The following is a 211,524-nucleotide window of genomic DNA, read 5'->3' on the forward strand; positions in this document are numbered from 1 at the left end:
ACGTTAGTACATCATGGTGTGCCAGTTATATTCGCCTTCTTGCGTAAAAAGTCTCTATCAAAAACATGTAAATGCTAAAATATGTTCTTCATCATGCCAGTACATATTCTGTGGTATGTATAGTAGCACAACGAATATTACTACTGTTACAAATACTGTGTCACTTACTTTGGTTATGTATGAAGAAGCGATCAATGATCAGCTCTCCGTAAGAAAAATAAACTCCGCAGCTCTTATTTTCTACTACTGTAGTTGTAGAATCATGCAAAATTTTATACAAAAAGAACAAATCAATTCGTTTATGTAAGGTTTATTATTGACGGTAGATAATTTTTAAATAACAGGATTTTGTACTCTTGACATAGCATACATTTCACACAAAAAAAGAATCCAGTTCTAGTTATGTAACATACTTATTCCGACTCTTGAATAGTTTACGATTTATACTATGCTATAAGAACATACATTGCATTGGAGACCGCTGTTTTGCTTTTATCAACTACATAACATCTTCTCGAAATTGCAATGTCTTCTATGCTGATAATACTAAGATTTTGCAAACAATCTAATGTACAGCGTGTTGATTTTTTTAGCTGGACCTCTCATAAATTTTGCTAGTTCCCTTTTTCTCGAAAAACTCATTCCTTTTTCTTCTTGACTTGATTTCGCGCTGTAAGATTTAAAAACCTTTCTCTTTTGCTGCGGGATTACACTGTATGAAGAAGATGTTTAGAGTGCAAAATCTTTTTACTACAGGTTTCCAAGACATTATTCTCCGTGCATTTCTCTAGTCTTTTACTGTCTTGATAATTTGAAAGACTTCTAAGGAGCATGAATCGTCCAGTATAATTATCTCGTTAAAGAATCTTGTATGATTCTCTATAAATTTATGTCTGAAGCCACATTAAGGATGCCTCAATTACCTAGTCCAGTAACCGTGGTTTCACTGAAGTAGCAATTGAGGCTAAGCAGAGGAAATGACTTTCATGAATTGTCTTGAAGTATCCGGATCTCGACATAGCAGGAATGGCGCGTCGCCTCTCTGCCTTTTGATCTTTCGGCTTATTGTAGTTATAGAAGAATTAAATAAGAATTCTGGAATGTACCTTTCGAATTAAAGATCAATTCCCTTGTCTGTACGTTGAACTAGTAACTAACTGGGCCATTAGTGTCGCCAATTTATTCACACCCTCAATAAAATGTTACAGACTAAAGTTTTAATCTTTTACATGCTCTGACCTTATTACCAGACTTCTTCTGACACTTTAATCTTAAAGATTTCTATTAGTCCTGTGTCACTGACTGATGGAATGTCAGTGAAATGTAGGAATTTGCGAGAGCTCAATAAATAGAAAAAATACATCTATGTTACGGTGCTTTCAAATATGAGATAACAAATTTATGAATTAACTACACCGTTCATAACATACTCTCTTTTTTGCATTTATGTTTTATACTTGTTTTTGTGTATAAAGATACGGATATGAGATATGAACAAATATGACGAGAATTTAAATTGCAGAATGGTTATGGAATTCCTTAATTAGAATATTTTTAAATAAGTGTTCTCTCAATTGCATTAGTAATGAAGCTAAATTATTCCACTACTCGTTATTTAGATAGCTGCTAATTAAATCTGGACAAGATTGAATTCCCATCTTCAAGTTGTTGCTCATATGCTGTCGACTGATTGTCATATAAAGCCATGTTGCTATCTGCATACCAACGACAACTACCCTCCTCCATACTCTGTAATATTATACACCTATGGATTAACTGTGTTATCTTATTTTTGGTAATTTGGACTAAATACTTTCCGGTAATCCGATTACTTAACTTTCAATTGTCTGCAGTACACGGCTACGTATTTAAAAATATGAAAGCATCATAGGAGCTACTAAATTCGCCCATACACCTTCCAGTCCGATAAATTTGTTAATTGCCCAACCCTTACTAAAGGAAAGGGTGTTTTTAAATTAATCTACAAACATTGGAGAACAAATTTTGTTTTGTTTAGTTACATTAAAAATGAGAAATCTGTTGATAGTTTAAGGTTTATTAAACAGTATTTCAGCTAGCTTCTACTTAAAACTTAGTTTTCAAGAATAATGAAATAATGTTGGGGTTACGACGCGCTCCTCACTGGCCTTTCAAGAATTCCAAGTAACTACTGAAACACACTCATATTTCCCCAAAAGGTTGCACTAACACAGGCCATCCTAAAAGACCACTGGTCTTTAAGACTTGGATGTACTGTTCGGGCGTGGTTCTGATGTTATCACTTACAGTAAATCTAATAAAATGTTATTTGGGTTATCTTTGACACATATTTCATACTATGTAAACAGCTGAGTAACAGCTATAGTATGAAGTCTGTATGTTTTTGAAATGTTCTAATATCACGGTAGCTGCAATGTGTCACCTGAAATAACTTAAAAACCATAACGATAAGTTTAACTTTCAAAATAATAATGATATTTAAAATACAGGTTCAGGATCAAGGTGTGGACCCCAACCTGCGAGATGGGGATGGTGCCACTCCACTGCACTTTGCCGCCAGTCGGGGACATGTGGAGGTGGTACGCTGGTTGTTACGTCACGGCGCCAAGTTGGTCCTGGACAAGTACGGCAAGAGTCCTATCAATGACGCAGCTGAAAACCATCAGATGGAGGTAGGAGTCATTACTATTATTTCAAGTTTCTAAAGTTACTCGTCCTCGTGGAAAAAAATATCTTGAAACAAGTTTTAAAAATTATCTACATACATAGGCTACTTCACACATTTACTGTGGTTCCTTCGGTTGGAATACTCCTATTAAATCAAACAGATTTTGTTGATAAGGTCTTTTTCTTATTATTGTCGGTGAAAGAATTTGGACAGTTGTTTAATTCTTCAACATTGTAAAGTAAAGGAATATTTTAAGGGCGTTTGGTACATGCATTTTTAAGTACAAGTAGGTAACCGAAGACTTTCGCCCAACTAGAAAAATTTTAGTTTTCTCAAAACTTGGGACTTTTTTTCACATGTCTTTTGGCATTGACCATTCACCAAAGCTTCATGAACTTTCATCTGCGATTCTTGCTATCCAATTTAGTATTCAGATAGATATCCAAATAACAGGTTTTTTTTTAAAGCGATCGATATCTTGTTGATTCATAACGTCGGCGTCGAAGAAGCTCCAAACTAATTATTTGCATTTTTTCGACATCAGAGACACCTAAACTACAAAATCAAATGTTATATGAATAGGTATTCTCATTGTCTCGTCAAGTGTACAATAGAGTGCACTACGATATTTTAGACACGATGTCCAAAGCACGGTGGAGCAACCGAACCTTCTACACATAACGTAGCTATGATGGCTAGGGTTGATTCAATGCGAATGATAAGTTGTTCCAAATTCACCTGTGCAGCATCCGAAATCTGTCGTAGTCACATATGTAACTCCTGGAATCTGGAGTCAACGACCGCATGAAGAGATTTAAAATGTCGGTGAAGTAGAAGCTCTAAATGGATTCTTTGCAAAGTTTTGACATCGGACATATATAGAATGGGTGTGTAGCAATTCAAGTGCAATCTAGATGATCTAAAGTGCTCGAATGAGTTCGTTTATAGCTTCTTCATTTTGGATCTCTTCAGACGGACGTTGACTCCATCCAGGAGTCAAGTCAGTGACAGCGTCGGGTTTCAGAGCTACTAAGCGGTATGTAAATTTGAGCCAAACTCACCATTCGCATTGAATCAATCCTTCCCACCATAGACCTACGTTATGTGTAGTTGTGGAAGAGTGTAGTGTGTCACCTGTCTACCTACAGTACAGTCCAGTCTCCAGGTAAGACGTACTCCAGTCTTATAGAATCAACTCTTCCCACCAGAGCTACGTTATGTGTAGTTGTGGAAGAGTAGTGTGTCACTTGTCTACCTACAGTAGAGTCCAGTATCCAGGTAAGACGTACTCCAGTCTTATAGAATCAACTCTTCCCACCAGAGCTACGTTATGTGTAGTTGTGGAAGAGTAGTGTGTCACCTGTCTACCTACAGTAGAGTCCAGTATCCAGGTAAGACGTACTCCAGTCACTTTGGACGCAGTTCCAGCCCAATAACCGCACTTTCACTGCACTCGCTCGCTCAGTTGATTGATTCGGCTAATATCATATCGGTGAAAGCCGTGATGAGTTGAGTATCGAAGGCAAGTGACAAGCGGATCATCGGTGGTTCTACACGTCACAGCACGTCCCGCTCTGCCACGTGCCTCTCTCCCGTCTGCCTGCACTGGTATATACAAGTATATTCATGAGCTTTATAGTAATGTAGGCCTATTAGAACATTTTATATAGCCTTGACACTTTAACAAGATCTTCTTTGAAGTTTGAAATATTCAGACATATTCTTGATTTAACAACCTTTTTGTTGTGAAATAGTGTGTTTAAAGCAGTCTTGAAAAAAATATGTTCTAAGTATATACTTACGAGATTTATCATAGGATAATTAATTACGAAGAAGTTTTATACGGGGTATCCATAATTTATTGTATAAAACTTCACCATTTCATTTCTTTCCTGACAAATCTACTATAACTAAAAACATGAAAAATTCTCTAAGAGTAAAATGTTTGTAGACTGTTCGTCGACCAGTGTATATATATATATATATATATATATATATACTCGTATATATGTTAATACACCAGTGGTCGTATTTTATATACATGGTGATACTATCGGAATTATCCCACAAAACGTACCAGTACAAACCACCCTGATATAGGCCATACGTGTTATTTAGATTAACCCTTATAGTGGACACAGGGCGATACTGATACAGATATAGTAACCGGATAAAATATTAAAACCAAACTCTCTTAAAGTGCCGATAAACCATTCTGTATGAATATGTTTCGTCATACAACGCACATACCAATTTTGGTTTAAATATATCCACTTGCAATGCTTTTAAAATTGCTTTGGAGAAATATTTTGGTCCGATTAATCCTCAACGAAAGAACTCAACCTTGCCGTTTACGTATAAGCCAATTTCTGATAATATTTACGGCCTCGTAATCATGATGATACATAGATGCGTAGATAGAGAACTGTTTACTCACATTGCAATGAGATAATAAAGTGACACTCAAGTTTAAAGTCATAGTGTAAATGAAATATTGCAGATAAAATGTAGTATACTGTTGAGTAATAAACCTGTTTTTAATGGACGATTTAAGATTACAGGAAGTGTGGTAACACTCGAACGTGTGATTGGTTCAAAACCACTCAAAGGCATTAAATGGGGATCGAGTTTATAAAAAAAAACCTGGCTTGGAATGCCAAACAAGTCAGTGACTGGGGCGTCTTATGCATCAATCAGAAAATACATAAATTTATAATGAGCCTTTAACATATCTAGGTACCTTCAAGAATACTCCTTGAGTTCTTAAGGTCAGCAGAGGCTTCTGATTTTGAGTTCAACCATTAGCTTGGCTTAGCTTGGGCATGACAGAATGTTTTTATCTTAACGCCTTAAATTGGAATTGCCAAATTTTATTAGCTGTGAAATATACTAAAAATTTAGGTTTCACCTTTAAAAATCCATATTATGGATTCCTGTAGACTCCCATCCGCCTTCAGTCACTGAGGGATATTCAACAAGACCTAGAAAAGTCAGCAAACTTAGATTGTTATTTCTCCATTTTTGTCCTTTTTCCATTTAATTCTCCACTAGACTAGTGACCATTCGATTAGCAAGGATTTGGAGAGATGCCCAAATGATGACATTTTGTGTAACTCATATTCCCTGATTTATTTCTAATTTGAGCTGTTGGAACTTTTACAATATTCACATTTACTAACTAGTCTTAACAAGGACTATGTGGTTACAAACATAAAGCATCCAGCCAATTAACGAACTGGATCCACACCACAACAAGGACGCTCGGCAGTTCTGGCGCGGCGGACGATGACATTAGCGGGTCCCTCTTGAACATAACGGCGCGGGACGTGTGGCTACACTTCCCGCACAACTGGTTCCATTGCGACCCACTTACCTCCAGTTCGAACCGATTATTGGATATCAGGAATGCCAACCTAATATCGTATCGTGTCGTTAATAAGGGGTGTACGCTTCGAACCTGTTCCTCGCCGCGATATACGTTCTCCTTAGCATTCATCTGCACACCACCTTACTCCATTTGTTGTGTAAAACACTAATTCAATCTATGCCTGTTACCGTCCACATACACTTCCGGCAACACCCTCTGAACAGTGTAAATGTCTGAGTTTCTGAAGACATTCTATAATAGCAAATATTGTTTTTATTACGTTATTATTAAGGACCCGGGAGATCCTTCTTAAAACCACTTCGTCGTTGTCCGTCTGTGCGATAAGACTTGATAGAAAGGTATCAGATAAATTATTTATCAAGATTTATCAAATAGAATTACAGATAAATTATTGCATCTGCAAGAAGGTTTATGGATTTTACATTGCAAGAAGTGATAACCTGATATAGCTGAGTATCGAGAACCCGACACAACGTTATTACTTCAAGGCATTTCTCTTCGGAGTTACTTGTAACCACGTTGCATCTTAAGCTTTGGTCGCAAAATCAATAACCTAGCAGGAAGAGTAGTTAGTAACCTAAGTACCATATTTCAAGTCTATAGAACCTTCTTTGTTTGAAGTTTATTTTTCACGATGGAAGAAGGATTGTGAAGGAAACAGGATTTTTCCGGACATTTGCCATCGTTCAGTGAAACAAAAAATCAATAACACTACGTTTCGAGATCTGCATCTGATCTCTTCTTCAGGTAAATAACTAACCTAATACATAATTACAAACTAGGCTAAAATAAACAAATCATACCAGAGCGTTGTGACACGTCTAAGTCAAGAATCACAACCACCATGTTGTGTGTCAACTTCGCTAACTCTATAAAACATGTACTTAATACAAAACTAAACACAACACTAATTATTAAAACTGAACTACATAGTGTTGTTTAGAGCGTGTCACAACGCTCAGGTTTGATTTGTTTATTTTAGCCTTGTTTGTAATTATGTGTTAGGTTAGTTATTTACCTGAAGAAGAGATCAAATTGCAGATATCGAAGTGTTTGTTTTGTTCGCTGAACGATGGCAAATGTCCGGAAAACCCTGTTTCCTTCTCTATAAAATCTGTCTATTAAGAGTTATCGCACACACACGAACAGACGACACGACTTTAAGAAGAACCTGCAGGGTCCTTAATAACAATATTAGTTTGAACCCGTTTATAAGTATGTCGCAAAATATTAATAAATTTGACGCCTGCAAGTTTTTACTACAAGTGCAATACGTGTACAAAGATTGCGTCGAAACGTTTGCGGGCGATGTTGCGCGCTGCAGCGGTATTGAAGCAACATCTGAGCAGCACTACTGCTTTGCTCAAGTCAGACAAATATCCGCCCTAATGTTCTGCATCCGCTATCATCGGCTCGCTTGCGCGACGACAGAAAGCGTGGCAAAACAAACAAACCGCCGGCCCGCCAAACCTTCAGCAGTCGAGCGGTCATCCGCCACAAACTGACCTGACGTTTTCTAATATAAATAGGTTGAAAATCACCGAGTATACAAAGATTCACTCCGTAAGCGCGGCTTACGACGGTGAGGGAGAGAGATTTCGGACACATAGAACACAAAGTTAAGTGTTTTAAAGTGCTCAGAACACAAATCGTTCCAAAATTAATGCCGTTGCTCTAGTTACGATTTCGTTCCGGAACATGAAACAACAAGCTTTGGACCTCAAATACTGCCAGATCATTCCGAAACGAATAGTTCTGCTCTAGAATTTGTATAAGCTTCATTTACGATTACTCTTAACATAAAACATAATTATAAATCCGCTAACGAACAATCACACTATATATAAAATTCACTTCGAACTATAATAAAAAACAAAATATTGGTAAACTCTTTATGAATTTCGTACGTCTTAGGGTACCTTACTTTAAAAAAAAAAAAAAAAAAAAAACAAACAAAACAAACAAATATGCGATAATTATTATATTAAACTAACAAGAAAAAATAACACTAATTAAAAAATAAACAGTGAAGAAATATGAAGAATCTTGGAACATTGGAAAAAGTTTAATTTACTATCACTGGTAAATAAATAACAATTTTCCTATATTTATTGTATAATTGCAAGGCCCGTCATCAGGAAATCACTTCACAAAAGGCCTTACAATAATAAAATAAATATTGGAAAATTTGTATTTATTTACCAGTGATAGTAAATTAAGTGAACAAATATTTAACAGTTGATGTTCATCAGAAATTCCAAAGAGTAGAAATACAAACTTTTCATAAATTATCGAAGACTCAAACCGAAATAAATGCTGATTGTAATATACGAGTAAGTGACGAGCATTTTTGCTCCTTCTCAAATTAAATCTATTGATATTTCCGTCAACATATAATGCTGCATTATTAATTAACATTACATTACATAATTAATGTCATAGCAATTTTCAATTTTGTCTTGATTGGGTTCTCTGAAATGTACAGCAAGAGGCTCGTTATCTCCATGAACAATACTATAACGGTGATCTATCATTGTGTTGCTTGAATTACAATCGTAGTCCCTTTAATTGAATAAGTTTTATTAGTTACATTGCTGCTAAAATTTTGACTACATGACATGATTTTGCATGTACCGCAACGTGTTTCTATGCACGGTTTACGAACAGTATTAAAGACAATGGCGGCCACCTGCAGCAACCAGTACGAGATAGAGGGCGAACTGATTTTCATGCAAAGATAATTTCCCCTTTTCTATGTCCTTTTGGTGTTCAAAATCAAAGGCGGACATTAAAGGCGGGCTAGTATAAACATAGCCTGTGAATGAGTTACTCTGATGTCCAGGGTTGTCAGTGCTGGATGCTGAGGATATGCCATGCTGTGTAAGACTTGAACTGAGTGCTTTAATAACCAGGTAGAAATACGGCCCAGCACATAACAGGCTTGTTTCATTTATCAAATTTATCTTAACAAATAACCAGTTATTTACCAGTGAAACCTCAGAATGATATACAATACTCGCGTGTACGCTAAGTATTGTATTCCAAGTTATTTTCCACTTTATCGAAGTTTTACAAATGCCAGAGGGAAACAGAGCGAACCAGAATAATGTGAAGGGGAAGCTGGGATTATCTAGTTTGTGTGGTCTGGAGATTATTAAATGCTGCCAAATATATGATATTTTGATGGAGGATATATCATCGGTCACGTTATAAAAGATTATTTTCCCGCAGTGACCACACTATAGGTGTTGTTGACTATAGACATCCTTTCTGCTCGATACACTAGTTAATTGGAGTCACCATAGAGCTCACTTTCATGTCACCTGTTGAGGACGAAAGTGATAGTGTGAGCCGAGCTGGCAGTGTACCCAGTCTGCGCGGCGCGGCATCAGATACACTGTTATGGTTATGTCATCCTGTGTCCCTGACCGCGATTCCTCAATAATTCATTGTCACTGTATCGGTCATTCACCAGCATCGTTTTTTACGATGAATTTACATTTTTTTAAACTATTAACCTTTTACTTACCTTATATTACCGTATTATATAATTTATTTTAAAAATGTCACATAAAAATATTAGTAATTACCTTATAGTAATAACCACTCACTTTTCGACAAGGATGTAGCCAGCGAGAGAGCCAAGGGGTCCGTACCCCCCAAATTTTAATTGTTTCAATTCATTGTTTAGTAAATTATTATTATTATTTAAATAATTCAGTATTACTGACTTGTACTGATGAAAGATCGTTCTCAATAAAGAAACGGGCCAAGAACTTGTTAAGGGACAAAATACTCTCTTTCAACTACAGAAAAAATATCAAGGGGTCTAGACCCCCCTCCCCAAATGTTTTTCTGGCTACGTTCTTGCTTTTCGATTTCTAAAGTATATTACTGTATACTGCAATTTAGTTTTAAAACATTATACCGTTATTATTTTTTGTAATCGCTGTTAACTTTGAATTGAAGGACGAGTCTGACACCCGATTACTTTATAGACTGTATCTTATTAGCAGAATTGAATCAACGTTGTGTTGTAAGTATTAAAAAAATAACTATAATAAACCGATATGACGGAGTATCAAAGAATCTGACCGAACATAATGGAAGAGTTATTGCATATTCAGACAGACTGCACATTCACCTTTTGAAATCAAAATCGATAGAATCTTCCTTAGACCACAAGGAACGTATGTACCAATTTTCTTGTCTCCAGGACCTTTCTATCAAAAGTTATCGTATAGACGGACACACAGACGGACGGTTTGCCCCTGACCTTTTGACACCAAAAACAATAGGGTTCTTCCTTGGATCAAGAGAACCTCAGTACTGAATTTCAAAGTCTCCAGATGCTTTCTATAGAATGTTATCGCACAGACGGATGGACAACTACACGAGTTTTGAAGGACCCAAAAGGAATAGCGTGCGTATAGCGAGTTAGTATCTGAGAGATGACAATAGTGCACGCTTAGATAACATTATATATGCAACTTTAACAACATTGAAATTTCAAGTCGGCTGCTAACGTAGATTAAACCCGAAATTACAACAGTGCAATAAGTGATCACATGCTCAGTTATTGATTCATGCCGTTTTTGCTATCACCTACATTTCTATTACTATTGTCACTTGAATCTGATTCTGAATTATTTATATTAAATCACCACAATTCTAGTCTCAATTGCTGTGTTCAGTAAAATTTCGGTAAATCGATTTATACTTGTCGTTTATGTTTATAAAAAGTTGTTTCCCATTTTTACTGGGTATATTGTCTAATGCCTATCATAGCTGATGGTAGTGATACGCTTTAAGAGCCGGCTATACTATTTCAGCCCCAAAAGAACAATGTTAAACCTCAAACACTTTTATGATCACATTTTTAACGTAGAGTTTCTAGGTGTCTTATTTCAAAAATATAATTAATACCCATCCGATATAGTTACGCTTTTTGATATTTTTTGGGTTTTAAGAAAAAATTCAACCATTAGTACTTATAGTTAAATATTTAAAAAGTATACACTTTGCAAGAAATACAACACGTGTATGGATGCATATTAATCAATGCCACGATTCTGTGATAAAAATAAGGACGTAATGTATATTATGTTGTAACATTAATCTTAGGGGTAAACTCAAGGGTGTTGCACTACAACTGGTTTTAAAGTGCTAAAATTGGTTTTCGAATGTATTAACATGTTTTAATAAAGAAATGTATGTTCAAAGTTCACCACACATGTATCTTTTTTATGTTTCAAATACGTACAGTTTTTAATTTCCTTAAGTAAATTTCATTTCAAAAGTGCACTACTCTGAAATTAGAATGCGTACACATAGTGTACAACATTCTCCTACTAATCTTCAACCATATCTCGTACCTTGAGCCTGATTATATTGTCCAAAATGGTTATAATCATTACAAATATTTAACATTTCTTCTTATATTTCTTAACTTCAGGGACGAGTTGTTGATAAAAAAAAAAACTGTGACTCTACACGATCCAAGGACTAGCACATTACAATGTAGCCTTACTTAAAGCAATAGTCTAAGCAGAGTTCTACAATTTCCTTAAGATCGTATAAGCCTTGATCTTGTTAACTCTGTCAATAATAATCTGTTTTGTACAGTGCCTGAATCTACTTGTGCAGCGAGGCACCACACCCGACTATCATGATGACCTGCGTCAGGGCAAGCTACATGGCTGTACCTGCCGGGCTGGGGACAACACTGTGGTGAGTACTGGTCTCTTGCAATGATCCTTGTTTACAGGATAAGGCAAGTGGCTATATGAGTTATTAATTAGGCCATTGAGCTACATATGTAGTCTATGTATAAGGTGGTTTGATAAGCAACTTGGATACAAATAAAAAAATGCAATTGTTGTTTTGATATCTGTTTTGTCTTTCAACATAGTCCCTCTAAGTTCAACGCTCTAAGTCCATTGTGTTTCCTGCTTTATGCTTATTTCTCTGTCAGGAAGCCACCTCGAAGCTTCCAAAATGTCACTGAATATTCTAAAAAACTGTTTAGCCAGTAGCGTAGCCAGAAATTTCGTTCGGGGGGGGGGGGTCCGAAACCGGGGGATCCGGGGGACGTTTTGTGTGTTATTTGCCAATGAATTCACTGGTAAAAGGAAATTACCAAAAAACATGGAGCTTTAGTAACTACGCCTTATAGAAAGTGGAAATATGTAATAGGCAAATTAAACTCTCACAGCAACTCTAGTACCACAAATTTTCTTGTATTCCTACAGAAACTTTACGAAGTTCGATTCTGGCCGAGTAGAAGGCACCAAAGTGATGTTGGATTCACTGGATAAGAAAGAAAAAGAACACAACAGAGCTTCACTCAAGCGTATAATTGACTCAACTATATTCTGTGGAGAAAATGAAATACCCCTTCGGGGACATTGGGCCACTGACGGCCGAAAACCCTTTAGAAAAGAAGGGCGATTTTCGAGCGTTTGCTCGGGTACAGATCAAACTAACGGTCGGAAAATGCACCGGAAAAACTCTACTGATTAGAAGTTCGGCCACTTTGGATTTCACTGATTAGGGTATTTATGAATGAGTTATAATGACGATTTTTTTGTATCATTACACTGTAGACAAGTATATAAATATCGGAAAAATCACTTTCGGTCGGAAATAAAATACACCTGAAAAACTCTAATGATTAGAACTTCAACTACTTCGGACTTCGGTTATTGAGGTAAACGTGGTATTTTTTATTGAGTTAGGACGACGATTTTTTGTTATCATTAAACTGTACTCGACTATCCTATATAATTATCGAGAAAAAAACACTTCCGGTCGGTAAATACCGAAGAAAAGCTCTCTACTGATTCGTTTTGACGATTTTGGATTTCACTGGTTGAGTGGTTGAGGTAAAAGTAGTACTTATAATTATGTTAATTATTTAGAGATTAATTCAACGCTGACTAATAAATGTATAATTATCGAGAAAAAAAAACAAAAATAATCACTTCCGATCGGAATATACTAAGGAAAATTAAATAATACCTCAGTCAGTGAAATCCAAAGTAGTCGGAACTTCTTATCTGTAGAGTTTTCCGGTGTATTATCTGACCGGAAGCGTTTTCCAATTTTTCTTTGATAATTATATAGATATTAATCGGCGTTCAATTGATACCTAAAAATCAATGTTCTAACATAATTCTAAGTACCACTTTTATCTCAACGACTCAACCAGTGAAATCCAAAATCGTCAAAATCTGAATCAGTAGAGCTTTTCCTCGGTATATTCCGACCGGAGGTAATAATAATATAATTATAATAATACTTTTATTGTGTCAACAATAATAAAGATTGCATACAATCGTCAAATTAAATTATTTAGAAATATGTATATCTATTTTAAATTGCCCCCATTCATACCCGTTCATACACAGTCCACACTCATTCCTAAGACTGATACATACTTACAGCCATACGTTTTTAAATCTTCGAAATTTTACCACCAGAAATAGAGGATGAATCGAAATTACTTTAAATTTCATCCAGCGGCTCATCATAAACTCTTCCACTGAATAAAACACCCTCGACACCAAAAAGTGTCTCAATCGGGCTTTAAATTTTTTGTTGGTTCATTCAAATTTTTTATTTCATCAGGGAGCTTGTTGATCAGGCTTAACACCAACCTCGGATGGCAAACGTTTGAATGCGGCTGTTCTGTGCGGATGTAACCCGAAGGTTGTCGCTGCCTCTTATCCCGTATTGATAGACGTCCCTGCCCCGGACGAACTCGCACTTAAATCGGCAGTACAGGGCGACATCGAGGATGTAGAGACAGGGCAAAGTTAGCAATCCAAGCTCCCTAAAGGCATCTCTGCATGAATTTCGGGATTTCAATTTTTAAAATGATGAGGACAGCTTTCTTTTGACTTCTAAATATTCGCTCAAATTTGTATTTAGAACAGCTGCCCATAGCCTCAACTCGTACATTAGATGGGGGTGTACAAGGCCGAAGTAGGCCATTTTTAGTACATCCCGGGAGCAAAATTTGAAAGGTTCCGTAGAGCATAAATGCCTGAAGAAACCTTGAGCAGGTACTTTCAATGTGATTGTCTCAAGTCAGACTTCGATTAAGGTACATTCCGAGGAACTTGGTGGAATCAGTTTCCTCTATGAGGACATCGTCCGCCATCACAGCAGCGCGATCCTCAATCAATTACAGTTTAATGACACCTAAAATCAAACGTCGTAAACTTAATTCTAAGCAGTCACTTTACGTCCCCACGACGAATTTGAACGAAGTGGTCGCTAATTTAAACTGTTCGTCGTGTTACGGTTCAGGTGACTTTGCGACGTCACCTGACCGCGCCCTATAGAAATACCGTGATTACACTACACTATCCGAAAGGCCGAGCCCAAAAGTATCGTTTGATACTTTATGATTTAAACGAAAGGACAATTATATGTTTAACAACGGTCACTTCAATCAGTGAAATCAAATCAATTTAATGTTTGTAGACAAGAGTAATGATAACTGTCCTTTTTTCTCCTGCTCCATGCTTTATTTTTTAATATGTCTTAAAATTTTCGGGGGGGGGTCCGGACCCCCTGGACCCCCCTTCGCTACGCCACTGTGTTTAGCTCCTGTAATTTTTTATGCTAAACACAATTAAATATATCTTTTTAAACTCTGAATTTGAGTGTTAGCTATTTCATTTCCCAACAATTTCTTGTAGCCTGAACCCAAACAGTTATCTTAATCCTACCGGGAAGTTTGGTAGGATGGTAGCAATGCTAGATAAGTTGAAGTTAAACACACGGGTCTAATCCCTTCCAGAAAATGTTTATTGTTCTGCATGTATATCGTAGATGAAGAATCTCATAGGCACGCTCTATAATGGCACTGACTTCTTAATAAACTGTACAGCAAATATTCACAGGGACTACCAGCTCCCTAAGTTGTCTCTCTTGCAATTCCAACACCCTTCCACTTTGTATCTTAGAACCATAAAAACTATTCAAGCTCCACTGACAGATGGAAGGAGTGTACTTCCCTCGAGTTTACCCCCTCTGAAGGGTATCACTACTCTGACATTTTTGGAAAAATGAAAACTTTGGAGGTATACATCAGATATCACGTGAAATATATGATCCTGGATCACAATGCTAATTTTACTGTAACCTATTCTGTAGCTGTGAGCTAATAACTGTCTTTTCTACTGTCATTTGCACTCCTGGTTGTAGCCATGGTGTCTGTGATAGCAAGGTTGAGACAAAAGTCCATGACAGCATGACTGGAGCATAAGGGAAAGTGATAGCCAGATAGACCATTCTCTACATTCTGGCTATCCTAGTTATCTCCTCAACCTCGATTTTTGACTCTTAGACCACAGATCTGATCATACTCGTACATCTAGTTTCTTTGTTATTTGTATTGTACCAGTTAAACCAGTAGGGTAGAGCTCTAAATATTAAGACTAGCAATTTCTTTGAGGCATCGTGAAAGATTGTCATAAAATTCAAAGCACTATTTAGTCTTTTATGCTTTTCTAAAATAGTTTCTAATTTCAAATCCAAGAGGAGTAGTAGGACCCTAACCGTTTGAGTCTGGTGAACAAGACGACTGGGTTCATTCTTCTAAACAGATGCAGGATGGATAGTGTCATACGGGAATTTGTCAAAATTAAGCAAAGTAAATCATTGTTTTTTGAGCAATATCAATATTGAAGACTGTTGCAAACATTATCTTGGAAGTTTATGTCAGTCTATTATGCTAGTTATAATGCTAACTTTATTTATTTTATACAACTCGAAGAGATGTACTGGTCTGCAAGTGATGTGGCAGTAATGCTACTAAAAGTAGGTCTAATGCTTTCAAAACATCATTTGTGTATTACCTATCTGATGTCTGATCCATTACTATGACGTTTACAGTGTTCATATGCCGATTGCGTGAATTATGGGAGGGACAAGGAACCGTTCTACCTGCACCCTCCAACACAAGGATCTGTCAAGGACTCTCCTCCAGTAAAGGATGGGCTCTACATTAATCCCATGACAGTGACTCAGACACAGTCACAGACACACAGCTTCTACCTTCACAATCCCCACGAGGTTCCCTACCACCGTGTCAAGGACCTATTCAGCCCTGAGAAGTCAGGATTTGCTACCTACAGCAAGCCACCACCTCCTCCTCCACCGCCTCCACTCACAGGTATGCCACTTTATTCTAAAGCCAGACAACAACAGAAGAATCTTGCAAAAGTATGAAAGGTTCTTTATTTTTCACTGTATATCTTATTTATGAGTTTATACGTTTACTATGCAGTTTTATATATTTACTACTAAGGCAGTTCTTAGAGACTGGGAAATATGTCAGAAAACCAGTTCAGGGCAAACCTAGAACAACTGACAGAACAGTTGATCGTTTTCTAGTGGTAAACACTCTTTGCAGAAGAACAGCTACCAATTCTGAGCTATAAGGTTTAATCAGGAAAGTATGTAATGTGAATATTTCTAGCCATACCATCTGTAGACGTCTAAAAGAAGTGGGAGAGGAATGGAAGTCCTGCTACAGGTTCTCTGCTCACCGCATGTAGTCTTGCTTTAAGAACTAGATTTGCCTGGAATCGTGTCAACTGGGCTGTGAATGACTTGAAGAATATTCTCTTCCCAGACAAGACTAGAGTAAGTCTATCTTCACCAAATGGACAAAAAGTGTATGAGGAAGAAGGCATGGTGAAAGATTTGCACAAATCTGCTTCTCCCCCAGGACTCCTTTTGGTAGGGGCTCTTCTGGGGTGGTATACAGTATAACACTCGCACAAGATCTTGATAATTCCTACACCAGCTTAACACAAAGACCAGACTGCATTAAGATACATAGAAGGTATACCAGAAGAACATATAGTACGTTTTGGTCTGGTTGTTGGGACAGATTTCAAATTCATGAAAGAGGAGAAATCCTGTGACCACATAGTGCAGCAACTGTGGGAGGTTTATCTTAGGGAATTTGAGAAAATCTCAATCAATTGCCCACCCAAGAGTCCCAACCTCAACCCTAATGGGAGGTCTGTAATCTGGGATAGTGTAAAAAAATACATCAGAGCAAGAAACAATCCTCCAGCAATCCTTGGAGTGGTAGACAACTCCTCTAGAAACTATCCAACATCTTATCAATGTTATGAGGAGAAGATTCTAAGAAGTAATCCTGCAATAGGCACCAGATACTAGAAAACTTATAAGATAAGATACTTAAGATAATATAGGCATTTTTTAAATCAAAGGTTATTTCCACTTTTTTCACTTGTCATTATTTTCTCCAATGAAATATACTTATTTGTAAAGCTAGTTACTATTCTAATACAATTAAAGATAAAAAATACTACAAAATTGCTTTAGCTCATTTTTAACTTTAAAATTGGTCAAGGAAACACAAACATGATTGTACCAAAACTTTTTTGATAAACAAAAGTCCCAAATGTATAATTATTAAGAAATCTTTAGTATTCCTTATATATATTCATATTCTATTTTTATCAGTTAAGTTAGCTGGTAGTAAAAGAACATATGAAGACCCCGAAGGTAAAAATCACAAGGAAAAAGATATAGGTAGAGAGATAAAAAACCACCAGTTAATAAAAAAGAATGGCTGTACAGCTTTCCACCTGGATATATCACAAAATACCGAGGAGACTCAATGCAACCCTTCTAAATTGTGAAGATTTACTAATACCTACATATACACTGTGTGTTCACTTTTCCAAATAGTTTAAATGTCGATTCCACACAGACATTAATATCTCCCCCAGTAGGGTTCACTTCTGGCTGGTTAATACTTGCCAGTAGAACCTACACTGGGAACAGCAAATATCAATGTGTCACTTAAATCTAGGAGTCCCAATTTATGTCCAGGAGCGGCACATCATCAACTGCAAATGTTGTGATATTGGGGTGAATAGGGTTGGTCGATACCTCTAGTTAACTGTGGAGGATGACTGTTGGAGTAGATGGGGCTTGAGAGAGTATTGTCTCCCCCCCTCCATCTCTTCTGCTTGCTTTGACTGAAAGAACAGAGCTGACCAGCCCCTTCTTCCAATGTGACTTGATTGAGATAAGTGCCCTATCCAATAATAAAGCAGTTTTACCGGAAGGTGAAGCTAGAAAATTAGATGATACCTCATGGAATCTTAACAGGAGGCAGCCTGTACTCCCAGATTTACCCATCCTAAATATCGAGAAGTAGCGCAAAAAATTTTTAGAACTAAGTGCAATGAGGGGTATCCTCTAAATGACAAAAAAACAACACTGATATTTCACTAATAACATTCCAAATCGATGATTTCTTAGGTATACACATGAAGGACTTTCTCACTTACTTAACACATTCTTTAGTTTCTCTTGGTTCCCTGCATTATTCTCTTTACAAAGATATCTAGTGTTTTCAAACTGTTGACACCAACTAGGATTATTATTATCGCTTAAAAAATTATGATGAAACTCAATGCAGAATAGATGTTGAATTCAATATAGTTCAAAATGTATTCTGAATCTAAAAAAATCCATAGAAATTCACTGTGTGCAAACTGTAAAAACCACAATTAAGGTTTCTGTTCACTAGTTGCTATTTTTTTTACTAGTACTTTCTACCAGAAGTTAAGGAAGGAATGAGTTTACATCCACACATGTGTACCCAACTAAACTGTTTAAATTGCTCTTTCATTTTGTGTAGAATTTAGTTTTTCATAATCTTTATTTTTATGATTATTAAATTAACTATTTTTTGTTAATCCATTAGTATAAATACTACAAAGCTTAAAGATTCCAATATTCATTGTGAAACACCCAATATTACACATCCAAATACAATAATGATTGGAGGATTGTTATTTTACACAGAGAATTAAGCCTAGGATCCCACTGAGAGATTCCTTGTTTAACCTAGAACAAATTATTTGAGCAACATCCCATCACGTTACAAAAGGTTCTGTATGACTTAATACAGATGCCATTTAGGCTCATTTAACTACAATAAACTAGAAAGATTGTGTATTAATAACACATTTATTCACTAAAGGAGTTTTTACCTCTAGTTTTAAACTTTCTGTATTCAAAAGAATTCATTCCAGTCAAGATAAATTTCAAGGCTGCAAATTATAAAATGTTATAAAACGGAAACAAAAGTTTATTAACTGTCGGAAAATATTGTAATGAAAGACTGCCAAATGAGATAAGAAAATAACAATGTAAAGTAATGAATAACAAGTGGGATTGACAAGGTGTTATCAATAAGTGATAAGGAGGTCTTGTGAGGTGATGTGAGTGAGTTAGCCACACCGCAGCATCATCAGCTGTTGTTATTGTAGTGTCGTGAGCTTGGCTGTGAGTGATGGGTTGGTTGTGTTGTAGACGGTCAGCCCCCGCCCCCACCTCCATCCTAGTCTCCACACCACCCTCTCCCATACCGTCACCCCTACCAGGCACCCGATCACCATCCTCTGCCCACACTTTGGTATCTGACAGTCCAGAACTCCATATAACTGCAAATTGTAATACTCCAGATGTCATCACAGGTAAACTTCTTGCTGTTACACAACCAAACTTTTGAATAAAGTTCATCTAGAAATTATGTTTTATTAAATCTTTAATAAAAAACATAATGTCTATTTGACCCTTTTTCTAGCTTGAATCATTTTCTTGTACAATATTCATTCCCTGCAGTTCTTTGAGGTTAAGTAAATTAACCTATTTAAGACTAACACCATAATTCTTTCCATGATAAATTAATATACTTTAAATTTATATTCTCATTTAAGGTGCATAAGAGTGTAAACAGCCAAACTTCATAACATATTCAAAAGGTTTTAAACCACTTACTTATTTACATAGATGTACACATGTGTAGACTAGCCATCCTACAATGGGTTATATTGTTAGTATCATTCTCTATCAGGTCCAAATCTATCCCCTACCTCTTCAGGGTACCTGCACCACTGAGTGTGCCGCAAGGAAAATCTTCTACTCTATGATTTTAGTATGGATCACAAAAATGAGCTTATGTATTCAATAAAAATGAACTTGAATTTAGGAATACAGTACTCAATTCATAATACTTCTCTAATTAAATAAGCCACCACAAATAATGGTTTATTTTAAAATTTGTATTAAGAGACTACTCTAACTAAAAACGTTCAAAACATTTCAATCCACTTGTATTTTTTATAACTCCAGTTTCATAATTAAAATTTGAATGAAGTTAAAATAAAAATTAGCTTGAGTGATAACTTTATAAATTTACTTAACACAAATAAAGTTTTGCTGTTAAATTTTAAAATATAAGACCAGTGGATTAACAGTTTTTCATTTCTTGTGTATTGTAAAGTAAATTGGCAAATAGAAAGATTAAACATATGTCAACATAGGTTATAAATTGTAGGGCAATAATCTTCAGCAAAGTAGGCCAAACTAGTAATTGCTGTAATAGGTACTATCTAAATAGGGCTAGTTGAGAGAACAACAGTGATAAAAAAGTATCATTTAAAAATTAACTTATTTCATAACTTTTTTATCTCCACTAGTACTGTATATTTTTAAAGCATACACTATTGATTGATTTCACATTAGCATGAAATGATATCACAATCTAGACTTTGTAGAACCATCAAGCAATGATGAAATGCAGTATATAATACGTAAAAGCAACAAATGCTGTATCACATTTTTGGATTACCTATTATTTTAAACTCAGACATAGTTTAAAATGTAATATTTTAACTCAGTTAAATTTTCTAATGATAAATTGTATGCAGTTATAACTTATAGAAATTTAAACCGTGGTTACAAATGGTGCAGATTTATCGAAATTGATAAAGCCATTTTAAAAGTTACTACTTGATAAGAACAGTTATTTTTTAGGTAAAAACTATCTTGTTATAGATTTGTTCAATATTTGAAGCATTAAATTGTGAAAAGAGTATTTGGAGGTATTACAAAATTAACTCCTAGCCACACATGAAGTTTCATTATACACAAGTTTATACTTGTTGTAGAGTAACCTGAACTTATGGGGCTGAAAATGTTATGTACTCATAGACAAATAAATCTCATAAGAAAATTATAATCTTTTTTCAAGCATACATTTTTTCAAACTGTCTAAATAGTTTTGAGTAAACTCCTAAAAAAAATAAAAGTATCATATTTGGGTAGTCAGAAAATTCCTCTGCAATCAAATTTGAAGAAGATGGAATTTTCTTCTGATGACAGCAGATGAACTCGTCAAGCAAGTGCTCAAGTCAAGACAGAACAGTTGAACTACAAAATCGCATAATCAAGGCCTTGATGGTGTGCCAAGGCAACCATAATTTATGCTAATCATACTGGCCATGCAAAATGCATTCAATTTCCCAGACGAGGTAATCAAGATAATCTTTTATATAAGGAGAAGGATTGGTACTGTTGAAAATAAATTATTGACGTTTTCATTTTAAATTATACAGAGAAAAGAAATGTTTGATTATGTCTAAATCAAAGTATTGATGAAGTCATTAAGGTAAAAAGCATTATGAAGTAATGTTTTACCCCATGAATTGAATCTGATCTCTAACCGATAAGACAAGATGATGAGAACTCTTTGATCAAGCTGATAATCAGTATACTGGTAGCCAGCAAGATACAGCTGCTGGTATGTCGCAAATTCCATGGTCTTGTGCAATAAAATGGCAGATGTGCTGTACTATAAACACTACAGATGGCAGCAATGCAATGAAAGAATGCATTTCAGATCTAGATGTAACTTGAACTAGTTATCCTCATTATTAAAGAGGCTGTTCCTATCTCTAATTGCTCGATTTTACATAGAGAGTTTAACTAGTATGGAAACAGCGCTCAACTGTGGTAAAGTCTAAATATGCATCTTGGAATACTTAGAACAGCAGAAAGAGGTGTGAGCTGAGATAGTGGTTGAAAAAGTAAACATCAATCATGGATGTATGTCTCAGTGATCATACTTATGAAGAATATTGTGGGCAAAGATTGAGACAGAGTAGTAATGGATTTGATCTTCAGAAGGTCTAGTCAATCATAAACACTTGTGTGCTGTCTTAATGATACTCCACTGGATATTGGGATCAATACATGATAATTACTCATAATCTTCAAAAATACATTGAAATATAAAAACATAGCACAGAGCATGCAGCTTATACATTATTATCAGAAGAAATTACATGTTGAATATGGTCTCAACACCTCAATATATTGTTTCATCAAACCATTCATGGTTATCTCCTTGGCCCCCTGGGAGGGTTGAAATGAAATGAAATTTGGCTTTATTAGAGGTGAAGTTAGGACTATGAAGTCCTCTCTTTCACTTAAACTCGATCAGTAGTAGAGTTGGCCTAATGAAAGTAAACACATTCCACTGGTGGTGCCAGAATGGTTTATTGATGCCTCCATCATAGAAAATAAAAGTGATAATGAAATGAAGCAGTGAGGCCAAGGCAGAAGTTGATGGTCTGTGTAGGTTCTTACTCCACATCTTCCCTAGCAGAGGTTGCTATTATAAAATGTGTATTTGAAAGTCTCTCTGAAATACAGATGAAAAATAAATAATGTAATTCAGGAAGAGATAATGTCTTTAGACTTAATATCAAAATCATTTTGAACTACTCACTGTAATATGATCACTTCTTGTATAGGATCAGTAATATCATAATTTATTGGTTTCCTGACCATGAGAAAATCACAGGGCATCTCTGAGCAAATTTAGGTTTAATATCAAACCTCACTGGTTTACAGCGGTCCTATAGAATTTCTTAGTAATGGCATTTAAGGCAATCAAAAGTTAGATGTACTCCAAATGGTGAATGTTCATAATACCCAGTTGGAAATCAATAACCTCCCAAGCTTTTGTAATTTGAACACGGTCAATGATTTCTTCAGGAAGATTTCTTATGAGTTGTCATTATGGTCAAGGTGGAAGGTTGATTTATGAGTGTTTGGCTGTTTCAGTGAAGGTAGAAGTACACAGCAGCTCCAGTGGGGCAGGTTCTGATGAGAACATGAGCTCGTCGGACCTGAGCGAGCGAGGCAGTGGCAGCGGGGCGGGGGGTGAGCATGACTATGAAGACATCTATATGGTGCGGGCAGAAGCAGGGGCAGGCAAGCCACGGAGTCGCAGCCGAGACTCTGGCAGCCACAGTCGTTCAGCCAGCCTAAGTTCCACCCACAGCAACATCATAGTGGAGGTTGAAACACAACCAGGTAATGACAATCACATAGAATAACACAAAATTTTACCTGAATTGGTGCTATTTTGATTTTTTATCATTTTGATTCAATAAAAATTAAACTAAACCCTAAACAAAATAGTTATATCAGAGAAAATTGTACTTAATCTAAAATCATATAGAATAACCTTTCAATGATTTTTGGAGACAACCTGTGTATTTTTCTCCATACTTAGTAGAACTCCGTAGTTTTTATACTGATCACATTTATGAATACTAGACTAAAACTATAAACTATAAATCCTACCACTAACCTTACCCATCCTAAAAGTCTTGTCATTCCGGAAACAAGTGCAAAAGTCCTCTTAGGACTAGTGCAGTGAGAGATTTTCTCAGCTTCTTCTAATTACTAAAACAATGGCATTTTTACAAGAATCATGAAGTTCTGTAACCAATTTCTGTCAGTTACTAGATTATTCCTATATTATTACTGTACTTAATTGAAGAATTATTATTTTTCAATCAGTAATCTAAATGATTAATCTACCTAGCAGTTAAAGTTTATTTCTTGTCTTGTAAGAATTGTTGCTTGTAGAATTCAAACCAAATATGTTCTATTAAACATTGTAATGTGTATACCACTTCTATTTGTTTCAGAATTGCCTGTACCTAACTCAACCAACGGTTCCCCAAAACTACAACCTGCAGAAATCAACAGTGACGCACAGTCTCAGAATAGCAAGACAAAATTAAACCACAGTCATTCCATGCCTTACCATGCAGCAAATAGCCGGTAAGTAAACAGGGATTTATAAAAAATATAATTACAGTAGTACTAGTTAAATGAAAATAAACTATTATATTAGCATCATGTTTTGTGATTAGTAAAATACATTTACTATATTTCTTTTGTTATTCATTTCAAAAGGTCTCTTTTTTAAACATAAAAGATCTTTTAATGAAACTAGTTGAATATTGTTGACTGCAGGTAGTTACAGAAACTACTACTGTTTTAAAGAAGAAAATCTTTAATGAAAAAATTTAAAATTAGAATAATATGTTGTTGATAGTTTCTTTTATCCCACTGTAATTATAAACAAATCAATCCATTTCAGTATTTAATTATATTATAAATAAATATTGAACAATAATTTAATTTGTGTTAATTATTCATATTTTTACAGTTGTAAATTATTGTGTAACAAAACATAATAAATTTTATTTTGTTTGTTGGGATGAAAATATACATCCATTTTGTAAAAAAGGAGGTAGTTAAAAATCTATGGCACAATGTTACATAAAAGCTTAAAAGATTATTACGTACAATACCTTTTAATTTATCACTTGCTATTCACACCAAAAAAATTTTGTTATTGATGTTTCAGAGCACTGAAGAGAGTAGTGTCGGAACCAGGAGGAGCTCTGCCCCCTCCACCTCCTCCTCCACCACCAGAGGATCTGTCCCTGACTTCCTCCCCAGACCTGAGCATTACACCGACGAGGACTGAAACTTTGAACAAGACTCACAGGTCAGAGAGTCAGTCATCTCAGTCTTCAGCCGACAACTCCAGTATGGAGGAGCAGACAACACTCAGAGCGTCGTCAGTTTCCCCTCCTAAACCAGACGAACCCCCGATACTTGACTCACATGACGGAACAAACAAAGGTTAGTTTAATCTTTATTATATCAGTGTCAATCAAGTAGTACATCACAAAATAAATATTGTACATCTGGAGTTGACTTGAGGATTGAGGTCAAATCCTCAAAGTGTGGACATAAAGAAATCCTATAATGAGTTCTAGTTTGCTTTCCAGAAGTCCTGATTTGCCTTCCATGAACAATCCAGAATTTTTGTTTTAAGTCCTATGGTGACATATGTTTTACACAAATTATTCCTCCATCTCAGACTACATTAAAATTTGATGGCTTTGTCAATGTATATAAAATATAAATAAATAAAAATCAACGTCAATGAGAAATTAAAAAAAGTAATGTTTTCTGTCTCGATAATCTAATTTATTTTTGTATTGTGATTATTTAATATGTCTTACAGAAAATGTAAGGATCTTTTAAACTTATAGTTTATAATATTGACCTATTAACGTTTTCCTATCTTTAGTTATCTCAATTTTTATTAATTAGATGGTTTTATGAATACCATTCAAAATATTAGTGTGAGACCTACACTATTCAGCACAATTTAAAAACTTGAAATAAATGTACATTGTTGAACTTTGTTTTCTAGAAGTGTATTTTAAAATTGTTCTCCAATGAATTTTAGTCCTCTGACTACACAGAACTTTAATTAATAAGATTGGCCTGATTCTCCATCGGTATAAAGCATATTTAATTAAGGGACATATATCGAGGATTGCACTCAAGAAAATCCTAAGTAGAAGTGTATAGATTTTATGGCGAAGGAGAAGGCAACTACCACACAGGAAAATTTCAGTTCAGGAATTACCCTCTTACTGTGATTATTCCTGAGCACAATGTTGAGTACGATAAAGAATCTCTAACTTACCACTTATTATAAAGCACTCATCGAGGCAAGACCTGGATGCATTAGTCAATGTGCAAATATCAAACAGAAGCTTCTGATATCTTCTATCCTATGTCATTGGATAATTTTAGAAGTCCTACCATGAAACAGCAACCCTCCAGAAGTACCGCACAAGTCATCTCAGCCAATGTTACCTGAGTGAGTGCTATTTCCAGGGATCCTCGCTCTGCTATCAGTTTTTTGTGCCAGTAGTAGAAGGTGACTTGGCAAACAAGTTTCTTGTATTACCTGGATAGGTATTTCTTAAGTATTTAGTTTGGTGGAAGGGAACATGGAAGACCTGATGTGCCAGCCATGGATGCACTATTCACTTGTACGAGTAAATCCCACAACTAAGATGTTAAGTCAGTGGAAATAAGCAAAAGAGATAGAGGAAAGATAAAAACACAGCTGCAAGAAATTACTAGGCACTTAATGGTGTAACTAAAGATAGTGAATTTCCTCTTGTAATTATGATGGTGTACTATTACAGTTCTCCCTCAGACTCCCACCCCTCATCCTGTCTTAGCATGTTTACCTATTCCTCAGAGACCTGAGGTTTGTTCCTTATGTGGTATCTTGTGACTTATCAGGTAGGTGCAGGCTGCAGAAGCAGGCTGTCTACTGACATATTCTTCATCCATCATGAATCTAATCCATTATCAGAACCCTACAATCAACACTTGATCTTATATCTCCAACATCCCAACTCAATCACACTATTTTACTTTTATATTCAATTTATTATGTTAATGCGGTTGAGGGAAAGAAAGGACTTTCCAGTTTTAACTTTGCACCAAAAAAAGGCATTTGTCATTTCTTTTCTTTTAATAAAATTGGTTGGTGAACATCTTGAATTATGGATTTGGAATAAGATCCTTCATCAGGACAATGTGTGGTTCACAATGCTTTGTTATTTAAGACCTTTTTAAGCAAACAACATTACTGTCTTGAACCATCTATTCTGCTAGTTCAAGAATTTCATCCCTGCAATGTTTTTTATACTCCAAAGTCAAAACATCTCTGAAATAAATGAAAAACTATCTAAGCAGTGATAGAAAGTGCAATAAGTATTGTGAAAATTCTGACTGAAAATTACTTTCAATACTACATAACACTAAGAAAATTTTAAATGAATGTAGTAGTTAATAATCATTTAACATTTTTCATCAATTGTCCAGGTTTTTCTAGCCACTCATTTTTCTATTATGGTCTCAAAAAACCTCCATGAAAATATTGATGAAATGTTGATAAAAAAATGTATTCGATAAAACGTCCATATTTCCATATTTCAGTCGAATAACAATTAAATCACTTGGCTTTGTGAGACCATTTAAAAAAATTTGGTATAATTTATAAATTCTTAAACAAATGTTATCACATTACTTACAATCAAGAATGATTGGCTAATTATAAAGTTGGTTAGAGTTGTTAAATCCTAGTACATTTCATCAGGTTTGATCAAAAATTTTTTTAAGTTTTATTTGTTATTCAGTAATTATAGGTTATGGAAATAAATTGACCCTGCATGTTACCACATAGTTAATGAGGAAAAAAAGATCAACATTTTATATGTAGACAGCAACTTGTTTTTAGTTAATGCCTTCACAAGAGGTATTTTTGTTTGTTGAAAAGTTAATCCTCGCACTTACTTGCTCTAGTATATCAGCAATAAATGTAAGTGCGTGAAGGATGGTTTGTTCTTATCTGGGCCAGGTTGTTACAACAGTGGAATAAAGATATTTGTCATTCCACTTTCCACCATATGTTGTGGTAAAATAGTCAGTTCTGTAACCTCCAGCTCTATGTATCCTACTTTGTCCTTGCTTGTGATGCTTTTCCTATTGAATAATAATTTAATGTTATATGTATTCCAGTAATTCCAGAACACTTTTCACTTTTTATTTCCTCCTAAGTCCATAAATTTAATACAGAGCAATGAATTTCTAAAAATATCATGCTAAACCAACGAATGTGGGCATGATATTTTATCAATTTTTATACCAATTTTCATCTTACTTGGGCATTATTGGGTCAGTTATCATTTCCAAAAGGAGTGTTACATAGCACAGATATGTAATATATAGATAAAATTTTGAACGGGGTTGGTTTTAGGCTCTACAGGTTGTATTCAGTGAAGTTAAGTAGATATTTTCCTCAGGTGATACCACGAGGATAATGGCAATAGGTCAATTTGGTATACAAAAAATACCTTCAACTATTAAATACTGTACTGTATTTAAGTTTTGACTGTAAAAAAAAGTTTTTTAACTGTCTAATTGTATTTGTTTGCTGTTTACGTTTTGGAAGGCAAAATACATTAATTATGTAGGAAGTTCTTAAAATGCAAAGCAGCCTTATGTCACTGTCAATTATAAGATCAAATATTCCTAGTTTTAATTATTCTAGTTTAGTTTTCTGCTTATTAAAGTAAATAAAACAATTTTATTCAATGTAAACAAAGTTAAAAATAATGCTGCTAAATCATATTAATGGTTATAATATTCATAAAGTTATTGTGTTACGGTCAATGTATGATTAGATATTAGATTTATGGAATTATGAAATAATACAAAGCTGTTAAACACGTCTATATTTCAGAAAACTATCATATTTGTAAAAACACTACCGTTGCCAGAAAATACAACCCCATCTTTTTACAACAGGATGACCTCATTTAGGACGTTATGTAGTGATTTTACTGGTGAAACTTACTGACTAACATTGTAAGAAGTGAAAATGTACAAATTGTGGATAAAAACACATTTTCACACTCAAGAACTTAAACTTCCACATTGGTCTTTGCACAAATTAATTCAAAACATTTACATGTTGGGAAAAAGTAATAATTTTCTCAAGTTATACAATTTCTCAACTAGTAACACAAAATAAGGAATTCCATTAATACTGTGATATAAGGGAAATACGCCATTGATGAAGAGAGGATAAATAAAAAACACTGCTTTGGCAAAATAATCCTAGTGGCATCATTAGATTACAGGAGTCATGGGCTGACTGAGAGTAGTGGCTGGAGAGTAATGTGGGAATGTTACCTAGGGAAATATATGATATAGACCGACCTGGCATGAAAGAATCACCAATCAGATTTATTCAAAACATTGTAAGGTACATCATGCCGGTAGATCCAAGAGTAATAGCTGACAACATAAAGTATCAAGGAATATTACCCACAAATTTATGTTATTATACTTATAATAATGTTGTCAGTACCAGTACATTAGAAATACCAGTATAATATCTACATTATTAGCCTGCTCTGTTGATTCCTAAAAACCATGCTTGGTGCCTGTCCATAATGGTCCACTGTTGCTCATTTTCATTTATATATTTGCAACTAAACCACAATATCTAAAGTTTATTCTTTTTTACAGTTGTTTGAATAAATTAATTAATCTTAAAATGTATTAAAATGTTCTATACATTAAGATAGCACCCATCTTAATGTTATAAATTTTAATCATGTCAAATTATTTTAGGCACACATCAACGTTACAATGAACCCTGTGGTATACATCAAAATAAGATTTGTTGTTATGTCTACTTCAAAACTATCTGATGTAAAAGTTGATATTGTTTGTTTGTAACTAGCTGCTTTAAAAGTATTTTTTCTATCAATGGAAACATCTTCTTTTAACCAAGCACGTGAGGATTACGGACTATTTTTACCACAAAGCTTTGTAGATGTCTTCAATTAATTTATGCACAGACAAAGTTTAAACTGTTGAGTGAGGAAATATTTATCTATCTATTCACAGCTTATTGTAAGATTAAGATTTCCACTTCATACATCATACAATGATGTAATAAAAATAATAACTTTTTTGGTATTTTAGCTTGTTTATTTTGCACTGTAGATACTATTTACTAAATTATTAGTTATTTATTAGTACAGCTGTTTAGTTTTATACATTTTCCGGTTCTTCATAACCTTATTTAAGTAATAATAAGTAATAATTGAATAATACTATAACTCCTATTATCTCACATTGTAAAAATAATCTCAACATGATGATTGTGGTAGCTCAGACTGGACAAGTGCCATATAATACAGTGCTTATCATGCATTACAAATAATCTGATAGATTTTCCCAATGAAATATCTAGAATATTATTATCATTGCATTGTTACAGTACTTTTGCATAAATATTTTGAGTTATTTAAATTGTACCTTTGCAGCCAGTATTTCATACACATGAAAAGATGGACAATAGTTAGCATAATAAAGCACTGGTTCGGCATTTAGTTTGAATAACAATGAATCAATTTAGTAACGTTGAGAAAAAATTTTATTTATATTTTTGAAGCTTGGGACTTTTTTATAAAGCAACATGATTGGGGATTTTACTACATGAATTTTTACAGATAACAATAAACATTCCATTGGTTTGATTTAAATATAAATAATGTTATGACAGTATGTTAAATATAGAAATTAAAGTAAACAATTGTTTTGGTTGAACAAAAGAAACCTAGATAATTTGAAAGTGAGTCAAAACAAGAATTAATAATATTAACGTTGATTTCTGTAATATATCATTACTACTCCATGTTTACATCATACTACTGTACATCAGGGTATTAATAAAGTGTTAATAAACTAAAGTAAAGGTAAAGATGTGTTATTTTACAAGGTGAGGTTAGGGCTAAGAAGCCCTCTCTAACACAAACTATGCTCTCATTCAAGATTTCTTTCTAATTCCTTGTGGGCCATCCCCCTGACATGACAAAAAATGGTAGTTACTTCAAAAAGTAGATTTATAGGTGCAGTAATGATGTACAAAGTTTTATTTCTTTACCTGTAATTGTTCGGAAATTATCGAGCCCGTGCGGAAATTGATTAACACTCCGTATAAACTGTACATATTTGTGTTTTGTGATATGGACGCGAAATTTGGAAAAGGAATATCACGTCATAGAATCATTGGAGTGGGTGAGCAACGATAATACTAGACTACTGAGTCTCAAATAATAAATGTTATTACTATGTCCTAGGGAACGACGCCTTAGGCAGTCTGACGGTTTGCGCTTTCAGATGAGTAAGCGGCAGCGGCGGTAAATAAACTAAACCTGCCCAATTAAATTTGCGTTTAAAATTAAACGTTTTAAATAGTGGTTTACAAAACTAAACGCCAAAGATAATAATTTTTAAGAGATCCGTAACGAGACCAATGAATTTAAGATAGTAATTTATAAAATGATTTTCGTATTATTCCAAAATGTATTACTTACTTAAACACAATATACGTGCAACCACCGTGTATAATAATTTGGTCTTAATCGGACCACAAGTTTCAGAGTTATGAATGTTCAAAGTTGCAGTTTGGTTTACAAACGCCAAAAACTGTAAGTTTTTCGTTGTTATCGACATAAATACTGGAAGTTATTGCAGAATCGAGCAAGCTAAAGTTTAGTGTAACTGCCGTTATTGTAGCTCTACTTGTTTGATGTGGTTAATATCCAAGCTCGGTTATCTAAACTTTTTGATCCGAAAGGAAAAGAATTAGATTTAAATTTAAAAACATGAATTCAAAAGCCTGCTTTGTGACGAGTTAATTATAAAACACGAGGAAGGTTTATGTGCATGAAACTAATAATCTGTAAGAAAGCAGTATGAATGTGTATTCCAGTCGTATGTACTCTGGGATGAATTCTCTTCCAGAACTAAGACTTAAATCTATAGCAAAGAAGCATTTGACGTTCTTGAGATTTGATAAAGCTTTGTTGAAGTGTGATGTAAAAATCCCTTGATATGCACAAAATTCTCAAAATAACATGGTTTGGCCTATATCTCATAACACAATGGCTGCGCCTCAAAAATAATTGAAAAGAATAAATACATGGGAATGCCACAGTACAATGTAGAAAAATAAATAATAGCCTTGCAATTCTTATTTTATACTCAGAGTACACCGTTGTTGTTATGAATAAGTTCCATTTAACACCTTCACAGCGATACGAGTCATGTAAGGTACCAACTTTGTTACAGCCGGAAGTAAGTAGTAAGGTGCGTCCTCAAAAGTCAATGTGTTAAACAAACTAAAGATAAAGTATAGAAATCTCACTGAATCAGTTGATCACAGCTCTACCCGACGGACAGGTCTAGTACTGCCATTTACTGAACCTAGAGCAAAACTATTGACGTCTGGCGACTGGCCCTAGCTACTAATCTTAGCGAGACGTCTAAGTTGAAATTGTTTTTGGTTTAAAGATTCACACGCCACCATGTATGACAGTCAAACAATTCTACACAATTAATTGGTTCTATTTACATAAAATATGGCTCGGAGTGCTTATTTCTGCAGTTGAAAATGTAGTTAGTCCTAAAATACCATTTCCCCAAATATAAAGAGCATACAAGAGTTGTGGATAAGAAAACCACAATGCAGTGTTTGTTTACTGTGATATTCGAAGTGCAAATAAACAAATACTAAGCTTAGCAGTTAGTCATTTTATTCATTTGCCCTAAAACTAACTGAATCCGTACTATCTACCGTAGATTTTTCCTGTAAAATCTGAGTATTGTAAAATGAGTCATATCTGAATTTGAAGTTTAAAAGATACGTTTTTTGTGTTAACAACCTAACCATTAAAAAACCATTGAAGTAAGGAATTTGATTCAATGAATGTATACTTGAAATGATGTTATACTTATTTGAGGTAGCCAAAGAGAGACGTATCATCCACGAAAAGGCATAGATCTGCTTTTTAGTGAATTTTGAATGTCATTGGTGAAACCAAGATAAAGATTGGGTTAAAAATTATTTTACTCTGGATTCGTTAACATATGTTTTAAAAACAGTATTCTGTTTAGAATGCAATTTCCTCCCTACTAAAGAAAAACAAATGAAAGTGCTTTATCCAAGGGACCCTCGACGATATAACCAGTTAATCAACAACTATGTCAGCTAATCAAAGTTCCTGGTGCTATGATTACTATTTCTCTATTTATTATTTTCTATATAGCTTATGGAAAATATTGTTTTGTTTCGTAACCTTTTAAGTTACAGATAAGTTAAAGAATCTATATTATTATTATATTAGATATTTTGTAACATTGTCTTATATGTATGGTCTAAGGACGAGGTTTCTTGTTAGTTTATGTAGTTCTAATACGTTTTTTCTCAAACGCAATAACATATCATCAAGAATAATTTTAGAGGGCGGGATATGTTTTAAGCAAGTTTCTCCTGCGTATAGAAAATACCACGTCGAAATAATATAAATAAATTGAAATAAATATGCTACATTTATCAACATGTTTTTTTAAAACGTTTTAAGTTTTCCAATAATAGTACCTTAGCTCGATATTAAATGCATAAATTTAATTGGAATACGCCTCGAAGATTGTTCGCGGCACACAAACAGCAATAGGCTTATACAGAGATCATAGTTACAATCTTGAAAGTGTCAATCCTCGGGGAGAGCCGAGAGAGTGTAGAGATTCGTACGTGCGCAGCGGTACAGGATCGGGGGCCTCCATTATCAGCGCGCGTGCCGGCATTTCATAATCAATCTTTCCGTTACCGATAGAGACTTTCCATAAGTGATTTTTTAACACGGACATAGCTATTCTCCTGACCCCGTGACTTGCTAGTCTGTCAGGTGCGAGTACATCTTTTAAATCTTAGTTCGGTGGCGGCCTACGAACTCATTCAATTAGTACGGTAGTTGTTTTACAAGGGAAATTTCGGTAGTAAACTCCGTTCTCCATACGGCCTTACATCTGGGTTACCGTGGAGATGGTCGGATCCAGTCTGATAAACTCGCTGAAAGTAAAATGTCCGTGATTGCCCGTGCCCGGCGGCTGCTAGCCCAGATGCACACCGACTATAACGAGCTCCATTAATTGGTCACTTTCTTGTCCCCACCAGAGAGCGGCAGTGGTGGTGAGGCACCTCACGCCGGTGCCGGTCCTAACCTCGTCAACAAGCAGATGGTCCTGCCGTTCATCCCGCCCAAGTTCCCCAGCAGCGGTGAGGACTCAGACTCCCTCATCAAGCCGTCAGAGTACCTACGCGCCCTCGGCAGCAAAGCGCCGACCCTCGCACCCTTAGCCCTGGCGCCCAACGCACCCCGCCCGGAGCCGCTGCCTGCCGTACATTCGGTAAGTACATGGACAATATTGATTCTTCAAATATTAAACTGATTCTGAAGAAATACATTTGTTATTGATGAGTGTTTGAGAACTGATTCACGCTTGTTCTAAATCAGTATTACGGACTGTGGCAAATATGGGAATCATATTGGGTGTAGAGTTGGTTAGCTTTTATCAATAAATGTATCATAATAAAAGGTAATTCAAATAGTTTAAAGCTCTGTTGACGTGCAATGAGATTTTTAATGTTAGTTTGAAATATCGTGTTAGGTAAACCTTCAACGAATGACCTTATACAGGCAATATGATTTTTGAAATATTCTTATCTACTTATGATTTCATTGAACAATGTGCAGCACGATATGTTGCTAGACCTGCCTATATTGTTTTAAAGCATTACACGATTGCCTCTAAGTTAGTAAGTTATTGCTGTATAGCTAAAATAATAAATATACATTTACCACTTGACTTAGATAAGTTGTAAATTTAAATTTCCTTCTAAAGTTCTCAAGTTTGAAAAATAAAGTATAAATTATGATATAACTTAAAATGCTCACGACTGAAAATGATATTGACATATTATTAGTCACATTATGGGTCAGAGCTTCAAGCCATTGTGCAGGTAGCAACTACCAGACTATAATATTTCAATATCCTTGGTGTAATTGTCCGAATGAAAAATTTAGGAGGGGATTTAAGTTTGTTCTCCCAAGTAAGGAAAAAATCAAGTAGAATTCAATGCTGAGCTCATTTGTTTTACTAGTTTACCAACAATTCAAGTTTTCAAGGAAGTCTTCCTTGTGTACTACTCGTAGGACATAGCATTCCCACATACTAGTAATATTATACTCCAGGAGTTGAAGGCCAATTGTGTAAGTACATGACATAGATTTTCATAAAATCAATAGAGGAATTTTCTCTAAGAAAGAAATCAATTGTTAGCTTCACTAACTTTAGTATGGCTCTTAATGGGAGGGTATCAAAAGGATTAAAAAATACCAAACCATGATTATTTCAATTACATCGTGTTTTTTAAGCTTGACAAACTTAAAACCAACTATCAGATACATAAAAAGTAGTTATATCACCATCATCCAACGGGATAAAAAGACTGAAAGTAGCTATTTCAACCAAATAGTCTGTCTTCATGTGGTTCGCTGTGATTTATAATGTTCAAAGAAGTGAAATATTACTTTACCATTTCCTTCACAAACAGGGCTATTTAATTTATATCGAGATACTTGGTCTTTTGTGTAGACATTCTTTAAATTGGATTACATCAATTTCAGTCATGGATTAATAAGTACCTCATTAGTCTTTATGCAGAACACTGATAAATACAAAAATTCAATTGTTCCACGTGTTTAATATAACATAAACATAATATTACTGAACATTTACAAGGAAATCAAGTGCCTTAACAGAGATTGGATTCTTATAAAATTAATAATTTTGTTAAAATAACTAAACCAGTAGAGATTTTTACCAGGAACATTACCTTAAACAAATTCAAGCTTCAATTCAACAGAATACTGTAATGATATGGTGTTCTAAATTAGATGATTAAAAGATAAGGAGAAAGTGAAAAGTAGGTTCCATGCTAGAGGTATGTCCTTCAGACTTGCCGCTCTACAAATTCAATTCTGGTGATCACAAGGTGAGACTAATTATTGCTAATTATAACTCAACAAGTTCCTTCTTATTTTCAATACTATTCAGCAAGCAGTGAACTTACATTCAGGGTTATTCATTATACTAATTTAAGATGACTTTGAAGACGTTGTTTTATTTTGTTCCTTTTTCTAAAGTGGACAAGTCAAAATGTTCAATTAGCAATTTCGATCTTTCAACCTCTCAAATAAAAATATATTTCCATACAATGTTAAAATAACCACATTCTCAAATTATTAAAACCATAGCTTTTAAGCTCACTTTACTAATAGATTTTCTCCATTTTTATAAACAAAATATAAACTACAAAAATTAAGATCACTCACTATTTATTTCTTTGGACAAGATAAAATCACTTTATAAAGTGACTATGGATTCTATTTTTAAATTTTCTTTCATCTCATCTAATAATCTACAAAGAGGTTGTTTTTATTTAATTTTTTATGTCTTTCTTTCAATAAGAGCAGAATAATAAAAGTACTACAAAAATCTAATAGTGTGTTGGTCCAAAAAGTCGTTTAAGGTTCTACCGATTTTGATTAAAAATTACCATATTTTTGACATTACATTGATAAAACTTACATAAATAAGACCTAAATTACAATAATTTTCTTTAAAATTTAATTTTATGTAAAAATGAAATCAAAACCAATTAAGCTAATCAACTACAGTCTTTCAGAACTTTTCCAAAGATTTATTCAGAACTTTCAGATAGAATAAAATTAATGGTGAAATACAATGTCTACTATGAAAAGGGAGAAAATTTGGGTCACATTTTCTTACTGCTTATTTTGTAGTTGTTATTTAAACATTGCTTTTTAGTTTTTTTCGATATATGTATTGTTTATTTATACACAAAATGTTGTTACTTCATCGTTTAAATATACAAAATGTATCTAATGAGCATATGGGTGCATAGTAATTATATCTTTAAAATGAGAAATAGAAATATCCCATAGCGCTACAATCAAAAATAAGGGTGTAAAAGTATTTGACATTGACATGAAGTTTAACATAAACATTGTTCGTATGGGGTAAAAATGAAGGTCTTTTCACTACAGCTGACTCTAATAAGTGATTGAATAATTATTTTAAAAACCATTTTAGCTTTAATTTATCTTAATTCCTCCACCTTTTTATTCATAAGACAAACCCCTAGAATCTCGAAAAGGCCCTTGATAACTTGTATAACATACTTCACGACATCCCTACCTGGAAAAATCCAATTATCATAACTGGAGACATAAATGTGGACTGCCTGGCTGACGGAGATGACAATAAACTTCTGAATGAAGTTCTCATGAGTCATGGTATCATCAGGATCCCTCTACCACCAACAAGGATCACTGCTTATTCAGAAACATCAATAGACATAATTGCAGCAAACCTGATGCTATCAGAAGTTGAAACTGCAGTGCTTCACACAAGCCTATCAGACCACACCGGTCAGATATGCAAAATAAACCTGGAACTTGATAAGGCTGTAATGCCAAGAACATCTCGAAGGTTTTTCAATGCACGTGACCTGGAAAACCTCAAAAATACACAAGATGCAGACCAGGTATAAACAGAATTCAACAAGATTATGAGAGAAGCATTGGACATAGCATGTCCCACCGTACAGTCAAGATCTAAGAAAAAAAAAAGTCAACACAAATCAAGAACAGGAACGTGAACTTATGAGGCTGAAAGGAGCATATACTGCAGCTCTTAATAAATCAATCTTGATGAGCACTGAGGAAAATAAAAAACAAACCAATGAAAGAAAAAAAGAATATGATCTCTGACTGAAATATTTTAAAAAGGAAGCTGCAATACACTACATTGCAAATGCAGAGAACCAGACCAGAGCAGTCTGGCAAGTAATAAATAATAACCGCTTCAGCAACAAATCTCAAAAAAATTATATAACATCCATTAACACAGAAGACTTAACAATAACAGACCCTCAACAAATAGCTGAATACATGAATCACTTCTTTGCTAATACTGCAGAACAAGCTCTGTCAAACTCCCAGCAGGCACTTTTAAATAAACTGCCAACAATCCATGAGAGTGAATTCAGGTCTTTTGAAGAGGGTTTTAGACCAACAAGTAGAATAGAAGTACACAAAACAATAACATACTTGAAATCAAAACTGTCTTCTGGAACAGATGAGCTCCCATCAACAGTCCTCAAACATTGCAAAAATGAAGTGCTAACTCCTATAGCTGATGTAATAAACAAATCTTTCCAACAAGGCGTCTTCCCCTTTCTCCTAAAAAACTTGTTAATTTATCCAAAGTACAAGAAAGGACCCACTTCCCTGGCCAGCAACTACAGACTTATATTTCTCATCTGCACCCTATCAAAAATTTTTGAAAAAATAGTACTCATAAGATTACTCACTCATCTAGAAAACAACAATCTTTTAACCAGCCGGCAACATGGCTTTAGAAAAGGCAAGTCCACCACCACAGCCATAACTGATCTAGTCGAGACTATCATTGATGCAGCTGAAGAGGGGGCCACAACAACAGGAATCTTACTTGACTTTAGTAAAGCTTTTGATAGCCTGAGCCACAAACACCTTCTAGATAAACTACACACACTAGGAATAAGAGATGCAGCGCATCAGTGGCTCCAGAGCTATCTCAGCGGAAGGACACAAATGACTGAAATAACTCAAGTGGTCAACAAGACATCTCATAAATTTAGATCCACACAAACACAGATAACGAGAGGAGTTCCGCAGGGGTCTGTGCTTGGCCCTGTACTATTTATTTTATATACAAATGACATCATTTCGACGCTACAGGACCACTGTGAAGTATTCCTCTATGCTGATGACACTGCCCTCATGGTTTCACACAAGAATGTTAAAGAGCTGGAAATTAATGCCTACATTGCTGCAAGTATAGTAAAACAGTACAGTCAGGAAAATGATCTTGTACTGAATGAAGAAAAAACGCAACAGCTTTTTTTGGCCCACAAAGAAGGAGTGCTCTCGAACTACCCAATGTCTCAATATCTAAAGAGGCCAAATACCTTGGGATAACCCTAGACAGTGATCTCAATTGGAAAGCTCATGTAGACCAATTGTGCAAAAAACTTAGCACTGCCCTATACATCATTAAGCGACTCAAACACATCAGCGACACAGAAACCTCAAGAACAGCTTACTTTGCGCTATTTGAATCATTAATGCGCTATGGACTGACTATATGGGGGTTTTCATCTCAAAGAAATCTACAAAGGGTACTGCTCCTGCAAAAAAAGGCCATCAGAATAATAGCTGAATTGGGCTATCGAGATTCCTGCAGAGGGGTGTTTAAGAGACTGAAGCTGCAGACAGCGGCCAACCTGTATATCAGCGAAGTAATAATATATGCAGTTCAAAAAGGACTTGACCAATTCTTGGAGACCCATTCCTATAATACCAGGAACAGAGTTAACTATAGACTCCCTGCACACCACCTGACTGCCTATGAAAAAAGCCTTCCTACATCGGGGCAAGGCTATTCAACATCCTTCCATCAAAGCTGAAATCACAAAGAAGCAACAAGAATTTTAAAGGAGCTCTTCTTGACTGGCTAATGGAGAGGGAGTTCTACTCTGTTGAAGAATGCCTGCAGATGGGGAGACCTTCTCATTGAATGACCATGTAACTCAAGCTAAAAACTCTTGACGCCATGACTGTACTCTATGTCCATGTCATTAAAGATAACTTTGTCTTTGTCATAATTTTAACAAATTGTACATCATAACGATCACATGAGTACAAACCATTATTACTCTTTTGTTACTACCTTGAAGTGACTTTATATAGGATTTGTTCTTTATGAGTATAAAAACATTTTTTTTTCTTTATAAATTAAAACATCTGTACTAGAATATGAAGAGAACAGTAAGTAATTCTGTTGACGATATTGTGTAAATTCTATATAGATTATAGTTTAAATTGTGAAAAATTTCAAAATTTGGAAGTTACTCCCCTAACTCTATTTTTAATATAGAAATAATTGTAAATAATCTAATTCAAACCATTCAGTTGAAATAAGCCACAAATGTTAAATTAATATTTAGTGCTGTATTTGAGGATTTTATTTGTGGAGCTTGCACAAATCTGCAATGACTGGAAATGTATACTGTAACTAAGATGTTTAAAGATTAGAGAATCACATTCATTAGATCAAAAGATTGTTGGAAATAATAGAATACAATTTAAAATTATCACATTGCAAATAATTTAATTAAAATGTTATATTTAAATAGTGAAGTTTAAGAATGTATTGTAGCTAACTAGATCATAGTTTGTAAGGGCCTTGAACATGTGCTAGAGAAATAACATCAATTTAGAACTGTTAAACTGGATAAACATTTAATTAAAATTGTAATAATACATATTTATTTCAATTTCAGTATATGGTTTAAGATATTGAAACTTTATAATATTAAGAACTTCATTTTAATTCTTTATCAGAAAGTTTGGAGTTCCAGTTGAATTAAATGTTGTTTAAGACTTTCAATTTTAATATTTGTTAATGAGTATGCACACAGTAACTTAGAATTTATTTATGAATGGTTTTAGTATACTTTGTAAAATAAATTGTATGAAATATTAGCTCAACAATTTTGTTTTTATAAAATACTGTATATACTGTTGAAATAATGTTTCCAAACATCCTAAGGAAAACTGTATATATATATAAATCTTAATATTAATAACAACTAAATTTAGAGTGAAATATATATCCATTGATGAAATGAGAAAACTAGAGTGTGAATTTATATTCCCTCATTTATTTATAATACATGGATTTATATGTTGATGTAACTGGCATATGATGGCAGTTCCAGGGAGAAGACAAGACGGGCAGCACAGTGAGTGTGGGGCCTCCGCCGCCCCCCATGCCGGAGCCTGTGACTCCCCCACCCCCCACCCGCAAGGCAGACCAGCCCCTGGGCACTATCAGCATCCAGGACCTCAACAGTGTCCAGCTAAGGCGCACCAACAAACCACTCTCTAAGACCATGTCCGCTCCCCTTTCCTCTCTTACAGGTATATAATTTACTTTTACCATTAGCAGTGTGACAGGTGTCACATATTACAAACCTTTAGCTAAACTCTCATATTTGGTCAAAACTCTAGTACTACACTAACTATATACATAAAACTGGTAAATCAGCTATGATTCATGACTGATTTCATAATGCGTTATTATATGACAACAGAATAATAACTAACAGTAAGGAAGATATGCTAGTATTTGGTCAATAAAATTAGCAAGGATACAAGATTAACTCTTGCAGTAATTCTAACAGTGCTTGCCCATGCTGATTACATAGTCCTATCTAGGCATTTCAGTAATGGAAAATTTTCAGTGTTGAAGTTGAAGTAAAATGTAGCCAATATTTACATTTATTTATAATTTAAGTATGTTTTTGGAATGTTACCTTTTAACATCCTTGTACTTCGCAATTACTTTTACAGGACCAGTTGAGGCACCATTCCAAGTTGCAAAGCAAGACTTAATAGAAGAACTAAAAAAATCAAAAGATATTACAGGAATCAAAAAGATGAAAGTTGAAAAAGTGAAGATGGAAGAACAACATGAAAAAGAAATGGTGACAGAAATCACAAAGCAGCTATCTGTTGACAGTTTTGTTGAAAAGGCAAGTACCATACTTGAAAACATGTACTTTATTTTATCAAGCATATAAATATTCATATTTTGCTATTTAGAGTTTAAGTCAGCTGCCGGTTTGAATTTAATTCAAGGGACTATAAATAAAACTTTAAAAATAACTCTGTTACAATAAGTTGTTTAATATAATAAATGATCTTCAGAATAATTTATTCTTACACTTGCAACAATCTTATGATAATCAGCTTAAAATTATAAATTTTTGGATGGTCAAAATTCTTATTTCTACATAGGAATCAAAACAAAGACCTAAAATGAAGACTTTGATTAATAGCTGAGACAATCCGAGCAACAAAGTACAGAGATCATATATACATTTCACATACTAGTAGCATAATTCATTACATTTTGAGGGTGAATAACATTCATAAAGTAAAATATGAAGTAATATACATTAGGCTAAAAAGTAGGCAAACTCAACTTTTGAAATTTATTCTTCAACTAGGATTTCTTATCGTTTTAGAGAAATTACCATCCAAATATTTTATTTTAATACCAATATTGACTCAGCAATAAAGTCTGATTTACAGAGGGTTTCTAAATTACTGAAGCAATCTTTTACTGTGAAGATTGACTAACCTGTTACTTTTGTGCTTTGTGTCATATTTGAAGACTAAAACATACACAAAATAAAATTTAGCATGCTTTGCACTACACACTTTTGCTATATACCCTTAAGAATTGGATAAAAGTGTATCCAAATAGCATTTAAAATTTTAAAAATAACGACAAATTCTTGTACCTAGTAAAGTTATTTTAGCGTACCTTTTCCAATCACAAAGTTATTAGAAAACATTATAAATTGTGTAAAAATAACCTAGATTTAAGTTTATCTCTGTATGATTTTGTGTTGAGATCATATTGAAACTTGACAACACAATCAGCAAGAGAGCACAAAGGGTGAAATCTCTCTTTATTAGTCAGTTTTAAGACAAGTAAAATACATCAATAGTTGTAACAATTTTGACGATTGGTAATTCTCAAGTGTAGTCTACCTCCAGATTATGTTTGTAGTGCCTATGGTTCTTTTACTTTCTTACCACACCTCAAGATTTTCCACAAGACCTATCTGTACTATAGGCACGCAAATACAATATTCGAGAATGTTCAAGTATTTGTATGTTGAGAATATATTGCGAATCACTATTTAAAATGAACTGCTTGAAAGATCTCGAAATATTTTATACTGATTTGATGTAAGCTTTTTTCCATATGTCAGGATATATTTTCTTTATGGAACAATGGTTCTCAACTTTCCAGGCTTTGTGCCTTCCTTAATACACTGACATTTGGTCATGCTTCAACTCTACACTCATTTACCATTGTCATTTTTTACAGAACTTTTAATATTACCTAAAATATTATTTTGAACATGCAGTCTTTTCTTTACACTAGTGTTTTTTTAATAAATTTAGTGCTTAATGACGCTATTATATCAGTTACTCTGTAACTTAGTGAGAAGGTTGGCACTGTTTGTGTCTTTATTTGATTAGTCATTGAGTAATTGCTGTGGTAGATGTATCTTCAAGCACCTTTCTTGTTTATAATTTGTAAACCTCAAGTAGAGTGTAGTTTTAAATGACGAGGTAGCATGACATCATTACTTAAAACAACAGTTTTTTTCAATGAAAATGATTCCATATTTAATATAATCATCACTATACAGTCTTTCTGTGGCAGAGTTTTTTCTATGCACTAAACTGAGTAACTTACTTAGAATTGAATTATTTTATTTATATTTTCCTAAACTGAAAGATTTTATATCTTGAATATAGTTAAACTGGTTGTCTTCAAGGTAAATGTCAATTTCATGCAGCAGATGTACTTCCTGGAAGTCTTCCATCATCGTGTGCATCTCTTTGTGGAGAGTTGTTTCAACATGTGTCCAATACCAAATTCAGAATTGAAATCCAGCAGTTGTTTTATATTGAGACCATATTATACAAATTTATGTTTTTGTAGTGTTTACTTATTGTGGAAGGATTGACCTATGTAAGAATCTAACACCACCTACAGTCTTTAACTTGGGATCCTGAAATTATAAATAGCAAAACAGGTAGTTCCTGACATTTCAGCCACCCATCCACTAGAAAACAAGGAGATTGTCACCCTGATGATATGCTGCAATGATCTTGAACATCAGCCTACTACACATACTCAATATGTTCAAGTAATTAATTGGCAATTATCGATGTTATGGCCAAATAAAGAATAAGAACATTAAAACATTTAAGCAGACTGTGGAATCTCTCACTTGGATTTTAAATGGGTTTTGATTCATACACATCTTGTATGGAGAGAGTTTCAACACCAAAATTCCGATATTTGTTCATTACAAGTGTGTATTGATAACGTTGCTTGTAAGTTTGTGTTGTTGTGTTGTAAAACCTTGTATTTATAACAGCTGTTCTCGTGAATAATTTAAAAATGTACTCTAATATTACGGTTTCCTGTGTCAGATCCCAGATAAGGATGCAACAGGCAATCCGATACCTCCATGGAAGCGCCAGATGCTTGCCAAGAAGGCAGCGGAAAAGGCCAGGAAGGAGATGGAGGAGATGTTGGCGCGACAGGCCGAGGAGAAGAGACTACAGGCTATTCCTGCTTGGAAACGACAACTCATGCAGGCCAAGAAACCAGATGACAAGTAATAATTGCCACTCTCTCTTAGCCTTATGTTAGCCTAAAGTTCAGTTGAAAGCAAATTTTCATCTACTTCAAAACTCTTAAATTAATAAACATAACACAAATTCTAAATTTGCTATCAATTATTTATTTTAAAATGTGTTTTAATTATTCAATCAATGTCATGGGGACTTAAGCATACTCTTAGTCATCATATTAATATTACGTTCCAATGTATTTTAAGAAATGTATGCTGCATCTTCGGCATTAATAATAAAATAAATAATTGAGTGAAATAATATATTGTGTTTAAGAGCTCAGGTCATTATTGTTTCAAAAAAACATTTTAATGAGAATAAGTAGTTTTTATTTTTAAATGTACCTATTTAAGGGGTACTAATATAAGATTAAGAGTTATTATGTTCAATATTAGTCATTGAGAAAAAAAAAAAATAATAATGTTAAGAACACTAAGAATACTCGTAATTTCAATATTTTTCAAATTTGAAAATTTAATCATTAATGTTTACATCTTTAATATGAACGATAACTACTAGTAAATTTAACCATTGCATATTTATTTTATTTCAAATGAATTCTCGTAACATCAATAATAATACTGTTGCCTTATTAATTATGCACATTTCAGGCCAACCACGAACTACATCACTACTACCAGTGTGGAAGAGAAAAGAGTTGTTCCTGCCGTCCAGATAGTGGAGAATAGCCAAGCCAGAGAGAACAAAGAGAACAACCAGCCAGTGGCCGTGCACAAGGAAGTGGTGACACCGACCACAGAGGATGAGACGGGCCAGATCATCCCTTGGCGAGCTCAGCTGAGGAAGACCAACAGTACCCTCAACCTGCTGGAGTGACATCACGTCATGTACTGACCACTGCTCAACCCTCCACACCGACACCCTTCTTCTGCAGTTATTTATGTAATCAAACACGATAGTCAAACGTATCTAAGGACTTTTATAGTCAGCTGTTGTAAATAGCTTCCGGTGCAATTTACAGCTATCGAGTTTGTTCAGATTCTATCTACGTACTCGAAGAGCGCTACTTTATCTGGATGCTCTGATGGTTGTCGAATTGATGTATATTATGTAAATAGCTGAATAGAGGCTCTTAATGGGTGCCCATTTTCAGTATAGTTGACTTCATAAATGACCTCATATCTTTGCAAATCTGATAGCTTTTGTATGTTTTGTTTTCGTTTAACAATGTAGTAACAGTAAGCTGCCACAATGTCAAGGGAGCTGAAAGGAGTCTGAATTAGAAACTAGATGATACATTTTTAAATTGTGGAAATTTGTTATTCATTTAAGCCAAGGTTTGTTAAAGCCATTACAGTATGGTATATTGATAAGAATTTAGTTAAAAGTTTTTTTTACTTAAGTAAGTTAAGAATCATTCCAGTAATCCAACATTGCTTTCATACATAATGTTGGTTCCATTGAAATGTTTGTTTTGAAATGGGCATCACACTATATTCATTATTTATTTATCGATTAAACAATGCACTTTCATCATATTTGCTGCTTTGTAACCATGCAACTATTTTTTAATAACTTGGGTTTCTAAACAATTATTAAATTATTTCAACTATTTCAGATTTTTGCAGCCTGAATTTGAAGCAAAACTTATTTTCATGAAATTAAAAAACAGCTAGTAGAAGAAAATGAATCATTAAGGAAGCAACATTTCCCTAAGTTTGCTTAAAAGCTTGAATTCAAAATTTAACAGTACGTTTTTAAACAACAAAGTGCAGCATAGTATTTTATGCTGAATAATTTTTAAAGAGCTTTATAAGTTTGCTGACTTTTCCATCATTTTTTGTTTTAAAACTGTGATTTATATAGAATGTGTACAACTTCTGTGAGATAAACTTAGGAGTTATTCAAGTACAATACACTTTTAAATGCAACACCTGAATGGTGGCTTTGCCACATATAATTGGACACGAATTGTTATTTACCCTAAGGAAATATATTACTTTAGATGCAGAGCAATACTGAAACTAGACTAATTAAACTGATTTTGATTAATAATATACAGGGTGACAATTAAGTCTGGAACCCCCTTTTTTAATTTTTGAACCACAATAGAAAGAAATACCAAAGTTCAAACGTGCTTACTGGTGATAGTAACGCACACATCTGCCCAATTACCGACCAGATATTCCTTTTGGGGGACGGTCCACAAGGAGTCAGACAAAATTCTTAAATAGCAGCATAGGTCAAGTTTGGTATCAAATTAAAGGTCTTACTTAGCAGAGTACAATGCCGCAAACCGGACTTCAAAAGGTGGATTCATTCAGTAGTTATAGCTATTTGAATTTTATAACAATTTAACAATGTAAATTATTAAGTATTACAAGTAAACACCAATTTTTTAAGTACCTGTGATCAAAGTAAGTGTTCAAAATGTTCCCCTCCCATCATCTAACAATGTAGTAATCAAAGCCAGGAATCAATAATTATTACCAATAACACAATTACTGTTAGAATGTGAAAGTGGCAGATTAAGTCATACACAGCATCCACAGAAACTTAACGTTTGGGCAGGTATTATAGGAAATAAAATTATGGGCCCATTATTTATCAATGGTAATTTAAATGGTGACTCGTATCTAGCAATGCTCCAAAATGAGATAATTCCTGCACTACAAGCTGCTCTTGGTCGACAATTTCAAAGAATTTATTTCCAACAAGATGGCGCGCCACCACACTTTGCTCTCCTTGTTAGAGAATACTTGGATACAATATTCCATCACAGATGGATTGGAAGACGTGGTGCAGTAGAGTGGCCTGCTCGTTCCCCTGCTTTATCTCCGCTGGATTTTTTTCTTTGGGGATACCTCAAAGATAAAGTTTATCGTACTAAGCCTCGAGATTTGGCGCACCTAAGAAATCTCATAGTCCAAGAAGCTCAAGATATTCCTCGTGACTACCTTCAAAATGCAGTGGATGGTTTTAAAACCGCCTAGGACATTGCCAGACGATGGGAGGGGAACATTTTGAACACTTACTTTGATCACAGGTACTTAAAAATTGGTGTTTACTTGTAATACTTAATAATTTACATTGTTAAATTGTTATAAAATTCAAATAGCTATAACTACTGAATGAATCCACCTTTTGAAGTCCAGTTTGCGGCATTGTACTCTGCTAAGTGAGACCTTTAATTTGATACCAAACATGACCTATGCTGCTATTTAAGAATTTTGTCTGACTCCTTGTGGACCGTCCCCCAAAGGGAATATCTGGTCGGTAATTGGGCAGATGTGTGCGTTACTATCACCAGTAAGCAAGTTTGAACTTTGGTATTTCTTTCTATTGTGGTTCAAAAATTAAAAAGGTGGTTCCAGACTTAATTGTCACCCTGTATATGGCCAGTGGTGAAAATCTTCCAAAAAAACTTATTTGATTTTAAATTTGAGTAAGGAAAATTGTTTATGTTACAACCATAAAATTTGATTTGATATTAATATATTATGTTTAACAGATTATTTACAAACAAATAGTTGAATTAGCAAACAATAAAATCACTAATGATAGAGGCCCATAGACATTTTGTAAATTTATGTACATGCCGTAAGTTTAATAAAGAAATTGACATAAAGACGTGTAAAAGCACGAAGCAGATAATGCACTTCTGCACCAATGAATATAACAGTGTCAACATTAACTACTCGTATTAGCTGTTCTAAATCAATTCTGTTTAGTCCCTTAAAGCTGTCATATACTGTTACAGAAATGTCACAACTGCCACAGTTAAAAGAAAAAAATTAATCATGAAATGTGTTTACAGAAATAAAACATCCCTCTCCTAACCTTTAACATGGTTTTCAATTTTTTTTACGTGGCTGACAACTTGAAGTTATTTCAATATTGTATTTTTGAGCCATATGAAGAAATGTGAGCCACTTGTTATAATTATTCAACAAGATTACAAGATTTTACTTAATTTTCAAAACATTCCCAAGTAACATAAGTGATTAGTAATTACAGTATTATACACTGTATTAAAAAAAGGAACCTGCAGTGAAAAGTGACCATATGGCAGCCTAATTGTTAAATGTATTACCTGTGAATGGATACCAGAGTTGTTATGGTTACTTTATTATAGTATATTGGTAGTATACAGTAATAAAGCAAGTAATGTGTTTAGTAAATATTTCTCATGAGCCATAAATTTAAAAAATGATGCTGATTGAACCTTGCTTGCCCACTTCAAAAATTTTGTAATATTTGGACCCCAACTCTTTAAAGATCAATTGACAACTTTTAATTTATGATATAAGATAACTGTTCTTGCTGAAAGTACCAATCGATTTTATTGTTCTTCAACAGACCACTTATACTGGCACGGTTAAAAACCCATAAAATTACTTAGTATTATTTTTTAATGTCCAATATGATTAATAATTATAAATTTTTTAAGAAGACTAAACACACACAGTAATAATTTTAGTGCCTCTGATAATACAGAAACAACCCCTTAATGTACAGCATAATACTGGAGAATTATTTTTCAATTCCTTTCAACAATGGTTTATGGTTTTGTTGCATTTCTTAAAAATTAAGTGTATAAGAATAAGAACTATGTTGCAACATTTTAAAACCATTTTCTAGGTCCAAATGGTAAACTTTATAGTTAAAAAATAACACATTCTAGATAGTAAAAAAATCTACATCGTTACAAAGATTTAGGATTACAAAACTAGGGCACTCTTCATATCTTCTGGGACTGTGTAATATAGGTGTACTTATTATTGACCAAGAATATGTTTGTTATGTAAATGTATGTTTTGTACCTTAATTGTGCTGCGACTCATCAAAATATGTGCAATAAATATTCAGTATTCCTTATAATTGAACTGTATTTTATTTAGTTAATATTCCTTCCTTAAAACCACAAAAAAGATATTTAAATGGTATTACACAAACTGCAGGATTTTGTTTGCTGACCTATATTGCAGTATATTAGCCCAAGAAGTTGAGTGCAATTGGACAGCTTCTTTCAGAATTATGAAATATAAAGTTATAAATTTTATCTGGTGAACCCAGACAAAACAATTCAAAACAAATAGACTACAATGATGTTACATAAACAACAAGATGTGTTAATAAGGGGTTTCCCATGCAGACATTGTACCTGAACAATTTTAATATTAGAAAGGAAGTATCTTCAGAGAAATTTGTGACATTTTCAGTTTGTAATATAACAATTTTGAGAATCAAGTTCCAATGTGGTTGATTGGGTTAATTTTTTCATGTGAAATACCTTTATATAGGTAGGCTTTTACTAATATCGCTCATGTGGCTTGGTAGCACAACTCAGTGTATTGGTAACACAACAGTGCAAAAACTGATTGACAGGTTAGTCAACTGTTTCTTACGCATTGACTTATTAAGTATATTTTTTAATGATATTTTTTGTTTTGTTGACAGAAGACTCATACAGAAATCATCTAAGAATCAAAACTTTATGAATTAAGTGAAATGAAAATATTTATGCGGCTTACACATCTTCACTTTAAATCTTCATTTCTTCTGGTGTTTCAGGATAAAACTCAAAACTTGAGGCTCGTAGTTACGGCACAAGATACCTGATTGTGAGGAAATTTTTTTAGGTAATACAGATTTTCTTACAACAGAAGAGACAGATCTAGCTTGTTCTGCCTGTCCCCATTGACCCCAAATGTAGCATAAAATTATTGTATGATAAATACAGTAAATTTACACAACTTACTCAACGTTGAGTATTTTAATTGGTAAAGAAAACTTACTGTTCTGGCAGGCATTTGATATTTTGCCATTAATAACCTTAAAATATATCTTACTTCCCTTATTTTGTTGTGCAGTTCTCAATCTTTACAGTACAGTAGAGTTTCTTGCAACGGATCCACCACTATTAGTTATTTTGAAAACTCTGCTTATTTCATTAAAATGTCCAATTTTGTAAAGATACAAAATACAACTACTGACGATATTTAACTGTGAGGACACAAACTGCCCTTAAACGGTTATTTGGATGCATATCAATCATACACTTATAATGAAATATTTCACAAAACTGTTCAAACAGACATGAATTGCTTGAATTACATGACAGGTTTAAAAACACCTTCATCATGGCTCCATACTGAGATATTCTAACCATCTAGAAGCCAAAGTCAATTATATACTGTACAAGCACACAACTTGGATTTCTTGAAAATCATAAATACAACATTTCCTTAAAGAATTTGATGTAAATGATGCAGGTTTGAAATGGAAGGTATCAAAAGGGTTTTAAAATATATTCCTAGCTTAATATATTTGAAACCTACGGTAAGACACATAAAATAATAGTTATATCACAAACAGACAAGTAGATAACAGAAAAGTGCATTGAACATGATGAGTTAATCTCAAAACTAAAACTATTATGGTATTACTGGTATTTTCAGCCAAGTTCCTTAAAAATTAATTTAACAAACCGCAAACAAAGAGTGTTTTTAAATGGGGAATGGTCCAATGAATTAGTGATTGAGAAATGGAGTAACCCCAAGGGGTCAGTATTAGGTCCCCTTCTATTCTTAATTCATATAAATGACCTCCCTAGTGCTATAAAGGCAAAATCTTTATTATACGCGATGATACAACTTTCTTAAATGTTCACACAAACTTTAACACACTACAAGACCTTGTAAATCAAACATTTACCGAAGCCTCATTGTGGTTCTGGTCAAATGGTTTTTTTTATTGAATGAATCCAAAAACCCAAAATATTTTATTCAGCTTAAGGCAAATCCCTCCATCCGACATAACCAATGATTTCTTTTTCTTGTGTTAAATTTCTAGGACTATTTGTTGACAATAACTTAACATGGACCTCTCATATTGAATATATTTCCCAAAAGATTGTCAAGAGTAATTTTTCTTCTTAAACGAATAATGAATTGTTGTGCCTGAAAGCTATGTAAAAATCTGCCTACTATGCCTATTTTCCAATCTATAATTAGATACGGTCTTGTAAAATGGGGCAATAGCACTAGAATTAATGACATTCTCATCCTGCAAAAGAAGGTGATTAGAATAATGACTAAAGCAAATCCATTGGACCATTGCAAACCACTTTTTATTGAACTAGAGCTGCAAACTGTTATTAATTTGTATATTTTTGTCTCGGTTTTCATACATCCTGAAAAATATTCCAGCTCTCACTTTTGCAGCAACATACATAGCTACAATACCAGAAATAAAAACAACATCGCAATAGAACACTGTAGGTTAAGCAAAACACAGCAGAGTCACATTTTAACTTCTCAAAAGATTTATAACAAATTAAGAAATGTAGTTGATAAGTAATCCCAACAAACATTTTTCAAAGCTAAATTGTATACTTGGTTACTGAGAATCCCTTTTATGATCTGACTGAGTTTTTTTAGTATTCATGAAGTAAATTTCTAGTTTTCCATCTTTCTTCCTGTTTATTCTTATTTCTTTCTTCTTATTTACTATACTTTGTTTCATGTTTTGTAAAAAAACAATGTTTTGTATAACATTGTAATGTTTTTAAATGTATAAATATTTTAATGTTTTAATTGTATAATATTTTAATGTTTTTAACTTCCTAGATAGGTGCTAATATTATAGGTTATAGTTTTTTTTATTTTACAATTTACAAGTCCATTTTAAATAGCTTGTAATAGGGATTGATCAGGATGTTGTTTAGTACCTAAGTTTATTTCTGTTGTATCATTTATGAAATTGTATTATTTATTATGTAGGTATGAAGATAGGTGGAAGAGAAGAAATTCTTGGCAACTTTTGTTAAATATGTTTAAATGTTAGATTAATAATATTGCCTCCAGACTATACCACTTAGGTGTATATTTGACTTTGCTGATGCATTTTTGTAAGATGGCAATAAACATATATTTATTTATTTATAAAAGAGACTGAAAATAGCAACCTTAAGGCTCTGTATTTGGTTAGCTGATCCTGAAATAAACATTTGATTTTCATGTCTAGTGGTTTGTTTTGAATTGGTCTAACTAAGGAAAATATGACCAGAAAAAAAAATCACTTCATATTTTAACTCTTTTGGTATACCCTCCCATTTCAACCTCAACAAAAACTAGCAAGGCCAACTATCAATTTCCTCTTGAAGAAAATTTCTCTATACATTAAAAAAAAGCAGTTTGTGTGCTTATACGATGTAAACTAGTTCATGGTTCCTAGACTATGATGGCCAGTAACATCACAAGCAGACTAGAGACACTGTACGGCATCTACCGCAGTCAATGTGTCAACCGTTTTTATAGGACAAAACTGACTATCATTTTAATACAGCTGACTTTACTGTTACGGAATATCATACTGTATTATACTGGCTCATACCAAGGCCAGAGTCCTAATATTATGACATCACAAGACCCGTCCGACCGCTGCACTTCATTCAATGGAAATAAGAGAGCGCTTGACTTCATAATTATTAATATTTTATAGTTTTTCTCTTGCAATTGAAGATAATTAAATGCCACACTTGGTAGAGAACATTTTGACTTTTTAAGAGTAGTTTAAAAAAAATTAAAATAGGTTATATTTTCTTTTAACATTAGTTTTAAAGTTGCATGAATACTTTGTAAAGCTTTATACAACAAAGGAGTTTGTAGCAGATAACTAATAGTACGGGAGCTAGCAACGTTTCTAAAACAAGAATTCCAGGTCAGCTGATTTTTTGATATGCTGTCTTTCTTGCTCTTTCGGTTAGAGTCCGGGCTATCTGGCTGGTGGTAGTGGTTGCGTTTATTAATGCGCATCTTGCCTGCACAGGTAAAAATCCTGGAGTTTAAAAGAATTTTATTATGCGTAATTTTAATTTTTTTCCCTTTAGATAGATCTACCAGACATTATTTTTTTATTGCCAGACATTTTTACTGTTGTTAATTATGTTGCCATACGCGAAATTTTATTTTTTTTTTTATAAAAAATTCCAAAGTATTTTAGAATGTCTGTTATTTTTATATTATGTTATTTAAACCTAAAATAATCTAAAATTAATTTGCCAGACGTTAATTCGATTGTTAAATATTAAATATATATAAAAATGTAATGAAAAGTATTGCGGTATGATGCTTGTGGTTGGAGAGAGACAGTTTGAAGTGCAAGAGAGACAGAAAGCGACGGCAACGCTTAGGCTAGTGTATAACATAATATTTTTAAGAATGAGACAGAAAATTAATCGCAAAAAAATACATTACTTACGTTTGTTCTTGTAAATACAACTTGGGATGAAAAAACATTTGACATCAAAATTAAAATAAGTATAAATTGAAAAGAATGGAATTAAAAACATAGCATAGAAGGTTTAAAAAACTACATCTTTTATTCAAAAGCGATTATAACGATTTCATTCTGTAATAGTGTCACAAAAAAAAGGGTGGCATCTTCATAATCATCATCATTCATCTTCCCTGTCACTGTCAGAATTATTTAGATCATCGTCTTGGGAATTGTCATTGTCTTCCAATTACTCTATCATCTGTAAAGAAGAAGAAATTAAATTTTTTTTTAATTCTTTTTGTTTTTTTTACAAAAATTCAGTTTTTATTGATAAATTTCTATTTTATACTTACTTTGAATAATAACATCTGAAACTGTGGAAAGGTAATTGCTCTCCGAGAAACCAGATAAAATCATAATTTATCATTGTTGATGGTCCAACCGGAATCAACTGGAGATAAAGATGTTGGATGTTTTAAGTGAGCATTTCTCCATAGCTTAGTCACATAGCGAACTCTTAATAAATGTTGAAGCAATTCTGCTTTACAGGGTGGCAAAACTGGATGAGTCGAAGTTACGATATTTTTTTTCAAATTTCTCATCGGATTTTTTTGACTGAAAAGTGCTTGAGAATAGATGAAATCGAACATCATTAACATTCGAAGAATTTTTAACTCCATACATTTGACAAATAAAACTTCTCAAGGGTTACAAAGGTAGTTTTAAGTATTTCTTCGTCACCCGTAATAATATTTTGAAAAGCTAATTGATATTCGTTCGATTTCTCTAATATTTTAAAGGGTCTAACTTTGCCTTTTCTAAAAAATGCTGGTGTGTAATCGCACCGGGGTGATTTGCGTGGAAGCATGGCAAAGCTTTACATAAAGATACTCCAAGTATTTGGTATATTTCATTGACGTTTATGTATCGTTGATGATTTCCTACGCCCATATCCATCCAGATTTTTAAAGACGAGTTTAAGTGATCCATATTTCCCAGAAAGTATAATTAAAATATCAGAGTCAGAACAGCGTATAACAAACTTCAGCGTCAAAATCGATTTGACAAATATGAAAAATGATCCTAGAATCAGCTTCTTCGTGTTCTTCACATGATAATGATTTTTCAGTTGTTTTAATCACTTTGTTATTTGAAACCTTGTAAGAATAACATTTATTGTAACTTACATAAATATTTTTATTAGCAATAAAAGGTACCATGTCTTCACTATCCAGTGATCTATAAAAAAAGTTTACTAGAGTTCTTTAAAATTGTATATTTTTAATGTTCTGCTGCAAAATTGTGTGGTCGAGCTTGATTTGGACCAATTGATTACTGGACTGGTTGCTTCTTCTCGACGTGAACGTTCGTAATCTTTGATAGACGGCCGAGAAATACTGGTCAAAGACAATGTCAATACGAATAGATTTCATTTGGGAGATAGTACTCATAAACTTTTTTGATATACCATTCATTACGTTTGTGGTACATCTTTCATGAGATGCCAACAAAAAGAAACCATCAACAAGACAAACATCAAAAGATGACGGTTGTTGATGTATTAGTGTTGCCCAATTTTTTTTCGATGAAGCTTTGCTAATTGTGATTTATCAGTTTTACAGATTGAACCATCTGGGTGACACATTGATGTTGGCCATTAGCGGGTGAGTGGGAATGTCAAAAACCTTCTCAATGTGAACCTTGTGAGCCAGAGAGAAATCCCAGCATTCTACCAAATAGATCTCTTTGCATTCGCAACTCAACGACTTTATTTCCTAAAGTCAACTTCTTTTTCTTCGGCACCTCAGCAAAATTAAAAACTTTATTTTTTGTTATTGGTTTATCAAATCTATTCCCATCTTCAATGCATTCACTGATAAATTGTTTTCTTAGAGTCTCACCATTCTCTTCAATATTTAGTAAAAAATCAGTAGTAACGTCAGGAGAAGCAGGCTTTGAAGTAGCCAATGTTGTATAGATTTTCTTTGTCTAATTTTGGATCAAATGGATTGCAATTTTTATCGAGAATTTTCAATAAAATCAGCAATTTGTTTTCCATAGATTTTAATTCTGTTCGGTTGTTAATTCTGCCGTAACATCTTGTAAGTATCTTAAGCCACAAACATCCAAGACATGTGATATTAACGCTGCTCTTATGCTGTGACATTTGGTCCAGCGTTGACGTGCAGCTAAAGAATTAGTAAAGTGAGCTAATTCCGCTCAGTCGTTTAGCTGCATCGGCATTTGATCGTTTGCTCCAGTGTAAGATCTATTAGTATTCGTGGAAAATGGCTTATCAGTTCTTTTGACTCCAAAACATCCTTTATTAAAATCATCTTGTAGTCCAGGGTGGGTTTTATCAACATTATTTAAATAATCTGAATATTTTACACAATAACGAGCGTAGTTAGGTTGATTTACAATAAAAAACAAGTTCGTCATTTTTTGGGAATTACGTGCGGTAAACATTTGAAAAGTCACCATACGTATACTTCTCGAAAGATTTATGTAATAACTAATCAACTGAATGTAGATCATGTAGAACTGTGCTGTTTTTCATGGGTACCTTGCCTGGTCCTTTGCTACGTATTTCTTGTATGAATTGAGCAGTTGCGGATAACATTTCATTAGGTAATAAATCAGTGTCCGTTGGTGATGAGAAGGAAAATTTTTTTCTCCTGATATTCTAAAAGATCTTCATAAATTTGTTTTTACAAAATCATATTCAGCATTCTTACTTTTCAAAAATTGATCAAAATGTAACATCTGTAAGCTTAATGCCATCAACGGATGTAGACGTTTGCAACGATTTAAAGTGTTTTACCCTCAATTATTCCATTTTACAGAACCCTGAAGCAATGATTTTACTCTCATCATCATGTGGGATAATCCACACTCATCGATGAAAGAGTACCGACAGCTTTAAAAAAAAGCCATCATTAAATGAAACGATCCAAGATGTATAAACAGATTACTAAACTTGAGACCTTCTGTTGCTTGAATTTTATAAGCTATTTTTAGCAATTGCTAAATCGTATGTGACCTGTACATAAGTTTGACCACATTCTTTACCAACTGTTTGTGCTTGTTCCATTGTAAACGCGACCACTGATACATTTGTTGGTGATTAAATTAATAGAAGTAAGATATGATACTTTCTGTTTTTGGAGTATTGTCTTCTATCATTCTGCCATTAAATCCTGTCCAAGAATGGTGTATTTGGCACATGAAAAACATATGATAGCAAATGTAACAGATCAATGGTTTGTAAAGATGAAACATTTTCAGGTGATGGTGAATGATCGATCAATTTCGACCGGGTGTTAAGCGACCTGCCATCTTTAATCGCTTACCATAAGGAATTATGTCGGGGAGTGGAGTCTGTCAACGATCGTTTTCTTTTTTGTGATGGTTCTGTTGGTAATAAATAAATCTTCTGAATTATCATTAGCTTGATTTAGTTGAGCATGTGAATTATTATCAACGTTTTGGTATATGATTCCCACAGTATCATGCAAAGTTTCTTTTCCATTCAAGGTATCAACGTATCTATCAAAATTATCAAAAGCTACACCAGTACATAGTGAGGGATTTAAAATGATGTCTGGAGGACAAACTTGTGTTCGATGTACTGATGAGATAGTTGCTTCTGTTTCCAATTCTTCTAGAGTAGTATAGTTACAGCAATGTCCAAATCTATTTAAAATATTTATTATTTTCTTACTACTTGTGAGACTTTTTATAGTCATGCCAAGAGTAATATGTTTGGATGGTTTAACGGTACCAATTACTAACACAAAAAAATTGCATCAGCAGCCATTGAAGAACTCAATCTACTACAATTTAAACCATCTCTGCGTCTAATATCTTTACCTCCAATAAATGCTTTGAAGAATCGATCTAATTTATCAGGAATCACGCATTCACAGTAATCAAGTCATTTGTTTTAATTTTTGATGGTAATTTTGATTTTCAATTTTCAAAATTGTATTTCGTAATATTAACGCGACTTTATCAATAAGGTCGTTTTCTTCAAGTTTTTGATAGATCATCTTCTAATAAACTTACAATCCTTATGAATAATAATTTTTTTCTTTTGCTTCGATATAATTTTGATATTTTTTCTTGAAATATTTTTGTATTTTTTCTTCCAGATAATGATTAGTTATTAAACTTATATCTGTCTGAGGCTGAAATTTCTCCTCATAATTCAACTCATTATTGTACATATCACAAGAGATGATAGCGATACACAAATTTTTTTGTCATTAAAACCTCTTCGTTTATTGCTGATACAATATGATTGAAAATTCTTTACTTATGATATATTACGATTTTTATGCCAAGAAGTATATGGAATGTCTGAAACTACTTTATTATACTCATTTAAATAATTTAGTTCACACGATGATGATGATAAAAAATTTTGTCTATTTTTGTACACATCATTTTAATCGTTTTTTTTTTTAACAACACCATCATTATTCTTTATCTCCATCCACTCAGTAATTTTTTGATAAAGTTTTTGCATCATTTGATGAATGAAGATTTTGTTGTTTTCCTTTATTTTGTTTACGATCTTTCTCACAATATAAAAACAAACATTTTTGAATTGTCGACCTGCTCAACACATTCAATATTTGCGTCAGGATAAATCATCACAAACGTTATTTTCGTTGATACTCAAATTGCTAAGAGAGCTGGAAGCAATATCTCCAAGCATTCTCTGACTATCTAAACTTACATGCATCCTCTGAAGTACCTCATCGTTAAAACTTGGTTAGGAATCGTCTCCTGACATACAATGATTATTTGGTTTATCACGAGCATTCTCCGGTTACTTTTCCGTTTTTAAAACTCATTCACGAGCATCTTCCGGTTTATTTGTTGATTAAACTTTATCCTCTCAACTCAAGTCAAAATCATGTTTGGATGTCTTGTACAATGATGAAATACTTTAAATTTTCACGTGCATCTTGCACTTATTATTTTTCACTGTTTGTGTTAGTCGTAATAGTATCACTGATATTTGCTGGAGTGTTAAACTTGAAGCAGCAATTACTTGGAATAGATTTCACTGTTTGTGTAGTCTACAGTATCACTGATATTTGTTGGTAGTGTTTTGCCATTAAGCTGGAATAGATTTACTGGTACTATCTAGTTTCAGTCGATGAATCTGCCATCCATCATAACATTGTCTGTGGTATCCATCTGTCTCATTTATTTCAGTAGGCAGTTCAATGTCACTGTACTTTAATTTATATTTTCAAACGTATATTCAAAAACCTTCCTGGCACTTCTTCAATTTATCCAATCACGAAAAGAATTATTTTACCTTTATGTCCTTTACAGAAAACCACATTTCATTGTACCACTGGCCATTGTAGCGAAGTTAATAAAAATAAACATCATAAATAAAAACAAACAACAACACAAAACCCATGTGACTTTTAGACTGACGCCATGTATTGTTGTCCATATGCCGAAGCGCTGCCGTCGCTTTCTGTCTCTCTTGCACTTCAAACTGTCTCTCTTCCAACCACAAGCATCATACCGCAATACTTTTCATTACATTTTTTATATATATTTAATATTTAACAATCGAATTAACGTCTGGCAAATTAATTTTAGATTATTTTAGGTTTAAATAACATAATATAAAAAATAACAGACATTTCTAAAATACTTTGAATTTTTTATAAAAAAAAAATAAAATTTCGCGTATGGCACATAATTAACAACAGTAAAAATGTCTGGCAATAAAAAAATAATGTCTGCGGTAGATCTATCTAAAGGGAAAAAAAATTAAAATTACGCATAATAAAATTCTTTTAAAACTCCAGGATTTTTACCTGTGCAGCAAGATGCGCATTAATAAACGCAACCACTACCACCAGCCAGGTAGCCCGGACTCTAACCGAAAGAGCAAGAAAGACAGTATATCAAAAAATCAGCTGACCTGAAATTATCTCTAGAAAACGTTTGCTAGCTCCTATACTATAATAACAGTTGATTCACAGGCTTCTCAACCGAATCAGCTGTTACAACCATGTGAGTGAGGAGTATATGGCCAGCTATATATAACATAGCGACTGGTGGTGGGAGACTGCACTCCAGCCTGTATTTTAGTCTGGCCTTGTTCGTACCATATCAAGTAACAGGGTCAATAAACAAATGCACGCTTCAACAGTATTTTACTTTATTACTCTTTGGATGTTTTGGATTACGAATTAGAAAAGTTACAGGTATCACCTACTGTTTGTAAATTACATACAAATATAGTACAAATAAATAATGTGTAACAATGTACATAACAAGTATATATTAGTATTGTATGCTATGCTATGTCTAGAGTGGCAGGCAGGCAGTGGAGTGGGTTGTACAAGGACACTTGAGCCGACCTGCGTCAGTATCACAATATGTTGCCAAACTTATAGTATATCTTACATGGTTATATCATACAATTACGTCTGGGAAGCACCATTCATCGAATGTGATTAATTAGTAATCTGATTAGTTATTTAAGAAAATTAATTCACTGACTAGCTGAATATATAGGCTATAAAAACTTAGTAAAAATCCCTAACAAAGTACCAAAATTAAAGTCCCTAAAATGTCTCAAAAAATATATTTTTTTAAACTAACCCACATGATATTTTTATTATAAAAGGTTGTGTCTTATGTAACACTTTGTAAGTAATTACAATTTTCCTAAAATACCTTCCTTTTATTTTAAAAATCATTACACTTAATAAGGCAGGAGACCAAGAGTTCATTGCAAAATTTAGAGATTTTATAGTATGATTTACTTTAGTAATATATTACTTGTAATAAAACTAAGATTTTTATTTATGATAAAGTTATAACTAATATTTAAAAAAACATATACTACTGTTAATTTTCTAATTTTTCAGATAAAAATTGAAATGATTAAAAAATTAAAGCTATTTTATAAAACAAGTATATTTTATTAAAAAGAACATTTTTAATCACTAAGTGTCGTATAACAGATTTTGCTGAAGTTGAATACAACATTTCTATAGCTTATTTCATTCTTAACATATCCTGTGGACAATCATACAGAAAACAAATATCTTTTAAGTTTAAAACAATTAATTATCGAGATAGCACTCTGAGTTATAGGCTTTGCTAGTGTTCAGCCAAATTTTAAGGAGTAACATGCACAATCGTCAAACTAGATGTTGCTTTTACAGAAATGAAACTTCATACAAAATTACAAAGTCTATAGGTCAGTTTGTTCTCGAGATATCGTACGGACACACAAGAATAACATTTCTCCACCCCCTTAGTGACAGCTTTGCTAACGCTCAGCCAATGATGGATGTGCCCTTTAAATAATGAAGACTATTTAAATTGAAAAAGGATGTGTTAAACATAAAATATATAGAAATAAGGCTGATCGGAAATCTGCAAAATCGTCCAGAAACAGGCACAATTATCAGAAAACTGGGCGGCCACCATACAACAAATCCTTCATGATTAAAGATAAATTAACTGTGAGAGGGGAGGTTGAAAAAAAGATTATGGTTTTCCCTTAAAAATATATAAAATGTGACTAAACATGTTCTTTTTATGGATACTTGTAAATTACTTCATATTTTTAATCATTGTCATGTTTCAAATTTACTGAGCAACTGAAAATGTATGTCTTTAAAAAATGCAATTTCGTTAACACTGGCTCTCAAAATACTGGACTGTATTGCCAGGACATCTTTAGTAAGCTCTGGGAGCGTAAGTGTTAATTTCCATATTCAACAAAATTTGTCTCAGAACGATCATTACAACTGCTAGGTACGCAGACAGGTACTAAATTACCACGCACACTATAATAAAACTTTGGTTTAAAAGTGAACATATCAATATGAAACAATATTTTTTTAAACAACCTTTAGGCCCTATAGAATGTTAAATATCTTTTTAAAGTTTAAATTAAAAGTATCAACAGATGATTCCTGTAAAACCAGCAATCCTACAAATCAAACATTACTCGCATTATTCATTGCTTCTTAATCACATTCAACACCACTAGTTTGCAATGCACTTTGAATCCAATGTGAGAATGTTGCAAATATTATCAAAGGCACTTTTTAACATTTCCAGCATGCATGGCACTTAACCAATGTTGTAAATATAACATCTGTGCCTGCCATTAGTTACTCTGTTAAAAGCTTCCAAACTTTTGTTAAAACAGTTACAAAGAACTTGATTTATCAGGATCCACTAATCTATAACTACATAAGTTGAGTAGAGAACACTTAGCTAGCCGTCGCAGCACAAAACACACAGACACTTTCCTCACAAAGAGGGGTTTGAATTCACTCTATTGGCCATGACAACTGAAAATAGAATGACAAAACAACAATAAAGTAATGTTATCTTATTTCTATCTGGTAACTGGTCAAATAATACTTTGTGATTCTACAGACATTATAAAAGTAAATAGAAACAGAAAGAAGTTTCGAATAAAATAAATACTACAATTATTACTTAGCTTAACTACATTTCTATAGTTAGCAAAGTTCATTTTGTAGAATATGTTTAAATTAACATGAATAAGGAGCCAGTTTTATGAGACATTACTTTATAACACTTATATGGTTTTATAACTTTGAAAACCCCTTAATTTCTTTTAATTACACTCAGTTAAATTCACCTAATTATAAAACATTTTTAAAATCTGACTAAGAAATCTCAGTTAGTAATCAAATAGAAACATTTATGTCAGGAGTCACACACGATCAAGTCTACTGGGTAAATAAAAATAACAAATACCAATACAATAAAAAATCTGTTTTTCAATTTATTCCGTCTTCCACATTGGAATAAACAAAAATAACCAGTAAAAACTCACATAAAAACACGGTGGAATGGAGTTGGAAATATGATATATTACACAGATTAGAATAACCAAGTCACGTTAATAATGGCTGTCTCTAGACACAATAAGGAATGGAGAATATTTTTGGAAGATATTGGGAGGAAAAGATATTCCTTTTCCATTCGAAAAGTATACACAAGATAATTAAAACCCAATTGATTAGACCGTAACGCAACTCCTGGCGGGTTAATGGAAGACAAATAATTTTTTATCATTAATTGAGGGAACACATTAACATACTTAAAATATAGGCTCTACAGCTTGATTTGGAGTTAATTCTGAGTTTGCTCAAGCTGTATTTGTATAATCTACACATTAACATACTGTTATAATATGTTATTGAATTAAATAGGAAAAATAACTGTATTATTACACTATCTTCCTTATGTTTAGTTGAATGAAATAAAAAAGAATGTATGTGAATAGTGAAAATATAAAAGTAAATGTACTAATAATTATTTGTCTCCTCTCAGGTACCAAGATCATTTTGCACCACTAATACAAATTAATTTCATATAAGTATGTATGAACTTAACATCTCAACATGTCATACATGAATAAGTTGCATTAGATACAAACTTATTTATATCAATTTCCACTGTTATATTTTGATCTAATGTATAATAAATGTAACTCTCACTACATTTCTAGTATAATGTGTACACATAATCTATAAATGTAATTTATTCTTACAGTAAAAATCCTGTCACAGAATAATATCCATTTAAAAATATAAATTTCTTTTCATACTGCTTATTTGAAAACAACAAATAATAAAATAGGTTTATAATCAAACAATTACATATTTATATAAGATCTTAAAAGATATTACAAAACTAATATTAATAGTTTTCTATGAATTTAACAAATACAGATTCTACACAAACATGATGCAAGTTGAATGAATATTCAACCACCTTAGTTTGTAAATCATTACTTTTGAGGAGGTTATTAATGTGTTTATTTTTTTTCTGAAATGTAGTGAGAAATTGAATTATTGAGCTACTAAAACTGGATTCTGTACTTGTTAGGAGTGGGTAAAGAGCGTACTCCGGGCTCAGAGGGAGGTTTGGGAGGAGGAGGCTGACTGAGTGAGCCACGCCGAGCCCTTAGAGTTGTGGTGTGAATGAGACGCAATTTTGACTCCTTACTCTGAGGAGAGGGAGGAGGAGATTCAAAACAGCTGTAATCTGAGAGTTTCCTTGGGGGCGGTATTAGACTTGCAGATGGAGAATCATTGGATTTATCAGAAGATAATTTTCTTCCCCCAAATTCCAAAATGGACTTATTTTCAGTCTGTTTATTGGCCACATCGTACCTTCCATATTCTGAGAACTTCCTTACTGGAGAGCTCCTAGTGTTCAAACTCAAATTATCAGCTGGAGTAGTAGATCCTAAATCGGTTGGAGTTTTTCTTCCAGAATCAGAACTCAATCTTCCGTATTCGCCGAGCTTTCTTGGAGGCAAAGGTATACTTCTAATAGGAGATTCTCTTGGTTTGTCTGTGACATCTTCATTGGAATTGTTCGTAGAGGTTTTTCTGTCGCTATCACTGAGGCGGCCGTATTCTCCGAGTTTACGAGATGGCAAGGGAATAACAGGACGCGAAGGCGAGGTCCTGGTCTTGTCAGCAGCGTCAGTGCTGGAGTTGGCGGAGGCTTTGCGGCTACTGGAGCCCTCACCATCGCTGAGCCTGCCGTATTCACCCAGCCTGCGATCCTTGTTGGTGCTTGGAGATTTGTGATGCCGCTTAGGTCTCGGCAGAGAACTAGGTGGTAGGCTGCCACATCTGGCCTCTGTCTGACGCTGTTGCTGGGAACACAGACCTTGCTTCTCGAGTAGCATCATGTCATTTCCTGCCTGTCCAGAACTGACCAGCCCCTGTAAAAAGCCTCCAGCTTCGAACCCTCCTACACTCGCCAATAGTGGCTGGGGTATTTTTCCTTTTCGCGACGAAGTGCCTGGATGAGAGAATCCTGGAAAACAGCAAAGACCTCTCTGAAATCAAGGACAAACAAAACCCCAAGGAGTTGGTCACTGAAGGATGGATAGAAAGGATTAGTCACCCGGGTTAGACACACTTTTACATGCAGAGATGAGTTTCTACACAACAAAACAAAATACAGAAACAGACATGATTCCCTTCATTTCCACAGAGATTATTCAGGCCATCTTTTTAAAGTTCTTACTTTTAATATCCAGTTTTTTCAAACTTAATGCTACAATTTCCTTAGGAAATGTCTAATTCATTGATCCTCAGATTAGATGTAATAGTTCATAATTTCCTACCAATTATTATATTAAAAAAAAATAATATTAAATTTCAATAAAACATTGTTACACAGGGCAAGATTCAGTCTACTCCACTCTAATAAACAGATGGAAATAATTTGTTGTAATTACATATTTTACCAATTCCAGTTTACTTGGCAGGAGAGCATTAACTGTCAACATTATCATCAGAAAAATATATATTTTTCTAAATTAAATATATGGAGTTACAAAAAGCATTTAAGCAAACAATTGGATTAATTTGCAATTCGCTATTGCACAACATTTAGTACTATAGAAAAAATCTACCTTTACATTTTTTAATTCCCAATGAATATTGCTAGCAAAATTAAAATTTTGAGATTTTTTTCTTTCTCACTGTAGGGAGTCAACCAACAGTATTTTATTTATTAAAATCATATCAAATTTTAAAAAGCTTAAACATTTTTCTCAAGGTAATTTTACATACAATATTACCAATTACCATATTTTAAATATATTATTAAAAAAAATAACTAATTTTGGGAAATTGTTAAACACAATAAATTAATGAAATTATGTAGCATTCCGCATGGTAAGCAACATTTTTATGAATTTTCATACAGTTTTAATTGTTATAGAAAACAAAGTATAACCAAAAAGTTTCAAACCACATTGGTTTAGACTTACAATATATCACCAGCTGATTATAAATTGCTGTTAAAACAGCTAAATGTTGATATGAGATAATAATATGATAATGATGAGTATGATAAGATAATGATGTGATATAAGATTTAATGTTAGCAACCAACTGTTGTTTTGCATTACAACTAATCAAAATCAAAAATAATACATTTTACTAGAATAATACTATGATATCCAGATAACTACCAGCAAAACTTAAACATAAAAATCTCTTTAAATTTTGCTAAAAAAAGATAATTTTAGTGACTTGGAACGAAAAAAAAAAGACTTTCAGTTGAAAAGGATTGTGGCAACCCTGTAGAATGGATTGTTCGCAAGGACATTGTTTTCTTGATTTTTACTATATGTTTGCTTAGTGGCTGTGTTCTGCTACGGCCATCATTTTTATGTCCAATGTTTCTTGTGCAAAATGTGTTCACAACCTCAATATGAGACGTATCCAGAGAGTAAGTACCATTAAATCATAATGATACCATAGCTCTACTGTCGACATTATTATAATTTATTAGTTTTAAGTGTTGTAGTGTGGCCATTTAAAATGTTTAAATCTCACTGAAAGATTTGGTGAGTTATTCAATTACTCAATGTGAAAGGAATATCAAGACAGCCGAAGTTCATTGTCCAATTATGGAGATTTACAATAAAAGTGAGTGATAAAATGGTCCATTATGAATTAGAAAGTTCAATAAAGAGCGGACAAATATCTAGACCAAACACAATCTGATAGAAGATTCTGTGATTCTGTGGGTTTCAAAAAATAGTCACAGACAATCTAAAAATCAAAGGCTAATTGACCAGTTCCATTGGGAGCAGTTCACCTTTGATTGTATTAATTATTCAGGAGATAAACCATCTAACAATTCACTTATCTATCTACGAGTATCCACTGCTGGAACGTTCATTGCTGTATAAATGATCATATTTCGCAGTCAGCGGGTTGATAATTTGTTTTGAACATCTTAAATTCACATAGTAAACAGAACTCTATAATGATTCCACTGCTGGGAGTCGGCCTGCATGTGCATTGCGTTGTTTGCTCACCACTCGAATAGTTATCATGAAACGGACCTTACTGTACACACACACACACATACACACACACACACACACACACATATATATATATGTCAAATATATTGTAAAACTCTAAATTTAAAAATAAATAACAAATATATTTTTTGTCTTTCTTTCTTTAACATTTTTATTTATTATGTAGGCAGTACTGTTACGTACTAGTACTTTTTTAATGCAAGTTTATGGACTAAAAAAACAAAACAAAATTCAAGTAAATATCGTGATATTTTTAAGTTAAAAAATTTTGAAGCAAAACCCCGCAAAAAGGTCTTACTGAGCTGAACAGTTTTGGTTATGACCTACGCTAATGCTGAACAGTTTTAGAAAAAGATTATAAAAGTTGGCAAACAGGCAAAAAGTTTAAAAACTTAAAATGTTTGCCTTCATCAAACCTGATACGATAAAACAATATTAATGTTTCTCTTGATTTGAGGCTTTAAGTACAATAACTATGCAAAATTTGAGTTGCTTATCTTTACAGGTTTCTGAAATAAAAATAAAACGTAACAAAAGTAGAAGTCAAGTGGATTCAAAAAAACCCTTACAGAAAACCACAAAAAACATAGGTTTGCTATAGCTACATCACTGAATTTTTTTGAAGAGTACGACAAACATGGTAATAAACTTCACAACTGTATCGTAACTGATGTAAAATATGGGCAAAGCATGTCAGTTGTGAGACGCAAAGGTAGTCTGTGAAATGGGAACACACGCATTCTGCCACAAAGCCGAGAAAATGTTTGCCAACTCCGTCAGAGAAGAAAGATCACAGCAACAGTTTTCTAAGACAGTAAGGGTGTGATTTTGATTGATTTCCTTCAACAAGGCTTAACAATCAATGCAGGATTATGGACACAAAACCAGTGTCAGGGAGAAAAGAACTTTACAGCAATCCAACAGCTCTAGGATGATTTTGAAAGGGAGATGTTTGATCATTCTTAGTACAGTCCAGATCTAACAGTGGCTATCACCTCTTTCCAGCAATAAAGACCCGGCTCACGATGTAGCACTTTGATAGTAACACCTAACTTTATCCCAGCATTAACCATTGGTTAATACCTCAAATTCCTTTAAAGTTTTAGTAAAGACTGAATCACTAAAAGTACTTGCTCCAACAGAACTTGAGCCTGGATCTGTGACTTGCAAGTATGCTAAACACAACACCACAGAGCACTTACTTTTTACAATTACATTATTTTGTATTTGGCCGTTGCTGTCATGTATGTGTTTAAATAAACAAATTAATATCTGATCGAAAGACCAAACACCTGTCAAATGACTTATCATAATAGCCATTCAACTTCAATAAGCAAAATTTTGTTTCATAATATTTATACAACAAATAATATACATTGTGTCACTGTATTCATAATATTTAGATTCTCTATATCTTGCTATTATATTCAAGCTATGTTTTTTTTAACTCTGTTTGGCAGTATGTAGTGGGTGTGGCACAGTTAGGATGATGTATCTAAATGGATACACGCTAAGTAAAGGGTTAAAAATTTAATCCCAGATCCTGAGATTTGTGCACCAACGATATCCAATTGGGGATAACATAAATTGGAATAAAAGCTTTCCTCACAGAAACTTTTATTAATAAATTAAAGTATTTCCCTTTGAAAATTAGTTTTCAAACTAAACATTATTATTTTTAAAATAAATAGAAATATTCTACCAATAGCACAGACCAAAGATTAGATATTAAGCCGTGTTAAATGAGCTAACAAAAAACAAATCAAAATATTAAAATATAAACAAAATAACAAACAACTAATCTGTTCACAAAATATCCAACACTCAACACTGTTTACCTGAATGGTAGGATCTGAAGGAGTTATCAGCCAGTCTACTGCTATAAAAACTTGACCAACTAATAAGCATTAAATATCGAACAAACGAAAGGGAAATTAATATTTAACAAAATCACTTAATCCAATCTCAAAATTATATTGATAACTAACTGGTTTTATATGTTTCTAATTGGCAATTAAAAACATTATAATTTTCTTAAAATTAAAATTTAACCTTTTAAATCTACCAACTGTCACTATGTTATGCACAATTTATTTATCAGCAGCCATGGTACTCAGAAAAATTTACAAAATACACCTTTAGACAAATAATTCAAAGTCATATACTTTCAAAAGTCCATGAAGAACCAACTAAACATTGATGTGGCCTTAATACTGAGTGTTTAATTACACACTGAATATGAACCCCGAGTATTGGTTTGAGGTAGCACACACAACGCAGTTTACAAAGCTCGAGGATATGTTGGGCTTCCGTATTTAATTCGAAACAATTTGGCATTCTACATAATGCGTAGTTTCTGTGATTTAGAACTTTCCTTAGGTTATATAGTTTTGACTTATAAGACCAATTTGAAGTCATCTATGCAGCTGTAACAAAATGTTTTAGCTATGACAAAGCTGTAATGTAACTTTCAGGCTGTCAAGAGTTAAAAATGTATTAAGGCAAATACAAGAATCAATTCTATACTCACGATCCTTGTTGTGGAATATGAAGATGAATAATGTACCAAAAGTCGCAGGAATATTAATTTATTTTGAATATTCACTCAGACAATTTTGTAGGTTAAGTTAAGTTGCATACTTGTTTTGATAATCTATATATATTTAATCTGAGGTTTTTAATCACTTTAAATGCATATTAATGGTTTAGAAGATTTGGACAACAACAAAGTTTTAAGTTATGGGAAATAACTGAAATCAAAGTCAAAATATGTTGATATTGGTCCATTTTTACAATGTAGCACAAGCTAAATATTATTTTTTTAATTACAATAATTTGGTAATTTGCATAATGCATTTGCATTTTAGCAATCGTTAATTTGCATAATGTTGATCATCTGTTGTCCTCGAATACATGCAAATACACTCGTGGTGATGTGTAAAAATAATTATAGAAAATATAAACTGGTATCAAAGTATGCATTAGTAACAAAAAAGTGTTGTTAGTTTGATTATGTACCTACTTTTTACACAGAAAGTACGACAATATGATGTTTTAGTGATCGATAATTGCCTACTGCCTGTCAGCTAGAGTCTGTCTGCAAATATATGTGACACTCACACTGATGTGAAATCATAAATACATAAAATACGAACTATGAGAAAAATATTATTTATAAAACCAAATTAATTATTTAATCTATCTATGGCGGATTTAAGATTCAACTTGGGCACATTGTTAGTTATAATATTGTGACTTCAAATATTTTTAAGCACTTCTGTTGATTTATTTCACTATTTTGTAAATAAGATACCTTGAAATTATTAGTATCGGAATCAAGTTAAAAAAGTTGAGGTATCGAGAATCCTCAACAATATGAGGTATTGAGTATCAAATTTGACTCCATAACATAATTTATTAAATGCTTTATATATAGCCTACACACACCATTTTTTTTCATGTTCATCATCTCACATAGTGTGAACTTTGGTCAGGTTGTACCAATATAGTACGATTTTTATAGAGTAAGTTTTACATTAGTAAATTTCACATTAGTAAAGACGAGAGACTGGATTCTCTTAGATTTTTGTAAACCCATAAAAATGACACTACAAATGATTAAATGGCTAGTCAGTCTGGTTTTCACAAATGAGTATTGTGTATTAATATTTAAGTTATAGAGAGTTACTTTTGCATTTTTCTCAAACGTATTATCAGAAACAAATTTCTATTACAAGTTAAAATTGTAAGCAAGAAGTGTAAAGTTAAAGCATTCATGATAAATTTTAAACCACTATAATTTGATCCCAAAATGTATTGTAAAAGGTAAATAATATCATACAAACTTTAGGAATGACACAATGGTGTCAGTAGTGTTTAATGATAGCTTTCATTGATAATATTACTAGAAAGAAGATGCTGCAAACACATTAAGTTGTCGGGAATCAACTAATCAATAATACAAAAAAAGATAATACTCATATTGTAAAATTCCAAAGTCCACAAAAAATGTAAAAATATAAATTTATAGAATTCATCTAAATATTTTTAAATTCCATGATAACCATTTTATACTAATCTGAAAATAAAAGGCAATCCTAATAGAACTTGAACAGATTCAGGAAAATGGCTATATTTTAAGAAATAAAAGTTTAACCTTTTATTTGTATGTAACATATTGTAAAATAAGTTTCCAGAACACCATCATTTACTAAAAATATATGTGTGAACAAAACGATTAAACCGCCTATTACCATGATAAAAAGACATTGAGTCAAACCTAACTGAATACTTAAAACGTGTAGCGATGCATGAACACACAAACTTTATGTCAAATGTTATTATTTCAAAAACCGCAATATTTCATTATTGTGGTTATCTGCAGTGTTTTACAAATATTTTATCAAAATATGTTAATATAAACAATTTATTGTGCTACTTCCAATAGGATGGATTCCAAATTGGTATCCAAAGGGTTCAATTCTTCAAACTTTTATTTGAAGTATTTGTAGAATATAAAAATAAGACATCCTTATTAAACAATTCTGCCTGTGATTTAGTTCTGCCTTGAACCTAATCTGCTTCTTTGTAAACTTTAAAACCAAGACATTATTTGGACAGTGTTTCAACTTGAAATTATACGAGAAGAATGGCTAAGAATTACATATCTTTCCTCTCATTATTATTTTACTTACCTCCTTGGGAAGGCTTATGAATCATCTGTTCTATTCTGTAACATGTACTGTAAAGTTACCTTGCTGAGCAGTTGAGAATCTAACTCCTTCAATTGGTCATCAAGAGATTTGTGTGGTGAGTATTTGTGATAGGAACTGTCAACACTCCCCGAGTACGAGAACCCACTGCTCGCAGTCGAGAACACACTGGTGGTCGAAACCTGACCTGTAATTTGGACGGTAATATGTAATGAACAATCCCCATAGAGGCTTAAATATAGAAAGAATCAAAGAAAATTTAATTTATTCAAAGTCTTGAATAACCTGAAACATAGAAAAAGTGATTTGTAAATATAAATTACTGGATGAACAAAATAAGTTTTACACAACTCAAATAGTAATTTTTTTATTTTTTTGTTTACTTCAATCTTACAACCTTAACTAATTTTTAAGCATGTAAAATTTAGTGACCAATGTTAACTCATATAGCATTTATAATTTACTCATTCAAATACAAACCTGTACAAGAAAATTAAGACAATTTCTATTAAATTTACCTCAACGATAACATTACAATAACACAATTCCCATTTCACAAGTATTAAAGAACTTGTGATAGCATAACTGAATCCAGTTAATAATATTGTGAAAAAATGTAGTTGTTTTGGCTGATACATTTTTAAGAACTTTTCCCATAGATATGTCAATAATTTTAAAGAATTCTGAAATTCGATGTTGGAAATTTAGGCTGAAAATTGAATAGTTAATTTGAAGTTGGAGGTAAAATTTAATTTTAAAAATATTTATGGATTTTCCATAGTTTTGAAGGTAGACTAACTTTGGCTACAACAATTGGAACAGCAACAACAATGCGTTAATATTGTTAATAGCGTTATCCTACTGACACTCTTTTTCACGAATATTCACTCCTTTCCTTGCGACAGTTGTACATAAAGCATCTTTTAGTTCATATTTATAAATGTTACAACATAATTTTTCCAGAAACATCACATTCTTATAATACCAGGCATGCAGTTAATGTTGGTATACCTGTTACAAGGTTAGTTAAATCATTTTCAATAACAAATTCCTTTTATATTTCCCATGTATTGTTCAGAAACATTTGCAAAAACTTCAGTCACTTCAAATTATTCGAATCAACTTCAATTTCAATTTTTAAGAAAAACGTTAATTTCTTCCTTCTACAGATTGGCCTTGAGGGAGCCTAGGCCCTAATCTTATCAGAATATGGGAGGGCTTGACCTTGATCCTTTCTCTCACCCCTTTCCCCCTCCTATACCACCTGTCATTCATCTACATTTCAAAGTGATAACTACTTCAAGTAAATTAAATATAAATTTTTTTGTTGGATTGTTTAATTTAAATTATTATTGTTATTGTTGCTCTTTTGTTTGCCTCTGAACCATACCCGGCAAAACAAACTAACATTAATTTCTGTAAAGGATAGCGTCTCTAGCCTACGCACAGGCTGCTTGCCCATGTAGGCTAATTTCCAACAAATATATATTTAGAAATTACAATGTTTAAAATTTCATTGTTAACTAATATTTATTTGCAAACCCATTTGTAATCTCTGTGCCTATATGAAGATTGTGGAAATAAACTTATATTTCATTTCAATGCAATGAATAACAATCTACTTCAGGACTGAGTTCAATTGAGGAGTTTTTACAATCTAAAAGTATAAATAATACAACTACCACACTCTGCTTTATAATATTTTAATGTTTAAAAATTATAAATTGATTATAACATTGTATTTACTTCATATATTAACACTGCTACCTTCTAGCTAAATCTGACAAATAATGGCCGTTCTTTTGGGAACCAGCCGGATAACTAAGAAGTGTGCCACTTTATTTATTGTAAGCTACAAAATTAATTACATTTATTATTTTAATTTTGAATTTAAACACCATTGCACCAATGGAGTCTCAAAAAAAGTTCATGAAATTTTTTAGTCACCCCTCTACTATACCTGAAATAAGTTCAATCTCAATGAACATAAGAGTAAAATTTTCTTTAAACCTAGCCAACAACTGAGAACATTAATAATCATAGTTTAAATTATTGTTCTTAAATTTGAACACTGGACAAAACATAGTTATCTCATTTTAATTACACAACTTAATTTGTTTACTTAACATAACTTTGGTTTAAACACTGATTTCTTTATGAGATTTTACCAAGTGATTGGAAAAACTTGGTCTTTTTGACATACCTAGATCCTGGGAATTGAGTACATTGTTGAGATTGGAAGTGTTGAGACTGGGATGTGGAGTATGATGACTAAGTGAGATACTGGGATATGAACTAGACACTTCCTTGTCATACGTGTGCTTCTTCTGCAGAACTCTAATCATTGCATCCTTCTCCGCCAGCTTGGATTCCAGTTCTTTCATCCTATAAGTTAAATAATACTGTAAGTTTCAAAGGCATAGCTGCACAAAGAACACATGCAGTTCAACAAATATCAATTATAATTATGTTTAATCACAGATTTAACAACTGAGAATTATGACCTTAAGATTTTGAAATATTCTAATACATAATCTAACATCTATTGCTCTTTACATCCAAAATAAATTGGGTCCACAACAGTTTATTAACATTAATACATTACACTGTGACAGCTAATAAACCACTGTTCATTATTTTTCACAGTAATGCTAGGTTAATAATTGTTATGCAAAATGTTTTTCCACTAAATCACCACATTCAACAGATTTTGCTTCTATTTCATTACATGTTGTTCCAAAAACACACAGCGTATGTTAAATTTTTAGAAATTTAAATAGTGAACACAAATTATTTCAAGCATAGTTAATTTTAAAAACTTTATACCTGAACAATGTTAGTGTGTGGAAATTTAATTTTTCTAATCTAGCCAAAAACATGTGTTTTTGGGTTTTTATAATATAATATATGATCAATATAATGAACAAATGTGAATAACAAAACTGAGTGGAGTTTTTATACTTTAAAACTATACTATACCATTTTTAAACAATTAAACTCAACTAGAAAGTCTCAATATTTTGGAAACACATACACTCTAATCATTTCAAATGTTAAATAAAATTTGGATTTTAATTGCACGTTAATTTAAAATTTTCAAGACCTTAAAACAGTCATTGCGTTTAAACTTTCATTATTCTACAAGTAAACAATAGCTACCAATAAACATTTATAGCCATTATTCCCCATACTTATATTTAAACAGGACACATTACGCCGAAAGAAAAAATTAATTTTTATTCTTCACTATTTTCTTAAGCAATGTGTTAATATTAAATTTTTACTACAAAATTTGTAAAATAAAATGTAACACTTTTAAAAACTGAAAATAGTAACTTATTTACTCCTTCATTCAAGCAAATTCGCAATCCCATTAATAATCATACTAAAATTGTATGGATATATTTTAATAGGCAACAAATATTTATACAAAACAAAAAAGTAGAAGCATAGTTGATGATTATGAATACATTTTTCCCACACATATTTTAATTTTAATTAAATTTACTATTACAAATCATCAGTACATAACATTTAAATGGGATTATGAATTGGATTGAATGTAGGAGAAATTAATTTAATCTTTTTTGGGCCAGGACTGATTGCCACGATTAGTCTTATGCAATTCTTGCTTGCGTGTGAACTGGGCCTTACATGACATAGTTGTGTGGACGACGCGTTTTGATTAATTTAATTGCAAGTTGTAGAGATTTTCATGGTTTGTAAATCAAATTCACGACTTATTAAAGGTTTTTTCATGGTGAACGAAATTCACAGCTTAATCACGATTTCTCAGTTAGGTGGGGACCCTGTATTAGGATTCGAAATTCTAGAGTCGTCAGTAGATTTTATAAGATTTGGAATCGGATTTGAGATTCGAAAATTCTGGATTTACCAATCACTAAATTATGGTTTTTATAACTTAAAATTATTTGTATCTACGTATAAAAATACAATAATATAAGGTCTCTAATATTTACACATATTATTCAAATTTATTTCCATATTTTGATGTTTGGCTCAACCAAATGCACTAGTATTGCAATCAACTGATAATATACACTATACTAGCTACAGTGGCGCTGCTTTTCTAAGATTGGATTTTTTTAATGTGTGAAACAGTGGGTCACACATAGTGATTGGCCATGCTCAACTGGAAAATTACGGAGAGACCCTGAGTGTGGTGCACCGAGCTGAGGAACCGAATGTGATCATTATCATCTGACCTGTTCTGACAGAGCCACACACAATAGCCCACCAAGCTGAGAGGACAATTAATTACAAGTTGAAAAGTGAGTGCAAATGGTTATTTATAGAATATGACATCATTCTGTTATACAACACAATTATTTAAATACCTATTATATTTAAGTCATTACATTCCCTAGTATTTTAATATGTTTTTGATTACAGATAACTCAGGAAATGTATGACTAAAAACTGGATTTAGATCAAATTTACGGAGTCTGAAAACCTTTCTCTCCCACAGCCATTTTAAGGATCTGAACATACTTTTTTATCCCTCACTCATACTTGAATGTATTTACCTATTTATCATAAATTCAAATAAGTTCAACATGTTTGCCTAAGAATTATTTATCACTACTCTTGCAAAATTGGCATTATATTTAATTAATTGTAAAAGAACTTACTTGGCCTCAAGATCTGTAACTTTTTTCTGTGCAGCATGAACCTCATCCATTTGTCGCAACTTGTCAGATCTCGCTTCTGCTATTAGTTTCTCTGATTCTTGACTAGTTTTTTCTAGGGCAGCGATTTTTGCATCCCTGTAAAATACAAAACAAATATGTATTGGTGCAAGTTACTTTGTGTTGTTTCAGTATGGATATAATATGTGTTTTATGTACACTGTGCATTAATTACAGATGGAATCAGTTTCTATGTTCAATTCTTTGATTCTAAATGGTAGCAATGATTAAGAATCTGTCATAAACCAACACTGATGTCAGATATGCATGATAATTTGAGAAAGAGAATAAGAAATTCAATCTATTAAGATCAATAATTATATTTAACATGAATAAACAGAAGCTTAATCTTAAGAGTAATAATTTACTTAGTCTGGACCTTAAGCTAATTATATATAACTAATACTACATATATACATTGAAACATTTTTAACCCTTTTGAGTGCCGGAGCATCGCTATTTGCGATCCTGCATTATATGCAAGAAATGCCAGAATTGCTATTTGCGACTTCTGCAGTAAACGCTTATATTTTTAAATTGGCTCAATGACTATACATAAGCATTCCAAAGGGATTCAACGTAACTTTTTATGAAGGTTTTGTTCCATTCTGGTTAGATTTGGATTTTTACAGCGGTTGTAAAGAGAGTGCGTCAGTCGAGTTCAGAACAAGCCGTAAAAAGTCTTGTTTTCGCTGGTGTTTATTTCACAAATGATTGTAAATATTGAAAGTTTGTAAGTGTAAATAGACAATAGACAATACACTTTATTGACATGTTCGTTGAGAACAGTACATGCGTCATTGGTACAGATTTCATGGTTGTATAAAAATTACATAGCTTAATCTAAATTACAAGTTTAAAAATTCACTTTCTGAGTAAAAGGGTCTCTCTTGTAGCCAGGCAGTTAGTGCTTTTGTTTTTTTTAAAACGTTTGGGTGGTTCATTCTTTTAGGAGATTCTGGAAGTTTATTGAAGTAGGCTGCTCCCTTATATGATGGTTTCCTGGCTGTGAGGCTCAGGTGGTGTACAGGCAGTGTGAAGTCAAGGACATGGGCGTGTGTGATACTGGTGAAGGTCTCTGTTTCTAGTTTTTCTTGAGTGTACCGCATGCAGAATTACTTCTAGGATGTACAAGTGTACTGTGAGGATCTTCAATTTTCTAAATACTTCCCGGCAGCTTTCTTGGTATTGGAGTCCTTCTAGAGCTCTTATTGCTAGTTTTTTGCTGCCTGAGGATCTTCTCCATGTTGCAGTTAGCTGTTCCTCCCCATAGTGCTATACCGTATCTGACATGTGTCTCAAATAGTGAAAAGTAGGCGGTTTTAGCTGCGTCTTTACTGCTAATCTGTTTAATTCTGCGTATTACAAATATGCTGGTGCTTAATTTTTTGCAAAGCTGTTTCAGTGTGTGCTTTCCAGGTTTATATGTTCATCAATTAATATACCAAGGTGATTTGTTTGGTTTTTGTTTCTAGGTCAGTGATTGGAAGATGTGTATTTTTTTGCCTGGTGGAGAAGTTTATTTGAACAGTTTTTATTGCCATTTAGCACAAAGTTGTTCGAGATGCAGTATTGTTTTGTTGTGATTAGGGCGCTGCTTAGACTTCTGGCAAGGTGTTGCGTGGTTTTGTTAGATATTGTTATGACAGTGTCATCTGCGTACATGGTTGTGTGACAGATGCGCTCTAGGTAGTCGGGTAGGTCGTTTTGTAAGCAGTAGGAACAGGACCGGGCCCAGCACTGATCCTTGTGGCACTCCCATCTGCATGTCGGCAGTTTTTGACTGAACTTTTTTCTAATAAATTGTTTTATAGTGTATTGGATTTCCACCAGTTGTTTCCTGTTGTTTAGGTAGTTCCAGAACCAGTCTGCAGTTTTATCTTTTACACCCATGCTTTTTAGTTTTTGAAGAAGGCGTTTATGTTTTAAGCAGTCAAATGCTTTTGTAAAGTCTAAGAATAAACTAGTAGCAGTGTGGCCCACTTCCAGTTTGTCTATGACATGCTCTATAAGTTGAATTAGGGCTGTGGTTGTGGATCGTCCTTTCATGAAACCATGCTGATGTTTAGTTAGTAGGTTATTGTGCTCAAGATATTTGTAAAAGTAAAAGTCTTTCCAGTACTATCTTTTCAATGATTTTGGAGAAGGTGGATATGAGTGATATTGGTCGGTAGCTAGTCATGTCGGTGGTTGTTTCCTTTTTTGTATTTCTTTTGCTGTTTTTAGTTTTTTTCAGGGTAAATCCCTTGTTGTAATGGATATGTTTATGATGTGTGTTAGGGGATCAGAAATTTCTTCTTTACAGATTTTTGCTAGTTTTTGATGAGATGTTATCTAGGCCAGATGAGGTTTTTGTTTTCATGGAGTCTATTATTTTCTCCACTTCTTCTTTTGTTGTTGGTTCGAACTGAAAAGTGTTGTTAGTGAGTGGCGGGGGATTTTGGCTTGTATTTGTAGCATTTAAGTGGCTGTTCTTGGAGAGTTCTTTGTGCTATTGAGGAGAGAAAAATTTGTTAAAGCAGTCTGCTACTTCTGCAGGGTTGTGAAGTATTTTTCCATTGATTTGAAGGTATATTTGGTTGTTTCGATTTGTGTCTGGCTGTCTTCTCTTTGTTTATTATTTGCCATAGGGCTCAGGGCTTATTTTTCGGAGTTACTTATATGTGCTGCTACCGACTGACTCTTTTTTGACCTTTTTGAGCTTTAAGTCGTAGTCCTTTTTTCCTGGCTATTGTCTCTGTTTTGTCTTCTATTTCGGCCTGTGCACTGCTCTTTTTCTAGGGCTCGGATGTACTGTTCCTGAGTCTTGTGCATTCAATGTCCCAGGTCTGGGTTTTGTTATGTTTATTTTTGAAGGTCTTCAGTGGGCAGGTGTTGTCAAGGGTTGCTTGGATGATATTGTGGAATATGTTGTAAGCTGTGTCCAGTGTTGTTGGAGTGGTACACAGCATCCCATTTTTTGTCTGGCTAGAGTTTGATTTGAAGTTTTCTATTGACTTTTTGTTGAAATTTTCTCTTCTTTGTTTTAATTTTGGTGGGACAGTGTTTTACTATGGTTAGTGTGGTTAATTGTGCTGTGTGGTCAGAGAGGCCGCTTTGGATTACTAATGTTTTTACTAATTCTGGGTTTATGTTAGTGCACACCCAGTCTATTGATTTTGAAGTTTCATGGGTGATTCTTGTGGGTGGGAGCTGCATCCTTACCAAATCAAATGCAGCGAGAAGTTCTTTTAATTTAGTGTTATCACTGTTCTCCTGTAGATTGTCGGCATTAATATCACCCATGACTATGATTTTTTTGTTATGTGCTAAGTGCTTTGTCCAGTACATTTAATAATATATCGATGGCATTGTCTATCTTTATGCTTGGCGGTCTGTAGACCCCAAGGACATTTATTGTTTCCTTTCTAAGTTTTGATTTCGAAAAGGGCTGACTCACAGATAAGTTCAGTTTCATCTGAGCTGGTTTCTAGTAGTTTTACAAATTTTTGTAGGTCTTGTTTAACATAGCCTGCTACTCCTCCCTTAATGTGGTTCTTTCTCGTAAAGCCTCCAACGAGAGAGTAGCCTTCTAATGTTTGGTTCTTTCTAGTTTTTCTTGATTAAGTCCATGCTCTGTTAATATAATAAAGTCTGGTTTATTGTGGCTTAAAAAATGATTTAGCCTTTCAATTTTGTTTGACAGCCAGTTAATATTCTGGTGAAGGAGATTGAATTGATTAAGATTTGTGTTTTGTTCTGTTGGTGTTAGCTATTGTTATGTGTGTTTCTTTTCCCTTCAGGCCCGCTTCTAAAAAAAGGGCTTTTATTTGGTAGTGTGGTGTATTTAGGGTTTTCAGGGGATGGTAATTGTCTGTTTGTTTCAGGGTTTTAAAATACTGTTCAGAGTGGTGGAGGATGTAGCGATTTTTGTTTTACATTTTCCAGTTTTAATTTTTTAGATTTTGCATTATAGTAGAAGTCAGCTATGGTTTTCACCAGAGTTGAGTTTTTGTGGCTGTGATAGGAGGGGCTATTGTCACTTTGAAATTATTTTTGTAAGTTTCATTTTCGTGTGTGGAATTTTCGGTTCGGAGCTTTTTAATGGTGTAGTCTGTTGTATGTGACTCTGTATTTAAGCCTTGGTTCGATCTGTATTTTGTTATTTGCAGTGATGTGCTGTAAACGTTTCTCGTTTTCTGTGTCTTTGATTTTTCTTCTTCCTGTCCTTGCTTTGTTTTGTTTAGGTGTTCTGGAAGTCATTGGAGTTGGAAGTGTGGCTGTTCTCAGGTCTTCAGTTTTGTCAAATGTCACATCTTCAGTTTTGTTAAATGTCATATCTTGTTTTTTGTGTTGTAACACTCAGGTTCTCCAGCTTATTAAGTCGTAATTTCAGTTCGGCTAATTGTGTTAGTACATACATGTTTGTATTCATGGCCGTGTTTCAATTATTGCTTGTCTGTGTTTCTGAGTTTTTCAGTATTTTTTTCAGGTATTGTGTATTTGTCCATTGTTGTTTCCCTTTTCAAAGTGAGATTTGCGTTGCATTTCTTGAGCCCTTTTTTTCTAATTTGGTAACTGTTACTTCTTTTTCTTTGTCATGCTCTTCAAAGTTCTTCTTCAGCTGTTCTTGCATTATCTTTTTCCTTCACTAGCTGCTTTTCCAGTTCGTAAACCAGATTTTCCAAGAAGTTTTTTTCTGTTCTGTAAATGGGTTTGTAGTGTAAGTATCCTCATATTATTTTGTTTGTGTATAGTGTTCTATTGTTGTGTGTATTGTTCTAGTCTGTGTGTAAGTACAACAATGACTTGACAGTGAGTTACGGTGATCGTAAGCAGCTAGTACTTTACTAAATACATTTGTATATTTTTTATGTTTTTTGTGTTTGTTCAGTGATATTTATAAGCAATCAGTCGTAAAAACATTGCTGACAATGAAGACCTAGTATTTCAGGCATTAGATTTAAGCATTAGCTGTGTAGACAGTACACAGAGTATTAGGTTAGGTTAGAACATTTCTAGTTTTGTAGCGGTTCATATTTTCATATTTATTTTCTAAACTTTATTTATAAGTATAAAAAAGTTTTTATATGTCTTTTTGTAAAGAATTAAATGGAGTATAAGATAGAATAACTGAAAGTGAAAAAATAAAATATTTCAATAACACTAAGTTGTGTCAAAATAAAACACAAAATGTTTTTGCTCATAAAGTTTGTGTTAATATTTTTTATTATTAGTAAAAAAAATATTAAACAAGTAATCAATGTATTATATTTGTAAAGAAAATATATTTATCTACAAAAAACAAAAAAACAAAACAAAACCCAGGACATTATACCAATAAATAATTTTTTATGAATTTTTAACCAGACCCTTGCTAAATCTGGCATTTTCACTAGGCATTTTATACATACCATATAGCAAAACGCCATGGCACTTACAGTAAAGGGTTTAAATGAGGTTTTTGGAATTTTCAGTCATAATCAACAAATATTTTGCCAGTTTTGAGCAAAATATTAAAAAAAAAACAGGAATGCTTCAAATTTTGAATAAGCACAACCAGCTGTCTGAAGACCAGTTTGGCTTCAGGAAGGGTAAGTAGACACAATAGACACAGTTGTAGTCTAGTCAATATGGTTGTAGAGGAGCTAGAAGATCGGGATCCCACATTAAGTGTGTTCCTCGACTTAGCAAAAGCATTCAACTGCGTTGACCATGTTACACTGCTTGACAAACTTGAATCTAAATGGCATCTGAGGTGTACCTCCCCAGTGGATCAGATCATATCTTAAGCCACAGAACTCAAATTGTCCAAATCTCAAACAAATCATTTGAACTAATTCACCTGAGTTATGGTGTCCATAAGGGATCAAACTTCGGTCCAATTCTTTTCCTGATCTGTCAATTACTTAAGGTCATCATTTCTGCATGGAAGACTTAAATGCATTATGCTGATGACACGACTCACTGCTTCACTAGCTAATCACAATTGATTAAGAAACAGCAGTGTTTTGTTTGAGATCAGCAAATGCGTCCAATATTTCAACAGCCTCAATCTCAAAACCAATAAATCGATATCCATTTTTCTAAATTTCGTTTTGCGATCATTAGACAGGCGTGACGAGCCAGACATGGCAGACACCGTACTGGAAGAAAACTACTGTTCAAAATTCCTGGGAATACACCTCGATCGAGGGATGACTTCGAATGATTGCAACGGCCACCTTTGCTCCAAATTTATGTTTTTAGGTCCCTAATCAGTTTCTAATGACAGCATACTATGACTTGATTTAGCCCCATCTCACTTACGGGCTGTTGTTGTAGGGAGCTTAGGCAATTAATGAGAGAGTTCAAGCTGCAGAAAAAGCGGTCCACATTATCACTCAGTTGAAATTCAGAGAGTTGTGCAAGGAAGCTTTCAAAAATTGCACCTGTTGACACTGCCCATTCTCTACATCGTGGAAACAACTTTGTTTTGTATGTCTAAATGTGCCGTGATGAATGACCGAGACATAAATAAGTAACTAATGAACTGAGGACATAGAATGGTAGCTTATGAATACCTACCCTCACAGGCAGTTGTTCATTTCATCAATAAATTGTCAGATTAAATCAAAATTCCCCAACACCCAAGGCGTTAAAAACCAGTTTAAAACGCTTGTTAGGATCACAAACATTTTATAATGTTGGCGAGTTTTTGGCATGATTGGGAGACCACCAATTAAAACAACTGGCTGACTCCATCACAGGAAGTGGGGATAGTTGGGGAATGAATGAATGTGTGTAAGTTATGCAAATTGTATGTTTGAATAAGATTTCTTACGGTGTGCATGACCAAATTTTAGTGAGTTAAAAGCTGACTTGCCATGCATTGTAAAATGTTCCGAAGTAAATATCTGTAGTAGTAATTTAATTTGATTTTTCAGCAATACAAGTGTGATTGCAATAGGGTAATGAAGTTTACTGAAATGTTTAACTACAGAGAAAAATACTGACTTTGGAATGCTTGCAGCATCAATAGCAGCTTGTCTAAGTTCACTCTCCTCCAGATATCTCTGCTCCCACTTGGCCACCTCTCCTTCCAATCTCATAATCTTCTCGTCCTTCTCTCTCAGCCGCCTCTTCAACTCCGGTACACTCTCACCAGATTCACCTAACACAGAATAGGGAGTTAACAAAGCTCTTTTTGTTACTAAAACTGTCTTTGTACATAGTATTATGAGAAGATAATATGATGATATGAGATAAAGTAATTTAACTTTTACCTCTATAACAACCAAATAGATAAATTTTAGATCCAAACCAAATCCAAAGAATAATGTTGCAGTTTAATTATAAAGTTTTTCATACTTTTTAATACAGCTCTGATAGAACAAATAAATATAACTAATTTCTTAAGCTTGCAAATTGATCAGTTTATTTGTTGGGATGAACATGTAAAACATGTTATAAAGAAGATAAATTCAGGGATTTATGCACTCCAGCAAATGCTATTTCTCTGTAATTAGGTAATGCTTATGTCTGTATACCATGTCCATCACATTCCATTCAATCACATATATATATTTTGTACAAACATAGATTAAGTAAAGAAACAGAACAGGAATTAGAATAATGTTAAATGCAATACATGATTTAACATTACATAACAAAAAAATTGTAAAAAAAAGACTACCTTAACAATTTGAACATTCTAACTGTATATGGTCTGTTTATCCTAGATGATATTTTACTTGCTAACCAAAATTTTCTTATGTAGATCTTCACATAAACAGTTCTAGTACTAGAAAAAAATATTTTTTATTTGAACACCACCATTGACAGATTTACAAACAAAAGGCCAAGTTATACTAGTAAACACTTACCTGACAGTATTCAGAAGGAAAATAACACATATACATTTAATGTGAGTCAGGTAAATTAATTTTTATTCTTCCTGTCACAAGTATAACAATTTTTAAGTTGCACTTTTATAGGAAGTTTTGGAATGTGGTGACTTCCCTTGGCTGATTCACTTGTCATAGTATAATCATACACTTAGGTGTTAAGAGTTGCAATGAACATACTGGTACTCACCTTAGTCAAGCTGTTGTGTTATGAATGAAATAAAGCCAATATTTAAAGACCTGGCACATCCTGACTTAGATAGACCACACTTCTGCCTAAAATAAATCTAAAAAGGTGTGTAAAAATGTATAACCACAATAAATTAGCACTAATTTCTATACCTCATAAAATCTGATGATTAAAATTTTATATAAAAAAGCATGGTGAAAATATTTCAGAATACCAAGTAGGATGGCTTTACATTCCCTTTATGAAATGGAATGGCATATTAGGACATCTTAAGAATTTAATCAGCATTAGTTTTAGGTAGCCCAGCTTAACCCTCCAACTGTCGGTCGTTTCTGTAGTGTCACCGGTGATATTTTCACCGACCGACATTTACTGGCTTTATAGGTTTTATAAATCCAAATGCCGTTTAAAGACACATAAATAATATATCATTGCAAAGCTAATGAAATAGGCAATCGTTTTGTATACCTTTGAATTCCTTATTGTCTGTTTCCAGACAGTATCGATACAACCAATTGACGTGATGATTTCTCGCGGTTGAAATACGTCGAGTGTTTGCGAGATTGTGAACGAGCGGTGTTGTTGTTTCTCGTGGCGATATTTGGTATGTTTTATTGCGCTAGTATTGTTGTTTTACTGTGTTAGAGTAACAATGGGTGAGCCTTGTCAGTCAAGTGACATTAGGGAAATTGTTGCGGATCAAAATCTTAGTGAATTGACTGAAACGGAAAACGAAGATAACGACGCTGGATTACTTCGTGAGACTTTTCATGGTTCTTTTGAGTCTTTGGCTTCAAATAATGATGACATTGATTTTAATTTGGTTGATTTGAAGGAATTAACTGATTTTTCATCAGGTTCAGATGATGATTACATTCCAGATTTGTCCGAACTTGAACCAAGTGAAAGGGGTAAAGTTTTACCCGGACGAAGTTTTTCTTATTTTGTCGTTGCTGGGTAACCGCTTGCATAATAAGAGCATAGTAATTCCTTTTTTTAGTATATCATTATAAAGTTATATATTTTTGTATTCACAATGAAATTACAGATTTTATAGCAATCTCATTTTTTTAGAAAGATATCAATTAAATTATGTTATATACACTGAAAGTAAAAAAATTAAATGAAAAAAAAAACAAAAAACGTTTTGACCTTTTTTTAAAAATAAAAAAAACCATTTTTTTATTTTAAAATGTATTTAAAATTGTTCTACAGATCTTTCCAAACAAAATGATATATTTAACAACATATTTACCATAATTATTGAATTTTTATAAATGCCCCTGCAAAACCACCAAATATAGGTGACACTGTGGAAAATATGACAGTTGGAGGGTTAAAATAAATGATTTAAAAACAAGCCCTATCTGAAGGTATCCAATCTTTATTACCTACCTTACCATTTGAATATTTAAAACAAAATCTTCTGATTTATATAAGTATAAATTTTAACCCTTTGCACGCCCAGTAATTACGTATATGTTTTGCCCTAGCGCCAAATTACTGAATATTTAATTTTTTGAAAACTGTAAAGCCATTTTTTTATTTGTTTAAGTAATTGATTTAAAGAATAAAAAACCATAAAATGCTTTTATGGGCATTTTTTAAAACGAAATATAGATATTTTTCTATTTTAAGGACCAGTAGGTATGAAATGAACGAAAACGTTATTTTGATAAAACTGTATAATTTTTACAAACGTATACCGGTACATGAAGTAGATATGATGTGTGATAAGTAAATAAATACACATTTTGGAAAACTGTTTTCTGTTTTTTTTTTACGAATAATCGTCCAAAGTATGTAACCCCAAGAACGAAATCGTCAAAGTCCGGATCGTCTGCGTTAGCCATAATTATGGCAATATATTTACAAGTTACGTCAAAATAATAAATAATAGTTATTACTATAGTAATAATTTTAATAGTTCACAAGCACTAAACGTAATATAAACTAATAAAACTGTAAAAACATAAACTGTCAGTGAGCAGGAACACTAGACATAGAACTTCACGAAATGGCGGCGAGTATAATCGCTTTGGGCGTTTCGAGAAGTACGGGAAACAAACATGAATAGAAAGAAACAGCTGTTACCGATCGATACTCCTCAAACGTTCAGTTGGCACGTTAGCTAATGCACTAGGCAGCAAAAGTGACTTTGTCTGCCATCTAGCGGCAAATTTGACAACTATTAAACTATCTAATGTTGTAAAATGTAGTTCGCGATATAACTCGCTATGGGCGCTGTACGGACTTTTATGCATGCGAAATAACTCGCTTATGGCATGCAAAGGGTTAAAATGTATGAACCTATAAATAAGCCTAGGTTTTTGAGCTTGTCTTGGATTTAAATGATTTGTTACAGAAGAACATGTAACAATACTCTACAAAGCTAACCCTTTGTGGATATTTAAAAATCGCCAAATACTTGTTTTAAGCATGAGACAAAAATAATTTTTTATAGAAATGCATTTTACGGACACATTTTGATGTAAAACTTGGTGTGTGTGATAATAAATTTGTAACAAATAACTGTTTTCACAGTTTTATGGAAAAAAAAACATGCTAATGTTGCCACAGTAGTGGCATAATGCACGAAACAAATTACCTTTAAAAAATAATCATTCAATTCGGGGTTTCAAGAGTTTTTATTTATATTACCATAAATTACCTCTGAAAATACAGTTTCACATAAAAAATAAATTGGTATGGTTTTCTCTGATTTTATGGATATATCGGCGAACTATCAGTGAAGAATGTAGTCATAAAACAGGTATATCCGCAAACCGTCTACTACAAACACATTCTTTAGTAGGTATATATATTCGCGTTCATCTACAAAGGGTTAAATCCGTAACAATTTCATCATATATAGTCCATTTATATTTTTAAAATTAAAATTTACATAGCACCAGAGAAGAGTATATCAACTATAGTAACCTGTATTTAAGGTGTCCTGACTGGAATGATTTCGTGCACGTTCGTTCCTCAGTTCATTCTCGAGTTGTAGACGCAACTTTCGCTCGGTCTGCTCCCTTCGATCACTGGCCAGTTGTAGCGCTTGCAGAGCTCTCTGCAGCTGTGCCACTCGCTCCACATGCACCTGTTTCTTGCGGCACTACGCAAAAATGTTCAATGGCATCAACTATCAATACCAGAGTATAATTATAAAACACAATATCCTGTAATATAATAAGTGAATTATTATTTTCCATGCAGTGGCAGCTTACTAAATATCGCAGACTGTACCAGCATCATAGGTAATATGCAAATATTTTATTATGCACAGTCAAAGAAACAGAGAAAAAGAACATGTAAATTAAACACTTTTATACATAAATATAAAGTTGAATATGAAATAAACTACGTCAACAACATTATAATAGCTGATAGGAAGACTGTAGTAGATTTAATCAAGGAAGCTCAAAAGAAATGAAGATACAGGGACGATTAAAAGGAAGAATAACAACAGCAGATCGTAAATTATAATGATTATACTTCCAGTCATTTTCATTACCGATAACTTAAAATACGTTCCTCAATCCATCTAAATGACTGGAACCAATGACTAAATTGAACGGAACTTCACACAATGCTGTAATTACTGCATTACTTACACATGTATGTAAAAGACTGAAAACATGCACTATCAATAAATATTTAAATTTTGGTGTTACATGTAAAGATTTTATAGATAACAATTAAAAATTCTAATTTATTACATTGAGTAATTACAATTTTACTCTTGAATACAAAACTTTTCAAAACATAATTTTTTGAAAGAACAAATGCATATGAACCTTATTTTCTACACAACAAGTAGGATGAACTACCCCATATTCAAGAGTGAGCATAACAAATATACCTCCTCCTCGAGTCGCACAACATTGGCCTGAGCATTGGTAAGGGCTGTGTCCAGTATGTCTATGTGGGTTCTCTGCTCTTGCAGTGTGGCCCGCTGTGCTGCCAGTTCTATCTCCTGACGCTCCTTCACAGCTGCCAACTCCTTGTCTGCAACACATGTCTCACCTGTTATACATTTAGGTGCACTTCTATAACTATACTTCACAAAAGCTACTTGGTAAGCTAGTAAAACTATTTTCAATTTCCGTCTGCAACAGCAGTATTAAATTGTTGAGCCCGTAAAAGACAGTATTCAATCTTCTTTAATTGCCAGTGGTATTAAATGTTCAAAATTTATTTTGAATGGGAACGGTCTGGATTATGAGGTGAATAGTTGAGAATTTATAATGCACTTATGAATCATGGTTCTTTTCCTCTTCGAGGTAGTCTATCTAATTAACTGTCCAGCTCTACTCGGGAGAATATATTTTTGAGTACCCTTGAAAACGAGATCCAGAGTTACTGTATTTAGTAGATCCTCACTTTCCACCAACTACGAGATGAACAGAACTCTGGTGAGGATTCAACAGCTGGGTAACACTGTGCCTAACCACTTGGACTTTTTAAATAATACTCTTGAAAAATTCAGAAAAGGACTAGTGGCTCACAGGCACAATAATTTCTTAAACAGTAAACAGATACAGGTTGTTGTTTGTTTTGCATTTTACATGTATGTAAGTACTAATATATTTATTTTTTATCTTTTCGTCAAATAGATACATCTATTGTTTAGCTTACTTCTGCAATTCAGAATATAAATTTGTATACGTGGTATGAGTGTGAGTGAGAGACAGAAGAGATAAAGAGGGAGAGGGAGAGAGAGAAGGAGGGGGAGAGTGTGTGCACACGCATATGTGTGTAGTTATGATTACAATATTTTCTATCTATTCTTTATTATTGTTTATTGTAATTTATTTATGTTGAGGTTTAGAGTTGTTGTTGAGTTTATTGTTTTTTTAAACGGTTACTTCTGGACATTTATTTTTACTTAGTACTCATTCGTAATTTATTTATTTATTTACATGCACTGTTACAGGTAAAAAAACCCTAATTACAACAGAGCAGTACTAAAAACTAAGCAAAAACTACCACTTGTAAGCAAGTAAAAAGTAATCATGCAATGTATTTATTAATAATCATTTATTCTTATTTGTGTATTGTAATTTGGAATTTGTTATCTTATTTTGGTATCAGTGCTTATAGCATTAGCTTTATATTTTATTTTATATTGCTATATCGCTCTTAGTTGAAATTCATACTGTATTTATCAATCTTAATACATGTGTCGAATGTGTGTATGCATTACTGTAACAAATTAGGATTGCATGAATATTCTTGTAAGAATAAAGACACGTTAAGTCTAAATTTAAAATAGTTTGTCCATTGATAATTAAATAAATACTATTACTAATCACACGACAGCTGGTATTTAGTTATTCAAATACATACAAAGTACTTGTCTGGTATATTGTGTGGCATGTTGGGTTCTGCTACTCGTTCACCAGTGAAAAATATTACCTATCTTTACAGTAAATATATTTTCTTTAACTTGCTTTTATGAGTATTTATGGTTGGTATTTCAGAATAAAGATATGCTTTAGTTTTATTCTCATACTTCTGTATATGCTAAATTTCGTCCAAATCTTACTGGTATGTTTTGCATGATTGAGTATCAAACATCCAACTTATTTATTGAAAATTAATAGCTAGCATTGAGTTTTAACTAACCTACACATCACAGTAAATACAGGTAAACTAAACATTTTGTCTGTTATTTTAATTGTTGTTGTTAATAAATAATTTATAAATAAATTTTAACAATGACATTTTTACTTTAGGAAAAGACATTTTTTACTTTAGGAAACAATATTTTTGTTAAAAACTTCTTTCACACCACCTTATGATGTTCCAAGAGCTGGATTCCCACCCAGATATGGATCTTTAATAGTTTTATTAGATGTGTATTATTTAATTTTCTGTACTTTGATATTAGTAAAAACAACAAATTTTAGGATTGTATATTTTTAAAGATACTTAGTCTGACAGGACTCACTCTGAGTAACCAGCTGAGCGATGAGGGCTTCCCGCTTGGTGAGTTCCTTGCGTGAGTGGTCGGGTGAGGAAGCGCGGGAGGTCAACAACTGTGTGGTCAGCATCTCTATCTGCTGTCGCTGGCTCTCATTAGTCTCCTGCACTCTGTGTAGCTCTCCCTGGAGTCGGGTCCGAGCTGCTCGCTCCAGCCGCTCACGACGCTCACATGATGCCACCAGCTCCTCATGTGCTCGATGCACCTTCCCCACTTCCTGCTCCAGCTGTCACCACAACATTACAACCCTATTTTAAAACTGTCACCTATTTCCTTCATCATAAATAAGGAGAAACTATTACACTTTCCTTCATTTTGTTACAAAAATATATAAAATTGTTAACTTATGACATTCAATCCAGTTGATGTTTAGCATTAGATGTGATTCGAGATACCATCTTTGCAGAATTCAAACACTAAATTGAAATGACATAAAACTTATAGCCACGCTGAACAGTTTGGGTACAAGCAATCTTTTAAGTAACAAAATATGAGTGACTGAGGATTTATCAAATACATGAATTACTGTTTGAAGTTATGGTTAAAACAAATCTCTATTAAATGCATTAATACAACCCCAATAAAATGAACTGTTAATGTTTTGTTCCTTAAAATACATTTATAACTATTTATACAAAAAAATGCCATGTAAGTATTTATACAAACCATTCATACAAAAATATTTCTACATAGTTTAGATCCATGGAAATAATAAGTTTAATTTTTATAAACAACTTAAAACTGGAAATGTAGTAAAACTTTTATTAAAGTAGAGGCAATGGTTTACTTCTTAACATTAAAATGACTATCCATAACCTTTGTAAGAAATTTAAAAAACTGAACAAGTGCATATAAGTTTTTATTTAGGAATTGGAGGAAAAACTATTTTCATCCTATCCTGACTTGGGTATCAACCCTTGAAAATAAGCATATTAAAATGGAAACCAAAAATTAAAAATATTACATGGTAAAATATTTAAGATCATAACCAAACTTACATTGTCACATTTTATCAAATAATTTATGTACTCTTATAGACTACTTGATTTGGAGTACTAATACTATGACCAAAAATCATTCAGAGGGTTTTATTAAAATATCAATTTAATGCACTAAATAAATATTAATATTTTGAATATCCTTACCTTCTGAGATTTCGCAACCTTTTGGTAACAAGACTCCAGTTCAAGCTTTAGGCTATTGTTTTCTTGAAGTAAAATTTCCACCATATTTTGAACATACTTATTTTCTTTCCTGGAACATTAAAATGTATTAAGTTACGAGTAAGATAAAAACTTAAACTGAGATGATAAATATACAAAATAATGGGTAAAGTTGATTAAAGAAACTCATATTTTATCTTGCAATAAAGAAACTAATAATAATTTCTGTACTAATGTGTTCAAATAAAGCTCAATTTACATTTCAAATTGAATATAAATTTACAGGGTGCATTATGAATATAATTCTCAGTTCGCTCGATGCAGTAAGAGTGGTAGGACGTGTCTGTTTTTCAATTGTGTCACGGCGCTACTAAGCGTTCGCTGGAACAGCGGTATGCGATCAATTTTTGTGTACAGCTTTGGAAGAATGCAATGAAACCTTACCAAATGCTTCAGGAGGCCTTTGAGGAGAAATGCATTTCAAGATCTCAATGCGGAAGTAGCACACAAAAACCTCTCCCAAACACAAAAAAGCGCATGAGCAAATCTCGCATCAAAACAATGCTAATTGTTATCTTTGACGTCAGAGAAATTGTCATTTTGAGTTTTTACGGCAAGGTTTTACCTGGAAATGCTTAAAAGGCCAAAAAGTCGCGTCGCGTGCATCAGGCTTGAAATCAGGAGGATCCGCTCTGTAGAATGTGTGATGAACAGGTGGAAACTGCTGAACACCTGCTCTTTGATTGTCCTACAAAAGCAGGGGAGCAATATGCCATCTTTGGTAGTTTTGACAAGGGTGGTGAATTTCTCCAAGACCCTTATAGGTCGTTTTCAACGGTTTGTGAAACTGCTGAAACCATAGACTGATAGGCCACCTTCTGACAAAATGGCGGCGGCCAGTAGAGGTGACCATACAAGCTCCAAGGACAAATTATAAATACTGCCTTCGAGTGTATAGGGTTAATGAAGTTTTTTTTATAATAAATATTTTATTTTCATACCTTTTCTATACCTTAAGAGTTTTTTTAACTACTAAACATTTATGAGTTTTAGAAGAAATTTTAAAATCACTCTTAATCCCTCATCCATAATTTTTGTAGAGTAGATCCATTATGAATGGCAAGACAGGTTTCAGGTAATAGAACAATTTGACTGAGGCAATTCAGTTGGTGGAGAAGAACTTATTTTACTGACTATAAAAGACAACTTTTTACTAACTACATGTCAGCTAAACTAAATGTAGACATTTATTCTCAAGGTTCAAAGATTTGAATATTTATGCACCTTGTATTGCCGAGAGTATGCCTGAACGTGGTGGTATCGATGCAGTCAGTGGAGCCACTCAGATGAGAGAGGTCAGGCTGGGACTTAGATATTGGCAAACGCTTGACCTTGAGGCTGGGAGCCAGAGAGTAGGGGGGCGGCTGGCACTTCAACAACACATCTACATCTTCCTGGTCTCTTTCCACAGGTCCCACCTTCACTTCTTTTGCCAAGTGTTTCAGGACCTGAAAAATACCATTAAAACCTGTTTGAAATCTTTTAATGTTGATTTCAACATGATACTCATTTTTATGTGACCCTTTAGTAAATGTCAATTAGCAACTTAAGACTCACTAAATACAATATTAGTAAGATATTACTTAATCCTATAAGCGCTATCAGTCGCAATGATGACACGTTACATATAAACACTGCCAAAACAATGAGTGAGTGAGTGCTGCTGGAGCAGAGTTGTAAGTGAACTATCTGCATATCCAAGTCAGGATGGCTAAGTGGTCTAAGAGGATCCGCTCTGTAGAATGTGAGATGAACAGGAGGAAACGGCTGAACATCTGCTCTTTGATTGTCCTGCAATAGCAAGGGAGCAGTTTGCCATCTTTGGTAGTTTGGATAAGTTTGGTGAATTTCCCCAGGAGGACTTGATAGGTTGTTTTCGGTGGTTTCTGGAACTGCTGAAACTGTAGACTGGTAGGCCTGATGGTGAGCTTCTGGGGTGTGCAAAAAATCCCTTGAGGCATAGAAAAAAAAGAAGATAGTGGTCCTTGTTGCATGATGTTGACCAATAAAACACTATGCCTATACCAAAACATCGGCACCAGGATTTTGCAATGGGACAGGGTCTTTATGACCTGACTCAAGAAGCCGTCACCTTCTTCGTGATAATGAGTTAAGAACTTCATCACACACTTAAATCTTGGATTTTTGAGGTCCTATGTTAGGAGTTTTGGGACCCAACGGGAGCACAGTTTCTGAAACTTTATATGTTCAGAAACAATATTGTAAAGCACTAATCTCAACATGTCATGATATTCGTTTGAAAGACCTATTATTGTGAAGCGTCTGTTCTCATGAATCCTCGCTTCAACTGAAGCAACCAAATCGTCTGTACCCAAAAAAGGGCAACCGGAGCTGTGACATTGTCACAGCCATCTTTGAATTGTCGTACCCACATACACACTTTGCTTTCACTTATAATAGTATCACCATATACTTCGCAAATCTGTCATGAATTTTTGTAGCAGGCAGGTTCCTTGCTGACAAAAACCGTATCACTGAGCAAACCTCACATGCGGCTGCCTAGTTGATAGTCTTAAACATTAAAAAAACACAGAACAGAACTGTACAAGTTAGCTACAGAGTACGGTTATTCTTAAAAAAAACCTTGGATTTTCAGTGTTTTAAAAATAAAGAATAAAATTTTTCAGTAAAAGGCATAATACATTATTGTTATTTAAAATATTCCATTTTTCACAAAAAGGCACAAAGTCTTTTCACTCTGGTTTTTGCAGATATTACAAATCAACTTAAAATTAAAAAGCAATAAAACCACGGTCATTTACATGCTACATGACTATTTCTGTAACACACATTGCCACACGCTCAGCGCAGGGTTATAAAGTAACTTAGACTGGAATACAAGTTATAATAAATTTTGATACAGTAAAAGTTTTTCAACAAAGAAATAAATGTAGTAGAAACAAAGATCTACTCACTTTTTCATAAAATATTAAACTATATCTGACAACAATTTACTACCTTTAAAAAAAAATCCTATATTTTATAAAAAAATCTGACCACCTACCTGTGACTGATTCAAGTAGTCATCAGGAATATCAGTAATTTCTCTAACACTTGTAGAGTAAGGATGCCTCAGCGACTCTTTGCTGGGAGATGAGGTCTTGTACTGCAGGTGCTGAGGATCGTTGGACAACCTGCACACAATAGTTGTATACACTAAACTGATATTACAACATTGTAAGCTTCATTCACCCATACTTGTAGTAAATGCAATTTAAAAGAAAAATTTGAATTAAAACTGTATATATCCATGTAATAATATATAAATTTGGTACAATTATAATACAAAACATTTCCTGCAAGATACGATTTCATTTAAGATTTTATAAGAAGCAGACTGAAATACTAAAATATTAACTTAATTATATTTATAAATTAAAACACTTTTTATAACGTATATATACTGACTCTTTACTACCGTAATATTTTAATGTTATATACTTCCTCAAATGTAGTATCTTCCTTCCTAAATAAATATTATTTGAAGTTTATATCAGTTTGTTGAATTGTTGACACAAGATACAGGTGCTTACATCACTTTTTTATCTACTGAAAAGGCAAAACACAATCATAACAATCAACACTGTAATGCTGATATGGAATAATCATATGCATTCAACACTTTTTCTCTTTCCATTGCTCTGAATTCAGCTGTTCAGTTGTATTTGATTGTATCTTCTCACTTAATTCAATGATAAAATTTTAATAAGAGTTATATTTTTATCAGAGCTTCTGTATGAATGTTACATTACTATATTTAACCCTGAGTTAATTTTTCACTGACCTATAACTAGGAAAGCTAAAAGTTAAGAGCAGTTGATGCGTTAATTTCTTGTGCAAGAATGATCAGTTTTATTTTGATCTGTGACAAGCAGCTATTCAACTAGAGGGAAAATAGTGAAATAAAATAACAGTAATAGTTCAGCTTTTGATGCTAGATGGTGTGGGCATGTTGATTGGCTTACATTGAAGCAAAAAATGCGTTCTTACAAGTGCATAAGTGCAGTGATTGCAATGCAAATTTTTCTATAGCTTCTTGATTTAAGGTGTTCTATATCATAAAAACAAACTAAACTGGCATTCACAAATGAGTGTGTGTAAATAATGAGTAAAAAAGTACTGTACCTCCAATTTAAATCAATTTTTAACATTTATTTTAAATTCAACATAAAGCTGTCAAAAAGGCAGATTTTTGCATATTTTTAGCTTCAAAATGATTATTTTAAATTTTTTATTTTTGAAATTGACTAACATGTAATCCAAAATATAAGCCACTTATGGAATAATAAAAAAGAACCTATTTCATCCTTTATTTAAATTTAGAAATTACATTTTTTGAAGTAGTATTACATGTAATACTACTTTAATGATGCTATTAATTTTGTTAGTATGTTACTGTTGATTCAATATTCCAAATATCTTAGCCATCAGGTTAACCGAGGTAATTTTCAAAAAGTTAAAAAGCTTTTATTGAGATTTGAAATTTTTTCTACCAATCTCAGTATTTTTTTAAAATTAAACACAGTACTGGAAAATGTGGTGTTTCCATCTAACGGAAGGTCAGAGTATGAGCCACCAAAAATATTGCCTGTTACCTTTTGTTTTGTTTAGGAGAAGGGAAAATCTCAACCAGATACCTAAAGAATGTGCTTAGTTCCACTAAGCATGTGAGGCAACAGGGACCACTAATCAGTAAACTACAGCTCCAGCAGGATGTTTTAGCTTTCAATTGTTTTTAATTTTTAATTATTCAGTTAAATCAGAACCCTTCTTCGACTCTTCTTTCTTCAAACACTTCAAATCCATGGCTCATTCCCAACTTTGCATCTCATCTTCCCAGGCTTCTTCATTTTCCAACATTCTCTTCACAATGTTTCCTAATGTCAGGTGATGCTTCCTTTCATGTAATATTTTTATATGCTAGCTGATATTGAGGTGTATGCTCTGTTCTACCATCATCCTCATTGCAACACCAAAGTTGTGCAGTTTGGTGTTTTCCTATCCTGTGAAGATAGCTGAGGAAACTACTATGACCACTTACAAACTGAGTGACATAGCAGTCCGTTTTACCATGTGTTCGTTTGGTTCAAGGCTTCCGGTTGCGGGGGTAATCCTTGTGGTCCACTCTCCTTCATCTGTAGACATCCATACTTTCTGCCATCTTCTCATGAGCTCTACCGTGGTGTCCTCTATTTTCTCATACCACCATGAACTTCCGATCCTACCTCCGTCTTCTGAGGAACAAGTTCCAGCATTTGTTCTCTCATCCAGGTAATTCTTTTGATTGCCTCATTAGCATTTAGTTCATCTTCAGTCTTACCAGTTATATATATAACAACTGCCAGGTCATCTGCATTGCCCATCATTAAGATTTCTTCTGGCTTTTTCATCCAACAATCCATCATATAGTACGTTCCAGAGCACCAGTTCCAAACAAAGACCCTTTTGGGTCACCACTGGACATCTGGGAATCCACTCCTGGCTTCTCAGCTCCTACCGATCTATTATTGAGCAAGTATGGACTGATGTTCTCTTTCTTTTCTGTGTATGTACAATATATTGCCATGATGCACTCCCAAACGCCTTGTTAACATCCAAGCATATCACCATTGTCTCCATAAACATTCACCTGAGTCTCCACCTCCTCTATTGGCTGTTAGTAGCTTAACGAAGATTATTGATATTCAACTGCGTTCGCATCAGTTTATCAGTCTACATGGGACTGCTTAACTGTGCATTTTAGTGCCACGTTTAAATCAGTGAAGTATTAAATCAAAGATGAGTGATAAACGTAAAAGAGTTTGGTTTCTTTGGAAACAAAGTACAATGCAGTTAAGAGGTTGGATAAAGAAGAAACTATTTTAAAAGTTATTGCTGATTTGGTGTTGAAAAAGTTACAGTTGGTAACTGGAAGAGAAAATGAACTAGAAAAGTGGCTTATGCAGTGTTAATAATGTAAAACGAAAAAAAAATGAAAAAGGAGAATATAAACAAATATCTAAAGCTTTGGCTTTTTCAAATTTGAAGTAAAGGTTCAGAGTCTTATGTACACACCTAAGTACATTATCTAAGAACATTATACTGATCTAAAATTAATATTTTGTTTTCAAATATTTATAATTTTAATATTACATGAATGTGCAAAAATTTTTTTTTAATTACAGTCCGAATGTACACATATGTTTATTTACTATTTGTTTTATGATTATTCTTGTTATTTATTATCATTTTTATTGTTATGGTCGTTATTTGTTACTTTTTTAAATTTTAGTAAGCTGTTACAGAATGATTTAATGGAACAATTTTATCAAAACTTTATCTACCAGTAATGGAAGTGCTGTCAATTGCGCAATTTTCTCTTTCTCGCACTGTTGTGAATAGATTCATCATTGTTCATTTCAAAGAAATTTAACAGTACAAAAAAGTGAATAGTAAACTTTTTATATGTTAACTTAACTGTAACCTAAAAACCGATTATTAGTTTCTACTAAAAGGATTAATGTTCATGGCATCTGATATACACAATTAATCTATCGCCAATGCTCGTATCCCCTTCTACTTAGCCCTCATCTCTCCATACTACTGAGAGATTATTTTTAAAGTTATTTATAAAGTAATTTTCTAATGTTTCTCCCACCTGTTATTCCACATTTTCTCCTCCCCCTGGCCATGGATGATGAGAGTGTTGTAGGAAGTGCAGTCCTGACTGCTGCGGTTCTCCTGGCCCTGAGGTTCCTGCCGAGTTGTATGCTGGATGACATATCTTTCCTCATGGCTAAGATTCTCGTTAGACGTTGAAATATCTGTCTCACTTCCGCTTAAACTACCAGGAAAGTTGCCTGAAATTAACAGTGAATAAGATCAAGAGTAAACAGCTGAGTCTATATGTACAAAAATTAGGTTACTTACTCAACTGTATTAATATATCCTAATAATATTATAAATGTGAAAGTGCCTTTGTTTGTTTTGTTTTCACGCATAAACTATTCAACCGATTACACTGGAATTTTATAAGGACATTCTGAAGGTCTCTGGGATGAATATATAGGCATATTCTTATTTCAAAAATCCCTCCGAGCAACTGCCCACTGGTCTCTAAAGCAGCTAAGAACTCCATCTTAGTCCCTAAAGTTGTGTAATATGAATTAAAAGAGCTTGTCAAATATAATAACTGTTCGGTGTAAACACTGTATTATGACAGCATGACCATATTTTAAAATAATTTAACCACTATTTTCAAGTTGTTTACAATTACATTTATAGTGTTTAAATTCAGTTTTGTAATTCCACGTTTGTAGAATACTTTTTACATTATTTTAATTTTGTGACCGTGTTTGGTTTTTTAGTTTATGATGACACCTAGTGCTGAAACATTTTAACAATTTTAGTACTGCTTTTACAATAATGTTGTAACATCGAGACGCGTAAGCACAATATTTTTTTTATTGCTGACTAAAAAAAATACGTAAAAACGTATTGAAATATCTTAAAATAATAAAGTGATATTATAATTTGAGTATACCTATGTTAATTTCCCGGAAATCCTTCATATTAACGGAAATATTAGCTATCCAAAACAAGTCTGTGTGTATCAGCCGCTATTATTTCCTATAATCTATGTTTTACAATATTATAATAATTAATATTAGTATAATAAATACGTCACTTACCTTGAGTGCGTTGAGTACTCGGAGAATAAGACAAATAGCCCCTTGGTTTTTGCAGGGAGCTCATTTTAATTATATATTGATCCAGTTATCTCTAAACCTAGAACATAAAAAATATATAATTTAATTTCTTCTCTACTAAAATCAAAACAAAGAATTGGTGGTGTCATTGTTTATTTTTCTTACATATTTACAATAACAGCTACAAATTTTTTATTTGAATAAAGTTTTTACTTCATAAATAATATGCTTCTGGACTTCAAGTTAAATAAGTGTTATTAGTTTTTTTCAATTACATTATGACATCGGTATAGATCACTTCACTGCTATTCAAATTTAGTTTCTCATAATTTTTTGTTTTTCGTTTTGAATTATCACTGAACCACAATTCACCTAACATGTTTTATCAGCACAAGGATTTTTAACCATAATAGTTTACATTATATATATATATATATATATATAGTTTACATATATATATATATACATATATATATATATATATATATATATATATATATATATAATGTATTTGTATGATAAAAAATAAATACATTTATTTAATCAATTTTAATTTTTCTCCTGAAACAGTGTTTTTGTTAAATGTGAATTAATAATACAAATTCATATGCGCCCATTGAAGCAAATTAGTACAGCTAGTTTTAAATATACTTTTATTACAAATTGCATTATTTAAGAGTGAACACACAAAATAGCCATTCTGTTTTTTAAGCAACAAAAAACACAAATTCTTAAGATTGATTTGAAACCTTTACCAGCTTCACAGCTGATAGGAGAAAAAAGTTACAAACGTTTTCCTAAGTCCTTGTTTAAGTTTCATAAATCTGTCATTGCAATTTTTATTTTACAATTTTTATAACTTGGGCAACTTAAATGTAAGAATTTTTATAAATTGTATGTTTCCATTGAACTGGGGAAACATTTTCAGATAAAAATCATTAATACCTGGATGATACCTTTTGTATATATTACTCATTTCCCACAAATAGATTTTTAAAATTGTATAACAAATTTTAATCCTAGAACAATAAAACTTCACAGGCCTTCTTAGGCATAAATAACTTATAAGCAAATGTGCAAAGTTTCATGCAAATCGGAGATAGTGGGTGACATTTAATGTAAATATTGGATGGTTTGATATGGAATGCCCATCAGTAAAACATTTGTAATAAAAGTATATAAAACTAGCTGTACTAATTTGCTTCAATAGGCGCATATGAATTTGTATTATGAATTTCTAATTTTATTTAAAGTTACTTATTTGTACTGGTATACAGCTAAATATAGGTTTCCTGCCATGTTAAAAATAAAACAAAAATAGATACAAACAATCTTTGAGACAGATTGTGTATTGTGTCCCAATTTAAGCTCAATTGGTGGAGAAGTTTTTTATTTTATGCATCAGCCACAAATACACAACATTATATGTATATATATATATATATATATATATATATATATATACGCACATGCGCACACACACAAGTGCACGTGCACACACACGCACACACATTTCTTGTGCGAGTTTGTATGTCACTGAACTCCTAAATGGCTGGACCAATTTTCATTAAATTTTTTGTGTTCAGGTGGATTTGAGAGTGGTTTAGATTTACAAATTTAAGCAGTTACAAATTAAATTAGAAGATAAAAGTTTTTAAAGCACCTGAACATTATAACTGCAATTATGAGACAGTTACATATATTAAACAGCCAAACACTACTTGAAAGCACTAAGTTATGATACCGGTATATATTATTTGTCTTTTGAATAAATTTCATGGCATCAAAATTTTACGCCACTTAACACTTTTACTGCTTATGTCATTTGACGTTGCACATGGAAAGCTATAGACTGTTGACATTGTCTTTTAACAGTGCCGACTTTTACTTAATAAAAATGCAATTAATCATATTTGGACTTCGGCATTGATATTCATTCACTATTTCTATGTTTTTATTTCTTACTCTATATATTATGATCTATGAAATAAAAAATGTCTTTATTGAATACAACGTAAAACATATTCAATTGGCGAGGTTAGGACTATTAAGTCCTCTCTTACACCTAACCATAAATTAATAAACTCTACTATTACTGTAAAACAAGAGCCACAATACAGTTTACATTACTATTTTACAATCGAAAATTATAATCTCTATTTATATAAAGTAATAAAATGAAACAAAGGTTTTCTATGAAACTAAAAATAGATACATAGAATAAAACTTACAAGGAAGTTAACAGACATTCATCCATCACCATTCATACAAAGCCATCGTCCCATACCCTATGCCACGATATTGTCAACCTGACGAGGTCCAAAACAGATGGTCCCTAAGCACCCCCCGAAACCGTTCCCGACTACGAATACCTCTAATCATTTCATTATTATGATCTATGAAATGTTGTTGGCAGTCATCCGGAATATCAGAAAAAAGTGGTTTGTTTACGAACTTGTCGCATCGGTCGTTTGTTATCGTTCTGCTTCTCCAATTATCGTTTGCCATAAACGATATAAGACATAATAGAAAATTAATCTAAATACAAACAGGCCCATAACAAGTTTTGAATAATTTGTTAAAAACTGTAAAAGTTGTGTTGTTTTTTAGAAAGCTAAATTGTCACTTTTAGTGTTGTTTCATTTTGTTTCACAAAATTTTAAACTAAACATCTAATTAATCTCACAAAATTGCTACCTATCAATTAAATATATTTTTTTGTAATATTGTTCATTCTGATTTTATATATTTATATAAAACACATATATACATACAGGGTGATTCGGGTAGTGTTACTGGCACTTTCTGAGCTTATTTTACTATAAAAAATAATGAAAAAAGTTCATATAAACATAGGTCCAGAAATGCTGTGTTACTGAGTAACGACCAACAAAAGATTTCACCCACAATTTAGTACCCCGAGTTTAAATGATGATTTGCTGGGAGTTTGGAAAGAAGGAGGGTAGGGTACGATAAGCGGACCCGGTTTTTTATATCGAAGAGGTAATCATCGGTACCTAATATTCGCATCTCAAATCCTAGACTATCAATCGATATAAAAGTATCTATAGTCCTCAATAACAATCATATGTTTTAAATTAAAATATGAAATATGAGTTAATATTTACAGTGATGAAACAAATTATTATAACCAAAATTAGGAAAACTGAAGACGACCATATTTGCTCCTCTCACAGTTACAGTTGTTTCTTTCCTACAAATATCACATAATGGATTTTTCGGTACGAGTCCAACATGTTGAAGCCACGTAAAACATGTCTTATCATCTTTCAAAGCAATGTCGTGTAGTTTTCTATAGTTGACTGCTATGTTTAATAATCAAATGTTACTTATGTAAAATTGAAATATTATACCTTATGTGTGTTATTTGAAAGTGTTTACAGCTGTTGATATAGATTATTTTAAGTTAATTGTTCAATATAATTAATCAGTATTGATTGATTATATCGATGGTTATGATTAAGTAATATCGTTTGCCAATTTCGATATAAAAAACCGGATCCGCTTATTGTACCCTACCCAAGAAGGATTTTGAGATGAATGCAGTTTTTTCTAATAGCTTTTTACATGACAAATTGAATAAAGTTTATTCCATAGATATATCTCTCTTATTGTTTACGATGTACTATATGTAAAACACAAAAAAGAGCATTCTAAAATGATTTTATATGTTTAATGTACAACTATTTGTAATAAAAATCTGTAATATTTGTAATATAAGTAATAAAAAATATACATTTTTACAGAGAAACTTGTATAAAATGTAATATTGAAGAAAATATGTGCAATAAGGCAATTACAATTAAATAATAGTTTTGAAAATTACATTTTACTAGCCAACCAACACTTTACCGTGCAAGCAATACAGGTTTTGTAGTGGAATTATCGTTCAGTTAATTCAGCAATTCAATAACAAACTCTACTGGTAAATTAAATTAAGCTTAATTTGACTTGACCTGGGAAATTTGATATGGAATGATCCTGATACCAAATATTTAAAATTTTGAAATAACCTACGGACTAGAATAAGTGTACGAATCTGATGTTTGAAGAGGCAATAAGCTGTATTTCTCTTATATGGACTGACCTTTAGGTAACAATGTCAACAATCCTACATACAATTTTTCCAACATTCACAATGACATTCTACTATTATGATTGCACATTTATACTAAAGTTGGTTCTAGGAATACAGACTGAGGATACATATTTATATATTATCATTCACAAAAACTAGTATTGCAATTGCTGGGGTTAAATATATTATGTAATTTTAAGCTTGTCATTTAAAGCAAGATAAAATCTATGATGAGAGTTCCATATAGGCTACATTACAGATATGCCTATAAGAGCTAGTAATGCAGACATGGGCCTTTTGTCAGATGTCATCTATTGGAACAGTTTTACATTATAAATATAACAAGCATCCCATCTGATTTAGGAACTTTCCATAGGTATTAGGCCTAATGATCGTTTTATTTCATGTTCCATAGTTACAGGTGTAGTGGGAATGATTTATTTTAAAGTGACAAGGTTGTTTTAAATTTGGAATTGTAGTTAACTTTAGATCTATAAATGAATTAAATTATTGGCTCATTAGCCACAAACTATTTTAAGATTCTAAATAGACCTAATTAAGTCTATTCCCCAACAATAATTCATTAAGTTGTCAAACATTACAAATAAAACATAATAAATTACATGAAATAAATTTAGTAAACATTTCACTTACTTCTATCAAGCATGTCTTCCATTCATTATCCTTTCTTTATGTTTGTCGTCTGAATTCGAAAATTCGCAGTTAATTTCGTCGTTCGTAGAAAATAGAAACAAATCAATATTATGAAGTAACTACACTTAATTACATCTCGAAAGAAATTCCAATCCTATTTCCGTCACATTCAATTGTCTTACCCATTCCTTTCCCTTTCCTTAAATTTTTCCTTCCATTACAGAATACATACACATTTCTAATATACAAAGAGGAATTGTATCGCATCTTTCTGTTCAATTAATACATGACAATGTTCCATCATTAAAATTCATTAATAACAAAATATCAATTTATATAATATTCATATTGTCAGTTATACTCACTATATCAAGTTATGCAGTTATAGTGGGGAAATAATATATATGTTTTACAAAAAGACTATTAATGCTATTTTAAATATGCCTTATATGTGTGTCTACATATTTTTTAATATAGATAATAGTTTTTGTGCACGAAAAAAGTATTTTATTTTACTTTCCAGCTAACAAAATGTTTAGAAGTATTTTTCTGTTATATTTATTTAAAATTACTAAAGACCAATAGTAGAAGTAGACTACCAAATCATACGAGAGCGGTGTTTCGGACTGGATGTCAGTCAAGTTGTTGTAGTGTTCACGCACTTTCACGAATGTCGACGTTTAAGGACTCATTATTATTGTAAGCATATATAATGGTAAGCAAACGCTTTGCTTGCCTTCAATCAACAACAAGGAGGTGGAAGTAGTGGAGACAGTAGAGTGGTTGAAAATACAATAGCTGCGCTACGAGGAGAATAAACCACAAACAATCTTCTACAAGTATTCTAATAATGAAGACGTTCCTTTTTACAGTGTAAATGTGAAGAAGAGGGCGACCAGGGAAGTGGAAACGCTGGATCTTTTGTATCCTAAAGGGAAGAAAATTGAGGAAAATAAGAAAAAAGATCTACTAAGTCTCCTAGAATTCATTCCGCCTTTCAGGCACGAGTTCTACAATCAAATTTTGAGCTGTCAGTCTATTCCTGAAACCATTCCTGTAGATGATGAGAGCAACAATGGATCAGAAGAAGACAATGCATAAAAGTAAATTAATGGAAATCGTTTAGTTTTTACTGGCGTTTTGTAACGGCCTAAAGCATTTTTCCATTCAAAAAATCTTGTTCCTCTCATAAATTGACTATGTAGCTCTAATAACTTGTAATATTTATAATTATTAAAGGTTTTTATGTTTTAATTAAAAATATTTTGGTGTTAATACAGAGTTTATTCATTTTTACCCTTGCGGCCTAACCCACAATATTAAAATTTGTTAATAAAATGGTTAATATTATAGTGGCCTAACCCACATTTTATTAATAAATTAATAAACATTCATAAATTTGGGTGCTACATTTAGAAAGCTCTTGAAAAACTGTGTACAAGGACAAATGTTTAGCAATAAATAATAATAAATAAAAAAAGTAAAAATAATTTAATTTTAGGACAAAGTTCAACTTGGTTTTACACAAATCTACCAATTTGGGGTTAGGCCACTATTATTCTGAGTGCCTCATATTTAGTAGCAAAACAAGTACACATATACATCCATCCAAGCCAGTTCTAAGTCCAGGAATAATTGCTTGAAAAAATGCAATTATTCCAAGTTTTTGCACTTAGCTACTAAGGATCTCGATTGTTATCCACTTTCACGACTAGCTTACAAAAAGAAAAGGGGAATTAGAGGATCAAAAGTCACTTGAGTAGATTTGAATTTTGAGAAACCACTGATATACAAGATTTTGTTATGAATAACACTCACTGCTACGAGTGGTGGTATGACTTCAGATCCTTTTGATGCTGCAAACGCTTTCAATGAATGTTATTCCATGTTGGTTATTCACACACGTCATACCAACGACTTTTGTGCACCTCCTCGAGAAATTCATCTTTCGTCAATCAGGTTACTGAGGAGGAGATACCCAAAACAATCGTTTCCTTGAAACTAAAACCTTCATGTCGCTCTGACGGAATATCCACTAAAATGTTGAGGCAGGTACCGAATGCCACTTCTTATCACTTGGCTTATCTTGCTTCAACTCAAGAGGGTATCTTACCAGAATCACTTAAACATGTGATTGTGACTCCATGGTGAAAAAAGGAAAATGAGATGTTTGCAAGAATGATTGACCTATTTTTTTACTGTTGACTTACTCCAAGACCTTAGAAAAGATTGCCTAAACATACCACTGACTTGTTTTAGATAAAAAGAATGTACTTCGACTTACCAATTCTGATTCAGCAAAGGAAAGTCGACAAATGAAGCTATTCGCAATGTTGTTCTATTCATTTGCAAGCTCTTGACATCCGAGAATCGGGCATGGGAGTATTTTTATCCTACCAATGTCGTTGATATGGTCGATCACAATTTTGTTGTTAAAAAACCTTGACTTTTTCAGATTAAGAAGAGTTTCTCACTCTGGATCTCTTCGTTTCTCAGGAGAAGGCCTTAGGCTCTTTTAATTTCCTTCAGGGATTATACAGATTGCAAAAAAACTGTTTTATCAAATTCAAAGAAGATAAAATACGTTGTTCCTCAAGGGTCAGCCCTGGGTCCTCTACCTTTTCTTCTATTTATTAACGACCTGCCATCTTGCATCTTTGGCATCAATGCCAAAGTCTCTCTATATGCAGATGGCACTTATATCTCCAAGAGGTTCACGGGCGCACCAAACTTTTTTTGCTTCTAGAGAAACCAGTAATTCAATGCACTAGTTTCAAAGAACCCGACTATTTCTGAATGAAGCAGAAACTCAAGTACTAAATTTCTGCTTTACCAATTGAACTAAACGATCGGAGCTGTCAAATTGGTTTAGAGGAGTTGCAGGATGAGTGCTAAGAGTGGAAAGTCCCCTTCCAGCCCCAACTGCTAGCAATCACCTTTGTGAGGTTTCACTATGTGATGTGTCAAAGTTTCTTAATCGGTATACTAATATATATTTTAAATTCCAGGATCACATTGATTTTGTCTGCAAGAAACTTAGAGATATTTGTAATTCGTACCTTATCCAAGTCTACGGACACTCGAGGCACTCTGACCTCGTACAATGGGTTGATATATCCATACCTGTCTTATGCTGCAGCCATTTGTAGGTTCGAATGTTTACTAGGCCAGTATTCAAATTTCAAAAGTGGACTTTAAGAACAACATACGCGAAACCACGCCAATCTTCTTTAGGCCAATATTCAAGGATTAAAATATTATTACCTTTCCGTTCGTTTACATTTAGAGTTGTTCAACCTCCATGTGAAAAGACTTTGATTTGTTTCGCGTAACTAACTTCCCAATTCATTACAATCTTAGGCAGTCCAACAACAACAAAATTCCTAAGCATCGCACAAATTTCTTTGATTGGAATCTTCTTATTAGCGGCATTAAGCTTTTAATGCATTCCCTCAACACCAAAAGTTGTGTAACAGCTTTTAAAGAGGCGTGAAAATTGTTATTTTGAACAATTATTCCTGTAGCGTCCTGGAGTACTTAGAATGTAGTACTATAACGACCACCTGTAAAATATAACATTTTTACACATGAATATTTTTAACAAATAAAATTTATGAGTTTGTAATACCTATTTGTGGAAACTAAATCTATTGACACTATTGTACAGTTGAATCCTTGATTATTAAATCTCAGAAGGTTTAGTTAAGAAACATAGACAATTTTAGAAGTAAAAGTAGCATTACGCCTGACAACGTGACATATACTCGTAGTAAATAGGCGTATGCAAGGATAGTAGGATTAAATTTTTACTGATAATAGTAATTTTTATCAAAAAGAATGTTCAGCTGTTTCGCTAGGAAAGGAGCGGGGAACATAACATTGTTCTCTTTGGTAAACTAATGTTTATAGTTTCTGTTCTCTAACCAAGAGATTGCGGTTTCATAACTCGAGTAGAGCCAAAATGAATAGACATGAAATTAATGCAACATACTTCAAAGCCGATTTAGGTGAAATCTAAGGCTTAAAAGGGAGAGAAGAAAGATACTGAGTGTAATTTCCAGCTCTCTTCTGCCTTTTGCATTTAACCTTTTTGCTCGTATGGGATGAGAGAGGGAATCATTCATTTCTTTAACATATTGCATGATTATAAATTATTAATTTGATGTGAAATACAATGAAATTATACTTAACACATCATGCATTACAATAAAACTACCGATTATACTGCTGGATCTTTTACAAGACAATAGGATTGGGCGGTAAGGATAGTTTGTTATTATTTTAAATTAATATTATTAATAAATAACAATTAAATCCAACCAATTACTAATTGTTATTTATAATATGAATCCCTCTCATCCCTATCGTAAGATTTCATACAACACTTTACTAAAGAAAATCTAATTTTAGCCTAGGATATGACTTCTGGTTAATATAAGCATTTTATACTATAAACACAATACTGTATCGTAATGTTTGTAAATAGCTGTTAGCACTTGGCAACACTGGGTAAAGAGAGTTAAGTTGCTCCTGCTTGCTTGCTCGTTCGCTCGCTCACAGATTTAGTGACATAGGCACAGATATAAGCGTAGAAGTGTTGCGTGTTGTGAAATCATAGTCTGCAAATTGTTATTTTATGTTTTACTGAAACGTCATATAATCACTTAATAAATTTTTTCTTTTGATTCAATCATGCTCACCCATTAACAATGTAAAAGTTATAGTGTGGTTTTCGTGTAACTTTCTTCATTTCTTTAGTGTAACCTTGTTTCCTCAACCCTCAAAATGGCGATGTCGGATTCTAAAGCACCACTTAGGTCAGTCAAACGAGTGCAGTTTGGCATCATATCTCCAGATGAAATCGTAAGTTTTGTTATATTAAGATAAATCTATTAATCTGTATTAACTAATAACGGGGTTTAACAAATGCTAACTGTTTATTTACTGTTAAAAACTACAGGCAGTCCTGTAAGCCCAAACCATACACATTCTAGTAATCAACAGATTAAAGGCCCTTCTATAAATTAAAATTCAATTTATTAGCATTAAAACAAAATTTGCATTAATTGTCATACCTAGAATGATTAGTACCATGCATACAGCTGAAGTGTAATAAAAATTCGTATACATTCAAGTCGGCCTAGCCTATATTGCACAATAAGTGTACTGCTGCTGTTTAACCCTTCAGTGTCAAAGTCAGTTTTTATGGACTTTAATATGATGTGCAAGAAGAGCCAGTGTCCGTTTAACCGGACGTCTATAAAATAATGTGCAAGAAGAGCCAGGGACGTCTCTAAAATAATGTGCAAGAAGAGCCAGTGTCTGTTTAACCGGACGTCTAAAATAAATTACCGAAAATTAAAATAACTACGGATCAATGTTGTTTTTTATTCACTATAAAATAATCTTTCTAAAATTCCCTTTATGTAAGTTAATGTTTTTTAATTAAATATTGACTGAACAAACACAAATGCTATGTAGGCTTACTGTGGTCCTTTGGTATTATCCGAAAGGGGTAGGGTCCAATAAGCGGACCCGGTTTTTTATATCGAAGAATATAATCATCGATACCTAATATTCGCATATCGAATCATAGACTATCAATCGATATAAAAGTAATAACAATCATATGTTTAAATTAAAATGTGAATTTAATTATAACAAATAATAAATGAACATAACCAAAATCAGGGAAACTAATAACTTTAACTAAATGAAACAGAACGAAAACGTTTTTACTAAAGTTGTGTCCACCATTACCTTCTTTTTTTGCATCTGAAGACGACCATGTTAGCTCCTCTGACAGTTACATTTGTTACCTTTCCACAAATATCACATAATGGATTCTTAGGTACTAACCCAACATCCTGAAGCCATAAAAAACATATTTTATCGTCTTTTAAAGCAATTTCGTGAAGCTTCCTAAGATTGACGGCCATTTTAATACACAATGTTACGTGAAATTAAAAATATTACCTTGTATTATTTGAAAGTGTTTACAGCTGTTCATATAGATTATTTAAGTTGTTAAAAATAATTCATCAGTATCGATTGATTATATCGATGGTTATGATTAAGTAATATCGTTTGCCAATTTCGATATAAAAAACCGGGTCCGCTTATTGGACCGTACCCTCCGAAAGTTATCGGGGACCAAATTAAACTTCATTATATGTTACTAATACTTTCCTTGTTTCATAATGAATCGAAAAATACTCAATGAGTAATACTTCTTCGCCAAATCGCCTCCAAATAGGCCTAGACAAGCAACCATTTAAGAAGGCCCAGATGTCTAGAGATCTATTTGGAGGTAATTTTAGTTTTTGTTTTCATTGATTATCATGCGATTGATTACTTTTTAATTTTATCATGAGTAAAAAATGCAAAAATATGCAGTTGCAGAAATGTTATATTTTACTTGTGGTCGTAATAGTATGGTTTAAGTAGGTACTCTTGGACGCTGTAGAGATAACTGTTCAAAATAACAATTTTCACACCTCTTTCAAAAGTTGTTACACAAATTACGTAGTACGCAAATTACCGATTGCTAAAACTTTTTCTGCTTTCCGTTTAAAAAATATAGATCATACATGCCTAACCAAATTTCAGACAAACTACTGTAGTTTAAAAAATAATATTTTAGCTATAACTAGTATTTTTTAATATTTATTTTGGCGCATCGTCAAGAGTTTGCTCATTCGTGGACAAGAAAGATAAGCAGTAGGCCTATGCAAATTACCGATTGGTAAAACATTTTTTGTAGTTCTTTATGTTTAAAAACTATTTACAAACATATAGTATAGTAAGAAAAAACTGTGATTTACAAATAATATTTCTATATTTATCAAGGCCATAGTGTCAGCCGGTTCTATGTACGGATGTTAGCTGCTCAGCGGACAAGAGCCGATCGCTAATTTTAATTTTATCTATATGTCTTACTTTGTGTTGTATATAAATTCTCTATAAATGTAAGTATATTCTTACATTTTTACAGATATGAAATATATTCTGGAAACTCTTTTTATAATGTACCATTTCTTTATAAAAGGAGAAGGTAGAGTTTATGACTTGTGATTTTAAATATATTCATTTCTCTGAATCTCTGCAAATTACTTTGAAGAAGCGTGGTATTTCTAGGCTTCTTTCCCCTCCTCCCATTAGGATAAATTAATTAGCCTAATTAGAGTTCAGATACCTATAAGTATTTGATGAAATGGTAATTCTAAGCAATATATGGGTCAACCTCGATTTTTCTCATATTACAATATAATGTTCCAATAGTCAATCAGAAAAGGAAATGATTAGAATTTCTTTCTCGAGAAAGCAGTTATAGGGAGCAGGCAACTCATATTATAATATAATTGTTCCAATAGTCAATTAGAAAAGGAAATGACTAGAATTTCTTGTTGGAAAGCAGTTATAGGAAGCAGGCAACCGCGAGAATTACCTATTAGTGATCAGGGGCACTGACGTGATCTGGGCTTCAAATTTGGAACTACTCGAGTTAATTTTTTTTCTAAAAGAGCAAGCAGCGCGAAGCGCTGCGCAGCGGGCAAGCATCGTGCGTGATCTTCGTATATACTGAATTGATTCAGGCCAAAGGAATGACACAGATTCCTTTACCAGATTTTTAGGGAGATTTTGTATTGGGCGGATTATATTGGTTTACTTTGCTTTCCATCATGTAATATGTGTTTAAAATTGTTTTACATACATTACCTACATTATATTGTAATATGTAATAACAATTTATCAGAAATTTGTAATAAAAAAAAAGGATCAAGCACGATGCCTGCCCGCTGCGCAGCGCTTCGCGCTGCTTGCTATTTTAGAAAAAAAAATTAACTCGAGTAGTTCCAAATATTGAAGCCCAGATCACGTCAGTGCCCCTGATCACTAATAGGTAACTCTAAGCAATACATGACCGTCTGGCGGTTGCCTGCTCCCTATAACTGCTTTCCGGCAAGAAATTCTAGTCATTTCCTTTTCTAATTGACTATTGGAACATTATATTGTAATATGAGAAAAATCGAGGTTGACCCATATATTGCTTAGAATTAACGATGAAATATCAGATGGAATGATCTTGTGTATTGGTGAAATCATTGTCACGTTCCGAAAATTCTTTCACCGCAAACCTCTGTCCTGCATTGCATTGTGTCACACTGTAGCGCTGTCTTGGTATTTATTTGTTTTTTCCGTATCGGATACATGTATTTTCCAAATATCACAGAAAGGAAAGTTATTAGGTTTGTTGTGAAAAGTCAACATAATGTTATTTTAACACATCGAAAGACAGATAAAACTAAGGAGTTTAAAATAGGTGATAGCTATAAATCGTTGCAGAATTTCTTGTATTTTGCTAGGTACGGTACAAAATTTGCATGAGCACAGTGTTTCTTTCAAATAGGCTTACAGTTGGTTATGATAAACCATCACCGTTGCACTCAGCGTAAGGGTTAAGTACAGTATTACAGTTGTTTATTTGGCTTGAAAATAGACTAGAGATTTGGAAATTTTCAACCGGGAATTTGAAAAGAGGTTTTGTTTGGCTACCCTGAGTATCTACTGTGTGAAGTTTTTTTATAACTATGCATTTATGCGAACAAAATAAAAACAAATAAATTCTACTTAAAATATTTTGTATACTAATATATAATTTCTTTAATGCTTGACCAAAAAAAATAGGCTCATAATTAGTTTAAAGCATATTTTTATGCAAGAATGTAAAAAATAAGTTTGGCCTGGTTCTTCTCCATACAGCACTGTACGTAGGCCATAACTTGGCACTTTTTGCAAAGTAACGTCTAGAAAATGTCTGTCCCTGAAAGGGCTTATGATCGACTACCATGACAGTCAAATCAGTGAACCAAGTCATCAGTTAGAAATATCTAAACTATTGAATTTAAAGGGAGGAGACTAATAAGTGGCCTACACGCATTATTTGATTGTAACAAATTACGATTTGTTATATTATATAATGATTGTGTGCAACAAGAATTATAAGCCCTAATACATTAAAATGTTTAATAAATTAAGATTAAAAAATGACAACCAATTTTGGTATAGACGTACATAGGCTTTTAGAAAAACTAGACAATATTTCTAGTACGCGCTGTTAGTAGTAACCAACTAATTTTGTTTAATGAGGGACAAAATTCAGCTGCAGTATATTAAATGGTTAACACAGCAATTGAAACAACTATTGGTTATCAACTTGTATCTCTGCAGGGATTAACCTTCGACCGCCTTCCAGTCAGATGTTGCGTCCCGCAAGATTAATGGTTGGGTCCCTTGTTGTTCTTGGTTCTCATAAATGAAATGACCTTCTTTCTTTTGTATCCACTCAGACTATTCTATTTGCAGATGACACAATGCAGGTAGCAACCCAGCAAGATTTAATTTCAGCTCAGAATTTTACAGAGATTAGTTAATAAGAAAGCTGCTGAGGGTTTTAGCACACAAATTGTATTGCATTAAACAGTAATAAAATTCAAGACCTTATTTTTAGTTTATCATTGGACCAACCTTGTGCTCAGGGTGTAAAATTATTAGGCTTTTTCCTATACACTAAATTAAATTGGTTTGAGCATAGGGTATTGAGAAATTATGTAAAAAACTATCTGGAACTTTTTGTTACGTAAACTTAGTTATAGGTTACCTCTGAATACTCTCATGATGGTGTACTATACTTTTTTTACTAGCCACGTTTCGTGTGGTTGTAAGCTTTTGAAGCACTCATGTCATGTTCATAAAAAACTATTGTTGCAGAAAACGCAGTAAAAATATTAACCAATACTACTTTTCATGAACACTGTAGATCCCTATTTGCTAGTCTTAAGATTATGGTGGTTGTTAACCTGTATATTTTTTCTACTTATGTGAAATTAGAGCAAACCAATTCATGTATCCAATAAGAGTAATAAATACTTAATGTAAGAAATATGTCATTGCTGGATGTATCTCACTTTAGATTAAGCAAAACACAAAATTGTTTTCCTATTACTGGTATAAAACTTTCTTGTAGGCTACCAGTTTCAATCAAAGAGATACCACAAGCAGCATTCAAAAACCTGTTAAGTCTTGGTTATTAGAAAATCCTATGTAGAGTATAAGTGAATTTTTTGAGATGATCTATTAAGAATGATGACTGCCTGATTTTATCTTGTTGAATTTAATATTTTTGTTGACTTCATGTTATTTGTTGATTTTAATTTAGCAAGACTAGTAACAGGACATTCTTATTAGATAGTATGTGAGACACATTTAGTCCCTTTACAGTATCTGTGTTTCCTGGTAACCAATAAGAGATAACATGGCAAAATATATTACTTTTGATATATTAATTAGCGGATACGTGTTGAACACATTCATATAAGTTGCATTCATTTTTTGTACCTTATTAGATGATAACCATTTCCAATTAATTATGGGTGGTTACAGTAGTTCACTTGTCTATACAATTAGGATTAAACAACAATTTTATAGCAAATTTTTGTTTTTAACTAGAAGTAAGTTAGTAACTTCATCACTAAATTAATTATTTTTCAGCGGAGGATGTCAGTTACTGAGGGAGGAATTCGCTTTCCTGAAACTATGGAAGGAGGGCGACCAAAATTGGGAGGTTTGATGGATCCAAGACAGGGTGTCATTGACAGAATGTCAAGATGCCAAACATGTGCAGGTAAATACAAATTCACAACATTACTATAGTTCTACAAATATATGTGACTGAAGGTCACTCATTTTAAATAAAGATATTAAAATGTGATTATTAACATAAACAATTTAAAACCCCTTTAAATGTTTTATTTAAAACTATAGGCCAAATATTTAAATTTGCTTTCCGATTATCACAATTTATAAAAATTGGTATGACACTCAATTTTAGTTTTGTAGCAGATGTTTGAAGCTAAAATATTAACGTTCTATACTACAGCTAGAATAGTGATAGTATTTAATTAATAATTACTCTGTTATCATAAACTTATATGTGATTTCCTTACTTAATGTAATATAAGTAAGACTTTACCTAATATAATATTTTCAAGTAAAATATGTACTCTGTAATTTTATAAAAGATAACTTTCTGGTTAGTTTTTAATATTAACTCATGGTCAAGCTTAAAAGATAACTATTAACCATTAACTGTATATGAGTAGAAATGTTTGTATTTATATTTCAGGACATACTCATCTTCAGTGATTGGGATTTACATAATATTTTAGTATTAATTATGTTTATAATTTTGTTTTGTTTAGGTAACATGTCCGAGTGTCCTGGACATTTTGGCCACATCGACCTTGCCAAACCTGTGTTCCATGTTGGTTTTATTACGAAAACCATTAAAATTCTCCGGTGTGTTTGTTTTTACTGTTCCAAGCTACTGGTCAGTCCGGTAAGTAAAACATGCTACTTTAAGATATTATTTTAATATCCTTTCAGTTTTCATATAAGTACTTGGACTTAACATAATTAAATATGGTATTTAATTTTATTTTTGTATTGAAGTAATAAGATACGTAATTAATATGGACAGAGCTTAGCATTTTTTTAAAGAAAGTTTACATTATTTACAAGATAAAGTAAAATCATCTTAAATATTACACACATTTGTGACGAAGAATGCTTTAACCTGGTACCAAAGAAGCTTATGCTATTTTGCTTAAGAATTATGAAGCTGATAAATAATAATTTAAGTATGTGATATTTCTTTATCACTTTGAATATGAACTTCTTCTCTGTTGGTGTAAATTGCTAAGAGTAATTGTTGAAAACTGTTTTCATAAACAGTTATCAGTAAACTCTACATTGACATAAAGTAAAGGTTCAGGTTAATAAAAGTAAATAATATTTTTGTCAACACTAAAATTGTCAGTTGACTATGCTATTACTTACGTGAAGTGCACAACAGTTATTACTTAAAATACTCTCAGGACATGGGTTGACATAAAACATATTTATTTCTTATTATATTATAGAATATTTGTATATTGAGAATTGCTTGTGTGTGTGCGTGTGTGTGTGTGTGTGTGTGTGTGTGTGTGTGTGTGTGTGTGTGTGTGTGTGTGTGTGTGTGTGCGGAGGTGTACAAAAATATTATGTTAATTATCAATTACAAAATTATAATAATTCAATTTTTTCAGAGTCATCCAAAAATAAAAGAAATTGTGATGAAAACAAAAGGACAGCCAAGGAAGAGGTTAACTTTTGTGTACGACCTCTGCAAGGGCAAGAATATATGTGAAGGAGGTGATGAAATGGACCTCAATAAGGAAAATGTTGATGACCCCAATAACCAGCAGGTACTTTTGTATGCTCCAATGTCAAATGAAATAAAATGATTTATTAACTCAATAGAACATTACTCTGTTATAAGGCTTGTCAAGTTATAAAAAACACTAAATAGTGAATAAGAACAATAACAGAAAAATAAATAAATAACTAAAACACTAGTAACATATAGCTAAAACTAGGTGAATTATATTTTCAAGTCTTATAATTATTTTCTGGCGAATTCGGACAAATCTCATCAAAAGTATAAATTTCAGGTTAAAACATGTATTCTTTAATAGTTTTTTTTTTTAAAACCCTTAATGTAGGAATCTCCTTCCTGTTAAAGGTACTTAATTAAATAAAGAATACTGTTGTAAGAGAAGATGTTTTAAAATGGGTTGTTCTATGTATAGGCACAGGTAGAGCATGACTGTTACGTGTTCTGTAGTTATGATGGGAGATACAAGGATTGGACTGTATTCTTTAATAAGTTTTAGTTACAACGTCCATTATGTAAACACATCTCACTATCAAATTTGTTTAATTAAAAAAATTGGCATCTGCAAGATGATAAATTTTTTAAATATCCTAGAATTTTGATTGCTCTCTTTTGTTTTGAAAACCTATTCAGTAAATGGTGAACTACGCAAGCAAACAATTCCATATCTCATCACAGATTCAAAATAAATAGTTTTTGCTGATTTTAATCCGTAAAATCTTGAATTTTACGAATTTCATAACATGTTAGATTTAGTTTTCTGTTTAACCCTTTGAGTGCCACAGCGTCGCTAATTTTGACGGTACGAAAAGTGCATAAAGTGCCAGCGTCGCCAATTTTGACGTTTCGTATTTCGATAATATTTTATATAGTAACAAGATTATTTTGGCCAAATAATCAGACGGCTGTATTCAATAGGTTCCAAACTATCAATAAATACGAGTTTTTATGTTGTTTCTCTACTATTGTATCTGTGAAACATATGTTGTTTGGGTACTTATCAAGAAGCCACTATTTTTGGACGAGTTTTCCTTATCGGGTCCAAAATAAATTACAGTATTAAAAACAAATGACTTTATTTAACCTATTTTGGAATTTACAAGTTATTACAACAATCAATCAAATCAAAAACTATAAGAACAACATTTCATTATTCGAAAATGTCAGGCCATTCGTGTGTCTATTTGGAGATAGGAAGTATGACTCATCGAGTATTTTTCGATTCATTATGGAAGAAGGAACGTATAATGAAGTTTACTTTGATCTCTGATAAGGAAAACTCGTCCAAAAAATATTGGGCTGTGATAAGTACCTGTACGATGATTCTGTCTTCCAGTCACGCGACGTAGCGGACGAGTACCGTGTTGCGTAACGGCCTTTCTTGTTGTTTATGTGCCGATAACCAAGCATTTGAGTAAAAACAAAATAAAATAGTAACTTATACAGTATTTTACTGTATTTCTTTACAAAAGTAATGTATGATTTGAGTTGTGTTCAAGCGAAAAAACGTGAATTTTCAGTTTAAATATTATTAGGGTTATTACTTAGTAAATGTAAACTTTTATGTAAATATGTTAGCAAGTATTTGTTTCTAAATTTACTAATCATATTTATTTGTGTTGTATTAATGTTTTATTAGATTTATTGGGAAAACTACATCATTACTAAGTAATTTCTAAACTCTGACAAATGAAGTACAGTTTATAAAATGTCGGTACCCGGGCAGCATTTTGTTAATACATATAATGCCATGTTTTTAAAATTCTAGAATAAGATATTACCCATGGGTTTTATTTAGAATCATATGGCCTTTATCATGGTGTAAATAAAAAAATCTTAAAAATAACGTATACACACAAATTAGGTCGAAACTTGACTTTTTATACAAAAGTAAAACACTTTTTTTATAAATACTGAAATTTTTATGTTTTTATAAATTAAATTTTATTTGTAACGATATGTATCATATTCTGCATTTAATAAGAAAAAAAACAACAACAAAATTATGGAAATCTGTTTGGTAGTTATTTTACAACAGCTTTTTCCCAAAAGCTTACAAATATGTGAAAAACAGCGTGGCACTTTATGCATATGCCTTCGGAAAATACCCGTGGCACTCAAAGGGTTAAGTGACAGATGTAATTTTCCCATATCAGATTATCATCCAAAGTACGAAGAAATTTACAACTTTACGTGGAAGTTAGTTTATTTTCGTAAAAAGTTATTTCAAGTTATTATTTAAAGTTTCTACTAAAGTGAAAATTAACTATGGATGTTTTGGGAATATTTAAGGAAAGTTAAATTCAAAACCAATTAAAAATCAATTCAATGTTTTCATTTAGTTTTTGAGAAAGGTCAAGTTTCTTATCAGGTTTAAAAAAAAAACTGGTGTCATCAGCTCAGAGAATTAATTTATCACATAAATTGAGCTGTTTGGATAAGTAATTTACAAAAATTAAAAATCCTAAAACAGATCCTTGAAGTACACCTGCTTCTAAATAGCGAGAAGGAGATAGATATTTATGCACAGAGCCAGCACTATTCGTTTTCAACTATCTCTACTTCCTGCTGGCTGGGATCCCTCAGGAGCTACTAACTTAATTGAGAGCAACTACTTTGATGCCACAGTACTCCAATTTACTTAACAAAATTTCATGGTCTCCACAATCAAAAGCCTTCTGGAGGTCACAGAATAGGACACAGATTGCCTCTCCCTAGTCAAAGGAGTTATTAAAATTAGTAACAGACAAAATAATTAGTCTGGTACCTAAAAATGTTAGTTACGTTTATATTTGATATGCATAGCATTTTTTACTCATAGTTATCCATTTTTTATGCTAAAAAATTGACATTTTCCTGATAACAATTTTTATGATGTCAAATTGAAATTTGACTTAATTACTAGAAAGCGAATAAATTTATAAACTTCTTACTAACTTATGCCAGAATTCCTGGATAAATGTCCTTTCCAAGCTGTAAAGGAAATTTCCAAATTGGAAATGTTGAATTAGGATATTTTTAAAAGTTTGAATATGCTATAAGAGCTGTCATTGATATAGAAAATGTTCCTAAGTGTTCTTTTCTATGTACAATTATTGAAAAATTAACTGGAGTAGCAAACATTTCAGTGATCCTGTGTTAGGTTTTCCATAACACAAGTCAGATAGGCACATAAACTTGTTGCTATCATTTATATCTATCTTGTTGCTAATTTTATATCTTATTCAAACTAAATATATTGTGCATGAACAGGGCATGATATAATTATGGCCCAGGAAAACATTTTATAGTTAGCATTTTTAATAAAGATAAACTGTATTTTGATGTGGTGTGAGTCTATAAATAAAAACTGTGTTGGTTGTTTTAGCCCCGTAAACAAGGCCATGGTGGTTGTGGACGATATCAACCCAACCTACGGCGCACAGGTTTAGACGTGACTGCGGAATGGAAACACGCTAATGAAGATTCACAGGAGAAGAAAATCGCTTTGAGTGCCGAGAGGGTTTGGGAGATTCTGAAGCACATCATAGATGAGGAGTGTTTTATCCTCGGAATGGACCCCAAGTTTGCACGTCCCGACTGGATGATTGTGACAGTATTGCCAGTACCTCCTCTCTCCGTCAGACCTGCCGTAGTCATGTACGGCTCAGCCAGGAATCAGGTAGGGTTTTGCTGTAGAAATGGTTTTAATTAAGATAATAAAAACGCTATTTTTACTATGTATTAATCAAAAGTTATAATTTTAGCTCAAGGGTTTAAAAAAGGTATTGTTTTTTTATATAAAGGTTCCAATCATACAATTAATCACTGTAAGAGATAAATATGATTAATGTTTGGACTGATATATGATGGGTTTTAGTAGTTAGTAATCAAAAAAAGTGTGGAAAATCTGGTATTGCCTTTTCAGAGAATACGGCTTCTCCCCATCTCACAGGCCACACTGTGCTAATTTGCAACAAAAAAAGGATATGTTTACTACATTTATCTAATAATTACAATATTTACATAACAGTTTCTCATATGTTTCCTAGGATGATTTGACTCACAAGCTGTCAGACATTATCAAATGTAACAACGAACTGACAAGGAATGAACAAGCTGGAGCTGCAACCCATGTCATTGCAGAAAACATCAAGATGTTACAGTTCCATGTAGCAACTCTGGTAGACAATGACATGCCTGGATTGCCAAGGTAAGTTTTGCAAACTAAAACAAATCCAGGTTGCTACAGCATTTTAATTTTTTCTTTAACACAAATGTTGCTATTTGAGTTTTTAGTGTCTTACATCTTTTAATTAATTAAATACACTAATGTGAGAAAAAAAATTTAAAATGTTGACAACCATTTTAATGAGATTTAAATGCACTCTTGTTCTATTAGTCTTTTAAAGATAGTTCATATTGTTCTTTGTACTATTTCTCTTTGGGTACTAGTGCAGATTATTGAATTTGTCTTGTTTTTTCACATTGATTTCTGACTATAAAATTCTGGATTGATTTTATAGTATCTTTTAAAGTATTTATAGCTAAAAGTACACTTTATCGTAGAGCTATTATTTTGGTATTCTGGTTCCTTCCCCAAGAATCAGTTCAACTAACGGTCATTTAAGAAACAAAGTTACTGTTATTAATAAATTAAATATTGACCCTTTAGTTAGAAAAATAAATTTTGTATAAACTTCAGACACGGCTATCTAGAACTAATTTTTCTCTCTTATTATTAAGTTTTGTTTAAAGGTCAATACACATTTCATTGCTTTTCATGTGTTTGATGTTACAAAATATTCTAGAAATTTGATTATTAAAATTGTTAATGTTAATTATTTGAAATTTTGGTGGAATTTGAATAGTTATGACGCGATATTACTTGCAGAGCTATGCAGAAATCTGGAAAACCACTGAAGGCGATAAAGGCACGACTGAAGGGTAAGGAAGGGAGGATAAGAGGTAATTTGATGGGTAAACGAGTGGACTTCTCAGCGAGGACTGTCATCACACCAGATCCTAACCTGAGAATAGATCAAGTCGGTGTGCCAAGGTCCATTGCACAGAACATGACTTTCCCGGAAATTGTGACACCTTTTAATATAGACAAGTAAGTGAATATTAGACTTTACTGACATATAGGATATGTAGGATACATTTTTACAAATAAGTTAATTGTTTTCTCATTTTTAGGAGTTAAGCTCTCTCCTCTACAACTGCCTAAATATTACACAATTATTTGAATAGTCTTTTTGATTTTAAAACATACTCAACTACTCCGAGAGGCCAAGTGTTGAGGATTTAGCGATTTCTGGTAACACTGTTTGTCTGGTAAAGTCCAAGGATTGATTCTTGGATATTATAAAAACTATATGAGGCACAACATTTACTTATAATTGATGATGGAAGTGAAAAAAGAAACAATTTGTTATTTTGCTGTTCGCAATTTTCTTGATGGAAAATTTTTGGTCTAAAGTTCATATATTATGAGCTTTTTGATAAAACTAGTAAAGTCAATGGCTTATAGGCTGTTGTTACATAAAAACGACAAAGCCCAGTTTTTCTGGAGAGATTGATAGAAAGAAATCTTACTTTTGTCAAATTTGACACAGAGAACTAAGTTAATTTAAATAAAATATTTGTGTCCACAAGTCACCAGAGAAAGAGAGATTACTGATTTTCAGTTTCAAAATATTCAGCATTGCTGAGACAAAGAGGTTCACTTTCATTGATGTATTTTACATGTTGTATTATGCTTACTTACATTACTATTTTATCATTAGCCAATTGAACAATTTGCAACTGATGGTGTGAAAGCTTTCTAACACTTTTCTCAGTTTTCCATTTATTTATGTTTTTCAGGATGTTGGAGTTGGTGCGCAGAGGAAACTCACAATATCCCGGGGCCAAATACATCGTGCGAGACAATGGAGAGAGAATAGATCTAAGGTTCCACCCAAAGCCTTCGGATCTCCATCTGCAGTGCGGGTACAAAGTAGAACGCCATGTGAGGGACGGCGACCTGGTCATCTTCAACCGTCAGCCAACACTTCACAAAATGTCCATGATGGGTCACCGAGTCAAGGTGCTACCATGGTCTACGTTCAGGATGAACCTCAGGTACAATCTTCTGCTTCAATTACAAGATATTGCACATTTAGAACATTTTACATTTAACCATTTTATATAAATATATTTATAAAACTAAATACAATTAACGTGATCTGTAGTAATGACCTTGTGACGTGTGTAGTTGCACATCCCCGTACAACGCTGACTTTGATGGGGATGAGATGAACCTGCATGTGCCCCAGAGCATGGAGACCAGGGCAGAGGTGGAAAACATACATGTGACACCGCGACAGATCATCACACCTCAGGCGAACAAGCCTGTCATGGGTATTGTACAGGACACTCTCACTGCGGTCAGAAAGATGACAAAACGTGACGTATTCTTGGAGAAGGTTAGTTTTTATGCAAAACAGGGTATTTACACAGTAAAATGTCAATATCATTATTGAATGAATGCCAGTTTAAAATTATCATTAACCCTCTGCAGTTACAATAATTCTAAGCTGTTTTTTCTACTTCATTGCTGAGCAAAATACATTATAAGATGCTCACACTGCTCTAACTATTATTCATACACAATTACGTAAAACCTTTTTGTTTTTTACGTTAAAGGTTGTCTCTCCTTAATAGTTTATTTACGAGATGATGGATGATTGCCACACAGCTGTCCATGTGTCAAGTGGCTATTGATGACATTACAAGTTCATTATTGTACAATTCATTGTCACTTGATTTACTTAAAGCTGTGTCATATAAATTACTGGGATATTTTACTAAATCAACTAGAAAAGACTATCACTTGTCAGTATCACTGTCAAATGATATTGACAATTATTGCAATTATAAATATATAGCTGTATACAGCTATATATTTATAATTGCAATTTAATCATAGAAATAAATTTAACCAATGAAAATGAAATACAAGGTGAAAAAATATTATTTCCCTTATAGCAAACTATGTATTGTACTTTCATTCATAAATGAAAACACTCTTGAACTTATTTGCTTATCTACAAAAATGTTTAATACAGGGCCTAAATGAAGTACACAAATTTATCCTAGTATATTACTGGAATAAAATGTTTTAAATTGTTACCATTACTTAAAAGAAAAACTCAAAAAGTATAGTTTGGTAGTCATGGCTCACTTTGAAGGCAAGAAAGCATTCCTTTTTTTGATTTTCTTATTCACCAATGAGTGTAAGTTTGCAGTGCCATTGTATAACAAAACTTAATGAGTAACTCACAGTAATTACTCTGTTTTCAAGTGGTACTTGTTCAAGTAAAATGGATGTATTTGTAAAAAAATAATCAACTGAAAGACCAAATTGAAGTTGCTTGTATTACCAATGAGGAAAGTGTCCGCAATAATGTAATGTTGCTACTTGAATTCCAATTTAATGATAAATCTCTTTTCAGGAACAAATGATGAATATTCTAATGCATCTTCCAATTTGGGATGGAAAGATGCCTCAGCCGTGCATTCTCAAGCCTAAACCCCTATGGACAGGTGAGTTGCTACTTTGTGTTAATAAGATTATTTCACTTGAACACTGAATTGGTTAAGTTCAAGTTATTGTTGATCTCCTTAAACACAATGTCCAGTCATCAGTACCTGATCTTTCTGCTGCTGTTGTCTAACATTGTTGTGGTTTTTGAAGATTTTTTACTTTTTTTTGTGCAGATGAACTGTAGTCTGTGTTACTTGTTTCCATTCATAATTTATAAGTAGTTACAGTAAATATATCTTGTTTTTTATTGACATATTTTCATAGTAGGTATATATTACGTTTGACTTCTATAAACAAATTGTTGTTCTAGGCAAACAAGTATTTTCTCTGATCATTCCCGGCAATGTCAACATGATTCGTACTCACGCCACTCATCCTGATGATGAAGACAATGGTCCCTACAAATGGATATCTCCTGGAGACACCAAGGTTTGTTCAGTTAAAAATAATATTGAATATCAAATTTCTTGTTCTTTGGTACTTTTTATCTTTACTAATTGGTGTGGTTATTATTAATGGTAAAAAATAGGTTTTTAATTTTAAAATACCTTGTACATTTGTTAGAGCTATTTCTCTAACTATATTTTAAATACGTTACATTCTTAGTTACTTTGGTATCACAATGAGACTCTTATTTGCATTTTTCACATACAAAAGACAAAGTTTAACCTAAAGAATCTGTGCTTGCTCATCTTTAGTATTAGGCTCGTATTAATGTATGTTAACTGAGGTTAAAGAGACAATCCGTTATCCTTACCTTTTTCTTTTGTGGATCATTGAGGTGTGTGTGCTCATGCTCAGATAACTCGATCCGCAGTGAGATTAGCAATATTTTTTTTAATATGCTTTTTTCTAAAGGGTTTGATGCAAAACACAAAATACACTGTCAGAGTTATTCATATTTTTCCAAATACTTGCATTATAAATGTTTGAACTGTGATAAAATAATAACAAAAGTTTTAGCTCTCAGACAGTTAAAAGATTCTGATTAAAACTTGACAGAACCCTGAAATTGAAGAATACAACTATTTTTATATAACAATTTGTAATTATGTTTTGTTGCGAGTTGTAGTGAGTGCTATTTGATTATCAATCATAAGAAACAAAACATAATTATGTGTCTGTAGTTAATATTTCACTGATTATACATAACGCATAAAATGAAGACAATTTTCAATTCATCGCTCTCAATATTTGTAGTAACAGTAATCAAACACTTCTGTAGTAAATTATTTTAATATTTATTTTTCATGTATTTATATTTCTTCAATTTAACATTTTGTTTATACTAGTATGTGTGTAGGTTATGGTAGAGCATGGAGAACTGGTCATGGGAATCCTATGTAAGAAGACCCTGGGAACATCAGCTGGTTCTCTGCTGCATATTTGTTTCCTCGAACTCGGTCACGAAGTGTGTGGCCGTTTCTACGGGAACATTCAGACTGTTGTCAACAATTGGCTGCTCTTGGAAGGTAACGATATCATTATCTATCAATCAACACTTTTTGGAAAATTTCATAATGATATTAACTTAACTGTCTCATGAGAAAAGTTCATGTAGAATACTTTAACTAAGATGTTGTGATTATGGTTTTAGGTCACTCAATCGGTATTGGAGACACCATTGCTGATCCTCAGACATATGCAGAGATCCAGAAAGCCATCAAGAAAGCCAAAGAGGATGTAATAGAGGTTATCCAAAAAGCTCACAACATGGACCTTGAGCCCACACCTGGTAACACACTTAGGCAGACTTTCGAGAACCAGGTAAACCACTTCTACCAACATGTTTTATTGATGGTATTTAAACAAATAATATATTTTGTCCTCTCTGTAACTGGCCCAAGTTACCTAATCAAACTAGGCTGTAAAATTGTCCCATAGATGTCCTATCTCAGTAACAGAAAATCCTGCTTTTCTCCATTCTTTAATAGTTTACCTTAACCCTTTGTGATCGGTCGTCGACTATAGGTCGACCGCGGCAGTTTCGCTGAACGCTCGCATGTCGACAATAGGTCGACCAGATAATGTCACTACTTGTTTGGCCATTTCTAACCTATTGCTGTTCGGTATTCGAGTTATTCGGTACTTTGGACTTCTATTTTGGTTACGTGAATGCTATGTCGATCTTTATTCACGATATAGGAGGCATTGGAAGTGAAAATAGAAGACCAATACAACTGACATCTGCACTTGCGTCGTGTTTACAAATATGAAATATGGCTGGTCCAAGTACAAGTTTTATTGACGATGACGAAATATTAGATGAATTAGATGATTGTGATAGTATTTTCAGTGAAATTAGTATCCAAAATGAACAACAGATTATTGAAGAAGACCGTGATAGTGATTGTGAGTTGAATCATAGTGAAAATTCTTCTGAAAACATTGTGGTAAATGACGGTAACCTAGACGACGAAAGTGATGTGTTTGGATTGGAAACTTTAGGTAATGATGGGGAAGAATTTGATCAATTCGTGGATAATGTGATAGAAGTAGGACAAGGAGATGCAAATAATTTTGGTAGGCCTAGGCTACAAACTAGTAGACTAAGAGGAAGAGCTAGACATGTTACCAAAAGTAGGCCTAGGGCTGGACCAAGGCAAAATTATAATATATATATATATAATGTATTATATATGTATATAATATAATATAATGAATAATATGTATCTGATTAGATCCTAGTGCCTTTTCACCTGTATTCATGTAATTTTGGTTTATTACATATTTATAAAAAAATAAAAATTGTGTTTTTATATTTTTATACTTCTTTTTTATATTTTTTAAATGTTACTTAAAGTTATAAAAAAATACTTTAAAATAATGTAAATATTCTTTTTAGGTTATTTACATTGATATATAAAGAGAAAAAATAAAAAAGTTGCAGAAAAAGGGATTTAAAAATTGTAAATACTGCTTGGAATGTTAAAACCTGAGTGTATATTTTTGATGGTAGAAATATTTATATAAATATCACACTATTAATTAAGTGTAACTAACATTTGAATTCTCTTAGAAGTCTCAAACCGGAATTTGGTTGGTTTGATGTAGTGGATTTTCCAACTAAAGTTTCATTATTGTAACAAGATAAAGTATTTTCTCGCAGTATTTCCTAGGAAAATTGAATATTTAAATATTTTCACTAGTAGAAAAATGTTATTGGCTGAACGACATTATTGGTACAATGTTATTGTCTACTGCATTTACAGTGCAATTTGATGTGTGGAATTTTTTTTAAGATTCATAGCCATTGTTTTATTAATACTTTTGACTGATGTACCCAGGTAAACAGAATCCTGAACGATGCTCGAGACAAAACAGGAGGATCTGCCAAGAAATCTCTGACTGAATACAACAATCTCAAAGCTATGGTGGTCTCAGGCTCTAAAGGCTCCAACATTAACATTTCTCAGGTAATTTTATTCATAATCACTCATTTGTTATTCTTCTAGCAAGATATGAGTGCAGTTTTAATCAATAACTTTTTTCATACTAAAGCAAACTTTTAGTACGTTCTTAAAATATCTAAGCATAACCAGTATACACAATTCTGAAATAACCCTTTCCACATTGATTGTAAAGAATATTATCCTTATACTAATTAAATTAATTTTTAATAGTAATTTCATTTATTAGTGTGATATCTATTGACATATTGTATAGTAGTGTAATTCAAATAATTCTTCTTCTTTAGGTTATTGCTTGTGTGGGGCAACAAAACGTTGAGGGTAAACGAATTCCCTTTGGTTTCCGAAAGCGTACACTACCTCATTTCATTAAGGATGATTACGGTCCCGAGTCTAGAGGCTTTGTAGAGAACTCGTACCTTGCCGGCCTGACACCTTCTGAGTTCTTCTTCCACGCTATGGGAGGTCGTGAGGGTCTCATTGATACCGCTGTCAAAACTGCAGAAACTGGTGAGTATTGTAATTATTTTGTTAAATAAAAATTACCAGTGTAGTTATCAGTCAATTTTAGTGATATAGTAGCATATATTTCAGTTTAAATGGAGTACTGTATGGAATATTTGAAGATCTGTTTCGAGATCAAAGCTAAAGCATATTATTTTCTGTTCACGTTTTGTATGAAATTATTTATTGTTTTTAAGCATGTGGGTGTTGGGTGAATTAAAATGAGTATTGTAGGTATCAATGATTTCCTTATTCCTTTCCTCTTTTATTATGTGTTATCTTGTTTCCAATTATCACACTGGAGATCTTAAAAAGTATAGTGAGGCACTTGTCTACTTTCCAGAGTGGGGTACTACATTGTTTTTTACTTGGACCATTTTTATTTAAAATGTTGCCATGAGGAGGTTAAGTTGGAAGTCGTTGCTCCTGACTGGCTAGAAATATATTTTAGATTTATGTATTTAGCATGATAAAGATGTTTTTAACTCTTCACTATATTAGATCTTTCTTTGAAAATGCGTATAATAATTTGGTTACAGGTTTAACTATTTCATTAAAGGTTTTGAAGTCTGTAAACCCCGAGAAATAGTTCAGTTTGATGATGATCAGTGACTTTACAGGTTATATCCAGCGGCGGCTGATCAAGGCTATGGAGTCGGTAATGGTGCACTACGATGGAACCGTCAGAAATTCAGTGGGCCAATTGATTCAGTTACGTTACGGAGAGGATGGTCTGTGCGGAGAAACTGTAGAGTTCCAGAAAATCGCATCTGTTGATCTCTCGAACGCAAAGTTTGAGAATATGTTCAAATTCGATGCATCTAATGAAAGGTAATGGTCATAAGTTATAAAATATGTGTGTAGAACATTTTATATTGTAGTTCCATTAGTTGAGGTGTTCCTTTTATTCTCATTAACAGTACAGAAAACCTTAAATGAAAAAATTATACTCTAAGAGATATTGATCAATTATACTGTTCAACAATATAGACTTTTTTAATGGGGTGTGATGATCAATAATGACTGAATTAAAACAATAAAGATAAAAATGGGAATAGATTTTAGTAAGTTCTTTAAGAATGTTACCATTTCATTTCATTTTATATAGATTTGATGTGTAATTGGTTTTACATCTTAACCATAATTTTAATTATTTTCCATATTGGTATAATTTTTATTACCATGAAATTTACCTTCTCATTGAATTTCGATACAACTTTTCTGTGTTTACCGTTTCTTAAAGGTTTGACTTAAGTACAACAAGAAATAGTACTCTGTTTAAGTTCAAAGTGCTCCTTTATAGTCCACCAACTATTTTGGAGGACTGCTGTTTTTTCCACTTACTACTTTGTAACATACAAGCTTAATAACCCTTAATGTATTGTCAGGTATTTGAGGAAGATTTTCACGGAAGACATCCTGCGAGATTTGCTGGGATCTGGAGAAGTGATCTCGGAACTGGAGAAGGAGTGGGAGCAGCTATCCCGGGATCGGGAAGCTTTGCGACAGATCTTCCCAAGTGGAGAATCTAAGGTGGTACTGCCTTGCAACCTCAAAAGGATGATATGGAATGTCCAGAAGATCTTCCACATAAACAAACGAGCACCCACTGACCTCAGTCCTTTACGAGTCATTCAGGGTGAGCTTGCTCTGTCAGTAATAATTAGGTAGTCTAATAAAACAAAAAATCTCACAATTCCAGTTTTAGGTGCACTTGGACTGGGTTAGATTTTATTGATAAAGTATTTAGTAGTATTGTGTAATCACTTAAAATTTATAATAATAAATAACAATTAAATTATCTGATTTTACTCTAATTTAAAAATAGCATGTGAAAGTTTAGTAAATTGTGACGGGTTGAATACGAAATGGATAGTTGAAAAATCAAACAACAATAAAAGACATAATAACCAGTGTGATTTATCATTTCTTGAAAAAGACGTATTCTTACCTAAGATCTTCAGAATTATAGATTTGAAACAGTGTTTGGAGTGAGGAAAAACTGGAAATAAAGTGATCTTTGTTATTTGACTGTATTTAACAATTAATTTCTAGCCAGGTGTTGTTTATTATTTTCTGTTCACGTTTTGTATTAAATTATTTATTGTTTTTAAGTATTACTTTCAAAACAATTTTATTTTTAACTAGAAATATTTTTTCGATTAATCTCTTCTTTCGGAAAAGTTAAAACAAATTTACATAGATATTAACTGCCAAATTTTTGTATTTTTAACAAACAAAATATTTGTTGTGTTATGTAAAACTATGCTAATGTTATCAATAAAAATGTCATAGCTGCAAAAAACTGAAAACACTGAGTTTTTTCATAAAAAAAAGGAAATAGGATAAATACAAAAATATTATTTAGTCTATAAAAACAAATTCTTTCATATTGTTTCAAAATTACAAAAATTTTATTTTACTGAAATTCGTACAAATAACAAATTGTTGGCTGAACATTGATAATTTTTGCTGTTTGTAATGGTAAGGCTTTTGTATGTTTACTGTTAATTATATTTGTTAATTGGCTGTTCGGTTACAGGAGTGAAGGACCTGCTCCAGAAGTGTGTGATTGTAGCGGGAGAGGATCAGCTAAGTAAGCAAGCCAATGAGAACGCCACACTGCTGTTCCAGTGCTTGGTGCGCTCCACACTTTGTACAAAACTCGTCTCCGAGAAGTTCCGTCTCTCCACAGAAGCTTTTGAGTGGTTGACGGGAGAAATCGAGAACAGATTCCAGCAAGCTCAGGTATACTTGGTTTTCATAGCATTTAGTTTTGCTGTAGGTTTGTTGTTGATTATGACTTACAAGGGTCGTGTTGCAGTGCCAGCCTGGAGAGATGGTGGGGGCTCTGGCAGCCCAGAGTCTGGGAGAACCTGCCACACAGATGACACTCAACACTTTCCATTTTGCTGGTGTGTCCTCAAAGAACGTAACCCTGGGTGTGCCTCGACTTAAGGTAAATAAAATTGATAATGATTTAAAAACAAGAGATATGCAAATACTTACAAATTACTGTTGAATTTGCCAAATTTCACATTTTATCACTAACTAATGTGAACTGTAAATTTATTGACAGCCATCATGTATGGTTTTTTTTAGATGAAGTGATGTATACTGATGCTGTGTGCATCAGTATACATATGCCAGTCCTTGAGGACATAAGAAATAGTGCCACATAAATTGGACAATAAATGTAAAATAGATGAACTCCTGTGATAATACTTTTATAGGTAAAATATGTCTTGGTCACGAAGTGGTTGGTTATAAATTGACTCCTGAATCAACGTGTAAGAAACCATGCAGGACAGTGCCTTCAACTTAACTTGTAAAAGTCCAGTGTAGACAAAAAGGCCAAATCAGTACCCTTGACAGAAAAGGAGACACCTTACGGTGCAGTGGCAGAGTGAGACTGCTCTGTCTCACTCAGTGGTGAGCCACAGGAAGGTGTTGATAATGAATGTAGCATTCACACTTTGTTATCTAGTTACGTTAGAAACCAATATGTCACTATCAAATGTTCTATCTGGTAACTGTACGTTGCCCTTTGTATGAGATATTCTTTTGAGACTTCTTATTTTTGCATTCTATATAAAATATGTTTTCAATATCTGGACTAACAATTCTGTTTATTCAGGAAATCATCAACATCAGTAAGAAACCCAAGGCTCCCTCCCTCACCGTGTTCCTGACAGGGGCTGCTGCTCGGGACGCTGAGAAAGCTAAGAATGTTCTCTGTCGACTGGAACACACAACATTGAGAAAGGTCAGTAAAGTTTGGTCACTTGGTTTCACTATTCCCTAACAGAGGGCTTTGTTACAAAGCTAGACAAGTTATCAAACATATTTCTTCTTATGACAAAGGCTGTTGACTCTGAGGCAATTTCAAATTCTTTTCATAATTTTAAAGTTTAATATTAGTTCTATTTGTTGATTTATAAAACTGCTTTATTTATTATAGAACTATTAATTTATCTTTGTGTCCTTACAATTTTATAAAATGGGTGATTTATTCCAGGTGACAGCAAATACAGCCATCTACTACGATCCAGACCCTCAGAACACTGTCATTCCGGAAGATCAGGAGTTTGTGAATGTTTACTATGAAATGCCCGACTTTGATCCTACTCGAATATCTCCTTGGCTGCTTCGTATTGAGCTGGACCGTAAGAGAATGACAGACAAAAAACTGACCATGGAACAGATATCTGAGAAAATTAATGCAGGATTTGGTGATGATCTGAACTGTATTTTCAATGATGATAATGCTGAAAAACTGGTCCTGCGTATTCGTATCATGAACAGTGACGATAACAAGATGGCGGATGAAGAGGAGACTGTCGACAAAATGGAAGATGACATGTTCTTGCGGTGTATTGAAGCCAACATGTTATCAGATATGACACTGCAGGTATACCGCTAATGATCTGAGTTATATACACTAACCTTTTTCAGTATGTAAACAAATGTTAAAATACTTCTGAATACACAATGAGAGAATTAATATTTGTACAGAAAAACATGATATTATTTTTAGTGATTAATTTTGTATTTTTTGAAATAATACTTAATAACTGATATTTTATTATCATCTTTCTAGGGTATTGAGGCGATCAGCAAGGTGTACATGCATCTGCCTCAGACAGACTCCAAAAAACGAATCATTGTGACAGAGACAGGAGAGTTTAAGGCCATTGCTGACTGGCTGCTGGAAACTGACGGCACAAGTCTCATGAAGGTGCTGAGTGAGCGAGATGTTGACCCAGTCCGCACGTTCTCCAACGACATCTGTGAAATATTTGCTGTAAGTTGATAGTCAAAATGTAGCATGTCAAACTTTGAAGAGTTTAATTTAGTTGCTTAACTTTTCTGTTTAGTAGGCATTAACTAACAAAGAGTCAGGTGATAATTGTGTATGGTTCACAGGTGCTGGGTATCGAGGCCGTCCGAAAGTCTGTAGAGAAGGAAATGAATACTGTGCTGCAGTTCTACGGTCTGTACGTAAACTACCGACACTTGGCCTTGCTTTGTGACGTGATGACAGCAAAGGGTCATCTCATGGCCATCACTCGACACGGTATCAACAGGCAAGACACTGGAGCACTCATGAGGTCAGTACATCCCGAGTACCAGGTTTTTGTAGTGTCTCACCAAATGATTTGTAAACATAATCAAACAGTATTCTTCAAGCTAAAATATTTCTAATGTACGAGGTGCTGTCACAGTGCTATCGTCGACAATCAATGCTTGCATGTTTGTTTATCAGCTGCACACTGATGCCATTACGGTTAATTAGTCTTGTGTAGTGTGGTCGTTTACAAAGATAGGAACAACTAATCTCGCAACTGTTACATTTGCTGTATGATCGGTTCTTGAATGTTAGGAAAATGAGGCCCAGTTAAAATTCATTATCAGACTTGCAGAGACAGTTCAGTAAATGATGGTCATAACGAAACACAAAGTGGTTGGCCTTCCGTTGAATTATGACGTTGTTAGGAGGGTTGATGAGAAATTAAAGAGAATAAACAGTTAAAAATGGCATTGCTTTCAAATAAATATTTACAATTTTTGAGAACTGTTTAGCGTGATATTGTAATGAGGGTTCTAAAAATGCTCACAAATGGGAATAAATCCGAGTGACTTGGTAATTTACTGACAGTGATGAAGGAGACTATCACATGTTCCTGCATATGATATATGGCCGTTGAAGTATTTTGTATGTTTGAGAAAATAAAAAATGATGTTTAAGGATTTGAGGAAGGTTACCCACTATGACTAGTGTATTTTTAAGACAAACTAATAGTTTTTCTTTATTTTAAGCTAATCGAAGAACAAAATATGACTTACCATATTTTTCTATTTTGTCTGTCAGTTAACTAAGCAAAAGTAATGTTTATCACTTGAGTTATTTAATATTATGTTAATAATAATTGTGAAAACTTCTTTTAAATGTGTACTATGAAATTCAGTCACTATATCTAAAACTTTACAGTATGTATTTTTATACTAACTTATAATAAAATTTAGGAAAAAAATTATTTATTAAAAAATCTTTTCTTTCAAGACACAATGTGGTATTCTGTCCCACTTACATCAGCAGTTCATTAATCCAGACATGCTGATGTAAGTAGCTCAGTATTGAGTAAGTTCTTACAATATAACCTGGTCAGTTGAATTGGTGGAAAACGGATCCTCAGCAGAGTGTCCTGGGGGCCAGTGAACAGAGGAGTTGTTAAGGCACTTACTTTTTACTTGACTGTCCACAGAAGATGGCTGTAGACAGATTAAGACAATTCTTCATAGTCAATTAATAAAAAAAAAACATAAAATTATCACTCTTAGTACACTTGTTTGTTCTTATTAATCTGTTACTAACATCAATATCTAAAAATTTTGCTAAGGCATATTTCAGTGGTTAATTCAGTGTATGGAATGGTCACTCAATAAAAATATTAAGAATTTCAAAGAAAAAATGGTTCACCAAATGTTTTTACTTTTGAAACACTTTGTAATCCATTAGTAATGTGGATTGTTCTTCAGATGTTCATTTGAGGAAACTGTGGATGTGTTGATGGATGCTGCATCTCACGCAGAGGTGGACCCTATGAGAGGAGTATCAGAGAACATCATCATGGGCCAACTACCCAGGATGGGCACAGGTATGTCAAAGCAAAAGTTTAGTTTATATAATTTCTTTATATTTATCTTTATTTGAGGAGATGGGTAACTACCATCCCCAAGTTCTTTTTATATAGTTTATAAGTATACTAGTAATCGATTTTGGGATTGACTAAATATTTTTAGAATTATAAAATAGCCTAAAAATAACAAATAACATTTGGTTGACTGATGAACTTTTGTTTGTACAGGATGTTTTGACCTGCTGCTAGATGCAGAGAAGTGCAAGGCAGGTATTGAGATCCCCATGAATATGGGTATGGGTATGATGGGAGGTGCCGGAATGTTCTTCGGCAGTGCTGCCACCCCAAGCATGAGCCCTCAGATGACACCATGGAACCAGGGAGCCACACCCTCTTACCCTGGCAGCAGCAGCTCCTGGTCTCCCAGTACGTATCAAGCAAACATCACAATAAAAATCCAAGTTTTTTCATTTTTTATGATTCTTTATATGCCTAACATTGTGAAACTCTTTATAGGCCATTAATACGTTATAAGGATCCCAGTTTAAACGTATATTGAGTAGTTACTTCTTAAAAAAACTTTGTATTCAAATGTATTAAAACAAATTATAATAAGATATTTCTCACTGTGAATAATAGTGTTTTTAAGGTAGTACTAAAAAGAAATTGAACATATCCAAAGTCTTTGAAAGTAATGCTACAATTCAATTCTTAATTTTCAATTATACTACAGAGAAACAGTGAGAAACAGATATATCAAACCAAGTTTTAAATGCACCTTTATGAGACACTGATTATACTCTATACTTCTTTTAGTGTTAGGCAATTGAGAATTTTTAAATTAAGATACATAACATGAATCTAATACATATATTTTAATTGTTGCAGTTGGTAGTGGAATGACACCAGGAGGCCCCAACTTCTCTCCCTCAGGCTCAAGTGACGCTAGTGGTCTGTCTCCTGGATATAGCCCTGGATGGAGCCCTCAACCTGGCAGTCCTGGGTCACCTGGTCCCAGCATGTCCCCATACTTGGTTTCTCCGTCCGGTGCCGCCTCCCCTTCGTACTCACCTAACATTTATGCACCTGCATCACCCAGTCTCACTCCTAATTCTCCTAACTACTCCCCCACCTCCCCATCGTATTCTCCCACGTCACCGAATTACTCCCCAACTTCTCCGTCCTACTCACCTACATCTCCTTCCTATTCACCCACATCACCTTCATACTCTCCGACTTCACCTTCTTACTCCCCAACATCCCCCTCTTACTCACCAACATCACCGTCATACTCTCCTACATCTCCTTCTTACTCTCCTACTTCTCCATCTTACTCTCCCACTTCTCCTTCTTACTCTCCAACTTCTCCCTCCTACAGCCCGACTTCACCATCATACTCTCCTACCAGCCCGTCATATTCACCAACCTCACCCTCTTACTCCCCAACATCACCCTCTTATTCTCCAAGTTCTCCAAACTACACTCCAGCTTCACCATCTTATTCTCCAACCTCCCCATCATACTCTCCCTCTTCCCCGCAGTACTCACCTGCCAGTCCTTCTTACTCTCCTTCTTCTCCCAAATATTCTCCTACGTCACCCTCGTATTCTCCCACCTCTCCCAGTTATGCTGCTTCTAGTCCTCAGTACACTCCTGCTTCCCCGCAGTACTCTCCAACATCACCCACTTACTCCCCTACATCCCCATCATATTCTCCCACTTCTCCCTCTTATTCACCCAGCTCCCCCAAGCACACTCCAGGAGGGTCTTCGACCTACTCCCCAACTACACCCAAGTACTCTCCCACCTCCCCTACTTACTCTCCTACTAGTGCTCAGTACTCCCCCACAAGCTCCAAGTATTCCCCGACCAGTCCCACCTACACACCCACTTCCCCAACCTACAGCCCTACTTCCCCCACTTACTCTCCTGCTGTTCCAGGATATTCTCCCACTTCTCCGATTTATTCTCCAACATCACCCCATTATGAGCCCCAGGATGACTGAGTTGGTGATGTGAAGTGAGCTTTGATCAATAGAAGAATTGAAAGTTATGTTATCCTGTTGTATAAAACTACTTCATTCTGTTACTGTTTTAAACTTTGTGCCGTACATATTCAGTGCACAGCCATGGATGTGTAATTAGTATTTTGGAAATGTTAATCTTATTTATTTACATATTTACTTAGTCATAAATTTACGTAAGTACTTTTGTTAGGTTGTTGTATATATTTTTATAAGGGTCATGTAGAGTTAGTCATTTATAAAAATAAAACCAGTGTCTATTTTATACTTCTTGTGTAAAATAATCTAGTGTTTTTACAAAAAAATGCATTTTTATTTTTAGATTACAAGTATTTTATTTACAAATTACAAATTATGTGTTACCATATGTACATATGTTCAAATTTTAATAATTGTGTCATTCATAGTTCATTTAATTTGCTTTGTGCACATATTTAAATTAAAAGTTCTTTTGAAAATTGGATGTAAATTGATGAAGTCATTTATTACAATTATAATTTTACTGTTAATAAAATAAGTTTTAATCATCTGAGAGATAAAATTTGATATTCTTGTTACTTGTTTTATTTCTACATACTTGTAAATAAAGCATGTTGTTGAAAAGGAAAGTGTTGTATTATGATTTCACCCTTAAGTTAGAAAAGAAATCTCTATACCTTTGGCCAAAGTGGTCCATTATAAGAAAATGCTCTTTTTGGTACTTTGGTGTTATATAGAGACCACTCTGTCCTTATCTACTACTTGTATTTGTGCAATATGTTGGTAAATATTTACGTACTATAAATAGAAAAAGTTAAATCTAATCTTTATCAGCGCTGTCACAATGTAAGCTTGAATTTAGGTCCTACCTTGAGGAATCATGTTGGATGATCTGGCATGTGATCTGAGATCAGCAAGTAATGATCGTAAATGTCCCTGTCCATTAGGGCGGTTTTCAGTAGTCCTGCACTTCTGTTGAAAAAAAAGAAACACATCCCTCAAGATAGTACCCAAATTCAAGCTCAGATCACGTGAGTGCTCGTAAAAGTTACCTTTAACTTTGGTACTGTTAGTAACGAATTTATGATAACCTAATCTAAATCTCCTCACAAGACGTATATCGCATAATAACAAGTAGTAGTTGGGGACAGAGTGGCCTCCGGATAATAACAAAGTACCATTTTTTATTTAAAAAAACTGATTAATGATGTTATTACAGGTCTAGTATTAATTGAGCTGTTTACACTGTGTATCGTATAATTTACACATTCTCAACATACCAGTATTTTAGCAGATACTATAGTATACTGAAGGTAATAAAAACACTATAGTATCATCTATAAACATGTTGACTGTAGTGTATGCAACAAGCAAATTACACTGACTGTTCTCAGGATGATATGCATCTTCTAATTCTGTAAAAATTTAACAATCTAAAGGGATCTTTTTAGAACCCAAACATCCATTTTATAGACACTTCAAAACCAATTTGTTTTTTTTATAACAATTTTTAAGATCTGTGTTTTTCATTTTTATGGAATATCCTAAGTTGTAATAAATGTGGAAAATGTTTATCTGTGCAATAAATTATACACAATACAAAAAATAACTTAAAAATGTTTGTGTTTGTGAGAGATATGAGGTATGTAGAAAGGTTAGTGAGCACTTATCAAATCACTTGATGTACAAGTACAGTCAAAAGTGAAAAACCAAATTTCATCATCATCCCACCAAAGAAATATAACATATTTTCACAAGTTCATTCATTTTTCAGAAATTGTATGTTTACTCAGTATTTCTAGTGAAAGTTAAACTAAATAGGCTTAAAGTTGAATATAAAAGGACTGTTTTAAAAGAGTATAAACATTTAAAAAGTAATATAAAAAACTACTTCAAGCAATAAATTGTGTAAATAGTTATTTATGTTCCATATCATTAGTAAAAAACTGAATGTACTAGTTCATAACTTTATTAGGTACAGTTATTCTTTAGGATTATTTTGATACAGTGCAAGTAAAAGTTCCATTAGTATATTTTGAAACAATTAATTTGTCAACGTCTATGTGATTTGACAGGATTTTACTCAGATATTTTTGACGTCCGTATGTATGGCAGATTAAAAGATAGAACAAAATATACTTTAAATTGCATTATGATTATGTGTTATTGGAAATGGTTTAATTTAATTAATTGAACGTAAACTACATTAAAATATTTATATCCGTTTTTTAATCATACATGTATTTCTTAAAGAAATTCCTTTCTGTTGTGCCTATATTTAGATGTCATATTTAAAAATGTTCTTAGTGTAGTGTGGTGTCACTAATTTGGTGGTCTAAGTATTATTATGAAGCAATTGAAGATTTTTTGTGTCTTTTGTAAGGAAAAAGTTAAATCGATCACTAAAAATCATGTACGAACACAATTTAAACTCATGAAAACTAACTGGAATGGATTTTGCAGGGTTCTTAAAAATCTTTTGAATTGAAATATCCTAATCATATTACCAATTATATTGTCATATTATTGTTAAGCAAGCTCATTGGCTGAGCGTTAGTGAAGTCTTATCACTAGAGGGGCTGAACAAATTTCTTGTCTGTCAGTCTATCTATTGACTGTCCACATGATATGCCGAGAACAAACCAACCTATATACTTGAAATCTTGTTTGAAGCTTCATTTTTATGTTACCAGGTTGAAGGATGATGCATGCCCTAATTTCCATGTTAACTAGGCTGAGCTAACATTTTTATATCGGTCTTGTTCACCACTATTATAAAGTCAGCTATAAATTTAGATTATAATTATAACGCTAAAAGTACAAGGATAGCCAACTGAATATTGAAATCACATCACTGTCAGCTGAATGGATCTTGAGGTCTTGGAAAGAATAGAGTGAGGTTCATCTATGGAATTGCTCATATTATCAAGAATCTTTATTGCTTTGTCATTGGTAATACTAAGCAACAATGAGTATTGAAATGCATCCTCCTCTTTTGATACATCAAAATATTTTATTCATTCTCTTAGCAGTTTTTTTTCACCTTTTCTGCTCCTCCTTTGGCCTGTGGATTATGAAAAAGTCTTCAAAATCCTAATCATTTAAAAAGTACTGAAAACTGTCAGATGTAGGTTAAATTGTCTCACCATTACTTTCTTTAAATGTAGAATGTTTAAAAAAATCAAATGTCTCACAGATTTTTATAACTCAAGAGTATAATTATACTATTTAATATAACGAATCTTGTATCATAACTCAAATGCATCTAAGACTTATTTTACTTACTTATTACTACAGGCTATGTATATATTTAAAATTAAATTATATTAGGCTATTGCCAATTATACAAATTTAATAAAAACGTAAATAAAAGTCATTTGATAGGTATTTGGTCTTCCGATCATATGTTAGTTTGCTTATTTAAACACATATGTGAAAGAAACAGCCAAATACAAAAGTAATTGAATCGTAAAAAGTAAGGGCTCTGTGGTATATAATGTTATATTATATTTTGTAATATTACTGACATGATTTTTTTGGTGGTCATTAAGCGAATAAAGAAACTGAGGGAGGAATGCTAAAATATGAACCACCTAGTTTAACTAAGAAACTGAGGTAATAAGGTTTAGTACCTTTACCCATAATCTGTCTAATTTATTAATATATATATTCTGGCAATAAAACAAGATTACTTTGTTTTTTTATCCAGTTTTTACAAAAAATAGTAAGACAATTGGAACCACAAAGAAATTGTAAGAGTTTTTGCAAGAAGTATTACAATTTTTTTAATTGAAACTTAAAGATTGTGTTGTTTTAAAAATTTTACACATTAAAAAAAAAAGGCGCTATTTCATTAAGTCATATATGAAAAATTACGTTTTGTCACCAAAACTAAGCAGGCGTTGTTTATTTTAATACACATCTAGTATTTTGTTTACTTTATATAATACCTTTTAATGCATTAAAGACTCTTATTATTACTAAATTTGTAGAGAAGGAAAAAATGAGTGAAACATAAAATAATAAAAGATTATGAAAAACATACAGCAGTTTTGAATAAAATATTGTATGTGATTTGGTGCTTTTTAATTTATAGTTGTTACGTTTTTAAACTACCATAAACTACAAGGAACATTGCCATGGAACTATCACAAGAAACATTTTTACTTTGAACGATTTAAGTGGCGGTGGGTGGTGCGGTGTAGCTTGAACGATGGTAGATGGTTTCTCTAATCTATTACCATAATTAAAGGGGTTATTACTCTTATATCATGGTAGTCGACAAAGGAACTGAAGCTGACTTCTTATTAGTTTTACAGAATCAGAATATTGCCATCTACCAATAATTCATTACAATCTCAAATCAACCTATATGGTTTTAAAACATATTGTCAACATGAAAATGTAATTTACAAAATAATGTTACTCAACAAAATCAAACAATTATATTTCCTCTTCTGTTTAGTCTTGAATAAAAAATCACAATTATTTTGAGTGTAAATTCAATTTATTAAATTTAGATCTAAATTTTCATAAGTATCATGTTCACATAAATTTTTATACACACAAATACATTAAAAACGTTTTCTGTTCAAAACTGCTTTTTTGTAATATTACTGACATTGATTTTTTTGGTGGTCATTAAGTGAATAAAGAAAACTGAGGGAGGAATGCTAAAATATGAACCACCTAGTTTAACTAAGAAACTGAGGTAATAAGGTTTAAGTATCTTTACCCATAATCTGTCTAATTTATTAATTCAAGCCTGTATTCATCAACTCATTTACAACATTCAGTTACTTGAAATGTTGGAAATATTAAATAATCATCAAACTTATCTACTGAACAAAGCTACTAACCCCTTAATGGTTTCTTGTGTGCTATTAATGTTTATATATATAAATTGCTCGCAAAGAAACCTGCACAGAAACAAATATCTGATCAGGAGGGGCCCTCCTTCAGTGGTGGGAGTGGGACAATCATCTTATCATCTCTGTTTTATCAGCTGTGTGGATCGTGTCTCACTCGCACCATTTTGTTTACACTTCAATTACTGACCTATTCTATAAGTATATCAGATTTTTGTAAGTAGGCCTATACAAGTTGTAAAATGTAGCCATAGAAGTAATCCAGGGAGTTTGCCTTTTGGTGTGAGGTTAGCCACTAAATGGCAGTGGCCAGGTCAGGGGATAGAGGGCGGCATCACAGCGGTGGAGGGTTATTTACCTCACCCTGCGTGAATTCAAATCGCCCAGTGTCTTTTTTTGTAAGCGGTTTACAAATTGCAATGTTTACAAAGTTATGAAACTGATGTAATATTTTTGATTCAATGGATCTATTATCTTATTCATCATTAATTTACTTAAGAAGTTATACTGCAATTGTAGATTCAACATTTCCCACAAGACTTCTGCACTTCCTTGTGTTCCTCTATAAACTCTTACTTAGCTCCATCATTGTTTGCTAGATTTCAGCCATTGTGTCAATATTTATTTTTTATGGTGGTATTGAAATATTTTTGTATACAATGGATGTATCAGCACTCAAATTAATGATTGGTATAAGTTTGTGATGCTGAATCAGGCTCAGAGAGTGATAGTGGTGATGACACAATAGATGAACATATGGCTGACCTCAGCGATGGTGTAGTTGTAAGTTAATGTTTACTTTAAAAAAATTATTAATTAGCATGAAAATTTATATTTGTTTAGTTTTTAGTAACATTAAAAATAATTACAGTAAAAAAAAAAAAAACAGAAATAAAAATGAGCAAACTGTAATAATTTTGGGAATCTTTTAATAAACCCATTATGTGGTTTATTATGTGGTAGAATTATGTGGTTAACAGTTTCAAAGCTTAAAAATGCTCCTCTACATCTGGATATATAGTGTAGGATTAAAAATCTGTTGGAGAGCTGTGAGGAGAAATTTCCTTGTGCAATATATTACTTCAGCATATTCAATTTTGATTTACTTACTCAAGGCAAATAAACAAATTCATTTCTATTGTATTAATTATGGCTTTCTTTCTTATGCTTCAAAGCAAGTGGCCTTTGAACTAAGCAAACATTAAGCATCCATATTTTGAAACCACTAGTCTGTGCATAGCAATAATTATCTGTTTATCACTTAGTTTATCAACTAGTAAATAAACAGATTACATAACTGGATAGGTGGTTCAGACAACATAGATAACTAAATGAAAGTGAAAGTGAGAATTATAAATCTGTACGTGCTTTGAAAATTAATGTATGCATATGTTAGAATTAAATTTTAAAAACTCCACTCCTCAGATTTGCATACTTACTCTAAGATTTTCCTATTCTTTATTAATAAATCAATCCAACAAAAATATTCTTTTTGCAAATCTAATTTTAAGACATTTCTAATAATCTTCATCCATTGAGTATGTACAAGTGTTGGCTGTTTAGAAATAAACTGTCTTCTCTTGCAGAAAACAATCCTGTGATAACTTGCAAACAGTGATAATTTTATCTCTTCCCCAGCCATTTATCTGCCATTTAGAATCTAAATTGTAAACTGGTGGTTGAATTCAAACCAGTTTGTGTTTTGGATTCAAGTGATTAAAAGTTACTTACTGCAAACTGTACCTCAATTGCTGAGTTTTAATTTGTTTAAACTACAATATAGTGGGAGTAATTTGAGGTGAGTTTAACAAATCTATAATAGAATTAATTATCTTTAACAAAACTTCTAATTAATAGTATTAACCCATAAATATAGCAAAACTAATTATGTATTTGTTGTTAAAAGCTGTATTAAAGGAGAAATATGTGAAAGTTGTAATATTGAATATCTTGAGATGAGTGGTAAAAACAAAATTACAGTGAGTTTTATACGGATCTAGTAGCAAGAGAGGGGGCTGCCTTGGTTTAGTTTATCATCTTTACTGTAACATCTCATTTTACACTAGGATACAACAAACATAAAATGTCTAGAAAGAAATGTACTTATACCCAGAGTTTAGTTTGGTAAGTTCAGTTTTTTTCAGTACAAAAATGATTACATTTTTTTTCTACATTTATGAGTGGGGGTAAGACCCCTATCCTGGATTCGTCACTGCATTGAGTGTTTTTGGGTTAACTGTACTCCATTTTTGGGACCATGCAAAATGCTAATTTGGCCTCCTCCAAATTGTATAAATATTAATTAAATAGAAGCCAAGCTTTTAATTTGATTTATACATTCTATAAATTTCATGCAAATTACATAAATGTATAACGTTTAGTGTGCATGTGTAAATATTAATTCTAAAGCAAAACATTTATTTTCGGATATTACTAATATTACCAGAACTAGAACTTTATACGTTCAGCCTACACTTTTTACTTATTTTACCACAGTATTACTGGATTGGCGAGCAGCCTGAGCCTTAAGTTTGCTGTAAAACGTTCCCGATTCTTTCTTTCTCGCATATTTCAATGAAAACTCTAAATAATTAAAATAGGTTAATTATGATAACAGTGAATATTAAACAAAGCATGTTAGAATAAAATGTTGATAAAAGTGCATTGTGTGATAAACAACCAATAAACACATACTCTACAGTACATGTTTCGTTCAGGGTAACAGTGATAGACAGGATAAGTCTATTGTTTTGGAGGGTGGGAGATAATTGGAGCGTCATATTAGTTCACCTTAGATATTTTTAACAAACAAAAGCTGTCAGACTTCACTTTATTTTGGATGGTAAACAATTAACTCCTAAAACTATAATTAACTTCTTATCAATTTTAGTACAATATATTTAATTTTTGTATTTATATTACATTTGATATAATGTAATAAAAATAAAAATATTATTGGAATACATGTACTAGTTGTTTAGTGAGATATCAGTTTTAAATTATTCCAATCCACTCAAAAGTATTCATTATATTTAATGTTTGCTTTATAAAATCCTCATAAAAATATAACACAATTAAAATTTTATTATGTAATGTACTTTAACGGACCTGAGTTATATATCTTAGACATAGATTTTTTAATAACATGTCAGAGTCAATTTTTCCTTCTCAAAATATTAAGAATTTAGTATAGGAATAAAACAAACTTAGGAAAGCCCAATCTTTATTTTAACAATTTAAAGTTCCCAGAAAAGCAGACTGACTTCCTCGGCTCCACGCCCTCAAAGTTAGTTGTTCATCTGGCATAAATAGGAGAATCTCGGACCGACTCTTCGGATTAAGTAGAAGTAGCTTTGTAGTAGATTAAGTGATAGTTTTTTAGCAAGTGTAATTTGGCCCACTGGTCACTGGAAACGCAATCAATCAATCAAAATATACTTCATTACATGTTCATCGAGTACAGGAATTGAGTCAATTTTACAATAAAATTATTTATTGTGTACACAGAATTATTGGTAATATACCAAAAAAGGTTTGAATGTTATTCAGTCTATGCACGATGAAGGAACTTGTTTATTGAATAGAAAGGCCATTCAACCAGTTAGGTGTGGCGTCTAGCCTCTAGTTTGTTCCCATTTCTTGTTCTTAGGTTTCTTGGCAGGTAATTGAAGAATTTAATACCTTTATATGTTGGTTTTTTCTCATATTTTGTTAGGTGATGTGCTAGAACACTGTAGAGTTGAGATACTAAGTGTATCACAACTTCTTGTATATGGAGACCGATGATAGATAAGATTCCAAGCGACTTAAAGGCCTCTCTGCAGGTGTCTAAACTCTGGAGTCCTCTGGAGACGTATAAGTAAGATTTTAGGATATTTGCTGACGAAGCTACAACTCAGACAGTAAGGCCATATCTTATGTGGGTTTGAAAAATGCTAAGTACACTGTTTTTGTTCATAGATCACTTTTTTGAGTGTGTAGAAATTAGAGTTCAGCCTTTTACAAATGTTGTTTAGGTGCATGATCCCGGTTAACATACCATTAAGCATTATGCCTAGGAATTTGGCTTTGTTTCTAGTGTAACACTTGGAGTCTGCGGTACTTCTTGATTGCAATGCTCAAAATCTTGTTTTAGTTGGTTGAAAACTAGATCATTGTTATGACAGTACTGGTAGGCTGAGATCGAGAGAGGTTGGCACAACTTCAGGATATGATAATTGAGACAAAAACAAGCAAAATGGTTTCTATGATCATATATTCTATCTCGCTTCGTTGTGCCCTAAAGTGTCTGGCTGTCTATATTTATTTTTATTTAAAAAATTCATATCTCAGAAACTGAGTATTAAAACTTTTGTAAAAGTAACAAACACCAAAGGTAATGCTTCCTAGCTATCATTTGCTTGTTTTGTACTGAATTGACTGTTTCAAAATTAGTACACCAGGTTAAGTTTTTAACAACGACAAAACCTGCATTATTGTTATTGTTTACTAGAAGAACAACGCACACCCTATCAACTGGTTGATGTTTAAATTCCAGAGAAGCTAAAACATAAGACCATGAAGATAAGGCAAATTGCCTTGCATCCTCATGGATAAACGTTGAAATTAGGCTAATGGACTTCATATTAGAGGATAATAAGAGTTTTAAAATCTGCAACAATTTTCAAAGTTTTATAAAGACTGTTTAGAAAATGATGATTGTTTGGATAAGATTGTTTAAAAACAAATTGGAGTAATTAAATTAAAATTGTGATTTTTGGCTACAGAACTAACACCACTTGAAATAAAGCCAAATATTAAACATGAAAATGTTTGTTTTTTACTATCTTTAATTTGGTTTAATGCAAAAAGGAAATAATAAAAAATGTTATAGCTGTTTTTTAGATTTTTTAATTTCTTATAATTTACATCAAGATAAATTTTAACATTTTTTTAAATGATCGGTGTCAAAAGACCTTTAAAATAAGGTACTATACACCCCTACTTTAGTTTTAAAAATTTCCCAAAACTACCTCTTTCAGATTTTATGGGGGGTTCAAAATAGTTGTATTGAATTCTTTGGTCACAAAATTGGGGAGAGGGGGTTCAGTTGAAACAGAGTTTCTATTGTCATTTGTCATACCGTTACAATCAGTAGAGCAGGTGGTGTTCTCCACTCTATATTTCTGTTAGGTATAATTAACTTCTTATCAATTTCAGTACAATATATTTAATTTTTGTATTTATATTACATTTGATATAATGTAATAAAAATAAAAATATTATTGGAATACATGTACTAGTTGTTTAGTGAGATATCAGTTTTAAATTATTCCAATCCACTCAAAAGTATTCATTATATTTAATGTTTGCTTTATAAAATCCTCATAAAAATATAACACAATTAAAATTTTATTATGTAATGTACTTTAACGGACCTGAGTTATATATCTTAGACATAGATTTTTTAATAACATGTCAGAGTCAATTTTTCCTTCTCAAAATATTAAGAATTTAGTATAGGAATAAAACAAACTTAGGAAAGCCCAATCTTTATTTTAACAATTTAAAGTTCCCAGAAAAGCAGACTGACTTCCTCGGCTCCACGCCCTCAAAGTTAGTTGTTCATCTGGCATAAATAGGAGAATCTCGGACCGACTCTTCGGATTAAGTAGAAGTAGCTTTGTAGTAGATTAAGTGATAGTTTTTTAGCAAGTGTAATTTGGCCCACTGGTCACTGGAAACGCAATCAATCAATCAAAATATACTTCATTACATGTTCATCGAGAACAGGAATTGAGTCAATTTTACAATAAAATTATTTATTGTGTACACAGAATTATTGGTAATATACCAAAAAAGGTTTGAATGTTATTCAGTCTATGCACGATGAAGGAACTTGTTTATTGAATAGAAAGTCCTCTAGTTTGTTCCCATTTCTTGTTCTTAGGTTTCTTGGCAGGTAATTGAAGAATTTAATACCTTTATATGTTGGTTTTTTCTCATATTTTGTTAGGTGATGTGCTAGAACACTGTAGAGTTGAGATACTAAGTGTATCACAACTTCTTGTATATGGAGACCGATGATAGATAAGATTCCAAGCGACTTAAAGGCCTCTCTGCAGGTGTCTAAACTCTGGAGTCCTCTGGAGACGTATAAGTAAGATTTTAGGATATTTGCTGACGAAGCTACAACTCAGACAGTAAGGCCATATCTTATGTGGGTTTGAAAAATGCTAAGTACACTGTTTTTGTTCATAGATCACTTTTTTGAGTGTGTAGAAATTAGAGTTCAGCCTTTTACAAATGTTGTTTAGGTGCATGATCCCGGTTAACATACCATTAAGCATTATGCCTAGGAATTTGGCTTTGTTTCTAGTGTAACACTTGGAGTCTGCGGTACTTCTTGATTGCAATGCTCAAAATCTTGTTTTAGTTGGTTGAAAACTAGATCATTGTTATGACAGTACTGGTAGGCTGAGATCGAGAGAGGTTGGCACAACTTCAGGATATGATAATAGAGACAAAAACAAGCAAAATGGTTTCTATGATCATATATTCTATCTCGCTTCGTTGTGCCCTAAAGTGTCTGGCTGTCTATATTAATTTTTATTTAAAAAAATCATATCTCAGAAACTGAGTATTAAAACTTTTGTAAAAGTAACAAACACCAAAGGTAATGCTTCCTAGCTATCATTTGCTTGTTTTGTACTCAATTGACTGTTTCAAAATTAGTACACCAGGTTAAGTTTTTAACAACGACAAAACCTGCATTATTGTTATTGTTTACTAGAAGAACAACGCACACCCTATCAACTGGTTGATGTTTAAATTCCAGAGAAGCTAAAACATAAGACCATGAAGATAAGGCAAATTGCCTTGCATCCTCATGGATAAACATTGAAATTAGGCTAATGGACTTCATATTAGAGGTTAATAAGAGTTTTAAAATCTGCAACAATTTTCAAAGTTTTATAAAGACTGTTTAGAAAGTGATGATTGTTTGGATAAGATTGTTTAAAAACAAATTGGAGTAATTAAATTAAAATTGTGATTTTTGGCTACAGAACTAACACCACTTGAAATAAAGCCAAATATTAAACATGAAAATGTTTGTTTTTTACTATCTTTAATTTGGTTTAATGCAAACCATATGGTTGTATTTTATCTTTCTTAGTTATAAAAACTTGTTATTTTTCAAAATCTAATAAATATTTAAATATTGAAATTTTTTGTGAATTGCAGTTTGTTATTTTTTGGAAGGTCCTCAACTATTTTGGGTAACATATTGAGTTTTATAAATTGTTAAAAAAGGAAATAATAAAAAATGTTATAGCTGTTTTTTTAGATTTTTTAATTTCTTATAATTTATATCAAGATAAATTTTAACATTTTTTTAAATGATCGGTGTCAAAAGACCTTTAAAATAAGGTACTATACACCCCTACTTTAGTTTTAAAAATTTCCCAAAATTACCTCTTTCAGATTTTATGGGGGTTCAAAATAGTTGTATTGAATTCTTTGGTCACAAAATTGGGGAGAGGGGGTTCAGTTGAAACAGAGTTTCTATTGTCATTTGTTATACCGTTACAATCAGTAGAGCAGGTGGTGTTCTTCACTCTATATTTTGTTTTATAATATTGTAGTAGCATATAACAGTTAGGCTACTATACGTGTATGATTTTATTGACCATATTAACTCGATCAATACAAATGCGTTATTAGACTTTTTACCTCACCAAGATTTTGGCAGATATTTGGCATTTTTACAGAAAAAAATATGAGTTTTCAATTATATCAATTAATTTTGAACTACCACAGCTCAAAATTACTAAAAATGACAGAAGATACTTTTAATTGGGCATTAACCAATTATAAAAAGCTATACAGAAAAGCCTGTTTTTCAGATGTTCTTCTAAGTAAATGTGACAGACACCTACGTGCCAGTGTGAACACCCTGAGACAATGGATTCTCCTCCTTCAGCCTTGGCAGCGGCAGCTACCGATGATCTCGACAATAGTATGTATTTCTTCAACCTAAGTATAATGCTGTCTTGAATGATTTCATTTCGATTATACATTTGAAAAATCTACTAAGATGTTTAAATTGTTTTCACCTGTTCATAAAGCTTGGGACATGTTTTATCTAAAACTCTGTTAGGTAAATGTGTTTCTTTATTTTATTTTTATTAAAACCTGTGACATTTTATTATCTATTAATTAAACACACAGCACTAAGTTTTTTTATAAAGTATATAGAAATAAGTTGTATTATTATTTAAATTTCTATAAAGGAAGAGTTGTATTAAGTTATCTTGACATATTAGAAATTTATATTTTCTCTTTTTGCTAAAAACTATATTTTTTTGGAGCTACAGTATCTAAAATCAGTAGATGGCCTTCTGGTATAAAGAAATATTTTTGTGGAAAGTGTCAAGGCCCAAAATCAAATAGTATTCCAGTTAAAGCACTCAAATGCATGGAGACAGCATTTTTTTTTACCAAAAACCTCCAGGAGAGGTTTATATATGCTAATATTCAGTTTACAGTTACATGAACCAATAATATTAGCTTTTAGCAACACGATTAAGAAAGTGTAATTAGCAAAATAAAACATGGTTTATTTGTACTGTGTTTTTAATTAAATTTTAAATTATTTTCTTTAAAGTTCATTAAACAGTCTGATGAGAGAAAATTAACATGCACTATACATAAACTACAATTGTCTTGGATGTAATTGAAAAAAAAACTTGTCAGTTACTTTGGAAGGTGCAAGATGGTTAATTTTCTTGTGGATATTCAACAGGGTAAGGCCATTGAATCTATCTTCCCATCGTTGATCTCAATTAAGTCTTGACGAGTCTCATAGTAAAAACGCTTCTTTCTCCCACACAGAGCGTTACCAGTAAAATACAAAGTAATTGTAACAATTTTATAATTTTAAAGTAAAATCAGGTAGCTGTGCTGCAAAACGTATCAATTGCAGTGGCTGGAGGTTCCTCCTTTTCATCCTTCCAATGTTCACGCCACGATTCATTCACTGATGTCTCCTTACTACTTCTTTGCAACTTTGATCACATCTGTTTCATCACACTTCCCAAAGGCTGGTATAAGACTAAATAGGTGTAGCAGATCTGTATGAACAGGAGAAAATTCAGTCACACTGCGTTCCTAATATTAGGTACTGAGCCAGCATGAGTTAGACGAAAACAAATCCAATAAAATAAAGAGCATTATAATCGTTATAGCCGTTCTTAAGTTAATGGTGTAACTAATCCGACTTTGTTTTATGTATTTAGAATTTGTTTAATTCTTTCTGTGGCTGTGTCTTCTGTAGTCTATCGAACAATATTTAGCAGATATAGAGTGTACATCTGGAACACTTGTTCAAGTGCTGCAGAGTGAGTAGGACAATCCCCTGTCAAAAGAAACCCATAGGTAGGTGGACCCACTATCCACCCCTTAAGAAGTAGGTAAGAAATGGTCCCAACAGATTTACGACATGGACCTACAGTTTGTTTACCCTCTTTAGGACACCTTCAACAATAATTATTTTCTAATATAACGTATTTCTTGGAGTACAACTATTTATATAATTATTTACTAAGAGCTACACTGAAATCAGCAGGTGTTATATTCATATCAAGTGTTACATTTATAAAATATTCATTCAAAACAATCAATAGGAGACTCATGAGATTGTAATTGTGCGTTTTTTCAGCTTTTATAATATTCCATGTGGCTAGTATTTTTATACAAACTCTGAGCATTTTAAAATTGATATTAGTTGGCATTATACTCTTGGAATTTTTTAAGTGCACATTTGTCTTTAGCCAGTGGTGATATCACCAACTGCCCAAGTGGTGTGGTTTTTGTAATCCCACCACTTGTATTACAACCAACACATTTGCTTTGTAATCAACACATTCATCTTTTTACAGTACGCTAGCCAACAGTTTTCATTATGTCTTATGTTGTTAAATTTACGTTGCTGACCCTCTTCTGTGTTCCAGGAAAACACATTTCAGATTTTTGATTGGACATCTCAGAAATTAATAGCAAATTTCGTTTAATGTTTTTATGTTAAAATTGCCAAACTTAAGTTCAATAAACTAATAAAAATAAACACACATAACAATGACACTGCCAATTTAAGTATTAACGCAACGCAACCCTTGATTATTATGAACTGAACTAAGCAAGTCAGTGAAGAAAGGAGTGGGAGGACTGTGTTCGCTCACTGTTGGTGCTGACCATCCACGATCATGAGTTGTTTGTGTTAAACTAGCAAAATATGTGTAGGCAATTGTTACTGATGACAGTAATATTAATACATTACCAAGAATAATTAACACATTAATAATAATCGATACCAAGAGTATCAAGACAGAAATTAAAATTATTCAGAAGGTTTTAGTCATTGAGTCTAAACTCGATGAGCTCGATAAGAGAGTAACAACTCTGTAAGAACGTGAGCCTTCGAGCAGTAGTTTGAGCATTAACGATATCATGGCTGAAATTAATGAGAGGAAAGAACATTATAATTTACAATGCTCCTGAGTTGCAAAGCAACCAGTCGCAAGAGTTGAAAACCCATGCATGATAAGGGATTAGTCTCTATTATACTTAACAACGCTGCTCCTGAAATTGATCCTGCTGGAGTTCGGTTTTCGGGCTGGGCACTAAGCACCTTAATAAAATCAGACCCATAAAATTGATCCTCTCATGTGAACAAGATACAAACCTTGTAGGTTACTTGGCAACTTCTCTTCTGGTAACCTGCGATCAGCAGACCCTCGCCTTCAGGATCACCAGTTGTTCTGTAGAAGATGAAATAAATCAGCATGTAACAAAGCACTCAGCCAGTGGCGCTTCAGAGTTAACTGATAAGGCTAATGAATCTAATCCTGTGTTATTTGACCATTTACAGGTATAATGTTATCGGTATGGTTTCATAAGACTTTTCAGTTTCGAGAATAATTTTTGTAATGCATGAAACAAGTTAGGTCACTTATCTTGGGAAGAGATAGGAAGTAGCATTTTGAGCAATTAGAGGAAATATGGACTTAAATGAGTTGAACCAAGCAATATTTGAAACAAACAAAGCACAATTGGAATGCCTCAGACAATATCATGATTGATGTTTTAACAAAAGGTAGGTCACTTCAAATGGAATCTGACTAGAGCAGCTTTGTCCTCTATTTCTTATATGGATTATAAAAGGCTGAATATTGATCAGATTCTGTTTAATTAAAACTCATGTACTATTGAAAACTTAGATAAGTGAGATTACCAAACCTAGAGGATTGCTTTATGTTCAATTCCAGTTAAAGAACAATTAAATTTTGGAAAAATGTATATTATTAGTCAAGATTTTGAATCAAATTTTGGAAGAGAATACCTTAGAGAAGTAATTTAGAATTGGAAATATTAGAACAATAAAAAAATCTCAAATGATCCTTCTGAAGTCAATGAAGAATTGTCCAGCATTTTTTTCAAAAAGAAAAAAAGGTTGTCTTCCTAACAAAGGAGGTCATTTATCTATCAAGACAAGGCGGGTGTGACCCAATATTTCTCAATCAAGACAGATCCCACTCAATAAAAATATTTGATGAAGAATTTAATAAATTTGAGCATTCTGGTTTTATAACTAAAGTAAATCATTCACAGTGGGGAACACCAATTTTGTACCAGTAATAAAGCCTGACGTGCCAGTAAGGATATTAGCAGATTAGAAAACTGCATTACACAAGGTAATAAAATATGATAAATATCCAATACTGAGAACAGAGAACATTTTTATAGTAATGAATGAAATATAGAGGATGTTTTATACACTACACATTAGTAATGATTACCTACATCCGCCTATGGGCAAGAGAAGTGCAATTATGCAGTCTATAAGTACAGATAAAGACCTTTACAGAGTTAATAGATTGATTGGTGTAAAAGAACTTCCATCAATGCCCTATGGTTTTCAGTGCCCTCATGGTTTATGGACTGAACTTTGCAAGGGACAATGAAATGCTTCTTGATAATGTAACCATTCAAGAGTCAAATTACAAAAAAAAAAAAAACATTATATAGGTTGAATCCAGTTTTTCAAAAATCTACAGTAAAATAATTTAGATCAAATTTTGAAAAATTTGGATTCTATTAAGAAAAATTCTTAATTTTGGTCATATAATTAATGAAGAAAATCTTCATAAGGGTTTTGCCAAAGTGAAAGCAATTGTAGTGGTGAAATTAACGTCATATCTCAATCAACTGCATTCTCTTTTAGTTCATGAATTACTACTAGTTTATACTAAACAGAATCCTGGCAGGAAATTGAATCCATTAAATAAATCTGTACATTTTAAGGATTTTAATCTAACATTGCAAAAGATGAAACTTTTACACCAATCTTTATTATAATCCAAAATTGCTATTATCCAGTGATGTTAGCTAAATTATTTGGGAGCTGTAATTTCACACAGGGTAGTGTAGCAAAGTCAATTTCTTCTGTATGCTGATTCTGATTGTATGTTCATCTTTGATTTTATTGATTTAAATTTATCAAATGTTAAAGTTTATAATTTTCATGATTAAAACACTGTCTTCTTCTCATTAAATGATGTTTATAAACACTCTGTCATAATAAACACTCTGTTACATTCATCCAAAAGTTAAGAGTTTTATTTATAGTTGCAGTTGGTAATGACATGACAACAGGAGACTCCAGCTCCAGCTCCAACTCCAGTGACAGTGGTCTCTCTCCTGTAGACAGTCCAGGGTGGTGTAGCCCCCATTCTGAGGGTCCTGAGTTTCCTGCCTCCAGCATGTCTCTATACTTGGCTACTCATTCTTGTCACACTTCTTCGATATCCTCACCTCCTAACAACATTTGTGCCCCTTTTCCTCCCAGTCTTATCCCTACATCACCGGATCAGGCCCCCACATCTTCCGATTATCCTCTGAAATCACCATATTATTCACCTACTTCCCCTTCGTATTCACCAGCATCACCCACTTGCCCTTTGAATTTGCCAGCATCATCCACTTCCCCTTCATATTCTCCAGCATCACCTACTTCACCTTCATATTCACCAGCATCACCTACTTACTCTCCTAAATCCTCTACTTATGTACCAACATCACCATCATATTGTCCCGTATCTCCTCCTTGCCATCCTACATCTCACAATTACTCTCCAACATCACCACCCTATTTATCCAATTCTCCTTCGTATTCACCGGCATCACCTACTTACTCTCCTAAATCCTCTACTTATGTACCAACATCACCATCATATTGTCCCGCATCTCCTCCTTGCCATCCTACATCTCATAATTACTCTCCGACATCATCTCCCTATTTATCCAATTCTCCTTCGTATTCACCAGCATCACCTACTTACTCTCCTAAATCCTCTACTTATGTACCAACATCACCATCATATTGTCCCGCATCTCCTCCTTGCCAGCCTACATCACGCAATTACTCTCAGACACCACCTTCCTATTTATCCAATTCTCCTTCATATTCACCAGCATCACCTACTTACTCTCCTACTTCCCCTACTTATGTGCTAACATCTCCATCATACTCTCTTGCAGCTCCTCCTTACCATCCTAAATCCCCAGCCTACTCTCACAATAGTAATAAATACTCTCCCATAAGCTGTAAGAACTCTAACTCCACTTATATACCAACATCCCTAACTAATAGGCGAATTTCCTCCACTTACTCTTCTTATTCTTCAACCTACAGGTCTACTTCCTCCTCTTATGCCCCCACTTCCTCTAACACTCCAACTTCTCCAAATTACAGGTCCACTTTACCCATTTACTCTTCAAACAATAGGTCTACTCCCACCACTTATTTTAAATATCCAGTCTACATGCACTATAAGTACAAACCACACTCTCCAACTTACAGTCCAACCTCCTCCATTTACACACCCACTTCCCCAGTCCACAGGAGCCTTTCTCCTATTTATATTCCCACTTCTTCCAATTACACTACAACTTCCCCCCCTTACGTTTATCCAGCCTATGCTCGCTGTTTTCACCACCCTTACCATCCTAATTCTCCAACCTTCAGTCTAACTTCTCCCACTTACACTTCTCCAACTTACAGTGCAACTTCTCCCACTTACGCATCTCCAATTTACAGTCCAACTTCTCCCTCTTACACCTCTCCAACTTACAGTCAAACTTCTCCCAATTACACCCCTAGTTCTCCTCCTTATTCTACCAACTCTCCAATCTACTTTCCACCAGCGCCTCAAGGAGAGCCCCAGTATGATTAATTCTTTTATAGAAATTAAAACTCCGTCAATGAAAGGTTTCAAAGGTTTGATTTTACTTTGTGAACTTTCCTGCAAAAAGTATTTACTTTTTAACAATATATGGCAGTTATTAACACAAATTTTTACAATAACCACATAGTTAATTAAAAATTTACTGTATTCACAATCAGATCTAATTAATGACATTGGTTTATTGTCATAAACAAATTGGTTTATTAATACAATCAAGACATATACTAATATATTTGGTTGAATTGTTACAAAAACAACTATTTTAATATGTATGATTAGATAAGCAATCAAAACATATGTTTTTACTGAATTAGAGATAAAAATATAAACTTTGTGCTTGAAGTAATGCAGAAGTATATTTAAGAGTATTACTGTTTGAAATGAAAATTACATTTAATATATAATGTTGGGACTACTTTGTAAATATAGACTGCTACATCTGGTGCTGTAGATGTATAATTTGATTTATGGTTGGCTAAACTGTTTGAAATATCAAAGTTGTGTTTTACAAACATTCTTCTTGGTTTATTTTCTAACCATTCTCATCAGACTTAAATGGAGGGAAGTAGACTGCTCTTTATGCTTGAGTATGTCTAAACCACAGTGTCTATTGTTCGCCAGTATTCTCAACTCTTGTTGCATTTGTGGATTGGGCGAGGGGGGGGGGTTTGAAATCTTGAAATTTAGCCAGCTACTCTCGCTGATCAGTTCAATAGGGATTAAGAGTCTAGTGAGTATATTGAACAAAAAAGAATATAAGAAGAAGTAAAGTACGAGTACAAAGAGAGTCTAATATAAATATAATTTTCTTGTACTATAATTTAAACTGATTTCATAAAATTTTAATGGGGATTGATATTTGATGAGGAGACATATATTTTTCAAGCTTAAAGTATTTTAAACTTTTATTGATAAATTTCAATAGTTTTCAGAGCAATACAATCTTATAATTATTTTCTTTAACTTTCCATATTGTTTGCAACAGTATTTTATAATGTTTCTCCTTGACTGAATTAAAGCAGCCTCAGATGATACATATAAATATCTTAAATAAACACAACAAAAATATATACAGACCTGTCAAATTGTATGTCAAACAATAACAATTTGGAGAATTGGTAAGTTGATTTCAAATTTGATACATAAAATTATCTGTATACTTTTAATTCAACTTTTTTGTTTCGAAAGGAATATATTTTAATTTAATTTTATTTGTGTATTAGTGTGGAGAAAGATTCTATTTATTTTAATTATTGTGAACTATGAATTGTTTTTAATTTTGTTTAATGGATTGTATTTTAAAATGCACAGCAAAAGGAAATATTTATTTTTAATTTTTAAAGAAGTCTCTGGTTATGTTCTTTGTAGCCAACCTAGTTTTAATACAAATATCGAGTAATCCAAGAAATATGAAAATTCTTTATAACAGCCATTATAATAATTAAATTTACAAAACAAACAGTCTACTCTAAATTATCCATACTGTAGTTGAGTGATTCCTCTGGTTAAAACTATTTCGAATTAATAACTTCTTTTTCTGTTCTAAAATTTAGCTCTCAATTTTCATTACATGATTTGTACAATAAATTTAGACCCATGTTTTGACAAAAACATGTTTGGTTTCCTAGAGTTAACAACAATCAAATTTAACTTGTTAGGTACATTATTTTTTTATAGTAAAACTTTCCATATCTTTAAAAATGATGGCCATATCTTTAACAAATTTAGTGGAGGTTGTCACGATTGGATTTCTCCCCTTTCTGCCGTTTGACCACTGATTTTCAATTGTTATATTGCGCACTATTACATGAATTTAATTCAACAAATTATTTCTGTTCATTTATCTATTTATTATAATTTCCAATGGTATTATTATTTATCGCGTATTATTATTAGAAAGTTCTTATTCCCAAAATATAATAATTATTATCACTTTTTCCATGGATTACACACTTTACTAACACTGACCATTGCATTAGTTCTATGTTGATTTTTTATAAAAATGTTGTAATTTTCATTTATTACTTAACATTATTAAGCAAATTTAATTGTATTTGTGTATTTAATTTTCTACACAGTAGTGTAGAAAATTTCCCTCAGGGGTAGTCGGCTTTCGACTACACGGGAGGCCTCCCCCTTTCTTCGGGGAGGCTGTGGCGACCCCGGGCTACCTGAGCCTAGCTGTGAGACTCTCCTCACAGTCCTTCTAGAGCTAAGGTCTTTCTTCTCTCTTTCGGATCTTAGCTCGACATCTTTTATCTTTTCTGGGCAAATCTCACCCACCTCTTCTTTTCTTCGACCCACGTGGGTGTCACTTCCTCCTTCTTTTCGACCGGCGCATACCGGAGAACCGGGGAGTGTCCCTGAATTGTCGCAGGGACTGATGTGTGCTTTGCACTGCCGATGGTGTTTTCTCTGGTATGACGCCAGGAGCCAGCCCCTTCGGGCCCTAGTCAGGAAGTGCGCCATGGATGCAGAGGTCGGACTCTGCATTGCTACGGTCGGCCCCCGGCACGTCTGGTTTCCGGTGCTGGAGTACGGAGGTCGGGCCCCAGGGAACTGGGGTAGAGGCTCAGTCCTCGAGGGTACACCCGTTCCCGATTTTTTTCCGGGCCGCCCTTGTCGCACGATGCGCTGGTAAACCTAAAAGTATGGAATTGCAAAAACCCATCGACAACGATACAGAAAGGTTGGAGAAAGAATTCTCCCCCCTCTCCCTTCGGTGTACTGCAGACCCGTTTTTGCTAAGAGTAGTCGTTTTATTAAGGTCCCCTCCTTCGCGACCTCATAGCGAGACTCCGCCTTCGGCATCTCTGCAGGCCATGGCTTCCTGTGCCTCACAAGAGACGGGTACACCGGTTGTCTCTGATGAGTTTCAGTCGGAGGAGACACCAGTCAGAAGTCAGGAAATATTTTTTTCCCTTGGCTTCCCCCGATGGGAAGAACATGGAGTTATGCGGCGGACACCATCTTCACGGAGGTAAAGAGGATGAAAGACGTCCTTCTCGACATGCGAGCAGCTACGTCGAGACAAAAGAGCCTAAAGCACGGCAGTCAGGAACGGCATGATCTCTCTGGAGTCGTCTCTAGATCTGATCGGTACATTTTTGGCAGGTCTGGAAGATATCGATGGGAGAGACTGCAGAGAGAAAGTTGCGAGAAAGAGACTCAGGCCCCATCACCATCTATGGTGGCAGCAGCCTCTACTACGGCTGGGAAAAGAGCGGCCGGAAGTCCCCCTGAACATCCAAGGGAGGAAAAGCGGCAGAGAGACGCCGGAGAGCCTGCTTCTGCCAACGAGACAGAAGAGAGCGAGTTTCGCCCCGGTAGTCTCAAAAAAGAAAAAAAGGAAAGCGAAGGCCGTAGATAAGAGCGGGAAGAGGCAAGACCTACCTCCACCACCTCCCCCACAAGTAAAGAAGCCGGAGAAACTCCCGCGTTCCAGGCCTGGGAGGCAGGTGGTGATTGTCAAGCCCTAAAGCTGGCAAGTCATACGCCGAGATTCTTGGTGCAATGAGGGCTGGAGTTACTCCCGAAGAGTCAGGCACCGTGGTACGCCACATAAGAAGACTGTCACGGGAGGAGTATTACTGGAAATCGCAAAATGCGACGACAGAAGGAAACTCCAGGAGGCGATACAGAAGGCGGTGGGCGACAGGGGCGATGTTCGCTCCATTGTTCCTAAGGCAAGGCTAGAGATCCTAGATCTGGATGCCTTGACCACCGAAGCCGACATCTCGGACCGCCCTAAGCAGGGAGTTTCCTGTCCTTGGTGGCGAAATTAGGGTTAACCTCTTCAAGCCTAACCGGCAAGAACAGAGGAAGGCCGTGGTTGAGCTGCTCGAGAGTGACTCCTTGACAGTACTCCAAAAGGGGAAGATCAAGGTCCGGGTGGGGTCGTCTGCCGGATTCGGGGCCGTGTGGAGGTGGACAGATGCTTCCGCTGTCTCGGCTACGGTCACACACTAGGAAGGAACTGTTCCGGACCGGATAGGAGCAGTAACTGCTGGAAATGCGGCAGCGCCGAACACAAGGCGGCGGTTTGCACATGGGGCTCCTTCTTGCGTCTTATGTACCGGAAACCCTGGATCAAAGACAGATCATGTTCCAGGATCAGGTGCCTGCGGGGTTTTCAAGAAAGCCCTGGACGACAGGAAAGCCCGTGCTAGGCCACGAAAATGATCCGATTTATCCAGGCCAATCTGCAGAGATGTCACGCTGCGGACGCAATCCTTGAACAGCTGGCCTGTGAGACCAAAGCCCAGATAGTGATCGTCAGTGAACCCGTCCGAACCAAAACCAGCTCATCTTGGTTTTACGATGGACTCGGCACTGCGGCTGTTTGGATCGCAGACAGTCGTGGGGTCCGCGTACTGAGTCATGGTTCCGGTGACGGTTATGTCTGGGTTAAGTTGAACAGCGTTACCATTTACAGTGTGTACCTCTCCCCCAATTACTCCGCGCGAGAGTACCTGGAAAGGTTGGAAGCGCTGGAAGACAGTCTCCGAAGCGTCCCTGGGCGTGTTATAGTGGCGGGTGACTTCAACGCCCGTGCGGTCGAATGGGGTATGCCCGTGACTAACGTGGAGGGGAAGACATATTTTGGAGATGGTCTCGAGACTCGATTTGGAAGTCGCGAATAGAGGGACAAGGCCGACCTTCCGAAGCACTCTCGGTGAGTCAATACCAGACATTACGATGGTATCGGCCGATTTGTTTCCTTTAGTAGCGGAATGGCGAGTTGATGGACGTCTACACTGCTAGTGACCACGAGTTCATCGCTTTCCATCTCATCGATAATCGGCTGCCGCGGCTAGCGAATACCCGATACACTCTTGGCTGGAATCTGGCTAAGCTGGACAGGGGAAAACTTGTCGAGCAGCTAGATCGTAGTATCGAGGCTGGTGTTCCGGGTTTCCCGAGTCCACTGAAACAGCTGAGGTTGAGGCTTATATCGACTCTTCCATGAAACTGATAGAACACGCTTGCAATTCGTCAATGCCTCGGAAACGACCTTACCGGGGCCGTCGTCAAGCCGTTCTGGTGGACGGACGAAATTGGCGAGCTCAGGAGAACTGCACTAATGTGCAGACGTAGAGCGCAGCGAGCTCGAAAACCGGCCTGAAGCTATAACTAGGTCGGCAGAGCACAAGGCTGCTAAGGAAAGCTCTGAGTGCAGCAATTCGTTTGAGCAAAGCACGATGCTGGCGTGAGCTCTGCCAGGAAGTGGACTCGGACCCTTGGGGGAAGAGGATACAAACTTGTGCGAAAAAAGCTAGGAGGAATAGGGAAAAGCACGGAAATGCCTGCTGGAATGATTTCGACGATCGTGGAAGCTCTCTTCCCAAGTCACCCTGTAAGGCGGGAGGAGAGAGTAGCGAGACCGGTACCAGACGTTCCCATTTTTACGGAGCAGGAGCTTGTAGCGGGCGGTGTCTACCATGCGCAACAAGAAGGCTCCTGGACCTGATGGCATTCCAGCTGAGGTTTTTGAAGATTGTGGCGGCGAGTTATCCGCTCTTGCGCTGCTGAACATGTTTAATGCATGTTTGGTAGCGGTGTGTGTTTTCCCGTCGCGCTGGAAGGTTGCTAGGTTGGCGCTGATCAGCAAAGGCAAAAGTGATCCGAACTCCCCGTCGGCATACAGGCCACTTTGTATGCTTGACACCGCGGGGAAGCCTCTATGAAAGGTTGCTGAAACCCAGGTTGCTGTCGTCCATCGAAGCCGCCGGAGATCTCTCTCCCCGGCAGCATGGCTTTCGAAAGCGACACTCAACTCTGAACGCCATTACAGAGGTGATCAGTGCCGTCCAGCAGGCCGAAACAGCTTGTCACCAGGCTCGGCCGATTGTGCTGTTGGTTACACTTGACGTAAAAAACGCGTTTAAACTCTGCTCGGTGGGAGGACATGCTAGAGGCGTTGCAGCGGGACTTCAGTGTGCCCGACTATCTCCTGGTCATTGTGCAGGACTACCTGAAGAACCGACGGCTATTGTATGAAACCAAAGACGGAAGGAGAACAAAAGAGGTCACTGCCGGTGCGGCTCAAGGGTCTATTCTCGGCCCAGACCTATGGAATGTTTCATACGATGGTTTGCTTCGCCTCGAGATGCCCCACGACGTCTACCTCGTGGGTTATGCTGATGACGTGGCTGCAGTCATCACGGCGAGGACGCCGGACTTGGCACAGTTACGCCTTAATCAGGTAATGATTCGGGTCAATGCCTGGATGACGAGCCATGGACTTGAGCTGGCGGTCTCCAAGACCGAAATCGTTATGCTCACTCGACGGAGAATCCCCACTCTGATCTCTATGAATGTGTGGGGGGTGTCGAGGTTCGGACAAGGACTGCGCGGCGAAGTACCTGGGTGTGTTACTCGACTGCCGTCTTCGGTATTGGGAGCACATTCAGGCGGTGTGTGTGACAAAAGCCTCTAAGGTGGTTATGTCTCTCGGCAGGCTGATGGCTAACGTAGGAAGCCCTAGGTCAAGTAAGAGACGCCTCCTCATGTCTACTGTAAACTCAACCCTTCTGTATGGCGCAGAGGTTTGGGGCGGTGTCATGAGGATAAGGCGATACAGTCAAAAGCTGTTATCGGTACAGAGAGAAGAGCGGCACTTAGGGTCGCCTGCGCCTATCGCAAACACGTTTCCGGTTCAGCCGTGGGCGGTCGTGGCTGGGGTGATTCCTATTGACCTGCTGGCCATCGAGAGACAGACCGTCTTCCGGGAGGCTGCCGAGCGGGGTAGAAAGGATGCCTTGGCTGCTGCCAGGGCGGAGACTCTGCAGGTTTGGCAGCGGAGGTGGACGGAAGGATTGGACGGGCCGCTGGACCTTCCGTCTCATTCGAGAGCTTCAATCCTGGATAGATCGTGGCCACGGGGAGATAGATTTCTACCTGTGTCAGTTCCTGACGGGGCAACGGTTACTTTTAGGAAGTACCTCTACAGGATGGGAAAAGTCAGGTCGCCTCGGTGTGCTTACTGCCCGGAGGAAGATGATGAGATGTTCATCACACCTTCTTCGCTTGCGGGCGCTTCACCGAGGCCAGGCAAACGCTCGCCACCACAGTTGGTGATGTTACGGCAGAGACCATTGTGGAGATGATGCTGCAGAAATGAGGACGCCTGGAATGCAGTCACCACTCACGTACATGCGATCCTTCATCAGAAGCGTGAAGACGGATGCCTGGCTGACCCCTAGCTTCCGAAACAAGTAGTTTTGTCCTGGTTGAGACATAAGACACACGGACCAGGCAAGATGTCATCCGAAAGGGTTTCCGGCCTGGGCTCTCCGTGGCCCGTAGGGGGTTTAGTGGGTAGTCCGCAAGGGAGTCCCACACTCCGTGCGCAAATGCATTCCCCCTACGTAAAAAAAAAAAAAAAAAAAAAAAAAAAAGTGTAGAAAATTAAATAACGTGATTGTAAATCTTATTTTCAAGGGTACATCAAAAACGAGTCCAATCAAGGAAAAATTGATAAAACAAATGTTGTTCCAAAGAGCGTTTAAATCTAAAGTTTTCAGAGACAGGCTTAAGAATTTTCCCTCTGATCTCTTTTAGAAATTCCACTATCTAACCTTAATTTCATCTCTAGGTGATCATTTAGCAAGAATATGGTAACATGATTGTTACAGATATTATAGATTATTATACGTATTTCTTAGGAAAATAAAACATATGTTTAATAAACTTTTAAAAATAGCATTAAGTTGCATCTAAGTTTAATTGCCCCCAGAGAATTCACTTCTGACTTTCTGGTTTATACCTTCCCGTTGAATCTTCCAGATTTAAATAAAACCGATGTGTTACTTAAATCTGGGCAACCTTATGGATGTCCAGGAGTGGCATATCACTAGCTGCAAATGTTGAGATTCTGGAGCACAAGGGTAATTCGATAGGTCTAGTCTACTGCGGGAGATGACTGTTGGAGTTGGTAGGGTTTGTACCTTAAGAGACAAAGGTTCTTGCCAGCCTAGACATAAGGGTGTACCACCACCTGTCTGTTTTGACTGGAGAGGCTGGTTCAGAGCTGGCTTTCCCTTCTTCCGAGATTAGTGCCCTAAAATTTTCCTCATGAATCTCGACAGGAGGCGGCCCCTACCCCCAACCTTATCCATCCAGAATATCCTGTCACTACGGAAGCAGCACAAAGGTCCTAATAGGACTAGGTGCAATTTTCTAAGTTTCTTGTCCTAAAAGAAGAAAATAAGGTTTAATTGCACTTTAAAGAAAAACATAAACATTATAGATTTTCATAACAACTGGTTGTAGTTTACTTGGAAATAAAATCTTCTATTGAGTCTTGTCAGAGTCTTTTTGTGGAAAAAAAAATTCATGGAGTTGTAACTGCAAACTTGGAATAGTATAATCTAAATAATTTAGATTTGGTTAAAAGAAGAGTGAATGCATTCCTTTTCATAGAAACACTTTAATTTATATAAAAAAATAGTACAAGATAATCTTTAAATTTTTATAGGATAACTCGTACATTTTTACAATACACTCTGAATAAAATTATAGCTATATGTATGTAATACTGTTAAGAATAAAAATAAACACTGAGGTCAGTATGACACATTGACTTTTGTACCGATAACTATCACGCTGGCAGTCTAAGTATAAAAAACAAAACTTATGTGACTTATTGAGGTGTTTTATCTTTTAGTACCATTTCTTTCTGTATTTTCATTGAACATACGACTAGGGTTTTGAACCACTGTAATCATTTCTCTCTTGGTTGACAAGACTTCTTGCTCCTCTCTTGAACCTTCCACTACTCCATTGTTCCAAGGCTGAAGTTCAGAGTCCGCAAAAAGGAGATAGACTACACCAGAAGATATCAGCATTCCTGAAGTTATCAAGAAGACTAGTTTCCAGCGCTCTAATGTTTGCTGAAACCAATCAATATAAATTTAACAACAACGTTAACAAACATACACAAAAACAAAGACCAAAAATTTTAATTTAACAAATTGTTCTTCTTCACAATATTTAAAACCAGCCAATCAATTAATTTTGTTATAATGAAAGATACAAAGAAAGTTATTACTGTTACATAAAAAAATTTTATATTTCGTATAAGTCAAATAATTTATAATAATAGCTAGCTGATTATGGTATAGGGTATCTATTCTGAAGAAGAATTTGAATCTCCCTTGTTTACTCACATTTTCAAAAGTCAGTTCTCCGACCAAGTAAGCTGACACAAACCCTGGAGTGTTTGTGAATAGACCCACAAAACCTTGCAACACACCTACACACAAACAAAATTACAATTATTTATTTTTATCTCTTTAAAATGTTTCTTACAGTACTGTAAAAGAATTGAAATTTTAATTTGTTAATTGAGGCACTAGTATCAAAACCCTCCAAATCCAATTAAAAAAAATTGTAGTTATGTATCATTTCTTATACTTTGAAACAAGCTGAATTTAAAAATAAACCAAATTATAAGTTATTTTGTTTCTAAACCCGCAAAATCGAATTGTACAATATTGTTGAAAATGAGGCTTAGCAACAAAACTGCCAAATCCAACCATGGTTGGTTTAAAATTCCGCTACATCTAATGAGAATGCTCAGGTAAGTCATATAACTTCCCATGGTGCTCTGCTATTTACTTCACTTTAGTATTCATTTGATTAGTGAAGTGGAGTACGGGAAAGGAATTACATGACATTTTAAAATTTAAAAATAGTTGATAGTAAAAAATGCTGTAGGAACTAATCTTACTTCATGTTTCAAGAAACTCACAAGGAAGAAAACCTCCAATAAACAAGAGTAAGAGTGTAAAAAAAGTGGAATCTCATAATGAAGTCCAATTTTACCACTTAATCTTAGGTTTTATATGTAAGTTGATATAAAATAATTCAATATAAATATAAATAAAAAAGAAAGTTCGTCATAAAATAAAAAATTGTGAGCTTGTTTTATGTTAGGCTACGACTTATATTTATGGTTTTATTTCCAACTATGTAGATAATGTTTAAAATCTCTTTCAACAATGCGATGTCCAAAAGTTGGGTTTAAAACCTGCAAAATCCTTAATTTGGTAACAAAAACCGCAGTAGTTTCTTAATAACTTAAAATTAATACTGTCAAGTTATTTTCATGTTTCGTCACTATATTGTTATGTTCAGGACGCTGGTCAGTAGACGATTAGAGCACCTTTTACCCAGCTATCTTTATTAAATTCAACTATATCTGAATTATCCAATAAGGTTGGTTTCCTCATCCTCCTTCCAGAAAAAGTTAATACACTCGTTACTGACGTTAACCACCTAAATAAACACCTGGAATTCCTAATTCAGCGTGTCTCCTCAAATGAAGATAGAATTAAAGCTCTTGAAGATTCCCTCCAAAGCAGTGCCGCAACCACGGTCACCAACTCCCCTGATGCTGTAATAGCTGAGATCAATGAGTGACAAAACAGGAGGAATAATATAATCATCTATACAGTTCCAGAGTATAATGATCCCAACAATACTGATAAAAACGAGCATGACAAATCCAAATTGCTTAGTATGTTGTCATCAGCAAATTTATCTCCTGATGATGTCTGAACTTTCTTTTACATTGGGAAACCTACTTCTACAGGACTCCGTCCAATAAAGATCATACTGAAATCCAGAAAATTGGCCTTACACCTGTCAAAAAATTGGAATGCTAGCTCTATACCTGAGATAGATAAATCATTAGCAAAAGTAGCAATGTCCAATGATAAAACACCTAATGAGCGAAGCTTCTTGAACAATCTACATGAAGAATTAAAGAATCACATTGAGAATGGCGAACCTGATATCACAAAAAAATACATCAATGGTGTTTCTCGTACTGTAGCAAAAAAAAAGAAGTCAAAACCAACGGAGATTCTGCCTTACTGTACTATTAAAATGTTAACAAGCTCAAATCCACTCACTAAAATACAAGCTTTTCTGTTCTCCTGTACATATGATCTTGTTGCACTTACCGAAACCAACTTTACAGCTGATGTATCTGATTTGGAAATTGGTCCTGTCTTTCACAAAATCTATCGTTGAGATGGGTCTTCTTTTACATCTCAGAATGTAATATTCATGATAGCATTCAGCAATGAAATGTCCTCTCGCCTAATTACAACACCTGCAAACTTTGAATGTTTGTTTGTCCAGCTCGATCTCAAATTCTATTTTTTATTTAGAGTTCTTTATTTTTCCAATCAGTTTCCTGAAAGTTTGTTAGCCTGTTGTTAAATTGATGCAAAATTGTTGATTTGTTAATTATTTGATATTTAATTAAAATTATACTGCATAATTCATTACCTACCTAGACTGTTTTTGCGTGGACTTTAAGATTCAGTGTGCATTGTTGGTTTAATATTATATATTTAATTTGTTTGTTGTTATAATTTTCTGTAAAATGTTAAACCATTGGAAACAAGTAATAATAAAATAAAATAAAACAAAATTACATTCTAAAACCATCCTTTTGTAGGAAATCTGTTACAATAATATATCACACGTAAAAAAAAGAAGTTTAGGAAGATAACATGAAATTCTTAACATATGATAACTATAAGTTATGACATTGAAAGCTAAATATTTAAAACATCTTAAATATATTTACAGTTGAAATAGAAATCTATTTTAAAATGTAATTACAACATTTAATTTTTGATACTTTTTAAAATTATTTACAATGTTAGCCTTATACGTTAGAACTAAAATAAGAAATATGAATCTCAAAAAATAGTATTATGGCGGGTCAAGTTATAAAAATTAAAATTAAAGTTATCAATAAAATTGATTCTAGTTAATGGTACTAAAAAGATGGTTTCCATTTTGTCATGTGCTCTAAGCCTCTACAACTAACAATCCAGCTTTGAAATTAGTTTGAAAAGAATATAATAGCGATGTAAATTTATAAATACAATTGTAATAAAATTGTACAAGTTTTTGACATAACGATATGTGCCTAAGTGTTAATAAAATGACAAGAACTAACTGGCAAAGTTAGGGCTGATATCGACGACATTGGAGAGAGGGCCAGATGTGACAGCACCGTGCACTCCGGTGGCTACAACCAGGAACAGTATGGCAGCTGTGGAGTTACAGTCGGAGTAGGCTAGTCCAATCACCAACAGCCCCTGAAGTACGTTACCTGCACATATCGACCATTTTATACTAATGAAGTTGCATTGACCTTTACTAACGATCAATCTGTTAACCCTTTCTTCTGGATTACAGTTATTAGTACAATAATAAGTAAAGAACCGATTTATTTAATTGTATTTGCAGTTGAAAATAACTGCGGTTAACTTTTTCAATACAAAATTTATACTTTCCATTTGAAAAAAACTTACTAAATAATACAGCCAGTTTGCGTACATTTGTTCTGGACAATTTCTTGTTGCGAAGTAGATAATCTGCAAAGATGCCAAAGCCAAGAGCAAAGAGCCACCGACATAAGTGAGGGATGCCAGACCAGATTCCTGCCTGAAATACCAATGTTCAGATTAAAAATTGTCCAAACAAAATTCTTTCAATTGCTAAAATTGCATGAGATCAAAGACTTACATGGCCACTGTTTATATTAAATAGTCCATTCTCATCATGATTTATGCATTACACATTATTTTGAAAGTCATAAATGGAGTTTTATGGTATTTTTATGAAACTTGGCGAACCAGAATCAGAACGACCAGTGTTTTTGAAAAGAAATTTCTATATAAAACCTATTTGTTTGAAGATGATACCACTTTTGATACCAAAAATAGAAATTGTGGCACTTCACAATTAGAATTATTCTTAAGAAATTCTGTTTATAATTCTTTCTTTGAATATACATTTTCTTTCTTGACATTTTCTTATTGAAAAATGATTGATATAAAATGGTCCGCCTTCCCTTATCTTTTTCCAATAAGACAACCATACTCTAAACATTATCCTGCTCTATTTATTTAATACACCAAATAGTAGACATACAGCAGAATTAAAGTAACATTGTATTTAGAGATAGAGGCTAGAATATTGGAAAATTAAATAATATTATACCACATATTGTCTAAACACACATCTTATTAACCAGGACTGTATTTAGACACGTGCTATTTTGCACTCATGCACAGTATGGTAAGATTTAGGGGTAGAACATTTTTTATTTTTAAAATTTGTACTCAAATAGTTAAAAACAATACAGTAATTATAATATGTTATGTTATATTACTCATGAGTCAGACTATTATTACATTGTCTGAATGAGGGTGGCGGATGGTGGGTGATGGGAAGGAGTGGGGAGGAATGGGGGGTGGTAAGAGACTGATGGCACAAGGGCGTATAATTACTAAATATGGGCATAATTATTACCAATAAAAACATCTTAATGGTTTAGTATTGTAGCATTTAGTTACTTCAAACAGAGTGTATATCACAAAATTGGATCAGATATAATGGTTTTATCCTGCCTTTTAACACCTTCACTGTGGACCTTCAAGATACTGAGTAATCTTAAGCCAAAAACACATTGTAAATTATAATTTTTTTTAAGGTTTTTTTTTAAATTTTTTACAACTTTCAAACACTTAATATGACATTAGAAATTTTTTTTGTGTGGTACTCAGCAAAACATGGATGAATGCACAATGCCACTTTACAGTCTTTACATTCATATGACGTGTCTTTTCTTTGCTTGAGTCTTATTTTAGTGTTGTTGCAGACAAAACATTGGCGCTGAATCTTCTTCTTCCGCTCTCCACTGAACGGCAAAGGCATAGGAAAATGCCGCTCAACAAGGCGTGTTGGATTCTTGCCCCCTACTAGTGGATGTTGAATTTCTTTTGTGCTTGGTACAGAATGGGCCTCCAATAGTTGCCTTATGAGATTCAGTCTAAAATCACTGAAAGACTGCTTTTTATTGGCAACACATGCTATCAGAAATCAGAAAACTTTATTAAATTTCGTCAAGAAAAGAATAGGTGTCAAGGTATTACAATATGAAATAATTTACATTACATGTCATCATGTTTTAATGAAAATTGTTTTTTGAAGTCTTGAACTCGTCAAGGGTGTAGATGGATCTGCCTTTGAGCCAATTTAGCAGTCTTCTTTTTAAGGTTTTAGAGTCACAATTTTTGAAGTCTTGAGGAAGTAAGTTGAACAGCTTTGCCCCAGCGTAGCAAGGTTTCTTGGAGAAAAGTGCTGTCCTGTGTATCGGTAGGGAGAAGTCATTACCATGTCACGTGTGATGATCATGGACAGCACTCATTCTGGGAAAGTTCCCACGTGAGGCTGCGTGATTGATGACCTCGATGATGTAGATGGACACCACTGTGAGAATTCCAAGAAACGAAGGCTTCTCTACAGCTATCCCGAGGTTCAAGACCAGCCATGACCTGAACAGCACACTTCTGCGCAATAAGGACTCGTTCAAAGTTGTCCATTTTAGAGCCTCCCCAGAGGATTATCCCATAGCGAAGGTGGGATTCAAAGATGGCATGATATGCAGTTTTTGTTGCAGTTGATGTGGCTACTGCCTTGATTCTCTTCAATGCAAAAACTGCAGATTTGAGTCTAGAGCATAACTGATCTACATGATCTTTCCAGGAAAGACTTTCATCCAGTATAACACCCAAATGTTTGGTTGTCCCAACCCTTTGTAAGTCTGGAGGCTCAGTCAACTCATCTTTCAGCCTTCCCAGTGCTAGGAGTTTTGTCTTAGAGGAGTTAAAAACAAGATCATTGCTATCACAATACTGTTGTGCCATGCCCACTGCAATATAGGTGTTAATATCTAAGAGCTCAGAAGAGTTACTGCCAGTCAACAGGACAGTGTCGTCAGCAAACATGATTGGATAACATTGATTTTCGAGGTACTTTGGCAAATCTGAAGTGAAAAGTACAAATAAGACTGGGCCCAAAACCGAACCTTGAGGGACACCTCGTTTGACCATTTGTGGTTTTGACCTTACAGTTCTCTCAAATCCACACTGCACTTGTTTTATCTCGACTATCTGGCATCTCTCGCTGAGATAACTTTGAAACCACCTCAGTGTGCTTCCCTCAAAGCCCAGAGATTCGATCTTTTGAATTATTAATCTGTGGTCTAGGGAGTCAAACGCTTTGCTGAGGTCAAGAAAAACACTTGTAACAGTGATTCCTTTCTCAAGGTTGTATTTGTTCTACTAGGTCAATTAGTGCACTTGTGGTTGATTTTCCGGATATGAAACCGTGTTGTCTTTCAGGTAGAAGGTTGTTGATAATTAAGTGATCCAAGAGCCTTACCAATACTATTTTTCAATAATTTTAGAAATAGTTGGAACAAGAGATATGGGTATGTAATTTTGAACCTCCTGTTTGCTTCCATTTTTGTGGAAAGGATACACTTTAGATGTTTTTAATTTTGTAGGAAATTCACCCTGAGACAGAGATTTATTAATGATGTTGGTGAGAGGCTTGCTAATCTCATTAATACAAAACTTTATCATCTTAGAGTTGATACCATCAACCCCCGCAGACGATGTTGATTTCAGCGAAGAAACAATATTTAAGACCTCCTCATGTGACGCAAGTGGCCAGTTGGCAAGTGTTTCTCCTTGAAAAGAGTTATTCAACTGAGCAACATGTGATCTTCGAGTGTTAGTATTGTGTAACAAATTCTCAGCTGCAGTGGCAAAAAATGTATTAAAGTGTTCAGTTACTTTGTCAAGATCACTGTCCACCTCTCCTGAAATTTCCAGCCGCCAAGTGGTCACTGGGGTTTCCGTAGAGGATGATCTCTCATGGTTGATGATGCTCAAGATGGCTTTTGATTTGTTGTCGAATCTAGTGATGAAGGTCTCATTTGCCTCTTGTCTTAAAGTCCTCAGTTTCAGGTCGTAATCCTTCTTCCTTTGAAAGGCAATGACTTTGTCCTCTTCTCTTCTGCTTGACATAAAGCTTTCTTGAGCCTCAATGAAGCTTTTCCTGAGCTCTATAGCATCTGGATGGTAGGTTACTTGAGGCTTGGTTCCGGTTGGTTTTCTTCGAGACGTCTTAAGAGGACAGGCAATGTCCAGAGCAGCTGAAAAAGTGGCTATAAAGTTAGAGTAGGCACGTTCTGCAATTTTTTCTTGGTAGACTCTTTCCCATGATTGCAGTGCAAGCAGGCTTTTCAGATGTGAAAGATTGTCTTCATTTAAGTGCCTTCTAATTGAGGTTGAAGACTTTTTAAGGCGAGATGGAACTTCCAAGAAACACAGCTGTCTAGTATGATCAGAAATGCCTGTGTTTGTTACTTGAACTCTTACTTCATAAGGCTTTAGGTTGGTGCATACAAGATCGATGGAGGTGGCAGAGGTACTAGTTATTCTGGTAGGGGGTAGTGGTAATCTTGAGATATTCAGAGAAGCAAGCATTTCACATAGAGCCGTATTCTCTCTTGAAGTTGTTAAGTTGTTGATGTTGAAGTCTCCGAAAATGCAGATCCTACTGTTGTTTGTGGGTATTTTCTCTAGTGCATCAGCTAAGTGCAACAATGAGATGTCAAGAGAAGCATTTGGGGGACGGTAAATTCCAAGTATGTTAAGATGTCTTCTCCTATCCAAAGTTACCTTTACCGCACACATTTCGCAACAGAGCTCTTCACAATGGCTGCTTAAGTCGAAACATTCTGCCTCATTAGCCATATTTTTGCTTTTGTATATGGCTACACCCCCTTTCAGGTGATTTTCTCTGCAGTATGCAGCAACCAAAATGTAATTTAGCAAGCACACGTTTTCCAGAGTAGTCAGATTCAGTCCATGTTCTGTGAGTACAACAAAGTCAGGTTTATCCAAATCTAAGAGATTGTTCAATCTGTCAATTTTGTTACCAAGTCTGTCAACATTTAGATGAAAGACTACTGTATTCTGCCGTGATGAAAGACTGTTGTGGCTCAAGTTGAGTTTACAAACGTTTTGTCTTGAGTTTTTTTTCTCTGAATGGGATCTAAAAAATGCTGAATGTTGTGGGACTTGATTGGTTTTATAAGGGGTGATGTGACTAGGGTTTGGGTGGAAGTTTCTTCAGATTGTGGAATATCTTGCCTGAGTTCAGAGTCATTGGACCGTTGACAAACAGAGATTTTGTTTTCTTGATCTTTGAGGCTGGGATTTCTTGTAGTTGACACATTTTCCATGTTTGAATTGATAGCCCAGGAAAATCTCTTTGTAGGTATAAGAGAGGAATCATTTCTGAACGATAAAGCGTCCTCAATATTTTTCAGAAAGAACTCCTCTAACGTCTCCCCAAATGCTAACTGCTTTGCTGTGTAAGGAGGTAAAGGCATCTTTTGTCCAAGATTGGTCCCTTGTTCTTGTGAAGAGTTTTTGTCCCAGTTCAGTTTTTTAGGTGAGATTTGTCTGTCTCCTCTTGTTTCGACCTGGGTCAGTCTTGTTGACGATGTTGGTCTGTCTTCTTCTGTTATGGATTGAATCAGTTTTTTCGGTGAGGTTTGTCTGTCTCCTCCTGTTTTGGCTTGGGTCAGTCCTGTTGACAATGTTAGTCTGTCTCCTGTTATGGATTGAATTAGTTTTTTAGGTGAGGTTTGTCTGTCTCCTCCTGTTTCAGCTTGGGTCAGTTTCTTTGACGAGGTTTGACTGTCTAATCCAGGTACAGTCAGTGTCACGAAGGTAGAAGAAATTGGAGATGAAAGCAGGTTATTTGAAGGGGGACAAAGAATTGAAGGCATTACAAATGTTTTTGGACTGTACTGCTTCTGTGGCATGTCATGTTCGATGTTTTGACAAATGTTTAGCTTAATTTTTTACTTTATGTTACCAAGAAAAGATCTTAGTTAAGCCCTTACTGCACCTTCCAGATCAGAGATCTTCATTACAAGTTCTTCAGATTCAGTCTTCATCAAGCTAATCATTTTGCCTTTCTCATTGACCTGCAAGCTTAAGCTTTCCTCTCTAGCAACCAAGTCAACAATCCTTGTCCTTAGACCATTTCTTTCAACCTCGTCACAGGTAGCTTTCTGACTAAGCTCATCTAATTTTGTGGTTAACCGCTTAATTTTGTCTTCAAGTTCGGACTTTTTGGAATTTAAGTCAGTAATAGTAATGGAGTAATGATTTTTGTCATTTTCAGCTTGTACTAGCAAGTCCTGATTGATAGAGAGTTCTTTGTCAAGTTTTTTGTTTAAATAAATTATGTCTTGTTGCAGGTTATGATTTCAGCTGCTTCAATCTCCAATATGCCTTCACCTGCTTTTGCCTTAAGTTCATGTAATTCTTGTTTTAAAAGCATATTTTCATTCAATAAAGCATTACCTACCTCAGCAGCCAGAGTGAGTGACGTTTCATGATCCAGGCTATCTACTACTGTTAAGTCATGAATTTTTTTCTCTAGGTCAATGATATCATTGCTGATGTCAGTTTTGTTTAAACAACTGTTACACTTCCACAAGTCAACCTCAGATTTTCCCATTTTCTTGAGCCTGCTGTCTGGCCAGTTTAGACATCTGGAGTGATACCAGGATTTACACTGCCCATTACAGTATATACCAAGATGTTTGAATCCTATAGAACAAATTCCACAGGGGTATTTGGACATAGTTACAGCAGACACAGATTAAAAAAAAAAAAAAAAAACAATAGTAGTAAGGGATATGGTTTTAAAATTTGCTGTTTATAAGTTCTGCAACTTGTCATGCTATACTGTAAATATGCAATATGGAATGGTATTGTAAGTAGCAGTTAATGAAATGTTGAGTATGACAGATGGTAATAAAGCTACCTCTATGCAAATAATACTGTATAAGAGGCTTATATATTAATGATCCTATATAACAATGTCAAAACTATGACATCAGCAGTACAATACAACAATTCTTAGAGTATTATTCTGCAGTTAGTTGAGAAGTGTTGTGGTGGATCAGCACTGCTGACACGGAATTCAGGTCGCAGCGGCCTTGACACAATATGTAGTGTGACACCTGTGAGATTGTGTTGGCAGTGATGTGCTTCAGTTAACGAATAGCAGTGTGACGTGTAATGAGCCAGTTGTATGTTGGCAGTTTTATGACGTCATAATTTATAGATTGTGCAGTACAGCAGCTGGCTGAATTGCTGTAGGTCAGCGCTGACAGTGCTGACACAGTGTCTGGGTCAGTGCTCTAGTTACAGGTGGCCAGGCAGCTGTGTGTCAACACTTTGGATGTGGAAGTTCGATGTGTGTTTGGATCAGGTGATGTGTTCCAAACCAATTGAGTGTTGGCAATTCCTGTGACGTCACTGTATATGATTTGTTTTCTTTTTGTTGTGATAAGTTAAGCTTCATTGAGTTAGTAGCTTAGAAATGTGTTAGTTTTCCTTAGCAAGATTAGTCCTCTGAACTTAGAGGTATAATTATCTGTTTATAATAAACTCTTGATGTTACAACTTATTAAAAGTAGGCCAGAGCTCTTGAGTGTCTGAGTTATGTTAATATTTCTTCAGAATGGTAAGTGATTTTTTAAGTATCTTAGTATAATATGACTCACAGTACTTGGTGGTGTTGATGAGAATAGAAACTTTTGTTGGTTTGTCCTAATTCACAACAAAAATAACACTTTTCCTGGAGCTGATTAACACTTTTTATGCACTAGTCGGCCATGTTGGATTATATCCCCATGCTATTTTATGCATGTAATGTGCATTGAGCACAGTGACATCCACCAAGTGAAAAAATAACTTGTGGTACCATTTAGTAGTTTTCCTTGAACTATCGTTGAAGGATATTATCATATCTCCCTTGTCGACAGACCCCATCTTTTTATTGTAGTCACAAGCAGATGCTGGTTTGTTTGTGATTTTTCCAAACTTTTCTGTTGGTACCATTTCGTGTTTATGAATGGTTGAAAGCATAGTCACTTATCTTTTATTAGCATATTATTTTATTAACTATTGCATATTAACAGTGTATAATTCATTATAGAGTATTATTTTGTTAACGATGTTAACATAACTTTTTAAAATATAAAACCCACGTCATACGACGTGATTACTATTTAAATGAATTTTTTCATACTCACTAAAAGGTTAAGTACTCTCTGTGTGCCTCTGTGCCTTGAGGGATCTGCTACAGTCAACATGTTAAACAGATCTAATAAAATGTATAACTACTGCAAGAGAAAGGAGGGGGGGAGGAGGGAGTCAAACCATTTACATGGCAATAAGTGTGACATCTAGTATTTGTTATACACAACTGATAAAAGAAGTAGTGTAGAGATAAAACATGTTTTTGTACTTATGTGACTTACCATTTTAATGTTCCACCCCAGAATGACACTGAAGTATGTGGGGGCTTGGGTCATGAGGGTGAAGAGCCCCCACCCTCCTCCCCACTGGGCTATTATCACCATGTACACTGGCACAGAAAGTGCTATTGGTTTCCAAGGAATCGCCATCTGAAATATGTTTCTAATTATAATAACTTAGTTTTATATCATGCGTAATGTTCTAGGAATGAAATAATTTTTATTTTTATTGTATAGTTTAAATTTTAAAACGCTTTATTTCCCCAAATCGAATTTTAATGTGGAATATATTTGAATAAATGTGTATAAATTAATTCTATATTAAAATTGTCATTGTTTTTGGCAGTATTAAATTCAATACTTAGATTATTTTTCAAATAAAACTTTCAACAAAAACACCAAACATTAAATTGAAAATTTAATCAAAGACCTACATTATCTGAGTGGTTAAAACTAATATTGAAGTTTCTAGGAGTAAAAGTTTAATTCATCTTACTTAGTTCCTAAATGGAATTATTTCCTAATTTTAACTGTGAAAGTGTTAACATTTATATGAAGGTTCACAAAAACTCTATATCATGCTCAGATTAAGCAAAATAAATTAGTATTCATAACAATGTTCGTTACATAAGCAGCTGATATAATATTTCCTAGATTATAATTGTGATACAAACTTACATCTGTGTGGAAATATTTAGCAACTACTTATGATAACAAATTATGTTAAGTTCAAAACTAAATTAGTGAAGAAACAATTATTTACCACTTTGACTACCAACAGTCATATATTGTGAATGTTACCAATCACTATTACTGTAATTTCTGGTAGTGAATGTGTTAATAAATGTACAGAAGGTAGAAGTTTTTTCTATGTAACTGGAATTTAAGATAGCATTTTCAGTTTTCAAATGCAAATCAGCGTTTTTTTGCAACCAGATTCTGGAATAACAATATGTCAAATCTGGAAAAAAGTATCTTTGATTTCAATTGAAACATATATGAACGTGAGAAAAAGTTTGTCTTTTAGTAGAAAACTAAAGAAGAAAAGTAATGTAGGTTGTCTGAATTTTTACTACCATAGAAATCCAAAATACATTTTATGACTAGAAAATTACCACATTAAACACAATATTAAGAGTTCCAACATAATCATACATAATTCAAGTTTTCCATTTTGAAATAATGTAAAATCAACATTACTGAAAAAAGCTTTTTATGTGTTGGACTGTTTGGTTGTTTATTTGTTATTTCATCTTAGTGGCATCTCAAAGTGACAGGAATCATGACAGTTATAAATGGATGTATATTTGTTGCATAATTCGTAACTAAAATAGTCAGATATGTTCATGGAAATAATAAAAGCATAGATTCTTCAACTTTTTAAAAAAAAACAACAATGTTAAATTGATGGTCCTGTTTAATCCATGATATTTATTACAGTGCTGATGAGTTTAGTAATCCAACCATGCAGCATAATAATTTATTGTATGAAATGGGATACCTGTAATCTAATAGGAAATCTATGAAACCCATTTGTTAATAGCAATAAAGCCTATCGTTCTATTACTACTGTTGGGTTTATTGTAGAATGAAGGTATTCCAAGAATTTATTAAATACTAATCTATGGATCAAGAATATAGCCAGAACAAAAATTTTAGGGGATCAAGATAGTTAATATTTTTCTGTAGTGGACAGAAAGTAAGGCCCCCATTTTGTTGCTTAAAAAGTTCCTGACCTATTTCTATGTTGCGAATGGTCTTTCAGCAGTACATGTCAGTAATACTGAATTATTTAAATAATAATCGTTTACTAAAAAAGTAACTGAAAAAATTGGAAATTTGGGGGATCCGGATCCCTTGGACCCCCTCGCTAGCTACGTCCTTGCTATGGATCATACATTAATATTTTAGGATTTTTCAAACAACTTTCTAGAGTAGAAATAAAATTAATATTTTAGAATTAATTCTCCTTGTTACATATAGTTATGACTTTTCAGAATTACAGAGTAACTATAGTCATGTGTTACTGGTCATATGATAAAATGCTATATGATTGAACTCTTTCTCATTGAATTTCTCATTGCTATCATGTTTACCCATAAGACAAATGTAAAAATGTGATTTTATGTTGGTATTTTTAATGCAAAATCATATAGATATCTTACTTTAGAGTAAACCAATAAAACTGAGTATCAAAGGATCCGACAGAACATAACGAAAGAGTTATCATACAGACGGACGGACTGTCCTTTGACCTTTTGTTTCCGAAATCAATAGAGCTCTTCCTTGTACCAAGAGGAACCTTAATACTAAGTTTCAAGTCTTTAGGACCTTTCTAGAGATTTATCACACAGATGGACCAAGAAACAGATGGCAGATACCAACATGTTTGTAAGAAGGTCCTATTGGGTCCATAGTGAAATTAGAATTAAGTGCAATTAGTTACCTTAGTTTTAGCAAGAGCTGGACCCAGGCTGTCCTGTATATATTTTAGCTCCTTCTCAGAAATCCTGGGATGCTGAGAAGGAGAATCATAGACCAACAGCCACCATATGATGAACCACAGAGTGCCCAGTGCTCCTGTCACATAAAACACAGCCTCCCACGGCAGATGGTTCAGGATGAAGCCACAAAGAGGGTACGTGATGGCTACACCCACTGAACTGCCTACAACACAGTACAAACATAACCTTATATGTCTCAGGGAATATATTTTTTCTACTTTCATTTGTTGATAAACGATTATAAAAACTGTAGTAAATGTCATTATAAAAATAGTTAATATTTGAGAATTCTCCAACTGAGGAGCCAGACAAAATATTACTCAATGGGAGAACTCCTTTGTTGTTTTTAAATACTGGTTTTCTGTTATAATCAAAGTTATTGGGGAGTTTTCAGTAACATTTAGATTTTCTTAATTTTTTATATTGAACCTAAACCTTATTCATGGATATGCAGCTCAGTGTAAGTTAAAATAAACAATAAAATCGAATTCAACATCACAAATTTCTTTGATTCAAATTCCTGTAATAAGGTTTATTCACAATTTATTAATAAACATCATTTTTGTAACATTAAGTTTAAAAAACATTCTACTATATAGCACTCCAATTAAAATTGTATACAATTCCAAAATTCATAGAAATGTTTGTTAATATCCATTTAAGATGAAACAAATCTGTAATTTTGCAACCAAAATATTCCTGATCCATTGTATATCTGTTGGCTTATACATTATGTGCTAATTGGTCAATAACTTCTCTACCTTTCATATGAACAGTTTTTTAATAGTATATTTAAATAAACCTGCAACACATACTTCAAAGAAATCCTTATGACACTCTTCAAGCTTGCAGGAAGTGGTAGATTATACAAAGAAATTTTCTTCTACAAATAAATAATGAGACTACTCAGTGGGCTCATGTTTACAACAACAATTTAAGGACTAAAAGTATAATGCCGTAACAAAAAACAATATTAATTACCTAAGTATGCAGATACAAATTTACTCCTCTCATTTGGTGGAATCCACTGTGCTGTCAGATGATGCATGGAGGGCCAAGCCATTCCCTAAATACATACATGAAGTGTTACAGATTATTTACAACTATTTGTTACAAGATGATGATAATAAAATTTTTGTTACAGTATCACCAACACTTTTAAACGTAAAGAAATTAAAAGTTTCCACTTAATCAGTGCTTATTTACCAATACATGCTCCAATATGACCATCTGACAACAACCAAATGTTCAGACAGCCAGATACATCAGGATATGTTCTTTGGTGCTTTATTATGGACAAAGAGACAAACAGTAGAGTAGTATAATAGAAAAATTGCTTCTTGTACTTTCAATAGCTCCTTATCTTTCTAAATACTCAAAAATAGATTAGCTTAAAGTGCGATGACTCATGTGGTACTCTCTTGTACACATCTCAGAAACTGATTAATATTGATTAATAGATGTTTGACTTAAAAAAGCTCTTTTAGGCTTACAAAGACCTTGTTTTACAAACTAAACAAAAACAATAGTCAAAATGTTTCCAGCTAACTCTAATTAAGCCCAGTAAAATGTTATAAGATTTATGTGTTTGATTATGTTACTTTATATTCTGTTATATTTTACAAGAAATTACTTGTAAATAATTGTTTTATGTGTGTTATTTTTGTTTTTATTGATGTTTACATTAAAGATATCATGTATGACGGTATTAATAAAAACAGCTTTCTGCTATACAAGTACAACACAATATCCAACAGTGTGGAAACATAAAAGAAAACGTATGAACTGTCATGAATACACTCAGATGTGACAACTGAATTTTTGAGTCTCATAAATCATCTATTGTAGACTCGCCCACCTTTTTATATATATTTGATTTTAATACAGATAGATATAGCTATATTTCTGTATCTTCACCCAAATGAGTTTATTTAATCAAGTGTTCATCTCTAGGGCATACTATAATCATATAACAAAACATAGGGCCTTTTAGAGGTATTTTAGGTCTTATACCTTATTTTGCAAAGGTTTTGAAATTATTGCATTACTTCAATAAATTTGTAATTTGAAATAAAACAGTTTAACTCTTTACTTGGCAGTATACAGTAATTGAGACACGCAAATGACTATAGACACAGTCAGGATGATGTAACTAAATGGATACAGTTATACAAATAAATTCAGACTTATTGTCTAACAAAGCATAATTTTGTGCCTGAGTAAACAAATTGATTAAGTTAATTTTTATAAATTGGGGCTAATTTCAGTACATGAGATAGAAGAAAAGTAAACCATTAAATAAATATAAACTTGTATATAAAAAAATAATAATCAACATTACAGTGCATGTAAATAAACTAATTCAAGACTATCATTAAATTGGTGATGGATGACAGTTTTTGTTGTTTGGTTAGTTTTCAACTGGAACCTAGTTTAGTTCTAAAGAACTGTGGACAATGCGTGCATTGCGTTTGAAAGGGAAAAACATTTTATTATTTTTACTTAAAATGTGCTGAACAAATGAAGAAAATTCAAATTTAAGATAATATGTATGATAATTAGGGTTTGGTTATCCAATTTATACAATTCCAACAATTTCAAATTAAATTCTCTTTAATAAATATAAGCAATGACCAAAAATATAAAATAATAGATCTAATTTTTTATTGAAAAATGCTAATCCACATCAGTGGAAGTTTTTCTTGATAATAATTTTCACTTAGAATAATTTTAAAGCTACATTTGATTTTGTACTACAAAAATGGTGAGTGTATTTAAATTTTTTGTTAAAACATTAGTACCAAATTTTATATTAAGTTTCTTAATAAAAATGTAGTTTGTAATATAATAAACAAGTGTCTTCCATGATATCAGAACAACATATACTACAAAGTTGCACTGTCTTACATACACAGGACACTTGAACTCAAAACTCAACATTGGTCTAGTGTTGTCACCCTTAGGGAAACCAAGATAAAAAAACTTGAAAAACGTGTGAAAAGTTTACATGGACAACTTCCATTGATTTTATTTTTTCAACATCCTCTACATGGAGGCATATTGATGACATAGTTTAGATTTGATTTTGGTGAGATTTGCACTTTTACAGGTTCAAGATACCAGTAATGAATAATTTTTAATAGCATGCAAAGTACCAACAGTGACCACAAGGATCCAGACATCATATAATTAATCAGATAGGCTTACTTACCACTATCAATCCTTGCAGCACCCTGTTGGCTACTAGCACGTTGGAGCCTGCATAGGCACACATGGGGATAAGAAGGTTCAGGAGACAACAGCTGAAGTTACTCAGTCCAAACACTGCTTTAGTTCCGTACTTCCTGGCCAAGAGGCCACCTGGGATCTGAGTGACCCAGTGAAACCAGAAGAATGATCCAAGTATCCGATTTTGTACTGTTTCGTCCCATGGAAATCCAGAATCGTCGGTCTGAAAATGTGATTTACAGAATTTTAGTAAATAATGGTAAATGTGTTGGTATAATCTGAAGTGCATTAAAAAATATATATATATTCATATCAAATATTAATTTTGGGAATGTTTTTTTTTTTAATAATTATTGTCTCTTCCAAAACCACCCTAAATATTTTTACACTGATATTAACCAAGAAGTACCACAGGGCTCTGTACTAGGACCGGTGTTCTCCATCTTGTTCACCAATGTTATGGCCCATCATCGTCTTAAGGACTAATGTAGTACCATCATGTATGCAGATGACACCACTGTACTGTTAAGTGAAAAAAAACAACCAAAACCCTAATTGTAAATCTCTCAACTCAGCCTACCAGTACTGCTACAACAATGATCTAGTAGTCAATCCTACTAAAACAAGCCCAGTAGGTTTTGGACATTGCAATCAAGAAATAATGCCGACTCCAGGTGTCATACTGGAAAACAAAGTCATATTTTTAGGATTAATGCTTGATAGCATGTTAACCTGGACTACACACGTAGACAATCTTAGTAAAATGCTGTCTACGCACTCAAACAAGTCAAAGCCACAAGTGACCTAACAATAACAGCATACTTCACAATTTTTGAAACCGAAATAAGATAAGGCCTTGCTGTGGGAACAACAGATAGAAACAAACTGAAGACAACACTCCACATCTGGTTGTAAGGACATAGCAGCGAAGGGGTCCAAGGGTTCGGATCCCCCAAATTTTCAACTTTTTCAATTACTTTTTTAGTAAACTATTATTATTATTTAAATAATTCAGTATTACTGAAATGTAAAGATGAAAGATCGTTCTCAACATAGAAAAGGATCAAGAACTTTTTAAGGAACAAAACGGAGCCTTACTCTCTGACCACTATGGGAAAATATCAGTTGTCTGGACCCTCCCCAAAATCTTTTCCTGGCTACGTTCTTGTCTGGCTGGTTGAACGGTCTCTCTATTCAATAAACAAGTTCAAAGCCAATAGACTAAATAACGTTCAAACTCTTATTTTGGTACATTACCAATAACTAACAATGTACACAGTAAATAATTTTATTGTAAAGCTGATGACATACCTTATATTCTTGATAAACAAGGAATAAAGTATATTTTGATTGATTTGATTGACAAAACAGACTACATAGTGGTTATGACGTAATCAGAATTTCTACAAAGTACTGTCACTGCATTAATATGAATGTCATAAGCACAAAGTAAAACTTACAACTGTAGTTATGTATATTCAATTTTAGATAATGAATGTATATAAGCTTTAGATAGATATACATTCAATACTCTTAAATATAGTGATAATAAAACAACCAATTGATCAGCCAATCACACCAAAGTCAACCAAATCAACAGTCAATACAAAAGATTATGCAGGTTAGTGAGAGAAAATAAGATAGGAAGGTTCCTTGTGATTGAAAAACCTGGGCCTTGAAATTCAAATACAGTGTTATTTTTGTTAAAATACAAAAACATGTTCATAATTTAGAATTGGCAGTAGTGTAAGGAAACTATCATCTTCAGTAACCATTCTAGTGAATTATAAACTTGATTGTTCAATGAGAAATTAATCAAATACTTTTGTATTTGAATATGAATCAAACTAATCTGCAACATATATATTCACAAGACTAAAATTTAAACAATTTGTCAACAAAATAGTAAAATTATTATACAATTATATGGTGGTTTTATTATCAGCATATCCTTTAATTGTAATGAGAGCAATTGAGTAGAGATAAGGCGACATTGTAAACACATCAAGGAAGAAGATTGAGAAGATATTTTAAGCGTCTTCTACTTTACACCATTGTTTTCATCAAAAACATTGTATGATCCAATATAATCCAGTAATTCCATAAAATATAGACTATAGTGTGCAATATTTTTCCATTCTACTAACAATAATCCTACCTAATTCCTTGTTTTAGTTTTATATTCTGCCAGCAGATGTAATAAATTTAGTGGTTTGGAGTAAACTAACATTAGACACCACAAACTGAAGAAAGATATAGCTGGAAATCTTAAAATTTTAAACATTTAATAATGTGACTATTAATTAAACAACTAATTAGTAAAACTTTAACTAGAATTATTTTAAGATAATTTGTTAAACTAACATATTGTATGTAGAAATAATATGAGTGGAAGGTCAAAACTGAATAATTGAGCGTTTTGTGTTATATGAAATATGTTAGACAGTGGCTTAGCCTAGGGGAGTCTGCAACTTCTCCCCAAATAAAATGACCATGAAACATAATTGAATAGAAAAAGTAATGGAAATCTCAGCTACAATAGTTTGCAATGACTTGTAAAATAAGTTATGTAACATAAGAAGAAAACTTCAAAAGGAGAAAATTAGTAATGGAATTCATTTTTTTTCTCTGACTTAAAAGCATATATGCATGATGAAATTGTATATTTTTGACACTTACAGATACTTCATTGTGTACAAAATTACTCTACTTAAAATGCAGAGGACTTCAGAGTTAGAACATGTTAGAACTAGTTGTAATGACAAAAACTCTGTCATATTTGTTAGAAAAAAAACAAAACAAGATGCATCTATATTTAATATAAACCTTAAAATTATACACATTAATTAATAATATTTGAAATACAATCTTAGTAAATTATTAAATTAATATAAAATTCCATTATTTACAAGCAATAAATCATTTAAAAAAATTAACAACTCTGGAATAATTCAGTGATCATATGTAAGACAATAGAAATATCGGCACCAACCAAACTCCGTATCAAGTAGAAAAAGAAAATTGAGTACCTCTTTCCAAACTGACGTACTGTTTACGGCGACAGTCTGTTCACATTGGGATGTCTTTGTTTGGTTCTTTAGGTAAGCCCAGCTGACCATGGACACCATAGCGATGTTCATGTTGATCCGCAGCATGTAGTTGACTGCAAAGCCAGCGAACACGATGTACCATAGCACTGTTCTAGCTGCAACATATACGCACATGTAGCCGCTTTATTCACTTTTCCAAACTATTGTTAACAAAATCTAATGTTAAGTTATCCAAGAGGTAGAGTCAGTGGCGTAACCAAGAACGTAATTTCTGAGGGGTCAAGACAACTGATATTTTCTCGTAGTAGAGAGAAAGGAAGATGCTATATAGGACAAGTTAAAAGACATACATCTCATCCAAGTTACAATAAAACACTTTTAAGCTTAAGCACACAATTTGTTAAATCTGAAACTGTACTGGATTTCCAAATATACTAAACTTGAACATTGTTTGAGTTGTACCTTTTACTAACCTAAGTTACCAGGATTAATTCAACTGACATGTAAATAAACCTTTGTTTACATTACAGTGCATATTTTTTGCATAATCAACTGCTTAACAATTCAGATTAAATTCATTAGGTACTATGTAAAAGAACACTTATGGTACACCTTTTGCCAAGTAAACAATTTATATTTACTTTACCATTGAGTAAACAGAGTCTTTATCATACCTATTTATACAGATCAATTTTATATAATACAAGCATATGTGGTTTAGCAAAGGGAAATGATGGATATAGGCAAAAGCATAAAGTATAAAAAAAAAAAGAATGTCTTATTTTACCAGGCGAAGTTAGGGCTAAGAAGCCCTCTCTAACACTTAACCTATTATTATAAAACAGTAATAATAGTAGTAATATAAAACAGAAGAAAATTAATCAATATAAAACAGTTTTTACTACCCATAAATCATAAAAAAGTTATTTCCTGTATAGATAAATGCCAGGGATAGCTCATATATTCTTGCAACAGTGCAATCCTAAAGAATTAGAAGACAAGATAAATGTTTAATTGATTGTTTCATCAATAAGAATTTATGTAACCTACTGTTTCGTAATGGAGTAACTCTATATTATTTATACTATTTATAACTATTATATGAGCAAATGTTAATTTAATGATTATAATATTATCAAACAACAAGTATTCAATCAGAACCAACCGATTGAAAGGTTATTGAAAGGTTATCGCTCATAGGAAATAGACCATTATTTGCTATCCTCTTTTTTTTAACTATCCCAATTTGACCAGTTTACTGATATATTTAAGATCAGAATCTTGTGGTTTCGACTTCACACAAAGATGTTATGAGTGTAGTGTGGGACTTCGTATCTGCATTTGGTCTTCAGGTGATAAAGGAATAAAATTAACATTTGCTAACAGCTGATTTTCACCACTAAAAACACCTCATTCAAACTTGATACAACTATCCTTTAAATATATAAAAATATGTCGATATGATGTACAGTAGGACCTTGATATATCGAACCTCAATATATCGAATTCCTCGATAAATCGAAGTTTTGTCACTCCCCTTGAATGTCCCATTTACTTCAATGCTAATTTTACCTCTACATATCGAAGATTTCAAGTAAATAACCTCAATATATCGAATTTTCGCCAATAATTTTGCCTATTTTTTACCTCTATATATCGAAGTTTTTCTTATAATTACCTCAACATATCGAAGTTTCACTTTATCAACGAAACTAACTTTAGTACTGTATTGTCGTGTTGTGCAAAACGAACAACCATCAAAGTAGAGTAGGTACCGTATTTTTCATGTCGAGACTTGAAACCCCCACCACCGACACTCCTTTGTTTTCTGTAGACGCCAGTGGTGGATCACCACTCCACCCTCAGTTTAATTTGAACGTTACCGCGATTAGTGCGAGTAGAAGTTATCTTAGTGAATTATTGTGCGTGGCAGATTTTCAACTGTGACACTGTTTTTGTTTTAAAAGTGCGATGGGCAAAACGGAAAACTTTATCTTATCAAGATAAAGTTAAACTTATAGAGACTGTGGACGCCGGGAATAAGAGAAAAAGTGACATTGCAAAGGAGTTTGGTATACCAGCGAATACTCTCTCGACCTTATTGAAAAATAGAGGAAAAATCAAGGAACTTCGTGCAAGCCCGAATTCAAGGACGTAGATGAAAGTGTTTATCAGTGGTTAAAACAGTGCCGTGATAAAAACCTTCCTGTAAGTGGCCCAATATTAAAAGAAAAAGCAGCACAGTTTGTGCTGCGCAATTAAATAAACCTGACTATTCGAGCAAGCAACGGTTTGGCTCCAAAACTTTAAAAAAGAAATGAAGTGATTTTCAAAAAAGGTGACTGGCGAAAGTGCGAGTGTCGATGACAATGTTTGCACAGAATGGTCGCAAAAAACTGCCTGATCTTATCAAGGGATACAAACCTGGCGATATTTTTAATGCGACGAAACAGGTCTTTTTTACCAGTGTCTTCCTGACAAAACTTTAACTTTTAAAGGTGACACTTGCCACGGAGGTAAGAATAGTAAACAAAGAGTTACATTGCTGCTTGAGAACAAATCAAATTGGCACCGTGAAGCTTAAACCATTGATGATAGGAAAATCTAAAAATCCAAGGTGTTTCAAAGGGGTTCAAAGCTTTCCAATGAACTACACATCAAACAAAAAGTCATGGATGAACTCAGGGGTTTTTGAGAAATGGCTAAACGGACTTGGACAGACAAATGAAGAAAAAGAAGAAAAAAAAACTCTTGTTTATTGACAACGCTACTGCTCACGGTGACATCCCAAAAATGAAAAACGTAAAAATCGAGTTCTTACCTCCAAACACCACATCCAAGCTACAGCCATTGGTAAGGAATAATGAAGAACTTTAAAGCTCATTACCGGAAGGAAGTTGTACGCCTCTTCCTTCGTGACTTCGAGGACAAGAACCCTACAAAAATAAGCATACTTGATGCAATGTGGATGGCTCCTAAGGCGTGGAACAATGTTACCGAAAATACTATAAAGAACTGCTTCAAGAAAAGTGGCTTTAAACAGCAAGTTAAAGAAGAAGAGGAAAGTGTTGTAGAAGACTGTTCAATTGTTGAAACGGATAACGGTGAACTTGCTAGTCCTGTACTGTGGAGACAAGTGACTCAGGCCCTTACTTTGGAAGGGCTGTCTTTCGAAGACTTTGTGGCCGTCGATGACGAGCTTGCTACTTGCGGCCAATTAAGCGATGCAGACATTATTGCATCCGTTTTCAAGGACACGAGTGTAGAAGACAGTGTAGTCGAGGACGGCGAGGATGATGACGGACAACGAAGTCGAAAACGCTGACCCCACCCTTCGCGATGCCTCGGTGTGCCATCAAACACGTTGCGAAGTTTCCTCCAAAAGAAGACGTCTATGGATGACAAAATAATTATTAATTATCCATTTTAGACGACGCGTTTTACAAAGTGACTTTCACAGGTAGACAAACTACAATTTCAGATTTTTTTTAACAACAGTAAATAAGTTTTGCAAACTCTTTATAACATGTACGTAAGCCTACATTACAGTAGCATTTTAAACATTTAAAATACAGTACAGTAGAACCGTATTTCAGACTTGTGTATTTATACTGTACAACATAACTTTTTAAGACGTTACAGTATTTCATATTCATATTTATGTAATAATATTACTCTATACGTTTAGTTAAAAAATAAATAAATTTAAATTGATGTATGGTGTACTTGTTATAATTTCTTATTCACATTTCCGATAAAGTAATGTACGATTCTTAATTGTACTGTATTATTGTAGTGGGTGTGGACCTCTATATATCGAAGTCTGTCAGAGTTAACCTTGATATAATGAATAATACAACAGAGTTGTAAACCTCTATATATCGAAGTCTGCCCCAAACAGCCTTGATATATCGAACCTCATTATATCGAAATTCCTTGATATATCGAAGTTTTTGTAAATCCTCTTGAGGTTCGATATATCAAGGTCCTACTGTATATTGGGGTTTATATATCTAGGAGCTGACAACCAATTTGCTCTGTATAATTACCCAACCTGGGTTTTCTTCAAAACAATAGTGGAATTTTTGCCTATGAAAGAAAATGAACATCAGCCATGCTACGAGTTTTTGGTGAAGGACGAAATGGAGGGTATCAAAACGGTTAAAAATATAAAAACAGTCTTTTTTCAAGATTGAATTTTCCTAGCTTAAAACATTTAAAATCGATCATCGGACTTAAAAATAATAGTTATATCACATATATAAATCACAAAAAGTACTTGCTCCACTTGGATGTAATCTGACGTCGAAAAAGTTGGACGATCAGATATACAGGGTGTTCGGTAAAAGTGTTCCAATACTTTGGTATTTTGTTCTACACATAACAATGAGTAAAAAAGTTCATATGGAGGTATGTCCTAAAACCTTCAGTTTTCCGTCATCTGTCCGTATGTGTTTTTTATAAATTTTTTTATATTTTTAACTAGTTAAGATAAAGTTATGAAACTTGAGAATTGAAGCACCAAATATGTTCCAGTTAAGAGGTATGAGTTCTTTGTTGTTCTCGGCTTGTGCAAGCGTATCTTTAAAGTGGCCGTGCTCGTTTATGCGTTGACGGATTTCGTTAGAAAAAGTACTGTTGGGACTGTCATAAAAATTTCAAAATAGTTGGTATCTTGTAAAATTTGTATCCTATTCAAAACAGCTGATGCCTATCAGAAGACAATATCTTGGTTGCTCCCAGCTTGTGCAAGCAGACCTATACAGTGATCGTGCTCGCTTATGCGTTTACGGATTTCTTTGAAAAAGGTACCGTTGGTATTGATATACAAACATTACTATATATTTGGTACCCAATGCGTTTTTATAACCAAACTGGTTTTTGTTATTTGACTTTAAATACTTATTTGACTTTAAACATTAAGTTTTTAAACATACGCCATTTTAAAACGGGTAAAAATATGATGTTGATATTTTATTTAAAAAAGTTCTACTAGAGGTTAATACAGTACAATTTGTCAAGTTTCATAACTATCGTAACTGACTCAAAATATATAATTTTTTTTATAAAAAACCACATACGGGCAGATACACAGAAAACTAAAGGTTTTAGAACATACCTTCATATGAACGTTTCCCCCCCCCCCGCTTTTTAATGTATAGAACAAAGTCCCAAAGTATTGGGAACACTTTTACCGAAAACTCTGTATGAAAGTTACCATTACTGTACAAGGGCCTTTAGTTAGCTAACGATGAATTTTACAATTATGTACATATCTGACGGTTGGTTTTGTCTCTGTTAAGGTAAAACAATATTATTTGGGGGGGAAAAATTATGATTTCCTATTTTTAACCTTTTTATCGGGGAAACAGACCGAAACCTGTAATTACCCAGTACATTTTTTGAACATATACATGAAAACCAAGAAACTGATCCATAATTCATCAAATGTATGAAGAACACTTTGTTATTGTCTATACGTATATGTTGTCTTTTAACTTTAAGTTCCAAATTTCCATCTTCTCTTAGTGTAATGTGTTGGTAACTTTGTTTGTAAGAAACAAATGGAATGGAACTACTTATAATTATAGCTATATTATTTAAAATGCATTTTTGGCAAATAAAGTTTACCATACGGTAATACGTATTTCATGTAGCAATTTTGTATTACAAAACAATTGTTTATTATATGCAATTAAAAAGTAATTTACTAAGTTAAATATTGCAAAATAGAACAACCATCCCAAGGAAAACAGTAAATATTTAAGTATGAGATATACGATGTCAAAGCAATCATTAACGTCATCAATCAGTAATATGTTTGCTCTGTCGTCACGTCAATAACCTGACAGCAGACCTACTTACAGCTAACAGCTGCACTTCAGTCAATCGGCCAACTGACGCTGTCACCTAACTTCTACACTCAAATCGAGATAAAATAATATTACGATTACTTTGATGACTCCTTTTATAATGTACTAGCGGTTACCCGTGGATTCGCATGCAATTTCATTTTGGAAAACAGAGACACTATGAGCAATATTGTTTTAAATGACATTCCAAACAATCCTGAGATAATTTATAGTCACTGAAATTTATCCCAATCAATCTCCTGATCCATTTTAGATTTAGGTTTAGAGATGGGGCCCTAAAGTGGGAGAATGAATCTGTTTTTATAAGTACCTCTGAAATTTTTACAATTCTCTTTAATATTTCATGATGATATTTTATTGAATAGCTCCGACGATTTCAGTAGCAATGACATATTTTAGGCCAGTGTGGAGAACCCCGTCTTAAGGGAGATTAAAGTCGAAGTCCTTAGCTTTTAAGTTATGATGTAACATTATTTAATTTTGCTGTAGTTGATTAAAATCCCATTAAAAACAAACCCAGACAAAGAAAAGCTTCTGCACGTAACACGACATTTTTAAAGTGTAACTGACTTTGACAGGTGCATATTAACGAACATTTACAACCTGTTTAGATGTGTATAAATTATTATACTGTCTTATTATTCTTGACTTTGACAGGTGAATATCAACGAACATTTACTACCTGTTTAGATGTGTATAAATTATTATACTGTCTTATTATTCTTGACTTTGACAGGCGAATATCAACGAACATTTACAACCTGTTTAGATGTGTATAAATTATTATACTGTCTTATTATTCTTGACTTTGACAGGTGAATATCAACGAACATTTACTACCTGTTTAGATGTGTATAAATTATTATACTGTCTTATTATTCTTGACTTTGACAGGTGATTATCAACGAACATTTACTACCTGTTTAGATGTGTATAAATTATTATACTGTCTTATTATTCTTGACTTTGACAGGTGATTAAAAACACTGTACTATCTGCTAATTACGCCAAGTCCATAAATACAATAGATAGCAGTTATCCGCGGCTTCGCACGCAATTTTGTGTTTCAAAATAAACACAATGGACATATAGGCTATGGCCATTATAATTTACTCCGGTCTTATTATTTTGTGTGCCGCAGTTGATTTTGCCTTGTTTCCGCAACCAAGAAATTACATATTATACATGCACAGGTATATGAAGCCTACTTCTGTCAAAAGCACTTTCGGCCATTTTAATAATTCCATAAATATAATGGATAATGGTTTCAAATTTTTCAAAAAGTAAATAAAGACTGATGTTAGTGTTAAAATGAAAGTATAACATAAAAATGTTTCCATAAGAGACAAATCATAGCTCTTCGTAACCGACGTAGACTATCTACCTGGACGGTGATAGCAATATAAAACTTCACATAAATGAGCGAAGACTGACACACCTGGTGGGATATCTTTTAAGATAAAAAAAGCTATTATAAGATGACTGTTTAGCAACAGACACACTTATATGGTTGTGACATGTTCAGATATATGTATAGCGTGTGGCTAATGTTTGTTTCTTGCAAATAATCTACAGTATTATCGTGTAATTTAAGTAAACTTAACCAACAGAAATATAATCAATCAATACAGTACAACTATTAAACGTACCATTACTAATGATTCTTTTTCTGTTCTAGGGAGCAGATTCTGAATGAATTGTGTAGTACAGTTTTTGAAATTAGCACCGTGCATTTTCTTATTTGTTATCAAGAATCGAAGTGCAATAAATTATATTAAATCTCTGATAAAGTTTAAATTATGATTTAGATTTTGACATGGATATACAATACAAACTTACTTGGCCCGGCAGTGAATAAACACTAAATTTGCACATGTATCACAGCATAGCATCTTAAAAAGTTAAACAATAAAACAATTAACCTTGCAAAGAGATATCCTTAGTTGAATTCTATATATTTTATGTTTTAAAAACAGTTAAATTGAAATCGAACTATGCAAGGTTGCTAAATAGTAGCCACAACCTAGGATGCAATGATGTCTCGTACCATAGTCACAACCAGGCTTGCAATGATATGTCTCGTACCATAGCCAGAACCAGGCCTGCAATGATATGTCTCGTACCATAGCCAGAACCAGGTCTGCAATGATAGTCTCGTACCATAGCCAGAACCAGGCCTGCAATGATATGTCTCGTACCATAGCCAGAACCAGGCCTGCAATGATATGTCTCGTACCATAGCCAGAACCAGGTCTGCAATGATAGTCTCGTACCATAGCCAGAACCAGGCCTGCAATGATATGTCTCGTACCATAGCCAGAACCAGGCCTGCAATGATATGTCTCGTACCATAGCCAGAACCAGGTCTGCAATGATATGTCTCGTATCATAGTTACAACCCAGACTTGCAGTGATACTTTATGGTAACATAGTAAACTAAATTTGAAACAATTGTAAATAACAAAATTATTCTTATGTTATACAATTAAAAATTTATGTTATCATTGGTTAAAATGGTGTGAATAATACATAAAATGTATTTGGCAATGTTGGTGGAAAACGGTTCCATATCAAAAGGTATTATATAATAAAATTATTTTCAAATCAGTTTTAATATATTCTATATGGTGGCCATTTAATTTCTGTTTTATGAAATATCTAATAAAACACTGTATTTATAAAAAATGTATAAGACACAAAAAGTTCTAAAATAATATTTTATTTCCAAGGATACTTCATTTTGTACAAATTGGTTAAGAAATAATTATTGTACGGTAGGTATCATCCGAAGAATATCATCAATTTTATTTAACTTATTAATTCCAAACTAATCAGATTTTCGGTATGTCTTCCATAGTTGACAATACACTGCCGTAGTCGACGTTGTAACGATTCTCTCACTCGTTCAAGGATTCCTGGTGTAGCCTTAATGTGTCTGACACCTTCTTCTATCCGTTGTTGTAAATCTTCAATTGTATAAATTGAATGTGTGTGTATACTAGAGATTATAGATGTTTCCAAAGATGAAAATCAGTCGGTTTCACCTATGTGGCCAAGCTACTGGTCCTCTACGTCCAATCCACTTATTTCCAAATTGTTTGTTAAACAATGCACGTACATTAACGCTAAAACACGGAGGAGCTCCATCATGCATACACCACATACGGTGTCTTGTGGCAGCAGGCAAGTCTTCCAACAATTCAAACAACTTATTCTGGATGAAATTCAAATAACTCTCACCATTTTGTGGCAAAACTAAAGGACCAGTCAACACATCACCAATAACAAAATTTGTTATAATATGGATATTTAATATCCATACATTGAATGAGAAGTTTTGCTCATACCTAGATTGCATTGTTGTATGAGGGTTTTTGCCCATTCGTGTATATTGTGAACTTTTAAAATTCCGTGCTTGTTCAAACCAACTTTATCGGTAAACATCACCGATGATAAGGTCTCGAGCATACTTTTCTAACATTGGGGTTCAAAAAGCAAGCCTGTTTGTATTGTCACTCGGAAGAGGGACTCTTTAAATGTGGTACGGATGCAGTTTTTGGGTTTTCAAAATCCGCCAAATGAACATACAGTATGTAGTCAACGCCTCTCACGACTTACGCGATTCCTCTGGTACTCTCGCTAAGGGTCTTGTTCAACTGCTTTCAACACTCGCTCTTCTAAGCTCAAAGTTCTAGTGGTTTTGGACTACCGCAGTCATGCACCAAGGGTGCAAATAATTCAGTCTCCCTAAGACGATCATGAAATCTCACAATTTTTTTCTCATTTGGTAAATATCTATTTGGAAACCTTTATGCATACAAGCGACGAGCATTAGCTCGGTTGCAGTTTGGAAGGCTAAACATCAGGTGCATGTCCGTCATCTCTTGAAAAAAGTAAATGTTATCCATCACTACCAATTGGAAACTCATCTTGCAAACGTGTTAAGTTGGTTATGTTTACACTAATTATTAGATAGTAAAGGTTCAATAGTCAGTTTCCGTGCTGCATTTTAATACAGGAACAGCTGATCCGAATAACAGCTGTTCTAATACTGTCAAATTATGGGCCATTTAATATGCCTGTGAAACACGAAACCTGCCATAAAACAGTTATTTCTTAACCGATTTTTACAAAATATGATGTATGTTTGGAAAGGAAAGGTATATACAACTATTATCTTATATACGTTTGATGAATCAATAGTTTATTACATATTTCATAAAACACAAATTAAATGGTCGCCAAAAAATATTAAACTGATATAAACAGGATTTATCTAGTATAATACCTTCTGAAATTGACCCGTTTTCTAAGTTTTGTAGCAATCATGAAGGTAAAAAGAAATATAATGTTGTTTTAATAAAAATGGTGTATAACTGCTAAAAAAGCAAAAATGCGAGGAAATTATTCTTCATTTTTAGCATAGTTAAACTTAGTCTGAAAATGCATACTCAGGCCAACCTTTTTGTTACAATCTGAATCTGAAATTAAAAAAAGGAATCAAATAAAAAGCCTACTCGTATTACATTCCTGCCTGGTTGGTGATGCAAGGTATTTTATGTTGGCTTCAGGCTTGCTAAGTTATGGTATATTCATCCATATACCGAGTAAAAGAAAAACTATTGTGATGATGCATTAAATTATTGAGACATTTTGGTGATCATAACAGTTTTGTGGTACTTGGTTTGAAAAATTGTTTAAGTAAACCAAAATAGATATCACAGGAAAGAGAAACAACGATGACATTTGGTACAACACTATTTCATTCTGTTGACGGGTCTTTTAAAATACGAGACATATCATTGTAGCACTGGCCATTTGGCTTTATTATTTATTAATAATGCAGAGAGATTTCAATTACGGTAATAATTTGTATAACAGTCTTATCGCAAGAAATTAATATGCTATACTCGTGCGAAGATTAAACCATGTATCTCAGACCTAAGTGCATTAAACAACAGTTTATTCGCCAAACCCAGGCTTGCAATTATATGTTTATTATTCCAGCCACAACCCTTGGCTTGCAATGATACGTATCATACCATAGCCACAAACCAGACTTGCAATGATATATCTCGTACCATAGTTACACTGAGCAAGAACTCCAGCTTCGAATAAACCTTGGGCATAAGGCTATAGGCTATATAATAATTACATCATATGACCGCCCAAACATCCGCGGTTAATGCTAGACAACACACATATGGTCAGATTTTATTGAAATTTGGAATCTTTTGTACGAAGTTGTAATATAGTAAAAACATTTTTAATTCTTTATCCATTAAGGACTCAACGAAGCCTTAACGTAAAATCGTCTCGTTCATCCGTCTGTAGGTGCGATTACGCTTGATAGGAAGGTCCTAGAGACTTGATATAGTTGACATTAGTTTATATTGGTCCAAGGTAGAACTGTTCTGATTTTGGGGTTAAAAGGACAAAGGGGTGTCCGTCTGCGTATTTCAATAAGTTATGTTGGGCCCTTAGATACTCCACTGTATCGGTTTATTTACTTAGCAAAAAATAAAGTTTTGATTGAGACTTCAGTTTTCTGTATGCACGGTTTCTACTAAAATGGGTATTTTGTTTTTGTTTCTTAGATTTGTAGCGTCTTGATTATATTCGAAACAGCCCGAGTCTTATCACATGAATACGTTGAAAACACTTAATATTGAGATATTTAGGTCTCGCTGTTAAGAGCATTCTTCAGTCAATTGATGATAAACTGAACTAATAAAGCGATTTAGTGAAGATAGCTCTCCACAGCGATCTCGAATATCTCAATACTATAACTGATTTGATACCAATAGTTTGACGCTATGTTCATTCACAATGAAGTAGAATATCTCAAGTTTGTAATTTTTTGTTACCAAAGGTTTACGCCATGTATACTGGAACGTAGGAAATGATGTTTGAAGTGTGAAATAAGATTGAAATATAAATTAAATAACAGTGACTAGTAAATTTAAAACAGTGGATCGCGCTCAGACAATACATGCAATACCAAGCAAAAATGTTCCCTTACAGTCGGTGCAACTCAATGTGATATGGAGGTATCCACATATTACCAGATATTAGTCGCATATTATTGCAAACATAGATTTAGTTTGTTTGGAAAAAGTTACATGTTACATTCTGAATCCAATCTTTTTGTACGCAGAGAACAGAAAATATTCCTTGTTTCATTGTCAAATATACGAGTAGTCTATTTACACTTGCATGGAATAAAATTTACCATTTATACTCCACTAAAAAAAGAAAAAAAACTATTTATGCCTTATGATATGGCGCAAACAGTGCCCCCACAAAACTTAATAAAAAAGTTGCAGAAGTTTGAATACAAATTGTATGTAAAAATAACATTTAGATATGCCTAAGATTTTTGTAGCATTCAGGTTCAGCTTCAATAATTTCACATCAATGCTCATGCTTTATTATTAACCAAGTGTTTAACTCCAACAAAGTATGATCTAAAGAAAATAATTATGCATTTATTAAAAAAACCAAAAGTACTTAACGAGCACGTTTAGAATGTTTATTATTTGTAGTCTACACACATCGAGCTAGTTAGTTACCATCAATTAAAGTACTACACACCAAAAGTCCTACAAGTCTTGGGTTCAATAATTGGCTGACTCTCAGTTAATTCTTTCATTCGAGGGGCTGCAAAATTTTCTTTCCCGTCTGTCCGCACGATATCCTGAAAACGAACTAACATAGAGACCAGACATTTTGTATGAAGCTTCATTTAAATATTAGTAAATAATGTTCGATGATGTTGCATGCTAATCCATGGGATTTGACTGTGTGTTAACACATAGTTTTACATTGGTCTTATGGGTATGCACGATGGCAACAGAAAATAGAATAAATACATTTTTATATACGCTGAGTACAATCATATGAGTTTTTAACAAGTAACTTACTAGCACATTTGGATTATTCATACAGGAAAAAGAAAGTTTAATAGAATGGAAAGTCAATGTTAAAAGTCGATGACAAGATTTGATTTCAGGGCATTCTTGTTTTGTACAATCCTCCTCACCTCTACCGGAAGTGTTATTATTTTAATTCTGCTATTAAACCTAACTCAATGACAAAAAAATGTGAATATAACATGCAACAAGTTATCTTGAGAAAGATGTAATCTGTAAACATTTTGCATGAAACTTCTGCATCAACAGGAATGATTGTGGCATTTGCTTAGATGGAATTTTTCTGAGCGCCATTGAAGCCTATCTATCAGTCAGTAGACTGACCCAATGCATATTTTGTCTGCCGGGGAATTGTAAAACTTTCTTTTCTGTACAATGTCTGTCTGTCTATATGTCCGCATGACATCTTGAGAGTGAAATAAGCTATAGGTTTGAAAGTTTGCATGCAATCTCTCGTGACATGTGATGTGGTGTATTATACCTACTTTGCATTATAGCAACGAAGTGTGCAGTCTTGCGGAGTGTAAGCTACACTACAAGAAAAGTTCGTGACAAGATCTGATGTTTGCGCACTCTTGGGTTGCAGCAACCCCCACCCCTCTCCTCCAACTTGACAGGAATTTTAATTTTTAAACACTGTTATGCAAACTAACTTAATGAACAAAAATGTGGATGTATAATGTAGCAAGATATCTCGACAAAGATCATCTGCAATCTATTAATTTTGCATCAAACTTAACTTCCACATGACAAGAATTAGTTCTATGACGATGCATGTCGAAATATGGATTTTCGCTGTGCGTCACTGAAGCCTTATCTGACCGTAGGAGAGTCATCTCCAGAATGAAAGGAGCTGTAGGCTTGAAATTTTAATTCAACCTTAGCGAAGCATATTACGCGACACATGATGTAGCACACACCCTACCTTGTTATAAAATACTAACTTTGCATTTTAAGTTATAATGTAAATGAACATGTTTTACGATTTAATATATACGTTCAATATTCTTGTCATGTGCGCTTAAATAAAAATTCATATATATATAATATATATATATATATATATATAGTTTAGTATTATATAATATTAAAAATATAGGCACTTATTTACGGGGTATATGCCGGAGAGAGAGGATTTTTGATAAAGCCGGAATGTGATCAAAATGTTGCCTTCAAGCTGGTAAGTTAGGTTTGGTAGTGAAGCCGATGTATTCACAGTATCACGTTATAGATAGCAAGTTGCTGGCAAAGCCAGTGACCATTGCATTGCAATTGATAAGATATAAGGAATAAAGTCATTTTCTTAATTTAGTATAGGCAAGAAGGAACCGCCATTGTGAAGAAGGCGTTGTAAAGTAATTAGTTAATACATAATCATCAATGCATAATCATCAATCGATCATTAATGCATAAGAGTATACAAAATAAAGATACAATCTATCAAATGTTAGGTACTTTTAAAAAATGTTACAAACAGTTAATTATCTGTAAATAAGCTGAAGTTTTCTGTTGCGTGTTAAACAATTTATAACAATAACAGCCTTGTAATTTATTATCAAATCACCAAGAGGTCACAAAAAATCATTATTGGCGGTGGAACTTGAGTATTTCCAATGCCAACATGAGGTAGCAAGAAAGTGTTTACTTGGCTTTTGCAGCTAATATATTCCCAATACTGCTCCAAGGTTGGCAAGTGATAAAGGTACTGAAGAAATATTGATTTTGTGGGTAGTAGAAAGAGTAACACACTGCCATTCTAGTAGTATGTTGTGGTGTGTGGCATAGGGAATGAATGTGCCAGTTACGATTCATCGTTGATTTCTCATTTTGCTTGCAGCATCAATGTAAACAAGAGAGGATGGAATAGAATATGGACAAGATATGTGCAGAAATATGTTCTTGCGAGCAAGTCTGTGGCCACTTCTAATTTGCTAATCATCAGATTCACATTCAAATGGAAACATATATTAACTGAACAGTTTTACGAAGCTCTCAGTCCTTAGTGAAGTGCACCTTTGAATGGGTCTCTTTGTGGGGTGGAAATCAGTCTATTCTCGTAAGCCCAACATTGTCTGTACAGGGGCTACGACCTATAACGTGTAAGTCGCTGTCAGTCAAATATCAATTGAAGTTATAGTTTATTGGTTTTCATGCTGTGAAGGTGAGCGAATACATGGATAAACGAGTTGCAGGAAGTATGCTGGAGTGCAGGTACGTATATGCTACTAGTTCTTTCGTAAAACAGTACACGATGCACATATAGAGATCCACTCTTTTGATCTAACTTTTTTTTCAAAAATCTAAAAGTCGTACAAAACTGACAGTTATCACGTTTTATTATCTTCAGCCAATTACTGACCATAGTCAAATTTCAGAGAGATTTATACCATCCGAGACTGATTCAATAATCAGGTTGTTTTTTCAAATAGATCTCTTGCACATCTTTGACCTACAATTTAGCGCGATAATACAAGTTTTCTACGAATTTCAAATTGGTTGTAAATCATTGATAGAGATTTGAAGCTATTTTATTCCAGGGCAACGATAGTAAAATTTTAGGAACTGATATGGACGCCATTCGCTCGCCGTCCTCGGCTGTCAAAGACCAGATTTATTGCTTTGCTTTTTTATCTCTTTGGTCAACACGACTCCGAGAGGACAATGATTTAACAACAATGAATAAAGCAACAGCTATTGCACAACTGGTTCTTACGGCGATAGATTTAAGAAAATGTGGTTGGTGGGTATACATGTGCAAAGGGAAAAAGGTCACATTATGCAGGCCATACAACAAGATATGCGTGTTACTATTATCACTACAAATTTTAAAATAGCCATAAGTTATATTTGACATGCACAAGGATGAAGAGGATGTGTACCGCTCATGTAAAAAGGAGAAAAGATAGAATTGATAAAAAACAGGAAAGAGTCAATATAAATTTAGAAATGCGTACCTTACACAGCTAAATAAAAATGTTTAATACTTAAAAACGTATAGGTGGAAAACAGCAATAACAGTAATTTTAAATGTGGTATCCATTTTTATTGACCCAAAAACGAACGAAAACAAACCTGAAAACATTTTTGGCTAAATAAATCGGTATTATAAATACATATTAAATATGAAAAAGGTATATATATTTTGACATCACCTTAATAGAAATTTATAAAGAAGTGAAGGTGCTTTTTACTAACCTAGAATTGGCTGTAAATAATTCATTGGAAATGAATTTATAATGAGTCACTGCATATCGTTTGAAGAAAGTTTTCAGTGGACTAGAGCTGTGAAAATATTCTTACATAAGATTAAAAAAAGATTCAAGATGTTAACTTACGCAAACATATCAATAATACACTTAAAATAAACTTACAATAAATAATTAGTGCGACTAAAAGAGAGGCAGTTTCTGTTCCCGCGGTTCGCTTACGTATTGCCTAAAATTGTATTCATCAGAACCTAGTAATTGGTTGAGTGCTTTAAGCAAACACGATATACCTGGTTAGATTGTATTTATTTAATGATCACGCGTTATGTGTGCTTAAGAGCCGGATGGATAGTGTGTTTGTATGTTTCTTGTTAAGTAGGATTTTTGGTACTTTCGTATTAACTGGAGGCTACTCTCAAAGTAGTACCAAAGTTAAAGTTAACCTTTACCAACGTTCACGTGATCTGTGCTTGAATTTAGGTTCTATCACGAGGGATGTTCTTTCTCTCGCTAGAAGTGGAGGGTGGCGCCGTTGGCGTCACCGAAGCTCGTACTAATGGCCAGGGGCATTTCCGATCGGTACTTTCTCGACATCAGATTACGTGCCAGATCGTTTAACGCCTTCGGGCCCACCCCGCACTTCTGGCGAAAAAAAGTAAAACATCCCTCGAGATAATACCTACATTAAAGTCCAGATCACATGAGCGCTCTTAAATGTTAACTTGAACTTTTGAAATTTATAAGACGTACATAAATGTATTTACCTACTTGTAAATACCAAATAAAAAATAGCAGGTAAGAAGAAAATGGCCTCCAGATAATACAAAAGTACCGAATATCTCCAAAAAAGTCGGATAAACTAAATAGCTTTTGGATGCGTATTTATTATATCATTTCCCATGATTGTACTGTATTACTAACAAAGGTCGTAAAATTACAAGAGGTTTACATTGTTCTTATAAGGCTAGAATCAAGATGGCCATCAGTTGAGCCGGTTTTAAGTAGGAGATTGGGCCGTGGATGGCTTGTCACGCCGCGCCCTAGGGTTTCCTTTTATCAGTCTGCAGTCTTACAGATAACGGAGACAACAATTTTGAGATGCCCTCTTAAGAGAGTTAGACCCCCCCACTCACTTCTTATCTGCCAGATATCTCCAGGCACTAAATTCCTCCAGGCATCCCAAGGATCCTCGCTCCGCTGACAGAGTTCAAGTTATCTCTGGTTGTCACACATGTGTTTGTGTCAAGTATGAGGTTATTTCTTGAATATCGTTTGGTGTTGGGGTTATCTTTATATTGCTAATCACTCGAATAAGATGTTAAAGCGATGGGAATAGGCAAGAGCCAAAGATTTATACATAACATAGTACTTTTGAACTCTTATATAAGAAATACTCGGAAAATGCAGACGATAACTTCTCTATTCATGCCGTAACTGTGATGATGGAACTTTCAGATAATTGTTTAGCCAACCGTCACATTCCAGCAGATTTACCGGTACTTCAGAGATGTAATTTTCCTTCCTCTAGAGATCCGGTTACATTTCGGCTGCTCCAGGGACTGGAATTGTTAGGCAGTAGAATACAGTTCCAGCTTCCACTGTAACCCTCTTGGCTCATGTTAATTCGCTGACAATCTGTTGGTTAATAGGACTTTTTTCATTGCTAAAACGCAGCATCCTGTCAGTCAGCTATTATCCTGTCAGACGGGTTGTGACCTTGTTTTGGATTGTGAATGTGTTTGTGGACATGTTCCCCAGAAGCTTAGGGAATAAATATGTGAATTAATTATTTTTTTCATGTTTGTCTGATTGAAGCATGATCTTCGTATACCTTTGGATATGATTGAGAGGTCCGCGTACAGCACCCTTTTCTGTTGACCGGCAAAATTAAATACACAGAATTACCTACTGCTTTCACGTTCATTAACTCTAAAATTACACTTTCATCTGCACCTAGACTGCTATCTGGTGGTAACTGCTGTCATAGCTCTTTTTTCAAACTCATTTTATAACTTGGTGGTCTCAATAACATTCTTTTGTTTGTGGGACTATTCGTATATTTAAATCTAATTCTGTTCGGATTCTCAATTTTTAATATACCAGCATCATGTAAGTGAAAAGTGGCCATTTCCAAAGAACTCAGTTCAGGGATTTCGGAAGTGTAAAGCAATCGATTAGTGCAGAAGTTACTTTGACGATGGCTGTGAGGAAAATATCATGGACATTTCTAAGGATGCAACTTGTAATATTGTGATCGACATCGCACTAGTTTTACGTTACATAATTAAACGTCACAAAGTAACAGCATGTTTAATTTGCTGATGAGTTGGAGATTTATGCAGACGATACTGGAGAAGGTATCGTCATGAATTCCTTTGGCTCAAAACGCAACAGTCTGTTGTATGTATCAGCGTTCTCGCCGACATTCCTTTTCTCTCCTACTACCTTTTTTCGCTTTTATCGGTGTTAATTGTTATTGACAGCTCCAAGATTTCTTCAGTTAAAATTTAACATACACATCACTGTTTGTGTTACAAACAAAAACCTGGAGATTTCAAAAGTTTGTAATAACCTACTTGAGAACTACCGCAGTACCCGTAATATAACAATACTACTGTAGATGATTATGCATGTTTGTTAGGCGATAAACCAAAAACTCTCATTATCGAATACCACACAACTCCCACACACAAAAACAGTATTTGTTCAACGTTCTCACCGACTAGCCTCCTACGCCTCATATGTCAACACACACATCCTTTCTGGTGTGCCGATGGACGGGCGTGTCCCGGAAGTCCCATCTCTAGTTCATCATTGTTTTTGCTATCAGGTAACAAGACAATTTCATACGTAATGGAGATGTATTATCCATTTCATTACAGTCCTGTTAATTGGGAGCCTTTCTCAGCAGAAACATATCCTAACTTGTATTACAGTGGGTTTAATACGTGTTGCTTAAGCTTTTATAAGGATATATTACCCATGAATATGGCATACATGTACATATATATGTAATATGGATTAGAATACACTAGAATATGCAGGGCTAATAAAAAGTATACTCAATATTAACATTTTAATGGTCGCACCAAGAATAACGACTCAGTATAGGTACCTCGGTGGGGTACAAAACTGCAATTTTCGATTAGCATCACAACAGTGTCTCTTCCCTGATTGTAGGACTGTAGGTCCACGCCTACTTTTTTGACGAGGGTGGCTGACGTCACTTTTCTGCAGAGTAGGACAGTTAGTCCACGGGTGTCGGCGTGGACTAAACTGTCCTACTTTTCAAAACTGACCTGGCCGTGAAATAACTTTTCTACCTGCGCTTAATCTTCATTCTGTGGAAGAATGTGAGTGATACTTCCACTACACACGCACAGCGTACTGCTTAGGCAGTAAATATAACAGCTTACTCAAACCAAAACTCAAGGTATCACTTATGAAGTGGGTTGCTAATTGGGATTAAATTTGAACAAATTCCATACATCACTATCTGAGTAATTCGGCAATATCCTAATGAATGATAAACATCTACAGTCAGTTTTGTTATAATTATACCTTATCTTGGTCCATCATTAGTGTAATACGGTATATGCGAGTAGACACGTCACTTATAGTAGGCAAAACGTTAATTGAAATGTATATTTGATTGTTTTATTATTACTGTTATTAATTAAAACTATACTTTAGATCATATTTATTATATTACATTTATAATTGTATCAAATTACTTTAAATATATAACTATAGATAGGCAAAATATTAAATAGTGGCTCTTGGCCTATAAACCAAAATTTCTCTCTTGTATTCAGAGACATATTAGCTTACACAAAAGAGTGCGAGTATATATGAGTACTAAACATGTATCAGGAGATAAGACATTATTAAAAATTAATCTTTTAAAATAGGTATAACTCAATTACGGAAATTTGTTGATTATTTGTACTAACAACGAACTTTATGTTTATTAAAAAACAACTTGCAGTATGGACAATTTTACAAAAGGTTATGAAAACTAATTATGATCTCATATTAAACAATTCTTATTTTTGAATTACCAATACATGATTAATTACAATTTACAAATAAATGCTGAATTGGATAGTAACGCTAGATTAACCTAAAATGTAAGTTAACTTTCGACTTACAATTTGAATATAATTCTAGAAGAAAAATTACTTTACCGACGGATACTCTTATTGAAGAAATCAATAACTTATACAAATTTAATAAGTGTAATAAGTGGGACCCAAAGTCCAGATAGGTGACAAATTAAAACAACGTATATTACTCATAAATGTATTTATATCCATAGTACAATTTTAAAAGGAAGAACGATTAACAATAAAATAATATTTTTCAACAGATATGAACATGAAATTTATTGCATCTTTGTGTGTTTTATTATTGTTTAGCGCTAGAGATTTATATGTTAGTCTTAAAATAAATATTATTATCTCTATTTTAAGTTAAACTGTACATTTACAAAGTTAGAAATCTAGCTGATAAAAAAAACACCTGTATACCTATTTTATGTAACATGTTTCTGCTCAGTGAATTGCTATGTTATTTGGTATTCACGGTTTGCTAGGAAAAGTTTTAATCCTGTCATAATATTAAGTGCTAAACCACAAACATTTATGACAATCCAAGTATTATCTTACAAAACTGACATCATATTTTAGCAAATTTTGGATTTAAACAATTCATTACATTTAATGTGAGGACAGTATTTAAAGGCATTGGACCTATTTATATTTTAGTTAATGATACATAGGTGAGATGACATGCCCCTTACATATTACATGGGAAATGTTATGTTGGACATTAGATCCACTTAAAGTAAATTAATTTCTAAAGAAGGAAGTCCTTTTAAGCACTGACGCACAAAATAAACGTACTTGCACCGGACACAAGAGATTTTTAAGTTCCATTCAAAACTTGCAGTTGCTATTCATGGCTATATACCGCTACGACATAATTTTTAAGTTCGATCAAATCCCGGAAACACAGTATATAATATTTTTGAGTTACTAGCAAGTTACCAGCGACTTCGGCCACAATAAACTATTTAATAGCTTCTTAAACCCTTTTAGTTTTATTCCTCTTTAAAATAAATCAAACCGGTAAAAATTTGGAACATCTTAGTTAATAAAAAATACTAATGATGTAAAAGTGTTGAAAGGTCACGATTACAAATAATTCATGTTAAAAAACTAGTAGGTTCCCCGCGGTTTCATACGCAATTTAGATGGCTGTCGTATGAGCACTTCTGGTTCGCATAATTTATATTTCCGACACCAACGTTGAGATTTCTTTGTTCCTACGATCCAGGAAATATGTCTAAAAGTGTATACTTATAGCGATTGTAATTTATTCCTGGCTTAATATATTTTGTGCCTTAGTTGGCTTTGTTACTTTGTTTGCTCGATCAAGTTTGCGTTTTAGAACAGTCTTTAAATTTATAGTAAAATTTATATAGTAAATGCTTCTTTGATATCAGCTTTACAGTACTCACCAAACACTACACAACGTTTTAAAGATCTTTATGAAAGAAAATTAACATTAAAAGTTAGAGGTCATCTCAAGTCAGAAAAAAATGGTGGCTAAGACAAATTTAAATTTTTTAACTTAAAGCGAATGTTAGTACGTGTTTTAACACATGAAAGCTCAATAAACAAAAATAACAAAAGTAGTTTTATAGTTTTTAATGGAATTTAAACCATGAAGTTTATGGTGTTGTTTATAGGCAAACTGCTGAAATTCCATTTCCAGCCCTAAACCTTTCAACCTCTTTAAATCCGCTACCACCCAACAATGACTTGGACATCTTTTTTAAAAAGTTCCATATCATATGCGATAAGTTAGTCGTATAAAATCCTCTAATCCACCTTAAGAACGCTGGTTTAAAGGTTACGTAACCAATCTCCTAAGTATAATTTGAAAAAAAAACACATTTATTACAAAGGCTATTTTGAAAAATGTTTATGAGCTATTAGACATATTCTTTTAGTCAATTTCACTATACTAAACCCAGACATAACTTATGGAAAAGAAGAAACCAAAAGTCAACCCTTCGAATAAAAGAAATAGTGAAGGGGCGTCTAAAAATAAACAACAGCTGACTCAAAGATGTGAATATTGTCGGTCACCCAAGAGGCAACAGCTGGTCCCTGATAAGAGTTATCACATCCGATGGGAGAGACAGGTTCCGGAGCCAACATGTGCGCAGAGTTGACCCTACCGTCAACTGCCTCCGTTTAAAATTAAAATCCATTCAAACGGGATCACGAACTATTCATTTAATCAAGCCGCAGAACGGAACTCCAAAAATAGCGACGTTGTGTCTCAGATTTACTTGGCAGGAGTAATGCCTATCTTCTAAGGTTTTCCGTTTACACCGCGACACGAAATTGCTAACAATTTTCAATCTTGACATATTTCGGCTTTACTGTGGAGAGTATTCTTCATTCATAACATGTGTTTCTCAAACCAAACTAAAAAAAAAAAAAAAAAAAAAAAAAAAAAAAAAAAAAAAAAAAAAAAAAACTTAAAATGGGCTTCTACAGCTAGGCCAAACTGGCTCAATATTGTGTTAGTAAAATTTTGACGAGGCGTAAACCGGAAAACTTAGAAGAAAATTGTATCCTGTCTTTAAGTCATTTTGGTTAATGTTGTCATTATTTATCTTGAACAATATTTTTCAACATCCATTTTAAAGCAACGTAAAGGTAGACACATATCTCCTCTACGAAATATTTTACATTATCTTATACGTGATAAGGCGATTGTACTTTATTGTATGATCAAAATTGTACATTTTTTGAAACTTTGACATAAAAAAAACATTAGTTTTTTTTCTTTGTGGCTACAAGCAAAAGCTTGTAAGTGAACTGGGTGTCAAGATTTCAGCTACCGTACTCAGTTTAAAGAAATCTGTAATAACTCATATTTTATCATGCAGAAAAGCAGCAATCTTTTCATTTATACGTTAATAATTTCGACATAGTGCTGTTCTTAAATACTGATTTTTTGCACAAAAAATCAATACGTAAAGATTAATACTATAAACATACAGATATTACATCGATTAGTGTTTTCTGTAGCGCTAATCAATCGCTATAAAATGCTAAATGCACTCTACTCGGGACTCGACTGAGCGTTCTATAAATAGTATAAAATTGTACTCAGCGTTTACTTTGATAACCAACAACTTGATAATCCATCCACACTCCTTTGTTTGGAATTTGCTTATGACGATGGGATTTTTCCGGACATTATTGCTATCGTCCAGTGATACAAAACAATCAGTACTACTGATATAAATTTTGTTTTGTATCACTGAACAATGGAAAATATCAGTAAAATCTCGTTTCCTTCATTATTCACACTGGTTTGTAACATGTAAATTTGAATGTAAAAAAAAACAAGCATTATAAGTAATAAAAACAATAGGAAGCATTGTGACCTTACTGTGTAGTAAAAATGGAAGACTGCAGTGGCTGTCAAAGATACTATTCACGACTACAAAACTGAAGTGTGAATCTAAGTTAGACACTGTAATAAGGATCACATACAGTACTTGGGATAAACCTTAAATTAAAATCATGAACATTATAAAATATGGTGATGCACTCTACAAGAGTTATTTTACATTATTTTTACGCAAACAACATTCCTTTACTACAACTACATTATTATATAACGTTGTGAAATACATTAAGGATTCACTTGGTAAGCAATAACAATAAAATTAACGATAGGCTGAGTTGTTATGAGGCACAATGAATATTACTGGGTCATTTGAATATTTAATATTTTCAATCAATAAAACAAGACAATAATTGAATTAAACACGTGTTGGCTGTAAATACGTATTTGTACTTATACAACAGGGAAAATGATTGGCAAAATTAATTATTCATGAACTATTGCAATATATCTTTTGCTAAATGTTTCAGTTACTACCCGTTTGAAAAGTGGTGAAAAGAAATAACCACTTTTAAATGCTTTTAAAGTTTCAAACCTGCCTTGGGTCCCGGGGTCTGGCTGTGAATCTGGAAAGATTTTGTAAACCGGTAAACATATCCCTCATGTCAGTTTCCTACTTCAGCTACGACCATAAACCGTTTGATTAAATGCATGTTTCCACCACCATGTGTCTAGACGTCACATACCCAGCCTATCTTATGAAACAACAGCTGGTTTTGTTGTATGTCCTGTTTACAGTTTACTTGACATACGTTAATGTGAGAGATTCAAGCCCCAGTTTGAACATATGACAAAAACCTTAATATGGAAAACTGATGGTCTGCAAACCAGTGCACAGACAATCTTTAAAACAATGTCTGGATAATGAGTTTGCGGAACCTGTCTATAAAGTAGTAATCTTCACTATTCAGAAAATGATGCACGTTGTTTAACTAGATGTACGTGCTATGGAACTAATGTTACCGTGGATGATTAATGGGCAGTTTCGAATGGATAGAGTTCCCAAAAACAACAACCGTGGTCGTTTTAGGGATCCATAGATTAAAAAAAACCATTGAAATTGGCATTCTTGGCACAAATGGTAAACCAATATTATTATTTCGTATTCTTTGAGCCAAAGGTTAAACGTTTTTTTACTATACTGCGCTGAACGCCTTACGATGAAATCGCGGGATTTGGCATAAAATGGTTTGACAGTTTTTAGAGAACACTTAAATTATTACGAATTGTACTCCTTTTGGGCTAAGGAGTTCTAGTGCCACAAATGTTCTTTCACGTAAGAACAGCCGTTCAAGTGTTATGATGGTATGAGATTAATTAAAATTGACTCAAGTTTCTAGAAGGTGGGCAATTCCTTACATACAACTGCTAGAGGCTAGGGCAAAGAATTTGTTCAAGGGACAAGGAATTCCCAGAGATCGCGAGCTCTTAGAAACCAGGTATTTCCAAAGGCCAGGAGTTCCCATTAGCCGAAACCTTCTACATTCCGGCAGTTTATAAATATAAAGTGAAGTCTTTCAGGTCCGAAGCTACGAAGTCAGGAAAGTTCTAAAGGTGGTATCTCTTATACGCCAAACGTTTGTCGTATCTAGAGCTGCAAATAGGCCTGGACTTTCCAGAGGTCGAAAGTTCTATATACGGGATGCTTCCTGAGAACAGAAGCTCCGAGCCAAAAGGCTCCTATGTCTGGGGTGATCAGAGGCTGTGAGTGACATTTCTAGAGTTTCTAGAGGGTAGACGCTTTTAAGTGCTTCAAAATCTTCTAGATGCATCGGGTCACAAGTTCTAATAAGTTCAATCACTTTATAAGTAAGTAGTTTAAAATTCGGTAACTCTAAAATGCCAGGAGCTTCTAAAGAATAAGGTTTCAAGAGACAAGTAGCTCTAAGAGGCTGTGGAATTTTAGAGACCGGAAGTACTCGTGGGTCAAATGGAGTTCGGAAGCGCCAAGAGAGCAAAACTTTCCAGAGATCACGAGCTTCTAAAGGTTGGAGATGATGCAGGCCTCTTAGAAGTTCCCTTAGACTAAAAGATTTTAGAGACCGAAGGCTCTCTAAGAAGCGAGAAGCTCTTAATGTTGACCAGCATTCTTCGGAAGTTTTTTTTAGGTAAAAGATTCAATAAACTAGTTGCTTCTAAAAGATGAGAGCTCTAAGATGCCTAAAACTTATAGAGGATAGAAGTTTCCAGTGGCCAGGAGCTCGCCAAAGCTGTAGTAGTTGAAAGTTGTCATATTCCAGAAGCTAGGGGTCGAAATTCCAAATGCCAGATATGCATATCCCTGGCCAGTTACCACAAAGGGAGAAATCAATAGCTGTCATAGAATCCTGACACAAGCCAGTTTAGAGGCTAGAGTAATGTAGAGCCTAGATGGATCAATAGCTGGGCTATTATATTAGCTAATAGGTAGAACGAATTTTGCGGTTCTAAAAGTTATGTTGTTTCAGATACTGCTCGAAAACTAAGAGTTCTAGGATTCTTAAAAGGGTTAACGTTCTCGAAAATGGCATATCTTAGCCAAAATGTTTAGGTTATACTGTCATATTTCTTTCATATTAAATCTGTCGTGGAAAAAATTGCATTATTGAACATACGTACTTTTTACAGCATAATATTTACGTATAACTACTGTCATCTTGCAAGAATTTCTCCAGAACAAAAAAAAATATGATTTTACAAGACCAACAAAGTTTTTTCACAGTTACCTGTTACAATACCATTGAGACATTGTAATTTCTTAAAATAATGTACCTGCTCCCTTATTTGTTGCTTTAATGTCGCTTATTTATTCAATTTTTTAGAATCAATATCCAAGTTAGTGAGGTTCTGGACATATTTGAAAGAAAATTCTTATATTGATTTCTACAGTAGACCCTAGAGGCTTGTCGCTTGGATTCAAATACACCTGGTTTACGCCTGGAAATATCTAAAAGAAGCAATGATTTTCTTTTATAAGCACAGCGCGACACACGCACAGACTTAATATTATATTTTTATTTATTCATGAAAGCCTAGATATTAATTAGTTGAACAACACTAAATTAATTCTTGATCTAGTGAACACGTTTTCGATTAATACCCTGAATTATAACTATATGAGATGAAATATCACGTCGAACATGAAGTTATAAGGAATCTTGAAGTTGCCTACGGACCCAAAACGATACAGTACGTATTATATGACGCGTGTGCCGGTAAGTAAGGGTACACGTGCGCTCTCAGACCGCGATGGCCCACTTCTTTGAAGTCTTACTTGTGTGGTGTTTACATAACAAACGACGCAGACTGCGAGAATAGAATAAATCGTTATTGATTACTTCGGGAAGAACGCTGTTACAGTTGAAATAATTATGATGGAAATCAATAATACAAATTATAAAAAGGCTCGACGATTAATGAAAATATCGATCTAATTTATGATGAGTCATAATGGATAATTAGGTATATTTCAGATATGTACGGTACTCACCCAAAAAAGCCATAACTAGTTGATATGTTATCGCGTCGGCTGAGACAGACTGACTGAGCAACAGTAGCAGTAGCAGAAGCGAGCAGCTGGCGGCGACAACAGAGGTGGCGGGAACGATATCGTCACAGCTGACGGGATAGTGACAATAGCACTCTTACAGTTATCGTTAGACACACTCATATCGTCAATCGGCAGTTTCTTATCAGTACACTAAGTTATCGAGTGGTGACGAGACAATTTTATTTTTGATGACTAGCAGCTTAAATGCAAGTCTACTGACTGAGCAGACGTAAACAAATACGAGGAAGTACACACTCCACTGGGCCTGTCCCTGTTGCAACTGATACAATACAGTGCTACCAACGTCTGCGCTTAAACGAACAGTCCGGCAGATCGATTTTACAGTAGTCCCAATACAACAACTGTGATACGCATAGTATATAGACTCATTATCATGTAATCTATACTGCTGACACAGTTAAATAATAAAACGCGCCCAGTTGTTATGATTCGTTCTGGTTCACACAACTATAAACGTGCCCATAAATATCTTATATCAAGTTCCTCAATTACAATTCAGCAACTTAGATTGTTGACAAAAATCGTGCAAGTTTTCCTGTCCACACTATTGATTTCAAGAACCTTCTAGATTATTAACTTAAATCTATTATGCAAGCATGTTGTTACAATCGGAAGACGTTGATTGGTTTAAAACACAACCAAGTATAACTAGTGGAAGTCCTA

The 211,524-nt window shown here is 33.7% G+C and overlaps 5 protein-coding genes across 7 annotated transcripts in view; 3 read left to right on the top strand and 2 right to left on the bottom strand.

The window, feature by feature from the left end:
- Window positions 1-45,954, top strand: part of LOC124362857 (espin) — a 144,957-nt gene extending 99,003 nt beyond the window's left edge. Inside the window, exons 4-14 of one of the 2 annotated variants that reach the window (XM_046817717.1) lie at window positions 2,490-2,672; window positions 11,682-11,786; window positions 15,963-16,242; window positions 23,037-23,288; window positions 23,912-24,047; window positions 24,640-24,920; window positions 33,691-33,923; window positions 40,426-40,627; window positions 41,060-41,241; window positions 43,733-43,920; window positions 44,548-45,954. In XM_046817717.1, the coding sequence (XP_046673673.1) occupies window positions 2,490-2,672; window positions 11,682-11,786; window positions 15,963-16,242; window positions 23,037-23,288; window positions 23,912-24,047; window positions 24,640-24,920; window positions 33,691-33,923; window positions 40,426-40,627; window positions 41,060-41,241; window positions 43,733-43,920; window positions 44,548-44,773 (2,268 nt within the window). In that variant the 3' untranslated portion in view covers window positions 44,774-45,954. Of the gene's footprint in view, window positions 1-2,489; window positions 2,673-11,681; window positions 11,787-15,962; window positions 16,243-23,036; window positions 23,289-23,911; window positions 24,048-24,639; window positions 24,921-33,690; window positions 33,924-40,419; window positions 40,628-41,059; window positions 41,242-43,732; window positions 43,921-44,547 lie in introns of both variants that reach the window. The other variant, XM_046817716.1, reaches the window with a different exon arrangement.
- Window positions 45,955-59,361: 13,407 nt separating this feature from the next.
- On the bottom strand, window positions 59,362-103,461 carry LOC124362859. Its single transcript, XM_046817718.1, has 14 exons — window positions 103,237-103,461; window positions 98,466-98,562; window positions 97,433-97,634; window positions 93,800-93,929; window positions 91,999-92,222; window positions 90,697-90,805; window positions 89,519-89,777; window positions 87,428-87,573; window positions 86,503-86,680; window positions 82,483-82,639; window positions 75,451-75,585; window positions 73,002-73,183; window positions 70,840-70,985; window positions 59,362-64,076 (listed from the first exon to the last, which is right to left on the bottom strand). The coding sequence occupies exons 2-14, from the start codon at window positions 98,527-98,529 to the stop codon at window positions 63,084-63,086; spliced, it is 2,925 nt and encodes a 974-aa protein (XP_046673674.1). The 5' UTR covers window positions 98,530-98,562; window positions 103,237-103,461; the 3' UTR covers window positions 59,362-63,083.
- Window positions 103,462-107,783: 4,322 nt separating this feature from the next.
- On the top strand, window positions 107,784-136,267 carry LOC124362860 (DNA-directed RNA polymerase II subunit RPB1). Its single transcript, XM_046817719.1, has 26 exons — window positions 107,784-108,099; window positions 113,788-113,920; window positions 114,498-114,634; window positions 115,383-115,541; window positions 118,878-119,171; window positions 119,542-119,702; window positions 120,384-120,605; window positions 121,358-121,615; window positions 121,749-121,959; window positions 122,989-123,079; window positions 123,391-123,509; window positions 124,384-124,552; window positions 124,678-124,847; window positions 126,368-126,496; window positions 126,778-127,000; window positions 127,615-127,825; window positions 128,383-128,633; window positions 129,537-129,742; window positions 129,819-129,953; window positions 130,632-130,760; window positions 131,013-131,405; window positions 131,595-131,798; window positions 131,921-132,105; window positions 133,535-133,653; window positions 133,864-134,061; window positions 134,524-136,267. Exons 1-26 carry the CDS (start codon window positions 108,022-108,024, stop codon window positions 135,639-135,641), a joined length of 5,703 nt encoding a protein of 1,900 aa, XP_046673675.1. The 5' UTR covers window positions 107,784-108,021; the 3' UTR covers window positions 135,642-136,267.
- Window positions 136,268-142,147: 5,880 nt separating this feature from the next.
- LOC124362861 (DNA-directed RNA polymerase II subunit RPB1-like) lies at window positions 142,148-155,305 on the top strand. The gene is made up of 3 exons (XM_046817721.1): window positions 142,148-142,304; window positions 148,393-148,505; window positions 153,173-155,305. The coding sequence occupies exons 2-3, from the start codon at window positions 148,451-148,453 to the stop codon at window positions 154,777-154,779; spliced, it is 1,662 nt and encodes a 553-aa protein (XP_046673677.1). The 5' UTR covers window positions 142,148-142,304; window positions 148,393-148,450; the 3' UTR covers window positions 154,780-155,305.
- Window positions 155,306-163,204: 7,899 nt separating this feature from the next.
- On the bottom strand, window positions 163,205-211,108 carry LOC124362862 (sialin). Of its 2 annotated transcripts, none has more exons than XM_046817722.1 (10): window positions 210,781-211,108; window positions 183,786-183,961; window positions 180,740-180,979; window positions 178,510-178,594; window positions 177,471-177,691; window positions 175,028-175,174; window positions 167,133-167,265; window positions 166,775-166,930; window positions 163,962-164,047; window positions 163,205-163,685 (listed from the first exon to the last, which is right to left on the bottom strand). In XM_046817722.1, the coding sequence occupies exons 1-10, from the start codon at window positions 210,791-210,793 to the stop codon at window positions 163,449-163,451; spliced, it is 1,494 nt and encodes a 497-aa protein (XP_046673678.1). In that variant the 5' UTR covers window positions 210,794-211,108; the 3' UTR covers window positions 163,205-163,448. The 2 variants fall into 2 exon arrangements, with proteins under 2 accessions (XP_046673678.1, XP_046673679.1); XM_046817723.1 differs by lacking the exon at window positions 210,781-211,108 and adding an exon at window positions 184,157-184,274.
- Between the last annotated feature and the right edge of the window lie 416 nt (window positions 211,109-211,524).

This window comes from Homalodisca vitripennis, chromosome 5 (genome assembly GCF_021130785.1).
Source record: "Homalodisca vitripennis isolate AUS2020 chromosome 5, UT_GWSS_2.1, whole genome shotgun sequence".
NCBI lineage: Eukaryota > Metazoa > Arthropoda > Insecta > Hemiptera > Cicadellidae > Homalodisca > Homalodisca vitripennis.

Coding starts and splice junctions, on each gene's coding strand:
- LOC124362859 (XM_046817718.1), bottom strand. CDS start 98,529: ATGAGCTCCCTGCAAAAACCAAGGGGCTATTTGTCTTATTCTCCGAGT. Junction 97,635..98,465: donor GAGTACTCAACGCACTCAAG/GTAAGTGACGTA, acceptor TGTTAATTTCAG/GCAACTTTCCTGGTAGTTTA. Junction 89,778..90,696: donor AGGTTGCGAAATCTCAGAAG/GTAAGGATATTC, acceptor TTGTGGTGACAG/CTGGAGCAGGAAGTGGGGAA.
- LOC124362860 (XM_046817719.1), top strand. CDS start 108,022: ATGGCGATGTCGGATTCTAAAGCACCACTTAGGTCAGTCAAACGAGTG. Junction 113,921..114,497: donor AAGATGCCAAACATGTGCAG/GTAAATACAAAT, acceptor TGTTTTGTTTAG/GTAACATGTCCGAGTGTCCT. Junction 119,703..120,383: donor GACATGCCTGGATTGCCAAG/GTAAGTTTTGCA, acceptor TATTACTTGCAG/AGCTATGCAGAAATCTGGAA.
- LOC124362861 (XM_046817721.1), top strand. CDS start 148,451: ATGGATTCTCCTCCTTCAGCCTTGGCAGCGGCAGCTACCGATGATCTC. Junction 148,506..153,172: donor TACCGATGATCTCGACAATA/GTATGTATTTCT, acceptor TTTTATTTATAG/TTGCAGTTGGTAATGACATG.
- LOC124362862 (XM_046817722.1), bottom strand. Junction 177,692..178,509: donor ATTTGTATCTGCATACTTAG/GTAATTAATATT, acceptor ACTGTGTTGTAG/GCAGTTCAGTGGGTGTAGCC. Junction 167,266..175,027: donor TGGGGTGGAACATTAAAATG/GTAAGTCACATA, acceptor TTGGTATTTCAG/GCAGGAATCTGGTCTGGCAT.